We start from the raw sequence: 288,358 nt of genomic DNA on the forward strand, positions 1-288,358 counted from the left end.
ATCCTGGCAGAAGATGCAGTAAATGTTATCAGAGGGGTTTCTTTGATAATTAAATTTGGGATAATTATTTTGATGATAATTTTTGGGGGGATCTAGGCCTAAAAGAATTACTTTCGTTTTTTGGTTTAAATTGAGACCCATCCATTTTGGGTTTGGGGTTTCCTGGCGTAGCTCCCAGAAGTCTCGCAGATTCTCTATTTTCTAATTCTTTCTTAATAAATTCTAACAAAAAGTTAACATTCCATCTACGTTCTTCGTTTAATTCCCTAGAATATTGTAGCCTAAAATCCTCGGGGAGACTTTTTAAGATAGAGGCACAAAAGGCGTTTCCCTTAGCTGAAGTATCTAAGTTTAATGCTTTTAAGCTGCGAATGTTGATTTCACAAGTGTTATAGTGGTTTCGTAGTGCCTTTAAATTGTTTGAATCATTAAGTGGTTTTAATCCTAAATCTAACAATGCATTTGTATGACTTAAAATTGCATAATCCGGTTTTCCAAATTGGTTAATCAAAATTGTTACTGCTTCATCATAAGCCTCATCAGACGCGAAAAGTCCTTCTACAGCCATTTTGGCTTCTCCTTCTAAGTAAGATTTCAAATAATTGAATTTTTCTACCTTTTGAAGTTCTTCTTTGTTGTGTACTGCAGCCTTGAATTGGTTCCAAAACGATGACCACTGGGTGAGATCGCCGTTGTATTTCGCCATGATGAGTTTTGGTAGTTTCGTTGTTTCCGCCGTTTTTGATTGAATAGATCCTCCCCCGTTGTTTCCAAGAACGCTGAGGTTGGTATTAGATCCCGATATTGACGGTACATTTGAAGTGGTTTGTATTCCTTGGTTACGTATTTTTTTTTAATTTTCGATTAGTCCGATTTTTAATAAGTATCAAGTCCTCGCGGTATTGTTGAGCAGCTTTCACTTGACTTTCCGCTTCCGAGGTCGAATCCATTAATTTAATTATTTTTTCCTCCAGTTGAATTAGATCTTGTTCTTTTTGTTCTACGCACGCCAGTGCATCTTCCAAATCATCCTCATCGGGTGATTCTTCTTTTAACAGCTTTTCCAAAGACGTGATTATAGTCTGTCAAACGAAAGAAGAGCCCTGAGAAATTTGTCCAAATTGGTGTCGCCACCATCGACCCCATAGTACTTCATCAACTTGTTTTGTTTTGTCAATAGTCGTCTGTAATATAGTCTGCTATAAACTGACAGGCTTAATCGCAATAGAACCAATACATTTTGCAATATATATATTTAATATAATATATATATATATTAATATACATTTTGCAATATATATTTAATATAATATGTATATTAATATATATTTATTGTAAAATGTATTGTTTCTATTGCGATTAAGCCTATCTGCTTATAGCAGACTATATTACAGACGACTATTGACAAAACAAAACAAGTTGATAAAGTACTATGGTGTCGATGGTGGCGACACCAATTTGGACAAATTTCTCAGGGCTCTTCTTTTGTTTGACAGACTATAGTTTAGTAGTTAAAGTTTTTATAGCTTTCCTGGTTGCTTTTAGGTTTTCTAATTCCTTTTTCTTTGCCGAGGAACCGCTTGCTCCCGCTTCTTCGCCATCTCCAGCCATTTTGATTGAGTTATTTTATTCCGATTACTAATTTACGTTTATTTTAGGGGATGTGGTTTAATCCCGGGTTTCGGCACCATATAGTAATTCCTTACTAAGTTTCGTTGCCGATTTTATTTTAATTTAAATTTTGTTTGGTTTGGGAGAGCTTTATTTAAGGCATAGACTACCGACTGAAAAATAGCCCATGAACTTACATTAGTATATCGGAGAGAGACTGGAGATCCTTCCTTAGTAAAAGAAAGTGAAGAAGTGATTTATTTTTACAAAAATTTCAAGGTGTGTACAGTTGACGATTTTGGGGTTAGAAAAGGGTGGGGATTTTCCACGACAGGGTTCGAACAGTAGGATTATCGATTGAGTTGAAAACATGCTATCCTACTGCTCACCCTGGGGCATTACCCTTTTCTTTACAAAGTTTTCCATTTTAACATTCCTTAGAATTTATATTTTTTACCTCTCCGTGTGACGTAGTCCAGGAGAGGTTCTGTAACGGCCGTGTCTGTGTGTGTGTGTCTGTGTGTGTGTGTGTGTCTGTCCGTTGTTACACCCACGTGACCGCGGTCGCAGTTTGCGAATCGGAGCAAACGTGTTCGCCATTTCCGAACTGCTTTCACAGTCACGGAAATGGCTCCTCTACTTGAGTTCTCACACCACCATCTTCTGGTCTTTGTCCATCCCACACGGACACCAGTCTGTTCTTACTGGCTTCTAATCACAACCATCTTTTGGTCTTCGTCCATCCCACACGGACACCAGTCTGTTCTTACTGGCTTCTAATCACCACCAGCTTCTGTTCTTTGTCAATCCCACATTGACACCAGTCTGCACCTACACTGGCTTCTAACACCACCATCCACTGGTCTTCCGTCTATTCCACATAGACACCAATCTGTATCATTGGCTTCTACTCCATTATCATCGTTTGGTTTTAGGATATACGCGGCGAACAGCTAGGGTTACGAGAAACGTCTAGCCTCCCTAAGGTGGTATCGCCACCAAAGGTTTTCGCAATTGCGCTTTTTCCTTACTATTATAATGGAAACGAATCGCATATATACCCCAAAATTTGATGAAAGCGGGCAAGAGGGGTACCCTTCACTTTAAACGTCAATATTAGCAAAGTTTGAGATGATAATAGGTATAACTTTATTTTAAACGATTTAACTATTATTAATGTTAATAATTGAAGATTAAAATAATTAAAAATAATTATATTTATTTAAATATTAAAGATAAACCTCTCGTGCAAAGAGAGAGATTATCATCGCCTCCTATATCTACCAAGGCCCGTGCATGCGATATATTTCCTTCATTGCCTCCTATATCTATCAAGGCCCGTGCATTTCGATAAACTTTTCAAAACAACAACCAAAATGGGAAACTCCTCTCAGAAACATAATAATTTCGTTTCTCTGTATATGAAATGAAAATATGGATAATATTGCGCTCCTTCTTTAATGGTATGAATCCTTGCCTGTCTATTAATATTTTACGTAGGAGTAATACGTTTTTAGCGAAGTCTAGAGAGGATAAACATAAGCGAGATTGTTTCGGGAAAAAAATACTGCTTCCACTAATGGGTTTATACTCCTTGTTACTGTTGTATAGAGTAATCATGATAAAAGCTTAAAAAATTACGAGAGGGCAGACCTTTTTTATCCTCTTGTTTTATTCTTAATAAGAATATAAAACATTTATTTTGTATCAAAAAATATTTTTTGGTGCTAAGATTGCTTTAAAAAAATCCAAACGGTTAGGCATTGGTAAAAAAGACAAATGATATTTTTCAAATCTAACGAGATAACGCCCACCTAGTTGAAAATTGCCCTTTTTTATCCGCGGGAGCCATTCTTAATGAGAATTTCGATGCTAGTAGGTTGTCAATTAAACTACCGGTATATTATGGTTGTTGGAAATTGGATATTAAGTCAAATTAAGTGGTTGTAAAGAGCCAGCAGGTTTTTGCCGCTTCTTTTTGTGAGTATTTGATTTTTGTATGTAAAATGGAGGAAGATAATGTGGAGAGTAAGGATGAAATGCGGAAGCGCAAAGCTCGGGAAAGGATGAGGGCAAAAAGGTCGAAGTTTTCATTGGATACTTAAGTTTATATAATCTTCTCGACACGGAGAGGTAAAATTTTGGTTTTCCCAACTTGTTCTTTTTTGTAGTGATATTTTTTAGGGTTTTTTTTACAATTTCTATTTTGTAAAACAACTTTTTAGTAACAATTTAAGTAGCAATTTTAATAAGTAAGAAATTAAGTAACAAAATCAATTTAGTTAAGAAAATAATTAACAGCCTCTACCTTTGGTTCTAACAGAAGTAATATAAGAAACCTCCCTACGGGAGGGAAGTATACAAGGCGCCATAGGCATAACGTTAAAACACGCGAGACATCCTCGAACCGCCAAATACCATATTCAGACACTATTGCTCACGGACAAGGTACGGTAGCTCTTAGTCCTTTGATATGGTCGTTGGAACTGGGAAAGAGGAAAAAGCGCTTCAAAGTAGTGTAGTCTGCTTAGCCGTCTGTCGTAAAGAAATAGAAGATTCCTGATTTTGCTAATAAATATTCACATACGGTTATTTCGAAACGAAAATCTAGTTTGTTGTGAAGCCAAGAAGATGAAAATGATGAATACAAGAACAAAATTTCGAGATAGATAATAACACCATTTTAAAATCTATCTATGTATAGTGTTAGTCATATACCTTGGTAAGGTAAGGGTTTAATTCAAATTTTATGCAAAGACCTATGAAAATCCTATAATCGAGTCACTGCCTGTTTATTAATGATTGATTATCATCAATATCTAAAAATGATGCATGAATTATTTCATTGGAAAAGTTTAAAATTACAATGGGTCTGTGGAATTGACTTGACTTAAGCAGCCGACGCAATCGCGAAATCAGAGAATGTATTCCTACGCTCTACGCGGCGCGGCCCTATTTTTTAAACTTTGTTTACGGCCGTATAAGTGCGCGGGGACATTCGCAGTACGAGGATGTATCGGGAAAAATTCGCCTTTGTATACTTTCCTCCCGAAGGGAGGTTTCTTATATTACTTTTGGTTCTAATTAATATTTTGGGTTAAAATTTGGGCTTTCACCATCAAATAGTTGATAGTTAACGTGGTTAAAATTTCATTAAGATCGGCCGACCCATGGTAACATGGTCGTTCGAATCGGTGTGGAATGACCCGCGGGGATTTAGAGAGGACGACCCTCAAACGACCTAGAAAGCTGGGCTATATTTTGATCCAAGTATTATACTCTCTTCTATTTTCTCTTGCTATAACGCATGAATTCATATATATAAACCGTTGATATATGTAGAACTATTCTAGTATTGTTGACGTCGGTGTCAAGAAATAGTTGGGACTGTATACCCCGCCTCTTTAGAGCGCCTTTCTATATCAACCCTATCTCTAACAACTACGTATTACCCTGTGATTTACGTGGAGGATTAAGACCAACCCTTTTTGACATTGAAGTTACCAAGGCTATGGTTAAAACCAGGAATACATAGATTTCTTCTACTTGGAAGACCCTGTTTAATATCTGATTGAAGGTAAAGGGAAGGACTTAAAACTTTGTTAAACCGCCAGCTCCTCGGGTCTCATTGGCTATTCACATATATAGGACAACCGACGACCGTAGATTTACTGGTTCAGAACACGCAAAAAGAGAACTTGATTACATTTGGGTTCGACACATATATGTCGTAGAGTCTCAGCACAAGTCCTTACCTACGTCAATATCACGTGATGTCGAAGTTCAAATACATTATGCATGACGTCAGAGGTGACAGTTTTCACACCTTCTCCTCTTAAAGTCAAGCAGAAAGGCGCAGAAAATGACCCGTAAAAGATTCCTAGAGAAGAAATCTATGAATTTTTGTAAAAACTTACTAAAATTTCTTAACAAAATTCTATAATTTTTATATTCAGATATTCCTTTGAATATGATTTACAAGTCGAATCTGACCTCCTTGTTGTTAATTCTTATCATTATCGTATGTGGCGTAATTGCCAAACTCTACGAATGCATGATTACTTCGACGACGAGCATTGCGCCAGTCACAAAGCCTATAGACACCGTTCAAGATGTGTTGGACGCAGTTTTATATGAAAATTATGTAGTAACTTCACTAAAAGGCACTCTGGGCCAAAAGTCCTTAAAGGCAAGATTATAAACAAACTTGGGTTTGAAAAAGAAGCTAAAGATTAGATGAATTTTGTGACTTCTGTTTCTTATAAATTTGGTATAGGGCGATTTCTAACCGAGTGCGCAGTTCAAAGATCTAGCATCTCTTAACTCTATCTCCACTCAGTAGAGTACTTTATAACTATAGGCTCACGTTTAAAGCGGTTGGTCACAAACATGTTTGTCACTCTAGGATATGGCGAAAATATGTTCAAACACTAGGGCCTTCTTCAAAGGGAAAGTGTAGGACTGTTCACAAGTTCGAGCTTTTCTAAGGTCGAGCCGATAGGCATCGAGCTCAGTCACTGAAAAGTGCTTTCCCTTTAGTCTTTCTTCTCTCCGCCAATAGCATTCCGTTACACAGGGTGTTTCTGATAAGCATGTCATAAATTGAAGGGTGTGTTCTTTGGGTCAAACTGAGTGAAAAGTGTCAAAGAACAAGGGGTCTACAACGTTTAGCTTCGGAGGTCGGGGCCCCTAAACGTGAAAAATGTCACTAATGAAGAGTAAGACATATCAGCTTGCTCATCTTGTTTAGACAATTCCAATATCCTCCAATCTAAGAACTCTTATGAGCCTTTTTCTGGCAGAAGTGTATTATTAAAGTTAGAAGTGCTCAAGGACTGGTCAGTAAAAGGTAATTCAAAGTGACAAACAAAGAAGAGTTTCCAGTTAATGTGTCTTTTATTCGTACATGTACCAAGTTAGCAGCAGTTTTAGAAGTATTGTTCAAAATGCCTTACGAACAATTCTTGGACATGTGGAAAGATGTTCTTTGACACTTTTCACTCAGTTTGACCCAAAGAACACACCCTTTAATTTATGACATGCTTATCAGAAACACCCTGTATTTTTACATGATATAAAGCGTGAGAAAATTTGCTTTCTCTCGCCTCTAACCGTGAGCATACTGAACCACTACATTCCTAAACATGGGATAGCATTTCTAGTTGTTCTCAAGTCTTACGTTGGTAGTAGCCATTTTTGTTAAACTTATATATGTTAACCGAGACAGCTCGGCTCGTGAACAGTCCTAGGAAAATGGACTGTGAATTAAAGAGGACCAATCAGCTCGAGGCAGGGTTGTCACGGGGTCATTGGTAACACGTGATGTTTGGACCTTTCCATGCTCTCTTTACCCTTACAATCTTATACACGCCCACTATTATGATATCTGTTTGGTGACCTTGTACGAGTATATCGCCTATCGATTTGGAATGGTTATAAAACGCATTCTTTGCTGGTCCTCTGTAATTCACCGTCCATGATGGGATTTACAGGGAAGAGGTAGAGAAAGGAGAGTCAAAAAGGCAAGGGGAAGGTAAGTTAAACAGCACAGAAGATTATTTCGCTTTCACACCCATCTATCTCGCACAAAGCCGTAAGGTGTAAACAAATATCTCTCTGATTTTTTTTCTCTCTGTTGCGATGCTTACGCATGTGCGGAACCATAGGTCCGAGCCAGTGCTCGGAATTGGTTTTGAAAAGGGGTTGACGCGGATTTTGGTCTCTCCGAGTCTACTCCTATCTCTGCTCGCTGGGACTGGCAAGTTCGAAATCTTGGAAGTGAGAGTGGAATGGAGTGGTATTATTGGTGGGCCATATGCGGCAATGGAATTATCCCTGGGTACCTTGCGCAGGCACCTACCTTCTCAGTATAGGATTGTTATGTGCTGCCGCGTAACGGCACTGTATTTGTTTGAGAACTAGTTACTATATTTAAGAAACAGGAGCATTATGACGTTTCCATCTCGTGCGACCCTACCAAAAAGCTGTGAGGACTTCGTTGCCATAGATAGGGGCACTAAGGCTACGTTATATTTATAGACTTTCTGCTCCATTTCACATCCTCCTCCAAGTCGAAACATAAAAAGCTGAGAGCACTAATGGAAAAAGCGGTCTCGAGCTTGAGAATTTTTCACTAGAAGGCGAAACAGTTAACAAGTCATCACTCAATAAAAACTGCGTTTAAAAGACTCTTTTTCTACTCCTCCCTGGTAAAACATTTTAAAAATGTAACCTCCTGCTTCTGATTCACTACTTAGAAGACTTTCAAATGGGGTAGCAAGCAGGGTTTAAGTTAAATTCCCCCTTCAATATTCGGCTATCTTCTATTTTCTTTGACCCATAGTGGATAGAAAATCTTTAATTAAATGTTCTTTTCTTTAGTTAGCGACCACGGGAGTCATGAAGCAATTTGGTGATTCTATGTATCCCGGTTTTCAACCTCCTCCGACAATTGAGGATTTTGTTGAAAGGTGTAAAACTGAGAAATTAGTCTTGCTCTCTCTCAGAAATTCAGTTCGAAAACATCTCTCTAGCATCAACATAACTTCCGAAGCTTTTCACTTTGGAATTCAAAACTTATTCTTCAGTCAAACGTCGATTGCGGTTCGCAAAGGTTTCCATGGAAAATCTATTTTGAATAAGTGGTACGATTCAAGTAACAAAAGCATTAGTCTCCATAAGTCAAACAAGTCACGTAATAACATATGAAATTTACCGTATCTCGAAACGTAACGCGTTAAAAATTTCCCTGCAAAATTCAGAAACTGCTACAGTAGATGTCTTTTCCAGTATTTATGCAAGTGAAGAATTGGGTTTCCTCCAAACTTCTAGCCCTCATCATACTTCTTTCGTCACTTAAATGGAGCTAATTCTTAAAATTGTCACATCATTTTAGGTTATTATTATTAATATCTTCTGGTCACGTTACTAAATGGGACCTTGACGACATGAACATCCGTGATAAAACAAACAAGGATCAAATAAAGGTCAGTTACTTGGAATTCGACGATTTTGAGTTTGTCCTATGGATTGTATTAGCTGGATGGCTACTTGGTGTCATCTCGGTCTTGCTGGAAAAAGTCTTTCATGTTTTGGAAAAACGTTACAAGAAAATCAGGCGTCTTTCAAAACAATAGTTATAAACCGAATAATACTAAAAGGATCTTTAGAGGTTTCTAAACTGAAGCAATTTTGAAAGTATTATTGCAATTAAAGATTACGTGACTTTTGACACCTTGCTAATATATGGCACCACATTCTACAAAAGTACATTTTTAAAGTCAAGGTATGTTAAAAAATAGATTAGAACTGTATCTAAAAATAATATTTAATGTTGGCAAAAATTAGATTAGATTTTAAACTTAAACGTTATCGTTAAAAAATAGACCAGCCGGATAATGTTTTTTAAATTACTATCATTTGTATATAAAAACTAACTCAGAATCAATTTAATCATTCAGTTCTAGCCTAGATATTTCTTGAGTTAGTTTGTTGTTTAATCAATCCCAAGACGCGGTGTTATAACTATATGCATTTTAAATAAAGTTTAAATTAATAAATCCTGGTTGTCTTCATAAAATAGATAATTCCTTTAGCCACATTGAGATAAATTGTCCAAATCCCCAGTTCGCTTAAATTCCCCTTCACCCCGAAAGCCTACTTGAAATACGACATTTAACAAGGTATAAGGTACGTGATTTAAGCTAGGTTTAAGGCTGTTTTATTATCTCCAATGACTGACGTTTAATAACAATTTGGTGGTTAATGAAAATCCCGTTTAGTCACGGCATATAAAATGGCATGTTAAAGATTTTATTTCAATCGGCCACATAGACGCAGGGCAAAACTCACTGGCTATTTTAGCTTCAATATTAATTATAACAGAAGTTCCTAAGGTATGTTCCATAAGTATGCCACTTCATTTACTTCGAAATGCTAGAGACTTTCTGAGAGCTATTTCGAGAATGAAGCGAGAATTGACTACACTCGGTTTTGCAATCCATCTTTCTATTTATTCTGTACTAAGCCTTTGACAACGCCTCATCAGGCGTCACTTTACGAGAATCTATGACGTTTCATCTACGTCACTTCATGACAAGTTCTCAGTAGCCAGTGACAAAATTATGGAAAATATCATATGAACTTACGATTATAATAATAACTTTGTAATAGAAAATGGCTTTGAAATAGGTGAAAAGTTGCTTGACAAAATTTCCATATAATGCAATATATATATTTCGAATTATATAATTATCATTTTATAAAAGGAATCTTCATGATATTAAAGGCGATCTGCGTGTCCCAGTGAATATTAATCCCATGTGCCACTTTAACGGCCTGTAATTAAATTAATATTGTATAAATATTAGCAAATCACGCCACGTCTTGTTCTGGACTCAACGTTGAGTTTGCTATATACATATCTAGGATTATATTGTATTATGAATGTAAGTGTCAATATAAAGAACAAAAATATAACTGATTGAAAACGTTTGTTGTTTTTCTTTTTTTTCTTCTTTTGTTCCATTCCTGATTGGTCACATAAATTTCGAGGCATAGTCACTTTTATAATTGTACACGTGACTTGCAAATGTATATGGAACCGGGCTATCTTCAAATTGTATCAGTAGCAAACTTATCATTGTGAAGTTTTCTCCACGTTTTTATGCACTCAATGAAAAAGAAGATCAATTTCACGAACCATAGTCTTATAATTGTGAAATAACAAGTGCGTGAAAAAGATTATTAAAATTGAAGTTTTCTCCCCCATTTTTGATGCACTTAATGAAAAAGATGAGTTTCACCAGGAGGCCAAACGCATTTTGCTGTTTCTGTCATTGGTGATTGGAACTCTTTGCCCAATGATATTATCACATTCTCTACCAAATCTCAATTCCGTCGTCATTTGATAAACTTTTTCGCGCTACTTTGTAACTTTCAATTCCCTAGGATCCTCACTGTTTTGTATTTTTTTTTAATCTTATTGACAAACTTATTATTGTACCCATTTTATTTACTTATCTTTATTATTGTTATTTTTTTCTACATATACATGGTCTGCCTTAATCTCGTGTTCTGTTATTTTGTGCCCTATGCTATTGTATTTATTGCTCTTGATTACTTGCGTATTAATTTTTTCTTATTTTTACATTTACACCTAATTTTTCTAAACTCCTTGACAATTGAAACTATGTACGATGCCCATTTACACGTCACATTGTTGACTTTGCGGGCAATTATTCATTTCAATAAAATAAATAAATAATTAAAATAGGTCATGTTTTAAAAAATTCCTTATTTCCCACACTGGTTGGTGGAACCTATCGGATTTGTAAAGAATTAGTATTATTATTTTACCTCCTGTTGTATTTTTTCCACGCTACGATACTGGCTAAGAAAGCTTCTCAGTTGTGTTGTTAAATCTGTATGACGTAGGTAGTGACCTCTGTTATAGGTTTTCAAAACTTTAAAAATTTTAATTTTAATTTAAATTACTTTATTTCTGGCTTTTTTACTTCAAAACTAAAGAAATAAATTAAAAGTAGAGAAAAATAAATTCTTTAGCTCTTCGTAATTCCAACACATTGTATCGCCAATAGATGACGATAGTTGATTTTATTCTTCGACTTTTTCTGAACTCATTTATCTTTTGTCTTTACCGTGAGTAACGCTTTAGCTCATACACGGATATGCTTAGCCTGCATCGTAGTCAATAGATTTTCCTAGTGCATGGGAAAAGGCTCACCTCACCGTGGCTGCGTGGCACCGCGCGAAGAAGGTTTATATCCTCGGTTTATATGAAGGACCGTGGACTCTTGATATTGATTTTCTCCAAGGAGAGTTCAATTCGGGCTAAAAAGTTGGCATTATAAAGCTCACTTCGTACATATCATCATGTAAATGTGAGAGCATACTGTACACAAGTCACACTCAATCACATCGCTTTTTAAAATATATACAAGCCCAACTCGGCACAAATTATTGTTGACTAGACTGAAACTATTTTAATAATCAGACTTAGTACAGGGGTCTCACGCCTACAGAGGTGCAGGCAGACAGGCAAACAAACATAAAATTATCAACTACGAGGGATGAGTTTGTAATTTGTGACTGTCCGTGACAAAGAGGAGGTAAGGATACTACTGTGCGTGACGTTACATTTTCCTTTTATTTACTAGTGTCTCTGGAAAGATTATAAACGTTAAATTTATATTCCATTATCGTTTAAATTATCCGTAGAGAAATGAAGGTGGCCCCTATACGCGAACGTGAAGCCACCTTAAATAATACTAGCACCAAAGGCACCCGGCGTTGCCATTCGGGACATTTTTATTACTTTTAGGGAAGCCAATTTTAAAGATAGCGGCAAATTAAACTCCAGAAGCTATAACGCCCAATTGTGTGACTTGTTCTTGCCTGACATAGTTTATTGACGGTCCCTAGTAGATATTATAGAGTAGTTAAGTTAGAAGGTTTGGGTCTACCTTCCAGCCCCTCTTCCTTGGCCACGACTAGAGCTATACATGAAAGTTACTACGTGTCTGACGCTTCTTGGACCAAAGAACTATGACTGCCTTGGCAGTCTCATGAGCTCTGATAAACCTGCCAACAAAATCCACGACGAGCTGGTCATCATCTTTAACAATCACAAAGTAACCCTGTACCTTCCGATATTAAGGAAATAACCAACTTCAGCAATTGCAAGCCTCACCACAGAAAATTAATGCTGTCGTATCCATATATCCACTCTCAACGCATTCAACATGAATGCAAGCCCTGCAAGAATTATCCGAAACGGTCCTCTTAACCAAAGAAACGATGTTTAAACTGAAAGAAATATGATCACCATGCCCGTGCATGCGAAAACGCATGAAGTAACTGCTCGTATCATATTGCCATAAGAAAGGTCACTTAGCATATGTATCTCTGCTGAAAGGGATAGATGAACTAACTACCATGAAGAGGAAGCTATCATGGAAGCCTGTAGGCTCAACAACTACGGCTGGTGAAAGTCCAGGTATTCAAACTTCAGTCACACCAAGTGAGTAAACCAGTCTTCAGCCATCTCTTGCGATGGGGTCAGATAAGACTGTCGTAGTATATCACTTTGACAAACTCTTCGGCGTGCACTTTCCAAGTCGTGCTGCTTGTAACTGGGGGGGGGAGACCGTTTGGTTCACTGACGGTTCAAAGACGGACTGGAGCCGGGGTCTACTGTTTGACCAAATAGTATGGTTTCTGTGAGAGGCATGACAAATTTGTCAGCGTATACCAGGCTGAAATCATGGATATTTTTGTATATGTGCGGACTTCTGCACGAAGAAACATTTTCGCTGACGGACGATTCAGATTTATTCAGATAGTCAGACCGCGCTCAAAGCGCTAAATCAGTGCCCTGACGATTCTAGGCTGGTCCTCAGTTGTCTTGATTTAATGGGTTCTATGGCAACCCACAACAAGATTCTATTGCTGTGGTTGCCTGGGCACTGTGGTTATCTGGGCAACGAGAGGGTTGACATGTATGACAAAAGAGGGGCTGAAGCGAAGCAATTTGGACCTGAGCCTGCAGTTCCCATTCCCTTCCCATGGTATCATTCGCCAAAGGATTCACTGCCCGATGTCTGAACTTCATTACTTCAACTATGGATGGGCAGACACAAACCAAGAAGTTTGTCACAGGTCCATCCAATACTAGGACAAGAGAACTGCTTGCATTCACCAAAAATAAAGTCACGCTGGTTACCAGTTACCTCACTGGACACTGTCGGCTTAATAGACACCTACATTTCGTTGATGACCCGTTCTGCAGGGAGGCAAAAGAAATCTCCTCCCGTATTTTAAAAAGGTTAATCATATCTATTGTTGTCACGGTATTTAAGATCTAAAAGAATTAAAACTTTGGTTTACGGAGATATCCAACGTGATTTTATTAAAAACATTAAAATTTCCTTGAGACGTTTCGGGCCGCGGCTCGTCATTCAGTCAGTTAAAAACATTAAAATTTCCTTGAGACGTTTCGGGCCGCGGCTCGTCATTCAGTCTCTGACTGAATGACGAGCCGCGGCCCGAAACGTCTCAAGGAAATTTTAATGTTTTTAATAAAATCACGTTGGATCCTCCCGTATTCTCTGTAGCTGTGACTACCTCGCGGCCCTGAGGTTTGAGCACTTTGATACGCATATTCTATGGAACTCAAGGGAGCCTCACCAGTTCCCTACTGTCTCGGCTAATTTCGAGACTACATCATCGGTCGGAAATTCATACTACTTACGGATCATAATCCCCTGCCCACACAGATACCTACCACTTCGGCAGCCAGGATACAACGATGGGCCGTCTTCGAAAGATGGCAATGCATGTCATGAGTCATCTACTGTTACCGATGCCAGAGACCAAACCTCCTCATCCACAAGAATATGTCATGATGGTTCAAGCAATACAATGGTCTTTAAAGTACGGGTTTTTTTAAGTGGGGTTTTAATTTCCGGTTTTTTATGGCTGAGGTTTTTTAATTCGAACCCTGATTTAGAAGGCCACACGTTTCTCGTTGCCCTAGCCGATCGCCGCGTACATCTTAACCCTAATAATGATGAAGGCGTAGAAGCCAGTAATAGATATTGGTGTCTGTGGAGTGGACAATGACCAGATGATGGTGGTGTTAGAAGCCAAGAAGTACAGATAGGCGTCCATGTGCAATGGACGACACACTAGGCAGATGAAGGAATAGTGGCCAGTAAAACTGCGGATTGGACTCGAGTGGAGTAGCTAACGTAGTGAAATACAATTTTGAAAATTTTATGTGAACTGAGATAGTGGTTCGGAAATGGCGAACACCTTTGCCTCGATTTGGAATACAGACATATGGTCGTAACAGATCCTCTTGACATACTCTAATCGGAGAGGTAAAAACAAAGGAGACTATTTCCAAAGTTAATATAGAATGAGTAATTATAAATTTAGTTAAAGGAATAGACAAGCCTACTATTTTTTACCTCTCCGTGTGACGTAGTCCAGGAGAGGTTCTGTAACGGCCGTATCTGTGTGTCTGTCTGTGTGTCTGTCTGTCTGTCTGTCTGTCCGTTGTTACACCCACGTGACCGCGTTCGCAGTTTGCGTATCGGAGCAAACGTGTTCGCCATTTCCGAACTGATTTCACAGTCACGGAAATGGCTTTCTACTTGAGTTCTCACACCACCATCTTCTGGTCTTTGTCCATCCCACACGGACACCAGTCTGTTCTTACTAGCTTCTAATCACCACCATCTTCTAGTCTTCGTCCATTCGACTTGGACACCAGTCTGTACATACTGGCTTCCAATCACCACCATCTTCTGTTCTTTGTCAATCCCACATTGACACCAGTCTGCACTTACACTGGCTTCTAACACCACCATCCACTGGTCTTCCGTCTATACCACATAGACACCAATCTGTATCATTGGCTTCTACTCCATTATCATCGTACGGTTTTAGGATATACGCGGCGATCAGCTAGGGTTACGAGAAACGTCTAGCCTCCCTAAGGTGGGATCGCCACCAACGGTTTTCGCAATTGCGCTTTTTCCTTACTATTATAATGGAAACGAATCGTATATATACCCCAAAATTTGAAGAAAGCGGGCAAGAGGGGTACCCTTCACTTTAAACGTCAATATTAGCAAAGTTTGAGATGATAATAGGTATAACTTTATTTTAAACGATTTAACTGTTATTAATGTTAATTATTGAAGATTAAAATAATTAAAAATAATTATATTTATTTAAATATTAAAGATAAACCTCTCGTGCAAAGAGAGAGATTATCATTGCCTCCTATATCTACCAAGGCCCGTGCATGCGATATATTTTCTTCATTGCCTCCTATATCTACCAAGGCCCGTGCATTGTGATATATTTCAATAATTGCCTCCTATATCTATCAAGGCGCGTGCATTGTGATATATTTCATTCATTGCCTGCTATATCTATCAAGGCCCGTGCATTGCGATATATTTTTCAATACAACAACAAAAATGGGAAGCTCCTCTCAGAAACATAATAATTTCTTATCTCTGTATATGAAATGAAAATATGGATAATATTGCGCTCCTTCTTTAATGGTATGAATCCTTGCCTGTCTATTAATATTTTACGTAGGAGTAATACGTTTTTAGCGAAGTCTAGAGAGGATAAACATAAGCGAGATTGTTTCGGGAAAAAAATACTGCTTCCACTAATGGGTTTATACTCCTTGTTACTGTTGTATAGAGTAATCATGATAAAAGCTTAAAAAATTACGAGAGGACAGACCTTTTTTATCCTCTTGCTTTATTCTTAATAAGAATATAAAACATTTATTTTGTATCAAAAAATATTTTTTGGTGCTAAGATTGCTTTAAAAAAAATCCAAACGGTTAGGCATTGGTAAAAAAAAACAAATGATTTTTTTCAAATCTAATGAGATAACGCCCACCTAGTTGAAAATTGCCCTTTTTTATCCGCGGGAGCCATTCTTAATGAGAATTTCGATGCTAGTAGGTTGTCAATTAAACTACCGGTATATTATTGTTGTTGGAAATTGGATATTAAGTCAAATTAAGTGGTTGTAAAGAGCCAGCAGGTTTTTGCCGCTTCTTTTTGTGAGTATTTGATTTTTGTATGTAAAATGGAGGACGATAATGTTGAGAGTAAGGATGAAATGCAGAATCGCAAAGCGCGGGAGAGGATGAGGGCAAAATGGTCGACGTTTTCATTGGATACTTAAGTTTATATAATCTTCTCGACACGGAGAGGTAATATTTTGGTTTTCCCAACTTGTTTCTCCTTGATATATTTATAAGTAGCGTAAGTGCAAAGATCCGGGTTTTATTTTTTAATTACGATTCCAGCTTTTCAATTAAATACCATTAATCAACTTATATGGGCGCCGCCATTGACCCCTGTAATGAAGCTTCTCTGTATGTTGTGTGACGTGTTAGTCCAAACGACGATTGGCTCATACACTCCGCCAGTAAGATAGCTCGTTTTACACGTAGTCTGCTGCTAGAAACGTTTCCTTAAATTTCGTTTTCCGGATCGTCTCACTCTTTTTAAAGTTGTATTATTGGCCAACAGAGGGTGAGCAAGAACCAATAAAAATTTAGACTAGGAAATTTGCGAAATTTTTGAAAATACAGATAGGCACCTCACAGTATGGCCTAACGCGAAGGGGCCAGTGTATTACGTTACATGCTCATATCTTCCTTAATATTGTGGATAAATACATGGTTCCAATTTTAAATATCCATATTTTTATATGATCTTCCCAATAAAAAATAAAAAATTCTAGGGTGAACCATTCCTTTAATAAAAACGGAGTAGAGAAGTGCATTTAGGATAAATGATAAATGAAGTTACTCGTGTGACTCTCTCAATTACGGTAGAGAAGTTTCATAATATACGATATCAACAACGAAAGCTACAGTGCCACACGCCAAAATTTATTTAACGAACTGTTCAGATAAACGATACAATTTCCTAACAATTGTACAGCTCTTCTCCGAGGTTCTGGGTTCCTACTCCCTGCTGTTTTTGCCTTGTGTTAACGTGTAAAGAAATTACAAAACTTTATTATTAAATTCTTTTTTCACAATATAAAACGAAAATATGGGAAATATTTTTCCCAATTCCAATGCTGAGGAAAGCATCATGTTTCCGCTTATTGACGATAGGTGGCGCTTTTACTGTCTATAACACAGTTCGGAACTACCTATCGCTCGCCCAAACAATAGGACTTTTACTACTCGGCCTATAGATACTCTAGTTAAAGCAAAAGTTTGAGGGCATAACCGCACCTAACGGAACTGCTCTGGCTTTGTTCGCTTAAGTAACTAGCGCCACTTTATACTAACATCTGTTAAACATGGTATCAAGGTTTGGTAAACTTTCGCTATTTATACTTACTTTAGTGATTTTCAGAAATATTTTATCAATATAAATATGATTGTTTACCTTATACGGCCTTAACACGCTCTATGTTTTGCACAAATTAAATGGGGGACGTCTATGAAATTCATCATCTTGTAGATTATTCCCAAGACTTTCACAAATTGTGCAAATCAAATTCCATCATGATGTTTAATGCCCAATAGTTAGAAAAAACCTCAAAGCTTTATTGGACAAATTTATTGATTAAATTCCACATAATTTATACAATTATATTGAACATCTTTATGTCACAGTAAAGAAGTGGATGTTGAGTTCATAGGCGGGGTACAATTTTATCGGAGCCTCCGAGATATCTAGGCCCGTGCGTGTCGATTTATTATAAAGTAAAATGTCCAGTTTCATAGAGGAAATATTTTTACTCAATATGTGTACTAGGTGGCGCTTTTATTACAGTTGCGAAGGGGGTCTTCCATAAATTGTCGTTGATATTTTAGGGGCCAATTATAAAAAATTTATGAAAGAGAAAGGCTTCACCCTTAAATTAACGTAATTGTTTTAGGGTCCGGGACTATTTATTTTTTTATTGAATCTTTGGTTAGATTGTGTGGACAACAAAATTAATTATGAGATCTTAACATTGTTATTTTTTTAGTAAAACAAAACTTCTTGAAGTTGCTAATTGACAGTTTTATTATACCATGAGAGGAATTTTTTTACTCCTTCATAACCTTTCATTTTTTTAATCTCAGCGTTTTTATCCATTACTTCTTTGGCATAATAATAATAGTAAATAATAATAATAAAGGTCTTCGGAAATTTTCTAAAACATTTTCTTACTATCCCCGACCTCGACTTCACTGCTCTACGTCTATGCCTTGCCCTAATATTGTAGCAGTCGACGGAGTCACAAGGCTGAACTTATTTTTATTTTACGATACTAAAAGCGCCCCCAAGCGAGAAAACACGGCGAACTAAATTAGTTAAAAAAATATTCTCGCTTCGCGATAGGGACGGGCCTAAATATCTCGGAGGCTCCGATTATATTGTCCAAACATTACAAATAAAGGTTACTCTACACGTTCAATAATTTGCGCAGAGCACGTTGTTTTAGTTTCAAAGTATGCAAAAACCGTTATTCAGACTAACATTTGTGAAAAGTTCAAATATAATGCCACAATATTGTTTTAGTAAATGGAACATAATTTGCGGTAAATTTTGGACATTATTTGCCTAAGTTTTTTATTGCTCATAATGTTATTCAAACAATTGAACAATATTTCGCATTCGAATAACATTAAAGTCCGTGTATTTGACGCTCCATATGTAATGTTTGGATAATAAAATTGTACCCAGTCCACGAATTCAACATCAACATTTTTATTGTGACAAAAATATATTCAATATAATTGAATAAGTCATGTGGAATTTAATCAATATACTTCTCCAATAAGGTTTGAAGGTTTTTTCTAAATATTGGGCATTGAATATCATGTTGGATTTTGATTTGCACAATTAGTGAAAAGTTTTGGGAATAATCTACAAGATGATGAATTTTATAGATGTCCCCCATTTAATTTGCGCAAAATATTGAGCTTGTAAAGGCCGCATAAAAATTGAAAGGAAAACAAATTTTTTGATCTATTATACTCTGCCCTCTATTTTGACTTAAAAATTTAAGCGGCTTAGCCAACTTGCTAATTTTTCGAAGCGCCAAAACGCAAAATGCTTTCATTCCCCTACAAGTCTTCACCATCTTGTTTGTCGAAGACAGACGTTTTCGCTTTAGAGCTCGGCACGGCTTCTCTCTCTGACTTCTATCCCCTTCGTCGCAGGCTGTGGGAGCGGCTGAGATACGGGAAGCCTACGCTGGGTTGAGATAGCTATCAGGAAAAAATTCAAACGACACTTGAGGAGAAACTGTGTTCGGAACAGGGTGTATGTAACGTCTTCGCGGTAGCTTTATCATACCTCGCGTTAAACTTACGAAACTTGCGGGAACTTTGAACTGCGTGTTGCGAGTTCGGATTGTATAACTGTGTTTTATTGAATATTAATTCAACAACCACGAGTTCGTTCTTAAAATGAGAGACTTTACTGTGGAATCCAACTAATATCGTATTGATTTACTGAAAAACCTTAACAATGGATATATCGAGGTTTATTTTGTGTTTAACTTTCTTCATTTTAACATGGACAACTTTGGGATACGCCGTCAGAGATGAAAAAGGTAATGTCAATATTTATTTCATGTGTGTGTCTTTTGTGGTGTGTAGGGCTAGCGTTAAAAAAGTCTGCTACGATTTATCTCGGTTTTTTGGTTTTCCCCGAATTGTTTCTCATGGTTTCGAATCTCCGCAGTCAAGGACCAGATGTTATTTCATTCCGGATTTAATTCAGTTCTTAAACGTTCATCTTGACTTTATGAACGCTACGATGTTTTCTCAAAGTGAAAAATTGATATGTTAAATAATTTTTATCAACTGGGCTTAAGGATTTCTTTTTAACTTTTAATCAAAACCAGACGACAGTAATTGGCATTGCCACGAAATATTTGAAATTTCAGTGATATTACTTCTATAGTGTGTTACCACGAACTTTGTAGTGACGTCACATGCTCTTATCTCTTACCTTATTTTCAGGCGACCATATTGGCAGTCGCGAGACGTCGTCAGCTTGGGCAATACAAATTCGGGACCCAATATTGACGTCACAGTTTCCTCCCCCCCAGCTTCGCGGTAGCACACTATTTTTGAATGGAAATGTACATGATATAAAATTTTTACATGATAAAAGTTCATCAAGGGACGCAAATTACTACGTTGTTATCGTTAATAATGGTATTGACACCAATTTAATGAAGTTTGAATTTTAGTGAAAGTATATTTTTTAAAGTTATTCATCCGTTCTCTTATAAATGAGATATCTTTAGGACTACCTGTTATTTAATTTTCTATTAACTTTTTTCACGATCAAAATTCCAGAAAGCAAATTTATTTCAAGATATTTTAAAAGAAATTTCCGTCGAATTCGCGGAGTTTCTAAGAAAGAATGGTTAGGCTTAACAATAAAATAGGTTTAAGCTACCATTATAGTAAGGCGTATGGACTCTCCAAAAACCAAATCTACCGGTATAGGGGACAAGGGCTGGTGCCGAGTTCAAGATTTTGGTCTTACATGTATAAGAAAGGTTTTTCTTCTCACGCACGGTGGCGCTACGTCACGCATGGCTTCCCACACAAATTGTACTGGCAGCTACGTCGACCAAAATATAAAAAAAAAATAATAAGAAACGGGGGAGGGGGGTTTTAAAAGAGATAGGCAACGCGTAATTTATTCGCCCATAAAAGAAGGCCCAACTAAGGTTATAAAAGCACTGGTTTAAAAAAAATAAAACCAATAGAATATCAGCGGCTAGTGCATTTCCCTATTGAAAAGTTATATTTACAAAGTTGCGGGTTGCCGATACCCTTATTACGAAAGTGAGTGTTTTATAAAATAGCTGAAGAAGTTTGTTTTTATGAAGTGCCCACTCTACAGAAAATGTAAAGGGTTGCGCTATTTTGGATTGTACAAGGTGTTCTAAAAAGGATTGTACTAGCGAAGTACAAGGGTTCTATGGGAGATTTTAGTCGAAAATGTTCTATGGCATTTGCCGATTGGGCCACCGTTTACAAGTTGCAACAAGGCTGTTTTACTGATGACCCCTTACGTTTTACTAGGAAAATCATAAATCAAAGATAATATGTATTAATATAGTAATAAATTAAGGGGTCATCCTTAAAACATTTTAGACTCAAAATTGGCCCATAGCACCCATTACACTTTGGTTCTACCAGAGTTTTTGATACACTCTGTTTAAACGGTGGCAGGTTGATACGAAAAAACTAGCAATGAACTACAATTAACACTACGTATTTATCGGCCATAGAATCAAATGGAATTTCAGAAGGAATAAAAACTATTTAATTTTTATTGACGAATAATATCGAAATCATTGGTATAAATATTAACCATTTTTCACACAATCTCTAAATAACTCAAATACAACCTTACCTGAAAATATATATATATATTTTTTTTACTTCACCAATGCGAACAAGCCACGTGTCGCTGAGCTATTAATGCGCGTGCATTGTATATAAAAAAGGGCTATTGTTTCGTTTGAACGCCAAGCCATTAAGTCGTGGTCTCGCCGATTTAACTTCCCGCTTGCTGAATCGGATTTGTCCCCGGGGCGAATAATGAGCTTACGTATCTGTCGTTCAAAAAGAGAGGGGTCACCAAGAGACACTCGAGAGTTTGTGCATGTTGGACGGTAAAGCATTCACCGTCTGTTATGACAATATATTGGTAAAGCTATTTGAGAAAAGAAAAAAAAATGTCAAAACGTAATAGGCCTCTTTAATATGGTCCTGAACTAAAATGCTTCTGTTGTCGTGGCGTTGTCCGTAATAGCCCATAATGTGCTATAAGTCTTTGACTTGGATGGAGAGAGACTTTTCTCAGGATTTCGACTGTAGTTGAATCTTTAATCCGTGGTTAGTTGGAAGATGTTGAGATATCGACTGTTATTCATTAGTTATTGTGTTAATGGTACAATTAAGGACTACTTTAAGCAACCCTTTAAAATGCGTTAGAACGGGTAAAATCGTTATTTGAAAACTGAGGTTGACTGTTCGTTGCATTCGTTGACTGTATTATAGAGCTATTTCATATGCGACGTTAGTGCTTGGGCAAAACGTCACGAGCTTAGCTTTGACAATTGGCAGCCATGTTAGGTACCGCTTTGGTTCTATGGGCAAATAGCATGGGTGACGTCACACAAAGGGTTATGAGATACCTCTATTGTAAATAAAATTTTCTCTCCCACAAAATATCTTATTTCGCTTGTTTTTCCGCTAGATATCAATTCAAAAAAATACGATATGTAATTTCGTAAAATTAACAACGCTATTCATGCAGATTGTGCTTGCAAACTGCCAGTTTTAAAAGAGATCCCCTGCCTGTTCTGATTTACGTGTAATAGTTTTATGAGTGTCAAGCGTACTGAACTTAAGGTTCAAGTTCTAATATAGAGAGTATTAAAAACATCTCAAAACAATATTTCATACCTGAAAACGCAACCAGAACAACAAAATTACTATTTATTATCTGCATAGCTAACTGTTATTGAAAATTGACGCTAGGGTTAAAGGTTAGTGGATCTGGTTTGTCGTTCCATATCACGAACGTGAAGGATAGTAAGCCTTTGTTTCGAAAATCACCTTGAATTTAGGTTGCCTTTGTTCTTTCTGTAACGAAGTCATCAAGATGTGAACTTATTTTTTATGAGAATTTTTTTCCCTAATATATGTTTAAAAATCTATTTATTTAATTTTTAGAGCACATTGATTTGCTAAAAATTTATTTCGTGTTAAAAGCGGTTTTTACAAAGCAATGGGGCGAGTTCATAGACAAAATACCAATTGACAATTAAGTTGTAAAGAAAGAAAATAAGATCCATCCACCATCTCAGTGTCTGTCTATTTGGGATTCGTTCCCTTCACGGCCCAGTGCAGGCCTCATCCTACACATTGATGCGTTTTAGTGGAGACCGTAGAAATAGCGTGGTTCCAAACAGCCGATCTTGACACACAACAAGGCAGGGGAAAGTGTACCAGAATCTTGTAGATCTTGAAACCGCGCTCTGTGAGAAAGGGACATATTTTTGTTGTTTTTTATATTTTAGTCTATCCGACCCGGACATTTTCCTTACGTATAAAGTCAGTGGGAAAATATGGCAACTCGTAATATTCCAAGTTTCGAGGTTAAATCAGAGTTCACACGCGTCTATTTCAATTATATTCAATTTACTAAAATATGGAAAGGCATATTCTAAAGCCTTTGTGAAGCTGAAGGCTGGTCATCGTAGATAATAGAGTCATTTTATTTTTGAAAAATAAAAAAAAATCCACAATTAAAAATTAAATCTATTAAAGTTTCAGAACAAGCTCTTTACGTTTCATCAGTGTTAGAACTATAATTAGGAACGTAAACGAGTTATTAATTTTATCATAAGCTTATGTTCCATAAGTATGACACTAAATATATACTTCGTAATGCTGGAGACTTACCAGGGTTGGCAAAAATCCGGCAAAAACTAGTTTTTGCCGGGACACGTGGCAAAAAGTGGAAAAAACCGGCAAAAACGGAAAAAACCGGCAAAAAGTGGCAAAAACCTTTTCCCTATTGAAATGATAATTAGAAATGCTAACTTTGGCTTTGTATTTGTCATTCGTGTTATTATAGGTCTTCCAACAGCTAATATGTCTCAATCTTAATCAGTTTTATAACATTTATTGTGTTTTAAACGTTCGAGCTAAATCCACTTTAAACTTACAACTTATGAAATTTTGCTCAAAATCCAATGATCCTGGTTGCTTCGCATTTGATAACTAAACAATAATTTTTAGCAGCTTCTAGCTTTAATCTGTTTCGAAAACTCAAAATTAGTCAGTTGAAAAAAATAAGGACTAATTTTTCATTTATTTGTATAACAAAGCCAAAACGTTCTTTGCCACGTGGTTTTTTTCTCCATTTTATACTGAGAATGTAACCCACTTCATAAGCCTATACAATTATGGTAGAATTTTGTTCGTTTTATTTTCATTTCAAATCCGAATTTTTTTATTTTTAAAATTTAGTTCGTTATTTCCACATAAAGTGGAAAAAACCGTGGCAAAAAGGTTTTTGCCACGCGGTTTTTACCTGGAAAAAACCACGTGGAAAAAACCGCGGCAAAAACTAGTTTTTGCCGCCCGGTTTTTTCCACCCCTGGCAAAAACGTGCCAACCCTGAGACTTACTGAGAGCTAATTCGAGATCGACGCGAGAATTTACTACATACGGTGTTCCCGTCCTTCTAACTATTTAGTTTGTAGTAAGCCTTTGACAGCACCTCACCAGGCATCGCTTTCCAAGAATCTATGACGTTTCACCTACGTCGTTTCATGACAAGCTCTCAGTAACCAGTGGCAAACTTATGGAACATATCTTAAGAACTTTATATGAACATATTTTATTAATATAGCATAAACAGTGTTCGGGATTTCTCGTAATGTTCATATATTGATTGATATGCATTATGCCATTAAGACTTAACTAACTTTACCAATATCGTTTAATTTTTAACTAATATCCGTCCCCAGAACTAATACTTACAGGCCTATAACGCACCGAAGAAACCGTCTTTTCTATATCAAAGCTTGCACTAATATAATTTAAGCGCTTCAATTTGACAGGCATTTTAACTTTAGAATTACCAAGCCGTAACATGCAGTTTAGTTATAATATTTTAGCTCTCACTCCCAGTAATTCGTATCCCTAAATAGGCATACTTCAGAGGGAGTTCTCAGATATAGGGCTAGATTACGGTGCCGTATCTTATTGCATTTATTTAGTCTGCGGTCTTATACCAGAAGAAATTCCCAAAATTTCCTCGTCTTGGGCGCATAAGCTCGCTCACTCACTCGCCTCTTTAAAAACTAGTCCCTAGACGTACACAAAGCGTGAAAGAAACTTTTTTTTCTACATGCCAATGTTCACGACGCTAGTCCGAAGCGAAATGTCCAACGTTTTCCCACGATTCAACCCCGGTTCTCTTCACACAACACATTTTACCCTCGTTTTTGCCAAGGAACTTTCTCAAGAAGGAGCTGCACCGCGCAAATGCCTTAATTCAAAGGTTCCTGAAGTCAAAATGACTTCACCAGTATTGTACTCTTTGCCTCGGATGAACTATATTAGGGAGAATTCTCCCATCCCATAGCACCACATCGAGTTTCTCCTGTCTTCCTGAAATCAATGCCAATCCCCATTTCTTAGACCCCCTCTTTGACTGTGAGATTTTTCTGTCACACAGGGATAGGGTCAAGCGGAGAAACGTTTTTCATGGGTATGATATCCCTCTTTAACAGGATCTGTTACTGTATTTTTATTCCATGGGTGTTGAATATGGATCATGGACCGTTAATACATACGGCTTTTTACGCATCTAGTTCATATATATTGGTGGTAATTATGAAAATTATAAACTAAACATCTAAGAAAAGTTTTTAAGGGTTTTTCGGTACAGTAAAATTCGGGACAATTTTTAATATTGTTTTATCAAAATTTAAGTACAGTTCTTAATACTAAAAAATAACAATAAAAATTCTCCAGATTTTACTGTGCCTAATAAACAATTATTTTTTTTTTCTTAAATACCGACTTAAATTACTGACAAAACAATAAATAAGAAATAGTAAAATCAGGAATAACGATTATAAGTGATTTACCGTGTAAATTACCCATGGAAAACCATGTTATTCCATGAAAGTATAAATTACATTTGTATTTTCCGTGTAAATTAAATTAGAAAACTATGATATTCCATAAAAATGTAAATCACAGATGTATTTTCCGTATACATTACATTAAAAAAAATATGCTATTCCATGAATCTGTAAATTTCAGATGTATTTTCCATGAAAATTTCCTTGGTAAATCTACGATATTCCATTAGGTGTGGACATCCCTTAGATTAAATTAAAATTTTTGCGAAGGAAGCTGCCGATTTGTAATAAATATAGTTTTAAAACTAGGAGGATTCATACCATTTACAAAAGGAGACCAAGCTACTTGGATGACAGAAGTGCAGACCTTGTGTAAATGGTATGGAAAACTATCTATAATCGAAAATGATGTTGAATATCTGGAATTTATAGATAATATCACTCAGAAATGGTCATCATCCCTCAAATGTTCCATTTAAAAAAAACCCTCAACGATTGGTGTCTAGTCACCTTAGTACTTACCTTTTTCCTTTCTTCTTAATGGGTTAGCCAATAAAGAGCTTATAGATTTTCACTTTAGCAAAATGGCGTGTTTGCCTGAGTAATATTGCAACCCGAACCCGTCATGCGTACGATCTTTTGAAACTGTACTGTCCTTGTCAAAACGGGAATTCCTCAGTGGAACTATTTATAAATTCCTGCCAGTGTAATAATAAACTCAAATAATTCCTTGCTTTCATTAAGGCACTTAGTTTTGAAACTTTTTATTGGACAAGTATAGACACTTGATAAATAATTTTAAATTTAAGGAATTGCGACTACCCCCTCCATAACTGTTCTTGACACTATTCCGTTTTTTTGCCTTCCTCGTTCTCACATCTAATTCCCAGAAGGGTTCCTTAAATTACATCTCTACTAAATAAATAATCGGTAGTGTTAGATCTTCCTTTTCAGAAATATAACAAGGCCCCAGATTGATACTCATACCCTCTAATTCTTCGAGGTCACCTCCTCCTCCTCTCTTCTTCAGAAGGGAGCACCATGTACCGATAGGAAATGTCCGCCACCAACAAAGGCGTGCTGTTATCTTATGGTGGCCCTCGTAGAAATACCATAGTAATTCCCGTTTAGTCTAGAGGGAAGTAATAAAACACTTCAATTTTGTCTCTAACAAGTTCGAGAACCGTAAGGACCAACAACAAATGATTATATTAAAGTTTCTGTTGTAATATACGTTAAGTTCCTCCAATATTAGAGAACTGTTTAAAATGAATTATCAAGGGGTATGGATGTACTAATATACAGGGTGGAACAGGTCATACGAACACCTTATTTAAATACATAATCGCTGAACTCTAGTTGTAAACACAGATGAATCATTATTTTCATTGCCTTTAAACGCAGTGTCAGGCTCTGTCCACTTGGCATAACATTTATCATATTGATTATTTGTTCGTCGGCAGTACAGCATTCAAGGTTTTACTCAAATTAAGTGTTCACCTGATTTGTTGCATACTCTGTATATTCTTTTCAAAATATTAATTATGTGAAATTAGTATGCAAAGTGTCCACTACAGCTCCTTCAAGGAAATTAGGTTTTAGTGCATGAAAATATTCTCCATACGAATTTGAAACCTAATTGATTTTGTCAACAAGCACATGAGTAGCTCTTGGGAGTTATTTAATATTAATAGATTCGCCAATATGATGCTATTACGTCACAATGCAACTGTTCAACATATGCAAAAAAATCCTATCAATTAGTGTCGATTTTCATATCTTCAGGTATTCAAAACTGTATAACAACATTATGGTATGGTATAAATTAAAAAATATTTGACGAGTAGACCAACCACGAAGCGGTGCCCTTGTATAAATAATGTACATTCTTACGTGAATGCAAGTTGCAGTGTCTCTTTTCATAATAATAATTCAACGCCAGCTGCGATCCCAGACCAGGCCCCCTGCACGAATTTGATTTTCCCAGTTTGACAACGATAAAAATTAGCCATGCACGCGCGTTTTTAATTGCCAAAAAAAGGAAGTTTAATTTGAAACATTATCAGTATATGCAACAATAAAAATGTATGAAACGTATGTACATTCATATAGCGATAAATTTTAATATCTCAAATTATCATAGGATATAGTTTTATGTTCGTGATTATCGAGACGTACTAAAAAACTGCATGCGTGTTGTAAATTTGGTAAGGCTAAGCTATAGATGTAGTTTTCCAAGAAGAAAAAAAATGGATCAAGTTTAAAATAGGGTTAAAAATTTATTTTAATTAAAATTCGGAACTAACTGATTATAATTTCCGATTACTAACGAGGATACAGTTCGATTAGTTAGATAAAAACAAAGGAAGTGAATTATGATAACACGTGATATTTTAAATTAAGGATCCTTGTTTATTAATTTTAAATAGGGAACTAATAAGTGATGCGTCAGTGTCAATTCAATTACATTAGAAACAAACTTGTGAATTTTGATATGTAATTTTTACAAGATACGGTTTGACCTAATAATCTGTTTGAGTTTAGAAGCCTCAATATATTTTCAAAGGAAATTATAAATATCAAGATCCTTAGACTATTGAAAAGTTCGATTTTTATTTAGTTTAAAATTTTTACAGAGGTATTCTGACCAATAGCTCCGTGAAATCGGGGTACACTTTCAATGCTCATGTGTTCTTTAAAACCCTAAATCATGACGTGTATTCAAGAAAACAAAGAGTGATAGTTGCAACAGGGTAATTATTATATTTAGATAGGGGAAGGTTTTAGACATGGTTCACTGTTAAAAAATGTTGTCCAAAATTGGATGTAAATGGATCCAAACGGCTGACTCTGAGACAGCACAGTTTTTCGTCTATTTTTGGATAACGTAATTTGCGTCCAAAAAGGGACGGTCAAATGATAAGCCAGATTTGGAGTCTCATCCAAAATTGGATCCAGAATCATCTATTAAGGGATCAATTATTACCCAGAAATGGTCAGGATGTCATCCAATTTTTACGCAAGTGGGCAAAAATGTTCTAGTATCCTCCCAATATTGGACTAATATCAAGCCAATATTGGACTAATATCAAGCCAATTTTGGACTAATATCAAGCCAATTTTGGACTAAATTCAAGCCAATTTTGGACTAAATTCAAGCCAATTTTGGACTAAATTCAAGCCAATATTGGACAAATATCAAGCCAATATTGGACAAATATCAAGCCAATATTGGACAAATTTCTAAACGATATTGGACTAATATCAAGCTCATATTGGGCTAACATCGAGCCCATATTGGTGTAATACCTAACCAACACTGGACAAATGTCGAAAAATAATTGGCTCATATGAAGTCAATATGGATGCTAGATTCTTTACTTCACCGAGTGATGTATGCTATGGAGAGGTTCTGTTCTCGACGTATCCATCTGTCTTTGTGTGTGCCTGTCTGTCTGTCGTTACACCCCAAGATATTGCTTTCGCAGATTCCTAATCTGAACAAAAGTGTTCTCAAATTCACAGTTAGCGGAATTGTGGAATATTGGAAGGTACACTGACCACTATTTTCTTTTCTGTCGTCCCCAATCTAACTACACCATTTTCTGGTCTTTCAGACACTCGCGAAAGAGGCGTATTCTAGGAGTCAAACGTCAATAATAGCTAGGTTCAAATGATAATAGGGAAAACCTCTCTTAAAACGATACAACTAAAAGTATGATAAGTAACTCTCGATAAAAATAAATAATATCGAATAATTTTAATAAAATATTTGAGAAAAACCTATCTTAACCAAAAAATCTGTAGTCAAAGTTTGTATGGGACGAGTAAGGAAGATTGGGTCACTGGATACATTTCATAGTTTATATAAAGCGAGTAATTAAGACATGAAGCTCTTTCCAAAGTTAATGTATGACGAGTATTGATATCGTTAGTTAATAAAAACGGAATAAAGAAGTCGTTTTGAGGTAAATGACCAAAAGATGTTTCAAGCGTGACTCTCTGAAATATTGTAGGGCAGTATTTTTTACCTCTCTGGGGGAAGGCTTTCGTGTCTGTGTTTTGTTTTAACTTCTGCAGTTGCTTATCAATAAAGAAAAATGATTGATGAGAAATAGGTAAATATTTATGTAGGAGATCCTCAAATATGATTTCGCTCTCCCTTTTTTACCTTAACCCTTTTATATACCTTAACCCCTCTTTGTTCGAGTCTAGGGTGTTTATGTTGAGATATGGATGGGTTTCGCACCAAGATTCGAAGACATGCATTTTTGGATTAAAGCTACCATTTTTGGACCTTTACATCACTTTCCATCCAAATTTGGACTATTTGTGCAAATTTGGATAGTTTTAGCACCAAGAATCGAAAGCATCCATTTTTGGATTAAAACTACCATTTTTGGACCCTTACATCACTTGCCATCCAAATTTGGATTACTTTGTGCAAATTTGGACAGTCATTGGACTCATTTTTCTAACAGTGTTTGGTTCAGTGTTCCTAAGGATCGGTAGGCAAATCTCTAGCCATTGAGCCTGTTAAAAACGTCATATTCTAGATCCATAACATTTTACTTTTGTTGATAACCCTAGCCGGTAGCTTAGCTATAGTATGACTATATTTTAGTGTTGTTTTTTATTAATAATTCTTGTTTTTAATAATGAAACTCTGAATCATCAGTACATAAACCTTCGGTAAAACTACCTGATTATACAAGATTAACAGTAGCATTTAGAACTATAACTCCCCTCCTTATATGCACAGGTAGTGAATTTAGTTTTGCCTTATAAATTTCTTTTGTTTGAAAACAAGACTTATCCTGGGAGAATTGTAAAACCATTTATTTCTTCCCAAGGATTTTCCTTCCGCAAAAATCTCTGTCGATCGTTAACATTATTTGTTATTGTTATTCCCAGTAAAAACTGAATAACAATTACATAGAAGGAGAAAGTGTACCCTTTTTCTGTGTATAACACAATTTTCCATGGATATTTCGTTCTTGGAATCCGGAAACTTATTATTTAATTCCAGCAATGATAATCGATATAAGAAATTAGGTGAGCCAGTGTAGCGAACATTAGAATTTCTATGAAAGTGCTATGCTTATCAGTTTCGGAGAATTTCTCTCTCTCTCTCACGCAAATATTGCGCGGTGTACACTTTTTATTTTAAATAATAAATTAATCCTATCATAAAGTACATAAGTATAGGTCTGCCGCAGGTGCTTGTATTTTCGGTATTGTCCATGCGACACAAAATTTAACAAACTTCTACTGCCTTACACTGTGTCAGTTTTGAAATTCACCTTCAAACTATTACATATTCACGTAAAAAACAAATCGTTTCAATTCTCTAACGGTTATGTGCGGGGTGTCTAGTGTCTAATGCATTCTGGGTAGTGGGTGTTCTCTCCTTTTGGGCCGGTTAAGCGATGAACAGCGGAACTAAGCAAGGATTACTTAAGCAGACTAAATTATTAACCAAATGGAAGTTAAACGCTGTACCTGATGAACATGTACGATCTTACACACCTTATAAATGCGACTCCGTCGCTGACACCCATTTCAACCCCTATTTCCCTCTCCTATACCAATTCATGGCCTACTTGTTTTATTTATTTTTATGTCTTTGTCTATTGTGATGTTCTTTCTTATCCTAGTCGAATAAGGTTTACTTCGGAGGTGACGGAAGGGGTCAAGTCACCTCCGGCGGACACGGGACAGTCCGTACCTGTAGGGTAGAATCGTCGACATGTGTCGTATTTCCTTTAACTCGGTGCCCAGGCTTACAGGTTTGCTGCGTTTGAACCACAATCATGGATGGTTTCTGGTATATCCTCCACATTTTATGAAGGATGCTGGTAGTAAATGTCCTTTCGATATATACTTATAAAGAATATCAAAGGCCTATGATCCCAAAGTAAAGAAACTATTACAGGGAGCTACTATAGGAAATTAGGAATGTTGTCCCAACGTCACACCCTTCTAACTTTCTCCCCTGTTTAAGCGACCATATTGAAAGTTGTCAGCTTTGACAATTCAATTGAAACTACAGATATTGACGTCAAATGCAGTACATTCTCACTGTAATAGTAGATCAATATTGCTTTCAATCTACTGCCTATAGTAGAGTGAAAAACTTCATTACGAAAACTCTCCAGACGACAGTTCTTCGTTTCTTCATACCCCATTTCAAGTATTTGTTTCATATTTTAGGTTAGAGCAACAATCAGTAGGAAAGCGTGGTAATTCGGTGGTTTCATTTGATGTTATAGAAATTTAAAGAGATGGTGGTAACTGGAAATGACAATCAAAGCTAAAACTAATACTTTTTAAAAATTTGAAAACGAAGCCATTGTTTTTAATGATATCACACAATAGACGTGAAAATTGATCCGTTTTCGTCATTAAAACTTAATCGTTATTGAATGAAAGTTGAGATATACTGCATGGCGCACTTATTCGGTGGTTTTTATTCGCTCGTTAGATGGCGCGTAGTTATTAACCTCGTGTCGATCAATTTTCAAAACGCTTTTGCGTCGTTTCGAAGAAATAATGGCTCCGTTCATAAAATTTAAAAAAAAACTAGAAATAGTTTTCGACTGTTTTACTACACATGGAGATATTACGTTTTGTAGTGCCAGTAGTGGAGTAAAATAATCACTTCAATTTTCCATTTCACTCTCTCTTTCAATAACAGTTAATTGCGAAAGACAACAGCCCATCTCTTTCTCGTTTTTATCCCCAATTTTGAGAAGGCAGTATTTGTTTCATCTACAAGACTAACAACCGTTAAAGAAATTTAGAAAAACGACACGTTGTTCTGAAACGTCCTTGTATGCTTGTGCAGGAATGATAATTGGTGAAGTTATGTATGTTATTAATTTTTTTTTCGCTTAAGTTTAGAAAAAAAGCAACTATAATTTTTTTTAATTACTCACAAAAAATTGAATGATTTTCCAAGTAAATTATTCTTAAAGGGAATATGAAGAAGCGAGTATTGGTCAACATTCCTCTCCGCCCCCCCCTTTGACTGTGATGCCCTTACGCATTAAATTTCTGGTAATAGTTATTTAATTTATTTAGTGGTCCTACTTAGTCACCTCGCCGTCAGGGCTAAAGTGGACCAGGCAGTTTGGAACCTGATCGTTTGTCCACTTCCACCACCTTATTTCCCACGTTGATTAAAACATTTTTAGTGGAGGGGGGTACTTGTTTAAAGGTTCCATAATGTGCTAGAACCATCACATCCTTCACATTACACAAATTCTAGATATTTGTTTAAATTTCTCTTGTCTCGTTCAGTGTGTTTTTTCATCTGGCTTCATTCTAGAGCATCTCATGGCTCTGTGATATTTAAGGTAGTTAAATTACATAGCTAAACATTTCAGGTAGTCAATTTATCCGTTTTCAGTTCCTGTTGTAACGGTTTTAGCCACTGAGGGACTCAAATTATGACGTCAGAATACAATTATATCTATATACTTTTCCAAGACTGTTGCTTCTCTGTCTTTTGGGCAAACATTAACGTTCATGTCACACAAATTTTCAAAACACTAGAAAGCTTTTCTCTCACCATGTGTAACAGATGTTCGAGAAATTAAGCACAAGTTGCGTTAAAAAAAAGCCAGGTTACGGCCGTTATCAGGCCTAAATTTTCAAATCATTTGAACCTTGATATGTATTTTGTACACTTATATGGAGTTATATTATTTGCAATAATATTAGGGTTGCTAATTAATTATATATATATGTGTATGTAAAAAAACGCGATTCCAGAAGCAGGTGTATTTTTTAATTTTAATTCCTGTATTAATTTATAAAAATTCCCTTCGTTACTGGCAGGTTGCAGTATGACGCTTTTTTACCTATGGAGTACAAACATAATGTATCAACCCGCCGTTCTTCCCCCTCTATGGCACTTTACCACTGGGATTGACTAAATTAAAGAAATCGAAAATTGATTTTCGGGTATTTTTGACATAGATCCAGTTTTTGCCGAAATATAGCGTGGGAAGTGAACCTCGTAAAAAAAAAAACGTTTTTAAAATGGTAAGAAATTAAAACGGGACATATTGCCATATAAGGACTCAAGGTTTTTTAAAAAAGTCAATCAATGAATTAAAATCACCTTTGAAGATAAGATTAAGTTTCGAAGTTGGTTAAATATGTAAAAACGAACTTTATATACTTTAAAAAGGCTTAAGTCAGTGTAAGAACATCTTCACGTTTGGGGGGATGGAAGGGGGTTGCCAACGTTTTTATATTTGAGAATTTCAGGGCGTTTTCCAAATTCAAAAACCTCCCGCGAGGCTAGAGTCGGTTAAGAACTCCCAGAGTGGGGGTCTGAAATGTTGGATAATAATGAAATCCCCTTATCTATTTGAGCCTCCTGCTTCAATGAAAAAAACAAATTGAGAAACTTAAAGAAAACGGCAAAAACAATCACACAGTCGTAAATTCAAAGTGAAGAAAAACATTTTTAACTGACGTCACAACACTATAGAGTGACTTCTGGCGGTAAACTTGGTGTGTAGGTCCAAATATTTTTCCAAGTTTACCCGCGAAATTCGAATTATTATTCTTACTAATAGACTTTCAAGTTGCACCATAAGTTTATAATATATGTTCCATAAGTATGAATGACTCTACCCATACTTCGTAATGCTAGAGACTTACTGAGAGCGAGTTCGAGAAGGACGCAAGAATTGACTAAACTTTATTTTGCGGTCCATACTCCTATTTAGTCTACTAAGCCTTTGAGAGCGCCTCACCAGGCGTCGTTTTACGAGACTCTATGACCTACGTCACTTCAGGACAAGGTTTCAGTAACCAGTGACAAACTTTTGGAACATATCTAATGAACTTATGGTTGTAACTTTTACGTACAATCACATTTCGTCAATGCATCTAAGAACTGAGACCGGACGTAGCAAGAATGTTTCACGATATTGTGTTGTCAAGTTAAAAAGACTGAGTTTTAGTCCATGCCTTGTCAGTTGCTATACAGGGTGAGACAGACTAACAGTTATTTTCAGTGTAATTTCTCTCTACTGCGAGTAATATCATTCGCTGCATTCTCATTTCTAGTTTAAAGCTCAATATGACTTGACTTCATGTCTGAAATCTATGGTAGAGATAAGGTTTCCGTCGACAATATGGCAAGAATTTATTGAAAATAATTGTTAGTTTGATCTATTCTACCCTGTATGAAGAATTGATTTGGGTTTTGTAGTAGAGTTTGCGCGGTCTCCAATTCAGAAGAGAATAGACTTTTTCTAAAAAAGTGGTAGGCAACCCTCAATATCATACATAATATACATTGTCGTCTCTGACAAAAAGACTACAGCGCAGGCGCCGAAAAGCGACATGGAAGGCAAAGTTTTACCCCCGTGTCTATCCCTCTTTGTTACATCGAAATGGGCTATCCCTAGAGTTCGGCGTTTTCTATCAATTATACACAAATTGGTGGATAACCGGTTATTTATAAACAAAGTTGTGGATATAATACGATTCAACTTGTAAGTTCTGTGGATAATTTTCGAGCATGGATAAAGATAAAATGACGTGGATAATGGATAGATAATGCCGAGCTCTACCCTTTACGAGAAGCGAAAGCTTAAAACTAATTTATAAATCTATATATTGACATTAAAAGTAAATTTACTCGCCAATTATAATTTTCCATTAAGAAACATTAGAACACGAAAAGGTCTTCCTTTCTAAAACCAATAGACAGAATGGCAGAACCACTCACTAAATTAGGCTTAGTCCCAATTCTTGGAGGAAAAAGCGTTGACTGTGAACTTGATACGGGTAATCCGTCGAACCTTGGCATGTGTCTTCTGCCCAGGAACATATATCGTATTGCACGAGAGGGACTATAGGGGGTCGTCACTTTTAAGCAGAACTGGAGTTTCGAGGGTGGAACCTTACCATGCGGGGGATCGTTGCGTGAAGATCCAGAACTTTGTATCTTGGTAGCGGTTGAGGGTAGCGAGATGCGGTGTTTTGAAGTTGAAAATATTGTTGAACGTTTTCGTGGATGTCGATTGTCGTCAAGGTCGAAACTTTCAGAATTCTCGTCTTAAGTAATTTTCCGATGTTCGTAATCGATGCTTATGGGTAATAGTGAATAATTAGGGCTATGGGAAGAAATATTATTCCTTGGAGTTTCTGTGGGGTATGGAGAATTTTTGTTGCTTTTGCGTGGGAAAATGGGGTACGCTGCGTATTTCTTAGTGCCATTGATGTTCATTATTTTTTCTTTTAAAAATATTCTTGTTTGTTAATAGAGTCGCGGTAGCATCACCTAATTATGAACAACGTTATGGTTCTAGAAATTGAGAAAGTGTTATTTTCAATTTCATGGTTCTTAGTGAAAACTTTAGTGTCGTCTGATAAACCGAACCTCTTATTCCTACGGGATTGGTTGAATTCTCACAGGCTGAGAGTTAAGGGTAAGGTAGGGGTCAGAAGTTCGGTTTAGAAAACGCACTAAACCAATGGCTGCGCAGTTTTCCATGTTGTTTAAGACTAATTAAATCCTAATTATTTTGTAATAATAAGAGATCATTTATTAATTTTTATATATGTTATTTAGGTTTGTACTTAGAAAAAGGCTGTTCATTTAAGGTGTAGTGTTATGTCTCCTGAAATTTTTCTTTAACCTATGGTCAATGATTAACCTAACGGTGGGCAGTTTTGGTTGCATGCTGGTTATTAAAATCTGGTTTAAACCAGTAAAGTGTCCAGTTTAAACCGAACAAAAGCGAATTAAAAAAGTATATTAAACAAATTTTCCAACTTGAATTCTACCTCACACCACCTTTCAGTAATAACAGAAGCGCATGACATACGAAGTGATTTTCTAGACTCTTTGGTAGACCCGTCTCATACGGAAAGATTTTTATTTGAGTCGGCACTAGCCACCTAAGGGGGATACTGACAAGAACTGCATCGATTTATTAGGGTTGCCGTCTGGCGAGAATAAGGGGAACTATTTCTAGACGGTGATATATGCGTACGCACCTACAAAATCCACCCGAACCCCACCCGCTTGGATTTCTCGGCGCGAGAGGAAAAATAAAGTTGGAAAGGGGGCTGACATTCCCCCCCCCCTTGATGGTAAAAGCTTTCCGTATAAGACGGCCGCTATGTTATGCATAATAGAAAATCACTTCGTATGTCATGCGCTTCTGGTAATAATGCAGTTGCTCCTAACACATTTGCATTTGTAAAACTAGCGCATGAAAATGATTAAAACATGATATAGAGCTACGCGCCATCTACTTTAAACTTCCTACAACTGCAAGATGAAGCTTTACTTAGTAAAAAAATCAGTGTTACAAAATGTGAAAAATTTAGGTTAAATTCAGTGTATTTTTTCACTCTTCCATTATTCTCTCATGGAGTCATGGTTCTTTGGATGTGAACACATGGTAAAAAAAGCTCAAAAGAAAATTTTTTTAAAAGTAGATCATGTGCGATGAAGCTCCTCCCAATTAATTTTTAGAACCTCTTAAAAAATTGTAATTTATAAATCTAAAAAGACAAGATCAAGTTCTCATACCATCCCGCACGTGCTTTGCAAATTTAGAGGGCCGGGGGGGGGGCTATGGCGTGAAGCCAGTGGATCGGGAATAAGAACTCTCCTAAATTCGTTTAAGATCAATATATGGGGGACGAACGTGTTTTTTCCATGGCATCCGGCGACTCCCCAAAATAACGTATCCAAAACTTCCGGTTTCTTTCGGCGCGTACTTAGCCGATGTTTCCGTTTCACGAGGAACCCAAAATATATATATATTTATACATATACACATAAAGGAAAGGCCGTAAGGAATTTATCCTATTTTTAGATTATCTATGCCATATATTCTGCACCCTTAAACTAACTGAAGACCGGACCCTGCGTCATGTTAATCTTCCAGTTTGTCAACGGCGTTTCCTCCTTTCGCCTAACACATTGCGTCACGCGCCATGCCAGTAGGTTGAGGCCTTCCTGCACATGGTTGCCCTTGATTTATAACGTGAAAGTATCGTATTAATTGTATTTTTCTTCGGTGCTGACGAATTGTCCCGCAGTCTGATTCGTTTAACACGTGCACGCCATTGGGGGCCAGGGCCGTCACCAGAGGGGGGTCCAGGTGGGCCCGGCCCACTCTGCAGTTGGTTTGGCCCTCCCTGTAAAATTCATGGGGGGAAAATATAGAACAGCTGGCCCTAAATACGGTATTTTTTGGTAGAAGACAGAACAACTAATTTCTGCAGAAAAATGTTAAATTTGATGTGACTGATGTGACGTCTCGGAATTTTTGAAAGGAGAGAAAGCATCCTCTTATCCCTCACGGGCCTTAGTCTTGATAAGATTCTTTCCGCCTAAACCTAAACCCAAATAGGATTGAGCCATGGTCATGATGGTGAATCCCCTATTTCAAGCTCTATATGCAGTACAAATGATGGTAAACAGGGTTCGAACACGACTTGGAAATCGTGGAAAAGTCAGGAAATTGAAAATGGACCTTAAAAGTCAGGCAAATGCGAGCAAATGTCAAGGAAAATATATTGGAGGGAAACTGGAAAAGAGTATAAGGGATACCAGAAAAAGTATTGTTTGAGATTTAACCAAATTCACAGAGCTCGCTTCGCTCGCTCCGGTTATGTATAATTTACTTAGGTAAAGCTAAATTTAAAGAAATAGTTCGTTTATTTTTATAACAATAACAACTAGTGCAAAAATGATTCGAATGAATTTAGATTGGTTTTACGCCATATAAGTTATTGAAAATAGTCAGGGAAATTTGTGTAATTTATTCAAGGAAATTGGTGGAATTTGGTCAGGGAAATTGGTGGAATTTAGTCAGGGAAATTGGTGGAATTTAGTCATGGAAAACCTTGAATAGTCAGGGAAATTCATCCCAAAAATTTTGTACGAACCCTTTTGTAATGAAATCACGGAAATTCACAAAGTAACCTGTACGGTAGAATTTCACTTTGCGATAACCCATAAACTAACAATTGCTTCTGACTAATTAGATCACGGGGAGTTCATAAAAAATACTGAAAGAGTTCCTAGCACGTGCAAGTATTTTTGAAAAAATTTTGAAAACTTTTAATTTCATTGAGACCAAAGGCATTCCGCACCCAATATTGCAATAAAAGTAGGGGGACCTAACAAATCGAAGGACTCTTGACGGTAGCATGAGATATTAAAGACCTACTGAAACAATTTCTGAAAGACAATAGAAAAAATATTTTAAAAGAGGGGTCAAATTCTCGGTGGAAGAAACAAAATGCAAGGAGTAATATTTTGTAAAGGTGCCATTTATTGCTTAAAGTAACGATATGTAAGCAATATTTTGGAAAAGGTGTCAAACTATTGGTTTAAGTAACGATATGTAAACAAAAATTAGATTGACACCTTTTGCAAAATATTGCTTACATATCGTTACTTTTAGCAGTAAATGGAACCTTTCCGAAGTATTTATGCTTACATTTTGTACCTTCCACCAAAAATTTGATCCCTCTTTCAAAATATTTTTTTCTATTGTCTTTCAGAAATAAATTGTTTCAGTAGGTCTTTAATATCTCATGCTACCGCCGCGAGTCCTTCAATTTGTCAAGTCCACCCTACTTTTATTGCAATATTGAGTGCAGTATGCCTTTAGTCTCAATAGTGGTTAGTGCATGAAATTTAAAATTTTCAAAAATTTATTAAAAATACTTGCAGCACGCTAGGAATTGTTTCAGTATTTTTTATGAACTCCCCTTGGTCTAATTAGTCAGAAACCAGTGTTTGTTGATGGGGTATCTTAAAGTGAAATCCTACCATCTGGACTCTGTAGTCACACTTTCAAAGGGGTTTAACAGAGAAGCTAGGGTTTAACTCGGCAAATTACCATGGTAATTTACCTGCGTAACTCAATTTTCATGGAAAATAGTCTAAAAGCTCTGGCCGCACAGGCAAATAAAGTCAAATTTCTTTGGCCCTCCCGTGGCCCAACCTAAAATTTTTAGCTGGTGACGGCGCTGTTGGGGGCTGTTTATTTATCTACTTTTATCTTAAAATAATTTTCTAGTTAGCAGAATAAGACAGGCGTCTGTGCAATTTAAGTAGGTTAAGTTATTATTAATATACGTATATCAAATATAAAATGGTTCAATTGTTTACATTATGTTTTTCGAATATAAAATATCATAATAAAACCCAGTTTAATCTGCTCGGACAATGTTTAGGTTGCAAAGTATGATTAGCAACTCAAGTAACCGTCAATGTTACTCGGCGTGTCACTCATCCACTGGTCAGCATGCAACCATTTAAATTTTAAATCGTAAATTCGGGGATTAAACAGTTAAGATGCCAGGAATTTTCCCCACAATGGCTACAAATTTGGGGGCCCCAGGACGCACTCCCATACTTTAAAATAGGGGTCCTTCAGACCAAGTCTGGGGCCCACTTTGGCTGGACTGGTCTTTAAGACGTAGGCTGTAGCCTACCCCTGGCGTTGCCACTGGAATTAAAAGGCGTCGAGTGGAAATAGACGTCATAAAATTTAAAATCACCGTGAATAATTATAGAAACCAATATCTAACAGAATAGTTTGAAATTTTGACTAATATTGAAATATAACTTTATATTTCCGATTTTATTTTCAATCAGGTTTCTCTAAAACTATGGGCGGTGTGACGTTGTAAACATATAATAACACGTGGTCTTCTTTTTTTGGTTGAAGTTGCAAAAATATCCCTCATTATGTTCAAATATAGTAAAATTTTTACAATGAGTTCACTGTTGCTCTAGCAATTGTTACAGATTATTAGTGTACACAACGGGCATGTTTGAGCCTGTAGCCTATATCTTATCTTTTTAAGTATACCATTGATAGGTTGTGTAAAATAACAGTCTCAAAGGTATTAATAAGTCGTTTTAAAGTAAACTTCGCTTCTCTTGACTTCTTGACTCCCCCTGACCCCCTCTGAAGTGTATCTAAAGACAATATGGAGGGTAGTTGTTACTATTTCCACATAATCTGCGACGTGACGCATCTAGTTTCAATATAAACTTTAATCTCTGTCATTTCTCAGATATCCGCGCAACAAAGTCTACGCGACACCGAAAGAATTTTATCTGAGTATTAAATTGATTAGGTGAACGACTCTCTTGAAGTCTCAAACATGCATAGGCACGTTTGACAGAGAAAAAATCGCCGCTATGACTCATTCTTGCGTGACAATAGAAGTGAATGTATATATATGCTTTTTTTTCTTTACAAAGATTTAATTTTCAATCTCTTTAAAGAACAAGTAACGCAATTTTTTTAAAAAACAGTTTCGTGTCGGCCTGCTTTCGTTTTTCATAAATTTTATCAGAAGCGGATGCATTGTGACACCTTTTTATCTATTGAATTGAAACTCTTACTGCTATTTACAAAAGTATTAACAAATACCTTTGCAAATTCTCTAACTTCAGATAAAGGTTTTTCTATTCCATTCAACTCTATTAAAGATATAGTAACCTATTAATAGATCGATAAATTGAAAATAGTTTTAATGAAACGCTGGTGAAAACTGACCTTAATTAACCCATAATTAAGTCTTAATCTAAAGGCAGTTTCTAACAATTGTTAAATTTAATATTGAACAAATATTAAAATGTGAAGTATTCGAAGACCAATTTTATTTTGACAAGATCTGACCTTACATTTTATTCTGTTCTTAAAATTCAAATAAAATTTAAGATTCTACCAGGCATAGATTTAATTTTAGAAGTAGGAATGGAGAACAGAGTAATGTGGGCGCGTTTCAAAGTCCCTGATTCCGTTCTAGCGGCAGAGGTGGAAAGGAATTATGTATTTTTCGCCATCCCCGTCAGCAACGTCATCAGAACGTAGTTTAAATGAACCAATAAGATAATTTAAAAGTTTCGTTACGTCTTGGAGGGAGGGCTCTATCCTGGACTATGAGTAAAACTGAAGTAAATACTAACCATTCTCCATTCCTACTTCTAAAATCAAATCTATCCTCAATTCTACATAAATATCGTACAACTTCAAATATTTTGCCCCTAAAAACCTTTAGTAGTGATAAACTCGAAAAAATAAACAAATAAAAATAAAACTTACACATTGTTAACTTCAGCTGTGACTAACTTTTAAATGTTATTATATATTATAAAATCATTAAGTGAAAAATGAATGAATTGTGGCATTTAATACCTTTATTGTAACGACAAGCACAAGTAAGCTTGGTGCAACGAAATGGTTACGGAAAAAAATGCGAATTAAACCTAATGAATAGAAACATCCCTTACCATATTTTAAAAAATTATTATTGGCCATGGTTTAATTTAAATTTAATACTCGTATACTTGACGTTGAGATAGCGGTAGAAGTCATACTAATTGTAATTATATTACATCTGCTCTTAATGATAGAGTATGGGTTGTCGGAGTAAGATTTTTATATGGCCATCGGACATCAATTAATACTGGCGTTTTGAGAGCGTATTATTAATGGAGGGATACAGTACTCTCGTATATATCTTGGTTGAAATGTCTTACCAACGGTTGCGTTTGGCTGAAGAGACAAGTAAGATATGTTGCGTTGGGAATGGGAAAGAAGGTGATACCGTGGAAGGAGGCGAGGTATAGGTGATGATCTGTCCTATTTAAATCGGCCCAAGTCTGTAGTGTAGAACTTACTTGAGTCTGAGAAGAAAAGATGTGACCGCTCTGGGCGAAGTGGAAGGAGGCGGGTCCACCTCCCATTTCCGGCCTTAAACATTGAGGGAAGACTCGCCGCCGGCGCTAAAATTTTCAAAGTAAACGACGGTTTGTAATTCCTTTCGGGGCTTTCTCAAGACAAGAAATAAGAAAAGCCTCGCATGCTTGTCATACGTTTGCAGCACCGTTGTTTTAAGTTTAAGGCACTTTACATACATTCGTTTGTTCCATTGATTTTAAAATTATATCTGAAATGGTAATAACTAAACATTATTTTAATTATTTTCAAATAGCTAAATTACTATACTTACTAATAAAACTGTAATTTATTATCTTCCTCCGCATTAATTTTAAAACAGAAGCTAATTATTAGATCATTATACTTTATGGGAATGTTAGTTATAAAAATAACGAAATAAAGAAATTTTAACAAAAAAGTGGATAAAATTTAGAGACAAATGGTAATATATACATTTAAATGAAAGTAATATTTTCAGGGCTAAAAATTGATTCACTTAGTGGTGTTAAACTTTACTTCGCTAGGCAATATATAAAAATATAATAGTTACTCGCAGTGTTTCTAGTCGTCTTATTAAATGACATTTTCTCAATAACTAAGGATCTGTATATTTTAATTATATTGAAATCAATTCAACTCATTAAATTTTCTCATTTTAAAATCAAAATAAAACAAAAAAGAGCAGCCTGATCACTCTATCTCCAGAACAAAATTGTTTGACTTATATAATTTGCCATAAATATGTATAAAAATACTTTTATTCACCTTCTAAATATGTATGCGATTTTACAATTAACTGTATGGACTGCAATATATTCTTTTTCTGCTATGTTCCAAAAACAAAATTATAAATAAATTTAAAAATAGCAGAATTATATATGAGACAAGTAACTTTAATTGTGGCTATAAAATTTCAAGCAATACAATTTATATTTAGATATACTTAGTAGACTGGAAAGTTGCAACTATCAATACCACAGAACGGGTATTTTGCAAAGAAATATATCTCTACAAAACATAGTGGTGACCTCACATCTAAATAATGTTTTTAATTTTTTTTCATGACTTTTTCAAAGCTTTGATTTTAATAGTAACGCCTAACCACAACATTTGCATCTTTAATTTTAAAGCCTGAGATTGATAACAATTTTTCCATTCAGAAACATTTCCACATTTTTTTATGCCATAAGGTAATTTGTATGCTTGGTAGGTCACCGGAAACCCAAACACCCTTCTCTGTAACCGTGGATAACTGGTTGGAAAATTATAGCGATGTATCGAGTGATTGGCCTTCGTGCTGAAGACAGTATTAAAGTGGCAGTGAACCAAGTGATGTGACTGTTTTACAGAAGACCAAACTATCGTGATGAAATTCTGCGCCTTTCACGCATACCTTTAACACAGTTTACTTTAGTCTCGAAGCATGTTGTTAAAGCATTTCAAAAAGATGCTCACAGAGCCATGCTAATTCGCCAAAACGGGGAGACGCCCGTCTTAAATACACAAGGTTACGCTATCACTGGTTCTCCTTCCATGGGCTTGATTTTATCTTTGTATATTTTTTGCAAAGGGTCAAAAGTGAGATAGGGGTATTTCGGAACACAACAAAACCTGCTACATTCCTGAGCGACAATTTTTATTTTCTTGAATTTTTTTAGAAGACACTGTGATTTCTCAATTTTAAAATTATATTATGAACCATTTTTATATGTGATGTACTATTAATATGTCCTGGCATGATGATGTAAAAGTAGTAGTAGTAGTAGTAGTAGTAGTAGTAGTAGTAGTTGTTGTAGGAGGAGTATTGTACCTCGTTTTTTCGTGATTTTTAGCTCCAGAGGATTGGGAAGTGAGGAATACAGTATTGAAATTGAATTGTGGTATTGAATATAAGCATTGTGATTTTTGAATTGGACTGTGTTCGTTTGTACCTCGTTCTTTCGTGATTTTTTTTTAAGTCCAGAGGATTGTGAGGAAAGTATTGAGACTGAATTGTGGCATTGAATATAAGCATTGTAACTTTTGAATTGGACTGTGTTCGTAAGGTTAAGGTTTTCAACAAGAGTACAATATACTTTTACTTGTAAAATCTACTCGTTAGTTTGGGGAAGTGATCAATTAGGCTTGTATTTCGCAGATATTATTTCTCTTGTTTATTAGTAATAGAGGAATTTTTAAGAAAATTTCTTACATTTTCTTCGTAAGTTATTTTATTATGGTTGTATTTACCCTCAAACTTCAGAATACATTAAGTTTTTTACTTTTTTTCTTTTTATATGCAAAAAAAAAATTATGAAAACTAGATATTAACCAAATTTTTCTTATACGTACTTAATTAACATAAATTTTCTTACCTCATTAAGACCGCAAATATTCTACAAAAAATAATGGAGAATCCCTCTTTACCATCATTAACTAAAAATGAGTGTTGTTAATGTTTGGGGCTTCCTGTTTTATTTCCGATGTTAAAGAGTGGTCTTTCTACTAAAAACGCATTCTTTGCCGTCCATTTTACATAACCTGCAGCATTTTAGAAAACTTTGATTCTAACTACCAATATATATGTAATATTGTATAAATTTACTTTTATACTACCGGTAAATTACCGATTAAAAAAAAATATTGGAAACATTAAGCGTTTTGTAGTTAAAGTACACTAACAATTATATTCTTAAAGGTCTTGAGTGTCAAAAGGTTTTAATGTACTTGTGGTAAAAAGCTGGAATTGGCCAGAAATTCAGGCACACTCATTATGTTTCGGCAGGGATAGATATAATTTTAGAAGTAGGAATGGAGAACGGTTAGTATTTATTTCAGTCCGAATCATAGTCCAGTATAGAGCCCCTCCCTCCAACACGTATGGAAAAGTTTATCTTATTGGCTCACTTAAACTACGTTTTGATGACGTTGCAGACGGCGACGTAATTCCTTTTTACCTCTATCGCTATGACCCGCCTCTTCTTTCTTAACCCTCCGTCCCAGGGAAGGGGGTCCGGGACTTTGATGCGCGCCCAGATTACTCTGTTCTCCATTCCTACTTCTCAAATTAAATCTATCCCTGGTTTCGGAAAATTTTATGGACTTGAGTATGGGGGTTGCTTAAACTGTGAATAACCATTAACGTTTGTTATTACTTCATCGAACTGAGATAGCCGCTCTTTCATATGCAAATATCTGAAAAATGGGGTTTTCAAACGCTTCTAGAACACTGTGGCAACCTTCAGTTAGAATGTAACAACACAGTACCTAAATTTAACTTTTAAGATAGTTAATTTTAGACAGTATTAATTAGATAAATTAAGATATTTTTTTATACTAGTGTCTTTATTATAGATTTGGTACGGGCCTCTCCATGTTTCCAAATATTTTTTCGTTAAGTCTTCACCCTTCGCAAAAAATTATTCATGAAACATCTACCTTAAAATTAAAAATGACCGAAGGAATCTTGGCTTATTCAGTGTCAAAATTCTACCACGGCTATGCATCTTAAGATCAGGCTCTTAAAACGTGAACGCCCAACAAACCTGCCACATTTAGGTCCTTCTCGTAACTTGTTGCTTTTAAGAAGTATACATTGCATCTAGGCTAGTCAGGATCTTTTTAAGGAATGGGTATGGACAATTCATGGAATTTTCGTAACGCAGTTTAAGGATGTAGATGGTGTTAAAATCCTTAGCAAATAAGTAGATAAATCTCATAATGGGCTTGGGACCCTGGAATTCCATAGTGCCACTTGTTTACTTCCAAGTGTAACTTTCCTGTAAAATTGTACCAATAGCAAACAGCAGGAATGCATAGAAAGAAACCTTAGGAATGACCATAATTGCTCAATCGTTTAGTATGAAGAAACTCAAAACAGGTAGCGCCAAATATCTTTGGTATTTTCTCTTTTCTTTCAATTAGAATAGCTATATGTTTACCCTTATTTAATACCCACCCCAAAGCGTTCTGATTTGCATCTGGGATATGACAACACCGGTATTCCTCATTGCGTTTATCTATATTTGGAAGAGTTTAAATATTTAATGAGACGAGAGCCAAACTCCCAATAGTGTCACTGACTGCCATAACTTCCTATATTTTTTACACCCTTAATTATGTCAACACAATTAAAACTAATAATGTTTTCTACATTTCATATATTATAATTATTTTTTCTACCATTATTTACTTTTCTCACTTTTTAATGTATTTACCATGGTTGAAACGAAACTACTCTGATTGTTCATCATACATTTTTCACATCAAGATGAAAGTATTAATTTTACGGTTTTGGTTTTCTATGGGAATTTTTAAGGGTGACGAAGCGTAACTTTGACTTGCGCGCTATTGTAATGTCGATGAAGAAATTTACTAGTGATGCAACTATAGATTTAAATCAAACTCATCATGTTCGCAATATTAAATATAGGTGACTCTCAATAGTCGGGTATTTTAGTTGGCTCAAACATATATTTTCGATTCAGTCCAGTATAAAGGATGACCACTGAAAATTTGGATTTCTATTATGAGAATTTTCCTCGAATTACAGAAAAATATGAGGGAAGAAATTGGTGTTAAAATATGGGGGAAGAAATTGGTGTTAAAATATGGGGGAAGAAATTGGTGTTGAAATATGGGGGGAGAAATTGGTGTTAAAATATGGGGGGAGAAATTGGTGTTAAAATATGGGGGGAGAAATTGGTGTTAAAATATGGGGGGAGAAATTGGTGTTAAAATATGGGGGGAGAAATTGGTGTTAAAATATGGGGGAAGAAATTGGTGTTAAAATATGGGGGGAGAAATTGGTGTTAAAATATGGGGGAAGAAATTGGTGTTAAAATATGGGGGGAAGAAATTACATTCAACAAGAAGCATTACCTTCATATAAAAACATAACCTCGTGTATCAGTGGAGCTCTAAACAAATACCACGCTATTTTGGTAATCTACTTTGAATTCGGATTGAATATAAATAGTCAGAAGTGGATCATATTACAGCTCCCTAGAAGTACAGGACGATATAACATCGCTGTGCATCAGCATTGTCTCCTAGCACTGAAGAGAAAAGGGTATATGCGAAACGCAGCGGCGAATTTGTGAACTAAACCAGAGGAATGATTTTGGCGCGAAAGAAATTTTTAATAAGCGGGGCAAGCAAACGGAAGTAAGTGGTAGCCAATGAGGAAAGGTTTGAGAGAAGAGCGCGGAAGAAAACAAGTTGTTCCATACAAAGTGTTGGGTTGTGAATATAATAGTAGAAGTCCACTTTATTTTTCCAATTTTAAAAAAAATTGGCGGTCTATAGGTATTTTTTAAACGCTTGTGTTGAAAACGAAATTAATATGAATTCAAATGATTAAAATAGCCTTCTTCATGCTAGAATATTTTTAAAGTATCTCTAGTACAGCACCGTTCTAAAGGTTTTTAGCGGGGACAGTTGGACCGATTTATTACTAATTAAAGGTTATGTGCGTCGACATAGAAATTTGTTTTCCTTTTTTAAGTGTACAAATTTTTTCAATGCTTTAACGTTTTCCGTTTGCGAAAGATGCTGGTCAATATTTTTCAGTTTTACAAAGCGTGTTAGTCGCTTACGGTTAAGTGCTTTTAATATCACATAGATCGTGTTCAGATGTCGCTTTAATTTGGGCATGCAACGATTGCAATTAGTTACATTGATTCTAGGCGTTTTTCCTAATTAGCAAAGAAACATAAGCCATTCTAAATCAAAATTATAACGCGATAACAAGCTTCACACTAATCACGACACTGACGGCGGTCTGACAGCTATTATTATCAACCGGAACTTCCGTAGGTTAACCTAACTCAAGATCCGGGTTAATGGGAAAACTATACTTGTAAAACTGAGCTATAGATGGCGGGCTTGGATGTCTTGGAAGAAAACGCTGTTTACAAAAGCATAACCTACGTCCAGTACTTATAGGGAGCTGTAATATGATTCACTTATGAAATAGTAAATGGCCAGTCGTAGCTCCCTTTCTAAAATGTACAATGTTTTTATATAATAACACACGCCGTTGCAATATTTTTGTTCTTAGCGAAATTTCTATCCTATAATTGTGTGTCTTAACTTTAATGTGGGGGCGGGTGAGCCACGAGATATAGGCATCTAAGGCCTGCCATAATTTATTTCTCGAACGCGTCTCAGAAGCCCAAACTAGCCAAATGCACGCGCTTCAATAGTTTTCGTGGGATGGGCGCGCGCAAAATTTAGACGAGAAACCGGTTTCAGAGTAAACCTTTTTTATTCTCGACGACCTCAGAATTTGAAATATTATTAAAATGGAAAAAAAATAGAGAGAGAAATCTCTTCTCTTGTGTTTAAACTTTTCCTTCCTCCTTCATCTGTGAAGAAAAACCGCCCACGACTTTTACGCTTTGGAGTTAATGTCAACTTAAAAATACATCAGAGGCAAAAGTTGGGCGGAATTATATATAACGTATTATCCCGTTGAAAAGAAAGTAATCGGTCCATTCTCGAGATGATTTATATGATGTATAGCGTGCCAGTGCGAATCTTACCCCCTTTGAAAAGAGTTTTCTTCAGATATTCTACGAGTTTAAAATGCAATGTAACTTAACTACTTTAAAACACCAACATCATCTCATGATACAGTCATGTAATGGATATCTCTGAAATTGTAACTTAATTTTGAAAATATTTGTTTTTTTTTTTTTTAAAAAATAATAGTGTTAGACTGAATTTGTACGGTTTAATTTCAATCCCAAATATCTTTGGGTAGTTTTATGTACTTGAAAATGTTTTTTATTTAAAAATTGAAAATAAAATCTAGTAACTAAGTTAACTAACAATAGTTGACATTAACGACGCTTCAATTATTAATGTGAGAGTCCACAGAGCGTGCGTACCGAGAGTTCAAGGCCGTAACTATTTCTTCAATATGTGGCCAAAGATTATTTCAATATGTATTTAATCGAGATTTCTCAAAACACCAATGATGAATCGTAAACAGCTAAAGTTGTTTTCTATTTTAATTTTGAAAAAACTTTGACAGTCTATTTCGATCAAATCAATTTTTGGAAGATCAACTGAAAATGCCAGTTTATCTCTAAAGGCTTCGATTTCAGAAAGATATTACATGAAGTTTTTGATTAATTGCAATCTGATTCTACGAAACTCTGAAGGGTTTTCCTATGAAGTTTGTTATTTAAAAACAAATTAAAACCTTCATTTTATAATCACTTCTGACCCAAATAAATATTCTTTCCGTATCAATTGGGGATCTGTTAATCAATTAAAAAATAATATTCAACCCCTAAAGGGATTCCACGCATCCCATCGTTGTTCAGGAAATTAGAGAGTGATTAGTTTCTTGGAAATTTTGGGAATAAAACAGTAACTCAAAACCATTTAGATATTTAAATGAGACTTCAATTAACAAATGTTAACTATATATGACAGTCTATTTCAATCGAATCTATTTTTGAAAGTTATACTGAAAAAGCCGGTTTATCTCTAAAGGCTTCGGTTTCAGAAAGATAATACATGAAGTTTTTGTTAAATTGCAATCTGATTCTACAAAACTGTGAACTTTGTGGAGGGTTTCCGATGAAGTTTGTTATTTAAAAACAAATTAAAACCTTCATTTTATAATCACTTCCGACCCAAATAAATATTCTTTACTTATCAATTCAGCCATCTGTTAATCAATAAAAAAATAAAATTCATGAGATAAGCAAGCGCCATGTGGAGTGTTGTTTCACGATTTCGATCTCAAGCCACTTTTCAAGTAAGCTCGAATCACCTAGGCGTCTGGCTCATTATTTATTAACGTGATGTGTACATTCCCCTGTTGCTGAATAGATAATATTCACATTTATTTCTTCTCTAGCCGATTGAAATTATGGACTTAATAAAGTCCATAGATACAATATATTCGGAGTTTAATTTTTTGATCCGTTTATGCAAAAGAATTCTACCATTAATTGCTTGTTCAATGTTTTAGAATTTCATTTCTTGATCCGATTACAGATGGAGTAGCACCTCAAACCCAAATGTTTGTTTTGTGGTAGTCAAAAATAATTTATTATCAGAACAATGTAATTAAATCACCATTTTGGGCAGTATATCTTGTAATCGTAATAACCAGCCTCAGAATCGTACTTGAAGTTTGGTTTTGGGAAGGGGTAGCGATCAAACCGGATATTGAAGAAAAGGGCTAAATAGACTGGGTTTTGGTTACCAATCGGAGTCTCTGATAACCTATAACAATTAGCTAAAACTATGTTCGTGACTAATAGGGACAGGATGTGACGTCGTAGTTCAGAAACGTTCAGTGAAAAATAAAAACTGGCAAGATATATACATTTTCGGACTTGGCTTACGACACTATTTAAGAAAACAGGTTTTCTAACTTTTTTTTTTAGGTTTTAGATACTGTTACTCCTTTATTGTTCCCAAGAAGTGATATCTAGCTTATTAGGGAGAAGGTATAAGTTCGCCACATTTCGAGCTTTATCTCCAGTCCAAGCGTAGGTCCGGAGTTAATCCTAGCCTCTAAATTACAACCAGTATCTCATTGTTTCTTGAAAACTCACGTCAGCGCGACGTGAATGACGAAAATTACGTATTTTCCGACTGAGGAGAGGCGAAATAGCCTGGCCTCCTTTTACGTCCCCTCTTGTATTTTGAAAGGGGGACTGGGACTTCGGGGCGCGAATACTTATGCCTCTTATACTTTCTCCCTAATAAACTAGATATCACTTCTTGGTTCCTAAATGAAATTCATAGTTTTAGAATTTTTCTCAGTTTTTATTTTGACCGTGCTTATTTCTCGGGTAATATATTTTATAAAATTGCTAAAAATCGAGATCCATTTGTAAACCCTTAGATTTTACTTCCATATTCAAATAAGAATTAATTCTCAACAGCAAGGAAAGACTTTTACCTATCTCTTCTATTAATATAATCGGGTGTTCAAAGAAATTTCCTTAATCTGACCGCAAAGTTACGTCTTATCTGTTATGTCTATAAACACTCAGCTGTTAACACCCAGCGTAATTTCTTTTGACACAGTTTTCGCAGATTTATCTTTCGTTTCCTCTGTAAACTCCCTTGTTCGCAAAGGCGGCAGAAACGTTTGCGAGGTGGAGTTCTTGTTTAACCCACGCCCACCCTTTCCCGCTATCAGCGCTCGAAATCGAATAGCTCGTGTATGCCGAATTATGAAAAGCGTTTTGCAATTTCTGACGTATTTACAAAAGTAAAGGGATGATAGCAGTCTTTGGAATAAGGGATCCAGGTAGTAAATTGAGCCTCATATTCAATTAAATATGTATAAATCATGAGACCCTTCCATGGGGCCTCTATGTTCCCTGGCCCCAGGACAAGTGCCCATATTGGAAGAATGAATTAGACGGCAATGATTGTCTTCGTCACCAGGGACCCTTAGCGTAATCAATAATAAACTGGTCCTTAGGACCAGTGATTGTGTGCTAAAATATTTTCTGCCAAATACATAATGTTATTTTCGCATGTCTAGCTTTAAACCATGATGTGAAATTTCAAATGTCCTTGATTTACTAAATCCTAAATCTCTTGTCGTTTGAGCTAAACATAAAAATTTTGTAGAGAAATCCAAGAATAAGAAACTCGACTCTAACGAAAACCAAGATTAGCTTTAAACCGTGCTATCTGAAATATAGAATATTTTATATATACCATAATCCTAATCTCTCCGAGCCACCACCTATTTGTGCTCACTGCCCAAGTCATCATCATCCTTTAATTTAAATTAAACTAGTTTTTCTTGTTTATTAAGGGTTTCAATTCAAATTCGGTCCTATAAGGACCCTAGGCAAGGATTGGGGTAAGTCACCAGCTGTGCACTTAGGCACCCATGGGGTAAGTCCCTTATTCCCTCAGACGTTGTCGCCCAGAAGCTTGGCTTACAGCTTACTGGAGTTCGCCACACTCCCGACAGCGCTCTACTTTCCTTCAAAATGAAGCTGTCCCATGACCTTACGCTTCCAAGTGGAATATTATGACTTTGAAAGCTATTCTGATCATGCGGAATTCTTTTTTCAGAAAATTTATTCTTCCCTTTCTGCTTTTAAACTGATTTCGAGGGGTCATACACTCAACATTATCGGTGAACACGCTGTATCTTTGACTGTACTAGAGGGATTAGTCGTAATCTTTAACAGCCACACTCTTGGCAGCGTTAAATCGATTACCCATAACCTCTGCCATAACCCTTATTTGTAGTATAGTGAAGCTGTGTGTGATTACCTCAACTGGCTTCGTTAGAAAGTGGGCTCTTAATTTTGCACACTTATAAGTATTTATGATACTTATGCTGAACGAAAAATAAATTCGCTTTTCATTTTGATTGATTATTTAAAGTATTTTTAATTTATGGAATCTTTCCATTTCATTCTGAATATTTACAGTTTGTGAAAAGAAATAATAAATAATGAAGGATGTTGTTTATAAAACGGTTTTAAATTTTAAAACTTTTCCCGCTCTTAAAAGACGTAAAATTTATGGATTCGGTTGAAGTAATCTTAACAAATAGTTAAATTAAACGTAAATATTTAGCTAAGACTATTATTTTTCTCTACGTGACATGGTTTGTGCGGTAAACAATGATTGAAGCCTCAAAGCTGTCACTTGACGTTTGACGTTGCTATTCGAAATAACCTTGTGAAACAATCCAGATTTAAATTTAGCACCAATTAAGCGTATTTATATAAAAACTTCTTAAAACAAAAATCTGTTTCTTTTAAAAAAAACATCATACATATATTTCTTACGGGTGGGTCCAAGGACAGTAAATTTTAAAAATATGGCTGTTGGCTGATTAAAAATATTGTTTGAGTTAAATCAGGGATAGATTTAATTTTAGAAGCAGGAATGTAGAACAGAGTAATCTGGGCGTGCGTCAAAGTCCCGGATCCCCTTCCAAGGTACGGAGGGGTATGAAAGAAGAGGCGGGTCATGGCGACAGAGGTAAAGAGGGATTACGTATTTTTCGCCGTCCCCGTCAGCAACGTCATCAAAACGTAGTTTAAGTGAGTCAATAAGATAATTTAAACTTCTCGTTACATGTTGGAGGAAGGGGCTCTATACTGGGCTATGAGTCGGACTGAAGTAGATACTAACCGTTCTCCATTCCTATTTCTAAAATTAAATATATCCCTGGATTGAGTTAAATTAATTTGCTAATTAAAAAATGTATGGATAATAAAAGTCTATCGTTTGATTGAGCGGCTTTTAAAACAGCGGTGTGCCAAACCCGCGTGATATTATGTAAACTAGATTCTGAAAGAATGGCAATAATAATTGTATTCAAGTTATAGTTTATACATAAATGGATATGAAGAATTTTGGAAAAATTTAAGATCCTCCTTCTCGACATTCTTATATAGCGACCCTTAGCTACAGAGGTCACGAATTGGGGCGGCTAGGAAGAGGGCATTCGCTGGAGTGGAACGTGCGAGTCTCAAGCTACAACTTTCACAAGATACCGCGACGCGATGTATGGGGATATAAACCAAGCTCTAACCCGAAAATAAAAGTCGCTTCGTTTCCAGACATTTCTAAGAGACCATAATTTTTGCCTCATCGGATCATATACGAAGGGATCTACTTTTCTTCTAGGCCGTAGATGATGGTGTTGTAAAAATGCAGGATGGGTAGTTGTTTCGTAGAACTGTCAAAGGAGACCCCGCCTCTTTGCAAGATTCCTAATCTTTTCCATATCAATCAATTAGCTCATATTTGTAACTTGAGTGTTGTTCGATATTATCAGAAGTGAGATGAGACCAGAAGTACTGAGCTAACCAAATTCTTCACTCGACGAAGGTGAATATTCTTGATAACACAAGAGCGGTTGGCCCTCTAGTAGCGGTTTCTGAATTTTCCCTCCAAAACGTGAGACGCTCGTGGTGGTAGACGGCCGAACTAGATTCAAGGAGCCGCGTCCGTGTTCGGCCGCTTTAGGTTGAGGGGATGGGGGTAGGAAATGTTTTTGGAACTCGACCAATTTTTTTCTCAGTAGTGTAGGCGCGTGGGAAGCGGCATAAAATCCTCAAATTTGTTCACTAGTGCCAGGATCTACTATCAATGCTAGCGCCCTTCACTTCTAGTCTCATCTCACTTCTGATATTATTAAACGTGCATGGTAACTCGACATTTTAGAAGATTTTCGGATTCTTTTTTGCTTTCATTTAAAAAAAAGGACAGTTTTCAGCTTTTAGAAACCAGTCACAAACGTATCTTGATACGTTTGTCACTGGTTACTAAAAGCTTGCCATGAAGTGGCTTAGATGAAACCAAGAAGCGATATTTAGTTTACTAGGGAGAAGGTTTATATTCGCCACATTTAAAGCTTTATCTCCAGTCCAAACGTAGGTCCGGAGTTAATCCCCGCCTCTAAATTACAACCAGCATCTCATTGTTTCTTGAAAACTCACGACGCGCGAATGACGAAAATTACATATTTTCAGACTGAGGAGAGGCGAAATAGCCCGGCTTCATTTTACGTCCCCCTTGTATTTTGGAAGGGGGACTGGGACTATGACACGCGAATACATAGGCATCTTATAACTTCTCCCTAGTAAACTAGATACCGCTTCTTGATGAAACGTTATAAATTCTCGTAAAGCGACGCGTGGTAAGTCGCTGTCAAAGGCTTAGTACAGACTAAATTGGAAGATGGAATGCAAAGCAGGGTGTAATCAGTTCTCGCTTGTCGTTCTCAAACTAGCTCTCAGAAGGTCTCTAACATAAGTATAGGCAGTGTCATACTTATGGATCATAACTTATGATTATATCTATAAATGGTGTATTTTACATAATTAAAGATCATATAAAGATATAAATATAATTTTTGAATCTTATAATCGTTTACTCGTATTTCTGCGCAACTACTTCAAGGTAGGCACGTATTTATTCAACCGTTAACCCTTTTATATTTTGAAATTTATTTTAGCATTAGTTATTGCTTTACAAATACTTTAGTTCCTCCGACAACTGCATTTTTTTTCTGGACAAATGCAGCTTATTTTAACGGGGTCGCTAAAACGTTTATCGTGTTAACATCGTTGAAGCGTAACCGTATTGTTTCTTTTTAAATTCAAATATCTGTTCTTTTTTTCACGACGAAGGAGAAATATACATTTTTAGCGACATCGTATTGAATATGAAGAACTATAAGTTAGATCTGGTCTGTAGTAGTAGAAGATATGTAATTTTTGTTCGTTCCTCTCTTAGATATAGGGAAGGTTATATTTTTATTACCAATTTCTAGAAGTTAATGCTAATTCATAGTCGAAAACGTTATCAAAATGGTCCATGACCCCCGAAAGAAAAAGAACGCGGTTAAGTCTTTGTAACATGTTAAGTGCATGGTTCCAGCAACCTTCATGTATAATTAACGTTACTTTCTCCGCTTTAACAATAGTATGTTACACTACATTTTACTTCGGCGTTTAATTTGATAACTTTATGAATCCAATGTTTACTTGTTTTTAAATTCAATATTACGAAAATTTATTTAAACCCCTCAAATATTATTTCTAATTTGACATATTTGACCACATCAGCAGTTCAGTACATGTAATTTAATTACTACAACTTTGTGAATGCAATGTTTCCTTTTAAAATTTAATATTTCCGAAAAGTTTTTAAACCACTCAATTATAATTTTTAATTTTACACATTTGACAACATCTGGAGTTCAGGACGCTAATTATTATAATTTTTCAATTTAACACTTTAATCCTTTATCGATGTGTAGTATAACACTCATTTGACCACATTAAAACACTTAAGTTAATATATCTACTCACCTAGAATTCAGTTTAATACTGTTCAAACATTTAATGCTGAGTAGCATAAATAGTCGAGATTATGAAACACTTAAAATCCTTTAAACTGATGCTAAAGTACAAATCACTTCTCTACATTTTTGAAGAATTTAAGGTAAAAGCATACTTAAGTCAATCTTTACTATCAGACATAATTCTTAAAGGGTTAAATTTGGAAACAATATTAGGCCTACCGAATCTGGGAATCAGTCCACTCTTCAATCTTGGAGGACAGCTAGAGTTGGAGAGGTAATCTCTTTACCATAACGTTACCTTTGTGCCCCATCAACGGTAACAAAGTTCTCTCGTCTTTCGGTAGGGTCTTTCGTTTCAGCTGTCCTCTGTGTTTTTGAAAATGTAAGCTAGTTCTCAGACAAATTAAATGAGAAAACAGTTAACAAAAATACGGCTACGTGGCAGCACTTGTCAAGTCCCTACCGAATCGCAAGGTATTCTGGGTGACGTTCATTGCCGTTCGTGGTCTACCTATAATGCTCCTCCATTTAACTCACTACTTCCAGCTTCAAAGTGTATAGACGATACTTCCATTTTTAGACGGCTACTCTAGTAGTAACCTCACGATGCTCGGGTCATTATGACGCCAATAAAGGGATTTGATACAAGGTTCTCTCATTCATCTAAGAACCATGGAACCCTGAAGATCCCATGTGTCGCTTCTACGCTTATGATAGAATGAAATCGACTGTAACAAAACAGGGTGGAACAGATCAGATGATCATTAATTTCAACTAAAATGTTGTTGTCCTACATAAATAGATGTCACACAGATGACACCGAGTATGACACTGTGTTTAAAGGTAGAGATAAGAATGTTGGTTTTGATTTCATGACAGGGACATTTGATCCGTTCCACCCTGGATAATATGCGCAAATCCGTCCAAGATTGGTTTTGGTCTAAAATATATGAAACTGAAAACTAATGAAAGAAAGTGATGAAAAAATGTATTGTATAAGCATTTTTTTAAACCGCGTTCAATTTTCATAACCGAGGTAAAAGTAATTTTTCGGATGGTGGAGTTCCAACAGAACGTGTCACTTGGAACACGATTTCACACTTGATTTCACGGTCAATTTGTTCAAAAACATTATCTGTCGAAATCTAGAATATGTTTTATACCCCGTAACCCCTAATTAACGTATTATAGTGGAAAAACCTTCAAAGCTCTAGGGCCGACGTAAATGAGAGTGCAAATTTACGATGGTATAATTCATTCATAAAGAAAAATCTCTTTCTACGCCGTCGTAAGTCAATATCATTAAAAGCGACTCTACTATAGGTGTTGTAAGTAATAATAAATGGCCGTAAGGAACCAAGTACTCTTCGTTTAAAAAAAAATGCCATTAATACGCGAGGTTTTCCTGTAATGAATAGAGATTTGAAATAATTCACGTTGCACTTTTTCTCATACATTTCTATGTGTTAAGCCTAGCATCAAATGGAAATTGGAAAGTAGTGTGTTTTTCCACTTTTTCTCATATACCTGAGAGTCTAACATCAAATGGAAATGGGAAAGTGCACGTGGTTTTCCTAGGCACTACAGGGGTTTTGGTCACTTATTTAAACTTTCTTTAATTTAAGAGATGATTCAATATTGAAGTTTTGTTGCTGGCAACTGTTGGTATGATATTTTAAATAGAAGAAATTTAATGTTGCATCGCTAAAAATGTGCAGCATTTGGTATTAGATGTTGAATTTCATTGTTGCGAAATGGAATCACACCGAAGTGTGACATCTCGTTATTGAACTTTTATTCGAGAGTTGCCTATCGTAATTTCACTTAAATACTTGTATCTTCTTTATTTTTGCTTAGCCTCGATTAAGTTTTGCGATTTCGCACTCTTAAATTATTCATAATGTTACGTGCTTTGTGAAAACGTTATATTTCTTAAAATTTTGTTAATACATGTTTAGGTGCTTTGTCGAATCAACACGAGCTTCAACCACTATATTTAAGTAATGTAGAAATGATAAATTTTCTTCTGAAAGTTTAGGTTAGATTAGATTATGTTTGGCTCGTTTTTGAGATTCTCTGACCCCTCCACCTACAATTTTCCCGTAGCCGTCGAGGTTAGCATATTGTAACGCCTTAATTAAAATACCATTTAACTGCACGATTTTATAATTGCGAAATGGCGGTGACTTGCCAGTACCTGGCACAATATTATGTTGCAATACATCGATTACGATAGTGTTCGTCATTTTATCTATTGTTTAGTCTTAGGTTCGACTATTTTGGCGTTGCTTAGTAATGATATGGCCCGAGGGCCTGGAAAGAGGCTGATCCTTGGTAGCCCGCTGCACAATGAGCTATTAAGCAATGTCATTCTATCACAGAAGACAAAAACAAATCTCTATCGCTATAGATCTAACGCAATACCAGTAAATATAATAACAATTATCGCTTTTTATAAACGGATAGTTTTACCCGTTAGAACTCCAAGCTTAATTGCCTGTATTCCTAACCATTGTGCGAAGGCACGCGTTACTTTAATTGCCGTGTCCCCGTTTTTTCTCTTTATGAGTTAAACGTTATCGTTTGTTGTGGTCCGCCCGGGTTTAACATGAACACATATCACAACCAGTTAGGCTAATTTCATAAAAACCAATATATGTATAGTTTTATAATACCTACAAAGAATCTTAGCATTTTGTTTTTTGATTTCTACTTTATAGCGGGTCATGGTTTTGAAAATCAATTCACTGCTTTAATCATGTTAATGGCGTAGAAAATTCTTACCACACTTAAATTACCTAAAGCGCTAACAATGTTTCAATTTGAGTTATTTGTACAATTTAATTGCCATATTCCAATGGACCTTAATACAGTGGTTTTTCTTCGGATGAAAACTAACCTTACTTCAATTGCTAACCATTTTTTCAGTTAACCTTGTTACATTCCAATTCCCAAGGGTTGTTTCCAAATCATTTCTTACCACATTTAAATTTCTGTGAGTTCCTAACAAAGTAACAATGCTTCAGAATTCGTGTTCTTAATTGAGGGAAATCATGTTTTATTTGTAAACATTCCATTACAACGTGCTTCACTATTGTGTACATAGAGTAGTGACACTCCATGCTAACTAGTGGTTAAACCTAGTGCAGTCAAAGGCAGGGAGATGCCTTTACACTATTGTAGAGCGAACAAATCACCGTCAGTGAGCGAAAATGTCAGCCTCAATTCCAACACTCAAAGTATGTTTGAAGGAATGACCTAGCCTTATCGCTTGGTAAATACTGAATCCACTCCCTTCCACTAAATTGTGCTATACTTCTCCATAACAGGATGGCAGTTGATGCCTATTATGATCTATTGTGACTGTCAAAATTGACATACCAAGTATCCCAGGATATGAAATTATTACTGATATCTGCTGATGTGATTATCTCTGTTGCTTATGAGAAAATAAATCGATAAACCAATTGAAGAATAAAGAATGCAGCTGAGTGGTCGGACATTTCATTGATCTAAAATATTATTAGAATAATAAATTAGCCCAGCGTCATATACATTTGTATTTTAAACTTGTTACTTCTCGAGCCGACATTTTAAAATGCCGTAAATCCTGTCAATAATATATTTCAAACAATTATACTAAATATAAGTGAAATATGGTGAAATCCGTGGTAGTTAAATTTTACATTTCTGGCATCCATTTTTCAAGATGGCCGCGGATTGGAATAACGTAGCTTAGTTATCACCTACAACTTAATATCAACGTCCATGCAAAATTTTAGCATCGTGGGTAACATGGTTTGGGCAGCTGGGCAGGGCGTTAATTATAAGTCAGTCTTAACCGTTTCTTACATAATTGGCACATTATTTTCACTCTATATTTGGTCCTTCATAGTTTAAACCAATAAAGTCCAGGTTAATACTAATCCTTGGGTTTACAATTCATAAACAATTGCCTCTGGTAGTGCCGGTAGTGTATTTCTCCCTCTGGGCACCTTATTGGAAGAGATGATACTCTTAAGTGCCCGGTAGAGGACGACACTGAACTGAAAGATAAGGCTACTCAGTTGACTGCTATTTCTCAATTGTTATACGCCATATGGCGAAAAGTCGCAAATCCATGTGCAAACTAAACTGAACCTCGATTTACTGCGTAAATAAATGAAAACATGAAGCACAATATTACTTCACCTAGTTTTGGAACCAATGGACTTACTGCACGCTACTTTAGTGCTCGCCTTACAACGAATACAAGGGATTCGGACAAGTCTCTCTCGACTCTGCGAATAACGCAAACAAAAAAATTGGTATTTTTCTGCTCGCACCACGCGAAGTGTAATTACAATTTGGCCAATTTTAAAAGTTTTATCTATGCGTTAGTAAATATGTCGTAACATTATCTGTTTTTGAGGAAAAATATTTTGAGTGGGCGAGTGAGTGTAAAGAATCAAGGCTGTTGGTTTCACGGATGTGGAAGGTCGTTCAGTTTCCTGTTAAACAAGAAGTCCCTGTCGTTTTCGTCTGAGTGTCATTTCATTAGTTCAACGTCTTAGTTATTCCGTTTTAACACTGTTATTGACAGTTTGTCGACAGTAATTAAAACTCCGGAATATGATTTAAATAATCGGTACTGTAAAATATGTGTAATAATCGCAGAGGCCTTTAATCGTGTGGCAAATCACTTCTTAAGTGACCCGATTTAATTTTGATAATAGGACCATTGCTTAATCGCTATTAAATCAAGATTTAACTAATCTAGTTAGGGGGCAGTTCTCTAACTTGTTAAGCGAGTTATCGCAAGTGATAACTATCGTCTAAAGGGTTGATGTCAACCTCGTGAGTTCTATGAGAGGGCGATATCTGAACAGGCGATAAGCCTTAGGTGTCATCAAACTTTGCACGAAAATCGGCGGATGTTTCGCGAATTTCCCTCGTGCTAATAAAAAACAAGGTGGTCAAATTTGATCATACAATAAATAAACACCTATTTATATATCGCAATCTCATAGAAGGCACGAGGTTGACACGACACCAACCCTTTAGACGATAGTTATCGCTTGCAATAACGTCAAGAGGAACAGTTGAATTTTCAGCGTCGAGTCCGAATCAATGAAAGCATCCCTTCGCGGTTCGCGTGTGTCATAGGGTGAGTCGCTTGTGGCGCAGCGCCATCTACACGCGGTGAGGTAAACTAAAATATTACTAACCCATGTTAACACTCGAAGGTAAGCGCTTCGAGCCCGGTCAGTACTTAGGAGGGAAATAACGCGGGTTCGAATCCCACCGGGGACGTTTTATATTTAGTTAATTTTTTTTTTATTAATTTCCGTATTATTGTATGAAAGGAAAAGTGTTTGTAGGATTAAGAGGGTTTTATTAACTGAGAATTAAAACATTTGCAAGATGGAACATTATGGTTTTAATTTATTATTCAAATTTATTAGATTCTTTGCTCGTCGATAGGGGCGCCAAGAGAGCGGTTGTGGTGTCTTAGAATACACAACGCTTTAGGAGCTATCTAAACTTTCTTCTAATACTGCCATTAAGAAATCATTAACCTCATCTTGGACTTTTTGTCCCTTTTTAGTAATTTGTCTTAACATTCTCGCTTTCATCCTCCTTATTTTATTTCGTAATTGCAAGTTGGAGTTCTTCTCTTTTCTTAATTTATTCGCCAAATCATCTTTGCTCAGATTTGAAAAACGAGTGATGCTCTTGTCAGTTTTCTTTTTGTTCCTACATTTTGTAACTTGCAAAGAATTTCTTTGCTTACAACAAAAGTAGCACCTATCCCTCTCTCTATTCATGATGAGTAGACGACACTTTTCACTATGCATTGCCCCAGTTATTTCATTACGGAATCCACATTTATTAGTACGTTTTTCAAATATTTTAAGGTATATCTCCTCGGAATTTCCACAACATGGTAAACAATGATCCAAGAAGGAAATGGCTTCATTTAGTTCTTTAATAGTACAAAACATTTTTGGTAGTTTTTCTAAAAAATAAGGGTCAACCAGAACTCTTCCCAAAATTTCGTAACTAGGAATACGATCCACACCCAAATATATGCAATATATAATACTATTGGTTCCAGGTTTAAATTTAAAAATTTTGACATCATCATTTTCATGTGATACGCCGGTTATTCCCCAGTTTAACGGCAGTGGAAAATCCGTTCTTATTGTACTTAAGTTAAGTTTCACTTCTGTACGTTCATCTAAATCTTCTTGAAGTAACTCAACTACAGAATTTTCTTCAATTGTCTCCACATCGATGTCTCCTTGCTCCATTTTGATATTTACCATCTCATTGTTATTTTGAATAACTTCTCCCTGTCTTTCACTGAGTATATTCATATCAGTTCTTATTGTACTTAAGTTAAGTTTCACTTCAGTACGTTCATCTAAATCTTCTTGAAGTAACTCAACTAAAGAATTTTCTTGAATTGTCTCCACATCGATGTCTCCTTGCTCCATTTTGATGTTTACCATCTCATTGTTATTTTCAATAACTTCTCCCTGTCTTTCACTGAGTATATTCATATTAGTAGTTTCTACATGCGCACGTTGAACCTGTTTGGACAAAAAATTATCTCTGTGGATATCTTGTTCCATCCCTGATGAAGAATTCATTATTTGAGGTTTCAAAATTGACACATATTCCTAATACATATAACTTGATTTTAGTATATACAATAATTTTTTAGTACAAATCAATACGAATTTACGTACTGAATGGTCATGAATTGGATTTGGAAATTCGGGAGTTGGTCCGTTTTTTCCAACGAAGTGCTTTGAACACAAGTATGTGTTTTCGTTAACACGTGTCACAGGAAAATCTGCTCTACCGAGCCATTCAATCCATTCCTTACATTTTTTAAACTGTCTGGAAGGTTTAGGAAATGGGAAAAATTTAACTCCTTTCATATAATCCCTATCAGCGTATCGCGAATCACTGTTGCAAGGCTTGTAAACACAAATTTTTTTCCTAGCCATTTTCTTTAAGCCTTGGACAAAACGAGATAAAAATGAATGACGTCGTTGAACTTTGAAGAGAAGACGTATTAATTAAATAGCCTTTTAATTGTTATTATTAAATATACAGAGTATAATAATAACATAGATTTAATTAAATGTAATTGAAAGTTTTTTGTGATTGCAAAATTACGGCAAAACTGAAAAAAACATTTTTTTGGAAGCAGGCTAGCAGCTAACGTTTTGTCTAGATGGCTCTAGCAAAGAGAATATTCTCTTTGGCTCTAGCATTTCTCGTGATTTGACCAGGGTTTTGGAATAGTTCGTTTAGGACATCTAGCGTGCAATAGTAGAACTAGAAATGTCTTAATTTATTTATAAAATTACTCAATTATTAATTTAATTCCCTAGTATATTTGCACTAGTTTTAACAATGAAAATTTAATATAATTTTTTGTTCAAAAATATATTTTATTTAATTTTATGAATATATATCAATACAGGCGAAAAGCGCACTCTAGTGCTACGGTTCTCAGATAACAATAACAACCTTTTCATTTAAATTCACTTCATAAATTACAAATTATTCTCCCCAAAAGCATAAGACTAAAATTAAATTTATTATTAAATTAAATTATTATATGCTATCTATTAGTTCAAATATCTTAAATAGATGGCGCCGCTCTGCAGTTTTCCTGATTATTTTATTTTATGAAACTGGTACTACCGCTTACATAGTGGTTCGATGACATACCATACTTCTTTTCCAATGTTATGATTTATACCATTTACTTGAAACCATTTTTTAAATGTTCTCTTAACGATAATTAATTAGTGTGTTTTGCCATAGAAGATTCTGAACTTTGGCCGGTGAATGTTTTCATTTTATTTGCTCACGATGAAACGAGTATTTTTCCCTCTTCATCTTTGTTTAATATTGTCATGTACAAAGATATCGTACTTTAAAAAGTAACATCTCTTTTTACAAGCGTGTTACGGTATACTGACTTTTTCGTACCGTTTTATTAATGCTTCTAGCGAAATGTTAAAGACTTCACATTTTTAGAAAGTTGAAAAGCATATCTATCTTGAAAAAAGTTAATAATTCAAAATAATTTTTGACGTTAACATTAATTTTTGTATGACGTTATTTGGAAATACCCAGATTAATATGTCTCTGTCTATCGGTCTTTTAGGTAATGCTCCGACAACTTTTAACTTGCAAAATATTATGGAAACTTCAAAGCTAGGATGATTATGAAAGTGTAGGAATTTGATGAGCTATTTTTTCTCCACAATTTCATACACGTTAAATTACCGAAGACTTTAGAAATAATGGTTTCGAAACTAAACATTAAAGCATGATAATGCGAAATTATTATCATCTTTTACGGAACTCCATTAAGGTCAGCTTCGCACGAAAATGATTACCGGAATTAAAACTCTAAATCTCTATAAATATTAAATTTTTAATAAATATCTTTGAGCTTGGGCGAGTCTATTACGTTTTTAAGTTCCTCGGGGGTCACAAGTTTTTACACGCTTTTATTTAGCTTTTTGACCCACTTGTCTTGTACCAAAGTTATTTCTCCCAAAATGTTATGTGCATTTTCAAATTTAACAGATGACAATACAAGTCAACAATAACAAATTTGCAGTGTTAGGTAATTTATATCGAATCATGAATTAAATATCAAAACTCGACTTCTCTCAATCGCGTACATTTATTGAAGAAAAAATACCATGGTAAGGCGGTAAGCAACCACATGAAACACATCTAGTATAAAATAAATTAAGCAAAAAACCTTAAGAATACGTTTGCCTTCATATCCTTAAAAAGCTTTTTAAGGTGAATTCATAAAATGTAAATGAGATTATACAAGGTAGAATTTGGGTGTAAAATTTACATTATGAGTTACTAACTGTATGTGAGATAAGATAAAGATACAAATTTACATCTAATAATGGACGTCACGCTTAATTTAAAATAAGTTTTGCTTCTTAAGCTACGTAATAGATGGCGCCACATCTTGCAAACGAAATTTTGAAGTTTAAAACGAAAATAAAATTTTGGATCGGAAATCACGTGAAAATACCTTCAAAAATGGCCTCCGGCCTTCTTAAAACTGGTTAAATTTCTTGTGCCCCGGCGAGACTACCATTACAGTCAAAAACCTACGGGGAGGGCAAAGGGGGTTCGATGTGTACGCCGAGAGTCTATTAATTGAGTAGAGATATCGCCATAAGAAAACAGAATTGTACATTTATATGGAAATGGTCGCGTCGAAGCTTTTAGTTTATTAATTCATTCTGGTCGGACAAACTTTAAAGGAATGGATAACGAGAAGGTAAAGGTTGGAGGAGGTTCCGAATCAAAGATATATTAGAGTGGTTAGCTAATGGGCCATATTACAAGTACGGAATATAACAGGTTGTCAAGCTTCCGAGATATTTTATAAGCGACTTCAAGGGATAGTAGCGTTTAATCTCGATTACCATAAAGTTTTTTGATAGTTGAAAATGTGAAAATTGAGCCTAAAAAGTTAGTTTTGTGATTTAAAAATTTATATATTTCGAATTCGGAAAGGGAAGACGCAGTCCGATGTTTACTGGGTGATGACGTCATAACTGTGTCGTCTTGTGTAACTCGTAGCTGGCCTTTGATAAATCAATAGCAATAGGGCGACGTCATAACTGTGTGCTTTTTTTAAAAGATGTCGCTACCAAAAATTATATTGCCTTACATAATATGTATATGTATCAAAGTTTATTTCATACTCTAGTTATATAATCATCGAAATACGCTACTATCCCTTTATCAAAACTATATCGCACACGGTAAAAACGTGAAAGTTCAATTAAACACCGCCCTTGCGAAAATAAGTCTTTTAAGTGCTGCTGTGGTTTGGTTGTTTTTAAAACGAAAAGGTTATTTCTGTGTCATGTATTTGAGTCTGTTATTACACCTTTTGTAGTAGTGCACGGGCTTGAACAAGAATAAGAGAATTAGTAATATGATTTCGGCGAAGAACACTACAAGTGTTAGTTTACAGTTGTGAATTAGGCGATGTAATTGCTTTACTTTTGGCACATTTTGTGCCCTAATTTTTACTTGCAAGGACAAATATAATAATTATAAAATAATTTGAAATATATAAAAGTTCGAGTCTAAAGACATAAAAAATCTAGAGCTTTATCTGTAAGAATAACGTAACAATTAATTAGAACATCGATTTTTACATACAGTATTTCACACATTCGGCACAATAAGCCCTTGTACGGCACACACATTCTTAATGCAACATAAGGTTATTGTCAACAGAAGAAATGTGATATCAATCTCACTCTTGCATCAAACTATCAGTGAAAAATACTGAATGAACGCCGCTTTGGCAACATGTTTTATGCAATGATTTTCGATTTTGGTTCTTTTATGTTTAATTCCAAGTTATCAACCTTTCTGACTCTCAATTTCTCAAAAAACCCTTCCTTTGGGTAGAATTTCTTTAATAGATCGAATGCATTTATTAAACTGAAATTGAAGCGAATATGACAAAAGTGATTTACGAACACACCTGGACGATATTGCAAAATCTTTACCTTGAATAATTTATTTTAGTGAAGAAGGTCCAGCTGGTTAGTATAAAATTTAAACTGAGTGGAAAAAAACCTCATCTATAGTATAAGTCAAATCTTATAAGAATTGTGAGTCATGCAAAATTAAAAGTCAAGAACTTATTTACAATTTCATATAAACGCGTATAGACCTTTTCGACTTAAAAATGTGGTAGTCAATCCTCAGTATTGGGACATACAAGGGGGTTTATGCATTGCAGTCTCTGCAATTTCATGATACAAAAATAGTACAGCGCAGGCGCTAAAAAGCTAGATGGAGGGCAAAGTTTCACGCCGTGTCTTCACCTATTGCGTGTGATTGCACATTTTTAATACTTTTTTTTTGTTTGCAAAATTTGCATTAAACATGTTGAGCACGTTCATCTAGTTGGAATCACAATTCTATACTTTAGTATACCGTTGGGGATATATTATTGGAATTATCAATGCGGAGAAAATTAGAGTGCTTGCAATCCATGCTGTCGGAGAGGATGATAAACTTATGTCGCAATAAATTGATTAAACGTCCTGCGCATTTAATACATTTATATTAATAATTCACTTGCATAATTGCTTGGAATGTTAATTTATCAAAAATTATCCTTCCTGACAAGTATTTTCCGTGGCAGCTGGAAAGCAAGCCAACGACACGGTCTGGTAACAACATCCATTGACACTTATGACAAATGTTTTTTTTTTTCTAGCTTTTTATCACGTTGGAAAGAATATATGATAATTGAATAGACTTAAACCCATTACCGAAAATGAATGCATGCATTCAGTTAGAACACTTAAAAGCGACACATGGAATGGCAGTAAATTAATCAAACGACTTTAAAGGAAAATCAAGTGATTTTTCTCATAGATTTCTCTACTAATTATAAGACCTATCTGTGAAGTGAAACATCGAGGTAATATCTCCGAATGATTTTAAAATTCGAATAAGTTTGAGATTTCATGTATTATTTGAAATTAGCACCTCCGGCCAATCGCCTGACGCCCTGCCTTCTTGTAATCAAAATGACAATTTTTTTCACGTCACACCACGGTTTGGCAGCCATATTGGTGAATTTCAACTTTACCCTTTCATTCAATCCACCAGTATGGCAGTGGAAATTATGTCACAAATCTTAGTTCCTCCACTAACCGAAAGCTTTCTATATATTTGCGAATAAGAAATAATTATCTGTGAAATTCAAATTACTGATAAATTAATTCTTATGAACAATATATCTTAAAAAAAAACATGCTCTTATTAATAATATATAAATAATAAAATATTGCAGTTTAGTTACGGAACTAGAATAAAGATCAGAAATATTCGAAAATATATGGTTGCAGAAGAAAAGGCGCTAAAATAATTATAGCTTACTGCATACATAATTCGCCAGCTGAGTGTAAAGACGCCATATATAAATTTTATCCGAGCCTCCTTCTTTTGGGGGATATTGTACGTGAAACGCCGATTGCGAATTATGTAAGCGTCCAATCATTTTAAAGACCATTTGAAATGAATAGCCTTAGCCTTTGGTATGTAGTGGCCTTTCAGGGTAAAATAATGTTTCATATTACGACGAGACGAGGCTGCTCTACCATCAATAAGCCGATTTTATCTGGCTTGAGAAAGATCCGGGTTTGTTTCGGTTTTCTAGTTTCTTCAGCCTCACTTAAGTTCTAACTCTGAACATGAATTTAATCATCTACATGAATATTGATTCATTTGAAATTGATATAGAAGGTAAAGGAATAATTGCACTTAAACTCTAACGTGATTAAGTTGTTAGTTCCGGAAATAATGGGCGTGTCTTGTAAACCTGCTATAGATTAAAGGGTGTGTTGTGTTCTTAGAGTTAAACTGAGTGGAAAATGGCAAAGAACATGGGATGTACAACATTTAGTTGTGTTTAAGGGACAATGTTTGGTGACCTTTCTCCTTAAATATAAAGGTGGTATCAGTTTGGCCCTTAGAACACGCCTTTAAATTTATAGCAGACTTATCGGAAAGACCCTGTATATCATGGCCAGTTTAAATTTAACATAATTAATTTTCGAAATAATAACCGCATAGCTGACGACATTTTAATTTTTACCAATTCTTTTGATAGCGACGTCACACCCTGTCTCACCTCTTGCGTCACGTGCTTCATTTTGTAGAATTAGCGTGCAGTTAGATCATCAGAGGCTCTTATTGGTTAACTTGGGCTAAATTAAAACCCGAGCTCGTTTTGCACGTTCCCCCATTGGCATATTCCATATCCACTTGGATTCGACGTCGCTACCTCCAAAACCAAACTTCCAGCACAATTCGACAGTTTTAAAAATCTCAATTGTGCTTTATATTTAACTATCGCACCGAAAGAAATGCAGCTTTTTAATCAATATTTTTATTTTTTTTTTATTTAAGTTTTTATTAAATTTTGAAAATCATAAAACAGTGGGCTAGGTTTGATGTGTTACTATCTAATTAGTCTTGGGCGTGAAAGTTTGGAGATAACAAAGGTATTAATGGTGTTACGGTTTATGCGCTCTAGCCTGTAGACTCAAAATATTTTTGAAAGTGATTTCGACAATTTTGTGGTGGTTTTTACCTCTCCGTGTGACGTAGTCCAGGAGAGGTTCTGTAACGGCCGTGTCTGTGTGTCTGTCTGTGTGTCTGTCTGTGTGTCTGTGTGTCTGTGTGTCTGTGTGTCTGTCTGTTGTTACACCCACGTGACCGCGTTCGCAGTTTGCGTATCGGAGCAAACGTGTTCGCCATTTCCGAACTGCTTTCACAGTCACGGAAATGGCTCCTCTACTTGAGTTCTCATACCACCATCTTCTGGTCTTTGTCCATTCCACTTGGACACCAGTCTGTTCTTACTGGCTTCTAATCACCACCATCTTCTTGGTCTTCGTCCATTCGACTTGGGCACCAGTCTGTACATACTGGCTTCTAATCACCACCATCTTCTGTTCTTTGTCAATCCCACATTGACACCAGTCTGCACTTACACTGGCTACTAACACCACCATCCACTGGTCTTCCGTCTATTCCACATAGACACCAATCTGTATCATTGGCTTCTACTCCATTATCATCGTTTGGTTTTAGGATATACGCGGCGATCAGCTAGGGTTACGAGAAACGTCTAGCCTCCCTAAGGTGGGATCGCCACCAAAGGTTTTCGCAATTGCGCTTTTTCCTTACTATTATAATGGAAACGAATAGTATATATACCCCAAAATCTGAAGGAAGCGGGCAGGAGGGGTACTTTTCACTTTAAACGTCAATATTAGCAAAGTATGAGATAATAATAGGTATAACTTTATTTTAAACGATGTAACTATTATTAATGTTAATTATTGAAGATTAAAATAATTAAAAATAATTATATTTATTTAAATATTAAAGATAAACCTCTCGTGCAAAGAGAGAGAGATTAAATCATTGCCTCCAATATCTACCAAGGCCCGTGAATGCGATATATTTCCTTCATTGCCTCCTATATTTATCAAGGCCCGTGCATTGCGATATATTTTTCAAAACAACAACCAAAATGGGAAGCTCCTCTCAGAAACATAATAATTTCTTTTCTCTGTATATGAATTGAAAATATGGATAATATTGCGCTCCTTCTTTAATGGTATGAATCCTTGCCTGTCTATTAATATTTTACGTAGGAGTAATACGTTCGTTTTGTTTTGATGTGTAAAGTCATCCTACAGAACTATAATATTCCCTTTATCCATAATATAAAGTGAATATGTGGAAATATTTTTCGTAATTATGATGCATTTTGTAGTTTTGTAGCTTTAAAGCTCTGTTTCATTTAGATATTCCAAGGATAGTTTTTAATATTATTATTTGAAATGGCTGTTTATATATTACTTGAGCTATACTACATCTGTATATAGAATAATCCTTGATCTAATGATTTCGTGAAGAAGGCTAAGGTCTGGACTCTGTCGGGTAAATCAAGTATTATCCGCTATAGGCGTAGTGAACCAAAGAGTAAATAATTGTGACCTGAGGTGTAGTAAACTTTGGGTTTTGATGTTCGTGTCTGTAATGAAGGACATTAACGGTTCAGAGTGAGCCGAAAGTTAAATACACGTTTAAATAATCAGGTTTAAATTTTATAATAGAAGAAAGCATCATGGTAGAAATTAGATCACAAAGAAAGGGCTAATCGTAATCGGGTTATAGCTTTGAAGTTTTATTCTTGTTATGGAGCGCATTGACTTCTTGACACGGAGAGGTAATATTTTGGTTTTCCCAACTTGTTTATTCATGGATGTGTATGATAAAATTCATGCTCTAAAAAATCACGACCAACGAAAGAACGACGGCCGTTACCAACACTTATTTACTGCGAGGGGAATTGATACTTCGTGTCTTTGAATTGGTTTCGCATTCCACTTCGAGTTAATAAAGGTGTCAAAGACGGGTTGTCCGATCAATGTTTGAAAGTCACTACATTTAAGCTAAAACGCAATATTAGCTGTGAAATTTTATATAGAAGGTCATAGGTCAAACAATTTATAAGGTATCGTGTAGTTCCATTTTCTTCCGTTAAATGCAGTATTCATAAATATTGCTCCTGATGAACCAGCCTGCAACCTCGTCGACCTGAAATGAACAGGGTCTTAGAACTTTAGCAAGCTGAGTTACTAAATCCCCAAGCTTTTTCAGTGAAGATTTAGGAAAATTTTGAAAATTGGAAGAACGTTGGTGAATTGCATTTTCGGTTTCAGTAACTGAACATAATTCTTTAGCAGACGACAACAGGGACTTACATTAGGGTTTAGCCTGTCGTGTCTTGGTGTCTTTAGGCTTTTACAGAGATCAGTGAAGGTTTAAACAATTTTTAAGATCGGTAGAACGTTGGTGGTTTGCATTTTCGGTGTTTAATACTATTCAGAACTCTTTAGCAGATGACAAAAGGATGACGACAAACATTTCGGACCTAGGTTTAACCCCCTGTGTTCTGAAATACTTAGGCTTATGGCATTGGAAAGATCAGTGAAGGTATGGAAAAATTAAGGTAGATGATTGGTATTTTATTCGGTTTTATTTGCATTTAAGTACCTCATTGATTTTTGTAAGACAAACAAAAAGCCAGGCTGCTACTCCATGACTTATATAAGGCTGATTTTATATTGACAAGTAATTATTGGCTATCTGATGGAGGTTTTTCACGAAAATTTAGCTGCTCTCTCTTTATGCTCAATCCCTGGTCGCCCCATTTTAAGTTATGGCTTGGATTCGGTTTGTCCCATAAATCATACACTTTCAAGACACGGCGCACGTGACCCGAGGGACGATTTAAGCTTCTTGAAGCGACCATCTATTACAGTTTAAATACTGAAGACTAAAACTAGTGGGGTAAATCCCCCCCCCCCAAAAAGAATTCACTTCTACAGAAATTGAATCTGATCGATGAGAAGTTCAGGGCATGAAGTAGAGATCGCGCATCTCAAGATGATTTTAATGGAACCACATTGTATTAATATAAGATTTTTATTATCTTGTGATGGAAAAATTAAATAGTACTAAGCTACCAGGCCAAAAGGACTGAAAACCAGAAAGAGTTTTCTCTTTATGTTTAGAAAATCTTTTTTGAAATCTTACAGATAGCCGCAGTGTTCCTATAATTCCTATAAAATCCTATATTTTTGAACCTGTCCTGTATTATCCTATCATTTCAAGAAAGGTCTTATAATATTCTATATTTTTGACTTAGTGAAAGGTTTCTGTGATATTTCTACATAGTTTAAGCCAAAATAGTATTATATATGAGAAATTTTAGTCCTATATATTCCTATAAAAACCCTTTTCTTCTCCTATAAATTCCTATAAGGAATTTAAATTTTGTCTGGGCTGTTTGATATTACAGTATTCTAATCTAGTATGTGACATTTCAGTATGTAAATTTTCATTAACATTGAAAAAGGTTCTTAATTTTAAGCTAAAGCAAGCTTAACCCTTACGTGCGTACACTTAACAGGGTAAATTAAATTTTTTTCACTGCTTCTTAAGTCTCAATCAAGGTTTTTGGTAAAAATAAAGACTCCACGTTAATACCTAAAATTTTAATATATTCCAGGAAACTTCTCTCTTGACTTAGATAAAACTAGTTTTAATTTTTTTTTGAAAAAAACCTTGAAACGTCTAAAGATACGCTACTAAAATACTTGTCAATCTAGATTTCTCCGGTTATTTCATTACGTCTCACCATTAAACAATGGTCCGCGGTTAACTAGTACAAAATTATACCCTTATGAACACAGGGTATTTAAAACGTGAAACGCAATTGCGTACGACTGATTCCACCGTAAAAATATATTCTTATCCAAGGTTACGTATTGAATTCAAATTTGAAAATAAATATTCCATTAGAGTTATAGTTTTACCAAGAAGTGATATCTAGTTTACTAGGGAGAAGGTATAAATTCGCCACATTTCTAGCTTTATCTCCAGTCCTAACGTAGATCCGGAGTTAATCCCCGCCTCTAAATTACAACCAGCGTCTCATTGGTTCTTGAAAACTCAGGTCAGCGCGACGCCAATGACGAAAATTACGTATTTTCCGACTGAGAAGAGGCGAAGTAGCCTGGCCACCTTTTACGTCCCCCCTTGTATTTTGAAAGGGGGCCTGGGACTATGGCGCGCGAATACTTGGGCATCTTAAACCTTCTCCCTAGTAAACTAGATATCGCTTCTCGGTTTTACTTCAATTGGGTTGGTTACTTCAGTATAGTTCAGAGATATAGAAGCCTTCAACTCTTTGTTTCATTATAACAACAATTACACTAGACACTTTTAAAATTTTTAACCTCTTTGGAAAGGTGTAATCTATTTTTAAAAATAATAATTGCATTTCTCATAGATATAACATAAAAGATTAACATCAAAAGGTTATATTTTACAATTACAATTTTCCGAATTTCCGGGAACTGTAAATGCGGTCCGGAATTTGGGAAAACGTTTGCTCCGATTTGAAAACTGCGAACGCGGTCCCCTGGGTGTAAGTCAATAACAACAGACAGACACACACACAGACAGACAGTTACGTCGAAATTAGAACCTCTCCGTGACATACGTTTAACTAATAACAATGGGTTGATAGAAAGTTTAACTTAAAAAGATCGCTTAAAGGTCTTGGTAAATGCACCACGTTACGAAACATTAATTTATAGAAAGCACTAGGCCTAACCTGTTTTTTCCTAAGTGACATTTAAAATGGCTCCTCGTGTAACAATAGTCAGTAAACGCCAAGTTTCTTCGAACGATTACAGGAAGTAGTAGAGTTTTTGTGAAAGAAAACGTTATGAGGCAATGCCTTTAGTTTTCTTAAGCAAGACATACAACAAATAATCAAAATATATAATTAGTGTAATGGAATAAAGTAAACGGTAATTATAATTGTCGATAATATTCTTTTGTGTGGACATAACATATTTTTCATATTAGGCATATCCGTCGTGAAGTCTTGAAGACAAACTGTGTTTAGCCTAAAGAGATAGTGTTATTATCTGTCCCCATCAAGCTTTAAATCAAAAAGTTAAAAAACTGATTTTACATTCTCGGAATTTTGACTCATGTTATGAGTCTCAATCGAGATAACGCACTTTCCAAGAACGTGGACTTGCGGTAAAGTCACGTGTTCTATCACTTGGCTTTTTTTTCAATTTTGTGTAAATCGTTCTATTGACCTTTTTATGGCCACCTTGCATATTGGACGTACGTTACTTCATTTTATTGAGCTATAGGTAAATTGGCCTTGTTATTGAAGTCCTATGCCAAATGCTTCCGACTCCATATTCAGGAATTACAATACGTTTTAAATCGATAATTTACGGCGGTGTTTGGTAAATCACCTTTAATTTACTGCCGAGAGATTATCAACATACATTCAAACTGAGGACGCGTGAGAGATTGCTAGTAAATCTTTTCATCTGTATCTAATAAATTGTATTACTAAAAATATCTAATAATGTATCAATATTACCAGAAGTAAGATGAGACTAGAAGTACTGAGCTAACAAAATTCTTCACTTGGCGAAAGTGAATATTCTTGAAAACACACCAACGGTTGGCCCTCTGGTAGCGGTTTCTGAATTTTCCCTCCAAAACGTGAGACGCTCGCGGCGGTAGACGGCCGAACTAATTCAAGCACCCGCGTCCGTGTTTCGCAGCGTTAGGTTGAGGGCAACGGGGGTAGGAAATTTTTTTTGGAACTCGACCAATTTTTTTCTCTCTAGTGTAGGCGCGATGGAAATGGCATAAAATCCTCAAATTTGTTGACTAGTGCCATGATCTACTGCCAATGCTAGAGCTCTATACTTCTAGTCTCATCTTACTACTGATATTACTGGCAATTAACATCTATCAAATTTACTAAATTACTAGCAACATCTAATAAATTAACTATATATTACTAGCAACATCTAATGAATTTTCTAAATATTACTAGCAACATCTAATGAATTTTCTAAATATTACTAGCAACATCTAAGAAATTAACTGTATATCATTAGCAACATCTATTAAATTACCTATATTACTAGCAACATCTATTAAATTACCTATATTACTAGCAACATTTATAAAATAAACAATAGTATCTCAACACACTAAAAATTTACATCGAAATTTCACTGGCAACAATCTAAATTTTCTCACAGTAAGATTGTTTTCTTTCTATAATACACTTTGACCTTTGGTACTGGACGGTGCCCATGAAACCTTTGGTGGACCATTATCCGAGGTACTTATTAAATTGGGGTTTTGAGCTTCATCCCTTGCTAAGAAATAATAGCGTATAGAACAGAATAGTAGATAAATGTTAGGTAGGCGTTTTTGGCCAGCGTTCCGCCCCCGGCGCCCAGGGAAAAAACCAATTATTACTCTCACGTTTTAACCCAAAGGGGTTCATCCCCTTAGAAAATCAATACTTCAAAACAACCTTGGTACCATTTTTCTCGAAGGAATGCCAGGAGATCGATCTTCCACTTTAAATGTTTAGTTCTCTACCTTAATCTCAAAATAAATCAAGTTACACTATAAGTAACATAATGTTTTCTAAGTATGTCTTAGAGCAAAGCGAGTGGAAACGTGTGTTTTCCATGCTAAACGGAGTGGGAAAAGGGGTTAAAAATAAGTCTCAGGTGTATTTCAATACTAGCCTTCCACTCTGTGTGTAGTTCGCCGCCATTTTTATGGAAAAAGGTGGAGCTTCTTAAGCCACACCCCTTTGACCTCTCCTTATTGTTAGATCAGAGGCCCTTGCCGTCCAATAGAGCTGTTTCAGTTGTGACGTCAGTGGCTAGGTGAAACGTCAGCGGCTTAGCATTGGCTGTGGGCGGCCATGTTTGGTACTGCTTGGGTGACGTCACACTGAGACTTCTCAGGTAGCTCTATTGCGTCTTGCAACTTTTAACCCTAGTACTACTTTTTATTGTGAGATTTAACAGTACGTATTAATACGCCTTAGCCTTGCACACATCATATTATCTAATTAACTATTCAGTTAAATTGGAAATATCGGTGCTTGAAGTGTACGGATGTTATACCATGAGTCTGTTATGGTTATATACCTGATCTGCCATTTTAAAAGATGGCAAAATGATCAAACCAAAACCATAAATTCCTTATATATGATGAAGTGTACCAAAATACGTGATATCAGTCAAATAAGTTGATTCTTACAAAGTCATTCCATAAGCCTGCTTTATATTAATTTTTTCACATCTCTGGCCACCATTACCAGTCCCAACCCAAAAGTCCCATGTAAATACATTTCTACAGAATATGGATTTCAAACCAGTGGAAGAGACATACTTATAGTTGTAATGTTACTTGCGGTTATACGTTAAAAACAAAGTGCGAAAATGCATCTAGTAAAAACGCCCATAGAGGTGCTTCAAGTCAAACGTTTTTGCAAGTAGAAAACACAATATTTTATTAAGTGGGATGAACCTTAACAATTCAGCTGTCCCAAAATAATCTCGAAAACACGAAAACGATTACTATTTTCCCCAATCTGGGGGTATTTGTCTGGAATGTGGTCTACTAATTATGTTAAGCTGAATCTGTGTAGCATTAAGGGGAAGGGATTTAACCATGGGTCTAAAATACATATAACAGGATAAATAAGGAGATTGTGCACTTTGTCGATACAAAACCACGACATGAGCAAGTGGAGATTTAGGATTCTTGTTTATTATAAGCTATTTTCCGGGGGGGGGGGAGAAAAGAAGGATGCGTATTTCACTCTTGTATCAAACTCTTATATTTTAAACTAAACTGATAAAACCTATGCGCACATGAGAATATGCGTTTTGCTCGAATTTTTAATTTTTATTTCACTAATTAAAATTATACGCGCTGGGGTAGTAAATGGAAATCTGAATTTTTCTGGTATATCAAGGTCATTCTTAATTTCCCTTCACTGTTTAAAGATATGCGGGGAGACAATAATGGGATCTGTATTTTTCTGGTATATCAAGGTTTTTTAAATTTTATTTCACGTTTTAAAGGTATAAGGAGCGAAAATTAGGAACTGTATTTTCTAGCATATCAATGTTATTCGAAATTTCAAAGCATTGTTTAAAGGAGGGCGAATGTAAATGTGTGTATATGCCCTTAACCTCACTGTGATTTTGTCGCTAAAGTGGCTTCTTTACTGGTCATTTTAGCATTGCAAAACCCACGGTGGAAAAAAGACCGAGATAAATTGACAGTAGATTTTTAACTGAAAAGGATGTACAATGTGTTATGAAGAGGCGGGGCCTATATCAAGCTTATCTTCTGTAAAATAGAGCTCTACTGGGCATGCGTGAATTTCGTATTGTTATCGGCGCAGTGGGAATTTACGAGTCGTTTCACGCTTGCAGTCATGTGACATGGTCCAATCACTACTCCAGGAAATAGTAACACTACTTGAAAATATAGTTCTTGACATAACGCATTGTACATCTCTATTATCTGTAAAATTATTTTGTTCTTATTATATTTTTATTCATTGTATATATTTTTTCTTTGCAGGTAAGGAAATTTTTTATACAACTTAAATATGTGGTCAGAACTGTAAATTGATATCTGCTTTAAGGTAAGTAAGCATGTTTAAGGGTAGAGATGTGAAATTAAACGGTGAATTACCGTGGAATTAGTTTCGATTACGACCTGCTTTGACAATAACCCTAATTTGATTTTTAACCCACGGTATTCGGTCTTTTTCGGAATGCAAGCCAATTACGGTAATTTATAGCGGCGGTTGGTAAGTTACTGGTAAGTAATAAATATTACCGACACATCTCTACCTAATGGTTAAATCACAATCTGAAAATGATGTGATTTGTTATTTTTGTATAAAGTGTTTGATAAACTAGCACAGGGCTATCGTTAAAAATAGTAATTAATTGTACGGTTAATGAGAGCTTCTCGCAAAATTAATTTTAAACCTATGATCTAAGTTAACTGGAATTATGCAAGTAAAATTTTAAACGGTTATGTCTTTGTTCGGCAACAAGCTCTCATTAAAACGTAAGCATTGTATACATATTTAATAGGATATAAGCAGGTGTATTGTAGAGGTGACACAGGGAAGTTTTAGTATGCCGCGTTAATGCTTGACATGTCGGAGCAGACTTTAACAAAGCACTTTATGAACGTTCCATATGCCTTAACGTCGCGAGTTTACTAAATTACACACGCCCACACCGGGAAGTTTCATCCATAAGGCCGTTTTCAATCGAGAGTTTTCTAACGAAAACGTTCTAGCTTTTACTTCAATGATCCAAGCATTGCTCAAACTAAACATTTCCATATCCGCTTTTTAAGCGTGTTGGAAGAGAGAAAATGCGATCAATAGAAAATCGTGTTTTTTTCTCACTCACAAGCAGAAACAAAAGGATAGCAATTTCCGACGAAAACGCTCTATTGAAAACGGACCTTTACACGTTTTTTTTCGAATAGATTAATATTCCCAGTCTCACCTCTATAATTTGATGGCATAAGGTATAAAGCTATAGGGAAAACCGTGAAAGGACAGTGCTTCGAAGGGTTAAATCTTTGCATTGCAACTTGAAAAACACCAAAACATAAATCGACATATTACGCACAATTTAATTTTTTATTTGCATCATTGACTTCCGCAATTTTTTATAGACCGTGCAATTTTAAATAAATATATTTGATATTGCGATTATATACTCTCGTACTACCGCGTTTTCAAAGTCATGTCCAACTTCGGGTCCATGGGCCACTTATGGCACGCAGGGTAGTTTTATTCAGCACCCTTTTTAAGTTTTGTTAATGGACCATTACATTAATTACATATAGAAAAGCAAACACACAGGTGGGTAGCCTCTACCTTAGGTTACTTCCCTGGCGCCAAAAGACATCAACGCTAGCCCGAGCCTGATTTCGCTACACGCGGGAAGCTAGCCATTGGGCTTTGCCTCTAGCGGTGCTTTCTGGCGCGAGAGAAATAACCTAAGGTGGCGTCTTACCCTCCCTGTGTTTGTTTCACTGCAGGAACTAATGAAATGGAACAAAATCTCTGGATATTTTTAAAGTATTTAAAATTTATAATTGGACAAAGAATAACTATTCTGAAAAGCTAATTTTCTAAAACGGCTATATTTAGAAATCTTTAGAATACAAATTCAAAGCTAGATGCGAACATCCCTAGTTTTAAGACTAGGAGGATTCATACCATTTATACAAGGAGGCTAGGCTTCAGGTGCTACACGAGGAGGCCAAGCCAGGCTCCATGTGTAAATGGTATGAATACTAGTCTGAACACTATGTTTTGATTGATGAACTTGTTAAACCGAAGAAATCGCAGTTAAAATTTACTGGTGTTATTGTTACCTTAATTTGAATAAATCTAGTTACTTCCTAGGGACTGGCGGTCAAAGTATTATTTTCTCAAGGTTACTTTATCATAATTTTTTATATTAAAATTAAGTACATTTAAAAACCAGAGTAATTTAGGAACTGGTAAATCAATATTTGAAGTTGAAGGCAGAGGACGAATAACCCGTTTTGTGAAAGTTTTACCTTCGGTATTTCAAATAAAAAAAAATGAAAAAGAAAACCCATTACGTTTTACTGTAAACAAAGTTAAGAGTGACTCGAATATGGAAAACTAAAAAATAATGACTGAAGTCTTAACAAGATGGTCTGCCTAGCTTTAAGAAACAATGATGTGTTTTTGATACTGGCTGAAAAAGCAAATCTCGTGGTACTCTTAATTGTCTTTAATTCTTCGGAGTGTGCTGCTCAGAATTTACCGGAAAATATAAATGTAAAAAAGTCGAATTAATTCATTTCGGATCATTTTAGGCTTAACATCGGCAACTTTGAAAATTGTTAAAGCCAAAGAAACAGTTTAACCCTTTACACTAGACGCTTCGAAACAGTATTGAACTGTCTTTCAAAGTTCGAAATGTAAAATTTCTCTGCTACCCATAAGTACATTTTATGAGGTAAGGGATTTATAGACCATTCCATTAAACACCTGCAAATAAACCAAAGCCTCGGTGCAGTGCCGCCATGGGAGACAATTCCCCTCGCACCAAGAGACAACACGTCAACACCAGACGGAGCCCGCGTTCACTACACGTGGGAGGCCGGCGAACTCGCACTGCCTCTAGTGGTGCTTAATTCTTGGTGCCAGAAAAATAGCCTCAGATGGCCGCAACGCCCCTGTGGTGTTTGCTTCTCTTATGGCATTAATGGAATGCTCTATTATTTTCTAAAATAGATAACCCTTTCAAAAGCGGTTTCAAAACGTCTAGTATAAACGCGGCTATTTTATCGCAACGCATAAGCGGAGAATGAAAACGAACGGCATAATTTATTGCACAAACTCTTTGCATTAAAATTAGAGTTCCGAACCCCATGCATTTAAACTATTGAGCTTTGAACAAATATCGTGTAATGTCGTCAACGTGAAGCGCGATTTGGTAGCCTTCCATGAACTAGCCTACGACCGTGTCAATCGCAGTGGTATCCTAAAAACATCCCCAAAGACAGACACGCCAAAAACGTCGCTAGGTACATTAGCGCCTCTAGCAGTGATGACGACCAAATTTCTCCGTCACTCGTGGGAAATTATCCCGGAGCTATCTGTGTCCCATCTTACGCCTAAGAAAAAAAAAAGAAATTTAAAGTATATAAACCGCCTAAAATATGGGGAGAGGCCATGTAAAGATGAGACGGTATGGAAATTCTATAGTATTTCTCAGGCTTGGAATTACTAGCCGGTTTGCGGCCGTATGTATCCATTCGCACTAAAATATAGTCCATGTAAGTTGGATTTTTAAAAAAGCGCCAATCTATTATGGATTATTACAATAGAATTTAGTTTAAGCACACCTTATGCATGTCATTAAATGAATGCTTTTCGTTAATATTTTATTAACTGTACCTTGCACCGTTTGAGTTTCTTTATCATTGACGGACACTAAGCCTTTGTTGTTTTGCACCATGCGCTGTAGCAAGAGAACTTTTGCGATGTAAACAACAACCTTGTCTTAAGTAAGTCTGGCGATAATCTGTAATGCCAGATATATTAATCTTTCCAATCAAGCCGATAATCTAAACTCGCCCCTCATGACATGTATTTTTTAATTAAATTTCGAAGAAGACCAATTAACAACAATATTGAACGCATATTGTCCAAGTCGATTTCTCTTCGAAAGAATTCAAATTTAGAACAAAAATTAAAATAACGGAATTTTTCTAAAAATAGAAGGTAAAATATTAAAAAGATAAATCTCTTAATTAAAAGTAATTACCATTTAATTGCTCTTGAAAACGCTGCCTACTGCCTCGTCATGTTTCGAGGTGTCTGCAAGCCAGAACCCGGACGGGATTGGTTCAACCAAAGGTTTCTGGCTAGCAGACGCCACTAAACCAATAGCGGATGGCACAGTAGTGCTCGATTTTAAGGCTAATTAAATGCTAATTATTTTCTAATAAGAGAACATGTATTTTTTTTATAAAATATTTTTCCTTTTATATTTAGAAAAAGGCAGTTCTTTTAAGGTATAATGTTTTGTCACCTGAACCTTTCCTTTAATTTTCTAGCCACTGAATGTGCTCTATCAAAGCACATGGACGATCCATTCCCCAAAGTGTTTTGAATCATATATCAATGCGCCTGTACTACTTTTTCATGGTGCTTCCAAGCATGCCATATACTACAGTTCGTCTTCTACTCTTCTTATAACGACAAAAACACCATACACACCCTCATTTTTAGAAAGTGCCCGTATCCTTACACCGTATATTCAATGCAAAAATTCACCACTATTTAATAATGTTGAGAGGGAGATAAAGTGCTTAACTTAAAGAAATCCGAACAGTGATATGTAATTAATGTAATACTTGTTTTATGTACTTTTTACGTACATGTCTGTGATTATGAAATCGGAAAAAAAACTTGTAGCTGTAATTTCATCTCTAATTAGGGAGGGGGAGACCAGGCACACCACACTCTTGCGGTCGCTAGCTGGCGCCGTACAACTTTTTCTGTCTTGTTTTATTTGGATATGTTTTACTTATTGTATTTTTTAACTTATCTGGATTTTTTTTTATATTTTATGCAAGAGTGCTTTTAACTTGATTTAATTATATATTTTTATTTAGTGGACACGCAGTTATTTCAGGTGGTATAGTAAACAAATTAAACTAGCCACTATATTAATATTTGTCCTAACAGTAATGTATAAATTTCATCTACTTATAATCTTTAATAAGTCATTTTCTGAGGTTTTTATTATCTTGAATTAAAAAGGTGTAGAAACCGTAACCCTTGACGTCATGCCTAATGTTTTTGATCTTGGAAGCCCCAAGACATTGTTGTAGCTAGCGACCAATCCGTACCGAGCTCGAATGTATTTGTTGCCTTTGAGTATTGTAATATATATGTGAATAGCCAGTGAAACGCGAGGAAGCAAAAGCGGGCGTTTCATCAAAGTTTTAAGCCCCCCCTTTACCTTCAATCAGATAGTACTATAGAGTATATAGCCTCTTAAAGATTCCAAGTAGAAAAAATCTATTTATTCCTAATAATAAATATAATAACTTATCTAAAAGATAATTACAACTAATAATTTTGGATGACTTGGTTGACCTTTTTATGCGATGCATTTAAATTGAGCAAAATTAATCAAACCTATAACATATTTAATGACATGATAATACACTAAAAGTAACCATACATCCGTTTTATATTGCGTTTTATAAACAAAGGACTAATTTTTGGGTATTTCTAACAAAAGATTACACTTTGCATCAATTTCTCTTTTCTCCTAAATGTTTTACCAATTAATTCCTATATTTTAAACTTAAAGGAGAGAGGGATGGAGTGGTATCCACATACCGATAACGTTCTCTCTATACCCCACCTATGGCAACGAAGTCCTCCCAACATCCTCAGCGTTTCGGTAGGGTCCTACGGTACGGAAACATAAAGGCTGACCCTTGTGTCTTAAAAACATAGCTAGTTCTCATACAAATACAATAGCGTTACACGGCAGGACTAGCCCCTACTGAAGGGTAGGGGCGTGCGCGAGGTACACTGGGAGACTTTCATTGCAGCAGGTCGCATCATCATTTCCTCTTCATCTTACCTCTTTTCTCCCTGTTTCAAAGACAAATTTTTAATGTTTCCTTTAAAGGCATTTTGAATTTTCATTTGACACCGTTTATACTGTACATAAGCTTTATACCGTAGCAGCTGCCGAAACTGGTGGGCCGCGGGTGCGGTGGTATAATTTTGACCTTCTATGCATGATTGAAAGTATATCGGAGTTACGGTATACCCGCGGTCAAAGCCCAAACTTAAACATGGTAGACACAATAAAACATGGAGCTTTGAACCCTTTACCAATTGGAATTTGGCTGTAATTAAGCAATGTTATTTACCAGTGTAAATTACAGATAGAGAAGTGTACCTTATCCGGCTGCCATTTTGCAAGACGACTACGGATAGTAAACAGCTATCTTAAATTGAGCATTTCGCACTTAAACAAAACTTGGTTCAGACACAAAGGTCAAGGGGGTCTGCAGATACAGTAATCAGTCAGTGATTGTATTTCAAAAATATCGATAGACAGTTTCCGCTAAAACTGACGGGTAACTTCCGTTTGCATATTTATACAGATCAAACTAACCATGACATTATTCCTGCAATTCGATTTTTAACTTTGCCTCCAAATTAATGGCAATAAATTAATTCGTTGTATATTTAGTTATATTTAAAAATTTCATTATGTAATCTCTAATTTGAATAAAGCGTGGAAAAATAACATTTAATTGTTAATTTGTTTTCAAGCGAGTTCAAAATTTTGATTTTAAAAATATTTGATTTCGTTTTTCGTCGGGGAAATGTGTTCATAAGGGTATTCAGGTGTAAAATTTGAAAGACGGGTATAATCGACCTTCGCACATTAGAACGTATGAAAAAAAAAACTCAGGCGTGCAAGTGTATTAAAAATAATAAGGTGGTATGATGTTATAATGTCTTTCGTTTCGAAATCCGTCGAAAAATAACAGTTCCAAGGAATATTAGAAGAATTTATATTCCAGTCTCTTAATGCTTCCGAGAATTATGGTGTTCGGCCTTGCCTGAAAGTACTATAGGGTATATTAGGTGACGCTTGCATATCATTAGCCCAATACAGTATAGATAAATCCAGTTTTCAGGCTATGTATCATTATAACAGATATTAAGAATTGTACCTCTGTATTTTAAGGCGTATTTCACACATAGAAACTTTTAAGTTTGTTTTAAAATTCCGGGGTTTTTAAAGAATTAATAACACCCGAAACCTACCACGGTAAAAACGTTGGAAAATGTATTAATATTAAACATTGAGTTTAAAGGCTGTTTCTTATAAGTCTGCCATAAAATAAATGGTGTGTACTTAGGGTCTAACCGAGTCGAAAGTGACGGAGAACAAGGGGTGTACAACATTTTGTTACCAAGCATTGTCCTCTAAAACCAGGAAATAGCCACACTTTTGGAGTAATTAACTTCATTTTACAAGCGTACGCCCATTTCTACCCATTTAATGGTACACAATTGCTTGATAAACTTTCAATAGCGTTCCTAGATTGAATCATTGTAGACTATTGAAGGAAGATATGTCTTACCAAGAAGCGATATCTAGTTTACTAGGAAGAAGGTATAAGATGCCTAAGTATTTGCGCGCCATAGTCCCAGTCCCCCTTTCAAAATACAAGGGGGACCTAAAAGGAGGCCGGGCTATTTCGCCTCTCCTCAGCCGGAAAATACGTAATTTTCGTCATTCGCGTCGCCAAGGAGATACTGGTTGTAATTTAGAGGCGGGGATTAACTCTGGACCTACGTTTGGACTGGAGATAAAGCTAGAAATGTGGCGAATTTGAACCTTGTCCCTGGTAAACTAGATATCGCTTCTTGGTCTTACTAAACATGTGTGACTATATTTTATGGGTAAATAATTGGGATGCAAAGGCTAAATTTGTGCAAGAAAGTGAAAATGCACCGGCAGTTGCTCTTTTAACGTTGTAATGTAAATATCCAAAAATAAAACTTGGGTTTTTTCTTAATTCTTATCCAAAGGGCTCAACCAGAGTCAGAGCTTAAGAATTAGAGTTAAAATTCAGATTAGAGTGAATACTTTAAATTGATTAGAGTATAAATTCAGTTTGTAAATATGTTTGGCAAAGTTCATATGAGCGAATTAAACGACAAACACTGTGCAGAAAGAGACCCAAGTTTAGTTTTTTGGTAAAGAATAGTGCCTCTTAAAATCAGGGAATATTGTTTTTAAAACAAAAACAAAAGTTTCTCAAATATTGAACAGCCTTATCTAATCACAAAAATGCTTATAACCCCTTTTAGAGTCGTATAACATTTCTGAATCTCCCTTATCGTATTGGAGAGTACTTCATTTAATCTGAGTAGATCATATATAGTTGTTTGAATAAACAACATATTGTTCGGAAGAAATTAATTGTTAGAATTTAAGTTTTGGTTATGCATATATTAAATCGTTGACGATATGTATGATAACTGTAAAAAACGGCCGAGGTTGGTAAAATATGCTTCAAATACGTCACTCTCACTTGACTCAAAAACCAGGGATTGAGAAAAAATCCATTTCGCTAAATGTTAGTTGTCGTATGACCCCGCTATAACAGAGTGGCTAGCCTGTGATGTATTTCAAATACAATCGCAGCATTAAAGGAATATGACTACCGATATTCAAATTAATTCTATAAACTCTTATGTTATTATGTAATAAAAAGATACCGGAGTAATATTTAAATAAATGTACACACTACGGATGGAAAAGGAAGCTCTTAGCAAAATAATAATCCAGCTTTGTCTATCTGTCTATTAGGAACGTTCTGACACAATTTAGCTTACGAAACATGATTAAATAAGATATTACATTTAACAGAGACCTTTTAAAAAATCAAAAATTGCAAGTGTCTTTTCCCTCGAAGGTTGAAGTACCATCCCTCCATGTTATCTAAAAATAAAATAAAAATAAAAATCCATATATTACCTATACCGAGGGGCAAAACACCACAATTATTAGAAACACTTGAAGGATTTTTAATTCCCAAGTGTTAAATTATAAAAAAAAAAAAGAACCCTTGCTGCACAGGGCATTGATTTTTTTTAGATATAAACAAGAAATCCCTTGATTTATAACGTTTTCCTGGCTTTCAATAGAAACCAGAATCGTTCGAGGGGCTAATCACTCATACATTTCCCGTGGCGAGTTTACGGATTGCTCGAAACTACTTTACCACTCTTAGGGATAGGGCAGGACCATGGAGGAAAATAGAAAGGAGCGGTAAAGACTGCACCAGGTTTTTGAGGACAACCTGAAACCAGCGGGAGGTAAAATGTAGTCACATGACAAACGACCCTCGTAAGCGGTAATATCCTATTGGATAGAATCCCGTTGGATCGAATTCAAATTTCTAAAATTGTAGCCAAATTTAAAACAATTTATAGCCCAAAGAGCGATTTTCTACTGAATGGGAATATTTAAATGGAAGAGCTTTCGACTGAATGGGATGGGTTTACACATACAAAATCATAGCGTTTTCCTTGAGTTACAGGGCTCCAGTAGCGCAATGGATAAAGTGATTTGGATGATCGAAGAAGTTAAGCAGCATCGAGCGCCGTCAGTACTTGGGAGGGAGATCTCTTAATGGTAAGGTTAGATTACGTTAGGTATGGTTAGGTTAGGGTTAGACAATTTCCAAAAATGGAAGTTATTTTCTGAAATTTATTGAAGATATTATTGGTGAACACATATTATTTGCTGCAGTATCAAGAAGTTTAATAAGAAAATCAATTTTATTTTTAGGTTAGGTTAGGTTAGGTTAGGTTTGGTCAGGTTAGGTTAGGTTAGGTTAGGTTAGTTTAGGTTAGGTTTGGTTAGGTTTGGTTAGGTTTGGTTAGGTCAGGTTAGGTTAGGTTTGGTCAGGTCAGGTTAGGTTAGGTTAGGTTAGTTTAGGTTAGGTTAGGTTTGGTTAGGTTAGGTTAGGTTTGGTTAGGTTAGGTTTGGTTAGGTTAGGTCAGGTTAGGTTAGGTTAGGTTAGGTTTGGTTTGGTTTGGTTAGGTTAGGTTTGGTTTGGTTAGGTTAGGTTTGGTTTGGTTTGGTTTGGTTAGGTTTGGTTAGGTTAGGTTTGGTTTGGTTAGGTTTGGTTAGGTTAGGTTAGGTTTGGTTAGGTTTGGTTAGGTTTGGTTAGGTTAGGTTTGGTTAGGTTAGGTTAGGTTAGGTTAGGTTAGTAATATTTTATAAATCATTTAACAATGTTACGCCTTTTCCAAAATATTGAAATTTAGCTTCATTGACTTCTCAAATAATATGCCTTTTCCAAAACATTACTGTTATGTTAGGTTAGGTTTGGTTTGGTTTGGTTTGGTTTGGTTAGTAATATTTTATAATTCATTTAACAATGTTACGCCTTTTCCAAAATATTGATGTTTAGCTTCATTGACTTCTCAAATAATATGCCTTTTCCAAAACATTACTGTTATATTAGGTTACGTTTGGTTTAGTATTTTCTGCAATAACAAGAAGTTTAATAGGAAAATCAATAGAAAAATAGGATTGAAAGGAAAATTCATGATTGGAAAACCGCCCAAATTGCGGTATTCGGTCTAATGGGATTCGGTCGAACGAGACATTCGACCCAATGGGATTCGACCCAATGGTAGACAATCTCGTAAGCACCATCAAATGCTTACAAGGATACTCTCCCGGAGTGTCGGATGGGTAGAGAAAAAGTACCCTCTTTTTCCACTCCTGCTCTCTCTTTACCACTCCTGCTGTTTTTCCTCCATGGCAGAGCTTTTAAAGATTACACAAAATGTCATCTCAGATTCTGAAAATTTAAGTAAAGGATCTCTCATAAATTTATCATATTCAATAGATAAAATTAACAAAAACATTTACAAGCAATTTCGAAATGATAGTTTTAAATTTGTAATTGGCGAGGGGCTAGTCACTTAGCATAACCGAAGTACAGGCAGGTTAACCTGTACAGTACTTAAATTATCAAAGCCCTACCCTTGATAGCGTTTAAATAAATACCCCTAACCCGTAATCGGTGTACAGAGAATCTGATAGTGATTATCCCCTCGACTTTTACGCTACCCTGGGGATTTTGGTTTACCGGGCGGGCACGTGAGCATCAAAGTCAGGTACGGATGAGATTACAATCTATTCTCAGTGGTTAAATCTTGGAACAAAACTATAATACCCCCTTTTTCCAACCAAAAATATTTTAAAATGTATGGCTAGGGTCTACACGGCGTGATATCCGACTCAAGATCTCTGTAGAAACATTTTTTTTATCTCTCTCTCTCTCTTACTCCAAGATGGAGAGAGGCGGAGATTTGAGAGAGAAAAATGGGAGGGTAGAAGGGGGAAACTTTAAAAAATGGTTTTCGTAGAAAGGCTCAGGTACGTTGTTCGTAGTTCCTCGAGGCAAAGTCAGGTAATCCTGTTGCGGAGCTGGGACGGTTCTCTCTCGCTAGGGCTCTGCGCAGTAGATAGCTAGATTTACTTCGCTTTACCCCGGCCTTACCACTGACCCGAGAGAATCGTATTTTAGCCATAAAACTACCCTCCCGGGCTACTCCTAGATTTTTATGGCCCCCTTACTACACCTTTTTCTTACCAACTCCCTCTCTCTCTACCTCTCTTCTCTTGCCAGTTGCTTGCCCTATTACCTGTAACACCTGTTGAAGAACTTAGTGGGGAAATTGTGGTCCGCAGTAGTTTTCAATCCGTAATGGTGTTTTTTTGTAGTAGGAAAATTTCCAAATATTTCCTTCACATTTTTCTTTGGTATATATAAATTTATTTCAAATTAAGGACAGCTCGGTTTATCGCATATATAGAGGGTTTATGTAATTTGGTTCTTTTTACTTTCAACGTGCATTAAATGCGTAAAAATCGTTATGGCGTAATTACATTCGTTGGTCGCACAATCGTGGACGAACTGTGGGAAACCAAGTTTTATTAATTTATGGGAATTTAAGTAATTATTTCATAATCAAAGGAATCTTTTGAAAATTATGGGAATAATGGGAATCTCTTGAGATGTATGGGAATAATGGGAATCTCTTGAGATGTATGGGAATAATGGGAATCTTTTGAGATGTATGGGAATAATGGGAATCTTTTGAGATGTATGGGAATAATGGGAATCTCTTGAGAAGTGTGGGAATAACGGGGAATCTTTCGAAAATTATGGGAATAACGGGGAATCTTTCGAAAATTATGGGAATAACGGGGAATCTTTCGAAAATTATGGGAATAACGGGGAGTCTTTTGAAAATTGTGGGAATAACGGGGAATCTTTTGAAAATTGTGGGAATAACGGGGAATCTTTTGAAAATTATGGGAATAAAGGGGAATCTTTTGAAAATTATGGAAATAACGGGGAATCTTTTGAAAATTATGGGAATAACGGGAAGCTCTTGAGAATTATGGGAATAACGGGGAATCTTTTGAAAATTATGGGAATAACGGGGAATCTTTTGAAAATTATGGGAATAACGGGGAATCTTTTGAAAATTATGGGAATAACGGGGAATCTTTTGAAAATTATGGGAATAACGGGGAATCTTTTGAAAATTATGGGAATAACGGGGAATCTTTTGAAAATTATGGGAATAACGGGGAATCTTTTGAAAATTATGGGAATAACGGGAAGCTCTTGAGAATTATGGGAATAGGTTGAAATTTATGGGAATAACGGGTATCTTATTGAGAGTCAACGGAATAACAGAAATCAGATGAAAATCATGGAAGTAACGGGAATCGGATAAGAATGATAGGAATAACGGGATTCGGGTGATAATCATGGGAATAACGGGATTCGGATGAAAATCATGGAAGTAACGGGAATCGGATAAGAATGATAGGAATAACGGGATTCGGGTGAGAATCATGGGAATAACGGGATTCGGATGAGAATCATGGGAATAACGGGATTCGGATGAGAATCATGGGAATAACGGGATTCGGATGAGAATCATGGGAATAACGGGATTCGGATGAGAATCATGGGAATAACGGGATTCGGATGAGAATCATGGGAATAACGGGATTCGGATGAGAATCATGGGAATAACGGGATTCGGATGAGAATCATGGGAATAACGGGATTCGGATGAGAATCATGGGAATAACGGGATTCGGATGAGAATCATGGGAATAACGGGATTCGGATGAGAATCATGGGAATAACGGGATTCGGATGAGAATCATGGGAATAACGGGATTCGGATGAGAATCATGGGAATAACGGGATTCGGATGAGAATCATGGGAATAACGGGATTCGGATGAGAATCATGGGAATAACGGGATTCAGTAAGTATCGAAAGTCAGTTGAGAGTCAAAGAATAATTGAGAATAACGGGAATCATTTGAAAATAACGGAAATCAGTTGGTAATTTTCGTAAGAATGGAATCATTTATAAATCATGGAAATATTTGGTCTTGAGGGAGCGTGGTACGGTAAAATAATTAAGTGTGATTATAAAATGAGAACTTTTACATAAAGCGCCGCTCAGTAAAACGGTAAAACACACCTTAGATAATTCAAGAAAGCCCGCCAAAGAAATTTCTACAGAACAAGTATCGGAGATAGTAGAAGTTCCAACTATAGTAGTTTAAAAAAATCTCCTACAGGTTTGTGTTCCACTTACCTGAGACGAGAAAACTATTTCTCCCCCTTAAGATTTACCTCTCCGATAAAAGCCAAGTTTTGGTTGAAAAAAAGGGGGGCCACGGCCCTTCAAGGAGAAAATTGGGGAACGGCACAACACTCTTAGGGGTGATGGCTCTCCTCTCACGGACGGAGCTGGAAAAATTTTAGATTCAACGATGGTATTTTTCGTATCATAGTTTTATAAGCAAACGCGAGAGCGGGAACTTCGGTGGGTTTTAACCGTCCATCGTTGATAGTGTTTCTACGTCATCGTTATTCGAGATCAAAGTTCGGTTCTTTTTCGAACGCGTTGTTGTTCTTATTTACTTAAAACAACTGATAAGGCTTAAGTTCCTACACGAATTTGTACACGCATTTATTTTGAAATTCGAGTTCAACCTCAAAACGCGATGGTCAGAGCCACTTACCTTCTTCGGCAAACCACGCGTGCCACCTAGTGACGATGACTGGTTAGGCTTAGCGTCTCGGCTTTATAACTTTACGCCAGTTTTCTTCGATTTGTGTTCGTGTTATCTGGTTCTTTTTTCCTTAAAATCAACTATAATATAGTAATATTTGGATGTATGGTGTCGACAATGTTAGCTAACATAAATTCCATTTCGATGTTTCGGAAACACTCTGTCTTTCGCAGTACGCCACTTGTGGTGAGTTTTCTTCCTTTTTAAACTTCTCGTAACTTTAAAGTTCAGTTTTTATCATTTCTTTGGTTGAAACGAACTTAAAAGATCATTTAATTATTATTTATACCAAGTGACATAATTTTGTTTGGCACATTAATCAACAACTTTCGGAATCGAACATAATACATCATATCAACTATAAATAAAATGTAGTTTCTAAAACACGTATTCGGGTATTTTAAATAGAATAATACACAAAATCCAAACCATGTCTAAGAATATGCAGGAACATTTCAGAAATAATGCCCACTGTTTGAAAAACATGATATTCACAAAATGCTCCCTATATGAAACCGATGATTTGTGTTATTTTTGGTACACTTCACTAGAAACCAAGCTTAGAACTACTACATCATTTCCAAACAAATACCGGTTCTCTGTCTGGAAGTTTGTTCTAAGTATTCCGAGCTCATGGACTGTAAATTTAACGTTAAATAAATCAGAATAACCTATAACGAAACGTAAGCTCAGTATAGCAAAGGCATAGATATTTTGAATTAATTTAATTTTGAAATTCAAACTATTTTATAAGTTACTTTATAATTCGAATTCTTATTAGAAGCAAGTAAAAATATAATCTTAGAACCATTACGAAGGTTACTTGCAACCAGTGAAAGATTGTATTTTATAAAACAAGTTATTCAAAATAAGTTAAAAAGCTATCTATGTTATTTGAAATTTTAGAAGTATTACAAACGTCACTTGAAACAATTCAAAAACTTGTACTTCAAACCAGTAATTGGCAATTTTTCAATGACTAAACATTTCTGATAACAGATGAAACATTAATAGGAATGCGTGTAATTTGAAGCTACGTCTTTCTGCTGACTTGCTTTAATTTAGTTTTACTGCATATAATTAACCTAAACAAACCATGAAATCTTAATTCTCATTTGCCAATTTTCAAACCCTAATAATTCAGGTTAAAATTGTGCTGTTATTTAAATTTTCAAGAAGTAGAAATGTTTTCGCTAAAAGGGCTAGAGAAATTCCTCCCCTCTCTTTGGTTTAACTTCCTTGCAGTGTTGTCAGGCCCTCAATCGAACCAACCAAGTTTGATTCTAATTCAAACTGAACTGTTAGTCTTTCTCTTTGCAATGAACGACCTGGCAACACTTTGAGAACAGCAAGATAAGTTTTTCATTGAAATTATGTTTTTAAGAATGAACTAAGCCTAACCGCTTACTAATTCTATTCTAAAATTAATACATGCAAGTTTTTGGGCAAATTTTAGTATCCCGCTGAGTGTTAAGAAACGTTAGTAAGGAACGCTGTGCCATATGTAAATACAATATTTTGTATTATGCAAAGTTGGATTACGATCAATTTTCCCCGAGTTTTGCGCCATTTAACTTTTGAATGTTTAATTGATGCGTGAACGATGAATGTGCCGATGTGCTGCTATAGAGATCTAGAAGAAAAAACTAGAAAAGTCTAGATTCCTCGCGGCGTCTGCATGAAATTCCTACTGACGCCTAATAGTCCGCCAGCTCCATTTACCTTCTATAGAGGCAACCGATAAATCACTATTTAAAGGGAGCCCGAAATGCTAAAGGGTCTTCAATTAATAAGTACCATTCCATCGCTTCATTTCTTTTGTTAGCCAGTTATAGTTTGAGATTTTTCTTAAACTTTAGGTTGAGGCAGTAGTCTTTGTTCCCTCATTTTTGCAGAATTCATGCGAAGCTGGAAAATGTGAAAACCCTAAAAATGTCAGGGATATAAATTGTAGACTTAAAATTCAGGGATATAAATTGTAGACTTAAAATTCAGGGATATAAATTGTAGACTTAAAATTCAGGGATATAAATTGTAGACTAAAAATTCAGGGATATAAATTGTAAACTAAAAATTCAGGGATATAAATTGTAGACTAAAAATTCAGGGATATAAATTGTAGACTAAAAATTCAGGGATATAAATTGTAGACTAAAAATTCAGGGATATAAATTGTAGACTAAAAATTCAGGGATATAAATTGTAGACTAAAAATTCAGGGATATAAATTGTAGACTAAAAATTCAGGGATATAAATTGTAGACTAAAAATTCAGGGATATAAATTGTAGACTAAAAATTCAGGGATATAAATTGTAGACTAAAAATTCAGGGATATAAATTGTAGACTAAAAATTCAGGGATATAAATTGTAGACTAAAAATTCAGGGATATAAATTGTAGACTAAAAATTCAGGGATATAAATTGTAGACTAAAAATTCAAGGATATAAATTGTAGACTAAAAATTCAGGGATATAAATTGTAGACTAAAAATTCAGGGATATAAATTGTAGACTAAAAATTCAGGGATATAAATTGTAGATTAAAAATTCAGGGATACAAATTGTAGACTAAAAATTCAGGGATATAAATTGTAGACTAAAAATTCAGGGAAATATCTCGTAGATTAAAAATTCGGGGAAATATCTCGTAGATTAAAAATTCGGGGAAATAAATTCTAGACTTAATATGTAGGGACAAGAATTGCAGACTTAACGATCAGTGAAACGATTTGCAGGCTTAAAATTCGGGGAAATATTTGTAGACTAGAAATTCAGGGATATAAATTGTAGACTAAAAATTCAGGGATATAAATTGTAGACTAAAAATTCAGGGAAATAAATTCTAGACTTAATATGTAGGGACAAGAATTGCAGACTTAACGATCAGTGAAACGATTTGCAGGCTTAAAATTCGGGGAAATATTTGTAGACTAGAAATTCAGGGATATAAATTGTAGACTGAGAATCCAGGGAAACGATATGCAGACTTGAAATTCAGGGAAACAAATTGCAGACTAAAATTTAAAATTTCAAAAATAAAATTCCCGTTCCACCTGAAAATATCTGTGAAAAAAACCTCGGAATATATATATTTTAAAAAAAAACTTTTCCAAAAGTTGTACGAGCCCAGTAGCGGTGGACAAACCTAGAAACGCATTTAGAAGCAATTTCGAAATATTACAATCTTAATTTTTTTTCGTTCAAAACAAGCATTGTAGTGAAATGCATACAATAGAATTATTTTTCTAATCGAATAATTTGTTGTTTGTTCAAGATAATCTTGATATATGCACAGAGTATTGGAATGCATTTCAGTCTCTCTTTGAAAAGTAATCGCTATTTCACTTCTAATTATAGATGTATGCGGGGCAAAGGTGTTTCTTTTCTCACCAAAACAAGTGTTAAATTTTTGCAATGCCTCCCCTTCTCCCCTCTCTCAGCTCTCTCCCAGTATTTAAGCCTTCTCCCGCTCTCCCGGGCATAACCTTGTAAACCCTCTTCGGTCCCCGGGACCTTATTCCACCGCGTATTGGGTACCTGACCTCGAGTCAAATTTCTTCCATGTATGTCTAGAACGTGCTTATCAGCCCCAAAAAATAGTCTAAGCCTCCGATATGCCACCACCATGCTTCGACGATGCTAAAGCATTTTTCTTTACCTTAATTTTCCAAAAACTCGTCCGGGGAATATTGTGTTTTCCGAGTCAGACGGAGAATGCAATTTTTTTTAAGGAAAATAAAAGCAGAACACGCCTAAGAAAAACGCCTCTGACGACGTTTGTTTAGTTATATTTAATACTTAACATAAGTAACGTAGTAATTTTAAGTATGGCACTTCACATTGCAGTGAGACGTCTCTCAAACGCTGTGCATTAAAGGGAGCCACCGGAGGGTATGCTAGCCAGTCTGCCTATTCGTTTCAAATTTCGACGCTGCACTTTTGTGGCGCTGAATCTGCACGTCCAACTTTGTTTCAGTTTTCTGTGGGAGAAGCCTGGTTCTAGGTGGCCATGGGGGGGATACTTTCTATTCACTCCCCTCGTAGCTAGAAGAGGGCTCGGAAATCCGCGGGAGGGAAATGCAAACCCTCCGATGGCTCCCTTTAATATTAAGAAGTGTTTATTTTAACTTTAAATTTTCAGCCAAAATTCTTAAAGGAAAGGTTCATACAACATGAAAATATAACTTCAATAAATAGAAGGGAGAATGTTTAAAAATATTTTTTGTAGTCAAAGCCAATATAGAAATTGTTCAAAACATGGAAACACTGTCATGTATTTATAATAGACCAATTCGAATATTACATGCAGAGAAACAAACTTCCAGGGGCAAGCCGCCATTCTGAATAATTTCTCTCCCGCCACGAAACACCACTAGATGGCAGCCCAAGCTCACTGCGTGTTAGAGGCTAGCAAGCCCGGTCATGCCTCTAGCGATGTCTCCTGGCGGGAGAGAAATTATTCAGCATGGCGGCTTGCCCCTGGAAGTTTTTTTCTCTGCATGTAATATTCGAATTGGTCTATAGGGCAAAAGCCAGGTGTGATGCATCTCCGAAAACTTTAGGAAACGGTACTGTTAAGGGAGGTTCGTTCCCATGCTATAGATGAACATTAGTTTTGCATGAAAATGGGATTATTAGCTCAAAGACCATGTTACTCCTTGGCTGTACCTCACAATGGATCACTTTTACGAACGTTGTGACAGTGGAGGGGAGGTTACTAGAAATCATATATTACTCAGAAATGTCGATTGTCATACTTAGAGATGTTATGTTACTTACCGTAAACAACTAGCCTGCTTCCTTTAATCATTATGTTATACTAGTAGTAAAGGGACCCGGCGTTACCACTTACCAGTCAGCCACTAGGGACATTTTTTTCCAGCCGCCACTTTGAAAGATGGCGGTAAATCGAAACCCAAAAGCTACAAAACCCGTCTATAGGGCTTAGAGAATCAGTGTACTAAATATAAAAGAAATCTGTTGAAATGCATGGACGTTATTCCATAAAGGTTTTTTTTTTTCATTTCTGGTCGCCATTTTGAAAAATGGCGGCGGATCGGAAAAACACTTTCTTAAGAGTAACGTTCCTGGAAAATTTCAGCTTTTCTTAGGAAAGGGTTTTATCTGGGCGTTGATTATCCATTGAATACTGGGATGGGCAATTTTCGGGAAACTAAAACCATATCAATCCTTGTTTTTTTATACTTATTGGCTCTGCCTCACGAAAGATCACTTTTATTAACGTTTAGACACATTGTTAGGCTATCAGAAATCATGTGTAGCTAAGAAACACAACATTAACAACGTCTTTCATCGAGTGTCATACTTAATGTGGTTGCGATACTTTTTTGCTATCATTATGTTTTATTAAATGTGTAATATTTTGCGTAATTTAGACCCAGTTACATATTAAAATTGAGCAAAACTCTCTACAAATAGCAAATGGAGAGTTTTAAGCCCGTCCTACGCTACGAATAATTAATGCTAAAATAGTTCATACCTGCACTGTGGTTTAAAAAGATCTAGTCCTGCCCACGCCCCTTGTAAAATAGGATATACACTGACACTTTTGATAATAAAATACCAATAGGGAAATTCAATACGAGTGTCTTATAGGTGCGTAGGCGGCATTTTTATTGGACAGCGTGTAATCGTTAAAAGGGTAGGGACTCCCGTGTTTTTTCTTTTTATTTTTTTTCTTTTCTATTCAATTATACTATTTTTTCCACTTGAAGTTGGTATTATTTATGAATATAGAAGCGACACTAGGAATCCTTTTTCAATTCCTCCATTGTAAACGGATGAAATTTCGAGATGTGATGGACAGGTAACGGAACAGCGCTTGGGGCGTGGTGACGTCAGTAAGTTCCTCTAAAACTTCTAGGGTCGTTATGGCACGAAAAAGATTCCCAGTGTCGCTTCTATGTTTTCTTGGTTTTTTTGTAAGAGGAAGTCGTTAGAATCTTTTGCGTCTAGCCTTTAAAGACTTTGTATCAATTTTTAACCTCAGGAACATAAATACAAATATTTATATTTAATTTTGATAATAGAGATATTTTTTATGAGTAAATGCAACGATTAAGTTGAAAATGCAAAATTGTGGTGAAAAATGCAAAAATTTGTTTTGAAAATGCTAAAATTATTTTAGGAAAAATGCTCAAATTATTTTAGAAAAAGTTTTAAAATTATTTTAGAAGAAGAGCTAAAATTATTTTAGAAGAAGAGCTAAAATTATTTTAGAAAAAGTTTTAAAATTATTTTAGAAGAAGAGCTAAAATTATTTTAGAAGAAGAGCTAAAATTATTTTAGAAGAAGAGCTAAAATTATTTTAGAAGAAGAGCTAAAATTATTTTAGAAGAAGAGCTAAAATTATTTTACAAGAAGTGCTAAAATTATTTTAGGAAAAATGCTCAAATTATTTTAGAAAAAGTTTTAAAATTATTTTAGAAGAAGAGCTAAAATTATTTTACAAAAAGTGCTAAAATTATTTTAAAAAACAATGTTAAAACTATTTTGAAATCAATGCTAAATTTATTTTGAAAACCATTCTAAAAACTATAAAATTAGATTCAATAAAATACCAAAATTATTTAAAAAACACTGCTAACACTGTTTTGAAAAAAAAGGCAAAATGTTTTTTAAAAATTGGATTACACACTTGAAAAATCGTTCAAAACAGTTTCAAATCGTCTAGTGTGTAAACGTGTTTTATCGGTATGTATCTAAAATTGCTACAAACCTTATTTAAATAGAAAACTTTAAAACTTATGTTTAGACTTTCTCAAAACAGTTTACTATTGAACGAAATATTTTATAATTAATCCTCCCTCAAATTGCATAAAACAAAACATCCGCTTTTGAATCTTCACGGAAGTTGTTCGCTTCAGCTCCGCACCATCCTTAGGGCCAGGTTAGAAAAATCTGGGTTAGAGCAGCCATTTTCGCGCCTACCTTTTATAGACTTTATAATTCCAGATCGACCAAACTTCCTGCGAGCGAAACATTAATATTGTAGTACCTGAGGCGCATAGTTTCGTGCGGCTTTAGAGTGTGCGTGGGGGTAACGGAGAAATTACGGGGTCACTTTGCTAATTAACAAAATTAATTTCAATTTGAAAAAAAATCTCATTTACAATTGTGTAATAATAAGTATATTATACTGCCTGCGGGTATACTAAGACAAAAACATTTGTTTATTTTTATGCCTTAGTAAATTTGAGACGGAACCACAATAGATCCTTTCGACTTTAAAAAGGGGGTAGGCAACCCTTCAGTATCGGGACATACAAGAAGGTTGATCCATTGCCGTTTCTGCGCAATCTCAGGAAAAAGATTTAAGGCAGAATTTTAACCACACACTTTTTTTAAAGGGATAGTGTATTGCTTATTAATTGATAATTTAACAGACATTGTTAGTTTCGATGCTCGGTTTTCAGTTTGTCTAGAACTCAAGTACTCTTTTTGTTGCATGTCTTCGTTCCAGGCTTGTTTTTCTTCGGTATTCTCATTTGCTTGCAGTTTAATTTCTTGCCCAACATTTTTTTAGCGATTAGAATATCATCCTAATGAAATCTTAGAACGGAAAACATTAGAAACAGTTTTTAAAATTTTACATAATATTCTGTGACTTAAACAACTAACACACAAACCAATGGAGTCCTTGAGATATTAGAAACAGTTTTTAAAAAAATTCATATGACTTAAGCAACCAAAAGAGTGTTGAGATGTTTATTGAAAATTGTTTTTTGAGCCGCGAAGTATGCATTTTTGCATACTAATGTAACGCGAAAAACTCGTTCTGACAGAACGGAGAAAAACAAGTCTATAATAAACCAAACTCGAAAATCAATGCATGGTTTGTGAAATTATACATCAGCCCGTGAAAACCGATGACCTTTGACTTTTAGGTTAATAATTATAAGTTAAGACAATTAACAATGAAGTCGAATAGACATGGTCTGTAGATACTGTTTAATAAACACTGTTGGTTCAAAATTATTCGGTGTGCATCCGACTTAACATCAAACAGTGTGCAGCCACCTTAACATCGTGAAAACGTCAAAACCTAACATGCCATATTTACACTAGGTCGTGAAATTCCGAAAATAGACCCTTAACGTTTTAGAGCTAAAAGCTGAATCCCTTTGGCAAAAGAAAAAGGTTTTTCAGTCAACAATAGTCGAAAAGTTTATTTAGGTGCTGGCTGATCACGACGAACGGGTAATATGTTCTAATGGTTCTGAATATCTTAGAGAGCACAAAAAAAGCAGTTTTTACACTCTTCATACAGACAAAAGGTACCATCTAGAAGATGTTTCTCTCCTAGGTAGAACCCGTTGTGTGCGTAACGAATTAAACGCGTCCTCAGGTGGTGAAGTTCCCTCTTTTGGAAGGGAAAAAAAAAACATCGGACCTTACCTGCTCTAACTTCCCTCCCTACGAAATACCTCTGTAGTGCCCCGTATATCCCGGAGATGCTGACAGTTGTTTGGCAAAAACGTAGTATCTAGCGTATTTGATCAGTAAACTAATGCTGCTTTTAGGATGTAAAAGGCCATGCATGTTTGACGGACGAACCACGTACAACTTCTTCGCAGGTGTTCGCATACCCTATCTAAAAGGAAAGTGCCTCTTGTAACTCGGTAAATCCTGTAGCCACGTTTCGAACTATTTCAAGTTAAATTGCCGTTTCGTATCTAAGAGATTCCACAGAACAAAATTTCTCTAAACCTTAATCCCTGGAACAATATTTATAAACGAGCTAGAAGGATTTTTTTACACGTTTATCGGGCCTTGGCTATGCATACATTTCGTGCGCGGATAGTTCGAAAATTCCGTCATGGGCCATATTTAACGCTAGCTGGAACCTAAACTAGTTTTAATAGCCACCTCGGAAAACAATTTTTTTGTCCTTTATGTTTAAAACGAGGAGCTAAAAGCGTAAACAAACACGTGATGAACCAAACATCCTACTGCTAAGAGCTTTTTTACTAGGTTTCGGCTTTAAAACTTTGTCTAACCCGGCTGTTTAGCCGAAAACGTTTTAACATATTGTAAATTCGAAATTGTATAACTGAAAGACGTTACTTTTTTAGAAGAATGCAATTTTACCTAAATTTACAACGTGTAGTTTATTCTGCTTTCTAAAACATGTATAAGCTAAGCCTTTGTACAATATAAAACCGGATGACAATTTTTATATTTCTCAGTGAACAGTTAAGAACAATATGTTTGTTGTAGATGACAGAAGCTACTGGTTTCAAATAGCCACCTTATATAAATACATTAGAGAGATCAAGAAATTGGCGATCTTTCAGATTTGGCGCGATTTGCGTCACCTACGTTTTCGTTACAAATTAGGCTTAGCACTTCCATTTGAATTACATTGCAGACGTTTTTAAGTCAGTTTTTCAACTGTCAATTGAGACCCTTTAAAGTAGTAGTTTGGTGGATTCAAAGACGATAGATATGGCTTAAAACAAAGGACTTTGAAGAATTTATCTAACGTGTTTATCTCCATGGAACGGTTGTTTCTTCTTAACCCTGAATCAAGCAGACGACACTGCGGCCAACCTTTGAAAAAGGTCTATTGAACATATGATACGTGAACATTGGAAACACACAACAGTAAAGGCACCTTGAACAGACCGATTCATTTACACGCATTTATATTTAGCTTTAAGATTTTCAATTTTAATTTTCTTCGTTCAGTACCAGGTTTTACGCAAGCGGCGTCTTATGCAGGTGTGCGTGAGGAGAATAGATTCGGTAGGCGAAAAGAATCTGCCAAATTTAATTGATGGTCCTCGCAAATATTTCCTGTAGAAGCTGGTTTTTGAAGCGGCGCGTTTTCTAATTTATATTTTCGCGATAGTCTTCCTTTTAATGAATTTTCTTTCTCGAGGATGTTGCCTCTCCTCCGCATACATGAGACCTTTGACACCTTTCATTTTCCCCCAATGTTCGTGGTTCTTAACGTCGTGCTCTATTTAGAAAGTTGACTGTAAAATATTTTCGCGGTCTTCTTAAAACATTATCAATACAGTGAACCGTGAAATTCGTCGATTTTAATTTACAACACTCGGGAGTTCTTTGTCTAGAATACAAAGGATTAATAATTCATAATTTATTCAGATATAAACAAAGTAGCTATTTATAAATTCATTTACATAGATATTTACGTCGAAGTATAAATTATTTATTTGAAGTTTCAACTTGTTTTCACTGGCATTGTATTATTGTTGAGCTGCAAATTTGTATTAGTAGTCTAAATTAAAGATTATTCCGAAATTAAGTTAAATTCCCAAACATTGTTTTCGTCTGTCTGTATTTATTCAGGGTCGAAATCCTCGCGTAACGTTAAGATGATTTGATTTCAACAGGGATAGATTTAATTTTAGAAGTAAGAATGGAGAACGGTTAGTATTTACTTCAGTCCGACTCTTAGCCCAGTATAGAGCCCCTCCCTCCAACACGTAACGTAAAGTTCAAATTATCTTATTGGCTCACTTAAACTACGTTTTGATGACGTTGCTGACGGGGACAGCGAAAAACACGTATCCATTTTACCTCTGTCGCGATGACCCGCCTCTTCTTTCATACCCCTCCGTCCCGTGGAAGGGGGTCCGGTGTATACTCTGACGCGCGCCCACATTACTCTGTTCTCCATTCCTACTTCTAAAATTAAATCTATCCCTGATTTCAATGCTACGTAAACTTCTCTTCGTGTTACTAGAATCTACTTTCATTAAAGATGTTAAAAGGACCAAAATCTGGTAATATTGTTTTGATAAACGAAAACGTAAAAAAGTGTTCAGATTATTTAGTGTGTAAACTAAACTACACAGATATGAAACCACGTTTTAAAACTTAAAAATAAGCAAGACACCTTTTCAGCAGCACTATAAATTTTATTCAAATTGGATAATGAGTAATTATAGTTAAAACTAACTGGTATGGAACAACACTAATTGTAAATAAAGCTATAAAGACTTATTATCTTGTTCGGGATTTGAACAACTGTCCGATCGCAGCCTTGACTAAAACGATGATAAAAATGTTTAGCAAAATTATGATATTTAGATAGTAGTAATAGAAAATTCAGATTTGACTATAGCATTTAGTTTTATCTTAAAACGAAGACAATTCGGTTCGGTTAAAGAATTTTCCAAAGCTACAACCTGAACATGTTTTGTTTAAATAGCTCCACTAATCTTTTTGGAATAGCGCTTGAAAATATTTAAGATAGAACGAGACGTTTCAAAAGATAATTTTTTTCATAAAGAATCGCGGCGGCCGAAAACGTTTTAATGCCCGTCCAAAGCGCGTCTCAGGGTTAAAGAAAAGCTGGAAGAAAATAGAAAGAAAGAAAAAAAAAGCTTTTTCTAAATGCGATACATTAGACAGATAATATTAAGGTTCAGACTGACGCTCTTTCAAAAATGATGAAAACAAGTCAGACAAACCCTGTAAATATGATTCCGCAAATGCGTATTGCAACTAATACCGTGGTTAGAAAGCCGTGTAGGGTCTTCAGGCGAATTTTATCACACCTTGGCATTGATCCAATAGTGAGCAAAGGTTTGCATAAATACAGACAGGCCTTGGCATTTGTTCAAGGCCTGTAGTACGAATGTTTGCACAGATATGGACCTTGGCGGCGGTGCAGGTCCAATAATGCGAATATTTACACAATTAATATGGTGTATTTGTACACATACAAATCTTGGCAACGGTTCAGTATTGCAAATTTTTGCACTAAACAGACGAGCCCCATAGTGCAAGACCTTGGCCTGAACCCAACTGTGCAAATGGTTGCTCATATTCAAACTTTGGCCTGGGGCCAACTGTGCAAACGGTTACACATATTCAAACTTTGGCCTGGGGCCAACTGTGCAAACGTTTGCACATATTCAAACCTTGGCCTGGGGCCAACTGTGCAAACGTTTGCACATATTCAAACCTTGGCCTGGGGCCAACTGTGCAAACGTTTGCACATGTTCATACCTTGGCCTGGGGCCAACTGTGCAAACGTTTGCACATGTTCATACCTTGGCCTGGGGCCAACTGTGCAAACGTTTGCACATGTTCAAACCTTGGCCTGGCTCCAACTGCAAATGTTTGCACATATTCAAACCTTGTCCTCGGTCCAACTGTGCAAATGTTTTCATATATTCAAACCTTGTCCTCAGTCCAACTGTACAAATGCTTGCACATATTCAAACCTTGTCCTTGGTGCAACTGCGCAAAAGTTTGCTCAAATTCAAACCTTGGCTTGGCTCCAACTGTGCAAAGTCTAATAGTGCGAAGTTTCTGCACTTTGGTAACGTTTTACACCAAGGCTCTTTACTACTTTTGTCGGTTTGCAAAAATTAATTTCTTCTATCTTCACAACAGCTACTACAAGTAGAACGTTTGTAGTGTTTTAGCAAAAATGGGTGAACCTTAAAATAATGAAAAATAAAAAACGATGGAGCTTTTTCGCTTCGAATTCCATGGCGATGTGAAAAACTCGAAGAGAGAGAGAGAGGGGGGTCTAAAGATGGTTCTATTTCATCCCTCATTCCATTCCCATCAAAGCCAGCCGGTCACGACGCTGTATAAATGCAAAATGCGAGAGCTGCCCCCTTTTACCTTTTGGCGAGTGTGCACCACCACCACCACCATCTTCCACGCTTTCGAACCTACCATCACGCGCGAGTTATTAAATGACGTTCCATAGGTGTTGGTCTTCATCGTTCATCCCTCCCTTTCTCATCGGTTATGCTGGGGGTTCTTTCGAGATTGTTTCTTACGATTTCATACCCTATGCGGGGAAAATTTTTACCCGTAAATAGTACTGTCTTAGAACGTGTAATAGATTGATGTTTAGCCTTTTGTAATGGATTCGAAGGCCGGTTCTGTAAAAGCACGAAATTTTGCGAATCTAAACTTGAGAAATGAGATAAAAATCTAAAAATTAAAAAATAAGTTCTAAAATTTTTTGGTTTTTCGGAATTTGAAATGCCTTCCTTCGTAGTATCTAGATTATTTTTTTTACGCGTCTTTCAAAGCTCAAATAATAAGTCAACGAATTTAACAGAACGTTTATCCGGTTTTGGGTTGCAAAAATCGTGAGAGTTTCACGGTAGCCTTAAAATCAAAATGCATGATGAAGTCGGGATTTTTTTGTAAGCTCTACGTTTATAAAGATTAGGAAAATTCCCTGCGCTAATACCTACTATGATTTAAGATCCTGGTTATAGTTTCTTTAAATTCATATCAGAATCTTGAGGATTAACTTTCTTTTAACTAAAGGAATGTGAACCCTTGAACTATTTCAACGGTGTGAAACCTTTAAATCTCCCCAACTCCCATTCCCATAATAAAATGTCTTAATGATTCAAATTAAACTTGTTAAGTTTATATACACATATTTCCCAATAATTCACGATGAATTTTAAACCTTATTTATAACTTTAACATCACACTACTACATCATACTTTTACGGAATATAGACCATTTCTATGCAACTAAGAGGGAAAGTAAAACTTTGCCTTCCATCTCGCTTTGTGGCGCCTGCGTTGTAGTCTTTGGTATCATGAGAGTGCGCAGAGACGGCAATGTATCAACCCCCTTGTGTGTATATTAAGCTATCTCAGTTGTGACATCAGTGCCTAGGTAACAGGCTCAGCTTTGGCAGTGGGCGGCCATGTTTGGTACCGCTTTGGTTCTATGGGCAAATAGAATGGGTGACGTCACACTAAGGTTTCTGAGATAGCTCTATTGAGGGTTACCTACCACTAAAGAGGCTAAGGAAATTCCCTTCTACGTTTCTTAACTTTATCTGTGCTTCAGGGCTGCCATGTGAGAGCATCTCAGGTTTGGAACTGTTCATCTGAATCGAACAGAACTACAAACTTTCCAGTCGGTTACAGATAGCGGTTGAAATGCACTGACAAATTACTGGCAACACTTGTCTACTCAGAGGACTTTCTAGTAGCAAATCCTTCTGTTTCTATAAAAGGCTTAAATTATTTTAAGCAAAATTTTTTAATATGTCATGTAATTTTAAAATTTTGTTGGAAAATTTAAAGTGAACTCGTGACTTACACACTGCCTCTTTTAAATCTAATCCGTTACCTTGCGTGTTGTAGAAAACACATGCATCATTAGGGCGTTCGAATTAGTCAAGTTTACTAGTCGCCAAATCTTTAATCTCTTTATGTCATAATTTCATCTTGTCATCGGGTTTTTGTAAAGCTAAATACGTGTAAATTAAGCCTAAATTGGATCCCGACCCTTGTCAACTTCATCAATTATATCGTGGGTGGTTTTTTTTCAGCTTGTTCTAAAGTCGGAAACACCCTTAAACTCGATAGTCCATCGCGGATTATGTCGCTTTTATAATTCCGTAGGAGAGAAGCTAAGTTTAAGGTTAAAATATCGCAGCAATTTTGTATTTTGTTGTGTAGAACATTCAAAATGCGAAAGTTCGTGGTTATTCGTTATTTATGCCTTTGAGAATCTTTCTCGAGGCCAAAGGCTAAGAATCATTGCGTCTTAGCTTTTACCTAGGAGGAAAAAAAGCCCAGGAGTCGTCGTAGCTTAGCATGAGGTCATAAGATACGTTCCATAAGTTTGTCACTGGTTACTGAGAGCTTGTCCTGAAGTGGCGTAGGTGAAACGCCATAGATTCTCGTAAAGCGACGACTAGTAAGGTGCTGCCAAAGGCTTAGTACAGACTAAATAGTAAGATGGACTGCAAAACCGAGTGTAGTCAATTCTCGCTTGTCGTTCTCGACCTAACTCTCAGTAAATCTCTAGCGTTACGAAGTATTATCTTATAAACTTATGATTGTGGTCATGTAACCAAAGAGTATTAAACAGAAGAGTTCCCTCATTCAATGTTTTCGTCCCAAATTTCTACTTGACGCCGGACTTTTAGTTTACTGCGCATCAAGTTCAGCCCATCTCATAGAAGAGACCGTGAGTCATCATAGCGACAAATTACAACGATGGTAGCCATAAGAATTAGTGAAACCTCTGACCGTTAACCTTTTCTAAAGTATAAGATTCAAAAATTATCTCAAAACTACAGAAAGCTTGATCTTATTTGTTCATTTAGCGATGCGCAGAGAAAGCTTTATGAATAAAATTAGATTATTTTCTTCGTTTATCCATTAACTAGATGGCGCTGAAGTTTTCATTTTACGATTTCTGCCCTATTTTTTTATTTATTTATTGTTTTGCAGAGGTATGCTGGTCACCAATACTTTTAATTTATACTCCTAGCTTTTTTGGGGTTCCCGAGAGAGATCAACTGTCCATGCGCAGTATCTCCCATCGAAAATAGAAGCCGTAAAACGCGCGCTTAGGCACCACCAGGGAGCAGTGGCAAGCTCTAAATATGACCTTGGCAACCTTTCGGCGCCGATCGTAAAATAGAAAATGGGGGAGGGGACGTTAGTGCTCAGTGACGTTTTCGGTTTTGGCCAACCAAAAGTACAAGCGATATAGCTCCAAGTAAATCTCATTCCCCTAGCTCTAAGTCTATCTTAATATGGGAATTTATTACTTTGTAAAAGCTCTAAAAGAAAATCCTTCAAACGGAAGATGTTTTCTCCTACCCCACCTTTCGAATCGTTATATTTTATTATGCCTCCGAAGTTTATACATTTAAGTCAGAGTTCAGCTGTCAGTGAGGCGTTCAGTTTTCCATCAGACAAGCCACCTTTAGGTTCCGTGCCAACCGTAGTGGGTAAAATATTTAATGCTAAATAAAATTAAGGGTTCCGTCCAGTACGGGGAATTAAATTATTCACCTTGTCGTCCCTGGGGCAGAACAAGAGCCTTATTATTTAGAGAACCGCGCACCATATACCGAAGAAAAAAGACTGCAAATACTAATTAATGATTCCGAATGTAGACATGTAGGGGTAAATGTTTTAAAATTCCTTATTATGGGAATAAGAAAAACTTAAATTATGCAGGATGGATATACGTTTCTAGTATAAAAATTGGGATGAGGCGTGGTGGAATAATTTTTGATGATTATTTGTCGCGTTACATTTCTCGAAAAATCTTAGAACTCATCATGGCCATTATCCACATTGTTTTATTAACCTGTATTCCATATTTGCTAATTATTCGCCGGAATTTAGTTATGTTAATTAGAGGTTAATTAATTCTCATATTTGTGTATGCTGTATATTAGTGTTTCTGAAAAAGTTCCAATTAAAAATATAAAAGTAAATCATAATAGTCGAAGCAAAGCGTAAAATTGGTTCTATTTATGTTACTATATCGAAAAGAAAAAACTATCACACCAATGGGTGCACTGAAGAGTTGCCTTTTTGACGCCAAACGTTTCTGAAAATCTAAAACATACCCAATCTGGATCAGGGTTGGCAAAAATCCGGCAAAAACTAGTTTTTGCCGGGACACGTGGCAAAAAGTGGAAAAAACCGGCAAAAACGGAAAAAACCGGCAAAAAGTGGCAAAAACCTTTTCCCTTTTGAAATGATAATTAGAAATGCTAACTTTGGCTTTGTATTTGTCATTCGTGTTATTATATGTCTTCCAACAGCTAATATGTCTCAATCTTAATCAGTTTTATAGCATTTATTGTATTTTAAACGCTCGAGCTAAATCCACTTTAAACTTGCAACTTATGAAATTTTGCTCACATTCCAATGATCCTGGTTGCTTCGCATTTGATAACTAAACAATAATTTTTAAGCAGTTTCTAGCTTTAATCTGTTTCGAAAACTCAAAATTAGCGAGTTGAAAAAAATAGTGTTGAGCGAAAAATAAGGACTGATTTTTCATTTATTCGTATAACAAAGCCAAAACGTTCTTTGCCACGCGGTTTTTTTTCTCCATTTTATACTGAGAATGTAACCCACTTCATAAGCCTATACAATTATGGTAGAATTTTGGACGTTTTATTTTCATTTCAAATCCGAATTTTTTTATTTTTAAAATTTAGTTCGTTATTTCCACATAAAGTGGAAAAAACCGCGGCAAAAAGGTTTTTGCCGCGCGGTTTTTACCTGGAAAAAACCAGGTGGAAAAAACCGCGGCAAAAACTAGTTTTTGCCGCCCGGTTTTTTCCAGGTAAAAACCGCGGTTTTTTCCACCCCTGGCAAAAACGTGCCAACCCTGATCTGGATAAACAAACCAATTTTGAGATTGTAAATATCCCGTCCAATAAAGAATTTATGCATTAGTTTATTAGTTTAGCAAATAAATTAAAGTTTTTTTGTTTAGAAAAATATCAGTTTATTTTCGACCCTAATTATTTTGTACTATCTTCTAGCACCTATGTAAGTTTTCCCAATAAACAACTGCGGCTAAACTAGTAAACCAAAGTATAGAGAGTTAGCTAAACGTCAATCCCCTATTTATCCAATCAAACGCATTCCCCCACTATCCTTTCACTCTGTAAAGTTAACTGCCATTTTGTCGGAAAGGGGAGGAGCCTCTTAAACCACACGCGTTTGGACCCTCCCATTACAACGGAGATACATTTCGAAATAAATATAGAGCATGTTAAAAAGGTTAAATTTAATTCTATGTATCCAAATTCCATTGCAAATTAAACCCACATATTTAGTTTAAAAACATACAAGGTTGTTTAATGAGTGAACTTGAAGACCCTATAAATTCCTAGAAGTAGACACAACAAGAATGGTTCGATTTCGGGGTTTAGACACCTATTCCCCTCCACCAGTTCAATTAGCTTTTTCCAAATATTTCTGGTATAGTACGACCAGGGTACTCGAACGTAGATATCGGAAACACTATCAGGAGACTTTAATCTCTAACGGTTTTATACCTAGATTGTGATATAGGAGAATTTTTATAAGAGGCTCAAAGTTCTTGGCGGGAAAATCGTAAGTGGTGGATAACCCTCAAAGTTGGCGTTTATTTTAAACCCCCCTAATGGCTTCTAATAAAAACGACCCAAAGTACCAAAACCAGAGAGAATTCGAGTTTATCGGGTGATTGACTTTCGAGTGGATGTTCAGGCCTTACGTTTAATCATTGTTACTCTGCAGTGAAGTTAAAGTTATAGATTAAGATTTAAATAAACAGCTACGAGGTTCTCAAACTGAACAGTGTTGTTGGAGAAACGTTTCGTTCCATTATAGCCCTCTATTGATGGGTTCAGGCCTTAACTAAACTAGATGACATACATAACATAGTTTAATTTAACATTCGTTGTTATTAGAACACTTGCTATTGATATCTACATTCACCTTGAACACGCTCATCATAAATAGTTCATTTTATCATAAAAGTTCATTTTAAGAAATTAAAATCAGTTTCTGTTTGTTATCTAATGGAAGGTCTGAAACTTCATAGGGCTGTGGTAAGCCAATATAATAGGATGTGAGATATGGATAAGACGAAGGTAGACGCTTTCAAAGTGGAGGGGGAGAAAACGTACCTTCCCCCATGTAGAAACTCTTAATGCGTATTTGCGTAATCATCAGTCCCCGGTATTTCTGGAACCTGGCTTGCAAGTTATTGCTTAATTATGGCTAAATGACACGTTACCTACCTCTAGCTTTGATAAGAAATTCTCGGTAAAGTAACGGAGCTGAAGGCTAAATAATTATTAGACAATGTTTCTTTATCGTGATATTTTAAAATAACTTCACCAGTTGACTGAGTAAATCGAAATTAGGCGATTTAAGGTGAAACTCATAAGCGTCGGACGCAACGCAATTTAGAACAGGCGAAGGCAGAGCGTTTGTGCACGACGACCTGCCTTCGCCTGTACTAAATTGCGTTGCGTCCGATGTTTATGAATTCCACCTTTAAACGATTTAAAAACATTTTGTAATGACAATTATTTAATTTTTGGGAAGCTTGGAAATAGTATACATCGTTTTCTGACTTGGAGTATTGATACCATTTACAACAGGAGGCCCGGCGACTTTACGGACGAAGTGCAGTACGAAGAAGCCTGGCCTCCTGGGGTAAATGTTATCAATACTCCTAGTCTAAAAACTGTGTATATATTAACGTAGAAAAACACGGGTTTCCTGTGGAATTAAGATTGAATCTTTCTGTACTAATATGGTTAATTTTAATCGTGAAAACTAATCCTCCATGAAACTAAAAGTTCGCCTCCCGAATAACAAATTTTTATTTTCTTTTATTTTTTGATCTGTTGACCTAAGCTTCTCTTATGACAAATTTATAACTCTGAATATTAACCACTTTTTTCTATTTTTATCAACAAATTCGGCTATAAATCCAAATATTACACAAAACATTCCTATCGTTCCCATTAGACATTTTATGGAATGCCCCTGTGATGATTTAGTACCTCAATCCCAAATAACCTTAAAAATTCCTGGCTTTAAAATGAGCTTAATATATATCGGAACTAAAATTTAGATTGGAATTCGTGCCACCATTTAACAAGAGTCCGTTTAATTAATGAGGCCAAGAATTTTAAGATTTGACCCGAGAGCGGTGTAGAGTCTCGAACGAGAGAAGAGGGGGGAAGGAACAGGACTTGTCAGGCTAATAAAAAACCAGAATCTCCCCAGGGTTTTCCCCATAGGGCAAAAATTCCAGCTTATTTTAAAAACTCGTATAAAATCTGACAATTCATTGGAAGGTTAGGCAGGCAGCTTGCTTGAGCCACTACTGGTTTCCTTCTTAAAACGGTGCAGAGTACCACTGGAAAGCTCGGATGTTTGTATACCATTTTAATAGTGGAACATGGTATAGTCTCATTTGGGATTCAATATTTTAACACGTGTTCTGTATTTTCTCCGATAAATTTCGAATTCTTAGACACGATACTATTTTCGTGGATAGAAAAAGATTTGCACGTAAAATGAAAATTGTTCAAAGAAAAAAATTCGCAAGTTTTGCTAAAATGCGTGAACACGAACAAATTGTCGACGCACGAATAGAGTGCCCCCATATCATGCGTCGACGGGTTTTAGTTCAAAATATAAATACTTTCAAAGGGGATGGAAAATTCTTCAATATCATAGACCAATCCATAAATTCAATACCAATACGAATTGGGAAATCTAGTTCGAAACCGGTTTCTTATTATTTTGATATTTTCTTAACCTTAGTAGAGGATTCTCGCTTTATTTTTTATATTTTATTCATAATGGAAGCAAATAAAATAATTGATATTTCATATTTGAATCATGTGTCTTTCTACAATAGAAAAGATGACCTTTTAAATTAAGCACCACCTAATAAATGTTCCTCAGTCTGTTATGCAAAGGCCTATCACGTAGGTTCCAGTAAGTTAAATTGCTCGTATCTTCTTTAGTATTGTAGGTCGACATCCATTATTTTATAAACAATAGACTATCTTGTCTCTACTCTCTACAGGACCTTGAAGTTAGCCTCGAACCCAAAATGCTTGTCTTTCTTGGTCAAATTTGACTCAAACCTCGTAGAACTACGCTGCGCGTGTACATCTTTGGGGATAAGACCCCCCCACCCACTGGTTTTTAGGATAGGCATAGGATAGGTTTAGGATAGGCATAGGCTTAGGTTTAAGATAAGCATAGATTTAGGCTTAGGATAGGTATATGCTTAGGCTTAGGATAGGTATATGCTTAGGCTTAGGATAGGTATATGCTTAGGCTTAGGATAGGTATATGCTTAGGCTTAGGATAGGTATATGCTTAGGTTTAGGATAGCCTTAGGTTTAGAATGGACATGGGCTTAGGTTTAGGATAGGCATAGGCTTAGGTTTACGATAGGCATGGGCTTAGGTTTACGATAGGCATGGGCTTAGGTTTACGATAGGCATGGGCTTAGGTTTACGATAGGCATGGGCTTAGGTCATGATTTGATTCGGGCTGTGTTTAGTTTAGGTCAGTTTTAGTTTAGGCTTAGGGTAAAGCTAGTTTTATGTTATGTTTAGGTTAGGTTTAGTTTATTCTAAAGTTAGGGTTAGGGTTAGGATTAGCTAGTTTTTTGTTTAGGTCAGGTTTAGTTTATTCTTAAGTTAGGGTTAGGATTAGCTATTTTTTGTTTAGGTCAGGTTTAGTTTATTCTTAAGTTAGGGTTAGGATTAGCTAGTTTTATGATTAGGTTAGGTTTAGTTTATTCTTAAGTTAGGGTTAGGATTAGCTAGTTTTATGTTTAGGTCAGGTTTAGTTCATTCTTAAGTTAGGCTTAGGGTTAGGATTAGCTAGTTTTATGTTTAGGTCAGGTTTAGTTTATGGTTAGATTACACATGTCTGTAGTTCTAGATGAGCAAATGTGAACGAATTCTTAGTAAAGGGTCTTCGTATCAGTATCGCCTCAAGAGAATTGCACTGTATTTATAAATCGGATCCGTCGAGAGAAAGAGAGGCTGCACGATTTGGTTTTCAGAACTCGTGACGTTCGAAAATCGTGAAATTACACGTAAGCTCGTGCAATAGCCTAAAAGTATGTTTTCCATAACGACATTTCGCTGCACGATCTCCTCTAACCATGTTTTTTCAAAAAGTAGTCATCGTGGCAGCTTTTTATTCCGTTTTCAACTGCCCCATTCGTTTTCCTTCAACGTACGTAGCTCGTCCACCGGTGCAGTCTGCAAAGTCGATACAATTACGCTTGTTTTTCTCGTTAGACAGAAGACGGATTTAAGTTTTATTCCTAGTACGAAGTAACGTAGCTCCTTGTACCATGTAATGTCGAGATCATGGAACATTTTGTAGAATTGGACAGCCAAATATTATAACGCAACTTCGTTCGTGCCTTCGTGATCTGGTAGGCTAGTTACTGTCACGTGTCATCGATATTATTGAATTTTGAACAAATTTTTAACCAAAATTACAACAGTACAAAATGTCAGAAATTATTTAACGGATTCGGCAAAGGTTAATCACTATTAGAATTTTGGTATATCGATTAAAGACAGGCTTTACTGGTTATGTGTAATCGGTTTAGCACTACTAAGGGTAGGGCTTTTAGCAATCACACGTAATCCCTGTATTACAGTCAAAAGTGCATCGTGTACACGGTACACCGAATAGGTAAAGTGACTGGTCCCTTGGTACATGCGCAATGTGTTCCAAATATTTCCATAACGTTTTCAATTTTATTTATCACTATTTAGGTTAATGAAATATCCTTGAGGTAACAATTAACTGTGATTATTAAAATTAATGAAACCTATACTTAAACGTTTTTACTAGCTTCTTGGCTTAAGGAAAACTGTTATTCTCGAAAAGACGGTTAAACCCCTTAACCTTCAGGATTTCTATCCCTTCTAATATCGAAAGACGTATCTATTGTATCTGTTTTGCAGCACACGATAAGAAATATCATACGATGGCGTCCGAAAACGAGATTTTAGTGAAGGGTTTGGCATAGTAATCTGTTAACATAAGAAATAAGACTTTGTTTGAATCGATATATTTTTGAGTTTACATCTCCAACGTTATTCTGAATTTAAAATGATAAATAGACTAAGTTAGTCATGAATTCGGTTAAATACGGTTCATGTAGAATTTAACCGTCTATCTGTTGTATGACAGTCACAAACACAAATGTGTCGGATGAACATGTTTGACTTTGAAAATCATGCTCTTTTACTTTATCTTAACCACTACAATGAGTTACCACATACATAGTTAAACAAATATATAGACGAATTAACCAATATATACACATGAATTAACCAATATATAAACATGAATTAACCAATATATAAACATGAATTAACTAATATAGAAACATGAATTAACCAATATAGAAACATGAATTAACCAATATATACACATAAATTAACCAATATAGAAACATGAATTAACCAATATATACACATGAATTAACCAATTTATACTCACGAATTAACCAATATATACACATGAATTAACCAATATATACACATGAATTAACCAATATATACACATGAATTAACCAATATATACACATGAATTAACCAATATATACACATGAATTAACAATATATGTGCCATTTTTACGGAAGAATTTAGAAAGAGGAAACAATATTTATGAATTCCTTTCATTGACTTGAACACCTGTGACGTTTAATTCGCGAACATTAATATTATAGTTCAGTCTGACCAAAGTCCAGAGAACGTTTAAAACATAAAATAGTTAATATAATCTCTTTGAACAATTTGTTCGTCCCGCGAAACCAATTCAGAACGATATCTTAAATTGAACATTTTGAAGAAATAGATTAGATTCTCCCGCTGTGCGAAGAAATGTTCCGGAGAAAACAAAGGGTTTTATTTTAAAAGGTGTTAAATAAAACAAGAATTGTTAAAAAAAAAAAAAGAATCTTCACCTCCAGGCATCTTTGTGCTTGAGGGGGTGAAAAATAGATAAAAGGTTTGTTGGAAATATATAAATCATTGTACACCGGGTATTACAGCATTCCTGTTGAAGTTATTTATTATTAATCTGGACCTTGGTGGTATAATAATGCAGGCAGATCGGCGCTACAATCTCTGCAAGAAATAAAAGGAAATATTTCATTTCTCTCTGGAGACTAAAGATTAGTTTTTTCTTTCGCGGTCCATTATTAAAAAATAAGAAGAAGAAGAAAAAGAGAATAATCTTCCAGCTCAATCTTTTTATTCGACCCTCATCTCACGCGGGTGTCTGAACCGCGATACTATCTTCTCCCCCATGAAATTCTCGCCCGTTTAGGTTAGGAACCCCAGAATTATCAAAAGTAGGCGGAGTCATTGGCTCGCCGGTGCCGAGAATATTTGGCAGGCATCCTTTATTTACATTTATGAACGCGTTAATTTTAAAATATTATTCTCAGGAATATTTAGTTTCGCCCGTCAGACACTAGAGGGGGTTGCAAAAACCTCCATTACAGTTCTGCCTGCGTTAATGTAATATAATGTAATGAGTATGAAACAGACAGGCAAACGTTTCATTTTCTTTAAACTATTGAAACTAGGCTTTTCAGTAATATTGTTTCGTGTTTAGAGATGCAAATTATCCGTTAATTTTGAGCAAAGTTAAATTACAATTATTTGTTTAAACCTCGTGAACAAAGTTATTAAGTCAAAATAACAAAGTTATTAAGTCAAAATAACAAAGTTATTAAGTCAAAATAACAAAGTTATTAAGTCAAAATAACAAAGTTAATAAATATTTTAGTCAAAATATTTAGTTATGACTAATAAGTTATTCATTTTCTAAAATGGCCATGAATTAACGAAATTTCTTGAAGATAATATTACCCTTTTTCTTAAACACTGAACAATTGTTCAGATAATTCCGCATCCTTTGGGTTAGCATCGTGATGGCGCTAGTTTGTTGTAGGGGTCATCCCTAAAGTTAGCCTTTTGGCGCTATTTAGTGATTTCTGTTGGGGATACTCCATAAAGGAAACCGTACGTTCCTTATCAGATAAACGTCCCACCTAAATATCAGCATCTTATGTCAAGAGGTTGTGGAGATACATTCACATGATTTAACATTTTCTGTGGGTTTCATTTTAGCACGGTTTAGGTATTAAACTACACTTTAAGGTTTGGCCAGGGAGAAGTAGAAACGGAGTCGATATGTGGGGTGAACAACGCGAGCCTTACTCCCACAGTGGGAGAAAGGGAGTTTTAATTGGTTGCTTCATTGTCACGTGGGTTTCTGTTTTTATATTGAGTTACTATTTTCACCCTCTCTGACACAAAAGAAATGCGAGGGCAGTTTGTAGTGAGAGTTTGCGGGAAATCTGACGCCGCTGGTCACGTGATAAGTTTTAACCAAGTTTTTCCCCCATCCTTCTTTCCTCCCGTTGTGGGAGTTAAAGATTGCCTTTTTGGTTTAAACGGAGAGTACAATACGTCCCCTTTTCTACTGCTCCCTGATTTGGTGGAGTATTCAATTTGATTAGAAAAGGTTTACAACCGCACTTCAAATTCTTACAGTTTGTGCTGGTAAATATAATTTGATCGTTGAACTCCACGGAGGTACATTTATTGTTTAGAATTCAGAAGCGTAGGCGCTACTAATCTCGGCGCGACAGACAGATCTGACTAGAATACTAATTATAATCATTCCGCTAATGTCTCTCTGAATATTTTATTACTCTTTAAATATTTAGCATAAAGTTTATAATCTCGAATGTGACCGGAGGGTTTAATGAAATTTGCGATGACGGGCCGAGAAGTCTGACGCCAAAAGTGTATTTTCGAAACAAACTGTGCCAAAATTAAGGCGGAGTATTAAGAGTGTTTTAAAAGCCATTAAATATTTGTATAATTTACATCAAACAAACAATTAGGAAAATACTAATAAAATATGGAAAGTGGAGGTACTTAACAGATATATTGATGTATAATCAATTTATTAGGGTTTTTTTTTTTTTTAGTTTTATAAAATCGATATTAATTTATGTAAATAAATACAGAGAAACGAGCGTTTACAGGCCGCGGGTCATCAGATGTATTTATATTGGGGGCAATCATAAGTCTTGAAAATGCAGGTCTAATTTTGAGTGTCTTCAAAAATAAGAGAGAATTTAAATTTCATTGTAAAATCAGAGAGAATTTAAATGACATTTTAAAATTAGGGACAATGTTAATTGTTTTGTAAAATTAGGGGTAATTCTAGTTTCATGAAATGTGGGAGAAACTTTAATTATACTGAAGAATCAGGGATACTTTATTCTCTTGGAGAATCGGTGATAATTTTAACTATCTTGGAAAACCTGGGAAAATCATAATTATTTTGGAAAATCATAATTATTTTGAAAAATCTGGGAAAATCATAATTATTTTGAAAAATCTGGGAAAATCATTATTTTGAAAAATCTGGGAAAATCATTATTTTGAAAAATCTGGGAAAATTATAATTATCTTGAAAAATCTGAGAAAATCATTATTTTGAAAAATCTGGGAAAATTATAATTATCTTGAAAAATCAGGAAAAATTACAACTATCTAGAAAAATCAGGGGAAATACAATTTTTTGTCGGAAAATCAAGCTAATTCGATATTAGTGGAACACCTTGACACGGAGGAAAAATCTTTATCAGGACTTTTAACAGAATTTGAAATTCATTAGAAAAACAGTAGATCCATTGTGGATATAATTTTGTACACTTCTTCAGCATATAAATTCTGTTTAGAATCCTGCTTTAATATTAAATTATTTAAAGCTATCCCTACATATATCAAGGAAATTTTGTAAGAACCCCTGTACAAATTAATTTTAACTTCGCGATTCATCTATCTTATCAAAATTCAGAGCAACCGTGCGACATTTTTGAGTAGGTGGCCTAAGATAAGAAAGCGTGCACCTCCTTTACAGGTATTTACAGTTTTATCACATATTGCATTTGGCACGCAAAATACGCAGTCCACTAGAAATTCAAGTTATCTTAATAAATAGTAATAGATTACATTATCAGTGCTCTCGAGACGATAAAATTGTTGTCTAATTTTGATGGACGAAACAGGGAACCAATATTCAAATACTTATGATTACTAAACTTATCTTACTTTCGAAAACGTAGTTTTTCATTTCAAGTGTGTTAGCATCTCCCCAAAAACAATTATCAGAAAAAATGTTGTTGATTTCGATGCAGAAGTGATGGCAAAAGCTTATAATACCCACGGAAGATTACATAAGAAGCCTCTCCCAGCTCGACTTTTGCGATGAAATTTTCTTTAACTGCGATAGCATTTTGGAAAATATTCATCGCCAACGCCGGTCATCCCTTGCTAATCATAGTTTTCAGACTAGGAGAATTTATACCATTTACAACAGGAGGCAGGGCTACTTGGCGGACGAAGCTCAATACCAAGTAGCTTCGTCTCCTGGTGTAAATGGTATTAATCCTCCTTGTCTATAAACTATGTAGAGTAACTCCCAACATAATACACTCCTGGTAATGGCATAACGCTAAACCTAGTTCTTCTAGAGGAGAAAACAACACGTTTTCCATATTCTTATTATAATAAATTCTACATATTTTTTTTCTCGGCTAAACATAACTGATCTTAACTTTGTGGTACATCCGTGAGGATGTGAGAAAATTGCCTCGAGCTTCGACTATCCCTCATTCCTTGAAAACCCAAAATGATTCCGTAATCTGCTCTTTTAATCTCATAACGTTTTAAGTGCGCGTGCATCGCCCACTTTTGGATGGCGAGAAACAATCCCCTCCTCACTGTCTTCTGATGGTGGAATAGCTCGTCCCATTTGCATTTAGAAAATACAGAGCTGAAACTCAATTTTTTTACAATATTTCGGAAAGTGGTTTCTTTGTTATCATGCACAGTCAGAATTCGTTGCTAAATTGACCGAACTACATGATTGGTATCAGTTTCACTTGGGAAGATTTAGAAGTGCATGGTTTAGTAGCGATCTTCAAGACTGGGTCCGCGAACCCCTAGTTTCATGATGAGCCTCTAATTACGCATCATTTTAAATTTTAAATAAAAAATTTCTATCTTAAAACAACATTATGCTTATATTTTTGATAGGGTGGGCCCAAAGACTATTTAATAATTATTGTCGACATGGTTAGGAATCTCTTAGCAAGTTTTTATATTTGAATCTTTATCTTTGTATTGTGAGCAACGCGTGAAAAATATGATAATTGAATTTAACCATAGACATTGACCTCAATCATCTCAAGGTACAGATGGAATTTTTAAAATCGGGTTTAGTCGCGACAGAGACGTTTAATTAAAAACAAGAATTTTCGAAATCGGTCAAGTCGTCGCTGAGAGACTGGGTTTGGGACATTATCACGTTTGTTTGACCCCGAAACATCTACGCTTGCTTGGCGTAAAAATGTTTAAAATACAGGGTGTTACAGAATGGGTTGTAGAACCGAAGTTCTGTTTGCGATTTAGAGTCCAAAAATTCAAGATCTCCCATAGAACATTCTCGACTCAAAATCGCCCATAGAACATTCTCGACTCAAAATCACCCTTAGAACTGACTATACTTTGGTCCTACTACCCTTTCTAGAACACCCTGTACAATTTTTCATACTATTTTTAGTAATATGTTATATTCAATTATTTTCAAATGTTTATGCAACATCCCTTCATCTACTCATTGTTGTGTTGTGTTCATCAGTCGAATTGTTTGTAATGTTAAGCGCAAAACGTTTTCCAGTCGTCGAGTCGCTTCATTGCACTTTTAAATTAAAGCATTACCGAAGACCAAATAAACTTTAGGGGAATGTTAAAACAGCTAGCTCTTCGGGCTAAGGCAGCAGGCCTTAACAGTACAGAATGATTGTCTTGAAACTTCTCTCGTTTTCTATGGGCCAAGGGCTTAGGGTGTGTAGCGAGATGGGATTTCAACAGGTAAGAGAGAATCCTCTCTGAAGATCTGAAGAGTTTGTGGAGTCGATGATGGACAGGTCACGGTTTCTTTTTCGGGGGATAGGAAAAGGGGGAATATTAATAATAAGTACTCGTACCGTCATTTCCAAGTGCGTCTGAAAAACGCTTGTATGTTATTATTTTTTCGATCTCCTCGAAGATAGACAGGCGCCATCATTTGCTTTCCGTAATGGTGTAAAACGCAGGCCACTACTTACAAAGAAAAAACACATCCTTGAGGAGGTAAAAATATTGACCTTAAAATTGATATTCTTTCTTGATGATAAAAATCCCAATAATTACGCATAATCATCTTTTATTTCGATGAATTCCATGTTTTGTAAAATGTTTCAACGTATTACGTATGAACATGAATTTATTTATTAACATGAATATATATCTGCATTGACTAGTTAAACTACATATTCAGGGATGGGAGGGGCTTAGTTTGAGTGACGTCAGAGAATTTCTGGCGGTTTGTTTTTAAAGCTAAAGCTCTTGTCACGCGGAAGGCTAATTATGCTTGTAAATTGATCAACTACCGCATTAATTTAACTCCAACAGCAGGGAAAAACCAGCATCATCAATTCTCACGATTTAAAATGTTAGTAGTTTACTTTCAACCGTTACATTAATTTTCATAATGGCCAAGGCTTAGCACTTTACCAACAGTTTTCAGTTTCAGATTAGGAAAAACATTGCAGGCACTTTTTATAATTTCCTTTAAAAGATCACTATCACTTTCAGACATCTTGTTGAGATATTTATTCACGTATCGACGATCATTTTTAATATTCAGTTGACGCAGTTTGGTGAACCTAACCGAAAATTGTATCCCTCACACAATTTTGTTAAACTGGTCGTCTGCTGTTCGAACTTCCAGGTGTCTCGATTTTGATTGGCTACCGCGATGACGTTAAACGCGTATGTAATAGAAAGGTCCCTCCCATCCCTGAATAACATGATAGAAAGGCTAATGATACACATATATATTCATGTTAATAAATAAATTCATGGTATGAATTATCCTTGAGTGAATGTTAACGCATTTTTTTGGTTTATATATTGTGTACTAGCAGCAAACGCACCTAAGTTATCCGTCAAGACATTTTTATTGCTTTTCTGGCCGCCATTTTTAAAAATGGAGGCAAATTGAATCTTAAAGCCTATTTGTAGGATAAAGTAAATCACTGAATTTACTAAATATTAGTGAAATCAGTTGACTTTATTTCTAAAGCTTTTTCGACAAAAATGTCAAGCCTTAATTCCCTTTTACCAGGGTTCATACAAACCTGAAAAACATGGAAACGTCAAGGAAATAAATTGTTAACTAAAAATATAAGTTTTAGTAAAATTCAGGGAAAACTCAGGGAAAATTATAATTTTTAGTAATTTCAGAGAAAACTCAGGGAAAATTATAATTTTTAGTAATACTCAGAGAAAACCCATAGAAATTTGTAATATTTAGTAAATTTCGAGGAAATTAGTAGGAAAACTCAGGCAAATTAATAATTTTTGTAACATTCAGGAAATTCAGGGAAATTTGTGAGATTTTAGTAAATTTTCCCAGATGGGGTTGCTCCATATAAAAATAACCAATCCCTTAGTTATTCCACCATAAATAACCACTCCCACAGTTACTAGGTGCCCTTGCACCTGGAAATATATGTGAAAAACTGGAAATATCAGGAAAATCGGGTTTCCAGAAGTTGTATGAACCCTGCTTTAAGCAATTTGGTCTAACTTAGTTAAGTAATCAATCATTAACTAATTTCTCGTTAGGTTTTAAGATCCATTTATTAGTATGGGTAATTTAAAAATAATTATTTTCGTTATTAGTTCGCACTTTTTTGCTATAGAACCCATAGTTAGTCATATGCGTGGGACAGCCCTTCCTTTTGGAACCACCACCCACGAACGGGGATACTTGAAAATTCTGCACGCGCTATCTCTCCGCGCTCTCATGGACTCGTGATGCTTCTTTATAAGCCTTGTTTACTTTTATCAAGAGGACGCGCGTACTTCGAGAGCGTTTGAGGAACTTGGATTTTTTTTACCATGGCTATTTTTTTTTAAACATCTTTTAAAAGGATGCCGGTACTCAAGGCCGAAGTCATAATGGAGTGGGTTTAGGGGTTAGAAGCATCTCTTCGGAGAGCTAGAAAAACAATATGACTTGTGCGGATTGGGAGAACCATGAAAAAATCTTACCCTTTTCCATGCCCTTTACATATTTGAGAAATGCTAGGGTTTAGGATCTTCGGTCGTGTGCGATGAAGAGGCGAAAAAGTGATTGCAAAAATCAAAAGTCAACAGTAACTTCACGTTTCGTGGATTTGCATATGCTGTTGATTTAACCTTAAATTTTTATGAAAGTTTGGTTTAAAAACAAATCTGTCGAAGAATTATAATCGTTACTGCATGGCGTACAATTTGCTCATTAAAATTTGAATCGTAAAATACATACATAATCAATGTATCTGTATTACTATGGCAAAGAACATTTAAATGTCAATTAAATATATGGAAATAACATGGAAATGTCAGTTAAATATATGGAAAAAACATGGAAATGTCAATTTAATACGTGTTGAAAAACAAGGAAATGTCAAAAAAAATCTGTTTTCCAATAGATATATGAACCCTTTTACGCCTTATCTGAAACCTATCGCTGCCGTTATTAAAAATCAGTGTCTTTTTTTTCATTTAGAAGATTAAAATTAATAACAAATTATTTATTTATTTTTGCATCAATCTCCTTGAAATATAGTTACGCACCAGGCACACGCCAATTAGAAACGGTTGGAAGTCCCAGGGTCTCGTGCCTTGAATATGGTGGCCTCATAGCAAGCAACATTTTACCACCTACACCCCCGGATTTTTCTTCCACTAAAATAAAACCATTTTTATGGCTCGCGCTCATACGCGTGTACTTGCTTTTATAGGGTCTGTGGAAATGGGATGAGCAGCCTTTGTTTTCCCCCATACTTAGTGGTTTTATAGTGTTCAGAGAACCTCACCGATTAGGTTATGGACTGGTTCTTTTACGCCTTGAACCTAAGAGATGCTGCCAAAGTTTGGCTACTATTGTCAAGGCGTTCGAAATATTAACAAGTTCGAAGTTTTATACAGGCAGCTATAGCTTTTAACGTTGAAAATTTAAAATTATTACAGTAGAATTATTATCTGACCATTTTCTATTAGAGGTCAAGTCACGCTTCAATACTTCGTTTAATTGAACCATTGTTATTATAAATACCGTCGTGTTATTAACGCGATAGATTTAAGTAAAAAGTGGGTTTCCCATCAAGATTGATTTAGATTACTTCATGGAAAGTTCAAGAAAAAACAGAACCGTTAATATATATCAAGGGTGTTTAAGGTGTAGAACTGTTTATTACTTTAATTCATTTAAGATATGGAGTAATATTTACAATTTGTAAACCACGTTTGAAACGTTTCCCAACTTCACACAGCCTGTTGCGGCCTCACAATGAGGCAACCCTTAGGATTAAGTCCGTCGCGAGTCCGTGTGCAGTAACTTCTGTATAAAAGATTAATCATACGAAATAAAAGTAAATTTTGAATATTGAAAATTATAGAGGAGAAAATATCGGTGACGTAAATTAAAATCATTAAATTCCTTACGTGTAATAATAAATATCCATTTTTACTTGACCAAAAAAATAGGTTGGTTGGTTTCTAATAATAATGAGGAGCTAATGGAAAATCCCTACTGCGCTAAAAAGAAATATATACTATCATCATAAATATAATATTATGAAATTCCGTTCCGGACTTATTGCTAGATGGAATTTGAATTAATATCCGATACGAGACAAATGATAGAAAACTAGGAAAGAATAATATGAAATAGTTTCAGCGCCACCATCGGTAAGGCATCGAACCTGAAAGTTTATTTTTAGAAGTTAAATCATTGTATATCCATTATTAACTATACCTTATATTTATTTATGCTGGAAAATTATCTTTTGTGGATCGGTTGTATAAAGCGTATTTAATTGATCATGACCAATAACGTGATAGTATTTAACATCAATTTATTTATATATTAGAAGTTGATGCTAGTAAAACCTGTAGAAGAAAGGGTTGTTAAATTTTAAACAGTCTGCACCGGCTTAGTGAAACCGTCGAAACGAATGTTCTTCAATTTGTTTAACATTTTCGTAAATTGAATCCTGATCAGTGAAAAGACCAAGCTCACACGCACGTGATCATTTCTTGTTCTCACCAAAGTACACCACGTGACTTGTGCTCCTTAATTTAGAGTATTGTTGCCTTGAGATGAACTATTTATGGGAAAATTTACTTATTATATAATTTTGAACACATTAGTGACATTACTATGTTGGATTAATATGCCTAATTACTTAAAGCCTAAAGGCAGGCTAACGCTAATTACTCAACTTTCGGCCCCAGATAAATCTAACTGCACATTGGTAAAAGCCTATTGTGCTTGCAAATCTGTGTTTGTTAAAAGGCTGTTCGTAAATTTGTAGCAAGGCGTGGCTTCACCAATTATATCCTACAGGATGAATAACGCAATCAAGTGATTAAGTTTCCTGAATATAAGGGCCTGAAATTTTCATGAGCGACCGGCCATCGACATTATGTAATATAGCACATTGCTACAACTTGTCCGCCGTCACCAATGAAATTCTCAGGGAAAGAAATTCAAACCGTCACCAATAAAATTCACAGGGCTTTATAAAAGAAATCCTAAAGAGAATGTATGCATTTTCTGTGGGTTCTTCTGTAAGTCTTAGTACGTACGAAATAAATCCTCTGCCTCATAGAACGTTAAGCCGTAGTTTAATACCTGGAATCATGAAGGGAGGGAGGCAGGCATTAAGCTATCCTCCAGTTCTTGGATTCTAAAATGCCTGCAGGTGCTCGGCATCTTGGGAAATAAAGGGGCCACTACGCTCTGGCGAATAAACTACCCTATAAGGGGGATTAAAATAGGGGTTGGAAGCCACCAGGAGATAGTGGGGAAGGGGGGACGCTATCAAATTGAGAAGAAAAAAATACTGGTTGCTTCACGAAGTAGTTAAGAGAAGTTTAACTATAAAACCGGTTTATTGCAGACAAAGGAACCTTATATATTTTTCATTTCGGTCTCTCTCTCTCTTGTTTTTTAAGATTTTAAATATAAACCTCAATTTCGTGATTTTTTTCTAAGTTATATAGCGATATAAATGCGTAAAAGAATTTCTGATTTTATTTAGTGATATGTTATTGAACCGAAATTTTGAATACGACCAAAACTTATTTGACTGCGATAATTAATTTTACTATTGTTTAAGATTATTGAATATATAATTACACGTCAGCTCCGTTTATTTCCTCATCCGAGGGAACCGTCACTCTGGGAGTCAGGGTAATCGGTTAACACGCTTTATGTGGGAAATTTTTAAAACTCTTGTTATGGCTAAAATGATTACAACAATTGAATCTGAGATGAATTAGTGTGTTGACTAAGAAGAATTTTAGGCCATATTCAAATTATTGGACCATTTTGCCAAGTATTTCCTTTTTTGTTGACTTTTAATGATAATTCCTTTGCATACTTTTGTAATCGAAACAAGATTTTTAACCTGTTTATTTGAAATTTTGTTTGTCAATGTAAAATAATTTTTCTTGATAACGAATGAAAGTAGACCATCGACCGGCATGTAACCGAAGAAAAGTGAAAAAAAAAAAAAAAATCTTAATTGCTTAGGAAGAAATTAAATAGATGTGAGAAAGGCTTTCTATGTGAAAGAGCCTACGCCCTAGTTGAAACCAGATCGTGTTTTCTTTCATTTATTACAACAATAAGACTCGAAAGTATTTCTGACTACCACGTATTTCCGGATATCAAAAAATATAGTTTTATGATTTATTGGCGTGTCGATATTGTAATACTGGGTCAGTCATAACTTTTCAAATTCCTTTCTCTACATTAAAAAATTTTAAGTCAAACTCATCAGGTACAAATTATCTATCGTAATTATTAGTAACTAGCTGTTATCCGCGACTTTGTCCGCGTGGAATTACCAAAGCAAACAACAAAACCTGAATCAGAAAAGAAAAGCAATTTAACGAATAGAACGGCAGTCAAGGAAACAGCTAATTAAAATAAGGAAGCGTTGAAATTTGCACACGGTAACGTACAGAATAAATAAAGAGAGAAATAAATTTATAATTTGCCTAATCGTGGGGCAACATCGAAATTAGAACTCACGAACTTTCATATTTGTAATATTAGTAACTGCAAAAAATAAGCACAATTCATTTTACATTCCGTTAACTGCTTATACGAACCACGAAAACATAAAAATCTACTAATACCAATAGCATGGAAATAAATTTTAGACTAAAAGCTAGCTAAAAGTTCAATGAAATTTTAGGAATTTTTAAATTGTCATCAGTGGTCGGGCGAAAACTGCGTTTGGTTGTGGTTCTAGTAGATCGAACCAACAACCCTTACCAAAGTTGTTGATGTCAAGTATTACTACCCAATCTTATTTAATTTTACTACAATTAATTTCAATTGCATTGTTTCGAACTTGAACTATTAATTAGGAACGATTAAGACATTTAAACTTGATTTAATCAAAGCACCTACCGGGAGAAACATTGTAATTAGAATTTGCCCGGTTTTGTAAACCAAGCATTCAAACGATACTTTACGGAATACTAGAAAATCGATTCTGAAAAAAATATAAATCGAAAATGTGCCAAACAAAATACCAAGTCACTTCACACGTTAGACCCAGTTGAAAAATATTTTTATTTTGCTCCTATAGACTTCGATTTGCACACCATATTACTCAACGATAAATGTTCACGAAGACAATGCCATCGTTTTACACAGAACCGTAATTGGCAGTGCAGCCTCGTTCTTTTATCCATCATCGACGTGGTCCTTAAGAAGGCGTATCGATCAAAATGGTCGATCATAGGACGGTACAAAAACGAAGGCGACGTTGGAAAACCAAACGAATTAACATTAACAAGAGAAATAATCATTTTCTCTCAAAAACATCGAACTCTTTTTTGAGATCATAGCTACAAAAGATTTACCTTTTTTTAAATATTAGCAATACATTCCATTTTTAAGAAACCAAAAGTAATTAATCTACAAAGAACAATTGTATATATACTTCAGTAATTTTATTTATAAAGAAGCGAAACAGCAACAACGAAGCAAAGAGAATTAAAGTTAATTATTTCGTGCCATTTAAATAGTTAATTGTAAAACAAATCAAATATTCTGGTCAAACACATTTTATAACTTTGCTGCCAAATAGTCTATTAATATTACGTAAGATAACTTGCGTTATATGAACATTTCGCCATTATTACGGGTTCAAAGACTTTTCGTGTATTCAGTTTCGTTGCTAAATTAGTAATGAAAATGGCGCGATATTTAAACCGAGACTTATCACTAACTGTTGTGGTAAATATTACTGTGATTCAACTATGTGTGTTGCTGAGTTACGTGTGTGGTAATTCAAACGCGATGCAAGGAGACCTAGAAGCACTAGTCCATTTGGAGAAGAAAGGCAAGGGTTTTACACACTATTGAGTATTGACAGCTTCTTAGCATCTTTTTACGCCCGAAAATGGGAACATAAGCCATTTTCAATAAGCTAATTATGAAATTAGAGGTGCTTAACAAGGTGCTGAGATTCTATAAGTTTGATATCAATACATAAGTTTTATTTGTTTTTTAAACCTTTTTATAATTGAGTATATTCGTGTCGGGGTTTCGAACCGATTTTCATAATTGTAATTTATGACTCTCCTATTTATAATTTTAATATAAAACTTTTCTTTTTGGGTACAGTTTGCATTGGCACAAGTGGCCGATTATCCGTCCCTTCTAACCGAGAACATCATTACCAAAATCTTCGAGATCGTTATACCAATTGTACATACGTCGATGGAAATTTAGAATTAACATGGCTTGAGGTAAGAAGTTTTTCTTAAACACTTTCAAGTGGCTTTATTCTGAGTGCATGAAAATTGATAATCAGACAAGTAGTGGCGCGACCGGATGTGTTGGATTTTGAGTTGTGTGTACATAGAACAAGATACCATGAATTTTGGATTTTTTGCTGATAAACAAAAATTATAAAAACGCGCTTCAAATGAGTAACCCACCGGAAGTTACTTGAAAATGTTTAAGTGCGAATTATCAGACCCAATATAGAAACTATGGCAAAAATTGAAATATTTATCGCGAGTTTCGATTGTTGTCTTCGAAACTATAGAAGGTATTGTGAGCCCAAAGTGACTTCACCATAAGTTCATAAGATATGTTCCGTAAGATTTTCACTGGTTACTGAAAGCTTGTCATGAAGTGACGTAGGTGAACGTCATAGATTATCGGAAAGCGAAGCCTGGTGAGGCGCTGTCAAAGGCTTAGTACAGACTAATTGGGAAGATGGACTGCAAAACGGAGTATAGTCAATTCTCGCGTCGTTCTCGAACTACCTCTGTGTCTCTAGCATTACGAAATATAGGTAGTGTCATACTTATGGAACATGTGATAAACTTATGCGTCAACTAAGTTACTCAATGCATTCATTAAATTCAAAGACACATCCAAAATTCCCAAACAAATGTAACTTAAACAGTGCGAAATTGTAAACGGAACTTATATTCGCTGTTTAGTGTTTGAAAAGGTTTTAGTGACAGATGTTTACAATAAAGTTTTTTCCCTCAAAATCTTTCTCAGGATGAAGAAATGGATCTCAGTTTCTTGTCCAAAATACGGGAAGTTACGGGTTACGTCTTTCTTTCTCACGTGAACGTCAAGCGAGTCGTGTTACCCTCTCTCATGATCATCCGAGGACGACAACTCTTCAAACTTCATGTTAGCCATGAAGAATTTGCGCTCATGGTGACCCTGAGTAAAATGTACAATCTGGAAATGCCTTCGCTCAGAGACATACTGAACGGGAACGTTGGCTTCTTCAATAATTACAATCTCTGCCATGTTAAGTCTATCAATTGGACTGAGATAGTAACTGGACCCAAAGCAAAGTCTTACTATGTCTACAACTTTACACAAGCAGAGCGAGTCTGTAAGTATTATAAACGTTGTATACCTCATCTGATTATATCTAGTTTAACACTACCACATTGGCACTCCAATCACTGACCAATGTTATTTTTTTAGGTCCAGCTTGCGACGCGTCTTGTGAAGCTGGTTGTTGGGGTGATGGAAGTCACAATTGCCAAAAGTTTTCCAAAATAAACTGTTCACCACAGTGTCATCAAGGGCGTTGTTTTGGACCAAAGCCAAGAGAATGTTGCCATTTATTTTGCGCCGGTGGTTGCGTGGGACCAACTCAAGCGCAATGCTTAGCTTGCCGTAATTTTTATGATGACAAAGAATGCAAGCAAGAATGTCCTCCAATGATGAGATACAATCCGGCAACATACTCTTGGGAAAATAATCCTAATGGCAAATATGCCTATGGAGCCACTTGTGTCAAGAAATGTCCAGGTATGCATTGAAATCATGGATAAATTATCTTAATTAGCGTAAACAGGGAAGATAGACCCGTCTTTATTGACATTAAACACTAAATAGTCAATGGACTTAACATCTGATTTTTTTATTTGAAAGTAGTTTTTTAAAACATTCAAATTCAATATAGCGATGCTTTTAGGGGATCAATTGTAAGACAGGGATGGGGTTGGAATGGAACGATATTTACAGGCTTAATGGGAATAATGGCAAGGGGTTCGCGAACTTTGGGTAACTTAGCCAAACCACTTCGAAAACAACAACTCACTAGATAAGATGAATGGTAAAGGAATGCACACCGAACAAAGAAACCTTTATTCATACATATACATAGATTTCATTTGATAGTTTACATAGGTTGAGAGTTGTAAGCCACTATGATTTAATATCTACCGTTTTCTCTATTTCAGAACATCTATTGAGGGACAGTGGCGCCTGTGTCAGATCATGCCCTTCTAATAAGAAAGCTCAAAATGGTGAATGCGTACCTTGTGATGGAACCTGCCCCAAGAGTAAGAGTTATCTACCTCAATTACCATTAGTACAAAACGCCGCTGCGTTTCTAACCTGAGTTTGCTTTTTTTTTCTTCAGACTGTGAAGGTGTTGACGTTATTCATAAAGGGAACATTGACTCCTTCCGTGATTGTACAATTATCGAGGGATCCTTGATTATTCTGGACACAACTTTCGACGGCTTCCAAGAAGTTTATCAAAAGTAAGCTGATATAAACTCTGAAGTTTTCGTTAAGTGTCGTAAAATTTTCTTTGTATCCTGTTGATCATTATATCACCGTAGTTATAGTTAGGTTTGATAAGGTTAAAGGCTTGAAATATTAATCTGAACGTTTTATATTACAATTTTTTCTACAGCTTTACTTTTGGTCCAAGACATCCGAAAATGGATCCTCGTGAACTGGAGGTATTTTCGACACTGAAAGAGGTTACAGGATACGTCAGCATTCAGGCATTTCATCCTGAGTTCAAGAATATGATGTGGTTGAGAAATCTCGAAGTTATTGGTGGAAGGCAGTTAACTGAGTAATTATTACTTTTGACCAATTCGGAATACGAAAAGGAACCAAGCCCATAGGGGTACACGTCCATTGGCTACGCCACTCTGCCTCTTGGCGAGAACGAAAATACCTATGGCGCTGGGCTCCTTTAGAGTTTCTTACAAATATGTTAGCCAAAATGGTTAAATTGTATATAATATAATACTAATTAACATTTCAATGTTTAGATACTTTGCAGCGCTATATATTGTTAAGACTTCCTTGGAGTCCCTGAACCTTAGATCACTTAAAACTGTTCGCTCTGGAAGCGTGGTGGTTTTAGAAAACAAGGATCTTTGTTTTGCGGACAATATTGATTGGAAGAAAGTGGCGCGATCAGAAGCACAAACCCACAGTGTATTGCTTCAAAAGAATGCCGAAAAACAAACTTGCAGTGAGTGAATTTAACAGTGTTGTAGGGCGATCAATTATTTCTATGTTGTCTTAAATTTGTGAAATGTCTTGTTTCAGTTCGACAAGGGTTAGTGTGTGACTTACAATGTAACAACGACGGCTGCTGGGGACAAGGTCCTGAGGAGTGTTTGACTTGCAAAGCATTTAAGTTGGGCAACACATGTATACAGAGTTGCAACACTACTTCAGGGTAGGTTTTTCATGTCCATGAAGTTTTTGGCATGCGTAGTATTTTAATTTCGTTTTCCAAAACAGGATATATGATGCTGGTAATAGCATATGTAAACAGTGCCATGAAGAGTGTATGGGAGATTGTTTTGGTCCTGTAAGTATTTCACGTTTCTAGTAACTTCAGTAGGCCCAAATTAATATTTCCCAACAAACTTAACCTTTCTTAACCAATTCCAACATCACTTATGCTTTTGGTTGTTGTCATCATAGCCAAATGAAATAACATGGTTATGTTCAGTTTATTTAAAAATATAAATGTATACCTAACCAGTTACACTATTCAATAGGGTCCCAGTAACTGTACTGAGTGTCGACATGTCATGGATGGTCCCTACTGCGTTAAACAATGTCCGAGTTTGAAATACAATGAAAGTGGTGTTTGCAAACCATGCCATGATAACTGCATTGAAGGGTACTATTTTTATTTTAATATCTCATTAGTTTTATGTCGAATTGCGTGTATTTGTTCGCGCACAAAGGCAAAACTATTTACGCGCATAATCTTTGGCACAGAGGCAAAACTATTTATGCGCATAATCTTTGGCACAAAGGAAAAACTATTTATGCGCATAATCTTTGTCACAAAGGAAAAACTATTTATGCGCATAATCTTTGGCAAAAAGTATAAAACTTTCAAATGCTTTTTGTGAGCACATTGGAAGTTTAATGGAATATTTTTTAAAACTTTAATGTTACTCTTTAGTCCAAAGTAATATGAAAACTAGTCTTTGGGTTTCAACACACGTTCAGTTTAATTCCAACGCATTAAATAAATGTACAAAATTCTAACAGGTGCACAGGACCCAGAAATATATTAGGACCCGGTGGTTGTAACAAATGTGAGAAGGTTGTGGTAAACGCAAACAATCCTAACCTTGTAGAAGCCTGCTTGAAGAACAATGCAGCGTGTCCCGAAGGCTTTTATCATGAGTATGTTATCAATAGTGAAGAAGGAATACTGCAGTATCTCACTGGAAAATCAGTAAGTGTTAATGATGCAATGTTTTAGAAAATAGACTTTATTACTTACAATGCTGTTTTTCGTTTGCAGTACTGTCGCAAATGCCATCCGCGTTGCAAAAACTGCACATCCTATGGATTTCACGTCTCAAATTGCGAATGTCGACGTTACAGCAAAGATGAACAGTGCGAGGATGAATGTTCGAGAGATCACTTTGCCGATGAAAGCTCGCGCAAGTGCCTTAAATGTGCGGATGAGTGTAGAGGATGTTACGGCCCAACAACATCACATTGTCACGCCTGTAGAAATTTTAGAGTTTACTTCGCTAACAATCAAACAGCTGTAAGGATATAATGTTATTTTTTTAATCAACAAAGTGGAACTGGTAACGATATATTATAATCTTTAAGCAGTTTAATTGCACTGCATCATGCCCGGAAGAGATGCCTTACAAAAAATTCGATGACGAGAAAGGCGATCCCTACTGTTCAACTGATGATCCAAATGCTGTTGCTGTACATGGAGCGTATGTATCAAATCCTTTATTTACCAAGTATTCTGCGCTTGGACATTGATGATTGTTATAAACGAGGAAAATTTTGCATTTTAGTGAAGATGACCATGTACCTGCCATTTTGGGTGGCACTATTGGTTGTGTGACGCTTTTGGTTATTTTCTTTGCGGTGATAAGCTACCAGTGGGTGCAAAGAGCGAAAACAAAGGAAAACACCATGAAGATGACCATGGTAAGTAAAAACCTTTTAACGATTTTTTGCTCTGAATTGGTCCAGTCTTAATGCTTCAACTCATGCATGAATTCTCATGAGTAAAGGGCATTTACAGCTGTAAAGACGTTGACATTTTTGAGGTTTCTTATGTGGGTTAGAGGTCCAAGTTATTTTATTGTCGGGCATGACAGCAGTGACATAATTTAGTGAAGGAAAACATAGAAACGACATAGGGACTCTTTAGTACCGCGATGATATTTAGAGACGTGTGAGAAGCTTGAGTTGTGTTCCTTTAATGACGTTACCATGACCAAAGTGTCGTATGATCCTTAACTTTAATCAAGGGTGACTGATAGAGCAACGTCCCTTGTGTTGGGAATTAACCAAAACAAAGCGTGATATTGGCTACTATTAAAAACGGTGTGGTTGTGTAGTTGTCATGTTTACCTATCAATTTGAAGAGCTTCTCTCCAAAGACGAACTTTATTGTTGACATTTCATTCGTTTTGAAGCAATTTATTTTAACATTTAAATAATATGTACGTAATACTTTAATAGCGTATGAGTGGATTTGAAGACGAACCATTAAAGCCAAGTAATATCAAACCAAATCTGGCAAAGCTGAGAATTGTAAAGGAACAAGAACTAAGGAAAGGTGGAATCCTTGGTTATGGTGCTTTTGGAACTGTATACCAAGGTGTGTGGCTGCCTGAAGGAGATAATGTGAAAATACCTGTTGCTATTAAAGTTCTTCGTGAAGGAACCTGTCCAAGTACAAATAAAGATTTCCTTGAAGTATGTTGGTAACACTGGGTTGAAATAAATATAACAACAATAACAATGTTTTATTTATTTATTTATTTTAGGAGGCCTATATAATGGCTAGTGTTGATCATCCAAATGTTCTGAAGCTGTTGGCAGTTAGCTTGGCATCTCAACTCATGTTAGTCACGCAGTTAATGCCTCTGGGCTGCCTTTTAGACTATGTTCGCAATAACCAAGATAAAATTGGACCCAAGCCACTACTAAATTGGTGCACACAGATTGCGAGGGTAATTTAGAATTGCGGTTTTTCCTATGACCTCTGATATTAAACATTCCCGTTCAAATTATTATCAGGGAATGGCTTACTTGGAAGAAAAAAGAATGGTTCATCGTGATTTGGCTCTTCGTAATGTGTTACTGCAAACTCCTGGTTGCATTAAGATAACCGATTTTGGACTTGCTAAATTGCTGGATTTCAATGAAGAAGAGTACAAAGCAACTGGTGGGAAAATGCCCATCAAATGGTTGGCTCTTGAATGCATTCAACATCGAATTTTTACTCACAAGAGTGACGTTTGGGCTTTTGGTATGTAAATCTACTTGTGTAAGAAAACAATGAATTGCGTTAACTTATAATTTATATTTTTTTAATTAATTCATAGGGGTTACGGTGTGGGAACTGTTAACCTATGGTGGTCGACCATATGAAAATGTTCTGGCTAGAGATGTACCTGATTTGCTGGAAAAAGGAGAACGTTTATCGCAGCCCACCATTTGTACAATTGATGTTTATATGATCATGATCAAATGTAATTATTCTCCATACTTACGCTAAAAAAAGGTCTGTTCACGAATCAAGCTGGGCGAGCCTTTCTAAAGTTCAGTAGGGCTGAAAAAAAGGATGCTCAATTTATAAATTTTACGCGAGTGCGTAGAACTGAATATCAACAGAAATATATTACCTTACACGAAGTTCACTTCTCCCTACCTCGCGCCGGCCATCATCTATGAAGTATTTTTACAGGCTAGAAACGGTACCGTTCCTCCCGAACAGCGAGGCAGAGAGGTGAAAATAAAAACACTGGCGTCGCGTAGTGAGAAAAATGTGCGTAAAACCGGTTTTCTTACAATCGTATCATGGTTGTATCTTATGCAGCGGCTTCTAACTTGCGCGAAATACAGTTGAATCCCGCCGTTTCTAGGAAACGTCCGATTATCTTGGCAGTGGCCAGTTATCACAGTTCTCTCTCGAGAGGAAAAAATTTTCTCTTCGCGACTAGCGCGCGTCGGGAGGGGGAAAAAATTCACGCCTCTTCACTCTTGCAAAGTTTTTTTTCGGGTATTCTCTTCATAGATGATGTCCACGGTACTAACCATTATTGAAGTGAACTTCGTGTAAGGTTATATATTTCTGATATCAAATGAAAAACAGTATTCCTATGGTTTGGGGATAGCAAAAATTAAATTTATCATTCTTTATACCAAGTTACTTAAAACAGAACATTATTTAGTGGGGAGTAAGTAGAATAAGAAAGCAATTTATACTGGCTCGAAATCTGTTGCCTTAGCATAAAAATCTCGCTTGTTAAATAACAGAGCCACGGTAGCTCGAGCTTGTGAACAGCCCTAAAAAAGAGAAGTACCTTTCGTTCTTGACCCATGCTGATTTATGTTGCATAGGTTGGATGCTTGATGCTGAATCTAGACCGTCATTTAAAGAACTGGCTGACGAATTTGCTAAAATGGCCAGAGATCCTTGTCGATATTTAGTTGTTCCTGGCAGTAAATTAATGAGACTTCCTAGTTACACACCTCAGGATGAGAAGGAACTGATTCGAACTTTGAGCATGCCTATTGAAGGACCGGAAGTTATTATGGACGCCGAGGAATACTTACACCCAAAGATTGATACTACAAATGGACCTGTTGAGAACCACACACCACCTCCGGACACACCAATAAAGGTGAGCGTAGTTTTCATTCGTTATACCAAGAGCATTGCAAAGACTTAGGCGTAACTGACTCGGAATCAGGCCCTGCCTTGCGTTCATAACCGAGGGGTCCGTCATTGCAAAAAAATCGCGTACGCTCGGGGAAAAATCCAAAAACAAATCCAAAATTCCAGTGAAAATACAAAAAGGATTTTGTATTTTTTGAAAAATCCGAAGATCTTTCAAAAGTTTCAAAATATATAAAATTATGTAAAAAATCCAAAAATCCACCGAAAATCCAGAAAAAAATCCAAAAATCCACCGAAAATCCAGAAAAAAATCCAAAAATCCACCGAAAATCCAGAAAAAAATCCAAAAATACCGAAATTTTTAAGAAATCCAAAATAACATGTTAAATCCGGGAGTGTGTTCGAATTTTTTTAAAAATCCAAAATTTTGTGAAAATCCACAAAAAAGTCCAAAATTTTGTGAAAATCCACAAAAAAATCCAAAATTTTGTGAAAATCCACAAAAAATCCAAAATTTTCAAATTCACAAATCCTGGTAGACGATAAAAATTACAGTTAAAAATACAAAATCCCTAAACAAATTACGAAATCCTGAAAAAATACAAAATCCCCGAAAAAATACAAAATCCCGAAAAAAAATACAAAATCCCGACAAAAAATACGAAATTCCATGAAAAAATTCAAAAATACAACGGTTTTTTTGAAAATTCTACTGGATTTTGGATTTTTATAAAAAATTGACAAATCCATATAAATAAAAAAAATACGTAAAAATCCATAAAAATCCGAGGTATTTAAAAATCCCGTACGTTTTTTTTCGAATGACGGACCCCTCGTTCATAACTGACACATTCAGGCGCGAAAAAACTACTGATTGAACCAGTTGAGGTAGAATCGATGCTTAACCCTCATAGAGTCGCTGAAAAATGCCTTGAAATCTTATTTTATTTGAGATAACATCTATTTTTTAGAAATTTATGGATGACCGTGGCTTTGAAGACTTCCCAATCAACTCCTCACCCAACCACTCTCCGCCTGCAATGAGAACCAGAGGAGATAACAAAAAGTATGCTCATTTGGAACAAGGCCAAGGACATGTACCAAGGTCAAGAGAAAACAGCGCTAACAACAGATACTGCTCTGATCCTTTGAAAATACTTGAAAAAGGTAAATTTGAAACGCCTTACGCTAAGTCAGTTAAGGCACTGTGGTACTAATACTAAAAATCATCTCAACAGGCCTCGAAGGTGATCATGGAGATGATGATGCATTTGTTAGCACTGGCCCTCCAATGATGAATGGTTTGATTACGCAAATGCCAAAAAATCCACCCAAAAATGGGCCAAACTATCCAGTTATGGAAATACCAGTAGACGAAGATGATTACTTGATGCCATCGCCAATGGGAAGAATGGGTACGACCCCCGCAACATACATGGATTTAATAGGAGATTCAAAGATACCTGGTGAGAATTTTTTCTATAACCATGAATCTATATAACGCTGCCTAACCTCTCGATAAGGTTTGGGCGGGGCTTAGCGAAATGAGACATCAATCACGTGTCTGCTAGTGTTAGGAGCGGGAGAAGGGAGGGGGGTCCGGGGGGTGTGTAAATTCGAAACGTCACTTCCTCTTGTCTTGTGATTGGCTATTAGAGCTACGCAAAACGCGTCAAAGCTAGGAAGGTAACACCCAAACCAAATCGACATGATAGAAGGGGTATATGATAGAGCTGCATATTCATAGTTATATAGATTCATGCTATAACTTAGTTGAATTCAGTCGGAATTGCGAATGTAGTAATGCGCCCATAACTGCTATAATATACTATAGTGCTGAGCCTATCCTATATCATCCTATAGTTTTGAAACTACCCTATATTTTATGAAAGGTCCTGTATTTTAGACTCACCTCACTTATTGAGGGTCGTTCTTCAGAAAAAAAAGGCAAAACAATTTTAAATTTTAGTTCTTAACACATCAGCGTACATTTTCTGAGCGTCAGTTGAAAATATGAAACAGTATATTAATTTATCAGATTGTTAGATAAAACAAAACTTCTCCTTTTAAGGTAGTTAATTTAGTCCTATATTTCGGAAGAAAAATTATACTCTTCTGTAAGAAATTAATACTTTTGGCATGTTGTATGAGTTCTATTGGTTCATATAGAAGGTGGGGTGGCGCTTTCGTCTCGCAGCAAGAGGATCCCGGGTTCGATCCCGGACTGTGGCACCGGGTGAAAAATCTGGGAAGAAATCCTTCTGCGTAGAGTTTGCAAGTTCTCTCCCCGCTTGTTTAAAGGAGTTTTCCTCCGCGGTCTAACCCGGTTTCTTCTTTCCATCAAAACTTGCAGAGGTTAACGGTAATAGTTAGTATATGGCGCTGTCGGTTAGCTGTGGCATAGGGGCTAGCCAGCACCCCTCTATGCATTGTAAAGGCGTTAGATAAGTGGCAATAAGTCGCAAGATGACTTGGTCCAATTAGCTAGCTAGCTGAACTCTATATCATTGGCACGGTAAAATTGGTTTTTAAAAATTAGCAAACACGCTAGGGGTGTCGAAAGAGTCGCGCTTAGATTTACTTATTTCTTCAAGAGTTACTTGATGTACGTTATATTTATCCTGAAGTAAATGTTAGTTCTAATGTGAAAAAATTCTATGTTAACCTTTTGTTATTTCAATTTCTACAGACCTATCCAACAACATTCATCACCCAAATCGGTCTCACTACATTCCAGACTTGTTTCCAGTTGGTATAAATGGAATCGTGCGGAATGGAAACAATCACAAACAAAGTCCACCATTGACTCCTATGTCTCCTCCTGGTGCCATAGACAATTTGGAATATCATATGATGAACCAGGATCCTGACTATTGCCCGCCTATGCACATAGTTGGTCTTCCTCCAATTCCGCCACCTCCAGTGCAAAACGGTACAGCGACCGCGTGCGTACCTCCGGCTCCGGGTAAAGCGGGACCACCGCTAGCCCTGGTACGGAAACTTACCGGGAGTAGTGACGAGGACACTGACGAACAAGAGTGTTACAACGAGTTTGACCGACTTCAACGCGAACTCCAACCGTTGAATCATCATAATGGTGGTCGACGAAGTGAAACTACCGTGTAGTAATGTTGGTTAAATTTGAAATTGTGTGCCGTAAATGAGGATGATTAACGTTGCCAGCCAAAATTGTGTCTTATGACATCAATGTCTCTAAGTGTTCATATTTTAATAACCCGCTATATTTCTACGAAAGAAAGAACTTAAATAAGCTATGAAAAATATCAACTTACGTAGAAGGTAAGCCGCTTTCTTGTTCCATATATTCACTGACAGTGTTCCATATGAAGCTGGTGGCATTGTGAAGGAATAAGTATTCCTTTGGAAAACTAAAACTGATAATTTGATAAAATAAGATATTTTAACGTGCTGGCACAATCAATATTAAATCCAAGTGTTTTAGAGAAATGATTGTTTCATATTCTCAAAACTAAAAAGAAGAAAAAAAAATGTGCCTTTAAAATCGTGTGCCTAAAATTGTGTATATATTTAAATATTTTGTTACTTTACGCAACAACGAAATTTTTTAACTTTTTCAACAAGGTTTTTAACATCATAGATTATATTAGAGACTAATGTCATAGATCATTAAAAGGTGAATTATAGATATGACACAATTACATTAAATATGACTTGAATTTTCAGTCATTCAAAACCTGTGAGTGGTGTTCACGAAACAACACTTAATTTCATACAACTCTTTAACTAGAAGTTTAATTACTGCATCAAAATAATTATGTTAAATTTAAATGTTATAAACATTTTATTTTATAATTTCTACCATAAGTTTATAAGATATGTTCCATAAGTGTGTCACTCGTTAATGAGAGCTTGTCATGAAGTGACGTAGGTGAAACGTCATAGATTCTTGTAAAGCGTCGCGTAGTGAGGCCTTGTCAAAGGCTTAGTACAGACTAAAGAGGAGGATGGACTGCAAAACCGAGTGTAGTCAATTCTCACGTCGTTCTTGAACTAGCTCTCATTAAGCCTCTAACATTACGAAGTATGGGTAGTGACATACTTATGGAACATATCTTATAAACTTATGTTTCTACTGTAATTAAAATTCTACGTCATATCTAGAATTTAACCATTTATGATCATGAAAAAAAAAATCAAAAATGAACTTCAATCCATCCAAATTTGGTACAAAAAAAAGCGTTTCCCAGTGAATTTTTTTAATTGCCATTTTATTCAGGTTTAAAAATTACGGTAATTCCAAAAATTATAATTGAATGACCTGTAGTTTACCAGTAAATTGCTTTGCAAAAATTTGAAAATAGAATATAGCTACTTAATTAACTCAATGTTTTTAAACAAATGTTACCCACATCAGTACGGTACACTTTACCGTAACAAAATATCTGGTAAATTAACAGTAAATTAGACAATTATTACTAACTTTGTCATTTAAAGTTACTCTTTGGTGAATATTGAGCCCTTTGAAAGTTTCTATGTACAAGAAAATCCATGTAGTTGATTAAAACTTAATGCGTTTTTCATTTACTGCTCGCAATAGCCTTGGAGCTCTGCTTTCAAAAGGCTCAAAAGCTGTAAGTGTAAAATGGTCCAAGTTTGGACATGTTTGCAAATTCAAGAGAAAGAAGCATACTATGAATGTGCTTTTTATTTCGCCCATAGTCCGTTTAAGTTACAAAACACCAATCAGGTCACAATAATTCCGCGTTTAATATAATTTCAATAATAGCAACAATTGATATCGTTTGCGTTTACAAAAGAGGTAGCTACAGTATTACAGTTTTTATAAAATTAATTATTAAGGTCTTAACTTCTTAATCCAAATTCGGTTACAATAACGGACCAATTTTGCTTAAAAATATTGGTATAATTTACTCATTACATGTATGTATGTATTTGTGCCATTCCGAATTTTCTTACAATAGATGATCATTTATTGTTATTGTTATTCCAACTGGTGTTTTTAAATCATATTAACTTTCAAATCCTTAATTTCAAAATTAATCATGGAAAAAAAAATTGAAAATTATAAAATATTTAGATGTAGTTTCTATTTTACATTTTAGTTGAAAATTATTACTTCTAAAAGTAAAATGACACGTATTGTAGTTCTACTAAATTGCTTCACAATTGTTAATCATGCGGAGAGCCAAATTTTCTTAATTATTTTAAAGGGACTCTAGTCGGCGGACCGTTGGAAATATTTTTTGAAAACTTCGTTATTGACGTCACAATCCCGGGGGGGGGGGTGAGCAAAACGAAAGTCTTTCCTTCTAGCAAAAGCAGCGGGGGTCTCGGACTCTCGCGGGAAAGAATAGGGGAAACGCCGAAGCAGGGCGGATCACAACCAATCACAAGAGAGGGGAGGATGGGACGGGTGAGTTTAAAAAAAAAAAAAGAAATTCAATGGTCCGCCGACCCCTTTACAGTCCCTTTAATAAGGTATTATATAGAAACTTTACATTCTAAAAAAAACCAATATTTTTATATGTTAATGAAAATATTCTAAAGTTTATTTTTAATCTAATTTTTTTTTGTATATGTGGTATCAAGTTGTAATTTGAAAATATGCTAAACCTACTTGATGAATTTTAGCCAAAAAAAATTCTGCCGCTTTTACAAGAACTTCTTAGTGGAATTTTACAAATATTTTATTCTTTATAAAATTGATTAAAATTAGGTGCTTAAAATTACGCGTTATAAAAAGAACACATGCTGCGAAGGCTTGTGTGATCTCAACGTTTGGAAGTGTTACTTGGATACGAAAATCATAAGAAAATTAAGTTATTCTGAAAAGAACACGCAGGAAAATACAACTAAAAATGCAATATATCAAAACCTATCCTGAACTACTTTTTGTACAATAATATGAAATATTTGTCTTGTAAAAACGTTTGTATATTATAGGGTTAGCATTTTTAGGACCTTTTGGGAAACGTCTTTGTAAAATAAATCCCAACTTCCCCAAAAGCCAGACAATATTTTTGAAAAGAAAATAAAATAAAATTTAAATAAACGAGTACCCCTTGTTATCTTCATAAAAAACATAAAAAAATGCTGGTGAATTATTTTATTTACTTTTTCAAGGCGAGTAGGGTTCTAAGTTCGATGAATTTGGGATAAGTCATCACCTACAAACACAGTTAAATCAGTACTGGAGGGCTATTGTGAAGCTCAAGGGTGTAGACGGGAACTTGGAGGAAAGAGGTGAGATGGAGTGGTAATGATGGACGATATGCGGCAAAGGAAGTCTCCCATAGTGCCTTGCGGTTTGATAGGGTCGTGGCTGAGGGCTGCTGACATGACCCTTCCGAAACGCTAAGGATGCTGGGAGTAGGACTGTTCACGAGTTCAACTGAGCGAACTTTTTTAAGGCTTGTTCGGCTCGTGTTGGAAAAACGGCTACTCGAGCCTGCTCGAGCCGAGTTGGTTCGGTTAACATATATATGTTTGAAAGCGTTAAGAATAGGCTAATAATAGACATGAGTGATAATAACTGATAAATTCATAAAAAGTTTTCGTTATCAAAAGTATGACGTCATGATTTTAAAAACGTCTCAAGACGATTGTAATGTTAAAATCATTCCATGCCGGGAGTATGGCGCACTCCTGTAAGCCAAGCTTCTGGGCGGCAAAGTTTGAGGAAATACGACACAAGTCGGCGATCCTACCCTATAGGTGCCGACTGTCCCGTGTCCGCCGGAGGTGACTTACCCCAATTCCACCTTCCGTCACCTCCCAAGTAAACCTCATTCCTTCCCTACTTCTACACATACGACCTAGCGGCCCCCGTCAGTGCTGGGCCGCGTAGGGTCTCTCGCTCAATTCTTCCTGGTGCTAAAGGCCTAACGGCTAAGCACTAGTGTGAGTAGGTGGTAAAAAAAAAAAAAAAATCATTCCCGTTCGTGAACTCGATTTGCAAATACACAAGTTAATAAACTATTTTAATTTCACTTTTAAAACTTCATTATGTTACTCTGCGCATTTCTGACTTAGTTTAAAATAGAGCTAACATGTTTAAGAAAAATTGCTACTACCAACGTAAGACTTGAGAACGACTCGAAATGCTATCCCATGTTTAGGAATGTATGGGTCAAGGAAAAACTGCTCGATAAAAAGTGAAGAAATCTTTATATGCTCACGGCATGCTCACGGTTAGAAGCGAGATAAATCAAATTTTCGAACGCTTTTCATCATGTAAGAATACAACGGAACGCTATTGGTGGAGAGAAAAATACTAACAGGAAAGCACTATTTCAGTGACTAAGCTCGTGAGTAGTTGTGGCTCGATGTCTGTCAGCTCGGCTCGGCTCGACCTTAAAAAAGCTCGCTCGTTAATTAATTGAGCAGCCAAATTGTCGGCTGGGCTCATCTTTGAAGGGAGAATGAAGAGGGAACGGGATGTGATAAAGTGTTTTATTTCGTTCGTTCGTTTATTAAAGAGAAGGAATTTTGATACTAAGGTTAAGCGTTCAAATGACATGTGCAAGTAAGGTTCAGCATTGTGAATTGTGTTTTTCGTTGCTTCGTTACTTTAAAGAGAGAATGATAGGATTATTGAATTGCCTTAATTTAAATTGGATATGTCATTCTCCCTCTAAAATTTCTCACACCTGTCAGAATTTATCTTTTTATCGTTGACTTTTTCTCCCGCTATCTCCAAACCCGGGAGGAGAGAGGTGAGAGGAGTGTTGCTCCAAGATTAGAGAAACAGTAATATAAATGGCTGGGGAGAAAAAGGGAGGGTAGGAAGTTTTATCTCTTTCGCTCGTTTCAAAAAAAGTAAACACATAAATAAATCTGCCGCATATATACCCATTTTTGTTATAAAATGTCTAATCATAACAATTGTTTGAACTACGCAATTAAAACCAAATTTCCCATATCGATTAAACTTAAATTCAAATTGCAATACATATAATAATTTCTGGCCCTTTTTGGGTTTAAAAAGTGTCATTGTTTCGCCATGGATTGTGTATAAATGCAGTTTTTTATGGACTGCGAAGCAGAACTCGTTTTTGTATAATAAAGTACTAAGGCACTATCCACCAGGGGCGCACGCATAGACGCGGAAGAACGTGTAAAATTGTTATCACAAATCATATCCCGATTTTTGCAGTTCGCTTTGTGAGACTCTTTTTTACATTTGGATTTTTGTTTATCTTTCCTAAGGTTAATTGAAGAAACGCTTTGGGGAATTTCAATTCCAAAACATTAGTAGGGACTTTCCGAAAAACTGGTTAGAAATTCAAATAAGTAAATTTAAATTATTTTACACGGCCAATTCTCCACAAAGTAAGGCATACCTGTTAAATTTAAAGGTGATCTAGATTATGTTGGCATCTTTGGCCAAATCGTAGAACATTGATTGTTCATTCCTCAAGAGAGCATCTGGAGAGTCGAATCCGCTAATTCGACCCTTATCAAGGACCATCACCCTTTGAAGAGTTAGAAGATGTATCAAATTAGTCAATAGTTTTGGTAAGCCTGTTTAGTAGTTTGGCATACTAACTTGTCATAGTCTAAGATGGTGTTTATTCTGTGGGCGATGGTGATGATGGTAGAGTTGGAAAATTCCTTCTTGATGGTCTCTTGAATGAGATCATCGGTGTCCATGTCGACCGAGGCCGTCGCTTCGTCCAAGATCAGGATCTTGGTATTCCTCAACAAGGCTCGAGCCAAGCAGACCAACTGACGCTGACCAACGCTCAGGTTGTTACCACCTTCGGCCACGGGATGATCCAGTCCCTGCTCGAGTGACGCCACGAAGGATTTCAGATGAGAGTGTTCCAGAGCGGCCCACAGTCGCTGGTCGTCATGTTGTCCGAAGGGGTCCAGATTTAGTCTGAGCGTGCCCGAGAAGAGGACGGGCTCTTGTGGGATAATGGTCAAACGCGATCTCAAATCGGTCAAGCTCAATCTCTCCACTTCCACTCCGTCAATTATGATCTGACCGCGCACCCCTTCGATGAGACGGAAGAGCGCCAGCGTCAGTGACGATTTTCCCGCACCTGTCCGCCCCACCACTCCCACCTTTTCTCCATCTTCGATCCTGACATCTATGTTCTTCAAAACCAAATCCAATCCTTCTCGGTATCTGGTGCTGTAGTCCTGGAAAATGATTTGTCCACGTTGAGGCCAGTCAGCAGGTGGTTGACATTCTGGTTTTTCGCACTCGGCCTCGGACTCCAAACGACAGTATTCGTCAACTCTTTCTACGGAGACTACATTTGATTCCAAACAGGTAGCGCTAGCGACAAACAGTTTCAGCATTTGCAGGAGCTGTGATTTAAAAATATCAAATTAGTACTTTATTTGTGGAAAATAAATAATTTTTCATGATACAGAAAAGCCTGTTACAATTCCTTTTCAAAATTTATCGAAAATTATCATTAGCCTATTAGATTAATACGGATATATCTTTCATCGATAAGACCTGGTAACAACTTTAATGCAAGAATAATGGTATATCACCAAAAGTATTTGTATTAAAATTAATAGTTTCGTCATCTTCAATGGCAGAGGTTAAAAAACTTGTCACTGGCACGCCATGAAATGACAATTAAAAGTTTTCTTGAAAACGTACCAGAATGGCGTACGAGCTAGCTTCTACACTTTACGAAAAAAAACGTTCAAGACTGGCGGCATTGGGTGTAACTAACATAAAATTTCATCGTCGCTAAACTTGATTAAAGTGATATCAGAAGCCGATTAGGCTTTACACATGTGAAGCATAATCCGCTTTTGGTGATATTTTGCTTCGCTCGTCTATATCAATCCCCCATTCAAACCATTCCATCTCGAGATACTCTTTCTTAATTCAGTAACTCCTGGTTCTTTTTTATAGCCCCACTTTAGCGTCGTTTCACTTAAAAATTAAATGAAAAACCAGCAGACTAGATTTTAGCTTCGTCTTAATTGGTAGCGCTTACCCGATCGGCATTAGCCAAGATCAATCCTACAAAATCAGCTGACAGCATCCCTTTGCTCAAAATTATGAAAATTGCGGTGCAAAACATCAAGCAATTGCCCAAGATATTGTAGCGTACTGTCAGCCATCTGGAAAGAATTGCATTTTATTCAATAGGGACTTGGCAATTCGGACTTAACTCCGCCCCCAGCGCCATTATGGTATGTTTTTTTAACAGAATGAAAGCTATATAAGTCCCTCTTCCTGGAATGTTTTTAGCACTAGTGGAAGGTAGCCTGACGTTGCATGACGTAGTACTGCCAAGTCCCTACTTGGAATGCCTGCTTCGCTTTGCCTCCACAGCGCGGTTTCAACCCAAAGGTAAATATGAAGTGTAAATGCTGATAAAGCTGTCGTTCCAAAATTAAAAACTCTATTCAAACCAGTCTTTACATAATTACCTTTGCGCCATGTTCATCATGTAGTTAGCGGCAGTGCATTCGTCGATAAGTTTCAGGAAGTGTCCTTCGAAGTTCTCTCGGGCGTCACAAGCCCTGATGACAGTTCTGCCAGCCACTGATCCTCCCACGTGCGAAAACAAGAATGAATTTCTCAAGCTTGTTATCCGTTTGAATTGACGATTGGCCAACATCAAGAAACGCTAAAAAACAAGGGAAAATCTACAGCATAAATGCGTTATTATAAAGAAATTTTCGACAGGAGTAGGGTCGTGAACTCCGCGGAAAACACGTGCACGCCTTCATTAAAATATGTAAGCGCTAAAACACTACAACAGATTCAATACTTCTAATTTCACGTGGGAAGTGCTGCATGAAGAAGTCTCACTTAGGACTGTCGTGGCGCCTAGACCACTTTCCCGTTGCTCACAAACACTTTATATAAAAAATCATGCAAAATGTCTGTTATCTTTAGGAAATGTCGATCATAATCTAGCTTTTAATGCTCTCTATATTTCATTAGTCTTATTTAAAGAGCTCGAAGATCTGACATTAAACCAACTCCAGAATTATAATGGTTATCCCTCAATTGATACGAATTCCGTGTTTAACCACAATAATTAGCATTTGAGTGTGATATTGAAAAATTACTTATGACAAGAGACTGAAATGGAGTTCCTACCTGAAGTAAAAGATATCCAACGACCACAACAATGCAGGGAATTATGAATAATGGTAAATATATTGCAATTCCTATCGGGAAAACAACTAAACATATCATTCCATAATTTGTTGCTCTTAACATTGGAGGTAATTGCTGGTCCAGGGCGTCGATGTCTTGGGAGAAACGGTTGAGTATCCTTCCAACGGGAGTTGTGTCAAAGAAGGACATGGGAGAACGAAATACGCTGTCAAGCATTTTCCCGTGTAGACAGTTTGCCGCTCGTAGACACCGAAATATGTTCATGATTACGTTCAGAAATGCAAAGATGGCTTGACTTAAACCAAGAACGTTTAAGACCGCTATACGGGTAGCCTTCAGGTCTGGGTTCGCTTCAAAATCTTCCTTGGAGTCCGCACACCACAGAGACAGCCAGTAAACCGACGCGAAATTAAGGACTACACCACTGGTGGCTGTTACTTCGAAGATCACGAGCCACGGTATACCATAGGCTTTAGAATATTGTTTATATTGTGATACGGATATCTGTAAATGCGCAATAACATTATCACGAGCAAAAATGTTAGTAGAGAAATTTAGTTCTCAGGAAGCCAAGGAAAGCCCAAAATCTCCTTGTACATACGTTTCCTTCTTTGAGCGTCTCTTTAGTCATAAGTTTTGCCTCATCTTCATCCGAGACTTTTCCTTGGAATGCAAGATGAGATCTCTCCACTTTGATATTTAACGTGATACTGTTGCTACAATAAGATTTGGCTGGGTTATAATATTAATTTTACACGACTCATGTTAGTGCTTGCAAGTCTCGGACTCTCGGGGGTGAGGACTGGGGAAACGCTGAAGCGGGGAGGCTCACAACCAATCACAACTTCTTCGAGTTTTCTGCTTCGAACAAGCCGTAGAATGTGTACATATAGCTCGAACTTTACTCACGACTGTTCTTCCTTATTATCGTCACTCATGTGTTGCATGAAATAGTCTCTAGCCATTCCCTGACGACTCATGATTTCTTCATATGTTCCCCTCTCGATGATTCGCCCGTTGTTCATGAAGAAGATCTCGTCCACTTCTCGGATGAAGTTCAAGTTGTGCGTTACCAAAACTCTCGTCTGTAAGAGATTGAATTGCCTTTTATCGAGAAAGCAAGGAACTACCAAACTGAAGCAACTTTCGCAAACGAAAGATTCAAGGGGTTTATTTGCGTTAGCTAGTCACAGCATCAATATATTTTGATCAGTTTTTGAGTCGCTATTATTGAAGGTGCACGGATTTAAATCAAAATCTATTCAACTTAAATATACTCTATATCAGAAGTATATAATACTTCTCTTCGAGAGAAGTGTACCATAAAGCGGGGTAAGTGTAACGTCATTCTTCCCAACATCGGAGCATTTAGAGCAAGGTTACTAAACCAAATCACATACGCGATAAATAGTTCCCTCATCATTACTCTATTACGCTTAATTATTTACCAAGGCACGCTTGTGAATTTTTGTCCCATGTCAAGATGAGGTTTGTGGGTTGATTTCCGAGGATTTAGTACCAACCAGTTATAGAATTGACCCCACGGTGCGATGCCCATCTATACTTTGATGAGCAGGAAAGCAAACAAAAAGGGTGAGCCTGGAAAGAATGACGCTACATAACTAAAGTATTAAGAGGATACAGAGTGTCATGCTTCCTCCATTATCCCCTTCTGTCTATATCTATATACGAGATATCAGCTGAAATTTATTTCACCGCACAAAAATTGATTACCATCCGTGACGCCTTATTCAACTACTACCGTTATTTGATCGAAACGACATTTTAACCACTCATTATTCGAAGCTTAGCGATTTTGTGGAAAGTATAAGAGTATAAGTACTTTCTTTCGAAGTAACCCCTTTGGTCCGATGACTTCGTTGAATAGATGTTTGGCCACGTGCGAATCAACCGCCCCCAACGGGTCATCAAAGAGATAAACATCGTCATCGCGATAAATAGCTCTGGCCACGTTGACCCTTTGCTTCTGACCACCACTCAAGTTGATACCCTATTATGTAGAATTAGTAAACGAACTCATGATTACTAACGAAAACAACAATCAATGGAACTATGAATGAAGCGTCGCAACGCCAGGTTTTACAAGTACAGAGACATATATATTTCATTCTACTTCCTCATCTTCTCCGTCACACCTCTAGGTGGAACTATGGATGAGGGAGAGAAGGAGCGCGTGCAGTTCCTCTCCTTATCTACTTCTTCCCGCATAAATAAACAGACATTGCAGAGAATGGTCAAAGTCAGACTATCTCATTTTCACAATAAATGACTTCACCTCCCCCCGCAAATTTCTGTTCACAATTCAGTTTTTTTCTCACTAAATGTTTGGTTTCGATACTACATACTCTTTCTCCGATCTCCGTTTCGTCATCAGCGGGTAGCTGGTCGAGGTCCGGTTGAAGGGCGCATGCGCGTATGACGTTATTGTATCTTTCCCTGTCCATTTCGTCGACGAAGAGTATGTTCTCCCTTAGTGAGGCGTTCTGAATCCAGGGTTGTTGAGTGACGTATCCCACTCGGCCGGCCACTCTCACTTCCCCCTCCACCTTCTGCATCTCGGAAACCAAAGAGGACAAGAGAGAAGATTTGCCACAACCCACCGAACCCACCACAGCCACCAACGAGCCGCGAGACACTCTCAAATTAATGTCCAGAAGAGACGGTGCTTCGTCTTCCAGGTTCCAATGAAACGTTCCCTTTTGAATCTCAATTGCTGAAAATTTCATAGAAATAAATTGATGTTAACATTAGTTAAAGTTGACCAACTGCGAGTTCAAAACTATCCGAAAAAAATATGAATGAAAATGCGCCTTTGCTAAAAGCACTTCAACCTTTCCTCTTCAAGACCGACATGTGGATTGGCTTATTTTATAAATAAGATTTTTACAGCAGTGTTTGCTAGGTTTCCTTCTAAAATTGATTATTATACTAAACCAGAATTTCTTTCGATCCGCTGGATATAGCCACTATTGGAAAACTATACCTGATTATTCTATTTACACCAATGCCTCGGTTCTAAGGATTAAGTTCTAAAAAGGTCCCTTCAATTGTCTCGTTCTCCGGGCTCAAGTTCGCACTTGTACCAATTAATTTTGAGATTAAATTCATCCGCTTCTGTATGAATAGCTTCCGGAAATAATAATCGACCTATCTCGTTTTTGGTGGTCCCTAATAAATTGACATACCAAATTGGGCGTCACTAGCCATCTGCTTCACGTATTGCTTGGTTTCCCCACGACTCAACAAGTTTGCAATTCTTCTTACCGAGACGTGTGTCTGTAAAAATTACTTAGTTAATTTGCGTCATTTTGAGATGTTTTAACTAAAGAGAAGGTCAACCTGACAATTATGGAAGATTCTTTTTCTTAAAATAATACCTCATTGTTGGGAAAATATTTTGTACTTAATGTTTTACAACATGAAATTAGTGGCCGTTATTTATTGGCACCAACTATAATTTCGAAACTTTTTACAGTGATTACAATTGAATGAAACATAATATCAAAAGTATATAATATATTAAAACCGAAAGTTTCGATCAAGGAGGCGAAAGGGTGCAAAGTCGTCCTTGTTTAACCAAGTTCCTATCCCATTTTAAACCGTTCTACATCGAGTCGGGGAAATTAGATAAGACCACGAGAGCAAGGCTTTTGTATTTTTGGCATACTCGCATTAATTTGGTTTCCACCACACAGAAAGGTGTGAAACTCAAACGTTTCGTTATATCATTTATACTTTCGATAATATTCAAAATTTTGTAGAAAAAGTTTCGAATCTTTCATTACCAGTAATCAGTAAAAATATTTAGTAGAAGAAGCAAAAACTAGATTTATCTTTTGACTCCTCTTCAAACAGTTATTACCAAAACTATAGTATTCACTAAATCCGGAAACGTCTGCATTGATGTCGCTAACAATCGTACCAACTGAAAAGAGACGAAGGCTTTCCTCGAGTTGAGAACGTTATCGTCGTCAATTAATACGTACATAGTAAAACACGGTGAAGTAATCTAAATATTTAGAAACGATATCTGTAAAAACTTTAAATCAAAATGGACGGGATAGTGTGGAAGCCCCAAAGTTGAATAGCTTAACAGAAAGAGATGACGACTGCTAACAGTAAAATCAATTTCAACCCGTGTTCTTATTTCATCGCTAAGCGAGAAAGTTGGGGAGAAACTTGATATAGAGCTGAAATCCCTAAATCTCTCTGTGATCAATAATAACAATAATCCTCTTGTAAATTATTTACGTTCGTACCAAAACCGGTATGAGAGCAGTTATAAAACAATTTATTGCTTGGAAGAGGCCTTGTTTCTTCATGAGAGCCATTTCTTTCTTCCTGATTTCAAGAACGATTCTCTGGAATGATCTTTCCCAGGCGTACAACTTCAAGACGCGGATCCCGTTCAATATTTCGCTCATCATTTTCATTCTTTTGTCCTTCTGCTTCATCAGCTCAATCTAATAAAAAGGATGATTTAACAAGCCATTGAAATTAGCACATTTTGTGTTGGAGAAAGAGCGCAAAGTAGTAACTAAAGTATAGTAGCAGTAACCCACGTTACACGAAGGAACCAAGTTCTAGCCTATAATTGAGGAGTTTGTTATTCGAGTGCTGGTAAAGCTTTTTAAAATATTTGGAGAATTCTTGGTTATTTTTCTGGCTCTGAATATAACAGGTGGTTTTATAAATTACTTGCAGCCAGGGACAAGTGCTTCCCACGTTTGTCTTTTACGCAGCTACATTTTTTCAAAAGTCTTATTATAAATCACTGTTAAGATTTCATTGATGCGGTTAACTGGAGATTGTATTAATTTATGCGTATGGTTCCGATTATGGTCTAGTGGTGTTTTAGTTGGATGACATTTACCTGCAATTCTTTGCATTTCTTGGTGCTGAGATAGTTTAGTGGAAGAAGAACGGCAATAGGTACGATACCAGCAAAGGCTGAATAACCCAGTTCTTGATACATGAATGTGAAGCACAGTACTGTTTGTACCGGGACCGACCACAAGAGGCCCAGTTGTGGTGACAGAATTTGGAATCTGTTCGTGTCCACGTACATAGTGTTCAGTATTTCGCCCATTGTCAGGTCACGTCGATCGCTGCTCGTTAAGCGAAATGTCTGTTTTGACGAATTTTATTAATGAAATTGTGTGCCACTATCACTATAATTCTAGCTTACTTTTTTGTACAGAACGTGCATGGTGGCGGATTTGAGTCTCAGTCCTAGTTTTGTGTGGAAAATGGCGCTGCCTTCTTGCAACAAAGATTGAACAAGACCGGCTAAGCCGTAAAGGCAAGCGTAGAATATCCCCTTCCATGAAGTATCTTCGTTCGACGAGTAATCAATAATGGAGCTGAAACCATAATTGAGCAAACTGGTTAACTCAGTTTCAAAGTTTACTTAAATAATTGCATCGTACTGGAAAAACCACATGCAATCAAAACCTCTGTTATGATCAGTTTTAAAATGTATTTAGAGGAATGAAACCATTCAGTAACCTCACCCACAGAAACAGAAAATGTTATTGCTCACTTCAGAAAGAGAAAAGAAAGCAACAACAGAACTTCATTTCACTTTTAAGTGAAAATCATGTGCCGTCCAGTGTATTTTATTTGAATATTATTTTTCATTTATAATCATTTATGTTGTGTCATTTCTTATATGGCTGAAAAAGTGAATTTGTTTACCCTGTCAAAAGGGCAGGACCGATAGACACTACGTCGGACAGAACTTGTAAGACCACTCCAGCTATCAAACAAGATCCAGTTGTCCTCAACAAGGGCCAAGTAATTGATATGCTGTTATATTTGGTTCTGTTTCGTTCTTCTGAAAATCTTTTCATTTTCATTTCATCCCTGTCACTTTTAGTCTCCGCTTGGGGCTTCCAGTGTTTTTCGAAAATCCGTGAGACCGTCTGCGCTCGTTCCGCGTCATTCAAGTCGTACACATCCCATGGCTCCAGGTTTTTCTTCCAACCTTTCCACAGGGTGCTACAATTCGTTAAAAATACAATGAGCTGCGCCGTAATGACTTCTTCAAGTAAAGTCAATTTATAAGAGTGCAAGACCTGGTAAGCCATGAATGAACCATGCGTGAACAAAACGATGCACCATCTTCCCTTGATTTCTTAATGTTTGAAAATAATCATCTTTTCGTTAAGGAATTTAATAGAAAAATTACGTTTAGATGTGCCATAAGTATGACAATTAAGCCTTACTGAGAGCTAAATCGATAACGACAAACAAAAACAACTAGAGCTCCTAGCAATCAGTGTCGGACTTATTGTGGAGTATTACCATTTTGACTTCGATTGCTTGCGTTTGTTTTTCGTAGTGCGGAGAAGCGTCACTCAGTGTGTGTAATACGAGGGTAACTACTACTAAAGGGTAAACTACCGACTCAATTACCAACGCGAAATAGTCATCTCTTTCGTTCTGAAATATTTCAAGTTTTTATTTTACCGTAATATTATCATAAACTGGAAACAAAACCTTGGCTTACTTGTAAATAGTATTTCATGATGGTGGATCTCAGAGTGATAGTTTGTGTTAGTGTTAAGAGGAACCAAAACATAGTCAGGATTCCGGACAACATCGTGCCACCCCCTTTGCCGTAAATTATGAGTAATAACGCCAGGATCTGCAACACGTGATTTCAATTTATTTCATCAAATTGTTAGATACGGAATTTTTTAATTTGTCTTACGTAAGTTCCAAATTGAAGGACGACCGCCAAATTGTCAACGACTTGAAAATCGGCGTAGCATATTTGTTTACCAAATTTTAGGACGCTAATTGCGGCTAATAACAAAACCAAGAGCTGAAAACACAAAGCAGAACTAGTACCTGTGTTTAGGAAGTTTTCGAACATTCGCCTTTAAAATAATTTCCCGAGAGGAGCAATAGTCATTGGCGAGAACGCGCCCATCCTGTACAGGGAATTTTGTGCGGTTCAAAGATGATCACCTCTCAATAAGGACTTACACTTTTCGTAATGCAAAGATGAGAACAACGGACACATCGCCGTTTCGACTTCGCGATCAGCGCAACTTCCAATGGGAGGAACAACCAGAGTATCGCGCATGGCACCCAGACCAGGATGGTCTTTTGAAAACAAGGAGTGAAGTCCGGGTTGTCAGTGTACCATGTCAAATTGCTGTCCTATTTAACATAATTACAGACTTGACAATTAAACAAAAACCCCATTAATTAATACAATTATTGCACTGGTAAAGTAATATAACTCTATCTATAATTATGGTGGTTGGAACGGTCGAACGGATTATTTCATAAGGTCTTTGTGACTTCTTTCATGATAAAGTAGGTGTAGGTAACAAAAGGAATACAGATTTCTTCTACTTGAAGTCTTTAAGAGGCCTCACACTCGTACCATAAGCCCATACTAATATCTGATTAAAGGTAAAGGGACGGGTTTAAAAATTTCCTCCTTCCTAGCTTTTCAATGGCTATTGACATAAATAGTACAACCGTCGACCCTAAATTTTCTCTTTCAGAACACGCAAAGAGAGCTTGTTTACATTTGAGTTCGCCGCTCACATGTTACGTTAATATATCGTTGTTTCTAAGTTTAAATGCATTATGCTTGACGTCAGGGGTTTCGGACTTTCGGTTTCTACACCTTCTCTCCTTTAATTAAACCAGAAAGGCCATGAATATGACCTGTCAATGATTTCAAGTATAAGAAAAAATATGTTCCTGGTAACACTTATCATGCTGTTAACTTAATAAATATAATTGGCTTTCGTCACTAATTAGGCGTATACATTTTTATAATTTTATTGTTCTACGCTCAACATCATTGATATACCCGAAAGTGCTATGATATTATTGATATTAGTACAACCGTGCCTAAATTAGTTTGTTGGGCCTGAAACAGCAATTTATTGTAAAATAAAATGAAAAACATACCCAAAATGGAGATTGACAAAAGTCATCCAAAACGGAGGAACTCATTAACATAAATCTTTGCTAAAATAAGAAAAATTTGAGTAATTTATTTAACAGACCAGTCGCCGTGATGTTATAGAGCGACAAACTAATCCTCTGAACGCTTTGAAACATATAGCAACGTTGATGGCATAAAACTGTACATTCAGACCTTGAACGTAAACACATGTGGATGTCAGAACGAAATTTGTATATATTGAAGCTGTATAACTAAATGCCAAGACTTTAGGAGATAAAATCGTTCTTTTATGAACTGTACATTTTGTCCTTATTCGTAATGAAAGTTATATGATAAACTTTGGATAGCTGATAACAAACAAATTAAAATTTATCAATTTATCCTCAAAGTAAAAAATGGTTGAATCCTTAAATGAATAGAATTTATTTAAATTTGATGAACGATACGATACGATAGGTCTAAATATCAATTTACAAAGATGAAAGCCATTTCAAGGCTGTAAAGAATACAGAGCTCTTCTAAAACGAAATCCAAGACGGTGGACCTCAATTGAACGTAGTCCGAATCGGAGCCTCCGAAATGAACTAGGCCCATGCGTGTCGCGAAGCGAGAATATTTTTTTAACCAATTTAGTTCGCCGTGGTTTTACGCTGACACGACCGTAAAATAAACAAAGTTCAACCCCGTGACCCTGTCGACTGCTTAAGTATTTGGGCCAAGGTCGCGAATTGTAAGTATACGTTTTTATTACTCTTACTGAATTATTTTAATTGAAATAATTTATTCTGGTGTCATCAATACAATCTAACCGAAAGATTCAATAAAAAGTGAATAGCCCCAAAAACATTTACGTTCATTTTAGGATGAAACTTTTCTCTTTCATAAAAATTTTATGACTGACCCCTAAAATATCAACGATAATTTAAGGAAGACCCCTGTCACACCGGTAATATAAGCGCCATCTCGTACACACATATGGTGAAAATATTTTCCTTAACAAAATGGATATTTCCCCACATAAAATTTGACATACATGGGCTTAGTTCATTTCGGAGGCTCCGTCCGAATTAGGGTTTTACACATTTACAGCATTTAGAATAGGTGACTTATTTCTTGTTCGTTTGGCCCCGTTAGTCCATCGGATGATCGGAGGCCCTAGTCATGTTCCAATTGTAGATTATGGGTAATTTATGGCTGACCAAATAACCCCATTTCTCATAAAGTACCTGCGAGGCATCAAACATTAATGATTCACTTTAAGTATCAATTAAATCAAAATTAGCTCATAGTTGTAATTTAATTGAGTAATTAAATCATGAACCAAGCATTTTCCAGCAATGAGACGGGGCTCGTTCGTTTCTCAATAATAATTGGTGCAATTTTAAATAAAATTCCGTGTTAGGAGCGGAGATAATCAAATTTTTCCCCCATCATGGTAATTTAATTAATTAAATCTTAAACCAGACATTTTCCAGTAATGAGGCATGGCTCATTCGGTTCATTGTATTGTGTAGAGTATTTGACGTTCTTTTCAAGAAAATTGAATGTTAGGGGCCGAGATAAACAGGTTTTTCTCCCCCATTGAGGAAAATTAAGTAATTAAATCATGAACCAGGCTTAGTTATCACATTGTCGTATCTGGTCCATCTCGTCAACGATCGAGAGCATGTTCTCTTGGAGTGATGTGTTCTGCATCCAAGGGTGGTTGAATGACGTATCCACTCTCCCAGTCACTCTCACCTTCAAGCCTATCTGAAGGTGAGAACGTTATCGACGTCTATTAATATGTACATGGCAAAACACGGTGAACGAATCTGAAAATTTAAGGAAAAATATCTGTAGGAACTTAAAATCAGTATGGACTTAAAAAAAGAGTGTGGGAGTCCTGAAGATGAATAGTTTAACAGAAACCAACAGTAAAACCGCAGTTTCAACCCGAGTTCTCCGTGTGCTTTTAACATTGTTGTAATGTGTCCTTATCGCCTTTCTTGAGTCATGGTGAAAGAGAGAGATTTCAGGGACGTGCATGCCTTTTTGAGTCGAGTGAGACCGCTTGGAGAAGAAACTGATATGGAGCTGTATTCTCTACATTTCTATGTGTGCCCATCATCCATAATAATAATCCGCTTCTAAATTTTTAAGTTCGTACCAAAACCAACCTTAACATGCGAGTTCCAAGAACCAACGTATTTACAAGAAACCTTACAGATCTTAGCGATTATAGGTACAAGAATCAAATATCGCTAACGCTGTTCCAGGGAAGACTAGAGTGGGAGTATATTTGTTAGCGCCTTTTAGACTGACATTCGTAAACAGGAGAATGAGGGATGTTTGAAAACTTAGTTATAGATTATCACGTGGCAAGCGACATCAGTTTCCCACAAAAACTCGAGCTTCGCACTGAAAAACGCGTACTTTGACTTTAGTTCCGCAATCAGTAGGTTGTATAATTTTACATTGACACAGTGTGGTTTAACCCGCAGTAACGCGGGTTACACAAAAATATTCCATGGACATGTGCACAAAGATATTTCATACCTATATGAACAAAGATATTCTCTAGACCTGTGCATATACAGATTCCGTAGGGCAGTGCACAAAAAGATGCCGTAGACTTGTGCACAAACAGATTCCATAGACCTGTGCACAAACATGCAAAATTCTTGTGAACAATCTAATGTTATAGACATGTGAAAAACAGATGTTAAAGCCATGTGAACAAACAGATGTTAAAGCCATGTGAACAAACAGATGTTTTAGACATGTGAACAAACAGATGTTATACACTTGTGCAAAATAAGATTTCATAGACAATTGTGATTTATTCTAATTATTTTTATTGGGAATCTAGTCTAAGTATTTTAATTGGGAATCTATAGTTTAATTATTTTTAACTGGGATCTAGTTTAATTATAAGTACTAGGTAATCTAGTTTAATTACCTTAATATACTTTAATTATAAGTAATAGGTAATCTAGTTTAATTACCTTAATATACTTTAATTATAAGTAATAGGTAATCTAGTTTAATTACCTTAATATACTTTAATTATAAGTAATAGGTAATCTAGTTTAATTACCTTAATATACTTTAATTATAAGTAATAGGTAATCTAGTTTCATTACCTTAATATACTTTAATTATAAGTAATAGGTAATCTAGTTTAATTACCTTAATATACTTTAATTATAAGTAATAGGTAATCTAGTTTAATTACCTTAATATACTTTAATTATAAGTAATAGGTAATCTAGTTTCATTACCTTAATATACTTTAATTATAAGTAATAGGTAATCTAGTTTAATTACCTTAATATACTTTAATTATAAGTAATAGGTAATCTAGTTTAATTACCTTAATATACTTTAATTATAAGTAATAGGTAATCTAGTTTAATTACCTTAATATACTTTAATTATAAGTAATAGGTAATCTAGTTTAATTACCTTAATATACTTTAATTATAAGTAATAGGTAATCTAGTTTAATTACCTTAATATACTTTAATTATAAGTAATAGGTAATCTAGTTTAATTACCTTAATATACTTTAATTATAAGTAATAGGTAATCTAGTTTAATTACCTTAATATACTTTAATTATAAGTAATCTAGTTTAATTACCTTAATCTACTTTACTTATCTTTAGTTGGTAATCTAGTTTAATTGCCATTAATTGCTAATCTAGTTTAATTGCCATTAATTGCTAATCTAGTTTAATTGCCATTAATTGCTAATCTAGTTTAATTGCCTTTAATTGCTAATCGAGTTTAATTATCTTTAGTTGTTAATCTAGTGTAATTACCTTTAATTGCTAATCTAGTTTAATTACCCTTAATTGGTAATTTAGTTTAATTAGCTTTAATTGGTAATTTTCCAGAAATCAGACATGGCTCAATCGATTCATGTTATTGAGTTTAGTATTTGACGCTAATTTCAGGAAAATTCCATGTTAGGGGGCGGAGATAATCAGATTTTTCTCCCCATTTTGGTGATTTAATTAAGTAATTAAATCTTGAACCAGACATTTTACAGTAATGAGGCATGGCTCATTCGATTCATTATATTGTGTTGAGTATTTGAAGTTCTTTTCAAGAAAACTGTATGTAGGGGGCCGAGATAATCAGGTTTTTCTCCCCCTTTGAGAAAAATTAATGAAGTAATTGAATCATGAACCAAGCAATTACCAGAAATCATGCATTTCTCAGTCAATTCATTTTATTGAGTAGAGTATTTGGTGCTATTTTCAAGAAAATTCCTTATTATCGGGCTGAGATAATCTTGTTTTTCTTGTTTTGTTAGAGAATATTTTTTAAAAGTTTCATAGGTCTGAAGCAGTTTTTCCGTCATGAGTACGGCAGAATTTCTCTCCGTCCATAAAAGACCTTCCACGGGCCTAACGGCTCTCTTAACCGCTCATTTCGTTGCCAAAATCCACGAGGAGCGGGTGAATTTTACTCGCGTTTAGTTTTAGTAAGACACTAGCCGAGCGTTGCAGCCTGCGGAGCTCTTTGTTTGCAGTTTTTGAAGTTTTGTTAAGAAAGGTGAATTATCTGGTAGGATTGCACTTTACGTGACTCACCCAACTAACAATGGTTTCTAGTTAATTAGACTGTGAGGAGTCCGAAAAAAATAGTTAAAAAATTATTTGGCCGCCGCAAGTTGGCCAAAAAAATTTTTGAAAATTTTAAAATCCATGCACTTACCGCCATTGAAGTCGCTATCCCCTTAACGCATTCTGCACTCAATCTTGCAAAATAATCCGAGGGTGACTGTGAAAAATTGACGTACTCGCGCCGGAGTTATAGCTATGGAATTTTTTAAGCTTACGGAAACCGTTTATTTCTGATAAAAGGACGGAAATATAAATGCGAGAAAAACTGAAATGTTTTGGGAAAATCGTTGAATTTTTTGGGAATTCGATAATTGATAACGGTAAATTTTGGAAAAAGCCGTCAAATTATTCGGGGATTTTTTTTAATTCACTCAACATTATTTTGTGAAATGTGTCAAATCCTTGAGATATTTGTCAAATGTGAATGGGAGTACAACTATATTTTGGAAAAGGCGCCAATTTATTTCAACAATATTTTGGAAAAGGCGACAAACTATTGGTCAATTAACAATCCTTGGTAAATTTTATTTTTTTGTAAAAAAATTTGAAATAAAAGGCGTAGAGCTATTGCAACTATGTTTTAGAAAAGGTGTTAAATTATAGGGAAATTAGCAAATGTCAACGTCAATATTTCTGAAAAGGAGTCTAGTTTTTTACAACTATATTTTGGGAAAGGCAACAAATTATTGAGAAAGTACCAAATGTCAACATCAATATTTTGGAAAAGGCGTCAATTTATTTCAACAATATTTCGGAAAAGGCGACAAATTATTGGGCAGTTAGCAAATGTCAACATCAATATAGAGTAATGGCACTTACTTGCCTTTGACTGTATTAAGCTCTATGGGTAGTTAACATGGAGTGCCACTACTCTATATTGGAAAAGGCTTCAATTTATTTCAGATATGTTTTGGAAAAGGCGTTAATTTATTTGAACTATATTTTGGAAAAGGCGTCAATTTATTTCAACTATATTTTGGAAAAGGCGTTAATTTATTTCAACTATATTTTGGAAAAGGCGTCAATTTATTTCAACTATATTTTGGAAAAGGCGTTAATTTATTTCAACTATATTTTGGAAAAGGCATCAATTTATTTCAACTATATTTTGGAAAAGGCGTCAATTTATTTCAATTATATTTTGGAAAAGGCGTCAATTTATTTCAATTATATTTTGGAAAAGGCGTCAATTTATTTCAATTATATTTTGGAAAAGGCGTCAATTTATTTCAACTATATTTTGGAAAAGGCGTCAATTTATTTCAACTATATTTTGGAAAAGGCGCCAAACTATTGGTCAATTAACAAACGTCAACATCAATATTTTGGAAGTCATTGCAACTATATTTTGGAAAGAGTGCCTATTTTTCGGCAATTTGATAAATGTAAACACCTTTTCAAAAATATCGTCCTTTACATTTACCAAATTCAGAAATAACTTGATGCCTTTTCCAAAATATCGTCCTTCACATTTACCGAGCTCAGGAATAATTTGACGCCTTTTCCAAAATTTTGTCCTTCACATTTATCAAATCCAGGGATAATTTGACGGCTTTTCCAAAATATCGTCCTTCACATTCATCAAATTCCCGAATAATGACACATATTCCAAAATATCGTCCTTCACATTTGTCAAATTCCCGAATAATATGACACCTTTTCCAAAATTTCGTCCTTGATATTTATCAAATTCCCAAATAATTTGACACCTTTTTCAAAATATCGTCCTTCACATTTATCAAATTCCCGAATAATATGACACCTTTTCCAAAATATCGTCCTTCACATTTGTCAAATTCCCGAATAATATGATACCTTTTCCAAAATATCGTCCTTCACATTTATCAAATTCAGAAATAATTTGAAACCTTTTCCAAAATATTGTCCTTCACATTTATCAAATTCCCGAATAATATGACACCTTTTCCAAAATATCGTCCTTCACATTTGTCAAATTCCCGAATAATATGACACCTTTTCCAAAATTTCGTCCTTGATATTTATCAAATTCCCAAATAATTTGACACCTTTTCCAAAATATTGTCCTTCACATTTATCAAATTCCCGAATAATATGACACCTTTTCCAAAATATCGTCCTTCCCATTTGTCAAATTCCCGAATAATATGACACCTTTTCCTAAATATCGTCCTTCACATTTGTCAAGTTCCCGAATAATATGACACCTTTTCCAAAATTTCGCCCTTCATATTTATCAAATTCCCGAATAATATGACACCTTTTCCAAAATATCGTCCTTCACATTTGTCAAATTCCCGAATAATATGACACCTTTTCCAAAATATCGTCCTTCACATTTATCAAATTCAGGAATAATTTGACACCTTTTCCAAAATATTGTCCTTCACATTTATCAAATTCCCGAATAATATGACACCTTTTCCAAAATATCGACCTTCACATTTGTCAAATTCCCGAATAATATGACACCTTTTCCAAAATATCGTCCTTCAGATTTATCAAATTCAGATTAATTGGGCACCTTTTTCCATGATATTGTCCTTCACATTTATCAAATTCCCGAATAACTTGACACCCTTTTCATGATATCGTCCTTCAGATTTATCAAATTCCCGAATAATTTGACACCTTTTCCAAAATATTGTCCTTCAGATTTATCAAATTCAAGAATAATTTGACGGCATTTACCAAAATTTGCCGTTATCAATTATCGAATTCCCCAAAAATTCAACGATTTTCCCAAAACATAGCAGTTTTTCTCGCATTATATTTCCGTCCTTTTATCAGAAATGAACAGTTTCAGTAAGCTTAAAAAATTCCATAGCTATATCTCCGGCGCGAGTACGTCAATGTTTCCGGCGCGAGTACGTCAATTTTTCACAGTCCCCCCGGCTTATTTTGCAAGATTGAGTGCAGAATGCGTTAAGCGGATAGCGCCTTCAATGAGGGTAAGTGAGTGGATTTTAAAATTTTCAAAAATTTTTTTGACCAACTTGCGGCGGCCAAATAATTTTTTAACTATTTTTTTCGGACTCCTCACAGTCTAATTAACTAGAAACCATTGTTAGTTGGGTGGGTCACGTAAAGTGCAATCCTACCAATTATCTTTCTACTTATTTTAGAATTAGTGTTTTTTGGTCAACGTGGGGAAGTGTTTGATCAAAGCACAGCTCCCTCCACCAAGCTTAGGCTGCATGCGCTATAGAATTCCCTCCAAATCATTTTTTTCCCTATGTAAAAACGCGTATCAGTAATTTTCTACTTTTTCGCGCGAAAAATAAGACGAGTCATCTTTTAACATGGCCGTCTATGGGAGGGACACAGTTTTCTGGCCCTAATTTTGACAATACTGGTTCAAATCTCTTGAAATTTTAAAGAGATGTGCAGAATAAGGTTTGCTACATTTGTGATAAGTTTTAAATTTCTCTTTTATAGTTTTTTCGTAAAAACATTAAAACGAAAATTAGCCATAATTAAAGGGCTTAGTCTTCAAACTGTTTAAATGTGTTTTCTTCGGTTTCACTGATTCGAATCTCTTGAAATTTTAGGGAGAGGCATATTGAAGGGTACTCGATAAGACTCGAGTACTCGATAAGACTCGAGTACTCGATAAGACTCAAGTACTCGAGTACTCGAGTCTTATCGAGTACTCGCACAGCACTGTTTGAGGTCCATTGCATGTGAGGACTTCTATAGCGCGTGCAGCCTAAGCGTCATAGAGTCGGCGGTGACCAAAGTCACGTGTACTCTGTCGACAAAGAAAATACCCTATTGTTCCCCCAAGGCTTAATATCAAAACTTTCATGTTGATCACTTTCTTCACCTATAATAATTTACAATATTCTACTCGAAAAGCGTAAAGATGTGTTCAACATTTATTGATGTTAAATTGAATTCCGTTCATTAATCAGTTTAAGTTACATTAGGACGTCGACCAGAAACTACGACTCAACCTGGTCGTAATGTTCCTCAAGCGGTCCCAAGGACGCCAGCTTTGCCCGCACTATTTCAACCCGAACCTCGGGCTCAAATCCACGCGCAATTTGCACCTGCACCGCAACAGGTTTATCAACAAGCACAAGTTGCTCCCACCCAAGCTGGAGCAGTTGCTATACCAGCCCTAGCTGCCTTTCAACTTCCGAAGCCTCAAGAAGAACCTCGGGCAGTGCAACCGAAGAAAGTTCAGGAACCAAAGGTTCAAAGTGTCACCAAGGAACTGGCAAAGTTCAAAACGGCCAACGCTCCGATCACATGCAAAATGCCTCCGCGTCCTGGCTATGGAACTCGGGGTCGATCCATCAAGTTGGTTACCAATCACTTTGAAGTGGATATTGCCGGAGGAAGTGTTTATCACTATGACGTTGAAATTGAAGCCTTGAAAACGTTGAAAGATGGTGAAAAAGCCAATCCAAATGAATATCTGAGAAGAGCCACTCCCCAACAGGTATAAAACGAATGATTCGAGTTTGAAATTTGAGGGAAAAGTTCAATCATCATAGCTATATTTTCAGGTTTCGGGGAAACGAATAAGCGCTGGTATTTCTCGTACTGTCATCGACCGGTTGAGAAACTCTTACAAGCAGTTTTCTCCGTACTTATTGGCCTACGATGGCAACAAGAATCTTTATACTAAAGAACCATTGCCATTTGATACGCTAAAAACTTTTATCGTTACTTTTCGAGAAGAAGGACGCGATCGCGATAGCCGTTTCAAAGTCAGCATTCAACCGGTTGCAAAAGACGGAAGTTCATGGTGCGAGATCAACATGGAACCGTTGAAGGCCTTTTTCAATGGGAAGGCATCTGTCTTCCCTCGCGAAGCCATTCAAGCCCTGGATGTTATTCTGAGAAGCGGACCGGCGATGCAAATGTTTCCTTTGCGCAGTTCGCTGTTCAATATTCCTAGGTTGTTTCGCGTACTTTCGACAGTCGCGAAGAACAAACTCTTAATGTTTCAAACTTTTTTCAGACACCCTCAGGATAAAAAGGTTTTGTCTAGTGGTCATGAAATATGGTTTGGTTATTACCAAAGTTTGCGACCAGGTCAATGGAAGCTCATGCTGAACATCGATAAATCCAGTACGGTTTTCTTCCCAAATGGACCAATAATCGACTTTATTTGCGCCATTCTTAACATTGGTCGAGGCGACCTTGTGCACTTGAACCCGAATCAAATCAAAATGTTGAACAAGGAGTTGAAAAACCTTCAAATTCAGACTAATCACATGCCAACGTACAAACGAAAGTATCGCATCTTTAAGGTAACGAAGAGTTAGATCCCCCCTCCCCCTAAAAAAAGCTAGGGTTAGTACTTACAAAAAGCAACTTTTAACATCAGGTAACTGAAGAGCGGGCTTCAAAGATCCAATTTCTACTAGAAAAGGACGGGGTTAAGAGAATGATCACGGTGGAGCAATACTTCAAAGAGAATTACAAACCCCTGAGATACCCAAAATTCCCTTGTTTGCAAGTTGGATCTGAAACTAAGAAAGTCTTCCTTCCGATTGAAGTTTGCGAACTAATACCGGGACAACATTACAAGAGGAAGTTGCAACCCACGCAGACTGCCGAGATGATTCGATTCACCGCTACTCCTCCCGTGGATCGTTTTCGTGTATGACAATCCTAAAAAGGACCATCTCGGCGACAAGGATGATTGAGGGAGGATGAGTAATCTGAGAGAAGTCAACCAGCTAGCTGTGGAATGGCTCAGGTCCAGTGGGACACTAGAAAATTGGGGATGAATGCACGGGAAAATGGCGCGCGGTCTTAATGATTCGTCTGACTAGGATCGGCCGCCATTTTTCCGAGTATACCTTCCCCTTTTCTAGCGTCACACCAGACTTTAGTTGTTCCACAGTTAGCGGGCCTTTTTCCCTCAGATTACGCATCCTCCACAATCATCCTTGATCCCGAGTTGACCACTCGCTCTCTTTAACAGCACATCCAACAATGCGTCAAAGAAATGCACCACTACGGACACGAATACATGAATGAATTTGGGATTAAAGTGGCCACGGAGCCTTTGCGTTTGGAAGGACGCGTCCTTGAAGCACCACGGATTGTGTACAATCATAATTCTGAAATTATGCCCAGGGACGGCGTATGGGAGTTGAAATATAACCAGTTCTACGCTGTAATATGTTTTTTCTCTATTGGCGACTGTCGATGTCCGTTGCTAACAGAGGACATTTTTTTTTATTTCTCTATAGGGCTGCAGAGTCAGAAAATGGGTAATCTTATCGTTGGCTGGCGATCGTTTTTGCCGCATGGATTTGGTTCAAAGGTTTGCCGGGATGCTGTGCCGATTTGGAGAACAAACTGGCGTAGTTATGGAAAGAGTTTCCGCCATTTTGAACAAAGGTCAAGAAGCGAGTCGCGGTGTCCCCATTGAGAAGATTCTTCTTGAAATCATGAATAAAGTAAAGTCATGAATTTATTTATTAACATGAATATATATCTGCATTGACTAGTTAAACTACATATTCAGGGATGGGAGGGGCTTAGTTTGAGTGACGTCAGAGGATTTCTGTCGGTTTGTTTTTAAAGCTAAAGCTCATGTCACGCGGAAGACTAATTATGCTTGTAAATTCATCAACTACCGCATTAATTTAACTCCAACAGCAGGGAAAAACCAGCATCATCAATTCTCACGATTTAAAATGTTAGTAGTTTATTTTCAACCGTTACATTAATTTTCATAATGGCCAAGGCTTAGCACTTTACCAACAGTTTTCAGTTTCAGATTAGGAAAAACATTGCAGGCACTTAATATAATTTCCTTTAAAAGATCACTATCACTTTCGGACATCGTGTTGAGATATTTATTCACGTATTGGCGATCATTTTTAATATTCAGTTGACGCAGTTTGGTGAACCTAACCGAAAATTGTATCCCTCATACAATTTTGTTAAACTGGTCGTCTGCTGTTCGAACTTCCAGGTGTCTCGATTTTGATTGGCTACCGCGATGTCGTTAAACGCGTATGTAATAAAAAGATCCCTCCCATCCCTGAATAACATGATAGAAAGGCTAATGATACACATATATAATAATTCTAGCGCCGTCGTCGTGAGCGGACGTGTTTCTGTGAGCTCTCGTTAGGAACGCTAACCCTTGGTTTTAACCCTAAAGTAAACGCGGTCCAGGCTTTGGATCTTAGCTTTATCTTAAGTTTTATTCATTTATTTTATCTTAATTTTGACTAGTTATTATTTAACTTTAAATAATTAATTTTAACTATGCCTAAACATTGTTGTGCGGATTGCAAATTTAACGGAGGAAATCAGAGACACGGGGCTATGATACATTGCGGTATGTGTAATGTATGGTTTCATTTGACTTGTTTGAACATTAAAGACGAGGTAGCTGGAGCATTTTGGATGTGTGCGGGGTGTGTGTCAACCCTAGTTAAGCTAAAACAATTTGCTGATGAGTTTTCTCAAGCCAAAGCATCTATTGATGAAAATCTAGACATTTACGCGGAACAAATATCAACTTTGTCTTCAAAACTTGAAATACAGCAAACAAGTATCGACGACCTTAAAGAACATAAAGATGAATTCGATACTGAATCAATTAGTAACCAACTTAACATACTGGACGAAGAATTCAAAACTTTTCGTGAATCTACCAAAACACAAATGCAAACATTGGAAACTACGTTGCGTGGGGAGGCAAATAAGGAGATCCACCTGACGGGAGCTTGTCCACTTGTTCGCAATGACAATATATCAGTAAGACCAAACATTAGCAACACTTTTCAGACTCAGACTTTTCCAAAAAAACTATATACTGATTTATTCATAAATCAAAGACCCAACACCAACAAGGATGTTGGTGTGGCACAATCTAGTCAGCCACAAATCCATAAAGGTTTCTTAAAACGTAAAGTACCCACACGGCCTGTAGGTAGAATGCCTGAAAGCAAAACTGAAAATTCACGTTTTAAAGGGGTATTGTCTCAAAATGATTACTTCGTCGGTAACTGTTCTCGATCAGCAACCGTCGAGACAATGAGAACCTTTATCACTAAAAGAAACATTAACGTTATAAACATAAAACTCTCTAGAAAATCTGAAGACCCTACATCAAAATATAACTGTTTTATATTTCAATCATCGTCAGGATGCAACGATATTCTAAAACCAGAATTATGGCCGTCTGGTATTTCCTGTCATAAACTATCTACCGTTCCTAACAACACAAGAGTATGGGGAATAAATGAAGACTCTGATGGAATCAGTCTATCAAATTCACCAACATCGAAGTACGTGTTATCAAACTGCCCAGCAAATTCATCCGCAGAAGAGGTAAAATTACATCTTCAAGATCTTGATGTCACAGATGTTACAGTATCAGAATTGGCTACTGTATCACAATGGAAGAGGTCATACTTAATAGAAGGCGGGCAAAAGTACGATACTATTATTTTAAATTTGGAAAATTGGCCAAATCCATTCAGAATTCATCGGTATCGAGAAACCAATAAGTTCAACGATGACCCAGTTATGGTCTGACTTGAGAACTTGTCTTCAAACGCCTCGGTTAAAAACAATGACAGTACATCCAACAGTGAAACTAAATCAACTCGTGGTGGCTTGAAAATCGCTCATATTAATATCAGGAGTGTAGTACCTCATATTGAGGATATTATTTTCTTGCTAACTACCCATGACATTGATATTCTTTCTATAAGTGAAACTTGGCTTAAAACAGATATTCCAGACAGTCTAATTAAGATCGACGGATATGACGTAATCAGACTAGATAGGAGAAATAAGCGTGGCGGAGGTGTCTGTCTCTATCATAGGGATCATCTCAACCTTTCCATTGTCGACAATATTACGCAACATACAGACAAAGATTTAGAACTATTATGGTGTTTGTTAAAAGAAACAAACACTAAACCTCTTTTAATTGGAACATGTTACTGCCCCCCTTGTTTTAACTATGAAGAAACATTTGAAGAGCTAGATGCCCAACTCTTGCAGTTTCATAATATCTATCAGGATATCGAAATAATGATTTTGGGTGATTTTAACTGTAATTTCCTCCATAAACCAGTACTACCAAGAGTACGAGCGCTGAAGAAAACTCTCCTTAACTTTAAACAATTAATTGAAAGTCCCACACGTACAACCTTAACAACGCAATCGTTACTAGATCTAATTTTTACAACCCGTCCAGATAGAATCCTATACCAAGAAGTTATACAAACCGGTGCATCTGATCATGACCTAATTATGTGTATAAGGAAGAAAAAAGCTCCGCGTAAAGAAAAAGAGATTAGTTTTATACGGGATTACAGAAACTTTGATAGTGACGAGTTTGTAAAGGACTTAATCAGTAACCTCGATCACTTAGGATTAGAAAACATAGATGATGGTGTCTCTTCTTTACAAAATACTATAAAAAGCACACTTGACAAGTATGCCCCACTACTATCAAAACGCAAATTTATAAATAGCCCACCTTGGCTCTCCAATGTGATAAAACATGTTATGCACCTTAGGGATATGGCCAAAAAGAAATCTTTTAAACAACCATTATTTATTGATAAATATAAAAAATTACGTAATTTGACGAGTAACTTGGTTCAAAAAAGTAAAAAAGATTATTTTCATAAAAAATTAAAGGGTGGGGCTAACTTATGGAAATTGGTAAAGCCCTTCATGAAAGCCAAATCTAAATCTATTGTCATGGTACGTAATAATGGAATAGAATATACAACTCAATTTGAGATAGCAAATAACCTAAACAGGCATTTCACGAAAAATCCATGTATAATTAATCCACAGTTAACAATCGAATTGAATGATGTATGTAATTTAAAATTAGTAGAAGTATCAGAAAGCATGATTTTTACTTATTTAAAGAATTTAAAGTCTTCGAAAGCAACAGGGTCAGACGGATTGTCGAGTGACCTGATAAGGGGTCTAGCTATAGTAATTACGCCATTCTTAACTAAGCTAATTAACTTATCCATAAACAGTCACACCTTTCCAAATCAATGGAAAGATGCCAAAGTAGTCCCTTTATATAAAAAAGGTGACCCAACGGAACCTAATAACTATAGGGGCGTTTCAGTCCTGCCAATTCTTTCAAAGATCCTTGAAAAGATCGTATACGACCAATTGCTGGCACATGTTATCGATAATAATTTATTATATGAAATGCAGGCTGGCTTCGTACCGGGTCACTCGACGACCACGTGTGTCATGAACCTTTTTGAGACTATAATACAAAGTATAGAAAAAGAGTGGTATGTTGGAATTGTCTTTGTTGACTTGTCTAAGGCCTTTGATTGCGTAAATCATGAAATATTGCTTAATGAACTTAGATCATGCGGGGCAGATACGGGCACCCTTAAATGGTTCACGTCTTATCTTAGTCAAAGAACACAATCCGTAATAATTGGTAATACAAAATCTCAATCAATGACTGTATCTACAGGTGTTCCTCAAGGTAGTATCTTGGGGCCACTATTATTTAACATATATACGAGACATAATCATAAATGCTTAAAATTTTCAAAGTCTTTTGAATACGCGGATGACGATGCCCTTCTCTCTGTATCAGATGACGCTTCTAAATTGATCACTGAATTAGAATCGGACGTAATAACTCTAAAGAAAATGTTAGCCTCACGAGGCCTTATTTTTAATGAATCTAAAACTGTTTTTATGATTATTGAACCTAAAAAATTAAGAGGTACAACGCAAGACATAATCAAACTTGGGTCCCTAGATATATCACGGGTAAAATCATATAAATATATCGGAACCATCATAGATGAAAAGTTAGATTTTATTGATCACATTGAATATGTACTAAATAAGGTAAATAAGAGACTCTGGCTCGTCCATCCACTTTATAAATGTTTGAACATTCAAAGTAAAATTACGCTACATAAATCTATGATCCAACCCATCTTTAATTACAGTAATTTATTTTACAATATTGGCCCCAAAAAATACTTACATAGACTTCAAATTATACATAATAAATGTGCCAAATTAATATTACTCCGAAATAAGAGATCATCTGCCACAGAGGCTCTTAAAAACCTAAATTGGATGACCCTATCTCAAGAATATGAATATCAGCTATTAGTACTAATGTATAAAATCTATAATAATCAAATGCCAAAGTATATCCTTGATATGTTTCATTTAGTCGATCATAACTATAATACCCGTATAAATCTTAAAACCTTTGTTCTGCCATCAAAATTAACGACAACCAACTTGAAAAGTTTAAAAAACAGAGGAATCCAATCTTGGAATAACTTACCATGTGATATAAAAAATATAGCTAACATTAATGAGTTTAAGAGAGATGTAAAACAGCATATTTTTAATGTTTAACAATTAATTTAACTAACGGACCCCTTTGTAAACCAGTTTCGACTGAACAGGGATATCCAATAAAGCTTTAATTATTATTATTATTATATATTCATGTTAATAAATAAATTCATGGTAAAGTTAAACGCCGCGCAACCCCTTCCTTCCTTTTTATCAAAATCTGAATCGCGGTTTGTTTTTGGTTTTCACTCTTAAGATGCCCAACATCAACTTGGTTGTGGTCGTATTGGGACGTTACAGCAACTATGGCGAAATAAAACATGTTGCTGAAACTAAACTTGGTCTAATGACTCAATGCGTTAAAGACGAAAGTATCGTCAAAAAATGCAATCCTCAATTGATCGTTAACTTGCTACAAAAGATTAACGCAAAAATGGGAGGAACTAATAATTCCTTTCTTCCCGCCGAGAAACCGATTATTTTCCAGCAACCCGTCATTATCATCGGAGCTGATGTCAGTCATCCCGCCCCTGGAGATAGAATTAAACCTTCAATCGCCGCCGTTGTTGGCAGCGTTGATTCTATCCCCAGCAAATACTCTTCTGTTGTCACACTTCAAAAGAACAGGGACGAACTTCAATCTAGAGTCGAAGTGATTCAAGACCTCAAAAGCATGGTCGTTCAACTATTGAAAGGTAAGATTAGTCTAATTAATCTTAATAAGTACTAACTAAATCGAGGATGATGTGGGAGAATGCGAAATCTTAGAGAAATATGCGCGCTAGCTGTTGAACAATTCAGGTCCGGTAGGACACTAGCAGGGCCCCCAGAGGTCCTATAATTCCTATAAAATCCTGTATTTTTAAAACTGTCCTATAAAATCCTATAATTTTGGTTAAAATCGCCAAAAATCCTATAATTTTGGTTAAAATCGCCAAAAATCCTATAATTTTGGTTAAAATCGCCAAAAATCCTATAATTTTGGTTAAAATCGCCAAAAATCCTATAATTTTGGTTAAAATCGCCAAAAATCCTATAATTTTGGTTAAAATCGCCAAAAATCCTATAATTTTGAAATTTGGGCGAATTCTAAGCAAACCATCGGTTAAACCAGGATTTGGGTCTAAAAAATATCATGAAATGGGGATGGTTTCCCTCGTATTGTAGCTTAACTAGTTAAAAATAGCTCGTTATATTATGGTTCTGATAACAGAACGTTCAGTGTGCACCACCATTTATTTTAGTGTCCTATATATTTCTATTATTCTGGAAGCCCCTGTTTGTCACAGCCCTAAGTTTTTAGTATGGTTGGATGGGGGGCAAATAGGACTATAACATACTCAAAGGGCATCCCCGTATATCTAGTAGAAACAGAGTTATTAATCTCCAAAATTGCGTGTAATGCTTTTCCTATGGAGGAGAGTATGTTTATGAACATTTTGCTTAAATACTCGGCCCCTGTTTGTCGTAGCCCTAATTTTTTTGTATGGTTGTATGGGGGGCAAATAGGACTATAACATACACAAAGGAGATCCCCGTATCTCTAGTAGAACCAGAGTTCTGAGCCTCCAAAGTTTAGTGTAATGCTATCCTATGGAGGGTATGTTTTTGAACATTTTGTTTAATTACTCGGCCTTTGTTTGCAGTACTGGTTCTTAAAAGAAATGAAAATTAATATTTTAGTGTCCTATATAATTCCGGTAAAACGTCCTATAAAATCCTATATTTTCATGAAAAAAGTCCTATAATTCCTATAAATATTTTCAAAATTCGGCTGGGGGCCCTGCACTAGATATGGAGGAGGTCCCACAGTGAGCACGCCTATTTTTCTCATCCTTCCTCCACCATCCATGTCTAAATACTCGGGGAATTCTTTTAGCCTTTTATCGAAACACCCATGTGAAACCGGAGAAGATTGTCTTCTACCGCGATGGCGTCAGTGAAACACAATTTGCTGAAGTGCAGCAAACCGAAGTCAGACAAATTCGAGAAGCGTGTCGCGCCTTGCAAGCCGATTACGAACCGGGAATAACATTTGTCGTGGTTGGGAAACGACATCACACTCGTTTCATGCCTCAAGATAGTCGTGATGGTGTCGGAAAACACAGGAACATTCCTCCGGGAACCATGGTTGATACTCAAGTATCATCCCCCGTCGATTTTGATTTCTTCTTGTGCAGTCACGCCGGAATTCAAGGAACTAGTCGACCAGCCCATTATACTGTTATTTGGGACGATAATAAATTTTCCGCCGATGATATTCACAAATTAAGTTACTATTTGTGTCACACCTTCGTTCGGTAACCTTACAATCACCGTTGCTTCGTAGGCCTAACTATAGCTTAATGTTTCTTATATTTCAGATGCACTCGTGCGATTTCTATTCCGGCGCCAGTTCAGTACGCCCATTTAGCCGCGTTCAGGGCTAAATATTACTTGCAAGCCGTTTATGACTCCAGTTCTGCAAGCAGTGAAGATACTTATGCCGGAGGCGATGATTTTCCACTTCCTCCTAACGTCTCCGAAGCCATTAGCGTCAAGGCTAACATACATCCTAAGATGTACTTCGTTTAAAGTCTTCTAAACGAATCAGGATCTCTTTTTACATAAAATTTTTGACTCTTACTCTTATTTTTATATCTTGTTAAACTCTTTGAAAAAAAATAACGTGCAAAACGTAGTTTCGTATTCGTTACCAAACTAGATGTATTTTAATATTCTTTGTAATTCAAGATCAAACAATAACTTGTTGAGGTATAAAACATGCCGGTGATTTTTTTCCCCAGTCATACCATGTATTTTTTTAAGTGTCTTATTGGTTTTGAGAGTACCATACCATGTATCTTTTTAAGTGTCTTATTTGATTTGTGTTTACAATGTAACATTTGTACTTCACTGTAAAATGTTGTAGCAACTGTAAGTGAAGTATTTTTCTTTAAATAAAGTATTGCTTAAAGATAAGCAACGAAAAATTCTTGCATTCGTTTCATAATTTTTCATTAGTGCTATGGCGGGGTTCGTTCCGCTTGCTTTTTTGCTGGGTTCGTCTCGATTGCGCTCTCGCTAGGTCTTATTTGATTTGTGTTTACAATGTAACATTTGTACTTCACTGTAAAATGTTGTAGCAACTGTAAGTGAAGTATTTTTCTTTAAATAAACTATTGCTTAAAGATAAGCAACGAAAAATTCTTGCATTGGTTTCATAATTTTTCATTAGTGCTATGGCGGGGTTCGTTCCGCTTGCGTTTTTGCTGGGTTCGTCTCGATTGGGCTCTCGCTAGGTCTTATTTGATTTGTGTTTACAATGTAACATTTGTACTTCACTGTATAATGTTGTAGCAACTGTAAGTGAAGTATTTTTCTTTAAATAAAGTATTGCTTAAAGATAAGCAACGAAAAATTCTTGCATTCGTTTCATAATTTTTCATTAGTGCTATGGCGGGGTTCGTTCCGCTTGCTTTTTTGCTGGGTTCGTCTCGATTGCGCTCTCGCTAGGTCTTATTTGATTTGTGTTTACAATGTAACATTTCTACTTCACTGTATAATGTTGTAGCAACTGTAAGTGAAGTATTTTTCTTTAAATAAACTATTGCTTAAAGATAAGCAACGAAAAATTCTTGCATTCGTTTCATAATTTTTCGTTAGTACTATGGCGGGGTTCGTTCCGCTTGCGTTTTTGCTGGGTTCGTCTCGATTGGGCTCTCGCTAGGTCTTATTTGATTTGTGTTTACAATGTAACATTTGTACTTCACTGTAAAATGTTGTAGCAACTGTAAGTGAAGTATTTTTCTTTAAATAAACTATTGCTTAAAGATAAGCAACGAAAAATTCTTGCATTCGTTTCATAATTTTTCGTTAGTGCTATGGCGGGGTTCGTTCCGCTTTGCGATTTTGCTGGGTTCGTCTCGATTGGGCTCTCGCTAGGTCTTATTTGATTTGTGTTTACAATGTAACATTTGTACTTCACTGTAAAATGTTGTAGCAACTGTAAGTGAAGTATTTTTCTTTAAATAAAGTATTGCTTAAAGATAAGCAACGAAAAATTCTTGCATTCGTTTCATAATTTTTCATTAGTGCTATGGCGGGGTTCGTTCCGCTTGCTTTTTTGCTGGGTTCGTCTCGATTGCGCTCTCGCTAGGTCTTATTTGATTTGTGTTTACAATGTAACATTTGTACTTCACTGTAAAATGTTGTAGCAACTGTAAGTGAAGTATTTTTCTTTAAATAAACTATTGCTTAAAGATAAGCAACGAAAAATTCTTGCATTGGTTTCATAATTTTTCATTAGTGCTATGGCGGGGTTCGTTCCGCTTGCGTTTTTGCTGGGTTCGTCTCGATTGGGCTCTCGCTAGGTCTTATTTGATTTGTGTTTACAATGTAACATTTGTACTTCACTGTATAATGTTGTAGCAACTGTAAGTGAAGTATTTTTCTTTAAATAAAGTATTGCTTAAAGATAAGCAACGAAAAATTCTTGCATTCGTTTCATAATTTTTCATTAGTGCTATGGCGGGGTTCGTTCCGCTTGCTTTTTTGCTGGGTTCGTCTCGATTGCGCTCTCGCTAGGTCTTATTTGATTTGTGTTTACAATGTAACATTTCTACTTCACTGTATAATGTTGTAGCAACTGTAAGTGAAGTATTTTTCTTTAAATAAACTATTGCTTAAAGATAAGCAACGAAAAATTCTTGCATTCGTTTCATAATTTTTCGTTAGTACTATGGCGGGGTTCGTTCCGCTTGCGTTTTTGCTGGGTTCGTCTCGATTGGGCTCTCGCTAGGTCTTATTTGATTTGTGTTTACAATGTAACATTTGTACTTCACTGTAAAATGTTGTAGCAACTGTAAGTGAAGTATTTTTCTTTAAATAAACTATTGCTTAAAGATAAGCAACGAAAAATTCTTGCATTCGTTTCATAATTTTTCGTTAGTGCTATGGCGGGGTTCGTTCCGCTTTGCGATTTTGCTGGGTTCGTCTCGATTGGGCTCTCGCTAGGTCTTATTTGATTTGTGTTTACAATGTAACATTTGTACTTCACTGTAAAATGTTGTAGCAACTGTAAGTGAAGTATTTTTCTTTAAATAAAGTATTGCTTAAAGATAAGCAACGAAAAATTCTTGCATTCGTTTCATAATTTTTCATTAGTGCTATGGCGGGGTTCGTTCCGATTGCGTTTTTGCTGGGTTCGTCTCGATTGGGCTCTCGCTAGGTCTTATTTGATTTGTGTTTACAATGTAACATTTGTACTTCACTGTAAAATGTTGTAGCAACTGTAAGTGAAGTATTTTTCTTTAAATAAACTATTGCTTAAAGATAAGCAACGAGAAATTCTTGCATTGGTTTCATAATTTTTCATTAGTGCTATGGCGGGGTTCGTTCCGCTTGCGTTTTTGCTGGGTTCGTCTCGATTGGGCTCTCGCTAGGTCTTATTTGATTTGTGTTTACAATGTAACATTTGTGCTTCACTGTAAAATGTTGTAGCAACTGTAAGTGAAGTATTTTTCTTTAAATAAACTATTGCTTAAAGATAAGCAACGAAAAATTCTTGCATTCGTTTCATAATTTTTCGTTAGTGCTATGGCGGGGTTCGTTACTCTTGCGTTTTTGCTGGGTTCGTCTCGATTGGGCTCTCGCTAGGTCTTATTTGATTTGTGTTTACAATGTAACATTTGTACTTCACTGTAAAATGTTGTAGTAACTGTAAGTGAAGTATTTTTCTTTAAATAAACTATTGCTTAAAGATAAGCAACGAGAAATTCTTGCATTGGTTTCATAATTTTTCATTAGTGCTATGGCGGGGTTCGTTCCGCTTGCGTTTTTGCTGGGTTTGTCTCGATTGCGCTCTTGCTGGGTTCATCTCGTTTACGCACTTCCGGCGTTCGTTTTATTTTCGTTCTTGCGGTGTTCATTTCATTTGCCCAACAAATAGTTTCACGGCTTGTGTTTGTCACAGAATTTCATTTCAATTTTCCCTGACTTTTCCAAGCTGATAAAAACATGTACTACGTGACGTGTATCGAATTTTCTTCAGAGCTAAAAAGCAGTGAAATACTTAAAATTGCTGTTATTCAGTCAAAAAACTATTACGTTTTAAAGGGTATGAGAAGCTTCGTTTGAAAAACCTCTGATTTATATAGCAAAAGATAGAATTAATTACTGTGAATTCATAAATATCAAGCTTTTAATTCTCCGATTCTAGTTATTTGGCAATATGCATTTGAAAATGCTTCATATGAAATTATTTAAAATCCACTTTTTAAAGTTTTTAAGAAAGGCTACAACGTTTTCTTGTTTTTGACGTCACACACGCGAGATGGTGCCACTCTCTCCGCTATCAAAGCATGGACAGAGCTCGAGACGCGTATAGCTCGCGCTCGCGCGTATAGGTTTCCCGCGCTTTTTTCCTCAACGTCATAGTGATGTCATAAACCAACCGAACAAGCTGACAAGACAAAATTATATATATATTGAAACTGAGTTTTCGTGATTTTCCAATGGATTTTAAAAATATAAACTTTGGTTCAATTATATTAAAAACTTTAAATTTTGAAAGTAGAGACTTGAAAGTGTAATATAATACCACTTTCGTGCTAAAATATGATATGAAATTGTAAATTCCCATACCCTTTAACCATATTAATTAAAAATGACTAGTGCGTTTTTTGCAATACTTTCAACAGTGAGCACAAAAATAAAAATGGATTTGTGCTCCCTGCTTTCAAGAGATACAAAGTGAGGGACTCCATCTCCAATTGATATCCTTATCAAGATTTTCTCGTCTTTCTTAAGACTCTTCCCGATGTGATTGTAGTGCCCCTAATTGCAATTTATGTTAATCTTTTAAGTTCTAGGAATGAATTACTATAATTTATTCAAGCCTCTGCGCTCCTAAATTGAAATGGACGAAAAATTAATTAATTTAAAAAAAACCAAAATAGCTCATGAAATATAAAAAAGTCTTGTAAATCAAAAGTGAGCTTTCAGAAAAGTTTTAGTTCATTCGTTCATTAACGTGTCGTGAAATTATTTATAAATTAAAATCTACTTCCTCCTATAACAACTACTACATTGTTCAGGCAATAATTGAGAAAAAACTAACATATTGAAGTGAGTTTTAAAATTATAAAAATCAAAATAATAGTTAATGGTGCAACTATTAAGCGATGATTCAGTAATGATGATAATTAAATTATTTAATTATAAGCCTAAACTACATGTAATAAAAATAATTAAAAAAGCAAATGGTTTCACAACAATAGATTTGAACTAACGTAATTATTCAAAACTAATGATGTTCATTTATTTTTTTCTTTTTACACAACATTATTTGATATTTACTTGACAAGTAGACGAAGAAATTAAATTATAAATGGTCACGTAAATATTTAATTCTCAGTGGCATAGCAACAGCGAGGTTGTTTCTTAACTGACGTCAACAAACCTGAACGAAGTCGCTACACCAATGTTAATATTATGAACACAAAACGACACAAACATGTGTAGTCCCTATTAATACGTTTCATGCAGGTATGGCTATAAACAACACGTAAAATTTAAATTTTAACTATTTGTTTATTAAAAATATTAGCTGCTATAATCATTCTTTTCGCTAAAGTAGACTTAAGTCAACTCATCAGTGAAAAAGTAAAAGTACTTTTTTATTGATCTAGTTTTGTTCAGGCGTATGAATACGTAGGTGGGTGCAGCGATAACTAGCAAATAGGAATTGGTAAATCAAACTTGACAAGATTTGCTCATAGGGCGCTTTAGACCTACATATCGGGATTGCTAGTGGCTGATCATCCATTTCAGCTTAACGGTTTAAAATTATGTGTTTACAAATAGGAAATGAATGAAATATTTCTATGGGAAGTTCATCACACCTGGCTGAAACGGAAACGCGGCGTTAATCAAAGCTTTATAACTGCGTGCCATTGACATTTACTTCGTAGTTGTGCCGAACCGTTTTACGCTTCACTACAGGTAGACTAGTTTTTGAATTAATACTTATTTTATGCGCTAAGAGTGAGTTTAAATATATCGCTTTTTTGACTTTAAATATTTGACATCCAAGTAAAATATTTAAGTTTAACTATAATGTATCTAAATATTATTGCAGGTTCGTCAGAGCTGAGAGAAAATGACACTTAGAATGCATATTTTTCAAAGAATCTTCTTTAATGTTCTAATAGTACTAATTTGGTTGTGTCACTTTTGCTACTCCGCGGACGACACAGAGAACAAAGCAGGTTCGTTTAAAATTTTTCGGAATTCTGCAAATCTTTGTGGGCGAGGGTCGTGACACTGTTTTGGAATTGCTTGGTTATTGTAAGGAATATCAGCATCTCCATGTTAAGCTCACTAATTTGAACTTTAGACTTCATAGCCAGTTTCCCAGTAGAGGTTCAGAGTAGCTTTGTTTTTTAGCATAGCCCACTCGATCAAGCGCATCACGACGCTTTTTTTAGCCACATCGTATAGTCTTGGTCCATATTGAAGTAACTCCGCCGGTACGGCGGTCGCTCATTTTCGGCGGCGAAACCTAGTGCCATAACTGCCATTTACTGAGGTGCAATGCTGCCAGACACTTTTTCCTTGTATTTTTTGGACTGATTCAAGTCGGCTGCTATTCATTCCGTATTCAGACACTGAACATCCGTAAAGCTTAATTTTTGTTTATGGAAACTTTAATTGGCTTAATTTCAATACTATTTAAATAAATTGGAAACCTCAATTTCTAAACGTGGAAGAAAGTATAGTAAAAAATTAAAGAATAAGGCTAGGACTCTGCAATTTTATAATTGTGCCGTGTAGCTCTCTCTATTATGAAGCAGACGATGATCACTGCTACCAAAACCACGGCCCACCCGCTTACGAACGTGATCGCAGAGTTGGGCACTCCTCCTTAGATAGATTTTTTTCCTATCAAACTATCATAGATGGCGAAACTATCAATTCTTCTGGCTATATTTTAGAGTGGAACTCCTTCTTAGATAGATTTTTTTCCTCTCAAACTATCATAGATGGCGGAACTATCAACTCTTCTGACTATATTTTAGACTGACATTGCTGGTTAGATAGATTTTTTTCCTCTCAAACTATCATAGATAGCGAAACTATCAACTCTTCTGACTATATTTTAGACTGACATTGCTGGTTAGATAGATATTTTTCCTCTCAAACTATCATATTTGGCGAAACTATCAATTCTTCTAGCTATATTTTAGACGGGCATTATTTGTTAGATAGATTTTTTCCCTCTCAACAAATCATAGATGGTGATCTATCAAATCTTCCTTCAATATGTTAGATTGGCTCTCATTGTTAGATAGATTTTTTGCCTATCAAATCAAATTGAAATCTTTAGGAACGACTAAATTAATCGATTATTTAATTTCCGGACTTTAAATTTGATTGTTTTCGATCAAACTGATTTGGGCTCTACCTAATTTTACTCTGTTTAATCGATTCCTGATATTTCCTGATTTTGTAGAATTTCTAATATTTTCATATATTCATATAATTTCCATAATCTCATTTCTCAAGTTTGACTTTTAACTGTCTATAGTTCAAAAGCTACTATCCAAACTTTTTCAAATTATTCGCCCTTGATTTAATCTAAACCATCTACTATAAACGGTTAACTAATAATAATTAAAGGCAAAAATTGCAATTAAAACTGTGGGTAATAAAAATCAGAAAATCTACACTTTAATTTATCTACTTCTACGTTTGGATGATTTCGTGGAATCGTTCTCCCTCCTCGAGTAGTCGTTCACATCAGTGACAGCACGGAGCTTCTATATACAAGAAGCTCCGTCTTCACCGTTTGAACTGTTGAACCATCGTTTATTTTATTTTTATTTATTTGTTTGAGAGGGTTATAACGACCACCAAGTACAGAATCTTCTTATAGAATAAACCTACACTTGCTAACGTTCAAATATATTAAAAACTTCGATATCATTCAAAAAACGACTTATCTTTCCAGAAATTTTCATAACTATCAAAATTGCCTATCAAAGATTAGCTCTTAATTTTTTTAAAATGAAATCATAAAACAGATGTCGCCAAATAAAATCACTCAAAAAATCAATATATTTCTCAAGGAATAATGCCTATCATTTTTTATGATTTCTAAAAGATGGGGTTAGTAGCCAGATCACGTTGAGAATCGATATTTTTCTCTAGAAGATTTCAACGAATCAATGAATCATATCAACTTCGAGTGCACTTTCTAAGCTATCAAACTCAATCGATCATTATAATTCAAATTTTTCTCGAAAATAACTATCAAAATTGATACTTTGATAGGGGCAGATTTAGTTTTCTATCGTATCAAGTGGTAAAACTATCAAATGATATGATAGTGCCCATCTATGCGTGATCGAGTTAGCTATGCGAAACCTAGTGCCATTTTCTGAGGTGCAATGCTGCCAGACACTTTTCCCTAGTATTTTTTGGACTGATTCAAGTCGGCTGCTATTCATTCCGTATTCAGATACTGAACATCCGTAAAGGTTCATTTTTGTTTATGGAAACTTTAATTGACTTAATTTCAATACTATTTAAATAAAATAGAAACCTCAATTTCTAAACGGAGAAGAAAGTATAGTAAAAAATTAAAGAATAAGGCTAGGACTCTGCCATTTTATAATTGTGCCCTGTAGCTCTCTCAATTATGAAGCAGACGATAATCACCGCTACCGAAATCACGGCCCACCCGCTCACGGACGTGATCGAGTTAGCTATGCGAAAAAAATCCCTCTCTCCATAAATGGTGGCCGATCACGTGATTTTATTTTTCCCGCTGAAAACGCTACGAGATTATTGAGAACTCTGTGACCAATACTTAAACATTAACTCCGTGTTAAAGATTTATTGTTGTTGTTAACACCAGCATGTAGCGATGTGCTAGTTTGAACCATTGGTTACGTTTCAAAGTTTTTTTTTTATTTTTGCTGAATATGGTTAAATCTGTTTTCAGTGTCTAAAATCATAAAATAAAGTCAATTTACTCTAAAAGTCTCTTTCCCAGTTCCGGAAATAAGAAAATATTAAGGGACATTTTAAAATTTTATTGGACCATGTCCAGTGCCCAGTGCTTATTTCCGGCCCTGTTCTTTCTGAAAGCGGTTTCTCTACTCTGCCGGGCAGCTAGCAAATTATGCAGCTAAAATAGTAACGTAGATAAAAGTATGGAGTGTTTTCGGATCTATGTAACATATAAGTAACAACACTAATGAGATACAGCTTTAGCGAAGTTCATTTTGTCTCTTTTACATCGAATAAAATGAAAATGTAGGGAATATTTTTCGAAGCATTATGTAAAAGCAGAAATATGTAATAATTCTCTCTTTGGAGGATTATATCATGAATTTCTGGTATTGTTAGGACATTTTTTCAGTTGAGTTTTGCCTATTGTGTTTCACGTTCATGCGAATAAGAGTAGACTAGACTGGTAAAATATAAATTCTAATGTCGGGAGCAATAACTATCTGCTGTGTAGGGTACTGGTATGTACCAGTGGTACATGAAGAAAAGTAGTCAGAACTAGGGCCTATACTTGTTTAAAAAAATGAGTTTGCATATTTTTCCGTGGGACTGTTTATTTTAAACACCCAAGTAAGATTTTTCTTTGATTTCGAAACACTAGGGTACATTTGCTTGATTAATTAGACTCTGATATTTTTGATACTTGATGGTAATTCATATATGAATTATGAATCTCTCCAACATTTGTCTCCACCCCGCGCACAACCACGAATGACGTCACATTAAGGCACCAATAGGGAGAGGGCGTTTGTCAGGGAGGGAAAGAACATCCGACGTCATTTTATACCTCTACCTAGGGGAGCGTTTGTAGGCGCGATACTGAAATTCCCCCGTTAGGGGATGGAATCGAGGTAAGAGATATAAGCCTATGACGTAGCAAGAATGGGTTTGCCCTCTCCCTATACCCAACATTTTATAATATGGATGATTTTGCATCTCGGCCTTTGATTGCCATACTTTTTACGAAACATTTAAACCATGATTAATAGCATATAGAAATTTATTATTTTTATTTATCCATTTATCAATTTACAAGCGTGCAAGGTAACACTTCAAGTTAAAACTATGTTATTAAGAATGCCTATCCTAGGGTTTTCCAAAAAGGTTAAGGACCGAAATCATTTTTGAGTGAAAAATGATTTGCAACATATTTTGCCCAAAGGGCCATCTAGTTATGATTTTTTTTGTGTTTTACGGATGACCCCTTAATTAAATTAGCATTGCTTTTCTGTTTCTTACTTAAATTTAAGGGGCATCCGTAAGTTATTTAGGGTGTTCCTTGTGGCAAAATGTCATAGATAATTATCGGATAAAATTTCGGTTCTACCACCCTTTTTGGAAAACCCTGCGTATTTAGGCACAAAAAGCGTATTTAAATCATCGGTTGTAAAGGGAAAAGGACTAGATTAGCAATCTCTACCAATCCCTATTTCTACATGCACAGTTTCCATCATCGTTAGAGTAACCAAGAAGATTAAGGCCCATGGGCCAAAAAGTGCAATGAGTGTAAGAGAATTCATCGGGACACGGGAATCCTTCGCACTGATGACCGTTTTGGCAAACACAATAACAGGAGTGCTTCACTGGAAGCTTTTTTATTCGTTCGTAATCAGCTGGAGACATATAAGGATTCCACTCTCTTATGTGCATGACACATTCCAACTTCGTCTTCTTCGGGCATTGCATCGTCTCATTTGTACACAGTTTCCACTTTTCTTCGGTACATTCTGCGTTAAAGTAGAAAATAAACGAAATTGAAGCTGTGGTTCAGTTTAAACAAATGCCTCTAGATGCCCCCGAAATCGAGAAAAGTTATTGACTGGCTCGCTAAGCTTAACACAATGGCGTAACTAAGTCAATTACGATGCACCGCGAGATTCATGTCTTGAGTCCTACTGGGATTACCACTAAATTTTCAGATTCAAATTCCATGAAATTTTCTGGTTTTCCCTGACTTTTTCCTAATATTTTCCCAGACTTTTAGGCCTAAACTTACAAATTTTGATAGAATATTTTATCTCTAAAAAATCAACTCAGATCAGATCGATATTCGCCCACCTACATTAAGTGTCTAATAATTTTAAAACTAGGCATAAAGAGACGTAAATATAACTATATAGAAATTATTAAAGCATAGCGCGGCTCCAGTGGATCCCCTACAAGTTGACTTTCCTTACAAACTCGAGTTTTGCCTCAGCAAAGCTAGAGGAATTTGTGGGCGGGATTTATACGTGCATGTATAAATACCGTCCATTAGCCTTTGCCAAGCCAAACCCGGAGTTCAGGAGGAAATTCCCCTTGTAGGGGATCCACTGGAGCCGCGCTATGCTTTAAATTAAAGTATTTAGAAGGGTCGTGTTGGCTTAAAATTATGTTAGGTCAAAGGTCACCTCGAAAAATATCTGTCTGGAAATTCCAAATATACTGTTTTGAATTATTAGCCATTATAATCAAATTCCTTGGCTATTCCCTAATTTTGTGGAAATTCTTAAAATTCACTGAATTTTCCTAGACCTTTTTGGCCCAGTTTGTAATTCCTTGACTTCGAAAGGTATTCCCTGACCTGTCTCAACCCTGGCCACTTTAGTAAGGGTGAGGCGAGGCACGCCGGTAGAAGTGCAACCTTTGGGAGCTTGCACCCCCAACCAATATCGCGGGGTCTCCAGGGGCGGTAGTTACGCCACTGGCTTAGCAAAGGCAAGTTTCAGCTCTCCCTTTTCTGACCAGTTCTGATTGGCTAAAGCCTTTGGCATTGTATACCTTGATGTCTAGAATATAATTATGTTAGGGTACCACAAGAGCCAACATTTTTTCATCATGTTATTTTTGAATGAAGAAATGAAAAATAATAATACTTTTTCTTAAACTTTTAACAAGTTCCAGTTAGATGTACTTACCGGCCGGGTTCTCGTAGCAGTAACTTAGCTTGATTAACGTCAGAATGGCAAAGACGCACTTGAACAGCATTTCCTTTTATGTAAATTAATGAATCTGTGCACTTAAATCTAAATCAAGACAAGAATCTCTGATAGTTGAAGCAATTGCAGGAATGTTTTAGATATTATAGTGCAATGTTGGAATTCGATCTACATTTAGAGTTTTTCCCACCTAAATATAGAGCTCGGCATTATCTATCCATTATCCAAAAATTGGTGGATAACCGATTATTTATAAACAAATTTGTGGATTATAATACGATTTAACATGTAAGTTCTGTGGATAATTTTCGGGTATGGATAAAGATAAAATAAAGTGGATAATTGATAGATAATGCCGAGCTCTACCTAAATAGGAAGCACGGGTCCAGTGGATCCCCTATTGGTGACTTTCCTCTTGAATTAACTCCGGGTTTAGCTTGGCGAAGCATAGTGGGCGGGATTTATATTTACACTTACAAATACCGCCCACAAATGCCTCCTACCTTCGCCAAGCCAAAAATGAAGTTCGTAAAGGAAGCCACCTTGTACGGGTTTCACTGAACCCGCGCTATGCTTTATGGCGAGAAATTTTAGACGATAAACGTTTTGGTTTCTTTAGAATAGAATGTTCGTCATCAAAATTTCTCGAGAAAAAGAAGTTCGACAATGATTGGGGTACACTTTTAACAATACACTTTTACAGTGTGAAATTCCGGGGTTTAACTCGAGGCAGCATTAAGCTGAGTTGTACTTACCAGCCTAGAGAAGCGATAACAATGAACAGTTTCGGAGTTTATCGTTGGAGGGTTGTCGAGGAACTTGTACAGTTGGCAATGCCTCTGCCGTCATGAGTGGATTATTTTGGATTTAAATAACTAGGGAGGGGGAATGAATGTGACAAGATAATACAGTGGTGTTTAAAGGCACAGTGAAGAAAGTAACTTATATCTGAAACTAAATTTTGGAAATGTTTAACATTTATTTAAGCATCATGATAGCTGGTAATATGTTATATCTGCTTTTATAAAAGAAAGTGTTTCACTATCCCTTTAACGAATCGTGTAAAAGTCAATGGATTTAGAGTTTCTATCAGGAGGGAATAAAATCATATCCTTCTTTTTATAACCTTGACGTCGACAGCCATAACTGTTAGGTGATTTTAGATCATAAAGTAGAATTAGAAATATTATATTATTCTTCTAATATAGTTTACGAGATTAATTTTGTGGAATTATTCGAAGTTTATGGGAATTATACGTGGTACAAGTTTTAATGTCTTTCAGATTATGTGCTTTTTGTTATAAGGCCGAAATCGTACCACACAAGCTACTGGGGCGACAGAGATTGATCGAATACAACACATGTCGACGCTCTTACCATATAGTGGGTTGTAGGGACCCAATTTTCAATGGAACCTTTACTAGAAAAATATTGGTCTGAAATGAACACCCCTTAGACTGTAAGCTGTAGAGTCAAAGATTAGTTTATCGTTGTTTATTATTTCGCCCATGTAAGATATCATGTACTTTTTCACTGTCGTCTTAAACTGATGTTAGCACTGGAGAAGCTACGTTGCAAGTTCTGAATTTAGTATCCCCTGTCGTCTCGCAAAGTGCACAATGCGATTCTACTCGTTGCTTAACCTAAACCAGTTGGTAGGTGATTGAAGATCTTTCAAAACCAGTTTCTTGAAATCCATTTTTTGTGTACCCGATCTCCACGCATACAAATCACATACAAACCCTCAGTGCATAACTGAATATGGTTTTACATATCCACTCGGAGTAAAAAATATATTAATTGCATCCCACCGCTAATACGCAAGCAAGCCGAAGTACTTAAAAGGTTTGCGCTAGCAAATCTAAGATCGCCAAAATTGAAAAATATTTAAATGTTTTAAATCCGAACGCATCAGAGTGGAAATGATAACGTTACAATGTAACGATTAGATTAGTCGACCAAAAAAGCTAGAGAGAAAGCGAGCCTTATTCTCGGAAACATGGGGACCACCAGGGGCGTGCCAACATGAGCCAAAATTTCCAACTGGAGCGGGGGCAAAATGGCTGCCTAATGTTAAAGTCCCATAGAGTTGAAAATTTGAGCGGGGGCCTTCGCCCCCGTTGCCCCCGTAGTTGGCACGCCCTTGGGGACCACCGAAGTTTTTCGTCTACCCAAGTGCCCCAAGTCCTGTTAATTCTATGATTCTATTTGTTTGGTCCTACTACATAGTAACAATTTCTTATAGATGACATGTTTGAGGAAAAGGGATATATTAAAATGAAAAAATGGACCGGATATGTTTCCGACATGATGTATCTATTAAGTGAGTATATTACAGGAATTAATGTGAACTACTACGCAATTTTTGAAAATCTACTTCTTTGGATGCCTACATCTCGGCGTATAGAAGTAGTATCGCAAAGCAATAGTTTTCATTCAAAACCTCGAACTTAAGCATAAGGTATATTAGTTTTATTAATAATCTAAAATTATTTCTTGGTTAATTGTATATTAACAGAAGTATATAATACTTCTATTATCCCCTTCTGATATTAAGTAATATTATAGTCACAGAAGTGAAAAATTCCAGACTAACCATAAGTTGACCTCGATACAGGAACTCTTAGAGAATTTTTCAGTCTGAATTCCGTCAAGTAATTTTTAGGGAACAAGCTGTGATCTTAACTGCAGAAAAAGGTATAAGGAAATAGGCCTACAATAGTTTTATTAAATTGTAGCATAACGTACTTTTAAACCTAGTATAACGCTATGATACATAAGTATACGTTTTCTTCGCAAAGAGGTCACTTGCAAAGTCGATATATAAGCGATTTAGATAGTTGGGTTTTTTAAAATTGCGTATTTACTTCATTTTAAGTTAAAGTTTGAAGGAGAAGGGATTGGGATGTAGTAGAAATCTCTATACACATAAAGTACTCCCAGCATCCTCACCGTTGTCGTAGTGACCTGTTGTACCGAAACGTTGGGGATGCCCTGTTTTTTAAAAATAGAAGCTGGATCTCACATAAAATTGGAAACAGTTTCTAGCAATGGTGCACTTATCAATTCCCTATCAAAAAGTAGGGACTTGCGCAAGGTTCATTGCCTCACATGACCCAACAAGCATTTCTAATCCATCCTACTCTCTCCTCCAAGCTTAAAGCATCCTTACAGAAATTTGAAATATACATATATTTTTTTCACAACAGCTCGAAAGTAAACTGTGGATAATCTTGAAAAATCGACCTTTTACTCCTAGGCTTGCTTAATCATTTTGTTGGCAAAACCATTATTTTTAACTGTTTTCTTAACTTAATAAACATATCATCATTTGTAATTGTGAGTTCAGAGCAATTTATTTTAACTGAGAATTACATCCCAAATCAGAAATGTCAGATATTTTTCAAAAAACAAGATACCAATGAAAAGAATGCCGAAAAATTAAAGAAACAAGAAATCAATCGTTAAACAAAATCCTGAAATGTCCAGCCCCTTGGAAATACAATATCCAATTTTTTTAATCGTCACTTTGTGCCGGAAGATGTCGCGATGTAAAGCCAGAATCTTCTTAGATGATTCTTACCCGAAAAACCTATAAGATATTTTCAGCTAGCCCCGAATCGAAGGTGAAGGTTCGGATATATTGGTAATTTTTCCTGTCATAAAGCCTTTCTGGAAAGAAAGCGGTATTTGGGAGTTTAAGTCACCAGGAAAAATCGTCCCTTTGGTGCGATGACAGAAGCCAAGGACACATTTTCATTTTCGCCTCACAAATTTGCGAAGTGAAGCAATTATATCAGGTAAGTAGTACATACCAACAATCAGCTTTAAAGTCAACTTGCCTTAGTATTTCTTCAATCAATTTATTTTAATGTGTTTCATTAGGCAATATACCATACTATAATTTACTTTCAGAGAACCCAACACACTGGAGGGAGGCCACCATCTTAAGTTATCTCTCTCTCGTCTGGAGGCAACGCCAGATGGAGCCAGAGTTCACTAAAAGCGAAAGGATAGCCAACTCTCACGGCCTCTAGCGGTGCTTCTTGGCGCGAGGGATTTAAACTTTGCCTCCACCTCTGTGTGTTTGCTTCACTGTTGGAAATAATGGAATGGTCTATAAAGAATATTGAAGTACACTCGTTAATATTTGTCTAAGGAATACAATGGACCTTCTTAATGAGTTTTGGGATTCGAAATTATATTAAGAGTCTTCTGGGTTTTATTCAAGGGCCAATATCCCCTTCAAGCTCGTTTGGTATGTGAAAGCTTAAAAATGAGGTCTAGACGTAGACGTTCACGATCACGTCTGACGTGCTACTTTACTGTTGGCTCCAACTCTTTTATGTCCAATTTATATTCTCGTAGTCAGACTTGGAGGCTTCTCTAATCTCGCTCCGAAATCTCGTTAAGCAGGTATGTTTCCTTTATAGAGTGAAGTATCAACGTTAAGGTTCTTTGTTTACCTTTTGATTAGGAAATGCATTAGTCCGAATACGTCAGGCAACTAGAAGAGCTCTCAGAGTCAAAGAATTTTGTCCGTTAAGGAAAATAGGAAATATCCAAATGATACCACTGTTAATGGTATAGCTTGTACCATAACCTTTAATTAACGTTGCTATGGGTCAAGCATCGTGAACTTACTGGAGTACCCGCGGATGATTCTAGAAAAAATCCCATTGTTGCTTTTATTATTTACCATAAGTGCTTTCTGTATTTAGTTTATTTAACTGAGTTTTAATGTAAACGCGAGAAATTGCTGTGATATTTCACGTTGACATCCTATTTTTAGTGAAGGCTTAAACTCTCTATTCACTTCATGATGACATTGTGCAAAACATCCTAACCTCGGAACGAGAGAAAAAATGGGGAGCCCGTTTAACCCAGTACTATATAAATTGTAAGGAGGCGGGACTCGTACCCCTACGGTGTCATTACAGAGCGCCTGTCTTCAAAAGGTCGTGGTCCTTGGCACTTTGCTCTTTTACTTAGTACACTAATAATTCTTACGCCCCTGCTTCTCCTCCTTTATTATATAATATCTCTTTTCAACGATCGCTGTTCAGACTGGACCAAGAAAAGGAAGAAATCGCGTGCTACGATCTTTACATTTACCCTTGTCGGTAGCGCAACAGATAGCGCTGCTGATCCTCCCATTTCCTATTTTCTCCTTGTAAAATATACACAGTTTTCTACTTCTTTTCTGGGCCGATATTTTTACTTGTAGACTTTCTATTCTGAAAGATATCGACTGCTCACGTGAAAGCCGCATCCGAAAACTCTTCCATCGTTTGGTTTTTGACACAGTAGAGTTAAGACCGCGTGCCTAGAATAAAAAATAGTTAAATCTCTTCCACATTTTCGTCTGAGAACGTTAGAAGCGCTTCGATCTGTTCGTAATTTGACAAGGCTAATTTTCATTATACTCATCTCGCATGGTAAGAAATTATTTTCTTTTATATTACTATATTCAACCTTACTTTCTGTCATGTTGTAAAGATTAAATGGTGTTTGAGGGTTATACACTGCATCTATGTTCCCGTTTTAAGTCAGTCGTCTCAATCTCTTTCACGACCTCGCCCAAACGAGAGCCCGTGTAATTTTTACGTGTGTTAGTTATGTTAGAGAATTTACATTAACGGTTTTACCAAATAAATAAAAATGTAGATGGTTTCCATAGTTAGTGTAAACAAATGATATTTTAAAACAGGGACCATCTGTTAGTTTACAATTTCTGTTTAAAAAAGGGAAAATTTGTCAGCCGGTAAGACGTGATGGAGTTTCGCTAGAACCTTTGTGAATTAAAAGAATTTTTGTGCAAAACAGACTGTTTTAATAGAGTTTTGAAAAAAATTTTCATACAGTTAAAATTGGATCAATATGGGAGCGATTGTCTGTTCACAACACAGTGATAAAAGACACAAGAAAAGCACAATCAAACTTGGCCGGAGGTCAAATCGAAAAAGAGCCTCGGACTTCAAGAGTGATAATTTCAAAGAACGATGTTTCTGGGAAGAAAAGAAGATGGAATTGAAACTGAAAAGAGCCGAAGTCAAGGAAATCCAGCTCCAAAATCCACTAAGGCACAGTCCGGGTTGTCACTGTGACACTGAAATTGACGAAAGACAATCAAACCATGATAGTGTTCGCTCCTCAGTTGTAGTGGTTGAAAGCGATGCCCATGTTCTAAATCAATTTGATGAGGACTGTGGTTCTGAATGTTGTTGCAAGATTGATGAAGTAAGGTTTAAATAAACTAAAAATTTAAAGTGCTCCTTTTTTAGTTTAATCATAAGTTTATAAGATAAGTTATACAATGTGAGATTGGAAACTAGTTATGGCGTGACATAGGTCATAGATTGTCGTCAAGGTACGCTGTCAAAGGCTTAAAAGCCAACTACATGTGGAGGTGGACTGCTAAACTGCATGTGGTCAATTTTAGCCTCGTTCATGAGCTAGCTCTCAGGAAGAATTGGAAGCTTCATACTTTTAAAACATCTTATAAACTTAGGGTTTTGAAATTAGCTTTTTTCAGTCTTTATTGCTACTGAGATGAAATAAACATAATTTGAATTTCGCCGCAATTAAAAAATTTAAAACGAGAAAAATTCAAGGGCTTAAAAAATTTAAAACGAGAAAAATTCAAGGGCTTAAAATGTTCAGCCAAAACCTTTGAGGTTTTCACATAGACTCCAAATATTCTTAAAGGAATATGCCGGGCTAGAATTAGAGTTAAATTATTTTTTAATCGAAATGAAGTATCAAAAGTAATATATCAACTGGATAAATGTTTCTATCTACACTATTAAAGAAGCTACAGACGGCGTTAAGGACACTAGTCGTTAGGGTTCTCCGAGACGCACTGGGGACTACCTTTATTGCATGAATCCTTCAGTTGGTACTAATCGTCAAACAGGGATATTCCCCAGTCCTTCGCTGAGTAGCTTAACGCTTTGTGTCCATTACGCGCCATTACGGAAATTTGATTGCTTTTATCTTCTTTAATAGAGTAGATACAATCACGGTTAAAATTGAAAAACTTTTTTTATATGCTCTTTTCATTAAAAAGAAAATTTCTAGTCCACAGTATTCTTTTAAGTTACTTGGAACCATCTAAAATTATTAGTTTTAAAAAGAGATTGTTTTAATTAAACAATGCAAATAATAATAATACTCTTTTACTATTAGAACGATGACTCAAAATCGTACAGCTTAGTCGAAGACTTCCGAAACCTTGAAGATGACACGATATTTCACTCTTCAGTTGCATCATCTGCCGCTTACGACTTTGAAAGTTGCCGATATTCGGGTGGAGACTGTTGCTCTAATTTGTTGCCATCGTCCATTGCGGATCGAAGAGGTACCCCGTTCATTCCTAACTCTGCCCTCCAATGTAATCGTTGTGATAGTTCGGAAGATTCTGAACTGGGTCACTTTGGGAATGGAACATCGCTCTCCCTCGACTACCCTTGTAGTTTGTGCGAGTTTTTCGCGACGCAAGGTGACAAGTCGCTTTCATGTAGTCGGCCAGAATCTTGGGCAAGACTTGATTGTGATGTTAAATATGTGCTGGAGAAAGTGAAAACTTTAACAACGTTACTGGAAGAAAGTAAATCTAAGAAAAATACAATAAAAAAGTTTCGAAATCAGTCCATAGCTGATGTGGATCCAAAAAACGATTTTGGTCTTGCAATGCATAAACTAAAAGCCGGCTTACAACAAACTGTGGTGATCAAAGACGGCAAAACCATCTATCATATACAGAGTGAGTAATCGATGTTCTTAGTTTGCTTTGCTTCACTTTGTAATATTCCGTCCAAAGAAAGTAGGGTTTTCAAACGAATGACCTTATTAACCAGCTGCTTCTTTCGCCAACTTGTGACGTATGCTAGCCTAGATCCCAAATTGAGCTCGCTCGAAAAAAATAATAATGTCTAAAAACTCGGTCACGATCGAGACGGAACTTTACAAACAATGCTCTCCAGCGGTCGATGATAGATCATTCCTTTAATTTCTGAAAAGAAAGCAACCACAGTAGGGGAATCCGCCATCTAAACCTACTTCCCTCGCGCCAAGAAGCACGCTAGATGCAGTGCGAGTTGGCTAGCCCCTGCTTGTACTGAACTCAGGCTCCGTGAGGGAAACAACGTTCGATGGTCGCCTCCCCCTGTGTGTTAGTTTCTCTTCAAGTAATTAACGGAAAGTTCTATAAAATTATTGAACTTTTCCCAGGGAGAGGGAATATACAAACATATTGGTATTTTAATTTCATAAACCGTTCCCAGTCTTATAGTGACTACTATAAAACATGTTAGCAGGATATATATAATACAATATCATTAATGACGACGTTATGATCTTACGAGCAATTAATGAAATATTAATTATTTAATATTTTACCTAATCTTAAGGCAAAAAACCAAATAGCAGAATAGCACAGTGTAGCAAAATAAATAATTGCCACAATTAATTTTAAGTCAATCAATAATGATTTTAAATAATAGTTCAGTTTATCACTCCACACTCTGTATTTGTAAATACGACCAAAGAAATAGTAATTGGCTAGCGTAGCCTTTCCCTTTCAATTTTATCAATATTCTTTTATACCCAAAAATTTGCCACACCTTGAAGTCGTGAACCTTCTCAAAGCATGTTAATCTTGTAGGGGTTATTTGTTAGTGCATGCCCTCTATAAATACAATACGGTGCCAGTAGCGCGCGATGCCAGTAAAAGATAAAATTAGGCACGGTATCCCTTGGACACGTGCATAGAAAGAAAGAGTTGGACACGTGCATAGAAAGAAAGAGTTTAACAGGTGCATAGAAAGAAAGAGTTTAAAACTCTTTTGAATATAGTCAAGTTCACGAGTGCGGGTCGTGACCTGTAAAAACCTAGAAGAGAGGTACGATTCTCTTAGCAACCAGGCGTAGTGAAGGTGTTGACCTACGTCATCACGCGATACTTTCGGGAGCTGGATTACGATTGGATGGGACCATCCGGAGGCCCCAGAAGACCCCGAGTCCAACGCCCTTCAAGAAGACGGCTAAAAAAGCCAGAAGCGGAGAGTAGTTAAAAAACATTCTTCCTGATTCGGACTTGTAATCAAGTCACTCAAGAACTCGCTCCTGCCGGACACCACTGCTTGCACATGCAGAGCCCCTGATGGAAACCCTGGAATCATAGCGCTGGCCGCAGAACCTCTGGATTCCTTCTGGCTCTTGACCGGCTAAACTTGGAACCTTTCCCGGCGATAAGCAACCATGAACGTCGACCCTTCGCCTGGCACCGTCAACTAATAGGACGCAATTATCCTGGCGCAAACCGCACTCACCACCTCAACATCAACTTGAAGAACCCAGTGATGAGTACTCTTTTCGAACTATCGCGAACTATCGCAAGAAACGACATAAAGTCGGCCGACAAACTATATTAGAACATTAGTAGTTAAATTTAGGTAGTTTAGTTATAAATACAAAATACAAAAAACTGGCATCGTTTTAGTTTTGCATGCTGTAGAATATTTTGGGGGTTGTTCCGCCTAAAGTTATCAGTGTCGCGTAATAGTATTAATCATGTCGCGGATATTTAATTATGTTAATTTATGCTTAAAGATGAACCATAACCTGTTATTAATTAGTCAAAGTTAAAGCCTCAAATGTTAATTATCGAGAAATAAACAACTCTTGAGGTGTGGCAAATCAGTTTCCAAAATACTTATTCAACTAGGGTTAATTTATAACCAAAACTTAATAGTAGTAGAAAATGATAGCGGATTATAGCGACAGCACAATAATTTCGTTACAACAGCTAAGCAAAACATATAGGTTGGAAGTCAAAGAAACACTGAAAAGGGTAGAGCTAGGCATTTTCTATCCATTATCCACAAATTGGTGGATAACCGATTATTTTTAAGAAATACCGGTACCAATATCGGTATCGGTACCGATATATCGGTTTCGGAACATCTTCAAAGATGGGCCGATATCGATCCATATCGGTATCGGTACCGATATTTGGCTAAACCGATATATCGGTTTCGGAACATCTGCAAAGATGGGCCGATATCGATCCATATCGGTATCGGTACCGATATTTGGCTAAACCGATATATCGGTATCGGTTTAAACTGGTATCGGCCCATCTCTAGTTAATAGTACGAAAAAAATTATCATATCTTAAAGGTGGGAATGGTAATTTTTGACTTAATAGCGAAAAACTTGGAAAATAATCGACGGAGAAATATTACCTGGATAAAAAGTCATAGCCTATCTGCATGCCAATTTCACCAAAATCCGTTCAACCGTAAAAGCGGAATTGAATAACCAAGAAGCGACATCTAGTTTACTAGGGAGAAGGTATGAGATACCTAAGTATTAGCGTGCCATAGTCCCAGTCCCCCTTTCTAAATACAAGGGGGGAGGACGTAAAAGGAGGCCAGGCTATTTCGCCTCTCCTCAGTCGGAAAATACGTATTTTTCGTCGTTCGTGTCACTCTGACGTGAGTTTCCAAGAACCAATGAGATGCTGGTTGTAATTTAGAGGCGGGGATTAACTCCGACCTACGTTTGGACTGGAGAGAAAGCTAGAAATGTGGCGAATTTATACCTTCTCCCTAGGAAACTAGATATCGCTTCTTGGAGTAACAAACATCGAAACTCATCCATTTCACGTTTAGAATATTAGTAGGATATCATAAGCTGAAAACTAATCATATGGCCCAAAAGCACCGCAGGTGAGAGACGTCAGGGATTTGAATACTGTATCGCTAATGTTGGCATATTTCTGAATGTCGATTATTTGAGCAACTACTTTGATAAACCTTATCTTCAGGTTTTTTCGTCTGACTTGAATCGTGTAGTATCTGTTGACTTATTATTTACTGTTATACGTTATTTCAACCGTAACTTTTATTAAATGATTTTACAAGTCTTTGTATGTATGGTGAAGTTTTAAGTCATGCTAAAGGTACAGTTTCAGCTTCAGTGGTTTCTCTAGAACTTCTGGATAGTAAAACTCCATATTAGTAGTAGGTCTTTGACCAATATTTCAGTTCGTATACTGTATAAACATTACCTTTTCTTGGCGGGAACATTTTTATGGCCTAAAAATAAGGAAAGATATAAAAATCCTATTAATGTGGAGAAAATATCAAGAACTGATATGTGTGCGTTATTTTCTCGGCGCTATATCAGCTATTTCTCTTAAATAGAGTACTTATATTTTGATATCCCATAAAATACCTTTCCAATAACTCAAAATTTCTGAAAGCAAAGTGGCTGTCAAAACGTTAGTCGTTAATCCCATGACATTGTACCACATGTAAGAAATATTGTAGAGAGGCTTGAAAAAACTGCAAGTGTTGATATTAAGGTGCAATTTAACGTGTAGTCCAAATAAAAGCCTTTTTATTATTTACCTCTCTCCCTCGAAGTCAAATACTTGAGTAGAGTTTGTCACATTGATGGTCGAATTAATTATGTTTGAATAATCAGACTGACATTCGTCTATCGAATGTAATAACGTGGCATATTTTGGTTTAACGATGTAAAATGCGTTTCCCAAAATAACCCACAATTGGAAGACCATGGATAATAATAAACTGAAGACACAAATCTATAAAGGAAACTTATGAGATCAGATTATCAATGCAAAGCTGTAGCCTTGCGTTACAACCTTCTTTGTTATTTTCTTGTAAAACAATGCCAGAAGGACAGTACCAGCCATCGGTCCACGGGTTGACCCATTTATAGTGTTTAAGGCTTTTATGGTATTGCCAAAATAGGGAATGACAAAACTTATGATTGTGGCCAAAATCCCGAAGGAAAAGCCTAATTGAATGAATGTTTTGGTTAAATACTTGCTTAAAATCTCGAAAATTATAGATTTCTTCAGTATGCATATCATTGGCCTTGCTCTAGAGTCCATTGTTCATGGTAACGATGATCCCGTTGTTCGTGGTATCAATGAACCAGTTGTTCGTGGTATCAATGAACCAGTTGTTCGTGGTATCAATGAACCAGTTGTTCGTGGTATCAATGAACCAGTTGTTCGTGGTATCAATGAACCAGTTGTTCGTGGTATCAATGAACCAGTTGTTCGTGGTATCAATGAACCAGTTGTTCGTGGTATCAATGAACCAGTTGTTCGTGGTATCAATGAACCAGTTGTTCGTGGTATCAATGAACCAGTTGTTCGTGGTATCAATGAACCAGTTGTTCGTGGTATCAATGAACCAGTTGTTCGTGGTATCAATGAACCAGTTGTTCGTGGTATCAATGAACCAGTTGTTCGTTGTAAAGATAAACCAGTTTTTCGTTGTAAAGATAAACTAGTTTTCCGTTGTAAAGATAAACCAGTTTTCCGTTGTAAAGATAAACCAGTTTTCCGTTGTAAAGATAAACCAGTTTTCCGTTGTAAAGATAAACCAGTTTTTCGTTGTAAAGATAAACCAGTTTTTCGTTGTAAAGATAAACCAGTTTGTCGTTGTAAAGACCAGTTGTTGGTTGTAACGATGATCCAGTTGTTCGTTGTAACAATGAACTCGTTGCTCGTGTTAACGATGATACAGTTGTTCAAAGCAAATTATGACGCAATTGTTCAAAGTAGCGATGACCCAATTGTTCAAAGTAGCGATGACCCAATTGTTCAAAGTAGCGATGACCCAATTGTTCAAAGTAGCGATGACCCAATTGTTCAAAGTAGCGATGACCCAATTGTTCAAAGTAGCGATGACCCAATTGTTCAAAGTAGCGATGACCCAATTGTTCAAAGCAACGATGACCCTATTGTTCAAAGTAACGATGACCCTATTGTTCAAAGTAACGATGACCCCATTGTTCAAAGTAACGATGACCCCATTGTTCAAAGTAACGATGACCCCATTGTTCAAAGTAACGATGACCCCATTGTTCAATGTAACGATGACCCAATTGTTCAATGTAACTATGACCCAATTGTTCAATGTAACTATGACCCAATTGTTCAAAGTAACTATGACCCAATTGTTCAAAGTAACTATGACCCAATTGTTCAAAGTAACTATGACCCAATTGTTCAAAGTAACGATGACCCAATTGTTCAAAGTAACGATGACCCAATTGTTCAAAGTAACGATGACCCAATTGTTCAAAGTAACGATGACCCAATTGTTCAAAGTAACGATGACCCAATTGTTCAAAGTAACGATGACCCAATTGTTCAAAGTAACGATGACCTCATTGTTTTAACACAACATTGTTCGAGACAACGGATACTCAAAGTTTCAAGGTAATGACCAGCCATATTCTTTATAAAAATGGTGAAGATGATAGTTTCAATTCCTTACTTAAATATACGCAAATCTTGACGGAAGCCCCTTCGTTGTGGTTCAATCTGGGAAATATTGGCTTGATAAAGTCCTCGAGGGCTAAGGCTGGCAAGGAATTTACGAAAGAGGAAAATGTGCTGAGTGCTGCACTGATTATACCCGCAATTGCTAGTCCTTTCAGTACCGGATAATCCATGAACAGGTCCCCTATTGCGTAGACAAACATCTACAGAAAGATAGATATGTTATCATCTCGAACTATTAATCGATTTTATCTAGGAGTAACTTTAGTCATACTTGGTCCTGTCGCTTAACACCGGTGAATTCGGAAAATTTCATAGGGTTACAATGACCGTATGTTACGTAAAGAACCGCTCCTACTGTCAAAATCGCGGTGACTACGACTAAAATGAAGATGGATCCAGCAATAACCGAACTATGTTTAGTCAAGATGCAACCTTAATTGCCAATACCGTATAGTCACTTTAAATGCCACTCTACCCTCAAACGTCCCTGAACTCTGAAGCAATTCAAGGGTAAATACAGAAACTTGTCTTGAAATCCAAAAATCTCGCGACCCAACTAATGCATAAAGATATCCCAATCACTGGCAGTTAGAGGGTGGAGTTTGGCGTTTGTTAGTTATAGTTTTACTTTCGAGCAGTAGCTTCTGATTTGGCCGCCATAATTCTTTGCATAACGGCCTGATTGGTCAGAAAGACGTCTATTCCATAGAACACGCCGTTGAAAATAATGGCCCATACGGAAGATCGTGTTGCTTCACTTTCCGTGAAACTAAAATGCGCTATAAATTACGTTCATGTCACGTAATTGTAAAGAACTTGAACTCTCACTTGATAGCCAGGAGAAAACCATTATCAATGGATTTTTGCCAGAGGTGACTTAAACTATCGGCTTTAACTTGACTTTGAAAGATGACCATGAACACGGCGGTAGTCAGTAGAATGAATTGGTATACATCGGTCCAAATTACTGTTCGAAAGCCACCCTGCATTGTCAATTAAATTAATTTGTAGAGCTCGGCATTATCTATCCATTATCCACGTTAATTTATCTTTATCCATTCTCGAAAATTATCCTCAGAACTTACATGTCAAATCGTATAATAATCCACAAATTTGTTTATAAATAATCGGTTATCAACCAATTTGTTTATAAATAATCGGTTATCAACCAATTTGTTTATAAATAATCGGTTATCAACCAATTTGTTTATAAATAATCGGTTATCAACCAATTTGTTTATAAATAATCGGTTATCAACCAATTTGTTTATAAATAATCGGTTATCAACCAATTTGTTTATAAATAATCGGTTATCCACCAAGTTGTGGATAATGGATAGATAATGCCGAGCTCTATTAATTTGCGCACAAAAGAGTTCATCACACGAATACACTTACAATAGCGCTGTAGATAGTGCAGACGATGCCAAGAATGCAAGACGTGACTCGAGTATCAAATGGCGTAAGGGTAGCTATTGACAAAGCGGGTAGGTATAGAACCAGACCCAATTGCAGAACCTTAAATTATTAGCGCCTGTGTAACGTGACAAAAATACAATAGGCAAACACTTAAGATTATAACTTACCCTGTTTATCATATAAATTAAGGACAGTAGACGACAAACACATAGGTCGAAACGCTCTTCTATTCTCTGCCAAAATGTTTCAGTTAAAATTAGTAAAACAATTACATGTCCATCCAACCTGTAGTGCATCAGTTGGGTCTAAGACCATTAAATACAGATGGACTGGAATGATAAGCCGAAACTTTTCCACTCATAGATCGTGTTATGGCTATGGTTTGAGTCAAAAAGTGTCAATAGAGAGCTATTTCAGACGGCTTGATGTGACGTCACCCATGCTATTTCCCATAGAACCAAAGCGGTACCAAACATGGCCGCCCACTGCCAAAGCTAAGCTCGTGACGTTTTACCTAGGCACTAACGTCACAACTGAGATATCTCTATTGGTCGTGACGTGGCGCTAGAGAGGTTTTTCCTTGAAAGAACCACACGCCGTATCTCCATTCCATCTGTGCTTAATGGTCTTAGGTTGTGCGCAATTTATTTGGTATACAGTACTAATCTTTCATCGATAATAAATGCAATCGTACCCTAAAGACGCTGACGTATCGGGTCTTTCTATAAATTGGAACCATGTAAAAACTAAGCAAAATTGTGATGCTTGTTCTGGAGATAAACAAAAAGAATATCTCTACTCCGTACATGTAAAGATCTCCCGAGGTTCCCAATAATGTTGTTGACGATATGAAAGTAGCACCCATAGAAAATGCCACAGGCAAAATAGACAAACTCCTATTTGCAAAAAGGAATTCTTCTAATTTTCCACCGCTTTGATCCGAATTCATCTTTCGTCGTTTGAAATAAATACTGATTCCTACGCTGATTATCAATACTAATAGTAAAATCACATAGTCTGGCCATTCTAGAACAGTCTTGGGGTTTAGAGACACCGACATTATACCTGCGTTCCGAGTTGAATTTTTAATTCAAATTCTGTTTTCAATACCATCATAATTAAGAATATTGCTGATTTGGAATAAAATTTCGGAGCCATCAATTAATTTTTACGTGTACGAAGGTTCAAGGTTTCGTGTCTGTACAAAAATATATATGTAAAGTAAGACATATCAGCCTACCCATATTCTTAAGATGTATAAGACAATTTCGATTGCCTTTAAACGAAGAATGTTATTTAACCTGTATCTAGCAGAAGTGTACAGTACTAGTAAATGGATAGAAGTGACAATTTTAATTAGCTCTAATTTATGGGAGACGTATCAGAAACACCTTAGTACCGGAGTTATTTTATTAGAAAATGCAAAGAGGATTTGGACTATGATACAAATCCAGAGAGCAAGTAATCGGGCTTCAGAAAGTGATTAATCTATGCAGTTTTGAGGTTTACTGAATCTCGCTTTCATTTGTCCAAAATAACGTTAGATTTTGTGTCACGTTATAAAAGTAGTTTTGATGAACTCGTGAGAAGTTTGTTTCAATGCCATTGCGGTTTTGGAAAGTGAACATGTTTCAATGACCGATTTAATTTACTTAATGTATTAAAAATTTGTTGGAAAAGTGCATCTTCATCAGTGATGGGCAAGCGCTGAGCATCATGACGTCAAAACCGGAAACGTGAAAAAGCGCACAGTAGAGAACATCTGACTTCGCTAACATAGCGCGGTCATCAATTTCAATTTCCCAAACTCCCAAGAATTTGTTTTATCAGTTGTGAAATGGTTTGCTCAAGTTCAATCTCCTTTACCCTTTCCATGCCTATTAAATAGCTTTTAACCTAATTCCGTTTTATTGGGTGCACTCTGCCACCATGGAGCAATATTTAACGAGACTCAAATCAAATGAAACACACTTTTAAGGGAACTTTCATTCTCACTCCAATAAAGTTACTCTATGGTAAATGTCAATAAAAAACGAGGGGTTAGTAACTTGAAAAATCAGGTGTACAAAATCACACAAATCGATTACTTGATTCCTAGAATTCTTAGCTAATCATCAGTAATTAAAATCATTCTTGTGGGTAATCAAAGGTTATCAGAAATCTCCGATAATCACTGGAAATCACATGAACTCTTGAAGCAAATCAGGAATAATCACATGATTTATTAGTAATATCTTTTGTAATCACCTCGTTAATCACACCATTTGTGAAACAATCACACGTAATCAATCGAGGAATGCGAAGATCCAAAATAAAAATCATAATCAGTTGAAATAGAAGTAATCACTGCATTCATCGATATTCACGAAGAATCCAGTGGTAATCACGGCTGTCACCAAAAAATCATTGGCATTCAAACAGAAATCACAAGTAATCTGCGGCAATAGGAGAAATCAATGTAAAGATTAAAGGGAGGGTGAGGTGGAAAATCAAGTGATTTTTATCGATTCTTCTACTAATTATAAGACCAGTCTGCATAGTGAAGCATTCAGGAAATACTTCCGAATGATTTTAAAATTCAAATTAGGTTCCGATTTTAAGGATAATTTTAAATAAGGACCTCCGACCAATCGCGTAACGCCCTGCCTTTCTGTTAACAAAATTCTCGTGGCACGTTCCGTGTTGAATGAAATTTATCACGAGATTTGATAAAATTAGGCGCGCGACGTGACAATCGTGACGCGAGACATGGAGCGTGCCACGAGACTTTTGTTGACAAAAAGGCAGGGCGATACGCGATTGGTTGGCAGTCCTTGTTCAATTTTATCCTTAAAATGTGAACCTAATTCGAATTTTAAAATCATTCGGAAGTATTTCCTGAATGTTTCACTATGCAGACTGGTCTTGTAATTAGTAGATGAATCGATAAAAAATCACTTGATTTTCTACTTCACCCTCCCTTTAAGGAAATCACCACAAATAATCGTAATCACAGAAACCAAGGAATTCGTTCAGTAATCATCGGAATTAGCATAAAAACTCAGAAATCAGTAATCAGGTGCAGAAAATTTTGGTCAATGACTAGCCCTCGATAAAAACAACATTAGTTCTAATTAAAAAAGGCAATACTTTTTTGTTGGCCGGGATTTAAGAAATCAGCGCCTTTCGCCAACGTAAATTATTTTACTAAATTCATTTAGTAGTCGTTTTTTGACAAGTGCGGTTTGAAAATTTTCAATACGCGTGAAGCGGAATAGAAACTTGTTAATTTATTTATTATAAGCATGTAATAAGGGTCATCAGGAACTTATATTATTTCAAAAAAATCTGCTCGGGTAATTAGAAGACATCGAGAAACCTATCTCAAGTAAGAAATAATGAAATATTACAATTTTATTTTCGTAGTATACAAATGCATTTCAGTGGGTCTTGTAGTTTAACAAGTGTACATAGAACTTGAGTATGCGCTAACATGATTACCATAAACCACACGTAGCGAGTATCAGACATACAGAAAGATTGAGTTATAAGACCCTCGATTCCTTACCCTTATCAGGGCTTAAAGAATTATAAAGAAAACGGAACATCATTAGACATTAGTGTTTAATTGCCATAAAGTGACACCCTGAGATTTATTATTTATGTAAAATGAAACCAGAATGTCAATACATACAAAACAAAGGATCTAAGTTGATCTCTCTCCCAGGACACAAAGTATTTTTTGCTTTTAAATTTCTTCTCGATTTCTGTCAAAATACAGTCATTTCTGGGATCGTAATAAACAAACAGACCATTCTAAAAATAAAGTCGGGATATTTCCTTCGAATGTTGAATTAGAGGTGCGTTATTGTACGCGTGAAATCCCTATTGTCGACAGGTGAGAGTAAATTTAAATCGAGTTGGATACATCACATTTAAATTAATACTGTACCCTAATCATATCTATTTCTTTAAAAATGAGTGAACATCAAAACCCAATTTACAGTGCTTAGCCCTAGTAACAAAAGTAAATGCAATGCTCAACCTTAATACCATTGTCTCCTTCCTTAAGTTCCTGAAAAAAAAACCACAAAAATAACAACGATCTAGCGAAAAAAGCACTTTACCACGATCCTTTCCCTTTAATTCTCCCTTCAATGACTAACGAATAATTTCACACTGCCGCTTTACTGTGGCACAACAACGGCAACGACGCTGACGACGACTTACAGCATCATCGTAACCTTCGTAGATATACATAATACGATGTGGCTAAAATAAGCCTAGTTCTTCACTTCTTTCTGAGAGGGAGTTTTTCCACTTATTAGGAAAATATTAAATTATTTTTGAGATACATATAGTTTTTCAAAAAAAGAAGTGAAATTTATAAATGGTTCATTTTGGAATGGGTTTAGTTATAATTACAAAATGTTAACATATTTAAGGGTAGTATCTGAGCTATTGGGGTGATAACCTAATTCCCATATTTTGACACAAGCCGGGTCAATCTGAATTTTCTTTAACTCCCAAGAATTGTTTACATTTTTGATTATTTTTTTGTAGGACAATCTCTTTATGGTATGAAATTATTTATTCTAGTTCTATCGGTTTTTGCGTTGATTGAAACCAGAGTTTTCAATAGAAATATGAATGTTTTGTAGATGTATTCGTAGAGTAATGGCACTGAAAGTCCCAGCCAAATGCCCAGGTATCCGCCAATGTTGCTAAATAGTTCCACAGACTGTAAATTAAAATTGTTAATTAATTTCCTAATAATTATTATTTCAAAGCTAGTTGAGTTGAATAAGACTCTAAAATAAATGTAATTATTTAATAGAAGCAGGAAGGAATAGCAAGTTAGCTTAAATTCAGTCCAAGTTGTTTCCTAATTAAGAGTTCCACCTTTCAACGCGAAACTGAATTTTTTTAAATATCTTTTTCTACTCCTAAAAATCAACAATTTGATGATGCTCCTGGCGGTGACGGCGAAAAATACAAATATCCTGTTTTCATTGCATAATGTTTACCAAGTTTTCGAAGTTTTTACTTTTTAGACAGTTTTCAAATCTCACGACACAGCGTTCGGGAAACACTGACTACTAAGGAAAGTAAGTGCCCGTTGGCACGTCCATGGAGTCATGGACTATGACGCGCCGCACTGTGGGATTTGCTATTCATTACTGTTTCTTTTAAATATCTGATTTTTACCGAAAATCGAGGTTTATGAGCGTAAAACACATCTACATTGCCTCTTAGCTCCACTATAACAATAGCATCTACAGATCTGAAATGTAATTGTTTCATTATGCATGTTCACTTCTTAACTGAATTTCTTACTTTCGTTGAGCTAACGTTGAGAAAGTGTATTCAAAATGTTCAGTCCTGCAATATAAAATTACACTTCTTAAAATTTCCAATGGAAACATACATTAGAGACCTTTTTATTGCACGAAAATTGGCAAAGTTGGTCGTAGAGAGCCAAAGGTGGGCATATTCACTTCACAAACCCCCTATGAAATATATACTTTTCTTCAGCAGGTAATCTTCACATTAATATCATATTGTAACGAATATAGATAAAGAAAACATCACAAAAAAGTCTTCATAACTTGAATTTTTCGAAAGCCTTCTTGTTGAGAAGTTTTCAACCGTAGTAATGCATATAACACCTTCATGTATCGAAGCTTTCTTCAATATTTCGTTACTCAAACTCTCACATACGGAGTTCTTTAGTAAGCAAACACTGAAAATATACTCCAATATTGACGTTTTTTTATATAAATACTTTCAAACAACGTTCTTAACGGATTATTTAAAGCGAGTAATTTCCACAACTCATATCTAGAGATAAGGATGTTCTGTAACTCTCTTCAGAAACCTTCACATTTTAAAACGTTCGCGCACTGAAAAAAAAGTGAGACACAATCATGAACTTTAGCTCCTGATTTTGAAGTGTGTGACTGATTCAATCCCGGCAGACAAACTCCATCGTTATCAATATACAGAAACACCTAACCTAACGTAATTCAACCAAACCAAATCTAACAAAACTAGGTATACCAATATTATAAAAAGGAGGCAAGAGTAGCTGCTTGAAATTGTATTTTGTCCACGAAATATGGTTTTGGTTGGAAATTGGTTAGGGAAACGTTTGTCGAGGGCGATTTCTCGGGTCAGTCACTGTGGGTGGCTCGAACGAAGTCCGACGGTCGCGATTCAAAGGAAGAAAATCTTTGGTTTTGACAAATGTGGTTTACAATGATTTATTTCGTTGTTCGTTATACCTACATACATTTATGACACGTTCACAAAACCTCAAGGTAGTCCCAGAAATTACAATGAGAATAATTCAGCCCCGCATCCTTAGAAAACTTTAATTGTAACAAACTTATAATCAGTACCTTATAGGTCACACGTAATGTTAAAGGAAAACGAGTATAAGGTCCTTCTAGGTCATCCACGTAACGAGTCCTGTTACCTTTACGTTAATTCAAATGCACGTATTATCTTTAATTAGGTACATGGATACATAATAGTTACAATTTTAAATATTCTTTATTGTGTAGATAGCGGTGAAACATTTTAGTGGGTACCTTCCTTTTAACAAGGGGTAAATTAAGTTGCTAAGTGGTCGTCTTATTCGACTGGTTCTTGTTGGAGTTGCAAGTGACGATATTCTCGATATGTGAGTATATCCGATATATGTTCAATACTAATTTTTGCTCGACGAGCTCGTTGAATGGATCCTGCGATTGAAAAGGTTTGTTCCACATCTGCCGATGATACAGGAATAGACAGATATCTCTTTACTAATTTCGCAAGACGAGGATACTTAACTTCGTTGGCCCTCCAGAAATCCAAAGGTCCAACACCACAAAGATCCATAGGACCTTCCTGTAGGTAACGATCTAATTCGTCTTTCGGTTGACGTGACTCTATCAATCGGCGTGGTTTTTTTGCTTTTAAATAGGCAAAGAGAACTGATGAGGTTGGCCGTGTTTCTTCGTTCAAACTTGCTTTTACTCCATCGAACTCTTGCCCGTTGTCTTCAGTCAACAAATTCTTAATAATATTTGTAGCACATTTCACCGTTGGACTTTTAACAGAAGGGAAGGCTTTGTTCGATGGCTTGCAATATGGCGCTAAATAAACTTGTTGTATAGTAGCAACAATACGGTTTAAACAAACAATTACGCTTACGTTTAAAGAATTCAGTTTTAAGACGTGGGTCGAGAACGGCAGCAGCTACGTAGTCAGGATCGTTTAAACTGCTTTGGAAGCGCTTATTTATTTCGGCAAGAATATTAGTTTGTACCACATGAAACCTATCAGCTTGTACATCGGACACCATAGAAAATACTGTAAGGATCTCAGCAATGACTTCCCCCGAGACGGCATCTTTTCGTTGAAACTTATCTGTGGCCATTTTTAACGGTCTCAGTAAGTCCAAAAGCTCCTTCGCTTCAGACGAAGCTGCTGGTGTTGGCATGGTAAATGTAATCTTGGGACCACCTTTCATGTTTTTGGCCCGCGAAAGTACGTTGATCAAAGCATCTAACATTTCAGGCTGATAAGTGAAGAGACACGCGTTTAAGGGTTATTATAGTTGTACCGTTAACTTGTTGTAATAAAATAATACCTCGGATACTCGTTCTATCGCTAGGAAAACTGAATTCCATCTTGTGCAGATCGGAAGGATTAAATCCCTGCCTCCAGATTGTGTCTTTAATATTTCGGTCCATTTAGGGGAACGACGAAAGAATAATATCCACGAATTTATTTTCTGGACGAAAGATGTAGCAACGTCACAGGCCTTTAAACTGTGATTTACTACAAGTTGTAACGTATGAGCCAGACATGGCTTTTTCTGCCACTCCGGATCAAATGGTATCTCGCAAGTTATATATTCGTCCAATATATCGGGTGGGGCATTGAAGAACGCTTGTCTCGTCTGATTTGTTACTACATTGTTTGCATGCAAAACGTTTATACGTCCAGAGATAACACCGGAGGATGTTGATGGTACTGATCCATCCGGTTCTTCAGTGGAAATATATGAATTCTTTGCTGCAGTGGTTATAAAAACAATGCTATAGGTAACAAAGGATAAACACCTTTACAAGGTTCTTTAAAGGAAGGATGAAAAGGAATCAATTGATATTGCGTACAATTTTATCAAGTGATTGTTCTGTGGATTCTTTCACATAGACAGGGTGTTTCTGATAAGTCTGCCATAAATCAAGGGGCGTGTTCTTTGGATCAATCTGAGTGGAAAGTGTCAAAGAACATGGGGTGTACAAGAATTTTCAACTGAGATATGGCCCCCAAACATTGGCCATATCTCAGTTGCAAATTCTTGTACACCCCATGTTCTTTGACACTTTCCACTCAGTTTGACACGAAGAAAACGCCCCTTGATTTATGGCAGACTTATCAGAAACACCCTGTATAAATGAAACAAACGGGGGACATCTCCGTATGAATTTAAAACTGATATCTGATTTAGACTTCGTCAACAAAGTAAAACTCGCACCTCGGACCAAGCGTTAAACTTTTATTGGCATAATCTACGTCATTTATCTTATTGCGCACAATGTTCATCACTTCTCGCACCAAATTACGCTCGACATTGCGCGTGCCACGCCACTTTTTATTGTTACGGTACAGGAACGGTTGGTCGGAAGTTCAACGTTGAATGAAACGCTGAAATCTGAACCGATTTGGACGTTTCACACACATTTGGGGTTATTTCTTAAATGTTTCACTATGAAGACATGTCTTATAATTAGCAGAATCTGTAGAACATTACTTGATCCCCCTCTTAACCATCCCTTTAAAGAATAACCAAGTGAAAAAAACATTTGCTACGATAGAATTCTGAAGCCGCTGGCTCTTCGAAACCCGTAGACTGAGTGTCTAAAGGAGTAGATACTGAAGTACTTAATACGTCTAATTCCAGTTGTCCAAATACTTCGGTCATGTTAAATGCCTTTATCATATTGGCGGCATTATCAGAGCACACGTTTGAAATCTGGTTTTAAATACAAGTCGTATAGCAACATACTAAAATCGCAAGTGAAGATTTACCTGGCTGGGTTTCACTCCCACTTTAAGCAACTGGTTTTTGACCTCCTTTAAAATATTTTGGCCCGTATGACTGCCGCCGAAGTGAATGAATCCAATGAGCAGGTTTTTCAAACACCATTGCTCGTCAATAAAGTGACACCGTATTGCCAAAACGGAATCCCGAAGTCTAGTGCTCCATATGTCAAGCGTTAGATGTAGAGATTTTTCTAAAACCTTTCCCAACAGTACCGAAATCTTCGGTTTAATAGACTCCACAGCTGATTCCAAATGTCGCACTAGAGTACGGCGTGTGGGTACATGCACTTGAGGGCAAAATATTGAAGTGAACCGTCTGAACGCCAATTTGTCGATGAAGTCAAACGTGTGACCGTCCACTGCGGCCATATCCAGCATACATTGTTGGAACGCTAGTTGCTCTTCGGAGTTTGGGTCAAGCTTTAACATTTTCCGTGGTTTGAAAGAGGACGTAGTCAGAAACGAAGCTGAAGCGGATCGTTTCTTTTTCTCCTCGGTTTCCCTCAAAATCATGCCATGCTTAATCTGTATATAAATGCATCTATAAGCCAGGATGTTATACAGTGTGGTAAAGATCAGACCAACACCTATCTTTGTGGACGGCCCCCAATATTGCGGTCGGATGACGTCAACATACTACAGTGCAGACCTCGCATACAGGATGTAAATAAATACGTGTCATTGTAAGAATTTAAGATGGTTCAAAAAGTTTCATATGCGAAAAGCGGGCGGCTACAAACATTGCAAAGTCACAGATCTTAGCCTCGGACGTCACTTGGTGACTTCCAAGGCTAAGATCTGTGACTTTGCAATGTTTTTCAAGCTTTTTCCATATTTAACTCTTTCAACTATCTCAAATTCTTACAATGACACGTAATTATCTACACCCTGTAAACGAGATCTACACTGTAGTATATTGACGTCATCCCACCGCAGCATTGGGGGCCGTCCACAATGATAAGTGTTGCTCTGATATTTATTACACTGCATACACTAAAAGGGATAGAGAAAGAAGAAACATTTTGCGACCCGAGCACCGTGACCTTAGTGGAACACATCTCATTCACATTCCTCCCCCGCGCCCCTGCCACATACCGTGCTAAGAACTGTCGAGTGATCTTGACATACCACAAATAATACAGATTCTAATTGCCGTTTCTTCCTGCGCCCGGTTTCAGACAGTGCTGTGAAATGTCGACTGACCTAAACATAGTAGAAACCTAATCTCCCTTTTCTCATGTCGCGGTTTTTGGTTTGACAATGCGACCAGTTTGTTTTTATAGGAAGTTTTACTGGCATAACTAATTATTTTACTTCATTTACAGGAAATTCATTATAGTGACCCTACCTCTCTTTAAGGGAATCACTGGCGCTGGTTGGGGGGACCAGGGGGCCAAATTGTTGATAAGCATAATGCTTACCCGCCCGGAACTAAGGGCGGTGTCCATCTTAACAGCGCCGGTGACACCTTTAAATTCTATAATTTGAACATTGCCATAAACGTAACATAACACTGTGATACCCTAAAAAAAGCAAATGCAATGCAAGCGCTGAACCCAAGGCTAACAGAAAACGTGAGTTTCACCAATATCAGACGGATTTTAAGTTCCCTAAAACAAATCTTGCTTACCTTTCGGTGTCTTTCAAAGTTGTTTGGGTTATTGCCATGAAATATAGAATTGCAAATCACACAAACAAGTACAACAGATTTTGATGCCATGCCGTTTTCTTGTGGTAGACTTCCACGGTAAGAAAAATGGTCCTGCAAATTACGTTTCCCATACTGGCCAGAATGGAATTTGCGTGAGAAATCGGTATCGAATACAGTTGGCGTCGTTTCCGTTACTTTTTCTTTCCTTGCTGAACCCGTAGAACCTTTGGTCGAGGCCATTTCGTTCCGAATGAGAGCGATGTTTTCGTCCGAACAATTGTTTTCACGTTTTAATCTTATTTTACGCATGCCCTGAATACGTTCTTCGCGAAACGGCTTATCAAACAACCTAACCCCACCCTATTTTAGGTCAAAAGCCCAGGATCTGACGTCACAATATGAATTTATGCTAATCTAGAAAATACAAACAAGCTATTCGATTAAAGGTAAGGTGAAGTGGAAAATCAAGTTTTTTATCAATTCAGGACAAAATTATAAGATCTACCTGCATAGTGCTAAATGCTTAGTGAACCATTTAGGAAACATCTGCCAGTGATTTTTAAAATGAGAATAGGTTCAGATTTTACTGATATAGTAAAGGTTCTACCCCAAATTTCAGGTAACAAAATATCCGTTTGAGCGTGCAAGGTTTATGAGATCTCGCGCAATATCATGAGTGTTGCGGATAATACTTAGCTGGTAGACCGTGTGTTATGCGTTTGGTCGGATGTGTATTAGCTTTTAATTTATCAATGAAATGTGAATATACTAGGATTTTTTAAAATCATTCGAAGATAGGTGTTCAGATTGATTTTATAAATAGCAGACGAATCGATATAAAAGCCGATCGCATAACTCTTCACTTTCCCTTTCAAATTTAGTGGTAGGGAGGGTGATGAGCAAAATCAAGTGAACTTTGTACCGTATAAGACCAGGAATGCATACGGCTACCAGCCTACGAGGAATGATGGTGTAGTGTTTTTCCCTAAGTGTTCGCTAGATTCCTGAGGTAGAGAGCTTGAGGAATCATTATGAATGAGCCACGATAAACGTCATGGCACGTATAACTTATCTCGCTGATCGTTGAAGCGCCTGACCACATATTTTTCTCTCCCCACTTCCTATTGGCAATAACGAAATCCGTTCTTTTTTGAATATATTAATTCGAAGATCAGAGTGCCATAATATTATGATATGCCAATCGCCTTTTCTTCATTCTGAAGAAACTTCATATGGGTATTGCGGTATGAACCTTCATTTTGAAGAAACTTCATGTGAATATCGCGGGATAAATCTTCATTTTGAAGAAACTTCATAAAGTTCTAGCGGCATGAATCTTCACTTGGAAGAAACGTCATATGGATCTCGCGGCATGGATCGTCCCTTCGAGTATATAGACTGTTTTAACAATCCTTATAAACTTTGAGCAGTGATCCTGATGGTTTCTCGCTTAACATGATTCATTCCTTCATAAAAGGAAGAGTTAAATGGTAAACACAGACGTCTTTATCTTTGAGTGTGAATTTTCTAACAATGAAGTATTAGAAAATGCCCACCTTTGTAGAGAGCTGCAACTTAAATTTTTTCGCAGTACTGTTTCACGTGAGAAAAAAACCATCTGCTTCAGGTTTCTGAGTTTGGCTATTCCACTTCTTTAGCCTTAATTAGGGCTTAGAGTAATTAAGGAAAATAAAGTATATCGTGGCAGGGCTTCACACGATAGTTCATTAGTACAAATAGTTATTTAAAGGCGAAACAAAAATGTGTTTTAATTTCGAAAATCATTGAGATATTTCTGAATATTTCAAGAACCAAATATTTTCATAAGTTTAAGAATTGATAGAAAAAAATTTACTCTATTTTCTTGTTCACTCTTTCTTTAAGAATTTACACAGTGGGCCTTTAAATGAAAGGGAATTAATGAAAACTCCTCTTGGCGTTGTAAAAGCACGGAGATGAAGAATATTTTTGGTAAATAATTTGTGCAAGATACTGTGTGGGGATCTTTAGGAAGAGGATAGAAAATTTCGACTGATATACAGTGTGGAAAACACTACGTTTTGGGCTGTAAATCGAAGTAATGCTGACGGAAGCAGTGCTGCATTAACACCCTCGGGGTTCCCTATGCACCAGGCGTTCGGGGGCCCACTGCGATATGACAGATGAGAGCTTAGGGCTGATCATAATGGCCCCAAGGATTGTGCTACAGTGCCTAGTTAGTAATCCGTCACTGAATGGAAGAAATTGGTACACTAACTGCAGACCTACGAAACTGAGTGTATTATAAGTAATATCAAAAGTGGATGAGGGGAAAAGTATGAAAATGGCCAAAAGTCGCGAGTCATCAGAGTTTCGCCGTAGTTGACCGTTTAATTGGCGTAGCTATACTGGGCCTGTTCACTCCCTTAAAATAGGTCTTGTGTTAATTCGCGGTTACGCGGTTACCGTCGTCTGCTATTGTGTATGCTAGAACTTCCTCGATTTGTGTTTGTAGTCAGGACAGAGTAGCTGGTAATGTTATAAAATGTATTTGAAGGTATAATATGGATTTAAGTAAGGTTATCGAAGTAATAGAAGAGCACATAAAACTAGATAGGTTTAAAACAAATCTCTGTAATTTAGCTATAGCGCGAGCAGCTTGCGTCGTGATGCGCGTGATCGAGTGGGCTATGGTTAAACCAAGGAGCATAAATGTCTGAACTACTTTCAGTGGCGAGTTTGCAAGTCCATCAGTCACTAGTAAACTAAATAGTTATTGGCGAAACTTTGATGTCCACGTTTTTTAACACAGACTCTATGGCCATTGTCATACTTTCCCTCTCATCCACATTTGGTAATATTTTATCAACTCGCTTGTAGAATTGCAGATAGTATCTATATAAGCAATGAGGAGACCACGCTTGAACATTAAAAGCTAAAGTTCTGGCGGAAAATAAGGCAAATTTCTTGTTTTACATCCAGGGACCTATATCTGCTCTTTAGTGCACCGATGTGTTTGTTTCTTCCACACTGTCTTCTTTCCAACCACTCGTTCGTTAGTTACGAGTGATCAGTTATGGAACTTAAACCCGCAATTATATATACCTACTCCTAATTGATTAATGCTGTAAGTACTTACTCGCATGCAATTGGGCACACTACTGAACAATCTTTTTTCAATTTATCAATTTGTTCGGATGTTACACAATCTGAAAATAAAGTTAAAACTATAGTTTTTTAATTTATGAAGAAAGTCAACAATAATCACTTGATTGTTTGGGATGACATCCTTTCAGGGGCGGTATGAAGGGCAGTGGCAAAGGAATGCATCCGTTGCACGATATCAACACTTTCTGCCAAAGGCATTCGTATAAGCAAGTCTTAAAAAAAGGAACATAGTTTTTATAAGTAAACTGAAGGAGTTTTGCCTTATAATGAATTTGACAAACCTGTCGGCTTAAGTCGTTCCGCGCCTTTGTTATGTTCCATTTCTTCCTGTAATCAAAGCACATAGTTTCGTATGGTGGGGGAAGTCGATAAACAGTCGTCTGGAAAAGATTTATTATATTTTCGCCTTTGTAGTAGAGTTAAAGGTCAAACATTATTGACCAACATTATAATTTATGTTAGATATGTGAAGAAAGTAGCATTTAGCAATGGTGATCAACCCAAAAAAAGTTTTTACAAGTAAATATTATGGCCAACGCACAAATGTTTTGAAAATTAGAAACGTTCCTATTGGTGGGATAAAATTTCTTTTCTTTTCCTTTTAGATCATCACTTAAAGGAAAATGTCTAGTAACATAACATTATACCTTAAAAGAAGGCCTTTCTCTAAATTTAAAAGGAAAAATATTAAAAAAAATAAATAGTCTCTTATTACAAAATTATAGTTAGCATTTAATAAGTCTTAAAAAAAAGAGGATTGCTGCGTTGACGTTAGTTTAGTGGCGTCTCAAATCGAACCTATTACCCCTTGCTGTTTGCAGCCCGTGAGAATTCAACCAATCCTGTAGGGGTAAGTGGTTCGATTTAGCAGACGCCACTAAATCAATGGTGGAAAAGTAGTCCTCTTTTTTAAGCCTAATTAAATGCTTATTATTTTGATTATTTTGTAATAAGAGATAATTTATTTTAATATATTTCTTTTAAATTTAGATAAAGCCTAAAGGCCCTTCTTTTAAGGTATAATATTGTGTTATCTGAATTTTTCTCTAAAGCAAAATGACATAGTTTAATGTCCACAAAAAATGAGTTCCATTATTTCAATTTAGGATCTATAGAAAGACCACCATTCCTATTTGCTACTGTCTCTCAATTCTGTCGTATACGATATTTACACTTTTGAAGGTGATTTTGTTCCAAGTAGATACGTGCATGTAAAAAGCCCGAACATTATTGGTCGGAATACTGAATGGGCTATCGAGGAAAACGTAGGCCCCGTATTGCGATCGTGGTTTCGTTAGTTCAGATTCGTTCAAATGGTCTATATGAAAGTTTACCTCGAAGGCGAATTCTTAAAAAAAGGTTCGTGTTTTAAAGCTCATTTCAATAAAATTCAGAGTTAGAGAGAGTTAAAGCAATTTCCCTACAATTAACAGGTCAGAGAAACACCTATTCAGAGTACAATGTTGCTGTACTACTCATGAAATCTTATATATCATTCTTATTGTTTGCTTTGAACGCATGCCAATCTAGAGGGCCAGTATGTCCTTCTGGATAAGAACCCACACCCTCCCATAATGTTAAAAAATCAGTTCTTCGCAAATTTTCCCATAAAAAAAAGCATGGGGTTTTTGAAGTTACAGCACATCGAATAACTTAAAACCACAGAGAAGTTAACTTTTGGAATACTTTCTAATTAACAAGAAACTAATCAAGGTGTGCCTTTTCCAAGTTTCATTAAAAACAATTAATTCTAAGTATGTTATTTTCATTAATTTGAAAAGTATGGCAAAAACGTTTTCGCTGTACCAAGTCAATCTAAAATGTTAGCACGTTCAAAGCTATTTTCTCCAATTTTCATGCTGGTTGAAAAACAATGGGGTTTAGCGTTGTGCGTGCTAACAAGTTAAGTTGACAAATTACTGTTTTCTAAGGTAAATGACTTTCAATTCAAATCTCGTGAAATACCAATAATTTCATTTTAGCGAAAACTGTATGCATTGATCAATGGTAAGGAATAGGCGACCCGGATTAATGGTTTTGGTTTGGATACGGTCAGGTTTTCTTTAATTTTGCCATAATCAACGTACCCATGATCTTCTTAATGATCTTAGAGAGAATTTATCTAGGTTGATTGCAAGCATGATCTTACAGACTGCATATAGATATGAATTTTAAATATATTTTTCACAACTCATGAAAACGGCTTGTTAAATAGTTTATAGCACATTCCTTTTTGCTAAGGTTTATAACACGCTTCACTTTTTCAACACACTTAGTTAAAATTAAGACTGATGCTACCGATATTAATAAACAAGCTTTGATAAAAAAGCCTTAAAATTTAAAGAAAAACTATCAACATTTGGCTGATTTTCAAATTTTCAGACTACAGATCTTTTCGACTGTTATAACGTATACCTATCTTGTTTTTCAGCAAAATTTTTTAACAGTTCAATTTTTAAATTCAAAACCTATGAATCATCACTATTCACGAAAAGCCCTTTTTCTTCCGAGAAAAAATTTTAGAGAATAGAATTCCGAATCAAATAATGCCAAAAGTACAAAGAAACTAATGGTTTTTTTAATTGTTGGAACAATATTTTCGTCTAAATGAAATTTTGGTGAAAGAAAAGAAGATAAGTATATTTTCAAATTATTGTTTTACAATAATGCCTTTGAAACTGGTAATTTGAATATCAGTTGCTTCAGTCAAATAGTTTTGACCACATATCGTTTAATTTTAAAGGCTTTGTTATCAAAGGCGTTTTCTAATCATTTATCTATGATACCACTCATTTTCCGTCGGCGTGTAGTATAGCAACATTTTACTAAAAGTAAGTGTTGTTCCTGTTCCATTATGTATTTTCGAAATTACCTATGTATTGTGTGTAATTCTTCAAAGAAAGATTTCCCCATTCAACATTAATAGTTGATGCTGGATCCTTCCCAGTGAAAAACCACGTTCTGAAAAATTAGCCACTAGATGTTTAGAATTTCTATATGACACGAACAGGTTTTGCATTGAAATTCAGCCATACCCATCACATTTGTCGAGCTTCAGCCGTCGTCCAAGAACGTTTACGAACCAACATTCTTCAATCATACCCGTGTCGCTCATGTTTATGTTACCGCTGTACATGACATTCCACATGACTTCTCGTTCACGATAAGTTCTTGCCTCATCATCAACACTATTTTTATCCTAATTTTTGCAAAGGTGTAATTTACATGAAATTATGGTTAGTAGCCTATTGACTTAGGTGAAATGATGGAACGCATTGGGGGTTGCTCACAAATTACAAAATGCTATATTTGGCGATTAAAAGGTTTGGTGGAAATATCTTTTTCCATCTTGTGTTGCACAAAGTCGTGACCAATAATGACTGAACGATGCATTATGGTATATACCTTTTTCGGTAATATATTATGCAAATTTCCTACTTTACATACGAGTTTTTGACAAATATAAATTTCACGATACGGTTATGTATCTAGAAACGGCGTTTGGGCAAACATTGCTTTCGAGGATAAGAAAGGAGCAAATTACAAGGTTATTATGGTCGTTTTTTCATGTAAACCGTAAGCAAAACTACGTGCATCTCTCAAAGCGTTTCATCTTTCATATCTAGGTTCTATGGCAATACGTGCATTTTTGAACGAGAAGTTCAAATAACATAACATTATACCTTAAAGGGAGGGTGAAAATCAAGTGATTTTTTTTATCAATTCTTCCACTAATTACAAGACCAGTCTGCATAGTGAAACATTCAGGAAATACTTCCGAATGATTTTAAAATTCAAATTAGGTTCAGATTTTAGCGATAATTTTAAAGAAGGTCCTCCGACCAATCGCGTAACGCCCTGCCTTTTTATTAACACAATTCTCGTGGCACGTTCCGTGTCGAATGAATTTTATCACGAGATATGATAAAATTTGCTCGCGACGTGACAATCGTGGCGCGAGACATGGAGCATGCTACGAGAATTTTGTTAATAAAAAGGCAGGACGTTACGCGATTGGTCTGAGGGGCTTCTTTAAAAGTATCCTTAAAATCTGAACCTAAATTGAATTTTAATTTTAAAATCATTCGGAAGTAATTCCTGAATGTTTGAATCGATAAAAAAATCACTTGATTTTCCACTTCACCCTCCCTTTAAAAGAAGGGCCTTTTTCTAAATATAGAAGGAAAAAATATTAAAAAATAAATGAATTAGAATTTTATTAGTCTTAAAAACGAGGACCACTGAGCCGCCATTGTTTTAGTGGCGTCTGCTAGCCAGAACCTTTAACCCCTACATCAGCCTGAGATAATTCCCTTAGGAGTAAGTGGTGCGATTTAGCAAGCACCACTAAACCAATCGGGGCGCAGTAGCCCTCGTTTTTAAGAATAATTAAATGCGAATTATTTTGTAATAAGAGACCATTTATTCTTTTTAAATATTTTCTCGTTTATATTTAGAAAAATGCGTACTTTTAAGGTATGATGTTATGTTATGTGAACTTTTCCATTAAGTAATTAGTGTGAAACGTATGGAATATTTATTATTAAATAATGATTAAATCCAAGAATCCTACCCAAACATTAAAGCTATGGCAGTTGTTTTTGTCCTTATCGCAAAGCCAATCAAAGAGTGTGCTGTAAGATAAAATATTTATTTATTTTGTAATATATTTAAACAGCTTCGGCCTTAAATCCTCCTCGGGTCTCCTTGGAAAAAAGTATCGAAATGAAAAATCGGGTATATGGGGTATTTTGATTAATATTGAGCTAAGTTATCAAAAGTAATGAACAACAAGAAGTTAATTGAATTGGCCAAAAATGTAAATAACCTCGATTGTGAAACAAACTGAATTTATGTTAAACTGGTTTTGCTTTGGTCATATAAATGCAAATTTAAGACCAAAGCAAGTTGTTTCATTATCGTGATTATTTACATTCTTGGTCACCTCAATTAACTTCAAGAGAAGCACTTTACAAAGACTTCTCTCCTCATCCTGGAATTGTAAAAATATGGAATAACCTGAAATACTTGTTTACGTATTCCAAGCGATAGAACAGCTACATTTTCCAATAGTCCATTGGTAAATATTATATTCAATACTGATTCAATACATACTGTTGATTGTAGCACGTGATCATGGCAGGCAATTCCGAGTAAAGCTCATCTCTGACTTCAGCGTCTACCGTTGTAGGATAAGAGTAGAAAACTTGAAGGAAACTTATTAGCTGATATCCACAAATCAAAAAACACGCTAGGCATATCGGTAGCTTTAGTCTTTCCAATAATTTAACTACCAGCTCAATGGTAGGAATTTCACGATGCACCGGTATGTGGCTACGCTTGGTACGGCAATTTATACAATTTCGCTTTACACCACAGTTACGACATTTCTTCATTTTTGATTCTTTGAAAAAATAATTTCACACTTAATGTTATTCTGCACCTTGAATGAATCAACACAAGTACACATGACTAAAAGGGCGAAAGATTTTGCGAATGAAATAGTCTGACAACCATATCTTATTTTATATTGATAAAATAACACCAAATCATTAATGATGCGAGTGACCCATTAGCGAAGGACATCTCACGTGCATTATTCCGTGATTAAAAGCAGCCACCCTGTGCTTTGAGATTGTCGTCGATACTCGGTAGACCCGTTAAAAAGTCTAAAATTTAAAAAATTAAAATAAATATTCTCACTTGGAGTTAAATATTAATATCAGTTCATAATTTCCTGATAAAAATTACTTGTATTTCCTCAAAACTTGTAATGGAGCCTAACGAAGAGAAACTTTTAATAACGGAATGAAGCACGCGAGGTGTCGGTAGCTAATTTGTCACTCGCATTACCTCTGTGTTTATTACAAAAAACAGTCTTAGGCTTAGAAGCAAACTTTGAAACTTTAAGAAATAAAAATATAATATAAACGGAGCGGTTTTGGTAAGTTGATTTTAGTGATATTTTATCAATGTAAATCGATAAAAATGGTTTTTCCATTAAACGGAGGAAAAACGGAAGGTACACCTTCCTCGTGTTACATTTATTTTTTCGTGAACTAAATTAGATTAGACAATATCTGGGCCAGTTTTGATCTTACCAATCAAAATAGTTTGAAATAAACTAAGCATTTAAACTTACCTACCTTAAAGATTGACGTTACGCGTTTCTCCTCGTAATCTAAGAAACTTACGTTTAAACCTTGCTGGCTAAGTTCGCTTATAAATCTGGATCGATATTAACGATGGAATTACGTGCGTGAGAACCCTTTTTAATTGAAATATACGCGCCGTCTTGTGGAACGTCACCATGAAGTTGGCCACGATTTCGGGCACAACACACTTAATTATGTATTTCAATATCACGGTCAAGAAACTGTACTTGAATCTTGCGCGTATCACCGTGCCCTTCAAATACTAAGTTATACCTCTAAAACTGACCAGCAGCGTTTAATAAACACGACTGCGGGACGCCTTAAGCTCGTCGCCGACCAAAGGGTTATTTTTTAATATTACTATTTGATGTACTTGAGAAATTCAATGAGAAACCAGGGATAGATTTAGAAGTAGGAATGGAGAACGGTTAGTATTTACTTCAGTCCGACTCATAGCCCAGTATAGAGTCCCTCCCTCCAACACATAACGAAAAGTTTAAATTATCTTATTGGCTCACTTAAACTACGTTTTGATGACGTTGCTGACGGGGACTGCGAAAAATTCGTAATTGCTTTTTACCTCTGTCGCTATGACCCGCCTCTTCTTTCGTAACCCTCCGTCCCGTGGAAGGGGTCCGGGACTTCGACGCACGCCCACATTACTAGGTTCTCCATCCCTATTTCTAAAATTAAATCTATCCTCGCCCTTACCAATAATTCGTTCACAAAGAAAGCCACGATAAAAACTCGAGACACACTTAGAAATTCGTAAATTAGTTGTATTGATCCTTAATTTCGGAAATGGTTGTCAATGGCCCATGTTCCTGCGTGTAGAAAAGAAACATTTACCATGTTGCATGTTGTGATGAAGCATATTTATTTTTGCATTATTGCCACACGGCTTTTATGTTTGTCCCGTGGAAAGGGGGTCCGGGACTTAGACGCGCGCTCAGATTACTCTGTTCTCCATTCCTACTTCTAAAATTAAATCTATCCCTGGAAAAACCAAATATTTTATTCAGATAATCAAAACTTCCACTGTTAATTGTTCTAGTGGTGGGGAGAAACCCCACTTATATTGAGCCTTCGTTAAACCTTTTTGTGTGCGATGCTCATACGAACGAAAATCTATTTCGTACACCTGTTATGGTTTCTGCTCCCAACTTTTACTGGTACGCATTATTCCGTATGATTCAAGACTGTCATTATAAATACTAAGGTATAATCGCATTAATAATGTCGTTAGCGGCCGAGCTAGGGTTGGCAAAAAACCGGAACAAACCGGCAAAAACTAAATTCATGGTTACAAAGTGGTAAATTGGAGAGTTTTAAATGAATTTGCGTGATGTTTGTTAATGTTCGGTTTAGAGCTCGGGATTTTTTTTATCCATTATCCACAAATTGGTGGATAACCGATTATTTATAAAGAAAGTTGTGGATAAAATACGACTTAACTTGTAAATACTGTGAATAATTTTCGAGTAAGGATAAAGATAAAATAACTTGGATAGTGGATAGTGGATAGATAATGCCGAGCTCAAGTTATGTTAGAAAAATAACGAAAGTATTTTTAATTTTCATATTTGAGGTATTTATTGCTGCGTTAAATTTTGTTAATTAACAAAGCCTGCTTGATTCAATAAACATATGGCGAATCTAATAGCTAACTTAGAAGCGCCAACTATGGACTTCTTAGAATCGATCAAATTTCATAGGCAAGAAATTTGTTAATTATTTATTTCATTATGTTACAAACCAAAATCGTACTCGATTGATTTTATTCATAATTAGAAAGAAATTTGATAAGCAAGAAAAAAGACGGAAAATTATAAAGATGTCGGGGTCATTTTAAAATATTGTAATATTAACACAAACTACTAGAGGCAGCGCAAAACTTTAATCTGGCCGGGGCCATCTTGATTAAAAAATACTTGATATATCGGAAGTAGTTATAATTACTAAATGATAGAGACGCTAAAGAGAATTGGAGCTCGGCATTATCTATCAATTATCCACTTTATTTTATCTTTATCCATACCAGAAAATTATCCACAGAACTTACATGTTAAATCCTATTATAATCCACAAATTTCTTTATAAATAATCGGTTATCCACCAATATGTGGATAATGGATAGAAAATGCCGAGTTCTAAAGAGAATACAAATCCCGAGAGTTATGGTTAATCAATAGGCACTAGTTACGTTGACATACAAAGCGGTCTCGAGATTTTTTGCCTACAAAACTTGATTTGCCTTCTACTTTCTTTCAATCCCTGGTTTTAATTTTTGAAATCTTTTAAAATCTCATCTTTAAGGTATGAAAGTTTTTATCCTTGTTTTGCTGGCTTTTTTGGCGGATATTTTTGTGCCAATTGAAACCACAGTCTTCCATAGGAATATTAATATATTGTAGATGTATTCGTAAAGTAATGGGACAGAAAGTCCCAGCCAAATGCCCAGATATCCGCCAATGTTGCTGAATAGTTCCACAGACTAAATTCGAATTGATGAATTTTATAGGTTAATTTTCTAATGATTATAATTCCAAACTCGTTGAATGCAATTACTCATTTCCGGAATTTAATTATTTGATAGAAGTAGTAATGATTAGCCTAACCATTTATCTTTAAATCAGTCAGACTAATTTCTCAAGGAACAACCCCACTATCAACAATTAACTAACATTTAAAAATTTTATTTTTACCCTTGAAGGGTCAGTAAAGAAGGCATCGGCCGGTGGGTAAAAATTAGATTAATACGTCATAGGAATGAGGCTCAGGAAAGGCATGGTTTAAAGAAACGTAAGGCATTTTCAGGCGATACATCTAAATGACTCAACTAGATGGATCAAAAAGTTGAGACCAAAAACGTTAGTCGGTTTATTTCGAAACTACTACTTAGGGGAATTGTCCCTGCAACTTCGCGAGAAAAAAAGGACTAGGTGTCCTGTCCCACTTGGCGTCACATAGTTCCTGTGACGTAGTACAAATAATTTTTACCCAAACGCCGACTTCTCCTTTGCAGTCCATTTAAAGCTTAGTGGAGTTTCTGATAGGTACAACGAAAAATTCGGAAAAGTATCCGGTTTGTTTCACTCGTCCAGCAAAATAAGTCCTTTGTAGACTATGAAGCTCGCACAAGGAGGCTGACCATTCATTACTGCTACTTTCAAATAAACACCTGATTTTTACCGAAAATCGAGGTTTGTGAGTGTAATATACGTCGACATTGCCTCTTAGCTCCACAAAAACAAGAGCGTCTCGTAATCTGCAATTTCATTTAAATGTTTTATTATACATGTGTTGATTTTTATCTGAATTTTTACTTTCGCTCAGCCAACGTTGAGAAAGTGAATTCAAAATGTTCAGTTCTGCAATACCAATTTGACTAAGTTGAATTTTCTATTGCAAACAGGGCTCTGGTTTATATTAATTGCTAGCACTTACTCGCATGCAATTGGGCACCCAACTGAACAAATTTCTTTCATACTACTAATTTTTTCAAGTGTTACACAATCTGAAAACCAAAATACACTTTTTTATTTGGGTAAGATCATTCGTGACATAAGAACCATAAATATGACACTTCCGATTGCGTAATGCTAAATTTCTCGATAGAGAATTTGCGAGTTACTGGTTACTATAAAACCATATTACTTCTTGCTGCTCACCAAGAGTTGCTTATAATAAAGGTTTTGACAAATGTTGATCTAGTCGGCGAAAATCATGTTTCACTCAGAAAACAAATCAATTAGCGTATTGCATAGAGTGTCATATAACTATTGCTGTTCTTTGCTTATGGTTATGTATATTATTATCACTTGATTGTTTGGGATGGCATCCTGTCAAGGGTGGTATGAAGGGCAGTGGCAAGGGAATACACCCGTTGCATAAAATCAAAACTTTCTGCCAAAGACATTCGTATATACAAGTCTGAAAAGTGAAAGCAATTTTAATGAATAAACATAATAAGTTTATAATCCCCACGGAATTTTACACCAGAAGCCTCTCCTAGCTTGGCGTTTACGATGAAAATTTCTCGAGCAACAGCAGCTTGTGATGCCGAAAAGCTGACTAAAAGAGACAGCTTTCGGAAAATGATCATCGCCAACGCCAGTCACAGTACAAATCGTTGCTTATTGTAAATCCCCATATAATAAACTGCTAATGTTACGAATTGGTCAAACCTCTCTGCTTAAGTCATTCCGCGCCTTAGTTATGTTCCATTTCTTCCTGTAATCAAAGCACATAGTGTTGTATGGTGGCGGGAGTCGATAAACTGTGGTCTGAAAAATAGCAATTGAAAGGTTTTTTTCCCCCTTTTTTTTTAGACCGAAATATCAAAATATAACTACACAACATTAAGATGTATACCAGGAATCCATAGATTGTAGTTCAAGGGATGGACTCTATACCAATTAACCAGAAGCATTTAGACTATCAATTAAACCAAATGAGACGTTTGTCCAAGTTTAATACCCAATGAAGAAGAACATTCCGAAGTGCTACTATCTATGAATTTCTGGGCATGCTCTATTTACACTTTTGAAGGTGATTTTGTTTAAAGTTGCGACTTGCATGAAAAAGGCTCGAGCGTTATTAATCGGAATACTGTAAGGGCTGACGACGAAAATGTAGGCCCCGTATTGCGATTGTGATTTCATTAATTCGGTTTTATTCAAATGATCTATATCAAAATTGACCTCGAACGCGAACTCTGAAAGAAACAAATTGTGGGTATACTGACCAAAGGCTTCTTAAGGTAAACCTATGGCGCAACTACCGCCCCTGCAGACCCTGCGATCTCCAGCGGCGCCTACTTCGCCTCACCCTCACTGGGTGGGCAAAAGTTTATGTTAGGCTAGGTTTGGATAAGGAGTGGGTTTAGTTTAAGTTAGGCTAGTTTAGGATTAGGTTAGGTTAGGTTTCTACTTAGATTTGGTTCAAATCTGGGTCAGGTTGTGTTTCGTTTAGCCATAACAATGCACCAATGATCTTCATAGAGGGAATTTACAGAGGCTGATTGCAAGCATTTGATTTAAAATATCTCAGCCCACAAATTAGGCTTCATTAGAACACATTGATTTAAGATGTTTCAGTTTTAAAAAATTATAATGGAAGTGGGTCATCTTTAATAAATAAAATAAAAATACATCATGGCCCTTAAAGCTTAATTTTTAGTTGTTTGTAAGTTACTTTTTCCAGTAAATTTTAGTGGGTGTCAGGTCTGAGTTGATTTATTTTAAGAGATATAAATTACGGACCTTATTATTGAAACTTTTACACCTGTAAAGTCAAGGAAAATCGCAGAAAAAGATCAGGGAATACCTGGAAAAGTTTGGGAATTTTAAACTGTAAATTCCGGGGCAACTCTGGTGGGGCACAAACATGACTCTCGCTGGCAGCGCATTTGACGTAGTTACGTCACTGAGGGCAACTTCTCTAAAGTTAACATATTCTAGAAAATACCTATGTAGCCTGTGTAACTTTTTAAGGAGTAGTTTCCCCATTCCACATTGATAGTTGACACTGGATCTTTCCCAGTGAAAAACCAAGTTCTGAAAAACAATAGTGGGTTAATATTATGTCAAACATTTTTATGTGAAACAAAATATTTTTCCAGTTATACCCATCACAATTGCCTAGGTCCAGGCGGCGTCCGAGATCATTTATGAAACGACATTTCTTTATCATAGTCATGTTACTCATGTTCATTTTGCCGCTGTACATAACATTCCACATGACTTCTCGTTCACGAAAAGTTTTTTCATCATTGTTATGATGCGATTTATCCTAATTATTGTAAACGTGCAATTTACAGGGAATTACAGATAGTAGGTCATTTGCTTTTTAAACTTAGCTTAAATGATAGAACGCTTTGGGGGCTTTTCGCAGATTATGTAAGGCACAAATCGCGAGGAACCCTAATCGTTTAATAACGTAACGAACACTGCTGACGCTAATATGCTAGCATTTGGAGACTGTATTGTTTATTATTATATTTTCCTCTAAAGCATGGTAAAATAGGCGAAACTATAATGGCAATCGTTTTCGGTTGCGGAAAGTCAACAGGAATGCCTTCCATGATAAATTTAAATTATGTTATGAGGTTGTTGTGAACATAAACTAGTATAAACAACAACAATCTTTACTGGTTAGCCTGGCTCTAAGAAGCCAACAGCTAAAATAAAAAAATTTACGCGTTCAATTCAGTTGCCGTTCGGCCGAAATAGTTTTAAACTCTAGTTTTTAATTCACAAAATAAAGTTTATGAAATATGATCCATAAGTAGGACACTTCCAATACTAAGTAATGCCAGAAACTGGAGCCTCCGAAATGAACTAGGCCCATGCATGTCGCGAAGCGAGAATTTTTTTTTAACCAATTTAGTTCGCCGTGGTTTTACGCTTGGGGGCGCTTATATTACCGTAAAATAAACAAAGTTCAACACCGTGACTCTGTCGACTGCTTAAGTATTTGGGCCAAGGTCGCGGATTGTAACTATACGTTTTTATTACTCTTACTGAATTATTTTAATTGAAATAATTTATTTTGTTGTCATCAATACAATCTAACCAAAAGATTCAATAAAAAGTGAATAGCCCAAAAACATTTACGTTAATTTTAGGATGAAACTTTTCTCTATCATAAACATTTTATGACTGACCCCTAATATATCAACGAACGATAATTTAAGGAAGACCCCTGTCACAACGGTAATATAAGCGCCATCTCGTACACATATATGGTGAAAATATTTTCCTTAACAAACTGGATATTTCCCCACATAAAATTTGACATGCATGGGCCTAGTTCATTTCGGAGGCTCCGCAGAAACATACTGAAAGCTAATTCGAGAATTGACTACGCGTGATTTTGAAGTACATCTTCCTATTTAGTCTGTACTAAGTCTTTGACAGCGCCTCACCAGGCGTCGCTTTACAAGAATCTATGACGTTTCAACTACGTCACTGCATGAATACCTCTCAGTGACCAGTAAAAAACTTATGGAACATATCCTATGAAGTATGAACTTTACTGGTATCAGATATAGCTGAGCTACACTCTATAATAAATCACTGTAGGACAAGGACAAGTTTATGATTAAATTGAAAAATCGAACCCAAATATCCGAATCATAACAATTGTTTTTATCCATATCGCAGAGCCAATCAAAAAGTGTACTGCAAAATAAAATAATTACATATTTTAAAATACATATTTTCTGTATGCCACCGCACTTCTCCCCTTCAATATCGTTCCAGAAATCGTAATTGTGAAAGGTCATAGCAAAAATTTTCAAAACTTTACTCTATTAAAAGCCTTTGACAAAGGGAATCCAAAATCCGACAATAGACAATGTCGTGGCTTGACGACGAAGAAGTTCGTACATATTAAAGTGTTACTGACATAATTTTCATCATCCACAAACTTAAAATGCTAAAAAAATCCTTGAAAAATCTACTTTATTATGATATGTTTACTTTTGTATTTGGTTTCGTAGAAATTTGTAAAATTGCAATCAAAGTTTAGTGTTTGGAAAAGGCCTAGTTAAAATTTTGTTTCGCTTGATGACGTAGTAAGGAGAAACTTTCACTCTAGATGTCGCTCACGTGACGCCTATAAGTGTCTCAGCCTAAGTGTTAAGCCTATTTTATTCAGATTCGCGCGGCATTAGTAGACTCGGGAGTCTCGGGCGCGCGCGTTTGGCTTTTCCGCGAGATGCCGTGAGTGACGTAGCAAGGAGAAAACCCGCCAAAAATCTTCTTCGTAAATTTGCTTTTGTCCCCCAAATTTCAAGTTTTCAAAGTGTTTTTTCTGTGTTTTCCTTCATATTTAAATATTAATCAAGCATATTTTTGGAATCAGAAGAGTTTAAACTCTCAAAAAAGTAAGGTTTTCTTTAGATTTGAGATAATTTTTAAATCACGTCGCTATTCCTTTAAGCTAAAGAAGTAGTTGGTGGGTGACAATAAGCGCTGGGTCTTAACTTATCGAAAGACAACGGTAAAATGGAAAAATCACATTAGACCTAACAAACATCTATTTTATTTCAGTCGGTTAATTATTAGATATGATCATTTTAAATTAGAAAATGTCAAGATTGTGGGACTGTATGGCAACTTTGTTAAAGGGGCAACAAATGTCAGTTTGACATAATTACATTCGATAACATTTTGCGACCCCAAATTGAACACTTACTGTTGATTGTAGCACGTGATTATGGCAGGTAATTCCGAATAAACTTCGTCTCTGACTTCAGCGTCTACCGTTGTAGGATAAGCGAAGAAAACTCGTAGGAAACTTATCAATTGATATCCACAAATCAAGAAACACACTAGGCATATTACTAGTTTAGATTTATTCAAAAGTTTGACCACAAATTCCATGGCTGGAGTTTCACGACGCATTATTGGCGCCGGTAATTGACTGCTATTGTTACATTTCTTCATTTTTGATTCAATTCTGAGATAAAAAAGAGGATTTCTTAGTCTGGTTCTGCCTGTATATTTAAATGAGCTACACTATGTAAAAAGAAAACCAGCACAGCATTGATTTTATATGTCAAGTTTCAGATAATTTCAAATAATAGAACAGGGTACGCTTTTTCTACAACAGCAGTTTTGAACTTTGCCGGTGTTTTTTAACCACGGTTGTTATTTCAGGAACTGCTCTTAAGCTAGATTCCCACTCGACCGAAAAAACCCGGCGGAAATCACACAGCCAACGGTAGAAATTTTAACTTACGCCGGCGTCCGGCGGTAGACCGTTCACACTACGACTGAATTTTCAGTTTGGCGGTAGATATTTTTGGGTCACGTGACAGATTTGAGTTGTTTCCACAACATCTATTTCACACTCTGAATTGCTATCTTTGTCCCCTTGTCGCTTAGATCGTAAGGGATATTTTCTAACCTCCCCAGTATAGTCTTCCTTATTAACATCTTATCTCTTTTTACTTTCGTAAGTTTAATTTTTCTTTCTTGGTGGTATGTTTCCAATAAGCCTTGGTCAACCACAAAAAAATGGCGGCTATCAATCGATCTCGCGTGTGCGTGCGCTCTTGAAATTTATGACGTTGTCAGTGGGATAATTTCATTGGCCGAGACACCGGCGTAACGCCGAACACGACCGAAAAAATAGAACACAACTTACGCCCGACAGAACGGTAATTCCGTCGGACTCGGCGTACAGATTTTTCGGTCGAACCCCTTTCTGCCGGGTTTCCGTCGTGTTTTCCGTCGAGTGGGAATCTAGCTTACATATTTTCTCTATTTGATTGATTAGATTAACAAATTTGATAATACAGTTCCATTGGAACTTATTTCGTCTCTAACCAATCAGACTAGGTTTAAATAAACTAAGCACCTACCTATTTGCTGGAAGTAAGTTTCTAGCAAGAAGGAATACTCGCTAAAGAAATATTTTGTTGCTATAAATATCTCCGCGAAACTTACGTTTGAGCTTCTGGAGCGAAATTAACGATGAAATCACTCATATGAGATCCCTTTTTAATTGAAGTATAAGTTCCATTTGGTAGAACGTCCCGAAGAACTTGACTATAATTTCGGGCACAACACACTCAATAATGCATTTCAATTTCACGGTTAAGAAACTGTACTTGAATCTTGCGAGGAAAACCGTTGCTATTAAAATACTCAGTTGTACATGTAAAACTGACCTGTAGCGTTCAATAAACACGACTGTCGGACGCCTTAAGCTCGTCGCCGACCAACAGGTTTATTTTTGAATATTGCCATCTGATGTACTCCGATCAATTCAATGAAAAAACAAATAATGTATTCACCCAAAAGCTTCCATTGTTAATTGTTTTGGCGATTGTCGAGATAATATTTATACTGAGCCTTTGTTAAATCTCAGATTAATAATCTGAGGTTAAATCTTTGTGTGCGATGTTCATGTAAACCAAAATCTGTTTCGTACAACTGTTATGGGTTCAGATTCTAATGTTTACAGATACGCATTATTCCATAGGTTTCAATACTGTCATTATGGAAACTAAGGTATAAAAGCATTGATAATGTCGTTAGCGCCCAAGTACTTATGTTTGCATATTCCCAATTTCTCTTTTGTATGCGAATAGATTTATAGCTACCCCTCGCCGAAAATCGATCTAAACAAGATCATAACAACATCTGAAGGACCTCAATCACATCTTAAACAACACTTGACCTTATTTGATTTATTTTTTGTCTTAAACACCGCTTTTTTATGCCTCTGAAGCATAGTTTCAGTGGATTTGGTTTTAAGACCTTATGAACTTGTTTGGTTGGGATATGCTTACCACCCAACCTTATTGAGGGCTCTAATTCTAGACATTTTGGGATCCGAACGAGAACAAAATTCTGTTAAAACTGCATTCATTTTATTCAGGTACCCTTAAATTTTGCTCTATGGTGGCAGATAGCTAACTGATAATTATGGTGGTGGGGTTACCTTAATAGCTGATTTGAAGCTTATGTGTTTTTTCCCCTTCCCACACACGGAATATTACAAAATGATATTCGTGACCAGTTACATATAGCGTGCAATACACATTATTTAAATATTTCGTTTAACACTACAAACGGTTACCAGCCCTAAAGAGTGATTTATTACAAATGGCTGGAATTTGAAGTAGGAGAATTAAGTTTCACCAATATGGTTTCCACCGCACTCCCAAGGAGAAAATAGTATTTAGGGTGTTTCGTGTTTCTGCGAAGGGGTAGATATGTGGCTTTCGTTTCGTTTCGTGTTCTTGCGTGCGAAGGGTTATATACTTTGGTTTAATGGATACATTTTAGAGTAAACTTCGAAGGAGACATTTTATATAGTACAAGAGAGTTCATTAACAGTTAGTCTTTGTTATTTCACAAGTGTGAGAAAATTTCTTTTCTCGTCTAATTGAACTATGTATGTTCATCAGGAAGGGATTTAGAACGCACGGTTCTTTGAATTTCTTGCTGTACTGTTTCTGAATGATATGAAACAGTATCGACGTTCTTCACTTTGATCACTTTTCGAGAATTTTTCGCCCGTTTCAAGTGCTATTTCGTTCATTTTTGAGGAGAATTTTAACTTTATATCGGTTAAGACTAGTACCGTTGTTTAAAAATATTCTCGAAAAATTTGGAGATTGCTCAAAAGTGAGTAAGTGACATGTTAAAGTGAGTATAATACCAATATTCTGGGTTCATCGTCTAATTATCATATTTTGACATCATATGTAACAGATCGTCTAATTATCATATTTTAACATCATATGTAACAGATCGTCTAATTATCATATTTTAACATCATATGTAACAGATCGTCTAATTATCATATTTTAACATCATATGTAACAGATCGTCTAATTATCATATTTTAACATCATATGTAACAGATCGTCTAATTATCATATTTTAACATCATATGTAACAGATCGTCTAATTATCATATTTTAACATCATATGTAACAGATCGTCTAATTATCATATTTTAACATCATATGTAACAGATCGTCTAATTATCATATTTTAACATCATATGTAACAGATCGTCTAATTATCATATTTTAATAGAGCTCGGCATTTTCGATCAATTATCCACTTTATTTTATCTTTATCCATATCCGAAAATTATCCACAGAACTTACATGTTAAATCGTATTATAATCCACAAATTTATTTATAAATAATCGGTTATCCACCAACTTGTGGATAATTGATCGAAAATGCCGAGCTCTATATTTTAACATATGTAACAGATCGTCTAATTATCATATTTTAACATATGTAACAGATCGTCTAATTATCATATTTTAACATCATATGTAACAGATCGTCTAATTATCATATTTTAACATCATATTTAACAGATCGTCTAATTATCATATTTTAACATAATATGTAACAGATATTAAGGAAAAGCGGCGCTAGTTACGTTAGCAAATAAACCAAGGCAGTACCGACATTTTCTACATATTTTTGTGTAGTCATCCATCAAATATGAACAAATTTTTAAAATCTTTGTAAGGCCAGGTCTTTAATGTACTAAACTATTTCTCATTGTTGCCTTGAAAATTTTCTAGGATATTTTTTCCGAGGACCAAAAACTGTTTTCCAAAGATATATTGATAGTTTGTAGATGTATTCGTAGAGTAATGGCACAGAAAGTCCCAACCAAATGCCCAGGTATCCACCAATGTTGCTAAATAGTTCCACAGACTGTAAATTCGTGTTGATAAGATTTTGACCTTGATCATTATTATTTCCAACTAGTTTTATATGATTTACATAAAACTTATTTATTTAAAGAAGCAGAAATAAATAACTGCTTAAGTCCGACTAATTTTTCTATGAAGAGCTCCACCTCTAAACGCGTATCGAAAATTTTGAAAAATGTTTTTTTTTCTTTTCATTTGTTTCTGAATTTTATGCTTCTGTCATTACTGCTTCTTCTTTAATAAACACTTTTTTTTACCGAAAATTGAGGTTTATGAGCATAAAAAACGTCGACATTGCCTCTTAATTCCACTATAACGATGGAATCTAGTGACCTGAAATATATTTTGAATGTTTTCTTATAAATCTGTTGAATTTATATTCTGAAATTCTTACTTTCGATCAGCCAACGTTGATAATGTGAATTCAAAATGCTCGGTCCTGCAAAAATTAGTTTTTATTAGAATAATAATCTTTGGTAGCCTTTGCATTTGCTCAAAAATTGGCAAAATTGTTTCACGACGTTTGAAACTGAGATTTCATCGCAATACAGTTTCAACTGTGAAAAACCTCAGTTTTAGGTTTCGTTTCGCGATAATTTTCCAATTGTGGAAGTAATTTAAAGTAATCAATCCCGGATGTAAACATAATATCTACATTCTACTATTACATAAAAACACGTAGTTTGTCCGACCCATCTTTAATGTTACCACAACTTGAAACTAGAATCTATGGAAAGATGGTCCTATCACTTGCACTTACTCGCATGCAATTGGACACCCCGCTGAACAATTGTCCCTCATCTCATTAATTTGTTCGGAAGATACACAATCTAAAAAATGAAAAAAAAAATTAATGTAGTTTTAATTTATTCAGGTGCTATCAAGAATTTAAATAGTAGAACGCGTTGTTGGTGGTGCTATTAGACTTCTTATTGGCTGATACATAAGGGAATAGCAGTTGAGAATTTTACAAAGATTTTATAAATAACAAGAAAGGACTCTCTTGATTATGAATTAGTAAAAACCTCTCTGCTTAAGTCTTTCCGTGCTTTAGTGATGTTCCATTTCTTTCTGTAATCAAAGCACATAGTTTCAAACGGTGGAGGAAGTCGATAAACAGTGGTCTGCAAATTAATAAAAAGTTTATTTTTTGGCCTTTTCACTTAAAGGAATATATATACATTGTAGCATAATAGTATCGAATGCATTAATGTCAAACGGACATTTTCTTATTCCCCTCTTACGAGATTCCCATAGAGTTCGAAAGGAATTATTATTTAGAACCCAACTTCAAAAGGATAGTTTTGAAATCAAAGCTATGTCACTTTTACCAGTCCCCTTCCCGGTTGAATTATCCATGAAAACGAGTCCAATGCCTATTCTTGTGCATCACACTACCTAAATAAGTTAAATAACTAAAACACTAACTAACCAAATAACTAGTTATCAGCCCATAACTCCGTTGGCTATTACATAACCACAAGGAGAAAATCCCTTAGCTATGACTTAATGTTTTTCCCGAGTCTATTACCCATCCGCAATTTGGACCTAAGCTCTGTGGAAAGATGGCCCTTCCAACTTGATTCAAATTATAAATTCTTGCATTAGTAAATAAACCGAAGTTATCAATGAATGGATAATTAACCAAATACAATGGACCAGTCGTGGCGGCTTGAAAAACTGATGTATTTGTTCCCCAAAAGTCGTGCAATGGTTGATAGGATACCATCTGACGCGCCATCTGATAGCGATCCTTTGGGATTATGAAATCCTGAAATTAGCAGAAGTAAATTGGCTGTAGGTTTACGCAGAAGCTTAAGACAATAAGTTTAGTAAAAGGCGTTATGATTTTATGAAAAAAAAATCGAACTCAAGCATCCATTGATTCTTTCAACTCGAAAAACCTTTTACCATGACTGTTTCTTCGCATTTTTATCCGGTTTCTTTCCATCAACAATTTCATTGATTTTCTTTAGTTGCCTATTGATAACCAAATTAAAATTGCCCCGTGTAGTCGCTTTCTAGTTTTTAAGACTTAATTTACTGAATTTTTGTTTCCAACTATGTGGAACAAATGCCACTTAAGGAGACGACTAATTTCATTCACTAAATTATTTTTATACTATGCCGTCTGAGGGCGCTCTTACTAAACTGCGCTATACAGAGACGTCAGACGCACAGTGGCAAGTTGGGGGTTGTGAAATGGGTAATGGGCAATCTCCCTTAATGCATGAAAAACTTCGGTTCATTTACTTCTGCTTCTTGCTTGTATTGTATTTACACTTTTGAAGCTGATTTTGTTCCATGAGGATACTTTCATGAAAAAAGCTCGCACGTTGGTGGTAGGGATAAGGAAAGGGCTTTCGAGCGAAACGAATGCACCGTAGTGAGATTGCGATTTCCTTAGTTCGGTTTTGTTCAAATGATCTTCGATCTCAAAATTGACCCTGAATGCGAATTCTGAAAGCAAAAACATGTTGTCAAAGCAAATATTATTTACCAATTTACTATTGGTATGGCAACATATTCTCCTAAATACCATTGTAGCCTATGTAATTCTTCAAGGAACGATTTCCCCATTCAACATTAATAGTTGATGCTGGATCCTTCCCAGTGAAAAACCACGTTCTGAAAAAACCGTGGGTTGATGTCAACAATTTTTTAATCTATATGAAGTATTTTTCAAGTGAAATTGAACCACACCCATCACATTTGTCGAGCCTCAGGCGGCGTCCAGTATCATTTATGAACCAACATTTTTCTATCATACTCATGTTGCTCATGTTTATGTTACCGCTGTACATGACATTCCACATGACTTCTCGTTCATGAAAAGTTCTTTCCTCATCATCAACATTCGATTCTGCCTAATTATTGTTGATAATATGTAATAAAAAAAAATTAGAAATTTTTATTGAATCAGCTTTGCATAAAATTGACCTAAAATGTGATGATTTTTAATACTATTAGAACTGTAATTATCTATTTAGGCCTAATTCTCACTCGGCGGAAATCTATGGCGTTCGACTATTAAACAAGATGGCCCCGGCCAGATTATGCTTTCGCTGCGCCCTCTAGCGGCTAAAACTTCTACGACCCCGGAAATTGTATTTTGCGTTATTCTTTTCTTATTTATTAAATATCCTTTCGATTATGAATGAAATTAATTTAGTGTGATTTTTTTTCACATAAACACTAATGATAACTTTGTTTTTAAAACATATGTTTTAAGAAAACTAATTAAGTACAGTAATTTGTTTTTATATTCGCATTATATTTTATTGCCGTTTGAAAAACTTAATGATAATTTTGACCAAACACTTTCCAAGATTATTTTCAGTTACAATTTTGGATAAACAAAAAGATAATTATAAGTATACGCTATAAAATATTTCTATTATCGTTTAATTACCCAAATAACCCATGATAACAAATTTTACCAAGCACTTTTTAAGGTTATTTTCAGTTACAATTTTTGACAAAGAAAAATGATCATTGGTAGTTTAAATTTGCCTCAAAACGATAAAAATAATTGGTTTACCTCTTAATTTTAACTTAAATTAAGAGTAATCAATTACTAATCATCACTTATCTTAATAGTTTCTTAAATAACTAAAATACAGTGGAGGTTGCAAAGCCACCTAGGTATGGTTCTAGGTACTATTTATAAATTTCAATGCGATTCCGCACGCGAATAAAAAGGGGAAAAGGCACCCAGAAAGCAAGGGTCAGACAAATGCTTTTGCCACTCGAATCGCAAAAGCAAAAACAAAAAAATTAGAAGCTTAAATTATCATTTTTGTTGCACAAAAAATATTTGTCTTGGATTCCAAGCCTTATATGGGTTTCTTACTCTAGGTTCCCAAGCCCACTGTTGAACTTGACAGTTGTAGGTGGCTCAATCTGGATATTGTAGATCAAGTAGTTCGATTTGGGTTACCGTTCATCTTGTAATATATATGTGGGCTTCATTATTTAGGATCCTAAACCTAATATGGGTGTCTTTCTCAAGGATCCCAAGCTTTATTTGGGTCTCTTACTCTAGGATCCCAGTCAACAATTTTTAACGGTTACACCTAAATTACACTATAGCGCGAGCGGCTTGCGTCGTGATGCGCGTGATCGAGTGGGCTATGATTACACGCAAGGCTAGGAGGCTTGGGAATAAGGTATTTTTCGAAACTATTCCTCCGTACCAGTGAGCAGTGACCCCTGGTGTCTTAAATATTAAACTGGTCCCGGGAAAAGTCACTTTTCCCTATTTATATTTCTTCGTGTTCCATCTAGTGTGAATCCAACGTAATTAATAAGTCAATTTGATGAAGTTATTTAATTTTTTATGTTGAGATGGTTGGCTTTCAATAAAATATTTCGTACCATAGAATTTTCCTAGATTAATCAAATTTTTGGTGGAATTTCCCTTTTTGCCGTTTTTAGGAGTCAAAATTTCTCTAGATATGGGAAATTTTCCTCAATCTGGCATCACTGTTCTGTTCTAAAAAAAATCTCTCTGGACTCTCTCCAGTCTCAGCCTAGGAGTGTATACAAAAATGCACAACTGGAGTCGAAATTTATGTTAAAATTAAAATAATTATAGTGGTCCCTATATCAACTTTTAATAAAAGTAGGAATTAATAAACTAGTCATTGGGACCAGTGAGTCTCACGTTATGAATAAAAAATAACTGGTCCAAGCTATTAATAAACTGGTTTTTAACCAGTATACCAGTCTTATTTCCTAGCCTGAAGGCACGGATGTGTATTGTAGGAGTAGAGACTCGTAGCTTCCACTCTACTAAAAAAAAGCTAGACCTTATTTGTCCATAAAAAGGGGGTATGAATTTTGAGCCTCCTTCCAAACCTAGACGAGCCCAATGAGATAGATAGAGTTACAATTCAAATCGGCTTACCGCGAAACACATTGTGTTTATCAAGCACATTTATCAAAACATGATAGCGCCACCTGTCACCCTCTCGCGGAACTAATTACAACTTTTACTCGTTTATTTGCAATCAGAAACATCGTTATGATTTTATTTCATCTATTTATTAGATTAAAAAGGACTAGAGTTTTTATTATTTAACTCGCGTATTTTATTTAACACGTTTAAAAACTATCTTGACAGCTTATTAGTTGTTACACAGATTATAGCAGCAGACGGTAATAAAAATGTTCTTAGGGTGGCGCCACCCGTATTTGATAAAGATTCATGCTCGACAAAAGGTGTATCGCGAAACGTCGATCTCGTGATCTCACGTTGTGACTCTAGGTTTAATATATATATTCTATCTCATTGGACGAGCGCATGTAAACAAGAAAGATGGCCGCGAGCTACGTTAAGCCTCGGTCTTTTGTGTATCGAATCCGAGTAGATGATGATATGATTAAATTAAATTTTATATTAATTAAAACAACGTGGTAGGCGTCAGATTTCGTTCTGGTAAGTTAGTGAACTTGTAGTTGTAACTTGTATTTCTGTGCAGATATTAAGTGAATTTGAAGATTGCATCATTTTTGTGTCGCATTTAAGAATGGGATGCGATGATATTGATAAATTAATTTTATCATGGTTTAATTGATTTCTAGCCTTCAAGGTAATTGTTTATCCTTCTGGTGATAGAAATCAAGGACATTTATTTTTGAACTAGGGTTTGTAATTATTATATTACCAGTTCTTAATTTATTTTGATTGAGATAAGTATTTCAATATTAAAAATAATGTTGAATTTTTTTCTTAAGATAAGTGATGATTAGTAATTGATTACTCTTAAAAGTTAAAATTAAATTAATAAAAGTTAATTAAATAAATTATAATTAGATTTTAAAGGCAAATCTAAACTTCAAATGATAATTTTTGTAAAAGAAAAATTGTAACTGAAAATAACCTTAGAAAGTGCATGGTCAAAATCATTATTAAGGGTTATTTTTTGAAATAAAATTGTTTAACACCTTTTGATATAAAGCTTATTGCTAAAACAGTCGACTTATGTATTACTCAGAAGAGTTTAAATTTTAGGCAGATATGAATTAATCTGCAATCGCTTAACCTTATGATTACGTTAACATAAATAGCTCCGTTCTAGTTCTAATTGGATTTAAGCAAAAACGGATTTATGCACTCACATAAATCCGTTTTTGATTTAAGTAATTGTTAAACTAATCTGAAATCGTGTAACTTAAAAAGTATGTTAACTTAAATACCAATCGCGTAACTTAAATAGTATCTTAACGTAATTATTTCATTAGTTTTTTGTTCAAGTGAGTGTGATCAACTTAAGTCGTTTTTTTTTCGTTTGAGTACTTTAACTTAAAGGGGCTGTTCGGAACGTGGGAGAGGGGTCGTAAAGCCCCTTTAAGCGATCGAATTGAAATCATAATAGTGAAGGTAATTATATCATTTGAAGTTTGAATAAGTTTACCAACGTGAGCGTGATAAACTTACTGATACGTTAATAATAGTGAACGTAATTATAATATTAGTTGTTGTTGGAGTTCGTTAATATAAATCTAATTAAAACCATAATAGTGAACGCAATTATATCATTAGTTGTTGTTTCAGTACGTTAACTTAATCTAAACCGAAATTCAATATTAACGCCGCATACAAACTTTGTAGTTCTAGTAACAGCTATGTGCCGCCGCCGATAAATAAAACACCCTTGCACTAAAAAGAAATTGAGACGCGGGCGCGGCAGTCGTCGACCGTTCTAAACTCTAGTAACGAGAGTCACGTGGTCCCCCTCCTCTCTCTCTCTCTCTTTCTCTCTGGCAAAAAAAATAGCTAGCCCGTCGAGGGAAGAGTGAGATACTGTTGGTGAAAATCGCAGAGAGGTACTAAGCCTCAATAGCTCAGTCTGTAAGGCGTTGTACTCTGGTGCCTGTGTGGATACAGACGTGGCGGGTTCAAATCCCGGTCGTGCCAAAAAATTAATTCTTCAATAGTAAAATATTTACGGGACTTTGTATAGATGTCGCTGAAGTTCGTATTTCTAGCGGGAAGTTTGAAATGAAAGTAACTTTATTTATGATGGATTCTCCCAGGTCACATGAAAAATTGGGGGCAGAAGTGGGGGGGGAGAAGGCGCCCAGCCGTAAGGGGTAATTGCAATGCTTCCGCAGTCTATAGACAGCGAAAGCAAAAATTGGTAAACGCTCAGAGTCGGTGGTAAACAATTCTTATTTGACCGAAATTTCACACGGGACTTAGAAGGGAAAAACCAATTAATGGTAAAATTAATACCCTAAGGCTAGGCCGAATTAATTTACACAAGTGACATCAATTGAGTATAACCTTTAAACTACTTCGTTTGCTCCATAAATATTTCGTATTTATTTTCATAGAAAGTTACATCTACTGATTCTTTAACAATTAAGAAGTATCGTTTTACCAAAGTTACTGAACTTACACACTAAAATCACGATAATCACGACTCATATTGTGTTCGATAGCATAGTGCAAAACGCAATCAGAAATTCCCGATTCCTGTTCATTGGTGGAATACCCAGGTTTACGCAGAGTCCAACGGATACAATAGACCACACGTTCTGTCCGACGGAACACGGAACGGCAATTCCGTCGAGCTCGGCGTTTAATTTTTCCGTTGAACTCCATTCCACCTAATTTCATCGTGATTTCCCGCCGAGTGAGAATTGAGCTTTACCTTTTTAGATTTTTGTAACACACTAAAATAAATCCTTGCTTTCTAATGATAAAACTTAGAGATGGGCCGATACCAGTTTAAACCGATACCTATATGATCCGATACTTGGGAAACCGATACGTACCGATACCGATATTTTACCCGATCCTTCGATTAAACCGATATCAAACCGATACCGATATGGTATCGGTATCGGCCCATCTCTATAGATGATTTTCGATCCAATTTCGGTACTTGAAACTATAAAACTGGCTTTTCATACGAAAAACCCATTTTAGACACTAGTTACGTTATCCAAAAATAGATGAAAAACTGTGCTGTCTCAGAGTTTAGGTCTTATGGCGCCATCTACTCTCAATATAAGTATTTATTTTCTTCAAAAAATATCGGGTAGAAATATCGGTTCATTTTTAACCGATACCGATATATCGGTTAAAGCCAAATATCGGTACCGATACCGATATGGTATCGGTATCGGCCCATCTCTAATAAAACTTAACCGGAATGTATAGATAGTAGCACTTAGTAAGGGCTATCACCACTCGTTTGATATGAAGAAATGCTCAAGGTGTGGAACTAAACTTGAACTGACCTAATACTTTTGGAGTAAACTAATAGCTGACCCATGCTTCTGTTTCTCGCGTGACCGTTCATATGCCCGCGAGAATATCACTTGAACGAGCCTTTGCGTAGAGATGAAGCTGATTTTCGCGATCTGCCAAGGCAGATTTTCTCGCACGAGTTCAGCCTAATCGGAAAGTCATGTGACTTTTGCTATCCAATGACAAGCATTTGTTTAGTCGGCGCGTAGCTGAAGCGGAAAGTAGGTTCCGAAGTATGATGTCGTACCTCGCGCATGAAATCGGTTTCGGCGTAAGCTTGTTCTCTACGCGAGGCCTATCGTTCACATAGGCGCTTCAAGTTAGCGCGCTTTTGGGTACTCTTGCGAGAAGCCGAGAAGGTAAACATGCAAAATGGCGGCGGGACTAGTAACGACGTTATCATTTAATATAATATTAATTGCTTGTCATTTTCATTTCCCTGTCATTGGCTTCTCATTTTAAGTTTTGCAAGTCCCTGTCTCGATAATTAGTGTTGGACTTGTCCCAAATCTCCGAGTAATCGCGAATTATATTTATTAAATGTTCCTTTCCTTCTTGTCCTTTTTTCTATTGTTGGCTTTTAAAGTATTTTCATGTTCTTTTTTTCTTTCAAAGACATCGTTCTTTCTATTCTGACTAATTTTACACTCAAAATCAAGCGTGAATGACTAGCAGACAAAGACAAAATAACCACTGACCATGCGCCGACTAAACAAATGCTTGTCATTGGATAGCAAAAGTCACATGACTTTCCGATTAAGCTGAACTCGTGCGAGAAAATCTGCCTTGGCAGATCGCGAGCTTATTCGGAAAATCAGCTTCATCTCTACGCAAAAGCTCGTTCAAGTGATATTCTCGCGGGCATATGAACGGTCACGCGAGAAACAGAAGCATGGGTCAGCTTCATCTCTCATCTTTAAGCTTTATATTCTCGCGCTTGTGTAAACGAGCTTAACAACGTGACTTAATTTGCCATACCTAACCTAGTACTATTTGAGTTCAAATAACCGAATCTAACTTTACATATTACAATTGGGGTTCCAATAACCAAAAATAACCTGACTTAATACAATTGATGCTCAAATAATAAAACTTCAGCTGACCTAATACTATTGGGGATAAAATAGCCAAACCTGAACTGGCCTCATACTACTTAGGTTCAAATAATCATACCTAGCGTAACTTAATACTAATGAGGTACAAATAACCAAATTTAACGTGACTTAATTAACGATACCTGACCTAATACTTTTAAGGTTTAAATAATCTAACCTACACCATCATAAACGAAAATCAATTTTAATATTCCGGTTGTACTGATCTTTAGGAAACTGTTGTAATGGTACTCCGCGTTTACGATAAACGCTGCTATGGGAACTGCTGTAACGGGTAAACTACTTTTTCGGAAAACCGCTATATAAGGGGACCAGCGGTTATGAGAACCACTAGGCCTATTATGGGATCCGCTCATACGGAAAAAGCTCATATGAGGGCTTCCCAAAATGTATATTTATTATCATATTATTCATATGCGCCGCTCCCATTACAATTACAAGCTTTTACATTATCAAAGATATGACGTGTTTGATCGATTATTATACCGGCATTCACAATGGTGTTTATCGTTTTAAGCTAGGTTAAATGCATGACAAAACTAGCATTCCTAAGTGCTACTAAGTTCCTAGTCTTACTGAGAGCTGTATCGAAGAATATAAGTCTGAACGAGGAAGGGATGAAATAGAATAATTATACCCAAGTATCAAAGCTATAACAGTGGTTTCCGTCGATATCGCATAGCCAATCAAAGAGTGTGCTGTAAAGTAAGAGAAATATATATTTTAAAATATATTTGCGGTATATCATCCCCACCCCCTAATATTGTCCCAAATAGGAGATGGAACAACACAAAACATGTTCTAATTACATTTTACGTAGTAATTAGTGGGCGATTCATTTCATTTATTATATTTCTTACGCCTAAAGCTTTGTCCACATTGAGCTCGCGCTCGCGTGTTCCCGCCTTCGTCTATTCGCATCTTTGCAACATATCACGAAAAACATTAGCACTTCTGTTCTGATACTCACAAAAATTTGCTTTCCCCTATCTGAGAGCCAATAAATTTTGAGCAATCATTGCGCCATCTGCCCTTTTCCATCGACGTTGTCCAAAGAGAAAAACGAAACTAATCGCCCCAGACTTCCTCTCGTCTGTGATTGGTGCTTTTCTCGCGAAGGCGCGAAATTCTTGGCCTAGTCGCGAGAAATTTGTATCTTCGCGAGGTGAGGACGCAAAGTAGCGAAAACCCAATGTGGACAGTATTAGCGCGATCTTGCAAATAAGCAAAGCGAAGATGCGTACTCGCAAAATGTGTCAGTCTGGACAGGCTTAAGGTAAAACAAGACACGAAAATCCTTCGGTAAAATTTACGTGTGATGGTATTTGTATATGGGAGCGTTTATTTTAGAAATAGTCATATTGTGAACCCTTCATTCCAATGCCTGTTAAAATTCACCAAAGAAAATCCCGTTTTTAGACTTAATCCCGATCCCCAATGAATATCTATCTCTTTTAAAAGCATCAATGAAAATCACCAAAATGAACAACCTCTCGACTCGCTATCTTTAATAGTACTAAACTGATTTAAAAAAAACGGTCTTTAGAGACAAAGGCGCGAAAAAGTAAAAGCTAAGTGCAATTAGCTGCCTGAAGTACAGATATTATCATTTTCAATTTTAAAGACATGATAATAAAACTTCAATTGTTTGCGTCCAAACTATCAGTAACACGTCTTCTAAATATTTGTATAATCTTCAGAGGTCTTAAACATCATATTTACCAATTTGCATAATTTTTAAAGAATATAATGTATCTAATGACATTTCTGGCGACCATTTTCCGACACGGCGGCCAAACTTTCTGATGAAAGGCTTCAATATTTTACCCTGAGGCCCACACAGCTCTCATTATAATATCTATCAATTTTCATAATTTTCCAACAACATGGTGTAATATCCTGTACGGCGGTCATTTTCCAATATGGCGACCAAACTATCGAACACAGAGCTCTAAAATTTTACTTCGATGTTCATGTGGTTCCAATCATACTTTGCACCAATTTTCATATTTTTTGAAGAAGAGTGTGAAATACATTGTAGCTAGCATTCTTGGAGGCCATTTTACAAGATGGCGGTGAAAGCTCGCGCTCTACAGCAGATGACTTTTAGTGTATTTTTTGCTGGGTCAAAAACAACCCATGTACCAATTTTCATCTTTTTATGTTCAAATGTTCTAGATCACACCCTAAAAGTCCTGGGCTATAGTTTAAGTAGTCCAACCATGAAGTGATATCTAGTTTATTTGGGAGAAGGTATAAGATGCCTAAGTATTCCCGCGCCATAGTCCTAGTCCCCCTTTCAAAATACAAGGGGGGACATAAAAGGAGGCCGGGCTATTTCGCCCCCCCTCCCCTCAGTCGGAAAATACGTAATTTTCCTCATTCACTTCGCTTTGACGTGAGTTTTCAAGAACCAATGAGATGCTGGTTGTAATTTAGAGGCGGGGATTAACTATGTACCTACGTTTGGACTGGAGATATAGCTGGAAATGTGGCGAATTTATACCTTCCTTCTAGTAAACTAGATATCACTTCTTGGTCCAACCAATAACGCGAAAACTTTATACTATTAATAAATTTTCTATTCATAATTAATTGAGTAAGCCTACTTACTGTTGATTGTAGCAAGTGATCAAGGCTGGTAATTCCGAATGAAGCTCATCTCTGACTTCAGCGTCTACTCTTGTAGGATAAACAAAGTAAACTCGAAGGAAACGTATCAATTGATATCCACAAACCAAGAAACACACTACGCATATCACTATTTTGAGTTTCTCCAATACTTTAACTACCAACTCGATGGTAGGGATTTCTCGATGACAAATTGGCACCGTATATCGGGTGCGATTGTTACGCAATTTCTTCATTTTGGGTTCTTAAAGAAAATAATATTTCTTAATTAATTTTGTTGTGCATGAAAATGATATTATGCAGCGGACGATAACGCGTAGACTATAAAAATCTAAATCCATAAAACCATGAGTTCATAAGACATGTTCTAAAGTTTTGTCACTGGTTACTGAGTGCTTGTCATGAAGTGACGTAAGTGAAACGTAAAAGATAAAGTGCCCGAATTTCAAATTTTAGGATTTAACTTTAAATTTATAAATTTAATTATTATTAGTGATTTTTAACTAAACTGCAAAAGTAAATAAAATAAAAGTTTACGGTCCGGGCAAGTCACATCAATGTCGAAATTGGGTTGAGCGATAAAGATATTAGGAATTTAGTTGGTCTATCTTAAAATAAGCAAAAATGCTCTTAATTGCGTTGCCAATCAAAATTTATTGAAAAGTTCTAAGAAGTGCTCAGTAGGTTTCTAGGAAATTAATATAACGTTGGAGTTCCACTCTTAAAATACAATTAAATAATATGAAACAAAACTAATAAAAGTAAGGCTAAATTAATGAGGCTCCAAGCCCAGGTATTGAGACCTCAGTCATACCAAGATTTTTAGTGAGTAATCTAGTTTAATTATTTTTAAAAGGTAATCTAGTTTAATTATTTTTAAAAGGTAATCTAGTTTAATTATTTTTAAAGGGTAATCTAGTTTAATTATTTTTAAAGGGTAATCTAGTTTAATTATTTTTAAAGGGTAATCTAGTTTAATTATTTTTAAAGGGTAATCTAGTTTAATTATTTTTAAAAGGTAATCTAGTTTAATTATTTTTAAAAGGTAATCTAGTTTAATTATTTTTAAAAGGTAATCTAGTTTAATTATTTTTAAAGGGTAATCTAGTTTAATTATTTTTAAAGGGTAATCTGGAAATTTTATAGGACATTGTCCACTGGAGTGCGGCAAAATTGTGTAACATCTCCATAGTCAAGTTATCAAAACTTATTATTTTGGGACATATTAAAATTTTATTGGACAATGTCCAGTGTCCTGTGCTTATTTCCGGGGCTACGCGTTGTTTTTGACGGCCAACTAGACATAGGGTTATTATTATTAAACGCTCTACTACGTTGACCACATATTCTGACCTATCATGAAGGACCACACTTTTGAGCCTCTCGAGACGGTGTGTATTGCGGTAGGCGAATATTGTTATTGGTCTATTAAAAGGGAAATTAGCGTTACCGTTTCACTTCTACTTATTTTCCTGATTTGAATAACATCTGATTAGCCAATTTCTGGGAATCTGAGTTCTGTGAGCATTTATTATATTTTGAACCAATCAGCCTAATTTTAACGAACTAATCACTTACCTAATTTCAAAGGAAGTGTGGGAAAACTACTATTTGACATAACTTTAAAATCACAGCAAAACCTAGCAAATTTAGCTTACCTTATCTTTGCGATAGATCTGGAGCGGAATTAGCGCTGGAAAAACGTATTAGAGAATCGTTATTAATCTAAGGCCTGGTTTTCACTTGGCGAATTTAGCTAGAAAATTCTCGTGGCACGCGTCTGAAAATATCAGCGGTGTCTGACTAATTGACAGCGGAATTTGAGTCTTCAAGGGCGATTTCGAGTTTTTGAAGTTTTTTTTTTCGAGCTTGGCGCAAACTCCGGCAACTGACCAACCACCGTTCGATAACGTCAGTCACTTGAGTGTAGCCTTGGAGTACGATTTTGAAATCCCTTGAAATAGGCGTTTTAAAGCGGCATTGAATATTTTGTTGTGCGTATTACGCAATTGCGTAAAATGACCAGAAAAGCTAAAGTTATAATTTAAGTTAACTTTTGGATAATATTCCTTCACGACAAAAGAGGGAGCGAATTGTAATTTTTCGGTGTCCTGCCCGACATTGGCGTTCTCCCAACTCTGAGCCGACGGGTAAAATCTGCCAACCGAACGCTTTTCGGGTCTAGTGAAAACCAACCATAAGTATTGTGGAACGTCACGAAGAAGTTGAAATTATTTTGCTCGCAATTATGGTCAATTTCACGGTCAAGAAATTGCAACCCAGTCTCGTTCGGACTGCGGAGAAACGTGCCCGCTATATAATTTTTGTTGTATAAGCCGGTAGGTTTTAGTAAGCACGACTGCCGGACGCCTTAAGCTCGTCGCCGACCAACGGTTTTATTTTTGAATTTTAGCCTAACATAATGGGATCGAAAGTAATTTAAGTAGGTGCTCGTGCATTTCAATTGCAAAGTCAAATACATGTACATTCATTGTTCATTGTTCATTGTACTTGCGGTTGGAAACATTTGCATTGAGCCTTCGTTAAACCTATAGGTGGCCGATGTTCTTTAAGCAATTATCAAGTCTGCTAAAATCTATTTCGTACACATGTTATGGTTTCGCTGTTTCAGGTTCTGACTTTTAAACCTAGCTACGTATTATAGCTAGCTAGCCGAGCAGTTATATCTTAGCTCCCTAGGGAGCTATATATTGTTTTCTTATGGTTAGTTCTAATCGATTTTTTTTTCTGTAACCATTAAAGATTTTTGCGTGTGTATGCGTGTTTGTTCGTGACATATTAAGATTGAAAACTAACTTTGTAGACTCTTTTTATAAATGTTGTCTGCCGTTAAGTAAGTGGTTCAAGCTTGGAGGAATAAAGTTTGACTGCCTATAACGGTAAACAATACACTTTAAAATCCACAAAGAAAACATGTTTTGCTCTTGATATGATTGAATATGTTTTAACTGACATCAATTTATATATAGGGGCTGCTCAAAAATATTTTTTGCAATAACTGAAATTCCAAGTTTTATCAGGCTATTTTTCTATATTTCTGATTATTCTGTAGCCACGTGCTATATTTATATTTATTTTTACAAAAACTTTATGAATTTACCAAATTTTTAATCGCAATTTTATTTATTTTGAAAATCGGTTTCAACGATTTAAAGAGATAATGAAGTAGAAAAACAAGTTATTTTTAATTAATGTTGTTAAAAATTCACAAAAAAAAAAACATTAAATTAACTCACCAAAACTTTTGCACTAATTTATAATTAAAAAGCTTTTTCTTTTCAAAAAATATAATTTTCCGCGGCCAATCAGGGGCCGCTAAAAATAGCTCCGACTCATTCGTTTCTCCGGTGAAGCATTAGTCCGCTACAAAGCCCGTTAAACTTGATTTTGGCGATATTATTGAAATTAATACATAAAATCAGACTAAACCTTGTTAAATACATTTACCGCGTTTTGTAGAGCCTCTAAAGTACTTTAACTCGTGAAGCCTTGGTCCTCGCTTTTAGAAATTGCGAGATGAAATTTGAGCTAACCAAGGCTTATGAGAGAAAATATTAACTTCATTTAGTTTGAGATTATGTGAAACTTTTTTTAAGATATATATCCTTTTTATAGAAACATTTATATGTGAAATTTCTAAATTACTCATATAAGTGTAGTTATATTTACAATATATTAAACATTAAAATCAGTACAATACTGAGATTTTAGGTGGATCACGTAAATACCACATTTTGACATAAGCCGGGTCAGTGCCGTCACGATATTTTCACCTCAAAAATCCAAATTTCAAATCCCATGAAATCCAGAGTTTATTTCTTTGAAAGAACCAAGTCTCTAATGCAAGACACTATTTCTTCGTGTTGCTTGGGCTTTCTTGATGGTAATTTTTTCTCCGATTGAATCCAGGCTTTTCCATAGAAATATGAATATTTGGTAGATGTATTCGTAGAGTAATGGCACGGAAAGTCCCAACCAAATGCCCAGGTATCCGCCAATGTTGCTAAATAGTTCCACGGACTATTTGTTTCGATGGGAATTTAATGTTAAGTCATTATTATTAGGACTTGCTTTGGATTTGATTATAATATAGAAGCAGGAATGAACCACAGGTTATCTTAAAGGGACTGTAAAGAAGGCATCGGCGGGTGAGTAAAAATTATTTGAATTACGTCAGAGGCACGTGATTGAGGCGAGGCGTGGTTCAAAGAAGCTTAGTTCGTTTTATTTCGAAAACCACCGCTTCCGGCAATTGGCGCTAAAATCTCGCGAAAAACAAGGGCTAGGTGTCCAGTCCCACTTTATATGGAGTCTTTATATCTTGTTGTCACGTGGTGCCAGTGACGTATTTGAAATAATATTTAACCGCCCGCCAATGCCATCTTCACGGTCCCTTTAAGTTCGGTCCGACTAATTTAGCAATGAAGAGCTCTCATAATACTACGTTTTGATGATGTTGCTGGCGTTGAAAAATAGACCATTCCATTAATTTCTAAAGGGACGCAAACACACAGAATGGGGAAGCCACCAGCTTAGGTTTTTTTCTTCGCGCCAAGAACTTAAGAAGCAGTGAACTCGGTAACCGTGTGACGTTGCCTCCGCGGTTGCCTCTTGGCGTGAAAGAAAAATAGCCAAAAATGGCGGCCTCCTTCTGTGTCCTGGTTTCTCTGCCTGCAATTAATGGAATGGTCTATACAAAAGTACTGTTTACCTAGGAAAATAAGGTCCTCTTGAGTCTTTTCAAGTGCTAATTGGGTATGCTATTTATTACTGCTTCTTTTAAATAATATCTAACATTTACCGAAAATCGAGGGTTATGCCTGTAAAACACATCGACATTGCCTCTTAATTCCACAATAACAATAGAATCTGGTGATCTGTAATTTCGTTAGAATGTTTTCTTATTCTTACGTTTATGCTTACCAAGAAGCGATATCTAGTTTACTAGGGGAAGAATAAGATGCATAAGTATTCGCACGCCATAGTCCCAGTCCCCTTTTCAAAATATAAGGAAAAGTTAAAGGAGGCCGGGCTACTTCGCCTCTCCTCAGTCGGAAAATACGAAACTTTCTTCATTCGCGTCGCGCTGACGTGAGTTTTCAAGAACCAATGAGATTATGGCTGTAATTTAGAGGCGGGGAGTAACTCCGGACCTACGTTTGGACTGGAGATAAAGCTAGAAATGTGGCGAATTTATACCTTCCCCCTAGTAAACTAGATATCGCTTCTTGGCTTACATTGACTATTTTTCTGAATTTCTTACTTTCTTTCAGCCAATGTTGAGAAAGTGAATTCAAAATGTTCAGTCCTACAATATAGATTTGCCTTACTTAATAATATCCCATTTATAACATCTTGGCTCAAAAAATGGCAAAAATCCGAATTTCAGTTTTGCCTATTTTTGCGCGTATAGTAATGATTCTTAACTAGTATCAAGAGTAATATATAGGGGGTAAATGTAATGTGCTTGTCGTGGACCGTAAAATAGAGCATGTCCAGGAAAATTTGAAAGACAGGAATTAAGGGGTACACCATGCTTCTTAGGTGCAAATTCTACTTTATCTATGCAATCGGATTTCTTTTCTGATTTTTCAATATCATTTGAAGATATGTCACAGAGTTTGAAAATTTTCGAACAATATATGTTTTTGTCTCGTCTCTCCACATGGTGAGCTCCCAAACAACCCCAACCCTAGAAGCCGGTTGTACCCTCAAACCACCATTACGAGTTGACTATTCTCGGATGCAAAATGTTGCTATCACTTACTCGCATGCTATTGGACACACAACTGAACACTCTGCATTCATGGTGTTAATTTGTTCGGATGTTACACAATCTAAAAATATAGTTTCAGTAAAGTTATTTTATGAAGCTATTAACTGGAATTTATAGATAGTATGGGTTAGAAATGTTCGTCTTGCAATATAAACTTGCTCCAAATCAGGGGCGTGCCAACCACGGGGGCAGCGGGGGCAAAGGCCCCCGCTCTGGTGACTGAGTCTAAATAGTAAAACATTTCATTGAAAGTGAAATTTTCATTACCCAGTGTACAATTGTTGTGAGAGGAAGTCAGTTTTTGGAAGTGAATAAGAAAATAAGGTCTTAATCATTAACATGTTCGTAATATTTATAAATAAATTAGTTGAAGTTCTTCAATTTTTACTCCGTGTCGTTATGCAATAACCAAGAGTTTTGAGCTGATGCCCAGTTATTTAGTGTGATGCATGCGAATAGACAGTGCACGTGATTCCATAAATATTGCAATCGTAAAGGAGATTGGTGAAAGTGACAGCTTTGATAGTTCAAAATCGTCGCTCGATGACGGTTTTGAAGTTCAGTATAAAGCTCTGGTTGTAAAAGGAATTGTGAAACGTATCATAAAAGAGTTTGTAGAAATGTAGAATCATTTTTAAACTAGTCCTGGAAATGAAGAATTTCGCAGTGTTTGATATTCTCGAGAATATATCGTTCCTGACTTCCACCAGTTTTGGTTTACACATACATGTATAGACATAATAGCTATAGCAACCACGGTTTTCTATACACTATAGAGAGTTGCAATTCTTTCGCATATAATCGTGGCTAATAATGGAGCTGATTAACTGCCAGCTTCAAGAGAGAAAGGGTGTAGCTGATAGCGCTTCAAATTATTGTAGCTATCAACTTTGGGAAAGAATAGGTAGGCTAAAGACATTTTCATTGCGTTTTTACTATTTTCTACGATTTACGAAAAGAGAAAAATGTATGCTAAACTAGAAATGGCACCTTATAGAATCGTGGCCACTGTATCCCACGAGTATTGAATTGGTCAGACATTAATTCTCACGTTCATGCGGACCTCTTCGTAACTTTATAGTGCATGCGAGATACTGTATAGCCTTAGATCATTGATGAGTGCTGAACAACATTGAATTACTGCAAAATAATTTTTGCTCTTGTATGAGTTTGGAAAGAGGTTAAGGTGGCTCAAAGTTGTTTACACAAGTGCAAAATGTTTTACACAACTTTCTCTACCAGTGTGGGATTTTGCCCCCGCTCCAGTAAAAAGGTTGGCACGCCCCTGCTCCAAATGGTGGAACTCGTTGTTGGTGGCGATATTAGACCCAGGCCAACATGTAAAGAGAAAAAGGACAGTTACAAAAGGATCTAATATCCACATATTGTGCGTTTTTTCCCCAAGAAATGTTGGAGCGATGCTAGTCATTCCTAAGTTTTACTATCTATACATTCCCGGTAATGCACGACTATCACTTGATTGTTTAGGATGACATCCAATCATGGGTGGTATGAAAGGCAGTGGCAAGGGAATGCAACCGTTACATAAAATCAAAATCTTCTGCCATAGGCAGTCGTACATGCAAGTCTGAAAAGTTAACACAGTTTTTATATATAACAAGAATGAAATCTTTTGATTCTGCATTTGTCAAACCTCTCTGCTTAAGTCGTTCCGTGATTTAGTTTTGTTCCATTTCTTTCTGTAATCAAAGCACATAGTTTTGTACGGTGGGGGAAGTCTACACACCGTGGTCTGGAAAATGATATTTAAAAGTTAATTTTTCTCCTTTTGTCGTAGACTTACCGGCGGAAATAATTATGCATTATAATAATGTATAATATAGGAATATATGGTAACTAGCACTTAGAAATGGGCCTCATGGAACAAAAATTTGGTAATAAAAAACTGGCACGGGATGAGGCCAATCGCCTTGGAATAAGGTGTCAGCCAGCCTAAAGCAATTCGTATTTGAACCTATCTTTTGCTTTAATATGGCAGAGCGAACAGGATTTTTCAAGGAACAGTTCAGATAACATAACATTTTACCTTGAAGCAAATTGCGGGTCCAGTGGATCCCCACTTTCCTTACGAACTCCAGATTTAGCCTGGCAAATGCAGTAAATATTAGTGGGCGGGATTTATAAGTGCATTTATAAGTCCGCCCACTTGCCTTCCTCAAGCCAAAACTGGAGTTCAGGAGGAAAGTGAACTTATTTACTTATGTAAGAAAAACATCTCAATTGCGTCTCAACTCGGAGCGGTTTATTTTGGTTTCCCAACTTGTTCCTTTAAAACATAGAAAAAGGCCGTTCTTATATGGTATAATTTTATGTTAACTTAACCTTTCCGTCAACGAATCACGTAAATAAATGACGCTTTGGTTCTAGTTTACAACATAATACGTTCCCTAATTTGGAGCTATGATCTATCGAAAGTCAGGCATCGCTATGTACTATATCATTAGCGCATATTAGTTAGGGAACTGTAATATGATCCACTTATGCAATATGTATAAATTCATGATTTTGTTTCATTTACACTTTTGAAAGAGATTTTGTTCCAAGTGGAAACTTGCATGAAAAAAGATCGCACGTTTGTGGTTGGGATACTTAAAGGGCTATCGAGAAGAACGTAAGCCCCGTATTCCGATTTTGTTTTCATTAGTTCGACTTTGTTCAAATGATCAATATCGAAATTGATTTCGAATGCGAATTCTGAAAGAATGAAATACTCTATGAAAGAAATAATGACCCCTAAGCTCCTTGTATGTTTTATGTACTTCAGATAATACCTATGTATTGTGTATAATTTTTCAACGGGAAATTTCCCCATGCAACATTAATAGTTGACGCCGGATCCTTCCCAGTGAAAAACCATGTTCTGAAAAAAGAATCGCTTATTAATGCGAATACGGCATGAAATATTTTTCAAGCAAAAATTCTGCCACACCCATCACACTTGTCGAGTTTCAGACGGTGTCCATGATCGGTTACGAACCAACATTTTTCGATCATACCCATGTTACTCATGTTTATGTTACCGCTGTACATTACATTCCACATGGCTGCTTGTTCCTGATACGTTTTCTCCTCAGGATCAAACTCTGCTTTTTCCTAGTAAACATGTATTTTAAGGAGCTTTTATAAATAGTGTCAAGTGTGTGAAGTAATTATTATAAACTTATGATATAATTGATTTATCTTACCCAAACATTAAAGCTATAACAGTGGTTTTTGTCTATATCGCATAGCCAGTCAAAGAGGGTGCTGTTAAATTAAATATATATATATATATATATTTTAAAATGTACGCCTCTTTCCAATATAACCCTGAGAGGAGATTCAAAAAAATATTGTGATTTGAAACTGTTAAAAGAAACTTGCGTACACCTTTACTTATCGCCACCTACCCACACAAAAGAGAACAAGTTTGGAACAAATCACGAAAATACAAGTTAGGAAACCAAAATAACGCAATTAAGAAGTTTCTCTCAAATAATTAAATAACTGTAATTGATATTAACTATTTTAATCGTCGTAAATTTATCTTAATTCTAGTTAAATCGTTTTAAGAAACTTTATCCTAAAATAATTTTAAACATAGCTATTGTTGACGTTTGAATTCAAGCGTATGCTTCTATATTAATTTTTGAAATTTAGGGTATATAAAATATAGAGCTCGGCATTTTTTATCCATTATCCACAAATTGGTGGGTAACCGATTATTTATAAACATAGTTGTGGATTATAATACGATTTAACACGGAAGTTCTGTGGATAATTTTCGAGTATGGATAAAGATAAAATAAAGTGCATAATTGAGAGATAATGCCGAGCTCTAATAAAATATAAGGCGATTGATTCACGGTAATGTTAGGAAAACCCGCAATTGCGTGATCCTTTGGTTGAAGCCCAGCCATTGCAGGGGGGGGAGAGTTAGGCGTTTCTCGTAACCCTAGCTGTTGACGGGTTCTTCTTAAACCACACTTTGGAAGTAGCAGCTAAAAATTGGTTTCTGCGAACACGTTAGATCCGAATTGACAACTGCGAACGCGGTGACAGACGCACACGCCCAACACGTCCAGTGTAATACCTCTCCGTAACGTCATCGTCACTCCGAGAGGTAAAAATTTCACTAACATTGAGGTTGGGTCTGGGAAGGCAGTATGTGCTAATATAGAAGTGGGTTGGCACATTTTTGCAAGCCATATTAAATGATTAATTGTGGATCGACGCTAAGTTTAATTTATTAAGAAATCATTATTCATTAAACCCTCATTCGTTAACAACTCTTTGAACAATCACAAGTGATTTATGCAAGGTACTGCTAAATTTTCTACTCATAATAGATTGAGTACTTACTGTTGATTGTAGAGCGTGAACATGGCAGGCAATTCCGAGTAAAGCTCATCTCTGACCTCAGCATCTACCGTTGTAGGATAAGCGTAAAAAACTTGAAGGAAATGTATCAGTTGATATCCGCAAATCAAGAAACACACAAGGCATATCACTAATTTTAGTCTCTCCAATAATTTGACCACTAATTCGATGGTAGGGGTTTCACGATGTACTATTGGCCCCGGAAATTGGCGACGATTGTCACATGAAGGTAGGCAATTTCGCTTTGCGCCACATTTACGACATTTCTTCATTTTTGATTCTGAAAGAAAAAAAGCCGTTATTTCATACCGTTTGTTGTTGTACGTCGAAAACATCTCTGCGCAGCCCGAGATTTTACATTAAACAAAAAATGAGGAGTTGTAATGAAATTATGTGGGATATTTTAGATGATACCCAAAAGGGGCGTTATTTCATGATAATTTTAAGATCATAATGTTAACTTGTCGAAAATGATCTTAAATTGTTCATAATCGAAATGAAAGTTTGGTGAAAATCATAAGGAAATTGATCTGTTCAGAACAGTTATTATTATGATCAGAACTCGTGAAGATGAATCGATGCAAAATTTAATCATCATTTGATCAGAGAATAGACCGATAAAAATATTCGCCCACTAGTTGTTTCTAACGCATTACACACCATTTGTAGGGACATAAAAGTGTGTTCCTTCATGATTGTCAGAATTTGTGAGCAACTTAGTATAGCGTTTAATGCGAATAACACTGTGTAGTTGGCCGTCAAAAACAACGTGATGCCAGATATTTTTCAATTTTTCCGATTAAGCAGGCAAATAAGGTTTCGTGTATTTTTCTGGACAAAGCAGGCAGGTCTTCTTGTAGGCTTGTAGTATTATAATATACTCGTGAGTCTGTAAGACTTCGTCTCGGAGGCTTAGCCTCTATTTAGAAACTGATAATTAACAATATAAAACGCACTAAGCCTAAATTGCGTTGTTGATAACTACGAGAACCCTAAGCAGGCAACAAATAAAAAAATCTTCGTGGTTCAGGATTTTAAGTGGAGTCCAGAATAATTTGAACCGAATTTGCAAAACCCAGTACTACTAAGGGAAAAACCACTTACAGACGAATTTTTTATCGGTCTATTAAAGAGGTTCCTCGGTGATATTTACACACTAAAGATGGGAAATAAACATTTTCTGTGTGACCTACATCATCTCTATATTTTATTGATAAACAGACTAATTAAAATTAGAGCTCGGCGTTTTCTATCCATTAGCCATAAATTGGTGCATAACCAATTATTTATAAACAAAGTTGTGGATATAATTCGATTTAAAACGTAAGTTCTGTGGAAAATTTTCGAGCATGGATAAAGATAAAATAACGTGGATAATGGATAGATAATGCCGAGCTCTGATTAAAATAAAATTAGCGCTTAAACATACCTCATTCCATGAAGTCATCGTCGCCGAACACATTTTTGCCAAAAACATTTTTTTACATGGCACTTACGTCCGTGGCACCTAACAAACTAAGAAAGCCTTATATACCTTCCTTGCTTTTATTATAAATCCGGAGCGAAATTAACGATTAAATTACGTGTATTAAAAGCTTTTCCAATTGAAGCGAAACGTCACGAAAACGTTGTTGTTACGTCCGCGATTTGGGGCGGAACTTATTTAATATTTTATTTCGATTTCACGGTCAAGAAAAGCGCATGATTCTTGCGTGGATAAGCGTATGGGTTTTTACTTACTTGTACCTGTAAAAATTACCACTAGGGTTTAATAAACAGGACTGCCAGACTCCTTAAGCACGTCGTCGACCAACAAATAATTTTACCCAAGGATTATGAAATGAAATATGGCGTGGGATGAAACCTCTTAGTCAATGCAGTGAGCGAATATAGAGGGAAGCTAAGTTCTCCGTTAGTCCCCCTTTCAAAACCGGTACCGAGCAATGCCCTACAGTTCCACACATGCGTAGTAAGCGCAACATTGAGAAACAATTCTGAGGAATTTCTCTCTTCTCTACCCGTCTTTTCTTAATAAAGTTATATTTGATGAGGGGGTGAGACGTCATTGGTTTTTCAGCCAATGAAATTAACAAGCCAACAGATGGAGTCACCTTCTGGTGGCTATAGAGCTCATGTTAAATTCTGCCACCAAAATGGCGAATCGGCGGAGTTTAATGTCACCCTCCACGTAACCGATATAACTCTATTACCTTTTAAAATTTCTTTCTCAACGAATCACGTGACGTCTGACTCCTCCACTTTGCGCCGAGATAGTTGCGCGTGAGATACAGAAACAACTGTACCGTTCCCTCTTTGATTCTCCTTTCTCTACTTCCTCAGTGATAAAAGTGATTTATTGATGCCCTCGAGCATTTCAATTTCAAACAAAAATTATTATTTTCACAGCCACATATTCCATTTTTAATCGTGTTTAATAGAGAGCCTTTGTGAAACTTTTGGTGCGCGACGTTCTTTAGACAATTATCGAATGAAGGAAAATCTATTTCGTACACCTGTTATGGTTTCGTTGTTTCGGGTTCTGACTATTAGAGGTAATGTATTATTCCTAATGATTCAAGGCTCCTATATTAACTTACTTATAAAAACAGTATCAATGTCCATAGCGGTCGAGCAGTTTCGTGTATTTTTTCTTTTAGTTTCTCATTGTTTACGAAAAAAAGTGTAACTTTTCCCCATATCACACGCTAATTTGGATCGATTCAATCGAACTCCCTGCCGTCTAACTTACCGTGACGTTATAGTGTTAAGCCTTTCATCAGCAAAATCTTGAAGTTTCGAGAAATTTAAGGGATAGTAGCACCTCAGACGGAATTATTTGTTTTGGGTTTAATTTTAAGTGAATGAATCAAATCTTAAAAATTAGAAGAAAAAAAACGCAGTCGAAGGTAATATTTAAACAAAATTTAAGTTTTAACCAGAACGGATGCTATATATGTTGAATGGCAGAGATCAAGCCACATTGAAGTATAGCCAATGAGGCAGCGTAGAAGACGACTAGGGGTTTTTCTGTTTGGCCTTAGAGGTACCAATCAGTCTGTGAGAATCTATAAGCACGCTTATTCGTCAAAGCGAGACCTTGTGACTCGGAAGTCGGAACAGTGAGACAGGATTTGACGTCGTCCAAAAATTATCCATGAAAATTAAAATGTCTGCTTTAAAATGACTAATTTCGAAAGTTAATTAAAATGAACTTCAGAAAAATAGTAAAATAAATTTTTTAGCCTAACTTAGTCTTAAAGATTAAACTATTTTCGAACGTCCATCTTGTTTGGTTTAGGTACGCTGACAGAATAGTTAAAGGAAGTGTCGGCTCCTGCGGCACCCCTAACATGTTGGCTAATCTTCTATACACCAATTTTACCTTGCCAAAGACAGGAACCAATAAGAAATCGTCCAAGAGGGCGGAACTAAAACTGGCCTTGGCTAAGCTTACCGGACCAGTCAACTCCGACCTCTGGGAGCATCTAGTGGCATTTGTTTCAACTAAACCACAGCCGAGACTTGCTTTAACGATCAAACTAAACTGAATCAAATACAACCTTTTTTTGATTACTCTGTTTTCGATCATATTGAACCTGAAAACATTTTTTCTCAAAAGACTGAGTATTTGATCAAGCGATATATCCACTTGTCTGTTAGTCCAAGGAAATTTGATTTTAGGAGAGTGGAATTTCGAACCAAGTCACTAAACTCAGCAAAGTCTTTCACGGCTTTAACAAAAGATTCGAAAGAGGACAACATTTCGGAAGCCTTTCAGCTTAAGACGGCAGATTTCGAGGCGAAGATTGAGCACGCTAATTTATTGACGCATTTTTCGGTTATTCAGACCTTAAGTCCACGGTGAATCGATGATTGGTTAATACCGACCGTAAAATGCATAGAGTCCAAATATACGCCGAGTTCTACAATAACGTAAATTATATTAGAGAAAGAAGTAACCCGTGCATTCTCAAGATGTTTTAAGCTATAGTGATGCCTAAATTTCTATTCTCCGTTGAAGAACGGTGCGAAATCATGGTTCAGTAGGACGTCTATTTGTTAGATCTGTTTCGCATAATTGTAATAGAAAATCTCGGCGCTTAGTTTAAGTTAAATTTGTCAAAGGAGAAATTCTAATTTTAAAGTGATGTTTCATGTATATATTTGTGAAATGCAATAGCTGACTGATCAATACATCTCCAGAACTCCTTGATCAAACATTATTGGGAAGTTGATACTAGATGCTTGTCAATTAGAACGTTTTGTAATCCGCTCAGAAAATGGAGACTGAGGAACTTTCTGAAACTTCATCACACGGTAACAATAACTTAAATATTTCGACAATATTATTTATTAGCTTTGTAGGTTTAAACTACATCCTCTAAGTCGTTTAATATAAAATATTTATAAATTGTATTATCAATATCTATCATACCGATTATTTTACGTAAAATAAGTGTTATTCTAATAGTCTCATCTGTTGCACACTGTATAACTGCTGATATTTAAAAAAAATATTAGTAGTGAAGGTATTTTTAGTACCATAAAGGCACGAAGGGTGGAGTTGGTCGGACGAATTCTTACAGTAAAAAGTCGCTGTATTGATGACGCAGAGTCAGTGTGATAAATATTACTAGCAGTACAGGAAAGTCTGCACACTTTATCTGTTTCAAAACCAGTTTATTAATTGCTTGTAGAAGTTTATAAACTATAGATGTGGGGATTACTGGTCCTCGGGACCTATTTATTTATTACAAATCTATAGGAAAGCTAAAATGGGGGAAGAGTCCAAGGACACGTTTATTATTTTGAACACTAGGGGGTAACTGGGCCCAAGGACTGCTGTAATGCATTACATACTTGAGTAGAATTCGTAGGTTTAAGTAATCTAGAATTATTAAACGACACTGTAGGCTTTGTATACTTTTAATTTTTTAAGCCACATCGTATGATGTATATCTAAGGTGAGGCTAATAGTTTGCCCTGGTCTGTAAAAGAAATATGCTAATAGCTAGAAGAGTATGACGTTTGCATAAGTAGTACTGCCATTAAGAGAAATATGGTAGTAACGTTAAGCTTTGTGGATTTGTTTGTGGTGGAATCCAGGATTGATTTCAATATCAGTCCCCTATTTCGAAATTGAATGAAATCGACGGAAATTATAATAGCAAAATCAAAAGAGTGATTTCAGTAGTGACAACAAACCCCTTTCTATAGAGTAATCTTTTCCTTGTGTGTGGAGACATCTTGTTTTTTTCTTCAGCACTAGCTTTTATTTCAAATTTTTAACTATACATGAACCCAGGCTTAGAACTATAGCAAATAATAACAGAAAAGTTCCTTACAAGGTTATGTTTTACTTTATTTTTGTACTTATATTAATTAGAGCACACACCATTAAGTTTCACGTAGAGAATATTTAATGTATTAAACGCTTCTATGACTGAGTGCAATAATTTAGTCTTTTTATTAAGTACCAAATAACCCTTTAAAAGTTTTTATTTTTATGTATCATTTTAGTTTAGTTTGCATGTTCAATTTTGTTATTTTATTGCTATGCCAGAAGATGGCATAGCGCTTTGTACTGGTACATTATCGGTCAATAAACGTTTACGACGTTTTAAATTACTACTTATCTTGGATGTAATAATTGGAACTTCAAGACATCTTATAAGGAACATTGGTAAAATAATCGAGTATAATATCTGGGGAATTATGGATCCAATAAATCATTTTTAACGACTGCAAAATGGCACCACTGAGCGGCTAATTTTAAAGGGAGTAGAAAACTATTTTTTTTTATTGCACGTCACCGCACTAATCAGGCTTGTAGGGTCGTCACTTTCACATAATATTCGTTAAACATGTCAAAATTTCTGTAATCAGGCGATAAATTATAAATTTGCATTATTACATTTTTAAATATGATTACGAATCATCTAAAAACAACCAGTTTTGTCGAATAGCGATTAGACTGACACAAGGCCTTTAAAAATAAATATCCTCAAGGAAAGTTATCTTTTATAACAAGAAAATTACGATCACTAATTGTTAACAGCTACGTGCATTACCTTAACATCGTCATAATGTTAAACATCAGAGGTTTTAAAGAAAATTCGAAATAAATTGAATATTGCAACCGTGCTAACATTAAGAATCGTACGAAAGAATTGGGTTTTCGTGGACAATCCTCTCACGAAGATATTGGCCCTAATTTAGAATGTACAGTTACAGTGTCAGAAAACCTTTTAACGTTTTGTGGCATTAATACCATAAGTGTGATCTCCTGTTTCTCTATAGAAGCTGGCAATAGAGGGCGTGTGCAATTAGCCACAGTTATTGTCAGTAAACGTTGCGTAAAGCCACAAGCCCCATAATTGTATTAATTACTATGCCTATACATAGTTTTCAGTCTTGAAGTATTCATACCATTTACACCAGGAGGCTGACTAATTGGCGGACAAAATTGTATTGCCAGGTAGCCTGTCCTCCTGGTGTAAATGGTATGAATCTTCCATGTCTTTAATCTATGTATACGAGTTTGTGGCGGATTTTTTCTTAACCACTTTCTCTAACAATCCTTCTTATTGTTTCGCGTGTACCCAATGATTTCTACACACCAACAAACACTCCAAAGACCACACGAAACTCTGTTTCAATAAGCTAAGTTGAGATTATATAACGACACACGTATCTGAAAATTGGCAGCATATGCTTCGACTACACCAGATTTGCCACTCTTATTTTAAGTGATGTTGACGGGTTTCAAAGAGGCGAGAATAAGGTACGAAGGTAAAATTCAAGTATGACGTAGGAAGAGGCACGAGGGTGGGGACACCATCGTCCCCGTTCCCATAGTGACGGGAGCTTGAGAGCTGATATACCGCGTCGAACGACGAGAAGAGGGTTAAGCGCGTCATTAGTTTATATGGAACATTTATCGACTATAATTTCTTTTGGCTACACTGATTAGGGGGAACTCTACCAGATAGCACTGTTGGCTTACCCGGAATATATTCGATCTATAAGTATACGTGACGAAGTCTTCCACTAAGCTTTAGCCAAATATTTCGCCTAGCTTCCGACTCTCGGTGAATTAGGAGACCGTTAAGCCTTGCCCTCGGTGAAGATACGAAGGATTAACACCGCACTAAAATCTTTTTATTGGCTTGTCTTTTCTGAACAAAATAGGGTATACCGAGGGATTATTTCTACGGAAAAACTCCATATCTCGCTTGTCTTACACGCATATTGCTAATTTTTAAAAATTCATTAATCTGGTAATAAAGTAAACAGAACCCTCCCTCTTGGTCACAGGCACCAAGATGAAAAGGTAAGAAGTAAGAAAAGTGGCTTTGACGTCATTAGCCGGGTACGTGTCTCCTTACCTATCGAACTATAGACAAATGATTTATAGAGACTAGAATTTATCTCTTTAGTGCTTTATCTTCATCTGCACAGGCGCAAAATGCCGAATACGCCTTAACCGGAAAGACGCCCTGCCTGGGTTTAACAAGGTCGAGCCTCCCAAAATTCGACTGTAATAACATTACACGCAACGACAAGCGTATAAGAGCTGAGAAGTCGTCTTTAGTAACAATACATGGTTTTCACTAAAGGGATTTTATGCCGTTAAACCAGTGTCGTCAGTTCGGGGGTGGCTGCAAAAAGAAAGACAGTTAGAATCAGCACTTGACTCACAGCTGAGAAAGAGGGAAGGAAACTTTTGTAGTCCCTTTAGTGAAATGTACTTGGAAATAAACTTACCAAATATAGGAGTCAGAAATGGGCGCTGAAACAAATAAACTATACCTCAACCAGAAGTGAGATGAGACCAGAAGTACTGAGCTAACCCAATTCTTCACTCGGCGAAAGTGAATATTCTTGATAACACAAGAACGGTTGGCCCTCTAGTAGCGGTTTCTGAATTTTCCCTCCAAAACGTGAGACGCTCGCGGTGGTAGACGGTCGAACTAGATTCAAGGAGCCGCTTTAGGTTGAGGGGAAGGGGGTAGGAAATGTTTTTGGAACTCGACCAATTTTTTTCTCAGTAATGTAGGCGCGTGGGAAGCGGCATAAAATCCTCAAATTTATTCACTAGTGCTACGATCTACTATCAATGCTAGAGCCCTTCACTTCTAGTCTCATCTTACTTCTGCCTCAACGAATATCACCACTATAGTAATCAAGAAAATAAGAAACGCTGAATATATATTTCCGGCAGCCCCTCTGTTTCCGTTTCGGTTTTTGATAAATTCGCCCATCCTGAGCTAGGCTGCTATTGTACTTTGTGTAACCAAGAAGTGATATCTAGTTTACTAGGGAGAAGGTATAAATTCGCCACATTTCCAGCTTTATCTCTAGTCCAAACGTTGGTCCGGAGTTAATCCCCGCCTCTAAATTACAAGCAGCATCTCATTAGTTCTTGAGAACTCACGTCAGCGCGACGCGAATGACGAAAATTACGTATTTTCCGACCGAGGAGAGGCGAAATAGCTCGGCCTCCTTCTACGCCCCCCCCCTTTAGTTTTTGAAAGGGGGACTGAAACTATGGCGCGCGAATACTTAGGCATCTTATACCTTCTCCCTAATAAACTAGATATCACTTCTTGGTGTAACGTTTTATCAAAAGATACAAAAAAGTGTAGTTCGTTCACAGTTCCCAGTCTTTGGCTACAGAGGCCATGTAATATGAGCAGAAAACAACCCTCATCCGAACCCTTACATCAACCAGCCAATCAGCGAACAACTTTTTGAGGTCAAAGGTTTATGGAAAATAGCACGAAACGTTAATTCTTAGTACTGAAGCTAGCATCTGCAAATATTTGAGCCTATTCACGTATGTTACATGTGGTACAGTCCTAACGGCAATCATACGCAGAAGAGGGTCGGGCCTTAGCAAACTTGAATGAAGTATTCTTTTTGTTTTTAGCTATGAACTTTGGTTTTTATTGAGATTGTGACGAATTTTATACCATTTAATATCCACTTTTGAACTTTATACCATTCAATACCCACTCTTGAACCTATATATATTTATTTAACCTTAAGAAATGCTTTCAAAGCATTATATTATATTGATTTTATAAAAACTTCCCTTGGCTGGTTACACCCCCCTGGTTAACCCCATCCTTTATCACGGACCCCTGTGGTCAACAAAAAGTGCGCGAAGTCGTACGCGATGCGAACACCTGCAAAGTTGGATGACCCACGACCCAACGGGTCAAAGGTCGCACTCGGAATATTCGGGTTTGATAAAAGAAACCAACCAACCACGGTCCGGCTTTCTGACGAAAGCGCAAAAACTTCTACCCAATTGTGACGAATTTTATACCATTTAATATCCACTTTTGAACTTTATACCATTCAATACCCACTCTTGAACCTATATATATTTATTTAACCTTAAGAAATGCTTTCAAAGCATTATATTATATTGATTTTATAAAAACTTCCCTTGGCTGGTTACACCCCCCTGGTTAACCCCATCCTTTATCACGGACCCCTGTGGTCAACAAAAAGTGCGCGAAGTCGTACGCGATGCGAACACCTGCAAAGTTGGATGACCCACGACCCAACGGGTCAAAGGTCGCACTCGGAATATTCGGGTTTGATAAAAGAAACCAACCAACCACGGTCCGGCTTTCTGACGAAAGCGCAAAAACTTCTACCCAATCGCTGTCGAGCTTTTCATGGAAAAGGACAAGGTACCGGCTATAAAAGCCGGGCACAAACAATAGACAACAGTTTAGTTTAGATCTAGACTATCTCTAACTCGCTAGCTTTCTCTAAAGCTCAGAGCTCGGACTCTTAAACAACCGAATAACCGATGGCCGTCCAAAAAGTAACGAACAGCCTAACGAGGTATCCTGGATGAAACGCTGAGTCATTGCCGTTAAACACCAAAGCTCCGGCCGAACACATCTTGAGGACCGTACGGAACCAAGTACCGAACCGTCCGGCACCAATGGTGCCCCAGCATCGGCGAGATCTCTCCACGCGTTCGAACAACTAAAGAACAAGGACAACCAACACGCGTAAATAACCGTGAGTGACAAAAACTTTGAAATCTTCAGGGGTTAACCAGCCTAAACTTAATATGAACTGTTTTTGAACTATTAAGATTATAAGTTATTATGTTAAACCTCATTACAATTTCCTGTTTTTATTATTTGAATAAACACGTTGTTTCCAAGTTTAATTCCCCGAGTCATGTTCCCTTATTTTTAATTTACCAATGCTGACATTTAATAATCAAAATTATAAAAACCCTAGACAATCGAACCTTAATAAATATTCTAAATTAAATTAAATAATAAATAACAAAATGTCGCAAGATCTTGTCGCAACAGCCAATACGACTTTTAAATTTCACAGTTGGATTTTATTGAGTTTACACAGAGAATTCTAGCACTCCCAACAGTGCCAAGATGATAGTTCGATATGTGGGACAAACATTTATCATATAGGCCTACGTTAGCTCAAGCGACGTAAGTTTACTATACAGTACCCTTGTACATATCGAAAGTTTCATTCTTATACACAACAAGAGATTAATTCTCTGTTTCTTCTATTTTTTTCTGATATACAAAAGCTACAGTTCCTTCGAAACATTTGCCTTGAGAAAGATAACAAGTTTCCTGACATTGAAAGATTATTTTGAATCCTGTCAATTCAAAACATTTCTATATTCATGCTTGATAAATACTACATTTTTTAACATATTTCTTAGTTTTTGCAATATATTACTTCAACAGTAGCCAATCTACTGGGCCAAGAGAGTTTCCGGTTTATGTAGACAATACCACTTTGGGCCCACTCTTTATAAAATATGTCTGGAATTTCATTTTTATCAAAGAAATTAACATTTTTAAAAATTTTAAAATTTAATGAAACGATCCTTAATTAGGTCGGACTTAATAATAAAGCTAAAATGTTATAGGTCTAGTTAATGCTGTCTGCTAAGGAAGCTTATGACCACTATGAAACACTGGAACTAGCTTCCAAACCAGATTTCTAGAAACCTCATTTGTAATTAGTTTCTCGATTATCAGTTTTGTTTACACCAGGGATAGATGTAATTTTAGAAGTAGGAATGGAGAACGGTTAGTGTTTACTTCAGTCCGACTCAAAGCCCAGCATAGAGCCCCTCCCTCCAACACGTAACGAAAATTTTAAACTATCTTTCTGGCTCACTTAAACTATGTTTTGATGACGTGGCTGACGGGGACGGTGAAAAATACGTAGTTCCTTTTTACCTCTGTCACTTTGACCCGCCTCTTTTTTCACACCCCTCCGTCCCGTGGAAGGGGGTTCGGGACTATGACGCGCGCCCAGATTACTGTTCTTCAATCCTACTTCTAAAATTAAATCTACCTCTATTCACAGTAACAAAGGAATTGGATTAGAACTGGTTGGCCCAACTACTTTTGAAACCGCCTTCATTACCAGTCTCAAGCTATTTCAACAGGAGAGGTTCACATTTTAGTACACTTCTATTAATGCTGTCTGCTATTACTTTAGTTAACGCTGTCTGCTAAGGCAACTTAAGACCACCATGAAACTCGGAACTAGCTTCCAAACCAGATTTCTAGGAACCTCATTTGTAATTAGTTTCTCGATCTTCAGTTTTGTTCACACTTACGTTTGGAAGCGTTTTGAATCGCTTTGAACAGTTTTCTCCTGTAGGTGTGAACATGGCTTTACTGATATCAACCATGCAGTTTCGTCATATTCAGTAACGATTTGTGGCAGTACATTAATAACAAACAAACAACTTTCTCAAAACAATATCAGCTTGAGCTAGAATAAAAATTTACTACCACTATCCATTTTATACAAACACGTAATTCAATTAAAATTTTTAAAATGCTAAAATGAATATACTGATTAAATAAATTGCTTTCAAAACCATTATCGTACATTCCACGGAGCAGTGATTCATTTTTAATTATATTTGTTACAATTTACTCTGAGCAAACTGAGTTACCTGCCGCTCTAACTAAAAGATCCAATTAAATTTTAATGCTATTTACTATTGCATTAAATTTCAGCGTTACAAGTTAGGCAAATTAAGTTTTATTGATAAACGGTAACAAGTTATAAATTTTTGGATAACCTTTGATATATAAAGGGGTACATTTTATTTAATTCATATTTGATCTGCTTTATTTAGATAGATAAACTAAGTTATATAAAACTTTTTTAAATTGTTTAAGCACCTGCTTTGAAGCCTACTCGTATTATGTTCTCGTAGCTAGTTAAATTTCGCAAATTTCTTATGATGTCACGAATTCAAAACGCGTGTCTTGCTATATATCTCGCGACTTCGCTAAGAGGTGGCGTGGACTTAAGCTTAGGTTGCTTATCTCTGGAAATGATCCAAGACCAAAATCTCTCACGCGTTGACTTGATAACAACACCACTAATGACTATACTAGAGCTTACCATTAATTAATTCCTTCGCAATAAGGTACATCAAATGTCCATTGTATTATTCATATTAAATAATACCAGAAGTGAGATGAGACTAGAAGTGAAGGGCTCTAGCATTGGTAGTAGATCCTGGCACTAGTGAACAAATTTGAGGATTTTATGCCGCTTCCATCGCGCCTACACTAGAGAGAAAAAAATTGGTCGAGTTCCAAAAACATTTCCTACCCCCTTTCCCTCAACCTAAAGCCGCGGAACACGGACGCGGGTCCTTGAATCTAGTTCGGCCGTCTACCTCCACGAGCGTCTCACGTTTTGGAGGGAAAATTCAGAAACCGCTACTAGAGGGCCAACCGTTGGTGTGTTATCAAGAATATTCACTTTCGCCGAGTGAAGAATTTGGTTAGCTCAGTACTTCTAGTCTCATCTCACTTCTGATAATACTAAGCCTTCCCTTAGTAATTTCAATTTGAGTCAATGTTTACCATAACCAACATAAGACATTTTTCAAAAAAAAATTGTCTCTGCTCCTTTAAAGGAAAAGTTCAGGTATGCATAACATTATACCTTAAAATAACGGCATTTTCCAAATATACAAGGAAAAATAAATTATCCCTTATTACAAAATAATTAGCATTTAATTGGTCTTAAAATCGAGGGCTAATATTTTTCCTTTTATATTTAGAAAGATGCTGTTCTTTTGAGGTATAATGTCAAGTTATCTGACCTTGACAATATTTTTCGAGGGGTCTAATTACTGTCAAAGCTCTTGTACACCGATTACTGAATACTTTTAATCAGTTTAGCACTGTCAAGGAGAGGGATTTTAAAGATTACAGCGTAAACAATTTAGTACAGTCGAAGGTACAGCCGTGTACACCTATTACACTGAGTGACCAGCCCCTCGGTATTTTTCGTCTCTGTTAATAAGGGACAGGTACCATTTTTCTTGATTGGAGTGTTTTACGGATGACAATTTTCATTTAACTGGAGGACAATGCTAATTTATTTGTCATCCCTTAAGACTTCATTCATAACTGATTTACTTCAGCCCTTATGGCTGAACATTTTCAACTTAAAATAGCCCATAGAACCCAGCATTTTTCGGTTTCGATTCAGATCTTTGTCACATTAAAAACACATCGACTTTTAGAATATCTTCTTAAATTTTCTGAGCTTTACTTCAATTACAGCCTCATTAATTGAAACCTAAACCTTCCTCAAAAATGATTACATCCAATTTTAAATTAACCATAAAACAAAGTATTTGTTTGCATAACATTCCCATGGATACTTTCAATTTATTTACAGTATTTTTGTTGACACAAACCTCTCTCTATATTTGTGTAAGGAATTTCCTTACATTGATTACATTATTGGGCAAACTTTAAGGCAAAGTTAATTGATTTCCAAGATATACGGAAAATTCGAACTTCGATTACGTTAATTTCGTCGACCAGTCGAAGATAACTAATCATGTATATTTAAGCGTATTAATGTTTTAACCAAATATAGTACGTTCCCTTAGGTATCAATAAGGGTTTAATTCACTTTATTTTCTTAAATTTTAGTTATTAAATCATGAAATTCATGTTTCTAAATGTGTTATGCAAACCACCTTTTTTCGAATTTTCCATCTTGACCTTATAAATCAAGTATTAACAGTAAAAAATTGAAAACAAATTGATTTGGTTTTTTTTAACTAACTTGAAGTGTGATTTATATTTTTTTTCAACTGTACAATTTAATATAGTGGAGTATGATCTAAAATAATCCACATTTCAAATGGAAAGTAAAGCTATTTTACGGGGCATGATTATTGAATATAAATTCCACTTTCAAGATTCCACCCGATAAGAGACTTCTTCTCTCACGCCAGGATATACAAGTAATATAGGCTCTGGAAGTTTTAGTCTGTCTAGATCAACATTAGTCCACAACCGACGTTACTCACACAGACCGTTATAATAAACGCTACACAATGCAACAGTTGGTTTATAAGGCGCACCAAAAAATTTGAGGCGATACTTTGTGCATAAGCACATAAATTTTATTATGATCGATAATGCGCTTGCGTAGACTCTGTATTACGTCAGAGAAAGGATGTACATACATCGGTAGAAGCGGCGCAATATCTCTTCAGGAGCGCGGAATCGAAGTTTCGGAGAAAATCAGGCTATAGCGTACGTTGCCCTAGAAAGAGTTAGTCAACGCTAGCTAGGATGAAGCAGCGGGCCGTTCAATCGGCGAGCGGCTTACGAGCGAATCAGTCTGAAGCTTAATCCTCGCTTCTCTTTCGAAAAGAAGAACCGGCGTATTATTATAGACATTATCTCGTTTCTTCCGCTTATTATCGACTGTGGTAGGGCGGTAGTTCAGACTCGTTTTCTGAATGTGACAAGTGTTCAACATTGACGAAGCTTTTTCTTTTCTGTTTTGGCGTCGCGCTGTGTTTCTGAAGGTCTTCTCAAACAGCTGCGCGACTCTGCGAAACCTTTTCGAAGCTCTTGGAAAGAGAAAAAAAATCTAGCCTTCTGACTCCCACTAGCTAACATCTCTTGTCAGGTTTAACGTACTCGTTTGTCAACAACTATACTCTACAAAGGCTAACGTCACTTCCTCGAAGAATGTAACGCAAAATGTATTTAAATTGTGACTGTTTAGTGTTAGATAGGTGTTCAATATTACTTAGAGAATTTCATACGTGTTCTAAGTGCATGTTTTAAGATGTTGATGGGTTTATAAAGGCTGACAAAATATCCCGCGCTTTGAAAGTAGTAACTTAATAGTGAGTGAACCTCGTGTTGGATAAAGCCAACTGAAAAACCTTAACTCTGCCAAAACGTAACTATAGATGGCGCACAGAAAAGATCCGAAACAATTTAAAAAGTGCAAAAGTGCCACTTTTCAACTTGATGGCTGTTCTTACACGATTGGTAAGCTTTCAATTATTTAAATTAACCTTCTAAGGGGAAACACAAAAATGGTCTTAGGTTACATATTACTCATAAGTATACATCTGTAGACTCAATAGGTTATTCCCAGCAAAGGGATTCACTCACATACATATTTTCGGCCTACTGGCCTGGACGATTAGTTTTTAAGCTGACAAGGACAGATACTGTATAGTGAAGGTAAAGGTAAAGTCTATGAATTTGAGAATATGCTGTTATAATTTAATATATTTTTATCAGTTATTTTTCCAAATTTAAAATTAAAATGATTTAATTTTCCGGAAAAATCTTTTCTTAAATAAATTAAGCTAAGTTAGTTTTTAAAAACCATCTTTAAGCATTACAGTCGGTATCAGATCTTATCTAAGGAAATGAATGCGAAAACGACGTTTACTTATTTCATTCTATAAACAGGAATTGTATAGAGATGGATGATTAAAAGACCAGGATGCTTCCTAAGATATCTTGAATATTGTTATTGAGAATCCTGAATGTCGCGGGCGTTGCTAAGCACTCAGTCCCTATATCTTCTTGACCTCTTCCCAGAATAACTGCAACTGAGAATCACGCTTACTTAGACCTCACCAGGTGTTGAAAAGCGCCCACATAATAAATACCACTTTTTAAATGTGCGCTAGCTCAGTGAACCCAGGTTTGACTGAAAAATGAATTTGGACTTCAAAAATTGAGTGTTAATTAACTTTAAAAAATAAGAATGGGCCGCTTTTAAAACTGGTGAAAACCCATCATAATTGGGATGGGACTTTAATTTTCCATAATGCGGTTTCGAACATTCTGGGTTGTTTTTGTTTTAACTAATTTTGAGACAAGGAAAATTTTTTAACTCCAATCCGTTTAAAATGGCATCGATCTTCGTTAAATTTTTTTAAAAATATCCTTGCAATTAAAATATTACATCATAATTTCATAAGATATGTTTCATAAGTTTGTCACTGGTTACTGAGAACTTGTCACGAAGTGTTGTTGGTGAAACGTCATAGATTCTCGTAAAGTGACGCCTGGTGCGGCACCGTAAAAGGCTTAGTACAGTCGTTCTCGAACTAGCTCGAGCTGTAAGTCTCTAGCATTACTAAGTATAGGTAGTGTCATACTTATTGAGCATATCTTATAAACTTATGATTCATGTATATAGATTATAGATAGACAACAAAATATTTAACAAAAATTGGCTTTACCAAAAAAAGAAGGCAGAGATTAAAATATTTTGGGAATGATAATTAGTCTTTGTTTTTGAAAATGTATTGTTAGAGGAAATTCGTATATCTGTTGCGTCAGTTTTGACAAGGTATCAAAGTATAATGGAAATTGTACAGCTTACCTTTTGAAACAACCTTCGTGGCACGCCTCTTTAACGACCCTTCCAACAGAAGAGACGTTATGAGGGTCTGAAATAATTCCCTCTAATAATTGAGCTACCATTGCAATTTCACAAGGGTTATAAAGCTTAGCAATATAGGAACTTTTATACATATTTAATGAAACATATTCATAGCAAGGGCCTATTAAAATTTATTTTATTGTTGTCGCAAGGCCCCTCGACTGTGCCGGTGTAATTCTACCTTAAAGTGGCTAAAATGTATACCACAGCCATAACGTCAGAATGTTTGGGTTAATTTAGGGCTGTCATTTCAGATCGTCGCAAATTCAAACTAAAATCCATACAAGTGTGTAGAAGCAAAAGTGGATGAGAGGAAAAGTATGAAAATGGCCAAAAGTCGCGAGTCATCAGAGTTTCGCCGTAGTTGACCGTTTTATTGGCGTAGCTATACTGGGCCTGTTCACTCCCTTTAAAAAAGTCTTGTGTTAATTCGCGGTTACGCGGTTACCGTCGTCTGCTATTTTGTATGCTAGAACTTCCTCGATTTGTGTTTGTAGTCAGGACAGAGTCGCTGGTAATGTTTTAAAAGGTATTTGAAGGAATAATATGGATTTAAGAAAGGTTATCGAAGCAATAGAAGAGCACATAAAACTAGATACGTTTAAAATAAATCTCGGCAATTTAGCTATGGTGATTCGCGTGATCGAGTGGGTTATGGTTAAACCAAGGAGCATAAATGTCTGAACTACTTTCAGTCGCGAGTTTGCAAGTCCATCAGTCACTAGTAAACTAAATGGTTATTGGCGAAACTTTGATGTCCGCGTTTTTTAACACAGGCTCTATGGCCATTGTCATACTTTCCCTCTCATCCACATTTGGTAGAAGTATTTAACCAGTTTACTAAATAATAGTCACAAAAGAAACAGTGGTCAAAGTGGATAAATTGTGCAGAGATGTTTTATGTTGGCAAATTTAAACCAAAAGTCCAATATTCTGTCTATAGGGTATAGTGAACGAATAAATATAATACCACCTAAGGTATTTTATGTGGTAGGTGTTTCATATTACTTGACGCCATTGTCCAAGATGGCTAGGGGCTGGATAAATCTTTCTTAAATTAAAAGATCCCGTTTCTACAGAATCGTAAAAATAGAAGCTAGTACTCATACAAATACAATGGCGCTACGCGGCAGCACTTAACAATGTCTTACCAAAGGATAGTGACGTGCGCAAGGTACAGTGGAAGAGTTTCAGTGCCGCAGGTCGCCCATCATCATTTCTACCCATTTCTCCCTGGTATCATCCTAGCATATTTTACTGGGAAACGTCGTCTGCTTATACTTTGGCTCCGCCAACAATAGTCGTATAACGTGACTTCTAGTGGTTAAAAATGGAATTCATGAATCTATTTGGCTAATTAAAATAATTCACTATACAATAGGCAGGGGTTGAAAACCAAAACGAAAAAAAATGCCATATAATTTTAACTATTTTTGGATTAATTTTTAAACTATCGCCTCTAGGAACTTTTCCTGACTTAAAAATATATTTAACTTTCACTTCTGATATTTCTTTCAATAGTTACTCTAAATATGTGGTTTTTCTTGCTCTGTAATGAATTATTTATTTACCTTACCGTATCCATCACTGAAAGATGGATTGCCCGAGTTTTGAAATGATAAACCATAACCACCACGAGTAGGGACTTCGCTACGTCCAACGTTTTTTATTACATTAATCTATTTTTGATAATGTATGAAATGGCATGCGAATAGTTACTAAGAAAAACACGTGGAGACGAAAATATATTTGAATGGATATAAAGACTAACAGTCCTTCAATTACAGGAACATCTGCCTTCTTTTCATATATTACTGTATGAATACGTGTACACCTCTAATCATAAGTTCATAAGATATGTTCCATAAGTTTGTCACTCATAACTGAGAGCTTGTCATGAAGTGACGTAGGTGAAACGTCGTAGATTCTCGCCTGTCAAAGTCTTAGTACAGGCTAAATAGGAAGATGGGCTGCAAAACCGGATGTAGCCAATTCTCGTGTCGTTCTCGAACTAGCTCTCAGTAAGTCTCTAGCATTACGAAGTATACAAAGTGTCATACTTATGGAACATATCTTATAAACTTATGCTCTAATTTATTGAAAATATGATATTTAAATAATGCATGTTTTTGAGACTTGAAGCAAGAGACCCGGCGTGGGCCACGTGGCCCCTTAGCCCATCGGGACATTTTTTACTTTTTTGAAAGATGGCGGCAAGTTTAACCCGTCTAGGCTATAATTAGAGCTCGGCATTTTCTATCCATTATCCACAAATTGGTGGATAACCGATTATTTATAAACAAATTTGTGGATTATAATACGATTTAACATGTAAGTTCTGTGGATAATTTTCGGGTATGGACTATGGATAAAGATAAAATAAAGTGGATAATTGATCGAAAATGCCGAGCTCTAAATATTAAAGAAATCGCTCGAGGAAGATTTTTACATTTTTGGCTGACATTTTTCAAGATGGCAACGGATTGCGAAAAAGCTTTCTTAGTGCATGCGTCCCTGTAACCTTTCTGCCAACCTTCTAGGTTAAGCGTATTCAACTGGGTGTTGATTATCTGTCCGTCAATAGGGCATTTTACTTGCTTATACAAGTAAAAGTCTCTACGGGATAAATGGCTCTCTCCTGGTTTATATTGTTTGAGGCCTAAGTTCTCTTCCTGTTTGTACACCAGTTTTGTTTCGTAGCTAGTCTTGAAAAAAGGGGCATTTAAACAAATCCTATTCGAATATATTCTCAAGAGTATAGTTTAGAAAAAAGTGAATAAAAATTTCTTCAGAAATGCGAGCCTTGAAAATGTTATCTCTGTTAAGTAATCTAATCTTAAACTGTTAACCTTTTATTATATTACTGCTATAAAATATGACAATTTAATACGTTGCTATAGTGAATCTATAAGGGAAGTAAATCATTAGAGAAAATGTGTCGGAAACGTAACACTTAATTGGACCTTCCGATTTGAAGCTAATTGCTTGATAATCTGATAAACACTTTTAAAATTTATTTATTCCGTTTTATAAAGGGAGTATAAACATATTAAAGAAAATCATGTGCTATATACGGGAAGCCACAAAATAATTTCTTTTGTTAAGTAACTAGCGCCTTCCAGATTTAACACTTATAAGGGTATCCTAATGACAGCTACGGGTAATTAGGTGGTCCACCCAATTTTTTGGTTTTCATACTCCATAGTATTAGTCCATTTCAGCGACGCGTGTGTCTTAAGAATTTCGCGTAGTTTTCTGCGGGAAAAAAATGATCACGTGATCGGCCGCCATTTATGGAGAGAAGGATTTTGTTTTTGGCATAGCTAACTTGATCACGTTCGCTTGGTGACTGGTCATCGTCACTCGGAGTGGTAAACCGTATTCTTACTATTTTCTTCCACGTTTCCAATTTAAATAAATACTCTGAAATTAAGCCAATTAATATTTGCTACAAAAAAATACTGTACAACCTTTACGGATGTTCTATGTCTGAAAACTTATAGAAAAGCAGTCCAAAATACTTGGTAAGAGCAGCTTATGTCCGTTAGTGTCGTATTCGAGTTGGCTATGGTACCACTAAATGGACTCCTCCTGAACGTTACCTTTAAAAAATTCATGGTGATAGTGGTTGGAAACGCAAGAGACCTATAAAATTACAAATACGATTGTTAGACACTGTCTCTGGTGCGCACACACAACGATGCTCGAAAGTACAGACTTTCGTGAGAGGGTTGCGATAATTAGGGCACACTGAAGTGTATTTTGCCAAAAAGTGAGATGGAAGACCTAATTTTGCCTCTCCTAGTTACATTATAGAAATGGTCTATAGGGATAAACATAATTTCGTTACTGAAGACCGTACACGGGTAAAGGAAAGGTTAGAAACAGCAAATGACCGTCGTTATCCCTTAACCTCTCCCATGGATCTTATTCCCTCAAGCTTAAGGGCATATGAAGGTCCAAATGTTTTGACGCATAAAGTTAAACCCTTCACTGTAGAAAAACGCCGTTAAATTTGAATAATAACTAGCATTTGTTAACGCCTGAAGCTACCACGTATTTGAAGCAATAAGCACCTCGACAGAGCGCCTTGCGGGCAAAAAGAGATGAGGGATTGGTGGTACAATATTAAAATGTGAAATACCGCGTGCTTGAAACGTCTTCCATTAATCCACAGTCAATATAACTCTCACTTGTTTGTTCAAGAGATTTACTTTGCAATAACTGCGAGTAATAATCTATTGTAGAACAAAGTAATAGCTTCTTTGTTTCCAAAGAGCACGTTTTGCGCTTTCACCTATATTAATATTATATATTTGGCTTACCCACTCTTCTAATTTGTTGGTTAAGCGATGAAAATTAAAACCAGAATTTCCCGATTACCTGTTCTAATAATAAAATGTTACTATACCGTCTGTGCCTCGAAATTAATTAATATTTTAAAATTTCATCGAATTCATCTTATTCTAATATTTGAGAAAGTGCACAGGTTGTTTGTTAGTCAAAATTGAGGGGCAAAATTTTGTACACATGATTTCTCATTTCTGGGTTTTTATGTGAATTCCGTTGATTACTGAATGAATTCCTTGATTTCTGTGATTACGATTATTTAAGGTATTTCCATAATCTTTACACTGATTTCCCGTTATTGCCGCATGATTGCTGTTTGAATGCCAATGAATTCCGGTGATTTTTTTGGTGAATGCCTTGATTACCACTGGATTCTTCGTGAATTTCGATTGCAGTGATTATAGAGGGATTATTTTTATTTCAACTGATTACGACTTTAATTTTGGATTTTCGAATTCCTCGATTGATTATGTGTGATTATTTCACGAAATGTGTGGTTACTGAGGTGGTCACTGGTAAAACATTATTTCTGATTTTCTCAACATTTCATGTGATATCGTACATTTCTGATTACCTTTGATTACCCACAAGAATGACTGTGATTTCTGATGACTTTCTTAGAATTCTAGAAACCAAGTAGTAGATTTCTGCGGTTTAGTACACCTGATTATTCAAGTGACTAACCCCTCGGTCACAATTCGATACCAAAATTGGCCAAACTAAATGGTTGATATCAGGAACACTAAAGGAAGGTTTTAGGAGAGGTTTGGTTGACTTACTCAAAGTTGGGTCCGCGAACCCTTAGTCATTAAGCCTGTATAAATCGCCCAATTCCAGACCCTTAACATTATATCTTGATGGATAACCCCTAATTAAGCCTGGTTTAATTGAATTTTAGAGCTGTAAATATTTACTCCCTAAAAAATAACATCTTCTAGATATTTCATAGGGGTGGAAACAAAGACAATTTAATGCCTACTAGTGCACCTCTTTCTGATGTCCAATCCCTTAGAACATCAGTGCAGAGCAGGGTACATAGCTAGTTAAAAATATTAATGAAAAACATAAAATATTCAGGTTTAATTAGAGAATTAAATAAATATTAGCTTCATCAGATAATTGCAAGGAAAAGGACAAAGCTATACAGGTTTTTTATTTTTATTCGAAAAAAATATAATATAATGAATAATTTACAGTTTAATTATGTTTCTACCTACAACTGTACATGAGCCAATACTTTAGACTTCTCTGTGAAGTAGATGACGTTTTAGCTCAGGTGGCTATATAACTACAGTCCTCTCAGAACACAACGCCATGATCTGCTTCACAGAAACCTAAATCCTTTATGTTTATTGATCGTATCTTACCAGGAGTTCATAATAACCCCCCCTTCGGGGGGGAAGTACGAAACTAGTTAAAAAGCCCGTAACAACAAAGTTTCGCCGTAAAGCTCAGCGGATTTATACACCGCTTAACTCCCAAAGAAATAGTTACCCCACGCGCATTAATTTCCCATATTCCGGGTTTGCACTATTTTTATCTTGTGATTTTGGGAGCGAAAATGGCTCGCGAGTCGCGTCTTTCGGCGCTGTCAGCCGCGGTGTACATTAAGCCTTGGCTAAGAAGTTGGCTTTGCGATGGTTTCTAGTTTTCTACAAAACATTTAAACGATCGTCAATGATGTTTTGTTGTGATATGTGTGAGTGAGAATTCCGTGGTTAAATTAAAACGGTATGGACAAATTTATTCGCAGTATCTTTAATATAAGAATACCATCGTGTTTCTACGTCCACATACTCGCCATTTTTCTTAACGACGGAGATCCCAGGCTCCCAGCCAAGTTTTGGAACGAAAACCAAGGAGTATAGATACTACTACAATCTATTGTAAAGTTGTATGTCCATCAACAGGCTAGTCCTTTATATGCGCAACGACAAAACCTTGTTGTTCGCGATTTTTACCATTAGCTCTATGGCAAGTTTCGTACTTCCCCCCCGAAGGGGGGTTATTATGAACTCCTGATCTTACTTAATTATTTACATAGATTCATGTTTTCAAGTTAAAGTATTCATAATTAAAATTTCATAAGCCTTTTAATTTAAGAAGGCAAAAATGATGAATAGGTCAACGTTCTGATATCAACGTATTGATCCTAGTCGCTTCACCAATGTATTTAATTGCTCCTTACTTCACCATAACTGACCATTTAAACCAGTTAATACCCGCATGACGTTGAAAAGAGAGGGAGTTTCAATTTGTAATAAATTTAATGGCGTTTCTGTTTGATGGTCAGCACCTTATTAGTGGTATCGTTCAGACGTTTTACAGGCGTAAGATGAAACGAACACGCGAACAAAAGAAATTAATAACAGGGTCCGAAAAAGACAGATAAACGTTTCCATAAAGCTCAGTTCTGCCTGCCAAATTAAGAATTTCTATTCTTATCCGGTAAATTTGGCAATTTCAGGTGTAACCTTTTTATTTCAAATTCACTCCCCGATTAAATTTTCCCTCTGCACTTCGAAGAGGAAAATTTCCTTTTAAAATTACTTCCTTTTTTTAAAAAAAAATTTGAATTAGTGTCTTGTTCCAAACTGTCAATCCTAAAATAATTTTAATGCTAATCGATTTTCTTACTTTTCCTTTTATCACCAGAAAATTTAATTATACAGAAAAGCCGGTTCTTTTATTTCAAAGACCCCTCGCATTTCTTGAATAAATTTTAGATTAAATCTTTCAATTTGATAGATTACACGTCTTTTGTAGTTTACTTGAAATTTCGTGTGGGCTAAATTGGAGGAAGCTTTTATACCATATCGCTTCAAAGAAAAAGAAATACTGCTATTACTTTAACGAGTGACAGGCTCCAACTTCATTGCTGAAGAAAGTCCTTTGTTCATTTAAATTTATTTTTATCCTGCAGACGTTTTACTTGATTAAAACATAATTAAACTCTTTTTTTGGTCAAATTCTTATTGATTTAGGGTCTATAATTCAATTTAGTAAAGCATTTAGACTAGATTAAATTCTAACAGGAATACACGAATTTCTTCAACTTGGAATCTTTAAGAAGCACTTGGGTCCATACTAATATCTTTTTGAAGGTAAGGGGAAGGGCTTAAAATCTTGTTGTATCGCAGGCTCCTTCTTCCTCGCTTTTCATTGGCTAATCACATATATATGACAACGGTCGGCCCTAGGTTTACACGTTCAGAACACGCAATGAGAACGTTTTTACACTCACAGGTCGAGAGAGTCGAGCTCCGTCAATATCAGGTGGTTTCTAAGATCAAATACATTATGCAATACGTCAGTTGTGAAGGTTTCTTTACCTCCTCCCCTTTAACTCAAGCAGAAAGGCCCAGAAAATTACCTGTTCAAGATTCCAAGTAGATGAAATCTATGTATACTTGACTCCATCGTTAGACCAATCCAACAAAAGGAGGTAGAAAACCTAAGTATTGGGACATACAATGGAGCTGATACATTGCCGTACTTACGCGCTCTCGTGATGCAATAAAACTACAGTACAGCCGTCAAAAGTTGAGAGGATGGCAGAATTTTACCCCCATAACTCTCTCTCTGCAGTCTCTCTTAGTTACACGGTCTGCTATACCCAATAAAAATTCAACCCTCACAATGACCAATTGATCTGTTCACGTTTCAACATTTAAATTTCCGAAAAAAAATCCTAGGAACTGTTTCTGAGATTTGACTAAGAGATAAATAATGCGCAACGCATTTTATGTTGTCCGCAAATACGTGTGCATATATGTAACAAAAGAAACATTTGTTTACATAAATAAAATATCTGCTCAGTACACTGCTATTATTCAGTTTCTTTGAACTGTTCCAAGGAATAAAATATCTGCTCAGTACACTGCTATTATAAAGTTTCTTTAAACTGGTCCAAGGAATAAAATATCTGCTCAATACTCTGCTATTATTCTGTTTCTTTGAACTGGTCCATGGAATAAAATATCTGCTCAGTACACTGCTATTATTCAGTTTCTTTGAACTGGTCCAAGGAATAAAATATCTTCTCAGTACACTGCTATTATAAAGTTTCTTAGAACTGGTCCATGGAATAAAATATCTGCTCAGTCACTGCTATTATAAAGTTTCTTAGAACTGGTCCATGAAATAAAATATCTGCTCAGTACTCAGCTATTATTCAGTTTCTTAGAACTGGTCCAAGGAATTTATATTTAGAAATCAACCCTTGGTGTAAAATTTATTCACCTACACACATCGATTCTAACTAGAGCATTGCGACAGAAAAAAATGGAAACTAAAAACACTCAGCATCCTGACCTCCTGGGTTCTCTCAAGATATAGTGAATTGGAAGGGAAGCTTTTCTAACTCACTCTTTCAACTTTAGTTCCATCGAAAAGGTCTATGGAAAGCCCACCGGCGAAAGATTTTGATGTTATAGTTGAATCACTGCACAGAAGAGGGAGCCGTCTAAGTGACAAATGGCGCGAATACCTGGATTGAAATTTACATTTAGAACGGTTAATTAGAGCACAACCATCCAGCCAGCCTTGAGCCTTAAGAACCAAGCTGTCAGTCATTTTATTCTATCAGGCGTGAAAGTTAGTTATAGCAAGAACGAATTCAGGATACATAAGAACGTTGAAACAAGGCAATGCTGGCGCCATGAAGTCGTACTTTTCATAATATGAGGGAGGAGCCTATATTTTTGGGAATATTCTAGCGCCCTCTAGAGTCTAGATTATCATTCATTTATTTTGCGTTTGCGTTTCCGAGTTCCGACAGTGACGGAAAATGGAGTCTCCCAGGTGCCAGGTCTAGACTCTAGAGTGTTGGGGTCGGTGTCAACAACAAAAATGTTAAAATAGTTTATGATAAACTGATATTTTAAAAAGAGTTATAAAGAATCTTGCTTTTTCTATTAGGTAGCCATATTTATGAGAGAAAAAGTCAGTACAACGGATTTCTCAACGCCAAGGCTTAAAGCCAGAGAAGCTGAATGCGATACTAGCCACTTTAAATGATCTATAACCCACCGATGGCGCTAAAAACGGTGTTTAAAGCGTTACCTAGAACGAAGCCGGTAACGTTTTTCGAAAGAAGTATGACTTCACGGTACCAGGGGACAATGTTACCATTCCACGTTCTTTAGGTATCCTGAATTCGTTCTTGGTTATAGCTTGAAGGCCCAATTTTCATGGAGACAATACAAGGATGACAAAACCTATCCCCGAATATATTGCGATTAAATAGGGTCGTGATAAGAGCCGCCACCTATGGAACATGATTGTAAACAGTTTTCTTCTACATACCTAATGCACGTGGAGCGGCTGTAGCCGTTTTGAACTAGGTAAAATTCGACACAGGACGGAATAAACAGGGGAAATCTGTAAAATACTTGTTAATTCACCGTATGGTGGCAGACAGCACACGTGATAGTAGGGGGATATGGTGAAAAGATAGTTTTAAATGGAACTGAAACATTGCAATAGTAAAATGAGCATAAGTGTAAAATATTTCAAAAAGGGCCAACGACCCTAACCATCATCAAAATAAGGTATTAAAAATGGCCTGTACCTTCAATATGATTTGAATTATTATGATAAGTTACGTAATACACATGCACTAGACATCTAGTTATTGATTGGTGAACAACTACATCTGTTGCAGTAAATTGTAATATTCAAACTGCAAAGCAATACCAGCACAGAAAAGCCTTCATAGCTATTTTAAGAAGAATTGTTTTTAATACCCTGCAATCCTCTTACATTTTAGGGCCGAAAAGGGGAAAGACCATATTATTAGAGGATATAGCTATGCTGTATTCTTCCACGCGGTGTATTATTAGTCGTTAGAACCACGTAAGCTATGTTCACACTTGCATGGGAGTAGGTTGGAAACTCGTTTGCCCAACTTGGTTTGAAACAACTCTTTATAACCAGTTCGAAGCGATTTCAACAGCATCGGTTCACACTTCAAGACGCTTCAGTTTGTGCTGTCTGCTTATGCTTTCTTTAATGCTGTCTGCTAGGGCCAGTGTAACTACAATTAGGACTGGTCTTTTCCCAGGTGAAATATCCCTGAAAAACTAGAAAAAAGCCTCCAAAACCGCTTTTAGTTGGTTCGCGAAGCAACATCAAGAAACCGCTTTTGTGATTAGCTTCTCGAGTATCAGTTTTGTTCACACCTAAGTTTGGAAGCATTTTGAATCGCTTCGAACCGGTTTCCCATGCAGCTGTGAACATGTCTTAAGTATAAACCCTCTACTATCATATAAATCGCTGAGAATGCTGAGCGACCTTGAACGTCGATGATAGGGGACAGTTAACGAAAATTAATGTAATCTATATAAAGTGCTAAAGTCAATTAATTGGGATTTTGTTTGATCTCCGTCAAATTCTGAAACTTAGATCAGTTCAAATGTGTTTGGAGAAAAGAAAAAAAAATAGATAAAGAAAGGAGTCGTTCTTCTCGATTTGTCCTTTTTTCGAACATCTCTTATGTCAATTCATTGGAACCTGGGAATTGCGTTCCATTCTCTTTTATTGTGTTCCAGCTCGTTTCGGTGTAGACGCCAAGTGCGAAATTGAAAACTTTTCTAAAGCCACTCGTATTACCCACCTATATTCTTTTTTATAACTCTATAGGGTTATCATCAGACAAACCCTTTTATTGTCCGTTAACATTACCGACGGAAAAATTCGGTATACTAAACTTTAGACCTATGAAACTGAATGTAAAGCTAGAAATAAGTGAGAATCCTCTAATTTCATTAGTAATTATCAATTACAACAGATTTTGTAAAATTAGTCATTATGGGAACACACTTGAAAGTTACAATATTTCTCTGGCTCTGAATTGTCTTGGGCCTTTAACGGTTGTACATTTATGGTTAATTTTCTATTAATTGTAATTGCTCATTTTCTAATTAGAACTGTATTTTCCAACCGCTGTGTCAAGAGATTTAAAAATTAAACTATGTCGAGAAATTTTCAGATCACCTTTAAAATTTCTGTTTATAAAACGACATACTGAAAAATTTATTTTAAAGAAAAAACTCCCTGTTCTACACATTATACCTTACGTTTTTTTAATATTTTCCCTTCTATTTTCGAAAAACGCCGTTCTTTGAAGTATTTAAGCTGGATTCCCACTCGACGGAAAACACGATGGAAACCCGGCAGAAAGGGGTTCGACCGAAAAATCTTTACGCCGAGCCCGACGGAATTTCCGTTCGGCCGGGCGTAAAGCTAGATTCCCACTTGACCGAAAAAACCCGGCGGAAATCACGCAGCCGACGGTAGAAATTTTAACTTACGTCGGCGTCCAGCGGTAGACCGTTCACACTACGACTGAACTTTTAGTTTGGCGGTAGATATTTTTGGGTCACGTGACAGATTTGAGTGGTTTCCACAACATCTCTTTCGCACTCTGAATTGGTATCTTTGTCCCCTTGTCGCTTCGATCGTACAATAAGGGATATTTTCTAGCCTCCTCACTAAATTCTTTCCTATTAACATCTAATCTATTTTTACTTCCATTAGTTTCATATTTCTTTCTTGGTGGCATGTTTAAGCTATGCCTTGGTCAACCACAAAAAATGGTGGCTATAGCATCTATCTCGCGTATGCGTGCGCTCTTGAAATTTATGACGTAGTCAGTAGGATAATTTCATTGGCTTAGACACCGGCGTAACGCCGAACACGACCGAAAAAATAGAACCCCTTTCTGTCGGGTTTCCGTCGTGTTTTCCGTCGAGTGGGAATCTAGCTTTAAAGTTGTGTTCTATTTTTTCGGTCGTGATCGGGCTTACGCCTGTGTCTCAGCCAATGAAATTATCCCACTGACTACGTCATAAACTTCATGAGCGAACGCATACGCGAGATCGATTGATAGCCGCCATTGCTTTTGTCGGAAACATGCCACCAAGAAAGAAAAATTAAACTAATGGGATTAGATGTCAATAACGAATTTTCTATTGAAGAGGTTAGAAAATATCCTCTTTTTAATTTTACACGGAATTTTAATTACGGTAAAATTTAAGAAACGGCACCAAAACCCCTGTCCCTGTCCCTGTCCCGGACGCGTCCGCGAAACGAACGCTTACGATAAGAGAGGGAAACCGGTCGCGTCCGCGAAACGTACGCTTACGATGAGAGAGAGAGATCGCTAGCGTACGGCGGTGGCGATACGAAGCTCCGCGTAGAGAGAGAACTGCCTGCCTGGTATATTAGTGAGAGGGGGAAGAGGGAGAGGGGGCATCCCGCTCGGAGAGAGAGGAAAGAAAGGTAGTTTAAATCTCGCGGGCTTTTTTGAGTGAAGGGAAACAAGATGATAATTTTCGTGCACTACTGCACTTTGTGCGCGTGATACATCAGAGATTATGCTGGATGGTTAGGTTAGGTTTCGTAAAATAGAGGGGACGCTTTACGGTCATAGTGATTTCTGGTTTAGGGGATCCAGGATTTTGTTTAAATACATTATTTGATTCGTATGGTTTTTAAAAATTATACTTTAGTGGGGTGCACAATTTAGTTTCATTAATATTATTTGAAATGTGACGTTATTAGAAATTAAAGGGATACACGATTGTGTTTCAGAAATGTTTTTAGTTGTACGATTTATTGGAAATCAACTATACGGGGGGGTCACGTGAGCCGTGTAAAATTACTATTAAGGCCCAGCCCTTGGGCCATCTTGTTTACTATCTAAGCGACAAGGGGACAAAGATACCAATTCTGAGTGCGAAATAGATTTTGTGGAAACCACACATATCTGTCACGTGACCCAAATATCTACCGCCAAACTCAAAATGTTTTCGGTCAAGTGGGAATCTAGCTTAATGTTATGTTTAAGTTATTATTGACTTTCAAATAATTTCACTGTCTGTAGGAGTCTAGTCTGGTGACCTTGTTTAACGAACGCTATAAAATCATATTTTCAACAAACATTTTGTTCGTATAGGACAAATCAAAATTTAGAAATTCTAGAAAATGAAGTTCTCTGAAATCCAAAAACAAAATCACATAGATGTATTTATTATCAGGCAAAAGATTCACTCCGTCAAATGACTCAAATTCAAAGGAGGAAAAGAAGAATTAGAAGAATATTGATGACTGTCGAAATCAAATGCGTTTTGAATGTTTTCAAATCCACTCGAGCATACCAATTTATTTCGAATCCATTATTGCGATTTTCTGAAAAATAAGTGTTGATCTGATCTCTTACCATATTGATTGAGCTATTTCTTACTTCATTTTTACGAGGCCAAAGAGTTGATAATTCAGATCGCGTGAGGATCCGAGAGACTGATCACCAAGGAAGACTTGTGCGTCGCTTTGGGAACGTCCCCTAAAATAATAGCAATTATGTGTTTACTTCGGGTAAACAAAGCGAGAAAACGGTACGTGTGTTTTTCCCGAAAGTAATTACATAATGTAAATGGATCAATCCTTTACCTTTTTCATTTTTAAATTTTTCATCAAAACTAGCTACGTATTGATCCTGGATTAATTTAGAACAGGAGCAGCGTTGAATTTAAACCTCTGAAAAATTACACTGCACTAAGTTAAAGACCTGTTTGCCTTAACAACATTTTCTTAAAGATATTTAATACAATGAATCTTTGCTACATTTTCAAAAAAAGGTTCTCGTTTACACTAAAGACTGAAACGGTTTTGAACCGTTTTGGAAAGGTCAAAATGTCATGCTTATAGCTGTTAAGCATAGAGATATTTTATGGGAAAATGCAATTTTTGTTTTAAAAATGGGTTAGGCTTTTCCTAAACGCTTTCAAAGTGTCTAGCGTAAACGCGGTTTAAGAATGTTCTTCACTTTTCCCTATCTGAGTGACTATGACGTGACGGAGAGGTATTACACTGCACGTGTATGTTTGTGTCTGTTTCCGCGTTCGCAGTTGGCAAATCGGAGCAAACGTGTTCGCAGAAAGCAATTTTTAGCTTCTACTCCCATCGTTAGGATTAAGAAACACACCACAATTGGCTACGGTTACGATATTCGTCTAGTCTCCCAATGGCAGGCTTCCACCAAAGGCTCACGCAATTCCGGGTTTTCTTGTAATTTATTGTGAATCAGTCGCCGTATAAAATTGATAAAGAGGCATACGCTTGAATTCAAACGTCAACAATAGCTATGTTTAAAACGTTTTTAGGAATAATGTTTCTTAAAACAATTTAACTAGAATTAACGTAAGTTACTGCCGATTAAAATAATTAATATTAATTATATTTAATTAATTGTATAAGAAAAACCTCCTTATTGCGTCTCTACTCGGAGGGGTTTATTTCGGTTTCCCAACTTGTTTTTCATAATGTCAAGTTGATTTCTACATTTTAACTCAGACATATTTATTCAATACCGTTTGACGTCGAGTACAATGTAAAACCCCCAAACGGCATTGACTTATCGGTTTAGGTTTCAAACATCGAAGAAAAACAAAATACGTTTCCTAATAATTATCTGAATATCGACTTTTCTAAAACCATCCTTTCTTATTTTTTCCGATCAATTTCTTTCCATTTTTTGTTATTTTTTCCATTATTTCAAAGATAAATTTCCTGTATTTACTTTAAAGGAATTTTAAAGTTTCAGTGATCACCGTGCTTTCTGTAAATATTTCTTGCTGGTACAAGACTATAAGGGGGAGGTAAAAGGTTATAAATACTCGCTCTATTAACCTCTTACGGGAAACCAGTAGTCAAATTTATGGTCTGTACACAAAAAAATCGAAGAGAAGGTCCCCGAAGGCTACGACAAGAAACTTCCATTTGTTCACGTTATTATCAAGACTAGGGGCACTCTAAAGGCCATAAGTTCTCAGGTTCTATATATAAAGATAGAAGGTAACTCTGGTCGATATAATACGACCATTACGGCTTGAAACCTAAAGTTTTCTTTCCGTCCTCAATAAAGTTAGACAGCCTTCGAAATAGGAGTCGCTACGGTCGGTTCAGTTCGGTTTTCGTAGCCCTTTACTAGCGGCGTATGAAAAATTAACATAAATTTAAGTGAAATTGATATTTCTTTCGCGTTAGATTTATTTTCGCCGCTTCAAGGGAGACTGGAAAGGTTCGAAAACCATTTTTTAATCTATATTGATTATATCAGAAGTGAGATGAGACTAGAAGTGAAAGGCTCTAGCATTGATAGTAGATCCTGGCACTAGTGAACAAATTTGAGGATTTTATGCTGCTTCCCACGCGCCTACAGTACTGAGAAAAAAATTGGTCGAGTTCCAAAAACATTTTCGAACACGGACGCGGCTCCTTGAATCTAGTTCGGCCGTCTACCGCCACGAGCGTCTCACGTTTTGGAGAGAAAATTCAGGAACCGCTACTAGAGGGCCAACCGTTCTTGTGTTATCAAGAATATTCACTTTCGCCGAGTTATGAATTTGGTTAGCTCAGTACTTCTGGTCTCATCTCACATCTGATTATATACATCAAAATCATTCATTAAACAAACTTTTCAAAGCCTTTGCGTTAAATTTAAAGAACTTTTCTAAGTTTCAAATTTGACTGATTTCTAAACCTGAAACGGTTTTTTATAAGAAAACAGAGGTAATGCAAGAAGTTAATTAGCGACCGCTAACTCACGTAATTTATTCCGCGATTAGCAGCGCGCGCCATTTGCTGCGAATTTCTCTTCGTTGTCAATATAAAAGTTTTGAGCAATTGTAAGTAATTTTAATCACGGACTTACTAACTTATATCAGAGATAGATTTAATTTTAGAAGTAGGAATGAAGAACAGTTAGTATTTACTTCAGTCCGACTCATAGCCCAGTATAGACCCCTCCCTCCAACACGTAACGATAAGTTTAAATTACCTTATTGGCTTACTTAAACTACGTTTAGATGATGTTGCTGACGGGAACGGCAAAAAATACGTAATTCTTTTTTACCTCTGCCGCTATGACCCGCCTCTTCCTTGACGCGCGCCCGCCTTACTCTGTTCTCCATTCCTACTTCTAAAATTAAATCCATCCCTGCTTATATCAACATTTAACTCAATTGGAGAATATTTCCTCAAAATATCCGTTGTTTTGGAAAAGAAAATTGACCTGGCCTAAAACGAGCATAACGAAGAGAAACTCGTAACAAAGGGCGAGCTTTAAATCGCGCAATAAAACACGCGAGGTGTCTGTCGCTAATTGGTTGGCATTACATCTGTTTTTATTATAAAAAATAGAATTTGGAAACTATGAAATATTCCCTAAAGTTAACGGAATGCTTTAGGGAAGTTTTCTTAATCAATTATAAAGGGTAGTCTGTCCATTTCATTCCCCCTATAAGACTTACAAAGTTTTAATCGAATTGTCCGGACCACTGCTCTTTCACCACATTTGGTCTTGTTGTTGGGTGGGTTGAATTTGTTAAGTTCTGTAAAGAACAAGTTCAAAACAGAACTTTCTAATTTATTGTTTGGAAAGAGCATATAAAATAATGAATAATACAAGAACGTGTTATCTGAAATGCAAAAGATAGTGTGAACAATCAAGTTAACGTACTGGTTCCTACATGTTACGCATATATCCAAAGCAGAGATGGAATACCAATGGGTCTTAGATAAATAACAGAAAATGACGAACAGGGTTGATGAAACATTTCTTAGTGCCCAATATGTTTGTGTTGGCCATTCTATTTATACAGGGCGTTTCAGATAAATCTGTCATGAATTGAAAGGTGTGTTCTTAGCGTTGAACTGAGTTGAAGGTGTCAAAGCATACAATATTTAATTGAGGAGATTTGGGTTCCTAAACATTGGCCTCTTAAACAATTAAACATTCACACGTGTGGAGTAATTAGCTTGACCAGTAAACACGAAAGGCATACTTCTATCCAATTGTATACTCTGCTAGATAAAGGTTCTATACCGTTCTTAGACTGAAGACTATTGAATAATAATGTCTTACTCCAAATGTGTTATCATATCCATGGGCTCATATCTCCGTAACCAAATCTTGTAGACCCCATGTTCTTTGACGAAACATTCCACTCAGTTAAACCTAAAGAACACACAGACTCTTCTGAAACACTCTGTTTACTCAGGGATAGATTTAATTTTAGAAGTAGGAATGGAGAAAAGGGTAATCTGGGCGCACGTCAAAGTCCCGGACCCCCTTCCACTGGACGCAGGGGTATGAAAAAAGAGGCGGGTCATAGCGACAGAGGTAAAAAAGAATTACGTATTTTTCGCCGTCCCCAGCAGCAACGTCATTAAAACGTAGTTTAAGTGAACCAATAAGATAATTTTAACTTTTCCTTACGTGTTGGAGGAAGGGGCTCTATACTGGGCTAAGAGTCGGACTGAAGTAAATACTAACCGTTCTCCATCCCTACTTCTAAAATTACATCTATCCCTGGTATACTCTAATGAATAAAACAAACTGCCAAAAGGTTCTCTGTTTGGTTTTCCAATGGTTGGACTTACC

At 36.1% G+C, this 288,358-nt stretch overlaps 8 protein-coding genes and 5 long non-coding RNA genes across 16 annotated transcripts in view; 3 read left to right on the forward strand and 10 right to left on the reverse strand.

The window, feature by feature from the left end:
* Positions 1-19,413: 19,413 nt before the first annotated feature.
* Egfr (epidermal growth factor receptor) lies at positions 19,414-141,710 on the forward strand. 3 transcript variants are annotated; one of them, XM_089864329.1, is made up of 24 exons: positions 91,324-91,871; positions 126,803-127,561; positions 127,846-127,970; positions 128,740-129,088; positions 129,184-129,513; positions 129,948-130,049; positions 130,130-130,253; positions 130,409-130,576; positions 130,779-130,984; positions 131,062-131,194; positions 131,260-131,329; positions 131,523-131,647; positions 132,028-132,217; positions 132,287-132,538; positions 132,607-132,722; positions 132,807-132,942; positions 133,483-133,719; positions 133,791-133,976; positions 134,044-134,275; positions 134,352-134,498; positions 135,370-135,653; positions 136,621-136,816; positions 136,888-137,115; positions 138,339-141,710. In XM_089864329.1, the coding sequence occupies exons 2-24, from the start codon at positions 127,408-127,410 to the stop codon at positions 138,773-138,775; spliced, it is 4,527 nt and encodes a 1,508-aa protein (XP_089720455.1). In that variant the 5' UTR covers positions 91,324-91,871; positions 126,803-127,407; the 3' UTR covers positions 138,776-141,710. The 3 variants fall into 3 exon arrangements, with proteins under 3 accessions (XP_089720457.1, XP_089720455.1, XP_089720456.1); XM_089864330.1 differs by having other exon boundaries at positions 91,325-91,871; positions 132,610-132,722; XM_089864331.1 differs by lacking the exons at positions 91,324-91,871; positions 126,803-127,561 and adding an exon at positions 19,414-19,744.
* LOC149708839 (uncharacterized) lies at positions 22,835-25,305 on the reverse strand. Its single transcript, XR_016381224.1, has 3 exons — positions 24,717-25,305; positions 23,273-23,415; positions 22,835-23,203 (listed from the first exon to the last, which is right to left on the reverse strand). It is a non-coding gene; the product is annotated as an uncharacterized LOC149708839 (long non-coding RNA).
* Positions 43,343-61,580, reverse strand: LOC149708840 (uncharacterized). The gene is made up of 7 exons (XR_016381225.1): positions 57,172-61,580; positions 56,597-57,105; positions 56,385-56,495; positions 44,922-44,982; positions 44,267-44,835; positions 44,023-44,189; positions 43,343-43,960 (listed from the first exon to the last, which is right to left on the reverse strand). It is a non-coding gene; the product is annotated as an uncharacterized LOC149708840 (long non-coding RNA).
* Positions 61,773-63,620, reverse strand: LOC149708841 (uncharacterized). The gene is made up of 2 exons (XM_089864328.1): positions 63,112-63,620; positions 61,773-63,042 (listed from the first exon to the last, which is right to left on the reverse strand). Exons 1-2 carry the CDS (start codon positions 63,373-63,375, stop codon positions 61,885-61,887), a joined length of 1,422 nt encoding a protein of 473 aa, XP_089720454.1. The 5' UTR covers positions 63,376-63,620; the 3' UTR covers positions 61,773-61,884.
* LOC149708842 (uncharacterized) lies at positions 82,253-89,477 on the reverse strand. The gene is made up of 3 exons (XR_016381226.1): positions 88,658-89,477; positions 88,230-88,366; positions 82,253-86,490 (listed from the first exon to the last, which is right to left on the reverse strand). It is a non-coding gene; the product is annotated as an uncharacterized LOC149708842 (long non-coding RNA).
* On the reverse strand, positions 141,078-159,044 carry LOC149708843 (multidrug resistance-associated protein 1-like). The gene is made up of 24 exons (XM_089863879.1): positions 158,904-159,044; positions 154,719-156,530; positions 153,774-153,950; positions 153,496-153,609; positions 153,292-153,429; positions 153,087-153,224; positions 152,858-152,916; positions 152,478-152,780; positions 151,969-152,143; positions 151,654-151,908; positions 151,032-151,243; positions 150,898-150,970; positions 150,643-150,789; positions 149,966-150,056; positions 149,126-149,493; positions 148,603-148,770; positions 147,669-147,844; positions 147,361-147,475; positions 146,739-147,263; positions 146,060-146,259; positions 145,621-145,747; positions 144,201-144,970; positions 143,995-144,126; positions 141,078-143,924 (listed from the first exon to the last, which is right to left on the reverse strand). The coding sequence occupies exons 2-23, from the start codon at positions 154,767-154,769 to the stop codon at positions 144,015-144,017; spliced, it is 4,494 nt and encodes a 1,497-aa protein (XP_089720005.1). The 5' UTR covers positions 154,770-156,530; positions 158,904-159,044; the 3' UTR covers positions 141,078-143,924; positions 143,995-144,014.
* Positions 159,045-163,571: 4,527 nt separating this feature from the next.
* LOC149708844 (protein argonaute-4-like) lies at positions 163,572-173,817 on the forward strand. The gene is made up of 9 exons (XM_089864332.1): positions 163,572-163,757; positions 163,825-164,219; positions 164,283-164,574; positions 164,652-164,927; positions 165,255-165,449; positions 165,526-165,735; positions 170,880-171,318; positions 172,503-172,923; positions 172,987-173,817. Exons 1-9 carry the CDS (start codon positions 163,572-163,574, stop codon positions 173,195-173,197), a joined length of 2,625 nt encoding a protein of 874 aa, XP_089720458.1. The 3' UTR covers positions 173,198-173,817.
* An 8,847-nt stretch (positions 173,818-182,664) lies between these two features.
* On the reverse strand, positions 182,665-185,428 carry LOC149708845 (uncharacterized). 2 transcript variants are annotated; one of them, XM_089863010.1, is made up of 3 exons: positions 185,352-185,428; positions 184,576-184,683; positions 182,665-183,405 (listed from the first exon to the last, which is right to left on the reverse strand). In XM_089863010.1, the coding sequence occupies exons 2-3, from the start codon at positions 184,643-184,645 to the stop codon at positions 183,095-183,097; spliced, it is 381 nt and encodes a 126-aa protein (XP_089719136.1). In that variant the 5' UTR covers positions 184,646-184,683; positions 185,352-185,428; the 3' UTR covers positions 182,665-183,094. The 2 variants fall into 2 exon arrangements, with proteins under 2 accessions (XP_089719136.1, XP_089719129.1); XM_089863003.1 differs by lacking the exon at positions 185,352-185,428 and having other exon boundaries at positions 184,576-184,786.
* Positions 185,429-190,620: 5,192 nt separating this feature from the next.
* The window catches only part of LOC149708846 (uncharacterized), a 159,359-nt gene continuing 61,621 nt past the window's right edge, over positions 190,621-288,358 (forward strand). The window contains exons 1-2 of the mRNA XM_089863880.1: positions 190,621-190,836; positions 191,785-192,361. Of these exons, the coding sequence (XP_089720006.1) occupies positions 190,621-190,836; positions 191,785-192,361 (793 nt within the window). The remainder of the gene's footprint in view (positions 190,837-191,784; positions 192,362-288,358) is intronic.
* LOC149708847 (uncharacterized) lies at positions 213,185-214,485 on the reverse strand. The gene is made up of 4 exons (XM_089863031.1): positions 214,400-214,485; positions 213,509-213,607; positions 213,328-213,439; positions 213,185-213,268 (listed from the first exon to the last, which is right to left on the reverse strand). Exons 1-4 carry the CDS (start codon positions 214,436-214,438, stop codon positions 213,195-213,197), a joined length of 324 nt encoding a protein of 107 aa, XP_089719157.1. The 5' UTR covers positions 214,439-214,485; the 3' UTR covers positions 213,185-213,194.
* On the reverse strand, positions 221,654-223,296 carry LOC149708848 (uncharacterized). Its single transcript, XM_089863043.1, has 5 exons — positions 223,204-223,296; positions 222,830-222,899; positions 222,709-222,753; positions 222,575-222,650; positions 221,654-221,876 (listed from the first exon to the last, which is right to left on the reverse strand). The coding sequence occupies exons 2-5, from the start codon at positions 222,868-222,870 to the stop codon at positions 221,694-221,696; spliced, it is 345 nt and encodes a 114-aa protein (XP_089719169.1). The 5' UTR covers positions 222,871-222,899; positions 223,204-223,296; the 3' UTR covers positions 221,654-221,693.
* On the reverse strand, positions 223,581-224,941 carry LOC149708849 (uncharacterized). Its single transcript, XR_016380032.1, has 3 exons — positions 224,852-224,941; positions 223,924-224,099; positions 223,581-223,668 (listed from the first exon to the last, which is right to left on the reverse strand). It is a non-coding gene; the product is annotated as an uncharacterized LOC149708849 (long non-coding RNA).
* On the reverse strand, positions 277,834-282,477 carry LOC149708850 (uncharacterized). Its single transcript, XR_016381227.1, has 3 exons — positions 279,280-282,477; positions 278,285-278,365; positions 277,834-278,194 (listed from the first exon to the last, which is right to left on the reverse strand). It is a non-coding gene; the product is annotated as an uncharacterized LOC149708850 (long non-coding RNA).

Source organism: Phalangium opilio, unplaced genomic scaffold, assembly GCF_054372755.1.
Source record: "Phalangium opilio isolate 3A_F unplaced genomic scaffold, DU_Popi_V2 ptg000013l_1, whole genome shotgun sequence".
NCBI lineage: Eukaryota > Metazoa > Arthropoda > Arachnida > Opiliones > Phalangiidae > Phalangium > Phalangium opilio.

Excerpts from the sequence above, each read along its gene's own strand:
- LOC149708843 (XM_089863879.1), bottom strand. The coding sequence starts at position 154,769 with ATGTTAATGAGTTCCTCCGTTTTGGATGACTTTTGTCAATCTCCATTT. Across the intron at positions 153,610-153,773 it reads ATCTTTGCATTACGAAAAGT|CTCTTGGTTTTGTTATTAGC; the intron begins GTAAGTCCTTAT and ends TTGTGTTTTCAG. Across the intron at positions 150,790-150,897 it reads GGGTTGAAATTGATTTTACT|ATTACTTCACCGTGTTTTAC; the intron begins GTTAGCAGTCGT and ends CTAAATATTTAG.
- LOC149708847 (XM_089863031.1), bottom strand. The coding sequence starts at position 214,438 with ATGCACGTATCTACTTGGAACAAAATCACCTTCAAAAGT. Across the intron at positions 213,608-214,399 it reads ACAAAATCACCTTCAAAAGT|ACGACTGTTTATCGACTTCC; the intron begins GTAAATATCGTA and ends AATCTTTTCCAG. Across the intron at positions 213,440-213,508 it reads GGAACGACTTAAGCCGACAG|ACTTGCTTATACGAATGCCT; the intron begins GTTTGTCAAATT and ends CCTTTTTTTAAG.
- Egfr (XM_089864329.1), top strand. The coding sequence starts at position 127,408 with ATGAAAATGGCGCGATATTTAAACCGAGACTTATCACTAACTGTTGTG. Across the intron at positions 129,514-129,947 it reads TTGTGTCAAGAAATGTCCAG|AACATCTATTGAGGGACAGT; the intron begins GTATGCATTGAA and ends TCTCTATTTCAG. Across the intron at positions 130,254-130,408 it reads TTCCAAGAAGTTTATCAAAA|CTTTACTTTTGGTCCAAGAC; the intron begins GTAAGCTGATAT and ends TTTTTTCTACAG.
- LOC149708841 (XM_089864328.1), bottom strand. The coding sequence starts at position 63,375 with ATGGCTAGGAAAAAAATTTGTGTTTACAAGCCTTGCAACAGTGATTCG. Across the intron at positions 63,043-63,111 it reads ATCCAATTCATGACCATTCA|GAATATGTGTCAATTTTGAA; the intron begins GTACGTAAATTC and ends TATATGTATTAG.
- LOC149708848 (XM_089863043.1), bottom strand. The coding sequence starts at position 222,870 with ATGAAAGAAATTTGTTCAGTTGGGTGCCCAATTGCATGCGA. Across the intron at positions 222,754-222,829 it reads GGGTGCCCAATTGCATGCGA|AACTGAACATTTTGAATTCA; the intron begins GTAAGTGCTAGC and ends TTGGTATTGCAG. Across the intron at positions 222,651-222,708 it reads TCAACGTTGGCTGAGCGAAA|ATTACGAGACGCTCTTGTTT; the intron begins GTAAAAATTCAG and ends ATGAAATTGCAG.
- LOC149708844 (XM_089864332.1), top strand. The coding sequence starts at position 163,572 with ATGCCTCCGCGTCCTGGCTATGGAACTCGGGGTCGATCCATCAAGTTG. Across the intron at positions 165,450-165,525 it reads AATATAACCAGTTCTACGCT|GGCTGCAGAGTCAGAAAATG; the intron begins GTAATATGTTTT and ends ATTTCTCTATAG. Across the intron at positions 172,924-172,986 it reads TTGTGTCACACCTTCGTTCG|ATGCACTCGTGCGATTTCTA; the intron begins GTAACCTTACAA and ends CTTATATTTCAG.
- LOC149708845 (XM_089863010.1), bottom strand. The coding sequence starts at position 184,645 with ATGCTGTTCAAGTGCGTCTTTGCCATTCTGACGTTAATCAAGCTAAGT. Across the intron at positions 183,406-184,575 it reads CTGCTACGAGAACCCGGCCG|AATGTACCGAAGAAAAGTGG; the intron begins GTAAGTACATCT and ends ACTTTAACGCAG.